General features: G+C 48.3%; 6 protein-coding genes and 1 pseudogene across 10 annotated transcripts; 2 read left to right on the top strand and 5 right to left on the bottom strand.

The window, feature by feature from the left end:
• Positions 1–160610: 160610 nt before the first annotated feature.
• Positions 160611–167304, bottom strand: MRM1 (mitochondrial rRNA methyltransferase 1). The gene is made up of 5 exons (XM_012445545.2): positions 165822–167304; positions 165529–165622; positions 161748–161880; positions 161530–161649; positions 160611–161310 (listed from the first exon to the last, which is right to left on the bottom strand). The coding sequence occupies exons 1-5, from the start codon at positions 166361–166363 to the stop codon at positions 161147–161149; spliced, it is 1053 nt and encodes a 350-aa protein (XP_012300968.1). The 5' UTR covers positions 166364–167304; the 3' UTR covers positions 160611–161146.
• Positions 167305–167392: 88 nt separating this feature from the next.
• On the bottom strand, positions 167393–175990 carry DHRS11 (dehydrogenase/reductase 11). Of its 2 annotated transcripts, XM_012445546.2 has the most exons (7): positions 175713–175990; positions 172651–172860; positions 169942–170036; positions 169147–169276; positions 168424–168516; positions 168157–168222; positions 167393–168034 (listed from the first exon to the last, which is right to left on the bottom strand). In XM_012445546.2, the coding sequence occupies exons 1-7, from the start codon at positions 175857–175859 to the stop codon at positions 167993–167995; spliced, it is 783 nt and encodes a 260-aa protein (XP_012300969.2). In that variant the 5' UTR covers positions 175860–175990; the 3' UTR covers positions 167393–167992. The 2 variants fall into 2 exon arrangements, with proteins under 2 accessions (XP_012300969.2, XP_021530337.1); XM_021674662.2 differs by lacking the exon at positions 168424–168516 and having other exon boundaries at positions 175713–175859.
• Positions 175991–178252: 2262 nt separating this feature from the next.
• Positions 178253–222540, bottom strand: GGNBP2 (gametogenetin binding protein 2). Of its 2 annotated transcripts, none has more exons than XM_021674663.2 (13): positions 222391–222540; positions 213350–213430; positions 211181–211434; positions 208502–208600; positions 200953–201066; positions 190527–190736; positions 188961–189135; positions 186666–186860; positions 182615–182765; positions 182070–182195; positions 181840–181988; positions 180501–180749; positions 178253–178893 (listed from the first exon to the last, which is right to left on the bottom strand). In XM_021674663.2, the coding sequence occupies exons 1-13, from the start codon at positions 222481–222483 to the stop codon at positions 178690–178692; spliced, it is 2100 nt and encodes a 699-aa protein (XP_021530338.1). In that variant the 5' UTR covers positions 222484–222540; the 3' UTR covers positions 178253–178689. The 2 variants fall into 2 exon arrangements, with proteins under 2 accessions (XP_021530338.1, XP_012300937.1); XM_012445514.2 differs by having other exon boundaries at positions 190533–190736; positions 222391–222539.
• Positions 197440–197588, top strand: LOC135275795 (U2 spliceosomal RNA; annotated as a pseudogene).
• A 4177-nt stretch (positions 222541–226717) lies between the features above and the next one.
• Positions 226718–230827, bottom strand: PIGW (phosphatidylinositol glycan anchor biosynthesis class W). Of its 3 annotated transcripts, none has more exons than XM_012445491.3 (2): positions 230411–230827; positions 226718–228806 (listed from the first exon to the last, which is right to left on the bottom strand). In XM_012445491.3, exon 2 carries the CDS (start codon positions 228793–228795, stop codon positions 227281–227283), a length of 1515 nt encoding a protein of 504 aa, XP_012300914.3. In that variant the 5' UTR covers positions 228796–228806; positions 230411–230827; the 3' UTR covers positions 226718–227280. The 3 variants fall into 3 exon arrangements, with proteins under 3 accessions (XP_012300914.3, XP_012300913.3, XP_064234116.1); XM_012445490.3 differs by lacking the exon at positions 230411–230827 and adding an exon at positions 230314–230401; XM_064378046.1 differs by lacking the exon at positions 230411–230827 and adding an exon at positions 230142–230297.
• Positions 230828–231694: 867 nt separating this feature from the next.
• On the top strand, positions 231695–272856 carry MYO19 (myosin XIX). The gene is given in 26 exon segments (XM_012445483.3): positions 231695–231916; positions 233679–233833; positions 237695–237833; positions 238195–238343; positions 240226–240339; positions 252567–252699; positions 253661–253730; positions 254303–254405; positions 255119–255215; positions 255355–255431; positions 257194–257284; positions 257722–257893; positions 259473–259546; positions 260651–260772; positions 261064–261177; positions 261439–261615; positions 261960–262112; positions 263132–263239; positions 263771–263841; positions 264555–264658; positions 266492–266658; positions 266768–266897; positions 269858–269943; positions 270450–270746; positions 272594–272713; positions 272716–272856. Coding segments are annotated over 25 exon segments (2922 nt in total). The 5' UTR covers positions 231695–231916; positions 233679–233821; the 3' UTR covers positions 272758–272856.
• Positions 272857–273209: 353 nt separating this feature from the next.
• Positions 273210–280549, bottom strand: ZNHIT3 (zinc finger HIT-type containing 3). Its single transcript, XM_012445492.3, has 5 exons — positions 280401–280549; positions 280240–280271; positions 276122–276208; positions 274957–275037; positions 273210–273749 (listed from the first exon to the last, which is right to left on the bottom strand). Exons 1-5 carry the CDS (start codon positions 280484–280486, stop codon positions 273568–273570), a joined length of 468 nt encoding a protein of 155 aa, XP_012300915.1. The 5' UTR covers positions 280487–280549; the 3' UTR covers positions 273210–273567.
• Between the last annotated feature and the right edge of the window lie 6243 nt (positions 280550–286792).

Genomic DNA, 286792 nt, shown 5'->3' with positions numbered 1-286792 from the left:
AGAACAGAAGTTATTGCTTCATGGGTACAAGGTTTCTGTTTGGGGTAGGGAAAAGTTTTAGAAACAGAGTGGTAATGGCTGCACAACACTGTGAAATGTAAGTAATGCCACTGAATTGTATACTTAAAAACGGTTAAAATGGTACATTGAGTTATATATGTTTCACCACAATTAAAAAAAAAACTTTAAAAATCCAACACACACAAAAAAATGGGGCTAAAAATCTTTTTGGGAAGTATTCTGCTTTGTCTTTTTAGGGACTCCTTCCTAGGGATCTGGGAGCCCTATACTAAGGGGACCCTCTGAATTGCGGCTGGGAGATTGAATGATGCTGCCCCCTCCTTCTTCCCATCTGCCCCCAAAACTCCCACCCACTCCTTTTCCCCAGCCCAAGCCATGGGGGGAAAGTTGGCCAGGCCTGGACACGCCTGGGCCTTCCTCTGAGAGCAGATGGTGTCACTCTCCTCCCCTCCCCCCACCCTGTCCCCCACTCCCAGCCTCCTTAAAGAAGAAGAGACCTTTCCAGAATACGTCATCTCACCGGAGCCGTAAATGTCAAATTTAAATTCATACTTTGTACCACCTTTGATTTCAAAGCGGATTACACCTCAGTGGTGAAAGGCGGCTGCAGCGCGGGGCCTGAGAGGTCTCCTGGGCCTCCACTGGCCCGAAGCATTGTTAACTCCTTCCAACTCATTAGCTCTAATCCTGATGGCACTGAGTAAGGGGCCCTGGGCCGCACCCGGCACTCAGGACCATATGTGCCATTGTATCACTCCTCGGCTAATCCAGCACCCGTCGCAGGCACTGGCCCAGGGGATAGGGGCTGTGGCCACCCCCGCTCTGGCCTGAGATGAGTCCTGGTCCTCAATAAGGGAGGCAGAGGAGGCAGGCGTTCAGCCCCAAAGCCCCCACAGAGCCTCTGAGGATCAGGCAGAAAGGACCACAGAGTGGGAGGAGTGGGCGAGGGTGCTGAGAGAGGCGGAAGGACAGACAGATGTTAATTGGTGCTGCTATGCGTTTTCTCTCTCCCAATATACACTCACTCACATATACACACCTATTCACACATCCACAATCACACTCCGTCACACACCAGCACAGTCACTATACACACCTATTCACACATCCACACTCACTCCATCACACACTGGTACACTCACATATACACACCTATTCACACATCCACACTCCATCACATACCAGCACACTCACTATACACACCTATTCACACATCCAGACACATTCCATCACACACTGGCACACTCACTATACACACTTATTCACACAGCCACACTCACTCTCCACACACAGGCACACTCACATATACACACCTATTCACACATCCATTCACATTCCACACAGGCACACTCATGTATACACACATTCACACATCCACACTCACACTCCATCACAGGCACACTCACATATACACACCTATTCACACATCCACACACACTCCATCACACACCAGCACACTCACATACACACCTATTCACACATCCACACTCACTCTATCACACACCGGCACACACATATACACACCTATTCACATATCCACACTCACACCACACACAGGCACACTCATACACACCTAGTTACACATCCACACACTCCATCACACACTGGCATACTCACTATACACACCTATTCACACATCCACACACACTGCGTCACACAGGCACCCTCACTATACTCACCTATTCTCAGCACTTTGAATATTCTCATATTCACACACAGTCCGTCACACACTGGCACACTCACTGTCATACACCCTGCGCCCACAGCAACACTGTGCACCTACACACCTAGCACACACAGATGCAACCACACCTGTACACACTCACAATACCAACACCCAGAGGCACACCTGGGCGCCTACACACAGGTCCACACTCATGTACCCTCAATACAGCCACACTCTCACAATACACACTCCTGTCTACCCATCCACACACACGCACACACATATCCATGCACACACAGACACCAAGTCCACTCTGCAGAATATCCGGTTTGTTTGAAAAACTAAAAGAGCTCCTGGCATTTTTTCCCCTGACCTTTCCAGTGTCCAGAATGCCAGAGCTGGAAGAGACTTGAAAGAGAACTGAGTCTGCCCATCTCGCTTACCGGTGGGTAGACTGAACCTGGGCTGCGGCACAGCCCGGCCTTTCCTGGCCTGGTGACATCACACAATTCTCTCAATGCCATGAAGGCCCTGCTTCCTCTGCTAACTAAAAAAGTACAATATTCTAATTAATTTAAAAAGGAAAAAAAGTATACTAGCACCTGCCCTGCAAGATTCTTATCAGGATGAAATGAGACAGTGTATACCCAAGTGTTTTATGAATGCAAAAGCACCCTACACACGTGTGTAAATGTCATAAATGGGTTCCCAGGACCACCGTGAATAAGCAACAATGGAAGACAAGAACCTAGAGCTTTGGGTCTGCCCAGGCATCGTCTGCTACTCAGCTTTTCAAAAGAAAGATGGGGCAGCAACCCAGACCCGGAAGGCTCCGGGTAATATGGGAAGAACAGGCTACAGGTGGGGCTGGTCGTAGTACAGGGCTGCTTGCTCGGGCCCCTCCCACACAGTGGTCTCAGGCTTAGGAGAAATCAAGTTTCCAGGTGAAAAGAGTAAACTAGGCATGTCTGACCACTGATACCTACCCAGGCCTGAGCTCTCAGCTCTCAGTGCTCACTTTCTGAAAAGAACTTGCTGGAACAGTCTGGCTAAGGGTGATATTTAGTTAGGATGGGGGCAGAGGCCAACATGTCACTGATCCTGTCCCCAAGAAAGGGGACAGACACATGCAACACCATAGGATAACCATATGCACAGGTACCAGCACAGCACCATCTATCTGTCTGCCAGTCTTTCTGTCTCCCTGTTTACACTTAGGGGTGTGGAGGGAGTGAACAGAGGTTAAGGCTGGTGGGGGAGGGGTTGGGTCTGTTTCTTCTTATTTTTCTCTTAAGCTAAGAAAATACATGTATACGGCCAGGTGCAATGGTTCATGCCTGTAATCCTAGCACTTTGGGAGGCTGAGACGGGTGGATCACAAGGTCAGGAGTTCAAGACCAGCCTGGCCAAGATGGTGAAACCCTCGTCTCTACTAAAAATACAAAAATTAGCCAGGTGTGGCTACTCAGGAGGCTGAGTCAGGAGAATCGCTTGAATCTGGAAGGCAGAATACGTGTACACATATAGATCAGTGCTGTGTTGGGGCCAATCATGGTTGTCACTTTCCAATGCCATGTTCAGTGCCATCAGGTTGGTAACTTGAAATCCACCATAGCGAGAGTAGTTATACCATGGAAATTGGCAAACACGTCAAATCCGGACTGCCCCCATTCCTCAGATCAATTGTTAAACATTTACCAGCACACGTTGCGCCTGCTACCTGCTTCCCACTGGGAAACTTACGCCCCTTGAACTTTAAACCCAGGTACCTTAAGTACCTGAACTCTCCACTCCAGCCAAGGCCTCGCCATCTTCTTCTCTATCGGAGACTCAGCTTCCTCAACCATAAAATTAGGAGAATAATGACAGCATCTGGAGCAGAGCCTCTTGAACTTCAGTGTGCACACAAATCACTGGAGGATCCTGTTGAGATGCAGATTCTGATTAGTCCGTGTCTTAGTCCATTTGTGCTGCTACAATGAAAATATCACAGACTGGGTAATATGCAAATAATGGAAATTTATTTCTGGCAGTTCTGGAGGCTGGGAATTCCAAGAACAAGGCACCAGTAGATTCTGTGTCTGGTGAGGGCTGCTCTCTGCTTCCAGCATGGCACATTGTTACTGTGTCCTCCCATGGCAGAAAGCCAAGGGGCAAAAAGGGCCTGGTTAGTTCCTGCGAGCCCTTTTATAAGGGTACTAATCCATTCACGAGGGTGGAGGCCTCATGACTCAATCATCTCCTACAGGCCCCACCTCCTAATATTGTTGCATTGGGGATTCAGTTTCAATGTGAATTTTGGAGGGGACACAGACATTCAAAACATAGCAGTCAGTTCTGGATGGGACCCAAGATTCTACACTTCTGACAGACTTCCGGGTGGTGTTGATGCTGCTGTTCCGTAGACCACACTTAGAAGAATAGGAACATCTTTATTAACACCTAATTAGTGCCAGGTAAAGGTGTTGAGGCTGCCTTGGATCTTTAACCTCTGGTCTGACCCCCTTCCTCAGCCTCAGACCTCCTCCTAATTGCTTGTCATCTCTATATGAATGCTCCTCTGGGACCTTTAAAAAAACTAAAGCAAAATGGAAAAGATTCATCCCTTCATCCCAAACATCTTCCTCCAGACTGTGATTCTCCCAGCCACCCTCTTTCTCTTGCCCATGGCTGGTTGGTAGCAATGATGTTCACCAGGAGCATCTGCCCTAGGTGGTGGGAGCTTGCTGCTTCTCTGATTCGATCCCCTGAGCTGGGCCCACACGCATCCAGCCCCTTATGCATGGAGGCCAATGGCAGATTTCCTCCCCAGCCTTGAATGGGTCCCCTGCATCTCTAGCTTGAAGTCCGAAGGCTCTCGCCTGCCTGGTCTGTACTGTGTCTTGGCCACCTTCTCCCCGAAATTAGTCCCAACTCAGTGCTGCTGCTCACTGTTTCCATGAGGTACAAGGGCATCCCTGAGATCTTCCCTCTACTCCTTCATGTCAGCAGGACAGCTCCTCCCCCTTGGACCCACCCTCCCTTCTCTGGATCTCCTCCTTTGGCACTTATCTCTGTGTTACTCAAAGGGCCCAAGGACTGTTTTCTCAAATTTGTGTCCCCCCCACACTTTTTTTTTCCTAAGTTGGAGTCACTCTGTCACCCAGGCTGGAGTGCCATAATGCAATCTCCACTCACTGCAACCTCCACATCCCAGATTCAGGCAATCCTCCTGCCTCAGCTTCTGAGTAGCTGGGATTACAGGTGTGCGCCACCATGCCTGGCTAATTTTTTTTTTTTTTTTTTTTTTTGTATTTTTAGTGGAGACGGGGTTTCACCATGCTGGCCAGGCTGGTCTCAAACTCCTGACCAGGCTGGTCTCAAACTGCTGACCTCAAGTGATCCACCTGCTTTGGCCTTCCCAAGTGCTGGGATTACAGGCATGAGCCACTGTGCCCAGTCTCAAATTTGTGTCTTCTATTTAACTTCCTCATCTGACCAGGAGTTCCCACAGGACAGTGACTGTCTGTAAAATCAGACTGGGCACATCTCCCAGGACAGGGGCTGTATCTCCTCCCGGGCCCAGGGGGTCTTCTGGCAGAGCCCAGGTCTCCTGCAGCAACCTAGAATAGGTGACATTATGTTTCCTATTCCTTCTGCAGCTCTGGCTGTGGGACTTGGGCCCCCTCCCTTCATCCCACCATGTCCCAGGCATGGCTTTCCTGGGCCCAGCCAGGCAGAAGAGAGAAAAGCTACTGCAATCACTCTTGGGCAGGGGGCTCTCTGTCCAGGGAAGGGTCAGCCTACAGTCTGCCTCCTTCACTGACCCCCATAACTCCCCCGACACCTGTCTGCAGTACTGTTCCAGCATGCCAAAGGAGCCCAGGACTCCCAGAGCCATGAGGCCACTTGCTAATTAATTGAACTAATTAGCAGGGATGGGGCTGGACATCTGGACCCTCTCACGGGTGAGTTCAGACCCTCGGCAATCTCAGGTTGAGGACAGCTGCCCGGCAGGGACATTGTCTCCAGCATGCCAGACCTGTGGCCCCCTCCCGAGGCACAGAGTACCCCACATACACTCCGAGTACCCCAAAGGGAGAGAAGAAGCCGAAGCAGGCCAGGGGCAGGGAGCCTGAGACTGGATTCCTGCAAAAGACTTCCTGCCCCAGGCTCCTCTGGAGTGAGGAAGGGAGGGTGGAGGTGCTCTCCCCAGGGCAGGAAGGAATCCCTTTGGCGGAGACCAGCTGTACCCCCTCTTCATGCCTTTGCTCACACACCCTTTACCCCTCAGCCCCCTTCATCCTCAACACCCAGGGGCACTCATTGTCATCTCTATGCAAACACTTCTCTAGGATCTCAAACGCGATGGTTCTAAAACCAAAGCAAAACCAGAAAGACTCATCATCCCTTTTACTCATTCATTCACTCACTCAGTCATTCAACAAATATGTACTGAGCACTGATCATTGAGTCAGGGACTCTGCCAGGCACAGGGCATGCAGCTGTAACCAAAATATTGTGTCTACATGAGATGGAATATTATTCGGTCATAAAAAGAAGTGGAATTTTGTTATATAGTACAACATAGATTGAACTTGAAAATGTGCTTAGTTGGCCAAACACGCTATTGTAGGATTCCACTTATATAAGGTACCTAAAATAGGCAAATTCGGAGACAGAAAATAGAATAGAGGTTACCAGAAGCTGGGAGGAGAAGGAATGGGGAAATTATTGTTTAATGGGCTCGAAGTTTATTTTGGAGATGATAAAAAAGTATAGGGCATAGACAATGATGCTTACACAACAGTGAGAATGCATTTAATGCCACTGAATTGTACACTTATGATTGAAATAATAAGTACTGTATGTATATTTTACCACTGTTAAAAACCAACAACAGGTCGAGTGCGGTGGCTCACCATTGTAATCTCAGCTCTTTGGGAGGCCAAGGTGGGCAGATCACTTGAGGTCAGGGGTTCAAGACCAGCCTGGCCAACATGGTGAAACCCTGTCTCTACTAAAAATACAAAAAAACTAGCTGGACATGGTGGTATACACCTGTAACCCCAGCTACTTGGGAGGCTGAGGCATGAGAATCGCTTGAACCTGGGAGGCAGAGGTTTCAGTGAGCTGAGGTCAGGCTACTGCACTCTAGCCTGAGCAACAAAGCATCACTCTGTCTCTGAAACAAACAAACAAAAACCCAGAAGTCCCTACCCACATGGAGCTTAGCTTCTAGAGGAAGGAGATAATAAACAAAATCAGTGAAATAGATGAAGATGGTGGCACACGCTATGGAAAGAAATGAAGTCAGAAGGGAAGAGGGAGTGCTGGGTGGGGCTGCAGATTGGATAGGGTCAGGGAAGGCCTGGCTAGGGAGGACCTGTGAGCAGAGCCATGGAGAAGGCAAGACAGCACTTGGACCTCCAGGATAAGCAATCTGAGCAGAGGGAACAGAATGCCAAGGCCCCGGGGAGGACGCGCTTCTGGTGCACATGAGGCACTGCCAGGGGGCAGTGTGGAGCTGGTGAAGGGGACAGGAGTGGGAGAGGAGGTGAACAAGGAGATGTGCGTTCACCAGAGGGCCCTGAACACCTAGAGAGCTCATCATGCACCTAGTATATATGCTGCCGTACCCAGCGCTTTGCTGGAGTACCTGCTGTGCCACTACCAAGTACCTACCAAGCACCTCGCCCCTCCAAGACCTGTCCCTCAGCTCTTCCAAGGGCCCACCCCTCGCACCCCACCCTCCAACCCCTCACACCCTTGACTATGCCTCATACATTGACCCCACTCCCTCTGCACTCCCTCCCCCCACCCAGGTATCTAGAGACCTTCTTGAACTCCAGCTCTCTCCTAGCTTCATGGCAACAACATCCAGGCATTCTAGCTCCTACCCACACAGCCCTCAGCCCAGCCCAGGGTTCTTCCACAATCCCCACTCCCACTTCTCAGATGAATACACCAAGGCTCAGACATTCGGAAGGGCCTCAGGTTTTTCACATTTCTTTTCTCTCTTTCTTTCTTTTTGTTTTTGTTTTTTTGAGATGGGATTTTGCTCTGTCATCCAGGCTGGAGTGCAGTGGTGTGATCTCGGCTCACTGCAACCTCTGCCTCCAGGTTCAAGTGATTCTCCTGCCTCAGCCTCCCAGGTAGCCAGGATTACAGGCACTCACCACCATATGTGGTCAATTTTTGTATTTTTAGTAGAGATGGGGTTTCTCCACGTTGGTCAGGCTGGTATCGAACTCCTGACCTCAAGTGATCCACCTGTCTCGGCCTCCCAAAGTGCTGGGATTACAGGTGTAAGCCACTGCACCCGGCATCCTTAACAATTCTGCAGCAGAGGAGGGAGGCCTGCATGCAATCACATAAAACAGGACTGAAGCTCTTGGAGGCAGCTCATGCATGCATGCACATGTGTGTGCATGTGTGTGCACACCCCTTCCTAACAGCTCCCATGCAAGGTCCACGCTGCAGTAGAAATGGCTGCCAAAGAGCTTCATGGAGCAGGAGAGAAGGGGATGCAGGGTGTAGGCTATTGGAGACAGCAGTCTAGACGTGTTCTGTACATGAGAAAGGCATCGGCTCACAGTCAGCACACTCAGAAGCAGCCCAGCCTAACCCCTCTGGGCCTCGTCGCCCTTGACTCCTCTCTTTCTCACTCAACCCCACAGCCAATCCGTCAGCTAACCTGGGCAGCTCTACCTGCAAAATTCATCCAGAATCTGACCACTGCTCTCCACTACTGGCTCTCTCCTGGGTGACTGCAGTAACCTCCAAATGGGCTTCCACCCTTGTCCCCCAACAGCCTGCTCTTGACCAGTAGCCAGAGGGACCTCTTTCTAAGTCATACTGTGTCCCTGCCCTACTCAAACCCTGCCTGGCTCTCAGCTTCCTTCAGAGTCAAAGTCCTTGCAATGGTCTGTGAGCACCGCCCCATAAGGCTCCCTTGGCCTCCTCCCCATGACCTCACCTCCTACCATGCCAGCCTCCCTCTTTCCACTGGCCTTCTCGCCTCTCCCTGAACCGTCCAGGCCAATCCTTCCTCAGAGCCTTTGTGCTGGCTGTTCCCTCTGCCCAGGAGTCCCTTCCCCCAAAATCAGCAGGGCTCACCTCAATCAGGTCTTTGCTCAAATGTCACCTTCTCAATGAGGCCCTCCTTGACTACTCTATTTAAAATTGAACCCATTCCCAACACCCTATAGGCCCCCTTTGCTATTCATTCTCTATAGCACTTACACAAGCACTCAGACACTTAAATAACTGATGTGATTTGCTGTCTGTCTCCTTCCACAAGAGTGTAACCCCCCGAGGGTAGACGTTTTTGTCTGTTCACTCCTTATCTGCAGTGCTTAGAACAGTACCTGGTACTAAGTTGGTCCCCTGTGAATGAGTGAATGAATGAGTCCACTAAGAATTACAGTGAGGGAGAAGCTCCCAGGGAGGGGGCAAGTAGTGAAAGGAAAAAGAGGAAAATTGACATTTGTCTTAGCCTTTTTGTGAACTAAGCACTTCACATTCAGCAGACTGACACCCAGAGAGGTGAAGTAACTTGCCCATGGTGACACAGCTTGAGAAGGGGCGGGGGGAGTAAGATGTGTGTGTTTGCTTCAAAACCTGTTTAATTTACCCTGTGCTGCTTACAAAATGTTGGCACCCTGACCTTCTGGATACTGTTTCCACCCTGATTGTTCCCCCAAATGCTGCTTCTGACAGATCTCCCCCTACCCCCATATGGCAACAATCACACCCTCCCTTTCCCCATCCACACCACACCCACTGGGAATCCTGTTCTGGAAAACCCTGGTGCCCAGTCGTCTGGGTTCTGTTACTAAGAACCCCTGTGACCTTGAGCAAGTTCTGGTCCCCCTCCCTCCACACCCCTTCACCCCTCACCACCCCAGGCCCACCCTACACACTCACTGGGAAGCGTGGAACTGCACTGGAAGATTCCAGAGACACCTCTGAGCCTGTCCCAGACACCTTCTGTAGACAGGACGAACCGCTACCCTCCACCCAGGCTCCCACCAGTGTATCTTTCTCATAGAGCGCCTGGGGTGGCCAAACTCGAGGAGAGGAGCTGCTGAGATGAGATGGGGCTGGGCTTACTGAACTCCCCACCACGGGGCACAAGGTCAATGAAGCTTCTTAAAACTCTGAGTGAAGTGAAGAAACCTGAGCACCACGGGCCTCCCGGCGGCGTCTCACCTGGAGTCTGGGGGCCGGTCATTTGCTTTTTTGGATGGGACCGCCCTTCTTTGGCCACACCCACTTTTCCAACCCTCAGTCTTTGCAGCCCTAGTGAAAGCCTCCCTGGGTTTATCCCGCTGGTCTGTCTCCCTTAGGTTCTGGGTCAGCCTTGACAACTGTTTCATGGAGCTGTTGTGAGGATTAAATTAGATTAATCCATGCAGAACACTCGCCCAGTGCCTGGAAACAGTAAACGGCAAATGTTAGCTAAGGTTGGTGATGATAGGAGGGGTTCCCCAAGGGCCCGTCTTCTGTCCCTCTTTCCAGATTTTGCAGGCTCAGCAGAAAAGACAGAGATTGGGGTTCTGAGGTGGAAAGCAGCTAGGTCTAAAAAGTTAGGCCGTGTAGAGAGAGTAAGGCTGGAGAAGGGAAACAATGTTTACTGAGCAACTATTACGTGTGGAGTCATCTTCTTTCACCCTCGCTGCACTCTCAGCCCATGATGCCATTGCCTGCCTCCTGCTGAATGTGCACCTCTGTCATAGCTCACACCAAATTTGCAAGTATTTCTTTCCCCTTCTGTCTTTCCCGTTGTGGAACTCCTTGGAGGAAGGGCTGGCCACATCCTTGTGTGTGTGTGTGCCAGAGCCTTGGAAGCATGCAGGCAGGGCAGTTTACCCTGTTTTCTGAATCAGGAGATGAAGACGTCAGGAAGGTAAGCACCGTGCCCAGGGTCATGCAGCAGGTGAGTCAGCAGCTGGGTTGTGCTATGTGACTCCACACAGAGGAGCCAGTGAGGAACAAGAGCCACTAAGGACAACAGAGCTGGGGGGAGGGAGGGACCAAGCTGGGACCTGGGGTCGAGGAGTCTGGCCTTACCGCCTCCACGATGTAGCAGCAGCAGCTGAACTGTTGCTGCGTCCCCTGCACTTGCTGTGCCCCCTGCGCCATGCTAAGAGCTTCACACACGTGATCTCATTTCATCCTCCCAGCTGCCCTGGGAGGTGGCTCCTATTTGCTCATCCCCATTGTACAGGTGAGAACACTGAGGCCCTGGAAAGCAAAATGATCTGCCCTCGGCCACACAGCTGGAAAGAGACAGAGTCAGAATTAGAACTCAATTCCTCCTGATTCCACAGCCCATGTCCTTAACTGCTACCCTGTTTTGCAGACTTTAGAATAGGCAGGAGCCACCCCGCCTCTCCCAGAATGGCCTCGTTCTCACCATCTCGTATTTGAGACTCATTGATTGATTATTGATGGATGTATTTGTGGTCTGGCTCTGGGGGCCTCTCAGCTAGGCCCTGGGCAAGGACAAGAATGGGGATGAGATGGGGGTCTTCCAACCTCGGGAAAGGCCCTCAGGCTACCTCCCCCAACCCCCAGCATCCCTGCTTCTGGCATCCACCACTTCCCTCCGCCCCTGGATTTAAAGTCACAGTGACGATTAATCACCCAACGACATGGAGGGCAGGCTGCAGAGGAGTTAATTAATTAGGGAAATTTCTCCCAGCCCTTTGAAGGTGAAATGTGTGGGGAGGGGACAGGGCCAGGGACAGTTATTATTCAAGCTGAACAAGCTGACTCTGGGAGGCTTTGAGAACAACTCCAGGGGAGCTTTGAAAGGCTGGAGACCTCACCAGGATAGCCTGGAGCCTGCCCGAGACTGCCCCGCTTAGCCCAGCTAGAGGCTTCAGCCACAGTGGGATGGGGTCCTCCTTCACCAATGGGCGGGGGCAGCCCTGGAGGCAGAAGGGCCTCTAGGAACCCAGGGTAATAAGAAGGCAAAGCTGTTACCTGCATTCCCTCACCAAATTAAAATAGCCAATAACACTGCATATGCCAAAACCCCTGGAGGATGACTTGGGTGTCCTTTGCACAGCTTGGATGCTCCAGACACACAGGTAACTGGGAGTGGACCCTATCAGACCAGTGCAGGCTGCAGAGGGGAAGGGGAGGTCTGGTCTTTGCAGTGTCCCCCTTCCTCCCTCTGCCTCTGTAGCCTGGAGGGGTTGATCCTCTTGTGTTGGCTGGGGTTCCCTGTGACCTGCCAGGCTGGGCAGCTGCCCATTCTCACCCACAGCTGAAGCAGGCAGTTGACTTGGTCATTAGATTTAGAAACAGCAGGACACTCCCCATGACCACGCACCAGGTGTCAACCTTCTGCAGTGCCAAGACTTGGAAAATAGAGAGGGATTGAGGTGAAGACCTGGATTCCACCTTGAAAGCACCCACAGACCCTCCTACACCATTGACAGACAAGGCAAACATCCGAGCCCCAAACGTGGTTGATGTGAAGCTCCATGGGAGCACAAAGCAGGCTTCAAGGAGGTGGTGTCATTGAGGGTGAACACCTGTAAAGAAAGTTAAAATTTCAACAGACATTCATTCCAGGCAGAGGGAGCAAAGAAGAGGAGGTAGCAATTTGCACAGCACATCTGGGGAAGGGTGAGACGGTGGATGAGGTGGGCTGAGTCTATGGTGGGTGGACAGGAAGACTGAGGGCAGGACATGAGGCAGGGGAATTGAGGTGGCTGGTGGTGGAGGGCTGTGGAGGATGGGATGGACACTACTCACATATGGTGGGAAGTCAGTGGGGATTCTGAGACAGGACCTGCCTTGATAGAGGGCTCTGGGCTTTAGAAAGAGTCTATGGCAGCTAGGGACAATGGGTTCTTTGGAGAGGGGTGAGGTGAGGTGGAAACCAGTGGGAAGGTAGGTTTCAGGGTCCAGGAGAGAGAGAAGGGTGCTCCAGCCAGGAGACAGAGCAAGGGGGAAGGGAGCTCCGGTTCCCTGTCCACCTACTCTGTGCTGGGCACTGCACCAGAAGCTGTACCTTCATCTTCTCCCTTGGATCTCAGCACCTTTGTTATCCCCAGAGTTCCTGGGCACCTATGGGGCTGATGAAGCTGGGGTGAGCAGGTATCTTTTCTCCATTCTCCCCTCCCCCTGCCTCTTGACATCTCCTTCCTACCCTGAAGGAGGGTGAGATGCCTGGACACACTGCCGTGCCAGCTCAGGGCCCCTCAGAGTGAAATCGTGAAGAGCAATGCCATGCAGCCCACGCCACGCCAGCCTCCTCCCCCATCCCTGCCCCCTGCAATCATTTGTACGACAGGAAGAGAACCTAATCCCGAATCTGAAAAACTATGTGATGGAGGATTTACAGTATTAGAAGGCAAACAGTGGCAGGTGTAATTAGGAGAAAAATTTGTCATGCTCTCGACTCGGGGAAGAGAAGGGAAGGTCTGGCATCACAATCTCCCCGGTGTTTACCCAGCGTGCGCACACACGCAGGGGAGCGGGCGCTGGCCATGGGCAGATTAATATTTGATGCAAGGAAGAGAAACGCATGCTGTTCATGTTTATTTAGGATATTGTGAAATACAGTGAAATTTGCAATTTTATTGGATTTGGGGGGACGGTGTTTTGGAGAAGTCTTAAGCCGCATGGTAGGACACGCACATCTCTCTGGAGCATAGAGGCACCAGCTTTGGTGGCTAGCCCCCTCTACCCCCCTTCCCAAATCCAAACTCCTAGTTCCATTCCCCTCCTGAAATGAGAGAGGATTGGCCCCAGGAGTATGGGTGGAATAAGACAGAAATCTCAGCTGGGCCTCTTAATTTGGAGTTTAGTGGCATGTGGCTGGCACAGAGAGAGGCCATCTCTTAGGGAGGGGGGGAATTCTTGTCAATTACACAAGGGCTGGAAGCCAAGGTTGAGTGGCTTTAAGCACTGGTGACTCTGGCCCAGCTTGTGGGGTGCTGGGAAGGAGTGGGGAGAAATGGGAAGAATATGAGATAAAGAGCTGTTCTCTTTGTATCCAAGAAACTGGTTCATGGAAAGGGCTTTAGACGGCATGAGTCTCACCTTTCTCCCCCAAGGAAGGGCTCAACTCTCCAGTTTTCTTTCCCCAAGTGGTCATCTAGCCTGTGCCTCCATGTCCCCGGTGTTGAGAGCTCATTAGCCCGCTTCCTTGTCAGATATTGCCCAACGGAGAACTTTTCCTTAGAAACCGCTTCCAAGCTTTGTAGTTAGGTTGGGGTACGGGGAGGGGGGAAGCAAGGATCAGGACACATGATGCTCACATTTGTGTTCAATAAAGGACAGATAAACAGACAGAAAGATGCTTGCATGCGCAGTGTATTTCTGCGAAAACACAAAACAATTGGTAACAGTGGTTGTTTCTGGAGAGGGAAGCTGGATGACTATGAGCCGGAGGAGATTGGGCAGCCACAGAGAGAGAGACCTACTTTTCACGGTACACCTTTTGACCAATTTGAAGTTTTCATCATGTGCACTTAATATTTTTTCCTCAATAAAAAATCCGATTTTCGTTTTTAAAAAGAAAGTATTTTCTACTCCAAGAACAAGCTGAGATAAAGAGAAAACAGTACGATGTGAAAAAAGCCATAGGATGAGCTTTAGGGGAGTAGAGGGAAAAAAGGCTGCAAGGAAACGGAAGCCGCAACATCTGACTGTGCACCATACAGGCTTGTGGGCGGGCACACGTGGAGAAATCCCATTGATTGCTATATTGAACCAAACGCTGGCTGTCTCCTTGGAGCTTCCACCACTTTCCCACTGCCCTAGTTCTACCAACTGGGTCATGTGGAGGAAGTCCTCTCCCTCTGCCCCATGGCAGCCCTTCAGGTGCTTGAAGATAGAATTAAATTCCCCTAGAACTGTGGCTGGCACCTATAAATATCTGAACCAGCCCTCTTCACACCCAGGTTTCTCTCCCCCATCACATCTTGCCACTCCTTTTCTCCAGGACATGGCTTCTCCTGCCCTGGTGAGGCCTGCCCCTGAGATCCAATGCTCTGCTTAGGCTGGGAGCTCAGAGCGGGGCTGAGACGCCTCCAGGTTGGGGCCATCTCTGCAGTTGTCTCACACTCTCCAACTTGGACAGAGGCCCCACCTTCTTCAGCAACAAACTGTGGACACCTGGAGCTTGATGGCCTCAGAGGCCATCCAATTCTCACATTTTAAAAAGGGTAGGCCAGGCACAGTGGCTCACGCCTGTAATCCCAGCACTTTGGGAGGTAGAGGCGGGTGGATCACCTGAGGCAGGCAGATCACCTGAGGTCAGGAATTCAAGACTATCCTGGTGAACATGGTGAAATCCCATTTATACTAAAAATACAAAAAAAGTAGCCAGGCATGGTGATCTGCGCCTGTAGTTCCAGCTACTTGGGAGGCTGAGGCAGGAGAATTGCTTGAACCCAGAAGCCACAGGTTGCAGGGAGCCGAGATTATGCCACTGCACTCCAGCCTGAGTGACACAGTGAGACTCTATCTCAAAAAAAAGAAAGAAAGAAAATGAGTAAACTGAGGCCCGGGACAGGGCAGGGACTGGCCTGAGGTCATGGAAATGAGACCTTCCTGTGTCTACTTCTCCTTCCTCTTGTGAGCCCTCGGAAGCTCCTAGCAAGACGGAACCTTGGGTGGGCCCCTGGGAGAAGTGGGAGCAACACTAGCCAGCCTGGTGTGGGAAGTGGCTCTGCTTCCAGGATAGATAGAGAGCAACAGACCCAAAGGCAGGCAAGCCAGACAGGGTGTGAGGTTCACTTGGGCTCACAGGAAAGACAGAGGTGAGGCAGGCACCAGCATGAGTGCAGTGCCAGTGGGAGGGTGGCTATGCTGGTGCTTGTGTGTACTGGTGTGTGTATGTGTGTTGTGCATGCACACGAGTCTGCACAGTGTGAGATGTGTGCCCATGTGAGTGCAGGGACTCTGTGTGCATGTGTGTGCACATGTGAGTACTGGAAAATATGCATACTGACAATGAGCAGGGTGAGTGTGTGTACCTGTATGCTCTCTGCCTCTGCTGCAGCCCTGAGCACACTGACTTATCTGCATTTGTCCCTAAAGCTGCCTTTTCCCCTGAGCTATAAGCTAAGACTGTCTTTTTTAAAAAAAAATCTTGGTAGTCCCAATGCCAAGTACAGCCCATGGCATATAGTAGGTACTCAGTCAGTGTTTGCTGGACTGACCTGGATTGAATTGAATCAAACTGAACTGAATTTCCCCAGTGTGTCTCTGTGCATAGGAGTCTGCACCAGGGAGAGGGACTGAATCTGTGCCACGTGGGCAAATGCTCATGGAGTGTCTGTGCATGCGTGTCTGCGGCGAGTCTTCACATTTACATGTGGGTCTGTGTGCATGCTGTGAACGTGCCCGGGCACAAGTGAATTCAAACTGCACGGAGGGAATGTGCATATGTGTGTGTGTGTGTGTGTGTGCACGTGTGCGCACGTGCCTGCTCCCACAGCCTCCTCATACATGCAGGTGGCCCGCTGGCGCCCCAGCTTCAGCTCAGCCAGCCTTCCTCCCCGTAAACCTGGAGCAGCTAAAATTAGTATGAAAATGGTAGTGTTCGGTTAAAAGGAAGGGGGGTGGGAAGAGATGAGGGTGCCCATGAGTGCTATTTTATTTCTCAGTGAGAGGATAAAGTGATTTTTCCTACATAATTTTTGATGTAGAGGCTAAATTAGGCCGGAGAAGAGGGACAAAGCAACTTTCGCCCTCATTAGTATTCTGGCCGCGTTGGCCCAGCCACGGCAGTTATGTATTTTTGCAAGTATGCATATAATTTATTGTGGAGAACACAATTTACATGGTAGTCGATGCCTGTTTTATAGCCTCACAAATAGATGTATGAACTCAAGCATATAATGGCCCAACCAGCAGGCGCAAATACGTTCTAAATCTTCTAAATGTGCTTCACAAAAATGTAACTGAGGAATATAAAACAGATCAATTCTTGCATGTTATATATTGGTTTTTGATTTACAAATCTAATCTGGGACATTTCTTCAGAAATGAGGGGATTTTTCCCCCACTCCTTCCCCTCCTTTTCTTCCACCAACTTCTCCATGCACAGACCTCGCCTGCTGGTCAGGTGCCGTCAGGCATTGCCACTTCTGGGATATACACAGGTGCCCGTGTATGTGCTCATGTTGTGGGGGGCACGCTCTTGGCTGTCTGTGTGTGCACATGTATTCGTGTCAGGGATCTGCAGACCTCAGGTAGAAGGGAGAGAGTGGTTTTACTCCATCTGTGTGACCTCCCCCATTTGAGTCTGAAAATTTGGGGAGGAGGGCTGATAAGAGGACCCCATGGGGGTGTGGGTGTCTCTCAGTTGTGTTCCCTCTGGGCTCTTGCTTAAATGGCCTGTTGACCCAGACTGGCTTCATGACTTATTGGAGCAGAAAAAGAAATGAGGGTCCTAGGGATGAAATTAAACTAACATGTGTTGAGTTGTCTTTTAAATGTGCATTTTATTGAAAATATTTTAATCAACCTATCTTTAGGTACATGGCTTTTTTAAAAGCCCATTCCATTAATAGCCGAACAGACACATAAATGATGGTGTACTCATAAAATGGAATATGATACAGCAAAGAAAGTGAACCAACAATTGCTTCCTACAACAACATGGGGAATCTCACAATGTAAAATGCAAGAAGCCAGACCCAAAAGAGGACTTGCTACATGATTGGATTTATCAAGTCCAGAGCAGGAACTGAACCCAACTACTGTGCGTAGAGACAGCAAAACTATCAAGGAAAGCAAGAGTATTTGCCGTCAAAGTCAGAATGGTGGTTTTCTTTGGGGAGGATTGGATAGAGTACAGGAGGGGCTTTTGGGGAGATGGTAACGTTCTTCTTGACCAAATGGTGGTTTCATGGATATTCACTTGGTGATAAATTACTGAGCAGTACTTTAAAAAAATTCACTTTTCTGTATGTGTGTTATATTTTACAATCAAAGCATTTACAAAAATAGCCCTTAAGGATTTACAATAGAAAGCAGGTGTACCAGCTCCACCCTCCCCAGCTCTGTTTCTCTGAAGGCAACTACTGGTAACCACTTTCAGATGTTGTCTCCAATCTCTAGAAATGTTGTGGAGCTTCTTTCAAATCTCTCTCAGTGAAATTGTATAACCCTTTTTATTTCTGTAAGGTCAGCAGTAAGGTCTCCACTTCCATTCCTGATTTTAGTGATTTCAGTTTTCTCTTGTTTTTTTGTTTGTTTGTCAATTCTGTCCATCATTTCAGACAACCAACTTTTGGTTTTGCTGATTTTTCTCTATTGTTTTTCTGTTCTCTGTTTCATTTATCTCTGCTCTAATTTTTTTATTTGCTTGCTTTGGATTTAGTTTGCTCTTGTTTTTTTAGTAAAGTGGAAGGTTGGGTTATTGATTTGAGATCTTCTATTTTAATGCAGGTGTTTACAAATATAAATTTCCCTCTGAGCACTGCTTTTACTGCATCCTGTAAGTTTTAGTATGCTGTGTTTTTGTTTTCACTCATCTCAAAGTATTTTCTAATTTCTCTTGTGATTTATTTTTTGGCCCTTTGGTTAGGTAGGAGTGAGTTGTTTAATTTTTACATATTTGTGAATTTTCCAGATTTCCTTCCACTAATTTCATTCCTCTGTTCTCAGAAAACATATTTTGTGTAATTTTAACCTTCCTAAATTTATTAAGACTTCATTTGTGGCCTAAGATATGATCTATACTAGAGAATGTTCGATGTGCGCTTGAGAAGAATGTGTGTTCTGCTGTTGTTGGGTGGCGTGTGCTCTTAGATTGCCGTTAGAAAGCAGTGTCTGTTAGGTCTGACCGGTTTACAGGTTTGTAAAGTCTTCTATTTCCTTACTGATCTCCTATCTAGTGTTCTATCCATTACATCGATGAAATTCTTATCTCATCAATGTAATGCTTATAATGCACAAGTCACAGCCCTAATTTCAGGAAGTTCAAAATCCAGTGGGGGTGGGGAGCTTCACTTCCACCCAGCTGGGCCACCCCATCCCTGATCTCCAATGTGGAGGGTCACCCTCATCCCACACTGTCCTGCAGCCTGGGGTCTTCGGCTGCTGTGAAACTCCCCATCAGCCTCAAGTGTCTCCCTCTCTCCCATTCCCAGGGTTACTAACCCTGTTGCAAACCAAGCAGAACTGGAAGAGGTCTCAGAGACCATGCAGAGGCCAATGCCCTTGTGGTACAGATAGGGAAACTGAGGCCCAGAGAGGGGCAAGATCTTGTTCTAGTTCTCCTGGAGTGTCACCCTCTGTGTCATTTCTATTTGTAGTACAAGGTGGTGGCAGCCAAGGGCAGTATTAGAGGGGGTGAGGGGCCTCTAATACTGGTTGAACACACATCCCAGAGCACTTAGAAGACCTATGCTTCCATCCCAGCTTGACCACTCTGAGCTGTGTGAGCTTGAGCAAGTCACTCTCCTGCTCTGAATTTCAGTTACCTTATATGCAAAATAGAAAACATCATAAGCACCATCACCATTCATTGGGGCCCGACCATATACCAAATACTGCACTCATACAATTTCATTCATTCCTCCCGACAGCCTTGGGAGAGGTCAGTACCTTTAGCATAGGAGGAAAGGGAGGCCCCGTAAAGCAAAACAACCCATCCAAAGCCACAGGCATTCAACCGTCACCCTCTTAAGGCTCCAAAGCTAAAGCACAGAAGCCACCCCTCACATGGCCCCCCATCCACCCCCTGCAGTGTGGGTTTCCGTATTTACCAGAGGGAGGGGAGGGGCACAGTTAAAGAGGGACTGAGTGTCAGCTGATATTCACCACGGGATTACTGTTAATTTCCTCAGGTGTGATCCTGGCATGGTCAGTTAGTGAGAGGTACTTACCGAAGTCACTCCAGATGAAATCACTTGATAGCTGGGATTTGCTTTCAACTACCCTGGCAAAAAAAAAAAAAAAAGAGGGGACAGATGAAATGAGATGGACAAAGCTAATAATTGTTGCAACTGAGTGGTGGGTACTTGAGGTTCATTAAATGCTCTCTCCAGCTTTTAATGTTTGAAAATTTTCACAAGAAAATATTAACGAAAACCCTCAGGTGTCCTGACTCCAGGTGGGCCCCACCACAGGAGAGCTGCTGGTTTTCACATAAACTTGCCCCTGCCTGGGGACCCACCCGAACCTCTCAGCGGCCCCGATGCCAGCAGGGGTCTGGTCTCTGGGTCGGGTTGGCTGTACGGTCTGGAACACAGGTGTGGCTGTGTAACCACATGTGTTTCCCTGCCTGCCCTGGTCACCTGACAGCAAGGGGACCCGCCATTCTCCAATGTCAGGATCATCAAGACAGACATTTTCTCTCTTGACCCAGGACAGTCCTCTGAGGGAAAATGGAAGGACAGAGGCCTTTGCTTTCAATAATAGGGAGGCATGGATGGGATGGCCTGTCAGCTCCCTTCCCAGACAAACACGCCCCAGCTGGCGTCTACTCCTGCTGGGAAGGGGAGGCTTGGGCTGGACTTCTAGGCCTGTATTCACAGCTAGCATCCCCATGGCAACAAGCCAGTTAGAGGGGCCTCAGCCCGGCCCCCTGGGGCCACTTATCTGCACCCACCTCAGGAGGGCGGCATTAATAGGCTGGTGCCCACTCCCAGCTCCCAGGCCTCCCTGTGACTCCCACCCACACCCCACAAACACCGTCCCTGGGATAAGGAGCCCAGGAGACAGAGGTTTCCATCCCTGGCCACACACCACAGACTCACACACACACCACAGACACCACACACACATGCACACACACACTTATGCACACACACCACACGCATTCTCTCAAACTCTCTCTTCCTCTCACACATACACATACTCACACTGTCTCACGTACACACACACATTCAACACATATACAGAAGTATACCTTTCTCTCTCACAGGCACACACACACTCTCCCCCCTCCCTCTCTCACATACACACTCACAAGCAGTCTCTCACACTCTCTCACACACATTCTCCACACAATCTTCCTCTCACACACTCACACTCTCCCTCACACACCCCAGCACTCTCACACACATATACACTAGACTCACACATGCACACACATACACACTCATGCACACACACACCACACACACATCTCTCATACTCTCTCACACACATAGACACACTCACATACCCACAGACACACAGAAGTATACCTTTCTCTCTCACAGGCACACATATGCACACTCTCCCCATCTCTCTCTCTCTCTCACATACACACCTGCAAGCACACACTCTCACACATTCTCACACACATACACACTCTCACATACATACACAGCAGCACACATTCTCTTACACACACACACACCCTGCTCTCAGTTCAGTGGGAGGAAGGAGGAGGCAAACGTTAACCCCTCCTCATAGCTTGCTCCCACTCACACACTCACAGTCACACCGCAGTGCTCCAGTCTGGGAAGCGCCTGGCTCTGGTGTCAGATGCCAGACTCCCCAGTGTGGGCAGCGTGGCGCTACCATGCAGCAGTAGGTAAGCTACGGAACCTCTCTGCCTCAGTTTCCTCATCTCTTCCTTGAAAATAATTAAACCAACCACCGATGTCAAGTGTAAAGATTACATTTCATCATGAGAACACAGTAGGTGCCCAATAAATACTTCCTCCTTCCTCCCAGTAAACGTGGGAAGATTCTGTTGTGTTTGGAAGACTGCTGGGCTCTGGCTTAGTGAGGCCTGGGAGTCGCGCGGCTCGGCAGGTGTGCAGGCTCTGCCATGGACCAGCGGCCTGATGTGAGCAGTCAAGTGCTTTCTTGGAGCCTCAGTCTCCTCCTCTCTGGGGCCATAAGGACTAATGAGTTAAGAAGGCAGTTAGTACGGTGCTTGGTATGTCCTTGATGTTGGTAGTGTTGTAGGAATAAGAATAACAGAACCATGATGCTGAGGATGGCAAAAACTGCCTGTAGAAGGAGCTTACTGTGTCCCCCACTCTCCACTGACGCATGAGCCCAGCTGGTCCTCAAACATCTATGTGGGAGCTAGAACATCCCGATTTCACAGATGGGAAATGAAGGTCTGGAGACATTAAGAAACTTATTCAGGCCGCAGAGCTAGAAAGTGGTGGTGTGGGGATCGGAGCCCAGACAGCCGGCTCTGCACCGATCTCAGGGCCACAGTGCAGTGCCCGGGAAGTGGTGCTGCTGTCATTATTAATTAGAGAGAGCAGATGGATCACAGACCTGCTCAGCTGAGAGCCAGAGCCCTCGCTTAGCAGAAGACAGACATGAGGGCCTAAGTGGGGCAGCCCCTGACAGAGGTCACCCCTGCGGTCAGCAGAGCTCTGGGCACCGCCTGGTCTCATGCCTGACATCACAGCCCCAATCTCATGTTCCTAGAGTACCCCCCTGACATCGGGTTGCTGAGAATTCAGCATCTGCAGCTGACTGGGAAGGCAAGGGGAAGGCAGAGCCCGAGTCGGGCTCTCAGTGACAGAGACCCCCGAATCCTCCCATAAATCCCCCTCCATTGTCTTTCTTTTATCCCTTCCTCCTCCCTCCTTCCTTCTCTCCCCTCTTTCCTTTCCCCTTAAATAAGTGTGAATGTTTCAGTTCCTTGTGATGCCTCAACCTCACCAAGACTGTGCCCCTGCCCTGCCCCATTCTCCAAGCTGGATGGCACACAGGGGTAACCTCTGCCACTTCTGTAGAATCCCTGGCCCAAGGAAGACAACCCCCGCAACCTCTTCATTTCCTCCTCTGTGTAATTAGGGTATCGAGTCCTAATTCACAAGATTGTTGTAAGGACTAATGGAGAGAGCTTAGAAAAGCCCAAAGCAAGGCCGGGAGCAGTGGTTCACGCCTGTAATCCCAGCACCGTGGGAGGCCGAGGTGGGAGGATTGCTTAAGCCCCACAGGAGTTGGGCAACATGGTGAAACTCCATCTCTACAAAAACTACAAAAGTTAGCCAGGCATGGTGGTACACGCCTGTAGTCCCAGCTACTTGGGAGGCTGAGGTTGCAGTGAGCTGCACTCCAGCCTGGGTGACAGACGGAGACCCTGTTTTAAAAAAAAAAAAAGAAAAGCCCAGAGCAAAATACCTATATGTGATGGGCACTCACAAAATGCCACTTTTGGGGTTTTTATTTGAGATGGGGTCTTGCTCTATTGCCCAGTCTGGGGTGTAGTAGCAAGAACACAGCTCACTGCAGCCTCCACCTCCTGCGCTCAAGTGATCCTCCCACTTCAGCCTCCCAAGTAACTGTGACTACAGGTGCTCCACCACACTCAGCTAACTTTTTTTTTTTTTAATTTATTTTTTTGAGACGGAGTTTCACTCTTATTACCCAGGCTGGAGTGCAATGGTGCGATCTCGGCTCACCGCAACCTCCGCCTCCTGGGTTCAGGGAATTCTCCTGCCTCAGCCTCCTGAGTAGCTGGGATTACAGGCACGCGCCACCATGCCCAGCTAATTTTTTGTATTTTTAGTAGAGACGGGGTTTCACCGTGTTGACCAGGATGGTCTCAATCTCTTGACCTCGTGATCCACCCACCTCAGCCTCCCAAAGTGCTGGGATTACAGGTGTGAGCCACCGCACCCGGCCCAACTTTTTATTTTTTGTAGAGACAGGGTCTCCTTATGTTGCTTAGGCTGCTCTTGAACTCCTGGACTCAAACCATCCTCTTGCCTCAGCCTCCCACAGTGCTGGGATTATAGGCATAAGTCACTGTGCCTGGCACAATACTGTTAATTACAGCCCTCCTGCTGTGCAATAGAACACTTCCTATCTAACTATAACTTTGTATCTGTTGACTAATTTATCCCCATCCCACCCCCTCCCCCCCCACCCCCAGCTCCCTGCTTCTGGTAACCACTTTTCTACTCTCTATTCTGTGAGAACAATTTTCTTAGATTCTTCATACGAATAAGATCATGTAGTATTTGACTTTCTGTGTCTGGCTTATTTCACATAACATGTCCTCCAAGTCCATCCATGTTGCCACAAATGACAGGATTTCATTATTTGTATGGCTTAATAGTATCCCGTTGTTTCTATGTACGACATTTTCTTTTCTACTCATCCACTAATGGACACTTAGGTTGATTCCACATCTTGATTATTGTGAAAGGCTCTGCAATACACATAGGACTGCAGATGTCTCTTTGACATACTGATTTCATTGCCTTTGGAGATATACCCAGTAGTGGGATTACTGGATCATAGTAGTTCCTCCCTCCCTCCCTCCCTCCTTCCCTCCTTCTCCTCCTCCTTTCTTCTTCCTCTTCCTCCACTACCACTACTTCTTCTTCCTCCTCTTCCTCTCCTCCTCCTTCCCTTCTCCTTCCTTTTTCTTTCTTTCCATTTCTCTCTCTTTTCTCTCTTTCTCTTTTCTTTTCTCTCTTTTGAGATAGGGTCTCTGTTGTCCAGGCTAGAGTGCAGCTATTTGCACTCTAGCACCAATTTGGTGTGATCATAGCTCACCAAACCTTGAACTCCTGGGCTCAAGCAATCCTCCCATCTCAGCCTCTAAAAGTGCTGGGATTACAAGCTATTTTTAATTTTTTGAGGAACCTCCATAGTGTTTCCCATGGTGGCAATACTAATTTACATTCCCACCAACAGTGTATAAGAGTTCCCCTTTCTCCACAACCACACCAGCATTTGTCATTTTTTGTCTTTTTGATAACAGTCATTCTAAATGGGGTAAGATGATATCTCATTGTAGTTTTGATTTGCATCTCCTGATGATTAGTGGTATTAGGGCTGAATGAAGTGGCTCACGTCTGTAATCCCAGCACTTTGGGGGGCCGAAGGAGGCAGGTTACTTGAGCTCAAGAGTTCAGGACCAGCCTGGGCAATATGATGAAACCCTGTCTCTACAAAACTGCAAAAATTAATCAGGCATGGTGGCACACATCTATGATCTCAGCTACTCAGGAGCCTGGGAGGGAGGCGGAGGTCGCAGTGAGCCCAGATCATACCACTGTACCCCAGCCTGGGTGACAGAGCCAGATCCTGTCTCAAAAAAAAAAATGTGATGTTAAAAATTTTTTCATATACTTGTTGGCCATTTGCATGTCTTCTTTTGAGAAATGTTTATTCAGGTCTGTTGCTTGATTTTTAATCAAATAATTTGTTTTTTTATTTTTTTTGAGACAGGATCCCAAGCTGGAGGGCCGTGGCATGACCATGGCTCACTGCATCCTCAATCTCCTGGGCCCAAGCAATCCTCCCTCCTTAGCCTCCTGGGTAGTTTTCTGCTACTGGGTTGTTTGAGTTCTTACCTCTTCTGGACAGTAACCCCCTATCGGATGCACAGGTCGAGAACACTTTCTCCCATTCTGTACCTCACTCTGCTGGTTGTTTTCTTGGCTGTGCAGAAGCTTTTCAGTTCGATGTAATCCCGCTTTCTTCTTCTGCTTTTGCTGCCTATGCTTATGGGATCTTATTCAAAAGACCCCTTCCCAGACCAATGTCATAAGGCATTTCTCCCATGTTTTCATCTAGTAGTTTTTTTTTTTTTTTTTTTTGACGGAGTTTCACTCTTGTTGCCCAGGCTGGAGTGCAATGGCGCCATCTCGGCTCACCACAACCTCTGTCTCCCAGGTTCAAGCAATTCTCCTGCCTCAGCCTCCGGAGTAGCTTGTATTACAGGGATGAGCCACCACGCCTGGCTAATTTTGTATTTTTAGTAGATATGGGGTTTTTCCATGTTGGTCGGGCTGGTCTCAAACTCCCAACCTCAGGTGATCCACCCACCTCAGCCTCCCAAAGTGCTGGGATTACAGGTGTGAGCCACCGTGCCCAGTCCTCTAGTAGTTTCATAGTTTGGGGTCACATGGACTCTTAAAGCTAGAAAGGACCTTAGAAATCAACTTACCCAACTCTTCACTATCCAGATGGAGAAACTGAGGTGCAGGGAGGGGTGTGCTGGAAGTTACCAGCATTTAGGTGGCAGTGTTGCTGGTGAGATCTCCCAGCACAGTCCTTGGATTGAGGGGAAGGATGGGTGATGTCCTCTCATTGTTCTAAGAGGCTACCAAAAACTCATGCTTGGGACAGGTGAACCAAGATATTGAGAAAGGGGCTGCATTCGCATCCCAGGGCTGCTGTCACAAACTGCCACAAGTTTGGTGGCTTCAAGCAACAGAAATGTATTCTCTCAGTTTCAGAGTTCAGAAGTCTGAAATCAAGGTGTTGTCAGGGCTGGCTCCTTCTGGAGGCTCTAAAGGAGAATCTATTCCATGTCTTTCTCCCACCTTCTGAACTGCCGGCAAGCTTGGTGTTCCCGGGCTCATAGCTGGGCGTCATTCCAGTCTCTGCCTCTGTCTTTACGTGGCCTTTTTCTCTGTTTCTCTGTGTCTCAAATCTCCCTCCTCTGTCTCTCATAAGGAAACCAGCCATTGGATTTAGACCCACCCTGAATTCAAGAGGATCTCATCTCAAGATCCTCCTGAATTACATCTGCAAAGACTCTATTTTAAATAGGGTCATGTCACGGGCACTGGGGTTTAGGTTTTGGCCATATCTTTTGAGGAACACAGTTGAACCTGCTCCGAGAGCTCCCACGGTCACCACAGAGGAGAGACCAGCAGCAGCCCCAGAGGTGACCCTCTCAGTGATGGCCTATCCTCCCAGGCTGGGGCTTGCCCTCCTTTCTCATTCCCACCCTGTAGATAAGTAAACTCAGGCCTGTTGCTGGTCCCTGCCACTGGCACCAAGGCCAGATGTGTATTGGAGCACCAAGTCTTAGAGGGACATTTTTCACATCTTCCCACTTGCTGGGCACTGTGCTGGATGCTAGAGAGGAGGAGTTCCTCTTTCCAAGGCTCTCACAGAGGAGCCAAAACCAAACTTCCACATGGAGGCCTGAGACTGTGGGGCAGAGGCCAACACAAAGCTGAGGGGCAGAGAGTGCCTGGGGCTGCTGAGGGGACAAGGAGGAGACGAGGGAGGGTCAGGAAGTGAAGAGAAGGATTTTAAAGGAGAGAAGTGGGATGGAGATTCCTGAGAGCCAGGGCCCTAAAAGCCCTTGGTTCAGAGAACCAAGCAGCTTGTGTGATGGTGGGTGTGGGTGCTTGGAGGACCCTCCGCTGGAGCACCCAGGCTGGCCCCAGGAGATTCTTACTGTAAGGCCTGTTCTCGCCAAGTTTAAAGAGAAGAAACTGAGGCCAGCACAAGAAGATCTGATGCGAAGGAATTTATTCAGGCTCCCGGACGAGGTTCTGCGGTCCGCAAGGAGGGGCCAGAGATGTCGCATGGACTCCTCTCAGACAGGGGGTTTTATAGGGAGTGAACCAGCTCGATTGGTTGTGGGAGAGCAGGACTGCTATTGGGTAAGTTACAAGCCTTTACCTAGGACTTGGCTTGTTGTTGGTTGGAATTACTCGGCTGCTATTGGCTGTTAAGACTCGGCTGTTATTGGTTACTAAGACTTGGCTGCTATTGGTTGTTAAGACGCTAGGATTACCGCACCTTGTTTGCATACTGGGCTGTTTTAAGGGAAGGTCAGGCTGTGTGAGCATGGGAGGAGGGAAAAAGCCTGAGCATGTCTGAGCTTGCCTGAGCTCGTCCGGACTTGTCCGAGCTTTTGAAAAGAAGGGGGAGGGGTCCTGCGTCCATGCTCCTGGCGAGGCAACCGGCCTTACACTTACCACATCCAGTGTCATGGGCTGTGTCCTTGGCTGACCCCTCTACCAGGCACTGAGCTCCTGAAAACAGAGGCCAGGCCTTCCATCACAGCATCTCCAGCGCGAGGCCTCACATGCCCCTTGGGAACCTCAAGGTATAGGACCACCCACCAATCTCACCTCTGACACAAAGCCCCATATTACCATCAGAGACTGACTTCGCAGTGTCTTTCTTTTCATGCTTGCATTTTTTTTGTTGTTGGTTGTTGTTGTTTTTGATAGGGTTTTGCCAAGGTTGGAGTGCAGTGGCACAATCATGGCTTACTGCAGCCTCGACCTCGCAGGCTCAGGCCATCCTCCTGCTTCAGCCTCCCAAATAGCTGGGACTACAGGCATGTACCACCCACCCAGCTAATTTTTTATTTTTTGTAGAGATGAGGTCTCCCTATGTTGCCCAGGCTGGTCTTGAACTCCTAGGCTAAGCAATCTTCCTACTTTGACTTCTGGCTTCCCAATGTGCTGGGATTACCAGCATGAGCCACCTTGCCCAGCCTCTTGTTTTTTTTTTATGTACCACCATTGCTACACACACACACACACACGCACACACACACCCCTCAAGGATTGGAGGCAGCTTGCAGAAAACGCACAACAGGGTAAAATACAATTTAAATAAGTGGAGGTGAAATTGGGACCAAGGGAAAATGTGGGTGGAGATACCAATATCAGCCTCACACGTTAAGTGCCTGCTGTGCGCAGGATGCAAATTGGTGCTTCTGACTTCTCAGGGAAGGAATGGAGCCCAGCAAGGGAGGAGACTGGTCACCTCAGGCTCCAAGAGCTTTACATTTGGAAAAGCTCCTGGAAGTGCCTGAATTTAGTCTTCTACACAAAGTGAAATGCTCTCTACTTCATTACTTCACTGCTCATTTGTTAATTTATACAACAAATCCTTACAGAGCACCTACTGTGTGCCCGCTGATAAGCACTGGTCAGAGCCAATCTTCACTCTTCGTAAAATGCTCTCCATGGGTGGTCTCTCTGGTGCCACTGGCTCTGTTGCTAAGACACTGCAGGGAAGATGGACACAGGTGCAGAGATGGGGCCCAGCCTGCCAGGGCCTCTTAATAAGAGACACAGTGGAGCCCAGGCCCACCTAGGTTTTCTGGAACGGGAAAGACATCAGTGCTGGGCATTCTCCCACACTGCATTTCACTGAATGTGTCATAATGCAACATGATTTGGGGCTGGAAGCTCAGCTTCTCTGTGCCTCTAAAACCTCATTAGCAAAGTGGAAATAATTAAAAATTAAAGGATCTAAGGTACCAATGTTGGTCTCTTAGTTTTGACAAAAATATTATGCTGACATAAGATGTTAACAGTAGGGGAAGCTGGGTGGGGGGCTTATGGGAAGTCTCTGTACTATCTCTGTAACTTTTCCATGTATCTGAAATTATTCTAAAATGAAAAATTTATTTAAACAATTAAAGGACCTATCTCACGCATTGGTTGTGAGGAAGACTTACTCAACACACTGTTGTTTCGTTTTGTTCTGTTTTGTTTTGAGACGGAGTCTCACTCTTGTTGCCCAGGCTGGAGTGCAGTGGCACAATCTTGACTCACTGCAAACTCTGCCTCCCAGGTTCAAGTGATTCTCCTGCCTCAGCCTTCTAAGTAGCTGGGATTACAGGTGCGCACTACCATACCCAGCTAATTTCTATATTTTTAGTATATATTTAGTTTCACTATGTTGGCTAAGCTGCTCTTGAACTCCTGACCTCAAGTGATCTACCCACCTTAGCCTCTCAAAGTGCTGGGATTATAGGTGTGAGCCACCACGCCCCGCTGGCACACTGTTAAGCACTGGTAATTGTTACTGGATTCTCACAAAGTATCGTGATTGAGATTTCTAATTCTCATTTTTCAGACTAGCCTCAGAGAAGTTCTATGACTTTCCAGAGGTCATACAGATAGCATCAGGTAACATCTGGATTTGAACTCACACCTGACATGCTCTGAAGGCCACAATTCTTCTACCACACTATGCCCCCTCTAGCATCTTAGTGCTTTTAGTGACAAGGACATGACCACTTTGCTCAGAACAGTTGTGTGAGGTGGGAACTGATCATTATAGTTAGAAATGACCAAATGTGCCTTCCTGTACATTTCATGTAGGTACATTTTCCTGTAGCTTTCATGGGTTGATCTTGGCTCCACCCCTTAGGATTGCATACAGTAAGTACCTCTCCATCCTGTGCCCCACGTAGCCCTCAGGCGTGGTAAGCAGAGTCCACATTCTATGCTGAGGTCAAAGTCCTTGGTGCCCCCCATAGCACAGCCAGAATGAACTGCTCAGGCCTCAGTTCCAAAGACCAAATGAATGTCCCCTTTCCCAACCCTATTCCCCTGAGCAGTCCCACCTCATCTGTCAGCTCCTACTCACCAATGTCCCTCTTTAGGTGAGGGGCTCAGAACAGACCCAGGGCTCTGGGTGAGGCCCCCTCATGCTGAGCCATTCTCTTCCTCAAGGGATCGGAACGTCTTAGTTCTGCCCCCACAACCTGGGAGTAAGGCAGCTTTGGAGCAGCTTCTCTTGCTACCTAAATGAGGTAAGAAGAGCATGATCCAGGCTGCTGGAAGTCGCAAGTCAGAAGACACAGCATTCAGTCCTGGTGTCTCTGTGCAGCGGTGTGGTCTTGGGCAGTCCTTTAACTTTCCTAAGCCTCAGTTTCCTCATCTGTAATATACAAAGATCAATAATAGTACTTTTTGTCCTTTCCTACCTCCCTAGCAGAGCCTGGAATGAAACAGGATGCCCAGGCTCTGACCCTCCCACAATCCTTAATATTTCCCTATAGATTAGCATATCCCACAAGGGACCCTAATGCCAGTTTTCTTGTAATTTTCCCCAAGAAGTGTGTGATTTCTTTTAGGGCAGCAACTCTGTTTTATTTACCTTCAGATTCCCCAGTGCCCGATAAGATTAATAGCAGAAAACTATTTAGATTTATTTTAGTAAATAAATCCGTTTACTAAATTTTAGATTTATTTACTAAAATAAATCTAAATAAAACTACTAAATACATCTAAATAAAACACTTAATCTGGGCCAGGGTCAAGCCTGTGAGGTAGATCCCATTATTACCCTTATTTTATAGACAAGGAAGCAGAGGCACAGAGAAATCCCCAGTGCTGTACCTAGCACAAAACACGTGTCCAATATCTGGTTTTGTTGGATGGAAGGTGGACAGGTGAATTAATGAGGGGACTGGTAATTAGTGAGTGGATGGGTGGGTGGATGGAAGGATAGATGAATGGGCACATGGGTGGACAAAGGAATTAGTAAATAGATGAGTGTATAGGTGAGTGGGTGGGAGTGGGAAGGCCTGTGGAAGGATGAATGAGTGGATAGGCAGATGGATGGCTGGATGAGTGGATGGGTGAATTGACGAGTGGATGGATGGATGGATGGATAGATGAATGGATGGTGGCAGGTGGATAGGCAGCAGATGTGTGGATGAGTGAGTGGATGGATGAAAGAGTGGATGAGTGGACCGGTGCATGGATAGTGATTATGTTCTTGTGTTATCAAGTCCTGAGAGTGGGGAGGTAACATTGGGACCATTTAAAGGGTAGAGGCATTTAGAAATAGCAAAGGAAACCTCTTCACCCTAACAGTGAGAAGATCCTAGGAGCGGGAGTTCCCCTCCCATCCGACCCATCTACCCAGCCCAGATCCCTGGGCAGGCAGCCATCTCCCAGGCCTGCAGATCTCTCCTCCCCGGCCCCTGACACCGCCCCCAGGCAGCCCCCCAAGCCTGTGGATGAAAGGTTGGCAGAGGCAGCGGGTGGGCTGGCGGCTTGTTCCCTCATTGTCTGCCAGTAACCTTCCTCCCAGCTGCTTGTTCTGCGTAATGTTACACTTGTCTTCCTGCAACACTTGGATACCCGAGCCAATTTTGTCATGCAAATGAATTCAGCCCATTGTAAATCCCGAGGAGGGGGTGTGGGCCTCGCCAAGACGGCAGGCGCGGGGCTGCACTGGGTTTCCAGGCATTCCTGCTGCCCCTTTCAGGGTGAGGAAGAAGGGGGTTACAGACCTTTGCTGTGGACCTCTGGCCCCTCCTCCCTAGAATCCAAGACCATTACAGCCAGAACAGGCCTTAGAGATGGATGCTCTCCAATTATTGGTTAAAAATCTGAGGCCCAGAGAGGGCCAGTGTATTGCCTACAACCACATAGCCCATTAGCCAGGATTCAACCAAGTTTCCTGATTCTCAGCCATAACTCTGTGAGGTTGAGCTGAGCCCGCCACCCTGAGCTGCAAGGGAACCCTGAGACCTTCCAGGGGCCAGGACCTCCCAGTAGCTAGCTGTGTTACAGGGGGCAGAACTGACATGTGGACTAGGAACAGGTCTGGCCTAGAGAGCCAAGAGGGTCTAGGGAAGAGTCTGTGGGTCTAGGAAGGTGTAGGTCACATCTAGGGATGTTGGCAAGGCTGGACTGACAGGTAGTAGGGGTTGGGGACAAGGGTAGAGTGAAATGCCAGGTGTTCTGCCAAGGAGGACAGACTGGGCCCAATGCCAGGACATCATCGTCAGCAAAAGCAAGAGAGACAGTGGTTGGGCACAGGGCAGATGATGAGTGACAGCCCACAGGGCTGCCTGCAGGTGAGTGCTGCCTGGGGAGGGCAAGGACTAGGTACCAGGACACACTGCCCCAACTGGAATGCTGGCAGCATGGGGGGGTCGGGGAGGGAGAACTGGCATTTGTTTCAGGGCTGCAACATGCCAGGCACTTAACACCATTCCCAGATAATTCTCACAGTCATTCTATGAGACAGTTGCTGTTCCCACTTTACAGATTAGAAAACTGAGTCCAGGGAGGTTACATGCCTAGCCCCCAAAGTCACACAGCTTGAAGTGGAGATTTAACACTAAATCCATGAGATACAGGCATTCCAGAGTCTATGCTCTTTCTGCTCCACATTCTGCCACTCCTGCCAGACTCAGCTATCAGTTGTCAGCCCCTTATTGAGTTAGTGACAGCCTGGGTGGAGATCAGGGAGTTGAGGAGGACAGTGGTCACTGGCAGAGCCCGATTATCCAGGAGGTGAGCGTTTTCAGCTATTTGGAACACTGGGGCCCCCAGTGATGTGCCAGATAAAGCCCTGTCTTTTTCCTCTGGCATTTGAGGTTCTTCCCAACATGCCTCCCTGTCCCCTATGGGCATACTCACTTCCTCACTGTTCCTACTCATCCCATGCCCTTCTTTGCCTCCAGGTCCTTGCACAGATTGTTCCCTCTGCTTGGAGTGTCCTTCCCCACCATGTCCACTATCTAATCTTCGAGCCTTGACTCAGTTGTACCCTGGACTCTCCATTCCTCACCCTGGACCAGCTGGCTCCTCCCTCCTCTGTACTCCTGTAGTTTTTTTGTTTTTGTTTTTGTTTTGAGACAGAGTCTCTTGCTCTGTCACCCAGGCTGGAGTGCAGTGGCACAATCTCAGCTCACCTCAACCTCTACCTCCCTGGTTCAAGCAATTCCCCTGCCTCAGCCTCCTGAGTAGTTGGGACTACAGGCACCTGCCATCACACCCGGCTAATTTTTTTGTGTTTTTAGTAGAGACAGGGTTTTACCATGTTAGCCAGACTGGTCTCAAATTCCTGACGTCAGGCAATCCGCCCACCTTGGCCTCCCAAAGTGCTGGGATTACAGTGTGAGCCACCGCACCTGGCCTGTACTCCTGTAGTTTTCTCACTCTTACTCACTGCACTGGTTGTTTGTAAGAACTTACATTGTGTTGGTTTTCTCCACTAGTCCTAGAGGGCCAGGGTGGCTCCTAATTGCTCATACCACAGACTCTGTGGTCAGTGACCCCCAGGCTGACCCTCTAGACTCCCCAGTGTCTGTCGGAGCCCCTCTTCCGGCCTGCAGCCCATCTCCCCTCAATCACTAAATCCCTGTGCTGTTGATGCTGCCCCTGTCGGTTGGCCTGAGCCAAACCAAATGCAGATCAATCAACTGCTAAAAGCACTGCCATTCCCAAGCCTGGCCCAGGTCATTCTGAGGAGGCTAGAGGCCAGAACAGCCTGAGATATGGGCTCCAGACCCCTGGGGCTGCTGGCAGGACCTTGGGTCCCCTCTTCCCCCGATAGCTGCAAACATGCACCAGCGCTCTCCTGCCTGGCCAGCCTCCCAGGCTTAAGCAACCTAGCAGGCAGGATGCTGCCAAAGAAAGCACCCGAGGTTTTCCCATGGCTGTGAGTGAGACCCAGTCCTTTGTCCAGTTCTGCCTGAGCCCGCGGTGTGCCCTAAGCTGGGTCCTTTCTTCTCTGGGCATAGTTCTCATCAGCCAACTGAGAGGAATGGACTCAGACGCCAGGGCCTCCCACTTATGGCAGCATGTGACAAGGATAAAGCATTCACTTACAGCTCAGACACCTTGCCCTGGAGGCCCCACCCTGGGTCAGATGAAGGAAGCAGTACTAAGCTATCCAGAAGGTCCTTAGGGCCACCAGAGGAACAGTCATTGTAAAGATAATCCCAGGCTTCCCGAGCACTTAATGTGTCCAGGCATCGAGCTAACAAACCTTCTTCTATAAACTACGTCTTCAGTCCTTTCAAGCACCCTATTAAGTGGGCTACGTTATTGTTCCCATTTCACAGACGGGAAAGGGACCAGAGAAGGGTCATCTTCCCAGGCTACACAAAGCCCAGTTCTGCTGACCCAGCCTCTAGTCTTTCACTGCACGGCTTGTCCCCACCTGGCCTTACGCTTGGCTTGAGGACACTGTGAGCCTCTCTGCCTAGGTCTGCCTGCTCCTTTGCTAGGGAGGGTGGATCCACAGTAGATGGAGGGAGGAGGATGGCTGGTGGGGGTTACACACAGTTTGCCCCTGACCAGAGTGCCCGCACATTCCCCAGCGCCACGCTCCTCATGGGCACTCCATGAAAATGTACTGGAGAAACGAAGGGAGGGAGGGACCCACAGGCAGCTGGTGTTAAGAGTATACGACCCCTCCACATCTCCACGTGGACAGTGGGCTGGGTTATGGGAGGATCCCATCTCTCAGCCACTGCATGTGAGAGTCATGGATCCAGATAAAGACCCCAGAATCACAGGAACCTGCTCTGTCCTCCCCCTCAGTGGGAGGCCCTAGACACACCCCTTCCCTTCTCTAGACCTCAATTTCCCCCTCTGTCTAATGTCAGAATGGAACCAAAGAACTGCCTGCACTGCACCCCACCCCCTGCATTGCTCTGCCACAAATCCCTGGAGCTCAGGGAGCCCGTGGGTGCCCCCGACCGGCACCCCTGCAGCCGACCAGGCTGCAGGCACTGTCAAAGCGCTCCACTCGGCCATTCATCCAGGGCCGCGGGGTCCTCCAGCTGCCCACACTCATGCTGCCTTTTGCTTTTGCTGGCATAATGTATGCCCCGTGCTGCCGCCCCAGTCACTCAATCCCGGCCGGTCTGCGGAGGCAGAGATAGTCCTTAATGAGAAGAGCCTGGGCTTTATCTGCTTTCTACTTCAGCCATTATCTCCCCCAGTCTATAGACACGCAGTTACCTCTGACAATAACGCTCAGAGGCAACAAATGCTGATGAGTTTTCTATGCAGTCCGCACAATAAGTCTATCAAAACAACCTCGGAAAATTATGAACCCCCATGACAGACAAATACAACTGGCTTCGGCATGAATTTAGAGCCCCAACGTTACGTTTCTTTTAATTCTTCAGGCTTCCCTTATCTCTGCTGTTCCTCTTCTGGTGAGGAGATAACAGTAATTCTTCTCTGTGCTGGTTTTTTTTTCTTTCCCTGCCCCCCCCAACCCGCCTTGCTTTTTTTTTTCCACCCACTGAGTGAGATGTTTTCCGTGTCTTTCTGCTTGCTAAAGATAAAGGGTTAAAGACCAACTTATGTTGGGTGCTGGGGGAGGGGGGAGGGGGCAGGGGAGAAGGGAAAAAAAGTAATCAGCATTCAAGAGATTGCTATCGGAGAAACCGCACAGAGAACAGTAATTTTGCTGGCTTCGGCGAGGGCTCTCTCCACTCCCCCCCTTTTTTATGAATGCACATAATGCCTGGAGTGTTGGGGGCAGATAAAAGAATTAGCAGCAGCCAGGGGGACGGAGGCCTGGAGAACAGGGGAGAATTAGAATGTCTATCTTTGTCTCTTCCGGCTCATCCAACCAGCAGAGGCTCCCGGCTCGTAAACAATTTAATCTTTTTGCTACAGTTAAAATACAAAGACAGCAAGCCTCCTTCTTCCAAATGGAAAAGGGAGGAGGAGCAGGACAGGAGGAGGAGGATTGGGTTGGGGGCTTGTCAGCGGGCAGGGTGCGGGATGAGGGAGCGGGAGATAGAAAAGGGCTGACACCACAAACTTTCCTGCTGCCAGCTTAACCCCCCAGCCCTTGAGACCTCAGAACTGCCAACACTGTCCCTGCTGGGGATACACACAACCCAGGCCTGGCTGGGTCCAGCCAACCTCTGGGGCAGGAGGCTCAGCCACTGAGGGTGGAGTCTTGCTCCCGTCAAGGGGCCCTGGTTCCTGTCTTCCTGGGAGATGGCAGCTGTTGGCTGTCCCAGGATTCTTCCCTTGGTCATCCCACTGTCAAGGTTTGTCCTTTTCCCTCCTCCTTTTCCTTCCTGTCCCACTGGCTTTCTCTTCTCCTGAGACCTAGGCTCTGGTGAGAGCTCTCAAGTCATGCGCAATGAGCGTGCCTTCTCTTCCCCACCAGGAGAGGAACTCCTGTGGGGATTCTGCCCAAGTGCTCCCACACAGCGCAAGGGTGAGGCTCACCCCATAGAATGGGGGCTCAAACTCTTCAGCTACTGCCCAAGACCAGCCATGGAGAAAGGCTTAGATGGGCAATAAGCATGCATGTGGGCCCCCGTCTCTCTTGCATCTTACACACACACACACACACACACACACACACACACACACACACACACACACAGTGGGATGGACAGAACTTGGGGGAAGAAGACTGCTTAGGAGGTGGAGCTCTTCTGAAGACAGATCATTTGGAGGGACCCTGAAAACCAGAATAAAGAAGCCTTCTGAGGGGCCCTGGGGATCGAGGATTAGAGGAAGAACTGCAGCCCATGCAACAGATCTGCTGGGCATCCTCAGAGTAGCTTCTGCCCCCAGTGCTTGCAGTACCCCCAGAGTGTGGATGGTTTTAGCCATTCTGGCTAGATCCTTGTGATTTGCAACATGAAGTCTAGTTTTCACAGGGCAAAGTTGGAGGCTGGCTTCTCTTCTCTGCCCTTGGAGTGCTGATTCCCGTGTATTGGCCTTGAACGTACTGCCCTCTCTTGCTTGGGAGCTCCGAAAGGTCTTCCTCACCTCTGGATGCCCAGGCCCAGCACAATGCCTGGCCAAGCCTGCTGAGTCCTTGCTAGGTGATCTGGTAGATGAATAGGCAAGCAAATTAATGAAATCAAACAGGGCAGGTGGTAGAGGGGTGGGTGAGAGAGGAGCTTCCTGGGACACCAGACACACACTTGAAGAAGGACCACTCAGGAAAAGGATGAGAGCGGAAGCACCAAGAAAGGAGAGCTGAGGGACCAGAAGGAGAAGGATGGGGAGTGGTCCAGGGAGCTGGTCGGTCCCTTCATCCCAGGCTTCATCGGCAGGAGCCATTCGGTTAAGGGGGTTGTCGGGGAGAAACCAAAGCAGTGATTAGGACTCAGTCAGTTGCATCCTGGCTGCAGCTGAGCCGCATTCAGAGTGAACTTCCTAACTCTTTACCTTGGGGCCCTTCCAGGAAGGCATGGGAGAAAATCATGAGCCTTGGGGGTCAAGGGATTGAGTTCACCTCCCAGCTCTACCTTGCACTGGCTGTATAAACTTGAGCAGGTCCATCTCTCTGAGCCACAGTTCCCCATCTGTAAAGTGGAAATAAGAATGACCTCCACCTTACGGGGTTGGATCGGCACATAGCAGGGATAGCACGTGTTGGTCACACTAAAGAGAAGTAGTGCCTTGTAATGACAAGCATAGCAGACACAATAAACCAAGGATGCCAAAACCACGAAAGCATCTCGAAGCTCCACGGAGACGCTTTCATTTGTTATTATTTTCTTAGTTATCCTTCCACTGCCCTCTACTCCTTGGAATACTGAGGCTGTGGTGAACCACAAAGCGAGGGATAAAGCTGCTTCCTCCAGCTCCCGTGTCTCCTCCCAAGGCTGGGGAGTGGGGAGCTCAGGAGAAGCTCTTTGAAGACATCGTGGCGGGTGGAGTTCTGGCCAAAGGAAGTGGATGTAGTAACCAGCTCTTTCCACAGCTTTGCAGATCATGCCCGGCCTTCTCTCTTTTCCTTTTGGTTGCTTCATGTCTGTGATCTGAGCCAAGCTCTCCTTTCAGTCCCAATTCCAAGCCCCACTGAAAACATGCAGCCTTCCTCACCCCCAACTCCAATATTCCCCCCATGTGGTTAAGCAGACATGGAGTGGAACATGGGTATGAACACAGGCTTTTAGAAACAATGTTTCAAATATAATTTAATATTTAATGTTTATATCCTCCAATCTGATATCAATTATTTTCAAATGTACATTAAATATTTATCATCTTGATCATATTCTAAGCCAGGATATCCCAAATCGTCCACATGTCAGTCACTTGGGCAGCTTTAAAAAACATTAGTTCTCAGCACTTTGGGAGGCCGAGGCGAGTGGATCACGAGGTCAAGAGATCGAGACCATCCTGGTCAACATGGTGAAACCCCGTCTCTACTAAAAAATATAAAAAATTAGCTGGGCATGGTAGCGCGTGCCTGTAATCCCAGCTATTCAGGAGGCTGAGGCAGGAGAATTGCCTGAACTCAGGAGGCAGAGGTTGCAGTGAGCTGAGATTGCGCCATTGCACTCCAGCCTGGGCAACAAGAGCGAAACTCCGTCTCAAAAAAAAACATTAGTTCTGAGTCCAAGCCAGGAGATTCTGAATCATGTGTGTGTGACACAGAGTGAATTTTGGATTTGAGGGGCAAAAGAGTAGATTTCTCAAAAGATCCTAGGTGATTCCATTGAGAAGCCTAGTTTGGGATCAGCTATCTTTAGCCACAAAGAAACAGGTTTCATTTTCTGCATTAATTCAATAAATACTTTCTGAGCACCTGTTATTTGTCTTTGTGTGTGTTGGGAGGGGAGGAAGTAAGGGGAGATAAAAAAGAAGCTGAAAACCCATGGGGTGCAGTAAAGCAGTCTATAGAAAGCTCACTATAGATCTCCACTCCCCAGCCTCAATCCCAAACCCCACCCAACCGTGATTTCTCCCCTTCTGAAATCCATAGGCTTGGTGCCTATTCTCTAGTTGGGAATAGAGCAGGAATACACATTAATTAAGGATCTACTAAGTGCCAAACACTACACTAAGGATTTAACTATATATATAATTGCATTTAATCCTCACAAAATCCTTAGTTGGTAGCCGTTATTATTTGCATGTTATTAATGAGTAGACAGAGGCACAAGAAGGCTGAAGAACTCACATAAGTTCCCAAGGCTATAATATTAAGTGCAAAGGCCATATCCGCTTTCCCCGCTCCCCCCAAAATTGTATACTCCCTAAGCACATACAGGGCTTCTAATTCTATTTTTTTGTTATTAATTAGAGTGCCTACCATTCAGTCATCCATTTACAAAAACTGATAAATCGCCTACTGTGTGCAAAGCACTAAACTGTGGCATTTATATATGTGTGAGACCATGGCATGAAGGAGTGTAGAGTTTAGGAGAGAATACAGCCAATTGCACAAATAACTCAGAGGCAAGGAGAGAGGCAGAGGCAGCAGAATTCGGTAAAGAGAGACTCCTTCCAGCTTCAGGGACTCAGAATCTCAGAAATCCAGGGTACTTGGCAAACATTAAGGTCTTACTTCATCAGAGAGGTGAAGCATCTCACCCAAGGTCACACAGCTGGATGCGCCATAAATACGTGATGAATTGAATGAGATTATTCACCAACTCCAATTACATCTTAACCGCTAATAACTTAACTCTGGCTCACCTAAATGGGATTTCCTCCTTGGACATCAGCCTTCCCTTCCCCCTTCCACTGACATCAGCCAATTAGAGAAGGGCAGGTGCTGTGATTGGGGTCACAGTGAGAGGAAGAGAGGGAGAAGACCACAGCTCACTCCCATTCTAGGCTGAGAAGGTGATCAGTTTCAGGTGCTCATGGCCTCTTATGATGGAGAGTCTGGGAGAAGCTCACCCATGTGGAGAGGGGGCAGATTTGGAAGTCCAGTTCTTCTGCCATGAATGCCCAGACACACCTGCTTTGGGCACAGCACCAATTATACTCTGAGACCAGCAGGCATGGGGAGAGATTTGGGGCCACATGCAGAGACATTCAGGCAGATCAACAAACCTGAAGGCAGACATAGACAAGGAGAGAAAAACTACCACAAGAAATACACATATGCATGGGAATAAACCAGGTATACCCCTACACAGAACCACAAAACTAGCTTCTGAGAGTCACAGAGACCCAGAAAGTCAGGCAGCCAGAGACACAGACACAAAAGGATTCTTAGGCAGAGTCAGATCTCCATTCATTTACTCCACAGAAATGTACTAGGCACCTACTACGTGCATGCATGGGGAAATAAAAGACAGTCTCTTCCCTCACAGAGCCCATGGCCTGGTAGGAGAATGCCAGCCTGGAAATGGCAATTACAATAAGCAAAAAACACAAAGATGAAAAGATGAGCCCCAGAGAAGCACAAAAAGAGAGCCAGGGAGAAAAAGACACACGGACACCAGAGGTACCAAGACAGAGCAAGGCAGAAGTGGAGACAGAAAGGTGATCAGAACAAAAGCCACAGATAGATGTTCACAGATGTGCACACATGCACACACATGTGCACATGCCAACACCTCTGCTATGCAGGAGTACAAAAGAAGGCCCCTTCCCAGGACCCTCCCCCAGCAGATCCCAAGCTTTCCCCCGTAGGGATGCCAGGGTTGGAGATAGCTTTCTTCTTGAGTGGTACAGCAGGCCCATGTGGGGCAAGAGCCAGGCCCTGACGCAGGCACACAGATCTGGGTTGGGTTGATGACAGGGAGATGGCAGCTGCTGGGGCTGACCTCCATCTCCCAACTGTCCGGGAAGCCAAAACCAAGGGCCCCGCTCCTGCAGACTCTGAGGCAGAGCCCTGCTGTGGCTATGATGGCAATGCTTGGGCCAGCATCCCCCTCCTCAACCCAAGAGCCTCTCTGCTGGCCCTCTTGCAGAGAAATGTACTCTCCCAATCTTAAGCAAGTCCTTTGAGCTCAAATTCTTTGGGTCTAGCTTAAATCCCTCCCATTGCAGTGATCCCAGCCTGCTGGAAGGTGCCTACAGCAGCACTCCCTCAGAGCGGCGTTGGGCCCAGCTCCACCACACTGAAGCTAAGTCGGGTGGGGCGATTTGCTCAAGATCCCACATGGGTGGAGTTGGAAAGGGTCTCGACTCAAGCCACACGGCTTGCTCCGACAGACAGCACCCGGCCCCTGGTTCCTAGTAGAGTGGGGTGGGCTCCTAGGGGACCTGAACACAAGAAGCTGACCCCTAACACAGCCCACACACAGGGGACTAAAGAGGGTTTGGGTGTGGTCCCGGGAAAGGGGAGGGGGACGGAGACGTGAGCCTGCCCTGACCACCCCACACTACCATCCATGCTCCCAACAGCACGGGGTGGAGCACCCAACAAGCTGGCCACATCCCACCTGCCGCCCTGCCCGGCTGCCCCTTCTCACCATCTGAACCCCGGGTGGCCTACTTTCCTCGGCCTCCTCTCACACCCCGTTGCCCTCCTTCCAATGCATTTGTTGGGGCGGGGAAGCGCCTCACTTAGCTCAACACTGGGATGTGGTGGTGACAAAAAACCACAAAACCTGAGGGAGCTGGCGGCTGGCGAGTCGGGGGGAAGGTGGCCGACCCCCCAGCAAGTTAACCCCACCAGTGGCCCCATCAAGGGCAGACAGGGCTCGGAGAGGAAGAAGCCGCGGCGCAGGAGCTCCCGCGTCCCCGCCCCAGCGTGATTGTCCCTTGACCCCGCTGGCCGCCCAGCCCCTCCGCGCTGACCTCGGGTCCCCAACTACACAGGCGCCCCTGCAGAGAACGCGTGCGCGCTGGGGCCCTCCGGGCGGGGGCGCGCGGGCGGGGCGAGGCGGGGCGGGGACGGGGGCGCGCAAGCGGCCTCCCTAGACTGTGCACAGCGCCCCGGGGCTGCTCCCCACGGATGTTAAGTGCAGGGCCCATGCTTAAGTAGCAATTAAGGCTGCCAGGGAAGAAAGAGAAGACCAACCCGCCTGTTTATTTTCCTCCCTGACCTCCCCCATCACACACACCTCTTAGTTGGAAGAAAAGAGGGAAAGAGTGAGAGAAAGGAAAAAAACAACAACAACAAAGTAAACCAAACCTCACTGCAATTAGGAGAGCCGACTGGGGAAAAAAAGATATGCATTAAATGGATGTTTCTGCACAAAAACCCCAGGCTGACAACATCTCTGGCCTTGTAAGGGGGAAATGACTGTGCCTCGGTGTTTACATAGCCGAAATCAGGGAGAATTATGCTGTCATACTGACAACTGTAGGAGGACAATTTTAAAATTACACCGTTCAACACCTTTAATGATTTGTAACAGAAGAGGTGTGGCTACTCCTATTAAATGTGTTGCCAAATCAATAAAAGGGATAATTGGAGTTGTTAGAGCAAATTATAGCAGCGTCTCTTCTGTTGCTGTACAATGTTCCCTTGTAAACTGCTATTACAGGCAGCGCCGTATTTCTCTCTTATTTGGCCGCTTTGTAATGAGTTGGCATTTTGCAGCATAATAGTTCCACTTTCTTTTATGGAGCTCTCACTTTAACTTTTTCTCCTTTGTGCAGCCTATAATTTCCTTGCCCTCCCTGCCTCCCCGCCTGTTTTCAGAGGTGGCCGCGCTGCCTGTCAGCAGCCTCTGGGTGATACTATATTATTTCACATTATTTTCAGGCCTTTTCAATTGGCAGTCAGATGGGGTTGAGGGGTAGATGGGTCTGAGGGGATGGGGATGCAGGAATGGGGGAGAGAGGAGACAGGGCCAGAAGGAGAACTAAAAAATTCACGGAAATCGAAAGGAGAGGGTGCAAGGGGGCACGAGGTTGGCCTTGCTCCCAGGGGTGGGGGCCTGGCACTTTAAACACAGGACTTTCAAGAGCCTTCAGAGCAGAGATGCTAGCTGTTGGTTTAGCTGTTGGGGTGAGGGTGTGTATAGTGCCCTGCCAGATCCCAGCTTCACTCTCCACACCCCAGAATCTCTGACTCTCCCTGCTCATAAAAACAAAACAGTTAGGCCTGGCATGGTGACTCATGCCTGTAAACCCATTACTTTGGGAGGCTGAGACGGGTGGATCACATGAGGTCAGGAGCTCAAGACCAGCCTGCCCAATATGGCAAAACCCCATCTCTACTAAAAACACAAAAATTAGCCAGGCGTATTGGCATGCACCTGTAGTCCCAGCTACTTGGGAGGCTGAGGCAGGAGTATCACTTGAACCCAGGAGGCGGAGGTTGCAGTGAGCCGAGATCGCACAACTGCACTCTAGTCTAGACGACAAAGCAAGACTCTGTTTCAAAAACAAAACAAAAACAAAAAACAAAAAAACGGATAAACAGCTCAAAACTAAGAAGGTATTGATTCTCTCCATTCCCTCAGGCACCAAGAGCTTAGGCAAGGCCACAGGAAGGGTGTGGGGCTGCAGCCCTGGGAGCATCTTGGGACTCCCAGATGGATGAATCTTTGGGGATGGACAAGCCATTCCCACTGCAGACAAAGCCTGAAGCCACTGGGAATTCTGAGGCACCGTGGTCCTAGCAGAGGCAGGGGATAGAGGCTATCCTAGGCCTGTTCCTGGCAGTGTATTGGCTGTCCTGAACAGAGCACTGGGCCAGGGGTCCAGAAGCCTGTTCCAGACTTGAAGGAGCCTCGTCGCCTCACCCACTGTCAGGGTTTGCCCCTGACTGGTAAGGACAGAACCCCTGGGCAGCTGGAGAACAATCTGGCTGTGTATATCATTCAGTTCCTGAGACAGCAATAAAGGCCCGGACCCAGACAAGGCCCAAAACTCACTCACTCAGTCCTTGTGCTGGGCTGCAAGATAATCAATCTGAATTACCAAGAGGTCTCAATGAGAGACAATTGGAAAAGAAATGCCATTTTATTACTACCACGGAGCTGCCATCCCTGGAACCCATCTGCTGCCAAGCAGCGCAGCAGCAGGACCCGCCACGATGAGCAGATAAGACTTGATGGTGGACAAATAAGATTCATTTGCAATGAGCAGCAGCAATTTCTTGCCAACAATGAGCAAAGCCCTAATTCTCTTTGGTAGGTTCCTTGTGGTCTTTTGAGTGTCCTCTTTTTTCCATCCTTCATGATTCAAGCTAACTTTTTCCCAGAGGGGCAAATGAAAGTCGACCTGCCTAAGTGCAACCAGAGGAAGTTTGGGTTTACTGAGTTTCAGTGAATACCATTTAGCATGTGACAGATTTCCAGGTACCAGTCACCAGCCTCCTAATTTAAACAATAATCAGTCCCATAAAGTCCCAGCAAAATGAAAATATATGAACAATTCCAAAAACATATGAACAGTTCCATGGCATCTGCTTTTAAAAGGAGCTGACATTTTTCTTTATACTAGTCTATGCCAACAATGCTGCAATTCAACCAATAGTTAACTGTCAATTCAACCAATGTGTCTCTTCTGTTGCAAGCACTGTACTGAGGTGCTGGGATCCATCAGAAAATGAAACAGACACCACTGCTACTCTCCTGGAACTGACATTCTGATGGTGACCTGATAATAATAACAACAACAATAATCATAACATAGCAATCCTTACACTAGAATTGTGCAAAAGCAACAGCAAAATGTTTCCACTCATCATCTCATCAGAGGCATTGGGGTATGGTGAAAAGAGCATTGAAGAATCAGGAAATCTGGCTTCTAGCTCCAGGTCTGCAACCTGAGGGCACCTTCCCTCTCAGAGTTTCGCTTTCTTCATTTGTAAACTGGAGGTGTACATATTAGTCCATCCTCACACTGCTATAAAGAACTACCTGCGACTGGGTAATTTATGAAGAGATTTAATTGACTCACAGTTCTGTAGGCTGTACTTGAGGCGTAACTGGGAAGCCTCAGGAAACTTACAATCATGGAAAAAGGTGAAATGGAAGCAGGCACATGGCAGAGCAGGAGAGAGCAAAGGAGGAAGTGCTACACACTTTTAAACAACTAGGACTCGCGAGGACTCTACCATGAGACAGCACTAATGGTGCTAAACCATTAGAAATGGCCCTCATGATCCAATCACCCCCCACCAGGCCCCTCCTTCAACATGTGGAGATAACAACTTGACATGAAATCTGGGTGGGGAAACACAGCCAAACCATATCATCATATTTACTTATTCATCAAATACGTACTATGGATCTACTATGTGTTGGGCACTACATTAGGCACTAGAGGTGCAAAATGAGCAAGAGAAGTGTAGGGCTTGCTCCTGTGGATCTTACTGTCTAGTAGCAGAGACAGACATCAATCAAACAATCAGCAAATAATTGCAAAATATAAGATAAATGCTGGAAGGAGAAGACATGAGCTTTTGTAATAGCCAAAACCTGGAAACAACTCATATGCCCAAAGAAGATCAGAGTGGCTGAAGTACAAGGGAGAGAATGGTCTTAGATAAAGCTGGAGAGGTAGGCAGGAGTTCTGGGAAAGCAGAAACAGGTCAAGGATTTGGCCCTTGATCCAAAGGGGAAGGGAAAGCTAAAGAAGAGTTTTAAACAGGAGGGCAACAGGACCCAAATGCTATGTCAGGAATATTCTGCGCTGCAGCTGTACTGGGCAGAAGGGATTGGAGAGGCCCAGAGCAGGAAGAGGGAGGTTGGGTAGGAGTTCTGCGCAGTGACCCATGAGAGCATTCACAGTGGCTTGCAATAAACAAATGAAAGGATGCTCAATATCATTTATCATTAGAGAAACTCAAGGTACAATCCCCATGAGATTCTACTGCAGACCCATCAGAGTGGTTAAATTTTACAAGACTGACCAAGAATACCAAGGGTTGATGAGGATGTGAAGCACCTGGAACTCAAATACACTGCTGGGGGGAATGTAAATCAATCTATCTACTTTGGATAAACTATTTGGTAGTATCTTTTAAAGCTAAAAATAAATGTACTCTATGACCTAGCAGAATGTCCACTAAAAGACACAAGCTATATTTGTAATAGCCAAAAGCTGGAAACAACTCAAATGTCCACCAATTATAGAATGAACAAATAAATTACCGCCTATTCACATAATGGAACATTATGCAGCAGTTAAAAAGAACAATCTACTGATGGATGCATGCTACATGGGTGCATCTCACCACACGAGGACACACTGCATGACGATATTTATAGGAAGTTCATAAACAGGCAGAAGAAATCCGTAAGAATAGCAGTCAGGATAGCTGTTATCCTTGGAGGGATAATGATTGCAGGGAGGAGGAGGGAGCCTGCTATAAAGCTGGGAATGTTCAATAACTTGGTCTTAGCCGTGGTTACCTGGGTGTAAAACTTCATCCAGCTGTACGTATAGGATTTGTGCATTTTACTAAATATAAACTATGCCTTAGAAAAGCTTAATAAAAAGAATTGGCAGTGGCTTGGACTAGGAAGATGGCAGAGGTGATGGAGAGATAAAGAATAGATTTCAAAAGGTAAAACAATGCTTGCCTACTTTGCCTTAGCAGAGCATGCTAAGGATGGAATGAAGTAATGTACAGGAAAGGCTAATGCCCCAATGGTGCTCTTGCTGTGAATATTCCGACCAAAACAAAAAAGGCTGACTATGGTGGTTCATGCCTATAATCCCAGCACTTTGGGAGGCCAAGATGGGAAGATTGCCTGAGCCCAGGAGTCTGAGATCAGCTTGAGTAACATAGCAAGAACCCATCTCTACAAAAAAAAAAAAAAAAAAAAAAAAAATGTAGCCAGGCATGGTGGCATACACCTGTAGTCCCAACTACTTGGGAAGCTGAGGCAGGACCAGGAAGTTGAAACCGCAGTGAGCTACAATGGCCGCACTGCACTTCAGCCTGGGTGACAAAGTGAGATCCTGTCTCTAAAATAATAATAAATTGGCTGGGTACCATGGCTCATGGCTGTAATTCCAGCACTTTGGGAGGCCCTGGTGGGCAGATCACTTGAGATCAGGAGTTTGAAACCAGTCTGACCAACACGGTGAAACCTTAATGGTTTCACCAAATGGTCTCTACTAAAAAAAAAAAAAAAAAAAATTATCTGGGTGTGGTGACAGGTACCTGTAATCCCAGCTACTTGGGAGGCTGAGGCAGGAGAATCATTTGAACCTGGGAGGTGGAGGTTGTAGTGAGCCGAGATTTTGCCACTGCACTTCAGCCTAGGCAACAGAGTGAAACTCTGTCTCACAAATATAAAATAAAATAAAATAAAAACAAAACCAAAAAGTCCAGGCTCAGAGCTAATTTGTTATGAACAGCCTTGCAATTAACACCAACTTCCCCATACCCCAAAGGAAGAGCATAGTAAAAGTGTTTCCCAGGAATACAGGCTATCTGGCTTTAAAGAAGGTGTAGGGTCATCCAGGAGGCCCAGAACCAGCCTCGGGACTGACTAGGCTGGAGGACACCCCGCGCTTCCTGGTAGTAAAGAAGCCACTTGCTTTCCAGCTGCAGTGTAACCACTGGTGGCTGCCCCCAGGTCCCTCCTTATCCTAATTGCATTGAATCACACCATTTTCATGGGATAACGGGATTTCCACGGGTGACATGGGGTTGCAGCTAAGACTGGATGAGGCTGCTGCTAGTGAAATAGGATGACGGATCCTTAGGGGAAGCCACCAAGAGCTTACCAAATGCCCTCCCCACAACCGTGCAAGGCAGGCATTTCTAATGGAGGACCCCAAAGCTCAGAAAGGGGCAGTGGGTTGCTCAGGCCAGGCTGGTAAAAGCAGAGTGAAAATTGGCCCCAGACTTTGCATCTAGAGCACAGTGATGCTCCCACCACATCTCAGTCACCATCCTGGTCCACTAATGTGGCCCCTCCCTACCCCACCACCCAAGCTCTCTCTCTGACAGCATCAGCCATGGCAAAGCCAAATTCACTGTCCTTGACAGGCAGACGCTCAGATTGGCAGGGTCACTGGTAAGTAACTTCATTCAGCAGACCCCTTTCTTTTTTATCCCCTGGGGAGCCATTTCATGGCTCACTCCTTTTGAAGGTTCCCCAGGGAGCTGTGCCACTTAGAAGGAGAGAGTCCACTAGGGCACTAATGATGCAGACATGGGCAACTCGTCATATCTGCTCTAAAAGTTTTTCAGGCCAAGATTATTCTTGCCATGGTTGATGGTGTGGAATTCTGGGTCTAAATTAGGTTCCTGGGCCGGGTGCAGTGGTTCTTGCCTGTAATCTCAGCACTTTGGGTGGCTGAGGCAGGAGAATGGCTTGAGCCCAGGAGTTTGAGACTAGCCTGGGCAACATAGTGAGACCCCATCCCCCAAAAAATAATTTTAATTAGGTTCCTGTTTGAGAGCGTAATGGGTACAAAAATACCTTGGGAGGGTGCTCTAAGTTTGCTGACAAGGGAGCCTGCCTGGCCACCTCCACACACAGAAGGGGAGACCTGCCCAGTAGGGAGAACACCTATCAGTCTCCGTAACTTTGGCCTCAGGATATTCGTCGGCTTTTCCAGGTTCCAAACTCGGAGTACCTCCCTGCCCTCAGGAGATGGCTTAGAATTCCACCCTTCTTTCCGCATGCTCAGAGGCCAGTGCCACCCTGAAATGTGTTTCTCCAGATGAGAGCAAATGTCCAGCTAGGGGCAGTGTAGTAAAAGTCTCAGTCCAGAGACTCTTACGATAAAACATTTTTTTCTTTAATACAATTTAATTTCCATTCTGAGTCCTTGTGCCACTGGCAATGGAAAAAAATTCAGTCTTAGTGATTTTTGAATTTCCTCAGAGTTCTCTTCCTTTCCCTCAACTTCCATCTAAATTCTAGGGGGGCTTCTGCAGTGCTGGGGGCCAGGTAAGGAGAGTACCTACCAAGTGATCCTCCATGTGATCTGTTCATTCAGGCACCCTCTAAGAGGACCTCCTCTCTTGTCCAAGTGGCACTTTCAGTTTTGTGCCCTTCCACATTATGGAAGGCACGTTAGGGGGGTCTGCTCCTCTTGTCGGGGCACCGGATTCTCCACAAAGCCATCTAGATGCCACCTCTCAGCCACACCCTGTTGGCTCTCAGGGTTCTGCCTGGGCTCAGGCCTCATCCTCTGAGGTCCACTGAGGCAATGTTACGGAGGGGTGAAAGGAAGCGATGTTATGAAGGGAGGAAAAAAAAAATCAGTAGCATTTCAATTTCCCACCATAGAAGTGATATTTAGGAAGCACCTGTATTTAATAATAAACATTTAGAATATGCCAAGTACTATGCTAGTGTAAAGAAATAAAAGAGGGCCCGGCGCGGTGGCTCATGCCTGTAATCCCAGCACTTTGGGAAGCCAAGGCAGCTGGATGGCTTAAGCTCAGGAGTTCGAGACCAGTCTGAGCAACATAGAGAGACCCCATCTCCACAAAAAACAGAAAAATTAGTGGTACACAATGGCACACACCTGTGGTCCCAGCTACTCAGAGGCTGAGGTGGGAAGCCTTGGTTAAGCTTGGGAGGTAGAGGCTGCAGTGAGCAGTGATCATGCCACTGTACTCCAGCGTGGATGACAGAGACCCTGCCTCAAAAAAAATAATAATGAAAATAAAGAAAAAATAAAAGAGGCTAGCGAGGTGGCTCATGTCCATTCCCAGCACTTTGGGAGACCAAGGCAGGAGAACCACTTGAACCTGGGAGTTTGAGATGAGCCTGGGCAACATAGCAAGTCCTACTCTCTACAAAAAAATTTAAAAAATTAGCCAGGTGTGGTGATACATACCAGTAATCCCAGCTACTTGGGAGGCTGAGGCAGGAGGATTGATTGAGCCAGGGAGGTCAAGGCTGCAGTGAGACATGATTATACCACTGCACTCAGCCTGGGTGATGGAGCAAGAGCCTGTCTCAAAAAAGAAAAGAAAAGAAGTAAAATATTAAAAAAGAAATAATGAGCCAGTGAGGCCAGGCACCATGGCTCATGTCTTGAGCCCAGGAGTTTGAGATCAACCTGGGCAACATAGTGAGGCCTCATCTCTACAAAAAATTCAAAAATTAGCTGGGCATGGTGGTGCATCATCCCAGCTACTTGGGAGGTTGAGGTGGGAGGATCACTTGAGCCCAGGAGGTTGAGGCTACTATAGCCTGGGCAACAGAGCAAGACCCTGTCAAAAAAAAAAAAAAAAAAAAGCCAATGTGCTGAGTGCTGAGTAGGAGACTAGAGTGTAAAAGAACTGGAAGTTTGGCTTTAGACTGCTGGTCCTAATGACATCTCTGTCACCCTAGCCCTGTGACCCCAGGTGAATTCCTATATAAACTCTCAAACTTTAGTTCCTTCATCCATGAAATGGGCTCAACATATGGTTTAAATCAGTAATAATTTTTAAGAGTGCCTTCTACACAGTAGATGTCACTAATAAATGATGTCACTATGCAAAAGAAACAGTGAGAGCTCAGAGAAGGAGTGAGTGGCTTTCAGATAACACAAAAGCAACAAAAAATGACTAAATGATTTTTTTAACTTTAAACATATACTTAAATACAGAGAAAAAAGTAACAACCACCCATAGTCCCACCACCTAGAATTAACCACTATTAGCATCTTGACACAGCTGGGCATCTCAGTCCAGATTTTTTTTCTAAAGTAAAATCATCCTACTATTTTTGTAAGTATGATCTATATTTGTTATAAAGAATTCAAACAATGACTAAAAATTCCAAGCTGAGAGCAAACAAATTCACCCCAAATCCCACCACTTAGATGACTGATGGATTTTGAGCCAGTGGAGTGTTGGGGATCAGGTCTGTGTAGCAGAGAGATTGCTGACTGCTCAATGGAAGAGATCCAGGAGAGAGACCAGGGAGGAGGCAGGAAAGGACAAGGACTCACCCTTGGTGGTGGCAATAGCAAAGAGAATGGACTGGATTTCAGAGACAGCTGGAGCAGACCTTCCCATGGGCATTCTAAACCCCTTCCTTGCTTCAAGCTAAATCCTTAGAAAGCCACATACCTGGATTACATAGGTTAGACTCCTATAGGATTGCCTCCATTGAGTCTGAGCTTTAACATGGTGTCCTCGGCTTTTATGGAGGGCAGACACAAGAAACAGCCACAGGAAGATCACGGCTGCACTTGCTGTAAATCTGCAATCGGAGGCTTGTCTATTACGCTGCTCAGAGTCCCTGTGTGACTGCCTTGTGAGATGACCACCTGTTTGAATGTAGTACTAAGGAATAGTTTGTCTTTCTTAGAAAAAAAAAAAAAGTAGCACACATTTTTCTCCCAGATAGGGAAAATTATGTAATCTATTTCTCTTTTTGCCCTGCTTGCCAAGAAGCTCAAAGCCTAATTTCATGTGACGTAAGTTCTATGCCTAAACATTGTTACCTCTTTCTCATTGGTTTTTCATTTTAATTTCGGTAACTTTGTTGTAGATATATGTTTTCAGAAAATCCTTTCTGAAAAGAACTCTCATCTCAGAGGCTGTTAAACAATAGGTATTCAGTAAGTATTTGATAGATGAAAAAAGGGGTAAATTAAAAAGACAAATTTTAATTCTGCTTGGCAGCCAAGCAGGGCAATTCAGAGACAGACACCTTCAATGGCCATCAGCACAGCCCACAGGAAATGGGGCATTTGGGAAATTAATGGGACAATCTTTTCTGCACTGAGTGAGTACGACTTACTCCGGCCCTCTCTAAGCCTGAATACTATTCAGAAGACACTGAACCAGTGAAGAGAAGAAACAAAAATGTGGTATGAGTATATGTGTGTGTGACCATTGGAATTATTCTCAGCAACAACTACACTCTGCCTATCAAATTTCTACTCATCTTCAGAGTGTAAGGCATGCTGGATCCCCCAGCCCATAGTTATCATCATCACCATTGCACGTATGCAGGGCTTTACAAACTGTATACACAGTTTGTATAGCTTCCCATTCAATTCTTGCAACAATCCTGCAAAGTGAGTGGTATTAGCATCATCCCCATTTCACAGGTGAAAAAATTGGGGCTGTTGAGCTGTATTGTTTCTTAAGGTAATCCACTAGGCATATGTAGCAATTGAACACTTGCACTTGACTAGTCCAAATTGAGACACGCTATAAGTGCAAAATATATAACAGATTTCAAAGATGGTATTCCTCCCCAAAATGCAAATATCTCAATAATCTTTATACCAATTATGTGCTTATATGTTAATATATTTACATTATTAAGAAAATAAAATATATTCTTAAAATTAATTTTACTTGTTTCTTTTTACTTTTTAAAATGGGGCTACTAGGACATTTGAAATGATACACCAGTGCTACTCCAGAGCAGTGGGTGCATAGGTTGGCAAATGTTTTCTGTAAAACATTTCTGTAAAAGTGGGGCCGGGCACAGTGGCTCACACCTGTAATCCAAGCACTTTGGGCAGCCAAGGCAGATGGATTACTTGACCTCATGTGTTCGAGACCAACCTGGGCAACATAGTGAAACCCTGTCTCTACAAAAAATATAAAAAATTAGCCGGGCATGGTGGTGCGCGTCTGTGGTCCAGCTACTCGGAAGGCTGAGGCGGGAAGATCGTTTGAGCCTGGGAGGCAGAGGTTGCAATGAGCTGAGATCATACCTCTGCACTCCAGCCTGGGTGACACAGCCAGACTCTGTCTAAAAAAAAAAATCTGGAGAACCAATTGTAAATATTTTAAGCTTTGTTGGCCATACCGTCTCTGTTGCAACTGCTCACCTCTGCTGTAGGGCGAGAGCAGCCGTAGATGATAGTAAACAAACAGGCATGGCCAGGATCCAATAAATTTTATTTATAAAACAGCAGGCTAAGCAGTAGTTTGCTGATTCTTGCTCTAAAGTCCTAGAGAAGAAGCACAGGGCAAGAGCTCAGGATTTGGAGTAAGAGAGGTTTGGATTCTCACCGTGGCTGTTGCCAGCTGTGTAACTGTGTTACTCAGCTACTCTGAACCTCAGGTTCTTTGTCTAAAACACGGGGATAAGTCCAGTAGAAAGTGTGTGGAAAACATGGAAAGACAATTCATAGAATACAAATGGCCAAGAGATGTGGAAAATGGCCGGGCGTGGTGGCTCACGCCTATAATCCCAGCACTTTGGGAGGCTGAGGCGGGTGGATCACGAGGTCAAGAGATCGAGACCATCCTGGTCACCAAGGTGAAACCCTGTCTCTACTAAAAATACAAAAATTAGCTGGGCATGGTGGCATAGGTCTGTAGTCCCAGCTACTCAGGAGGCTGAGGCAGGAGAATTGCCTGAACCCAGGAGGCGGAGGTTGCGGTGAGCCGAGATCGCGCCATTGCACTCCAGCCTGGGTAACAAGAGTGAAACTCCGACTCAAAAAAAAAAAAAAAAAGAGATGTGGAAAATATGTTTAAGTTCCCTGCAAGGGACAATGAAGATTAAGACAATAAAGAGATACATTTACCTCCCAATTGAAAAGTTTTTTTTTTTTAATTGTAAAGTGTGCAGTTAAATGCATGTCCCATACATGGTGAATGGGGATGGAAATTGATGTATCCCTTCTAGAAAGCAATTTGGCAATATGGATCAAAATCTTTAAAAATGTATACCCTTTGATTCAGTAATTCCACTTGAAGAAATCTATCCTAAGGAAATAATCAGAGATGTGGACAGAGATTTATGTACAAAGATGTAGTATTATTTATTATATAATAGTGGAAAACTGGAAGCAACCTATATAGGTCTAGCAATTAGAATAATGATTAAATTTTAACACATCAATTGGATCAATACTAAGCAAATATAAAAATAGTGTTTAAAATATTTAATAACATAGGAAAATGTCCCCTTTATAGTGACAAGTGGAGAAAATGGTCCAAGGCCATATACATCAGACTATGGTAGGAATGGAAGTTGAAAGTACATATATTGGTCCAGGCACAGTGACTCACATGTGTAATCCCAGCACTTTGGGAGGCCAAGGTGGGTGGATCACCTGAGGTCGGGAGTTTGAGACCAGCCTGACCAACATGGAGAAACCCCGTCTCTACTAAAAATACAAAATTAGCCGGACATGCTGGCACATGCCTGCAATCCCAGCTACTCTGGAGGCTGAGGCAGGAGAATCACTTGTACCCAGGAGGCAGAGGTTGCAGTGAGCCAAGATCATGCCGTTGTACTGCAGCCTGGGCAACAAGAGTGAAAGTCTGTCTCAAAAAAAAAAGTACATATATTTGCACAGAGAAAAAGACTGGCAGAAATGTACCAATATGATGCCAAGTGTTATCTCTGGATGGTGAGATTATGTGTGATATCCATTTTCTTTATTATTTTTTGTTTTTTCTGATGTTCCTCATTTAACATGTATTACTTTAATCATCAGGAAATTAATATTATAAGAACCTTAAACACCCGAGGCGGGTGGATCACGAGGTCAAGAGATCGAGACCATCCTGGTCAACATGGTGAAACCCCGTCTCTACTAAAAATACAAAAAATTAGCTGGGCATGGTGGCGCGTGCCTGTAATCCCAGCTACTCAGGAGGCTGAGGCAGGAGAATTGCCTGAACCCAGGAGGCGGAGGTTGCGGTGAGCCGAGATCGCGCCATTGCACTCCAGCCTTGGTAACAAGAGCGAAACTCCGTCTCAAAAAAAAAAAAAAAAAAAAAAAAACCTTAAACACTCAACCCAATCAGGAAATGGGCAAAGCATATGCATCAATGGGATATAAAAAGAGTAAAGAAGACAGAAAAAAAGACAAATAAATACAAAGGTCCCCTGTCTCAGTAGTAACTAGGGAAATTAAAACAACAAAGACTTTTTTTCATATATGAATTTAGCAAAAATGGAAAAATTATGCATAATAGCCATTAATGGCAAAGAGATCAGGAAATGGGAGTCCTTCCATATGCCTTGTGAGGAGTGTGCAGCCTTTTTGGAGGACCATTTGGCAACAACTAGGAAAAAACACTGAAGGTACATTCTGTTCCATTCAGTGATTTCACTTCTAGCTGCTGAGCACATGTGCATGAAAAGCCTGTATTAGAATACTCAAGGAAGCATTGGTCATTGCATTCAATATCAAAAAATCAGAAATAATCCACATGTCCATCAATGGATAAATTATGGTAAGCCCATTCTGTGGAATATTAGGTAGAAGTTAAAAGAATGAAATAGACCTACATATAATAACATAAAAGGAGGGAAATATGCAGAACAATGTAACAGAATGATCACATTTATGAGGAAAAATCCCTGTATACATGGTCAGACATATATAAAGCTTCTGGGAAAATTCTACCTCAAAGCTCTTTGAGGGAAAGGAGGAAGAGAGTGTGACTGGGGTGCAAGGAGGTGATAGGGAATGTCTCCCTTGGATTTCATAAGCTTCTTTCTCATGAAGAGCTTTGGATTAAGAGCTCAAACTCTGGAGACAGACTGCCTGGACTTAAACCATTTCCTGGCTTTACCATTTATTGTGTGACTTCAGGCAAGTTGTTTAAAACTCTCTGAAAAATCTGTTTCCTCATCTGGAAAACAGGTGACAATAATAGTTCCCACCTCATAAGGATGTTGAGAAAATGAGATGAGGGGCCAGGTGCGGTGGCTCACATATGTAATCCCGGCACTTTGGGAGGCCAAGGCAGGTGGATCACTTGAGGTCATGAGTTCGAGACCAGCCTGGCCAATATGGTGAAACCCCATCTCTACTAAAAATATGAAAATTAGCTGGGCGTGGTGGCGCACGCCTGTAATCCCAGCTACTAGGGAGGCTGAGGCAAGAGAATTGCTTGAACCTGGAGGGCAGAGGTTGCAGTGAGCTGAGATTGCGCCACTGCATTCGAGCCTGAGCGATAGAGTGAGACTCTGTCTCAAATTAAAAAAAAATGAGATGAGGTAATGCAAACAAAGCATTTAACACAATTCCTGGCACATAGTAGGCCCTCAAACCTCACTACCAAGACATTTAGTAGTTACTGTCATTATGGTTAATAACACAGCACTTAAAATACTCTCATTAAATACTTGTGCAAAAATAAAAATTACAAAAGGGCCAACACATTTATATACACCTAAGTGGGCATGAGAATCCCAGACCTGGAAGAGAATTGTGAAAAGTGGGTACCTGGCACACAGCAGATGACAAGTTTGAAGATGCCACCTCTGAAGTCAGTCTCGGTCCCAACACAGAGTCTTCCACTAGCAAGTTGTGCAAGCTTTGTGCACCTTAACTTCTCTGGACCTCAGAATTTCATTTACAGACCAGTGGATAATAACAGTACCTGTCTTGTGGGGTTGTGGAATAATGTTCTTGGAAAAGTGCCTGACACAGAGTAAGCATTAACGATTGTGGCTGATATTTATGAGTAGTGGCACTACTACCATTACTAAATGTCTTATCTCCCCCAAGTGGCCTCCATACTCCTCCAGACCAGCAAAAACACCTCATTCTTGTGAGCCCCCATGTGCTCCTCACCAGTGCCTGACAGACAGTAGGCACTTAGATTTTCACAAGGTTGCTCTCACTGCTTTAGTGGGTATCATTTTAAAAATGGAGCCAGAGGCAGCCTGAGGAAACAGGAAGTCCATGAGCTGTGCAGTCAGTGGCCTTGAATCCCAGCCCTGGTTCTTATCACCCCAGTGACCTCAGGCTGGCATGTCATTGACTGAATCTCCCTGATCCTCAAGATCCTCACCAGTGAGATGGTTTAATAATATTATCTACTTCATAAGGCCATTAAGAAAGACAAATGAGGTAAAGTACATGACACTCCCAGCCCTCTATCGGTGCCCAATAATGTTACATCCTTAATGACACCCCCCCATGCTGACTTAATAGATATGGCAACGGCAAATGCCTACTAAGCTCTGCTGCTCTGACCACAATTACACATCACTGCACACCAATCACATGATATGGCACAACTCAGGCCAAATGCCTGAGGAAATAGCCACTTGGAATGCAGAATTTGCAAACTTATAGAAGAGTGGTAACTCCACAGGGGTTGGGTTGTACAAAACATAGGTGGATAGGAATGGGTAGAATCAAAACAATAATAATAATCACAATAGCAACAGCAATAGTGTTTGTACTAGGCACTGAGCTAAGCACCTCATACGGCTCAACTTCTTTATTCTTTACATTCCCATAAGGTTGCACCCCTAATATAATGAGCCCCAATTTACAGATGGGGAACCTGAATCAACTCTCTCAAGGTCACAGAGCAGGAAGTGGCAAAGCAAAGATCCAACCCTAGGCCTGTTTCTAGAACTCAAGCTCCTAACTTCTCCCTTTGGAAGGGGATAGGACATGCACATGTGCACACACACTCCTCGGTCCTCAGTGAACAAGGGTGGGTGGGTATGTAGGACCTCAGGAGTATCCTCCCGCTACTTTGTCTTCTTTGGTGAAGAACAAGAGGCATCACACAGCATGTCTAGGCAGAGCTGAGGCCCTGAACCCCAGGGTCTGTGCTCCTGGTTCAGCAGGAGCTGCCTTTTTCCTGGCTAAACACAGAAAAGTGTCTACCTAAATAAATAAATACCTTTATAAATCCTAAATTAATAATGCTAACAATATCTCTACTTTTCTAAATGATTAAACATTTTTACAGTAAAGAAAAAAAAACTCTATATGAAAACCAAAATAAAGGCTTCAAAGGGTTAGGGAGCCAGGAGTCAAGTATTCAGGATCACTAACCAGTCAAAGCAGAGGAAACCCACCTGTGCTGCCCTCTCGGGGCCGGCAGATGGCGGGGCGCGGGCAGGAGGCCAGGAAGGCCCCAGTATGATCTAAGCAGTAGCCTTTATTCTCTCAAGGCTTGGAGCACACATAGGCCCAGTGGTGACCTGGGCATTGGACCCCCTGAACAGTCCCCTCCCCAGGCTTTCCAGACAAAGATGGGTTGGCTGACAGCTTTTCTTTCTTGCAGGGTGGACAGGGTCTCAGTTTTAGGCATGAGAGCTCCTGGTATCATTGACAGAGAAGAGAAACTGTGGCCAGTGGGACCCGTTCATTTCTTCCCTTGTTTAATCGCCAGAAACTGTACTTTGCAAATGGGCAAGGAATCAGAATCTCACATGTCAGGCAGGAGGGACAATGCAAACTCAAGTGACAAAGCCAGCTTGTGTGTGCACAAGTCCACGTGGCTGTGTGTAAGCACCTATTTGGGAATATACGAAGGGAAGCTGGCCAGACACTCCCGTGGTAATCTTATAGGTTTTCATTGAGACCTGGGGTTTCAGTTTCAGTGAGTGAGAGGGAGTCAGAGGGTGATACTGTGTCCGCATTCAAGGGTGCAAGACGCAGCAAGGGAAAGCCTCATGCCCAGAAGTGTCACCAGGAGTGTGTGGCTTTGGGTGCCAGAGCCAGTGGGAGAGGCCACTGCTCCTTTCCTACCTAATCAAACCTCCTGGCATTGACAGAGGTGAATTGGGGGTGGAGAGATCTGCCTCACTATTATCTCTGCTCTCGTGGCACCTTCTCCTCCCTCCCCTCCTCCCTCTCTCCCTCCTTCTCTCTCCCTCCCTCCATCCCAGCTTTGCTCCCGCCTATGAAAAATCAGCAAATAAAAAGTTACATTAACCCCACCCTGACCTCGCCGACATAATACACTGCAGGCTGATGCGCTGCCTTCGGAGGCTCACTGAGAACCTGTCACTCTCCAATGTCCCGAGCACAGCCTGGGGAGCATTTACCGGATAATTAATATATTAAATGCATGAAAAATAGTTACACAGACTTCCCCTCCCTGCCCGGGGAAGGGGGGTGGGATGCAAAAAAGACAGATTCAGGCTGTATACCATCAATATAAAAGCATCCCCCGAATAGCCGTCATAAAAACTGTTCATAATTTTATAGCTTCATTCCTGTTGGAGCACCATAAAGGCAAGCCATATTTTTTACACTCAGGATGCCCCATAAAAAAAAAAAGAAGCGAATGAGAAAACGAGAACTTGGCAGGAGGCGCCTTTACTCTCACCTGAGGGTGAGGGACAAGAAGGTGCCCCCCACGTTTGTCCTCTCTGACCCCCTCCAACTACCCTTTTCTTGGCCCAGCTGTGAATTCTGATGAGTCCATCAGAATAATTATTAATTGGATGACTTTATGACTTTTTCTTTGGCCTTTTTTTCTTTTTGCTGATTCCATATTTGCCTTTTATGAAGATAGAGGTTGGGGTAGAGATGGGGTATCTCTCTGTGCCTAAGCGCCCTTCAATCCCTCTACCTTGCTTTTGGGAGGCAGGGGGTACCAGGAGTGGAATGACCAGGATTTGGCTGTACCACCTGAATCTATTAAGGTTCAGGTGTTAAGAAGCCCACACCAGGTGTTGGAGAGAAAGGAGGAAGGGCTGGGCAGAGTGTCTGTTGGGCCCCTGATCTCCCGACCTTCAGCTGGCATGGGATGGGCCCCTCGGGGTCCCCAGCAGAAGCCAGATGTCCCTGCACAGATGCTCTCACACAAACAGTTCAGAATTGGGGAAGGGAATGGAAGATCAGCTATAGACCCAGGCCTGACCCACCCAGGTGGTGAGCAAGGCAGCTAGAGCCAGAAGGAAGATTTCCTCTCCTGATCATTCTGTACTGCAGTGTCCCAAGAAGACATGGTAGTAAGATGATCTCTTCCATGCGACATCCCCAAACGCACACGCGGCGCGTGCTCAGGCACACACACACACACACACACCCATGGCTTCAGAGACCTGACCTGCTCCTGCTGACCTGACCCCAAGAGGAAGCCTTGACCCCCTTCCTGACCCTGAAGTAGGGGATGAGGTGGAGGAAGTGTTCCCATTCTTGGCGGGGTCAGGCGCGGACAGCCGCTGCTCGAGAAAGATGCGAACACGCACTCCCAACGCCTCTGTGAGGAGCAGCGGACGCATGGGGGAGACAGATACTCGCGGAGACGCGCGGAGGAGGCGCCCCACCGCCTCTCACACCCCCGCCGCCCGCCCCACGCCTCCAGTCCGAGATCCCTATGGGTCGAGGGACACGCGGAAGGGCCAGAGGGCTGGATGTCAGCCCAACCTGGGGCGGGGCTGTGGCGCGCGCCTGCGAGGAGGCCGCTGGCCGTGGTGCTGAAAAGGCGGGTGGTTTCCAGACACAGAAAAAGGGAGCGGTTGGGCTTCCAGCCTGGCCGGACAGGTCCAGCTTGGCACGCCCAGCCTCCTCGAGTATCTGTCACTTTGATGGGCTTGAGCCTATTTCTTCCCAGCTGCGCTGAACGGTTTGTGCCTCCCCTCTTTCGGGGTTTCTGCAGTTTGCCTGCCTTTACTCGCCCTGTCATCTCTGTAAAGGATGGCAGCTGCCCCACCGTGGGTACCATGTCTCCCCAATAAGACCATAAGACCAGGAGATCTGTCACTGCAGAGAAGGCCTCCTCGATCACATTGGCACTCCCTGAGGCCAAGGGGTCTGTCTTCCCCATGGTCTGGGGGCTCCCTGAGGGGCAGGCCTTGGTCTCTTCCATCAGATGGGCCTTCTTCAGGCCACCCTGTTCTCTCATCAGCCTGAAATCTCTCAAATGGCAGACTCTGTCTCCCCCATTAGACTGAGATTTTACAATGCCAAGTGTTATACACCCCTCACCATATTTAGGCTCCCGTAGGGCAAGAATTTGTCTCTACCATCAAACTGGGAGGCCTTCCAGAACAGGCTGTGTCTCCTTTATCAGACTGGAGTTTCTGCCAGGGTAAGGGCCCAGTTTCCCCAACCAGATTAGAAGGCTCCTACCCTGATCAGAAGCTGGATTTCTCCCATCAGATTAAAATGCCTCTAGATCAGGGGGCTGGAACTCTCATAAGACTGGAGCCCTCCCTGGTGGAAGGCACTATGGTTACTCCATAAGAATGGGAGTCTTCCAAGGACAGGGATCCCCCCACCAGACCAGAAGCCCCTCTCAGATTAGGAACTGAGTCTCTTCCATAAGACTGGGCACCTCAGGTAGGAACATGACTCCTTCATGGGAGTCTGAGGTTTTCCCCACTACGCTGGAAGCTCCCACACATTACCCAGGGTGAGAGGCAAGTATCCTTTGTTCAACTCTGCGCCAGGAAGAGATGCCTGGATCCTGCTATGGTGGAGCCTGATTGCATCATCTGTGAACTAGACAAAAGGAGCTAACATTATCAGTTCCCTCTGCGTGTCGGCCCCAGCCCCAGGCCCTTCACACCCATTATCTCATGGCCTCACCACCACCCTGCAAGGCAGATATCCTTATCCACTTTCTGCATACAAGATGAGACCGACATATAGGACTCCCATTCCAACTCCTTTGCCCCCAGTCCTGGCCTCCCCCATCCCTCTCCTCTTCTCTCTCCCATGGTTCTTGCCCAACCCTGCTGCTCCATTCCTATAAAAGCAGCCATGTGGACCAACCCAGGGTCATAATCTCAGGGCTTGAAAGGAATCAGGCTTCAAGCAATGAAGAAGCTGTACAGCATGGGCCATTCTTCCTCTCCTTGGGTATTCAGGACTGGGGGAAAGGGATGATGAGGGCTGGGGCTGCAGGTAATGAAGGACCTCCTGTTTTCTCTAGAAGCTCTGTTAGCTTGGTAATTCTACATGCACTGGGAAAGGAGGAGGTGCATGGAAGAAAGGAGGATCACTGGGGTACTCTGTAAATCAGATTTTTAAATTCCACTTTTTCTTTTCCTTCTTTGTGTCTTTCTCTTGTGTTAAATGTAAACCTATGCTCTCTACTTCTCCTTTCTCATACCCAACATAGTATCTTAACAATCTCAACATGTTGGGGGGAAAGTAGCTATTACCATCTCTATGTTATATATTGTTCTCTCTCTCTCTCTTTCACTGTGTATGTGTGTGTGTGCACGCACATGCATGCATGAGTGTGTTTAATAAAAATAGGTCCACCTCCTCTTCCATACCAGAACTAAAATGGAGTGTGTGAGGGGGGTGGTAAACATCCTCCTCCCCCAAAAGGAAAAGCATCAACTAATTTGAAAAATATTTAAGAAACTCTGGGTCGTCATCCACTCGCTTCTCCCTGCTCCATAATTACACTGCAGTGCCTGATATTTTCATGGGACATTAAACCAGGAGTCAGGTGATGGGTTCCTTCCGTCTACGCCTATCCGTTAGCCGCCAGGCCCCTGCGGACCTTGACATTATTAATAGTCCTATTCATTAAGTATTACTCTTGTAGAATGAGTAGCATAATATTGGCCTGGAGATAGGAACAGGCAGAAGGAATAAGTCAAATTAATTTTCCGGAGCAAACGCCCCGGTTCTGTAAATGACATTCTGTACTGTTAGCATTTTAAATGTGGCACAAATGGCAGGAGACACAATTTGAAAGCAAAATACTAGAAGACATGGCTCAGGGTGGAACGTGGCAGCAGGAAAATCTAAGAGCGTCAGGGACCTGGGGGTGGGAGGGTCTGGCCCATGCAGTGACAGGGAGGGGAGAATTTTTTTAATGGGCATTTATATTAAATGCAGTTGAGGGAGGAGGAAGGGAGGAGAGTAGGCAGTGAGGACTGTGTGTGTGATGCTGTGTGTGAGTGTGTGGAGAGGTATCTGGTGGAACAGAAAGGAGAAATCAATCACAGTTCTCCCTCTCTCCCTGCTCCTCCAAGCAGATGGTCTGGGGTTGGAGCTAAGGGGTTCTGCCACTGACTCCTCTAGTGGTATGTTTTCTATCCCTTTTAAGTCTTGCTGCCTGGGTCTAGGGAAGCCTAACTGTTGCTTTCTTAGTTAATGTGAGGTTTGGTCTTCAGAGTAGGTGAGGATATTCCTCATTCACTCAACCCTCCACCTATCTGTTCAACAATACACAGACTCTGGGCAAACCTGGTGTTAGACTGTAGAGTGTGGGGCACATGGGTCTTTATCTAAAGACCCATACCCTTCAGAAGCTTAGAGTTTAGTGGTTGAGCCATGGGGAGCCCAGGTAATGGTGGTACAAGGCAGTTTGTGATCAGGTCAATGAGGAAGGGAACTAAAAAGACTGTAAAGTTCTCAAGACAGAGAGAAACCATTCCATTGGGTGAATCAGAGGACACTTGCTAGAGGTGATGGGTTTTAACCTGGGCTTTGAAGGATGGGCATAAGTTGGACATGGAATAATGGAGAAAGGCAATTCAGATGAAGAAAGTAGGATAAGGCAAGACTGGAGTGTCAAAAGGAGTAACATGAATTGGGGACAGTAGGGCTGTGTTCCAGGACAGAAGGTTTGGGAAGGGTAGTCATTGGTGATGATGTTGGGAAGGCTACTCTTGCACAGTCCTATATGTCAGCATCTAAAAGTTCAGAAACTAGTATGAGAAGATGGTGCCTCCTTGAAGTCCATACTCCTGTCTCATTCTCCCCAAGACACATGGACAGGTGCATGCCAGGAACAGGGAAGAGCACTATGGACTGCCCATTCCTTGGATGATTTGGGGGACTGTCCCACTGCATCCCAGTCAGTGGCTAAGAAAACAGGAAACTCAGTTTGGAAATCAGATTGTGCCTCAATGAAGTCAAGCTGTGAGTATGTACAAAGGTGAATGGGCACTCACGCACCACCACTATTCCCATGAGGAAGCTAGAAACAGGACTCCTTTCTGTTTAATTTCACTTGTCAGTGGGCTTTTTTGGGTCTAGCAGCCATCACCACCAACTTAGATATCTTTAAGCATTTCAAACATCCCCAGAGGACAGGTAGAACCTTCATCTTGGCACTCTGCCTGGAGCTGAGCTTCTACATAACCTTGCTCCTGTCCTCCTTACCCTCTCTCCATCCAAGCCTTTTCTCCTCCACTTTGTGGAAGGCAATGTCTGAACTTACCTGGATCTCTCAGGATCTGAGAGAACCAAAGTCTCTGAGGTGTAGACCCTAGAATCTATCCTTAAGGATCTTGGAGTTGGAAGGCAAATATAAATATATGAACAACTTAATGCATTGCAATCTTCAATAGAAAGGCACATTTAAAATGTTAAATCAACAATAGCTATCACTTACATGGCAATTACTACATGTTAGACATTGTTTTAAGTACTTTTACATATATTAACTCATTTCATCCTCACATCAGTCTTATGAGGTAAGTGCTGTTATTATATCCCTTTTACAGATAAGAAAACTGAAATGCATGGGTGTTAACTAACTTCTCCAAAGTTATACCGGTAATAAGTGCAGGTCCAAGCTTTAAATCCAAGTAGCTTGGCTACAGAGCCCATGCTCTTAAAATGCTTCAGTATAGGAGGCCATAGGTCAGCCAGAGCCTAAAGGATTAGGGGCCAGAGAGGTGGTCTGGAAGGTTCTTGGGGTCAGAAAAACACATGTGTTGGCATCTCAGGCAAAGCTGAGGGACCAAAGAATCGCTCTTACCTAAGTCCAGGGAAAAAGGTGCTATCTTGGGTCTGCCTGGGTCTGAGATAGGGAGCTGCAGAGCCAGGATTCTGATGTTTCATAGTCACTGGTTCTGATCTGGCCCTGTTCATTCTACCATAAAAAAGGAAAGCGTGCAATGGAAAGGAGACAGGGTTGGGAGTCAAGAGTCCAGTCTATTCCTATGGATCTTGGAGAAGTCATGACCTCTCTAAGCCTCAACTCCACATTTCTGAAATAAAAAACTTAAACTGGATGCTTTCCAAAGTCTCTCCAAGCTCCGACACTCTACTAAAGTGATTCTCAACTTTGGATCCACATTGGACTGATCTGGGTAGCTTTTAAAAAATACCAACACCTGGGACACACCCCAAGCCAAGTGAATCAGAATCTCTTGAGGAGAATAATCCAGACACTGGCATTTTAAAAACCTACCCAGGTGATTCTAGCATGCATTCATGGTCTATAGAACCCAGGTGCATTGAAGAACTAAGGCTTCATTCTCATTGTAGCCTCATCAGTGATCTTAGAAACTGATGACCAGGGTCATGTTGAGGGAGGGGAGTGGTTTACAGGTAATGAGACCAGTACAGTGGACCCAAGAATCTCAAAGTAGCCCCTGAATTTACAGAAAAGACTCAAAAATGACTGATTAGAATCAAACCACACATATGTGGGCAGAACTCCAAGCTGGGAATCACTGGGGCCTCTTGGGACAGTAGATCTTGTGGACCCTTCTTACTCCTGGCATTCCAGATCCTTGGTTGTCTAGCATTTTCCTTCAATTTTGGAGCTGCCTTCCCCCATAAGTTCTTCTCAAAGAAATGAGGTTTCTACCTCTCTCTAAATCTCACTGGGACACCACATCTTTTGGGGAACTGGCTAGGCAGGAGGACTTCTTCCAACCACGGCCAGAGGAGGAGTCATATCTTCCCCTCACAGAATAAATACATTTAGCACTGCCTCCGCCTTTTTTTCCCCAATTTAGTATTGTTTAATATGCATTTAATCAGGCCATTTGGTATTACAGTGGCTATGTAGCGTGACTCCCCCCGCGGGCACGAGGGGAGGGCGTTATAGGCCATTAGGCTAAAGTAATATGTATGAGGAGTCACTTTTCCCCAGGGTGCAGTAACTATTTTTGCTCCCCAGTCGTCCCCATTAAATCATTAAACCTCATGACTATACTTTCTGAACTCTACCATGATCTTTAAAAAGCCAAGCATTAAAGGGCAGCTGTCACCCTCCACCGCCCAGGCCTCCGCCGCTTTATGTATTCACAGCATTAAGTCCTTTGTCAGTCTATACATCATGTGGTGGGGGGTGGAGTTACAGCCTACAAGGAGTAGACATCCCGTCCCCCAGCCCCTCATCTCTCCCCTGGGGAGGGCTCAAGGAGTCTGGTGGTATTCCCCCTGTACCACCTCCCCACCCACCCAAGGCTTCATAGTCTGGCGAAGAGGGGATGGGGAAACGGACGTCTGAGAACTGTCCGTGGTGCTGAAGACATGTCCCACAGACGGACATAATTCTCTCACCCCCTCTCTAACTACATCTGGCTTTCTCGACTGGCAAGTGTCATGTCATAATCAAACACTTCCTGAAAGCCTCTGTTTTTCCTCTATGGTGAGTATGATACTGCCTAAGGAAAATTCTGGGTAGTGCAAAGATCTGTGGATCAGGATTCAGAAAGCTGCTAACTGGCACAATTTGGACAAGTCTGAGCATCAATTTCTTCACTGATGAGATGGTGCTGATAATACCTATCACAAAGGATTGTTAGATTTAATAACATGTGTGTTAAAGTTATTTTTTAAACCCATAAGCACTGCACAATAAGAGCATGTATTAATGGTTGATAAATATTAATTAATATGAATTTTGTTTTATTCTTTAGTAAACATTTATTTATATTGTTAATACTATTGATTATTATTGTTGATAGGTGTTACTCAACCATTTCCCAAGAACTTCCTTCTTCCCTAGGAAATCTCTACAGAGATGCAAAAGAGGACTACCACTATTAGAAAAAGAGAGGTGGCATGTTTTCATTTTATTCTACCTCCTATGAGTTGAAGTGGAGAAGACTTTTGAGTCCCTTCTTCCAAGATCCAGTGCCCACCCTGTCCCCTGTCCAGTTCCAACTCTAATGCCCTAATCTTCACTCTGGACCGACAGGGGCTTTTTCTCACTTTGCATCCCCACACCTGCCTCACTATCAAAGGGCTGGACAGGGAAGGGTTAAGCATTTCAGCAGCCCCCAACAGGGTCCTCCTCACCGGCTGGGAAACAATGGAGCCATCAGTCTATATTTGACCTTTGCCCCTGCAGCGTTTATGACTTATTCCTCTCTTCCACTGCCTGCTGCGATTCAGCCTTCAATCTCCCACCCCTTGCCAGAGTGGAGCTGATTCTCCTCCGCCACCCCCACACCCTCCCCAGCCTCTTTGGCCTCCCTCCTTCCCTTTTTCTCTTTCCTTATTTCTCCTGGATTCCTTTCTGTCTTATTCCCATTCTCTTTTATTTTCCCCTTTTCCTTACTCCCTCTTCATGCTCTTCACCCAACTTCCATTTCTTTCTCCTTTCTTTTATTTCTTTTCCTTCCTTCCTCTTTCTTTCCTTCTTCCTTTCTTTCTTCCTTTTTCTCTCTTTATTGCCTTTTCTTCTCTTTCCTTCCTCTCTCTTCCTTTCCTTCTCTCCTTACCATAGTAATTTAACAGCTGGCCTGCCAGTTTTGGGTGAGAGCTCTTGGGAAATCTCAGCTTGATCTCCTCTTTCCATTGAACACTCTCAAACCTACACTGCTCTCTCTGCTCTCATGACTACTTTTGGACATTATTGTGTCCAAAAATGGTCATGAGTTGGTACAATGAAGATGTGTGGACTGGAGAAGGTACTGCATCCATTGGATGGGAGCCCCAGGGGGTGGGGGCAATGTCATCCAAACCAGAGCAGAGGCAGAGGGGCTCATCAGAGGAAGAACTCTTGTGTATAGAAGCAGGGAAAGAGCATCAGGCCTGGGTATCAGAAAGAACCAAATTCCAGTTTTAGCTCAACCACTAACTGGGCTCACTAACCCTGGGCAAGTCATTTATCCTCTTTGAGCTTCTTCTTCCCCTACAATATGGGATTTAATAATGCCTGCCTTGACCTGGCTTGCAAAGTTGTTAGGAACTAGAAATACAGAGTGTGAAAGTACATTGCAAACTGCAGAGGACTGTATAAATATTAAGCAGTTGGGGGAAAGGGGTTGTATTTTTTTCTACAATCTTATCTGGCTGTCCTCCCCTATCCCATCCCTGCAATAGGATTGACAAAGCAGTGATCCCACCCACCTATACAGTACCTTCCAGTTTAAAAAAGCACATTGATGGCTTTTTCTCATTTAACACAGCTCCATTTCATAGATGTGTGCACCGAGGCGTTAGCAGGTTTTAAGTGACTGGCCCAAGGCCACAATGCTAGTAAGCCATGCAGCCAGGACCCAAGCCTAAGTTTTCAGCCTCCAAGTTCAGCACTCTTTCCACCATCCCCTGTGGCTTCTCACTTGCCTTCAGGTGCCCCAGGCTGAAGGGCACCTGTTTCACCAGCCCTGTTCCCTCCTGACACTGTCTGTGTACATGCCCATCTTCCTTCAGCAATCATGAGTTCCTGGAAGGGAGAGAACAGATCTGGTGGGCACTCAGTAAAATGTTTTGCCAAGTGAATGAATGAATAAACAAATGCCCCTCCCCCATCACACAGTGTTGCCCCTGAGTGCAGTGGTATGTCTTAGAAGGTGAATTACAACTTAGTCCTCTTCTCTCAGAACTCCAGAGCACTGCTGCATAGTCAGAGTGGTCTCTGGTCTCTGGCATGAGAGTCTCTCCTAAGGAAGGGGTCCTGCCTGCCACCCCCACACATGCACACATTGCTCAGCCCCTGCCCCCAGTCTGTGACAGCAGCCTCTGTAATGAATGACTCTGCAGTGGGGCCCAGCAAAAGGACAGGAGGGCACGAGACAAATCATAGCTGCCAGGCGCTAATCTTCCCCTGGGAAAGTCACCTCCACCCCCCTCATCCATCACTGGGCACTGGGCTGCCACCATACCCACCCCCTCCCAAAATACACACCCAAGACAACCACCCAGGCCTCATGGATGCATGTGAAAGTACACAGAGAGGCAGGTTTCATTGTACGAGTGGAAGCACACAGGCAGAATAGCCAATGCAAAAAAGACTTACTGCTCCAGACCAGGTTCCTGCCTCATATCTCTCACCCCAGAAAAAGTAAAGTCTGATGATTCAAAATAAATCCTCTGAGCCATGCATTTGTTTAATTACCTAAGAAGTGTTTGTTGAGAATCTATTTCAAGTAAAGCAATCTGATGCAAAAGACACAGAGATGGACAGAACAGGATCCAGTCCTGAAGGAGTCCATGGTTCAGCAGGGGAACGAATAGACAAATGCCCCCCATCACCCTATCACACAGTGTTGCCCTTGAGTGCAGTGGTAGGTTTTAGAAGGTGAATTACAACTTGGTCCTCTTCTAGAACTCCAGAGAGCTGCTGCATAGTCAGAGTGGTCTCCAGTCTCTGGCATGAGAGTCTCTCCTAAGGAAGGGGTCCTTAGAAGAAACAGATCAAAGGACATGGGGAGGAAGGGACAGGAGTGTGAGAGAGGAGGAAGATGCAAAATGAAGGGAGGGGTTTCTCTCAGTGGAGAGGTTCAGGGAAAGCTTCACGAAGGAAGACCTTGAAGGACAGGTAGAGTTTGCAGAGACAGGAAGAAAGCAGTCCGGCAGGAGGGAACAGGGTGAGCAAAAGCAGAGTGTGGAAGGCAAAGGCATAAGAGAGGGCAATACGTTGTACAAGGAAAGATGAGGTTGATACCTGACCACTGAATGTCAGGTTGAAAATGCCAGACATTGACCCACACCCGCCCATTTCCAAAACACGCACGCACGCACACACATGTGCAAAGAATTCCAGCCTCATGAAAGAGTGGAGCAGGTTCAACTCTCGCCATAGATCAATTTCATGGAGATGTGTCCAGCCATGTGTACATCTTCTCCCACTAAAGAGGCTATGGAGGCAGGGACCTATATGTCACTGTACAGCCACAGTCACCCTTCTAGCCAGCATTCATTGAGCACAGTTCTGAGAGCTTTACATGCATTGTTTCCCACTAGAATGTAAGCCTCAAGCTGAACGCAGGGCTCACGCCTGCAATCCCAGCACTTTGGAAGGCTGAGGCGGGTGGATCACCTGAGGTCAGGAGTTTGAGACCTGTCTGGCCAACATGGCAAAATCCCATTTCTACTAAAAATACAAAAAATTAGCCAGGCATGATGGTGGGCACTTGTAATCCCAGCTACTTGGGAGGCTGAGGCAGGAGAATTGCTTGAATCCAGGAGGCAGAGGCTGCAGTGAGCCAAGATTGTGCCACTGCACTCCAGCCTGGACAACAAGAGTGAAACTCCATCTCAAAAAAAAAAAAAGAAAAAAAAAAAGAATGTAAGCCTCATGCAGCATCAAATGTCTTACTCACTTCTGAATTACCAGAGTTCAGAACAGTGCTTGGCACATAGTAGGTGTTCAATAAGCTTTTATTGAATGAATAATCTCATGTCCTTATTTAATGGGGTTGTTATGCTATAAGATAGGTACAAATATTATGACGACCACCCCACTGTCCCTCATTTTACAGAATAAAAAATTCAGCCTTGGAGAGATTCAGTCATGCAACTGATCATTGCAACTAGCAAGTGGAAGATATCCTAGCTCCAAACACAGCTCTGTCAGAGTACAAGCTCTCTACCAACAGTGCTAAAGAGCAGCAGCCCTATGTCTGACTTTCATATTTCTGCAGTCATTGTTATGCTTCAAGGAGGCACAATTTTTACTTATGCTCTCCGAATCTGCATAATCATGAACTATTGTAACAAGACACTAATATATACATGTCTATAGTTATATGCACTCAGCCCACTTTAGGGAAGACCAATGTAAACCAAAGCACCCAGTTTCCAAAACAGATAAATCTAAGAGGGCTCATTTGCTTTACAGAAAAAATCTTGAGCAGGCCCCATGGCTCACACCTGTAATCCCAGCACTTTGGGAGGATAAGGCAGGCACATTGCTTGAGCCAAGAAGTTCAAGATGATCCTGGGCAACATAGAGAGACTTCATCTCATTTAAAATTCTTACAATTATATTTTTAAAAATAAACAACAACAACAAAAAAAGAAAAATTCTTTGCACTCTAAAAAAGAGGATTCATTCAAGGGCTTTTTTTTTAAAATAGGAGAGCTTCTCTGGGCATTTCAGTGCTTGATTTAGGGGAGTGGAGTGAGAGCAACACCATTTGTGGGTCACCTGCTGTGTGCCAAGCTCTTTACGACCCTGCAGAGCAGATATTATTATCCCATTTAACAGATAAGGAAACTGAGTATCAGGTTCAACGCATTTGCTCATTCAACACTATTTATTGAGTTCTATTCTGTGCTAGGAACCAATGCAGGCTCCAGGGAATCAGATATATACAAATAAAGTCCTTGCCCTGACGGAGCTTGCATTCTCATGGGGAGAGATAGGTAATAAGCAAGTGAATGAACAAGTGAACAAATCTTTAAGAGAATGTCATGTTATAAGTGCTTAGAAGGAAATAAACAGGGTGATAAGAGAGGGCTAGGGTCTCTAATGTAGATCTGGAAGTATCTGGGGATCCATTGAGCCCTTCAGCTAGAAACTGACTGACTTTATCTCCAGCTTCTCAGCCCCAGATCAGAGAAGGAGGGAGGGGGGAAGGGAGGGAGGAAGGAGGAATGGAGGGAGGGAGGGATGGAGGGACGGGAGCATCCAGCCTGCTTTTCTACCATACTACCTTGTCAGAAATCCAGGTGGGAAGAGTTGCTAGAGAAGCATATTGTATTAGAAGCCATTGTCCATTACAGACCCATCTGAAGTTAGCGCTGAAGCCCTGGCACAAGGTCTCTGAGAAAACAGGAATTTGATGAGTAAAATGCCAACTCAGCCAGCTTGGTAGGAGCATTGGAGCCAAGAGCACTGGGCTGTGGGTGAGCAGGGCAACGTAGGCTGAGCAAAGTGAGTATTGCAGAGGAGGTAAAGCCAGATTGACCAGGTTCCATTTCTGGTTCAGTGACTTAAGGACATGTAGCTTCAGATGGGTGACTCAACCTCTTTGCACTCCAGTTTCCTCTTCTATAAAATGGGTATCATGACAGTACTCACCTGAGGGTTGTGGGGAGGATTAAATGCTTCAGTACATGTGCAAGACTTCCTAAGCAATAAAAGAGGATCGCATTTAGCATGGATGGAGGAGCCAGTAACTCCGACAATTCAGAGGGGGAAAGAGAACAGGAGGAAGGACTCGGGAGAAGAGAGAAAAGTGGAGAAAAGAGACACTGAGGGGAAAGAGAAAGCAAGTGTGCACATAGTTACAAGGTTTCTATTCAACTTCCCCCAAAGCTTAATAGATTTCTAAATGGGCTTATTATCACCACCTATGAATTCTTTTAAAGGACCTAATTATAAAACACCAAACTAGCTAATTAGGTTTCCTGAGCTTGCCTTGACACAGGTGCAAACAGGCTCTCTGGATGGTAGCCCTGGCAAAGCCCGCAGTTCCAGCTCCGAATCAATGGGGGGTGGGACCTGCCTGTGGTCACACAATTAGGTCTGTAATTGTGGGCCCCCTCCCGCCACGCTGGGCTGCCAGAGATGCTAGCTGTCTGACCTCTCTCACCTGGTAGGTAGGAGCAGAGGCCCTGCAGAATAGGGGACCAGCCTCCCTGGGACCCCTCTGGCTTGGGGCTGGGGATGCAGCAAGTGGGTCCCCCCAGGATCTAGCTCAGGAGGGACTGCATCTAAGCAGAGGGGTCAAGGAATCAGGCCCTTGGCACTAATCCATCCCTCTCTGGAATAGAAATGTCCAGGGGTGGTGTCACTGTGATGCTCAGAGAATGCACATGTCTTACACACCATTGGAGAGATGGGTGCACTTGGGGGTAGTAGAGTGGCAGAGATGGCTATGCCCACCCCCATTGGATTAGAGGACCCTTGGGAGAGGGGGCAGTGAAGGGCAGAGTTCCCAAGTCCTGTGGATTGGAGGACTACCGGAAATCCTGTCTCTACTACGGTGATTTCCAAAGTGTGTTCCCAGAACCAATAGCATCAAGATCACTTGGGAACCTGTCAGAAATGCAAATTATCGGACACCACCCAGGGATGGCGCCTTGCAATCCATGTGTAAAGGAACCCTTAAGGTGTTTCTCAGGCATGCTTGTTTGAGAACCACTGCTCTCCTGTATCCAGAAGGAGGCCATTAATCAACACAGCTGCCAATGGTAGTGCTGCTGACCGAGGAGGGGTGTGCTGTGCGGAGGGATCTGTTTCTTAAATTAAACTAAATGATGGCCATTAAGGGGGCATCCCCTACACATAATTAATTCTCCTTTTGCTAAAAGGGGTGGGTAGGAACTGGACAGCTAATGATGGTCACCATGTGCCTCACCCGCATTCCTCCGCCATCATCGCCTCCAGTGTCCTTGTCTTTGGACCCACCATGAACATCTGGTTCTCTTTCCATGTGGTAACCCCACCAGAGTCTGAAATTCATGAACTACATAGCGCTTACTTCCCGAAGCTCCCTATCACTGCCCCCTCCTCCAAGTCGGTCTCCCATCTTGCCAGCTCTATCCGCATCCTCCTGTTCCTCTGCAGCCATCCCAGACCCCCCTGTGTCATGCCTCAAGGTAGGGGCCAAGGAGCCATACTGTGATTCCCCCAGAGGAATTCCTCCAAGGAATTTTCTTCCAGTTGTTAAAGTGAAGTCAGAATGCAAATCCAACCACTCTCCCCAGATACATTCCTAGTAGCCTAATTTGTCCCCATCACACCTAGCCCCCAAGTCAGGGGTTCTTATATTCCATGATCATTGGCCACTCCATTCCATATTCCATGGCTATTGCCTCCTCTCCAGCCACCTGTCTCTGCTGGGCAAATTTTGTGGAATTCCATCAGTGCATTTTTACAATGCCATAACCTCCAGAGTTGGCCACAAAGAGATCAAAGACCCCACTGCCCACCAAGCCCCCAGCCACCTCTTGCCTTAGATAATAGGAGAGACTTCCCCTCTTAGACACTACTTCCAAATAACTGGCCATCTCTTAGGGTCATAGTGAAGACTGACAGAGACAATATATGGGGAGCATCTGGAAGGTCCCTATTACACAGGCTGGGGACGTGATCCCCTCCCTACCCTCTCTGTGGGTTCCATATGGCTCAAATGGGGTTCATCTCAAGGACCCAGAGATATCTGTGGGCTGCAGCATCCCACCCCCTCATTCCACTTATAAATCCTGGCATCCAGGGGCCAGGTCAGGTTGAGTGAAGTTCAACAAACCTCTCCTGGGCCCCTGTTGGTGCCAGGTGCCCTGACAGTGGCTGAAAATGCAGAGATGGAACAAGAAAGGACTCTACTCTAGAAACCCGGTGTGGCAGGGAAGCCACATTTATAATAACGCATCCTTAAGAAGAAATAGAAGATGAGGGAGGAGGCAGAGTGGTACAGAAAATAGGGTCACTTTGGAGACAGACCTGGTCTCCAATTTTGGCTTCACCGCTGTGTAACCAGATAACCTTATGCAAATCACTTAACCTCTTTGAGTCCCCTTTTCCTCCCTTATAAGATAGGGGGATACAAATAAGAAGAACTTCAAAGGCTCAGGCTTAAAGATGTTTGGGGTAAATATCTGGCATGCTGCGGAGGCTCAGAAAATGGTGTTATTATTATTATCATGAAGGCAGTGGGTTTCCTTGCACTCCAGGAGCCCACCTTGCCTCTATGGGGTCAGAGTCTGAACCGTTCTGATGGCCCTGGGCTTTGAGGTTAACCAGATGATCCTTTAATACACAAAGAAACCCCAAACAGCTTAACCTCAGCCGAGGCATGGAGGGCCCGGCTGCCCCACGAATGCTGGCCTTGAATCCTGTGCTCCATTATTGCATCTGAAAATCCGTTAAAATTTCACACAATTTCCTGCACAGCAGTGTGCTTCATAATGCTAGGAGCCAAGCCGGCCCAGTAATTGGGACCGGAGTGGGGCAGAGTCCAAAGCAATTAATCCAGCCTCCTTCCTTGTTTGCGCCAGGATAAGCCTGACAGGGTGGAGAGTAATTGGAAAGGAGCGGCCTCCATCCCCAACTCCAAATTAATATTTTCCTGCCCTGATTTAATTCCGCCCGGGAACAGTGACACAGAGACACGCCATGTCAAGCGCTAAGTAATCTGCCACGAGCCACCTGAGGAGGAGGAAAGGACTTTTCCTTTTCTTTGCGGTTGGCCAGGGGTGGAAGGAGGTTCCAGGGACATCCACAGTGCAACCGCCCACCTGATGCAGTGACATGCCACAAGGAGGAGAAAAATCAGTGACCCGGGAAGGCAAACAGACCTGAGTCCTAACCTGGGCTTTGCTGCTTAGGAAGTGTATGACCAGGAGCAAGTCATTCAAGCCCACCGAGCCTCAGTTTTCTCATCTGTAAAGTGGAGATAATAGTACCCGCCATGAATGATTGTTGTCAAGATTCATTACAACAAATACAGTAGGTGGCTGTCAATGGTCGTTGCTTTTCCTATTATTTTAGGTTTTACAACCAGGAGCTAAGCAGCACTAGGCACTGAGAATCCAAAGGTAAATAGGCCGGGCACAGTGGCTCATGCCTGTAATCCCTGCACTTTGGAAAGCTGAGGCAGATGGATCACTTGAAGTCAGGAGTTCAAGACCAGCCTGGCCAACGTGATGAAACCCCATTTCTACAAAAATTAGCAGGGCATGGTGGTGCACACCTGTAATCCCAGCTACTTGGGAGGCTGAGGCAGGAGAATCACTTGAACCCAGAAGGCAGAGGTTGCTGTGAGCCGAGATCGCGCCACTGCACTCCAGTTTGGGCAACAGACCGAGACTCTGTCTCAAAAAAAGAAAAAAAGGAGTAAATAAAATGTGAGCCCCAGTCCTTAGGGAGCTTGTATTCTAGTTCCATATACCCAGGACTGCTACACAGAAGGTGTTTAATATTGGCTACCTCCCTGCCTTCTGCCTACAGCATCCCTGGACAAGTGATGATTCAACTCCGCTTGATCACTTTAATCACTTAACCATCTCCCGCCAGTTCTGTTGGTGCATTTGCCTATGTGCAGGCTTCCTCTCCAGCTTCTAGATGCCCCCTGAAACCTTGTCCCACTGGTTCTAGCTCTGCTCTAGAGCAAGCTGGAGAAAGCGGTCCAGGTGCAGGAGTCAGGACTCAGGAATCTGCAGATTTCTGCTGAAGCTCTCCCTGCCCCCACCAAGCCCTGCTTCTGTTGGCTCAGCAGCCGTGTAATAGGAGGAGGGGTCCCAACCTGATCCTCTCTCACCTCGGAGGTTCAGTCGCGTTGGGTAACCTGGAGAACTGGGCAGGATTGAGCTCGACCACTCACAGTGGTAACCTTCCCAGTCTCACTTCCCATTCTTTCCTGGACTTTCTTTCATCTCCCAAATAAACCACCTCCCTTGAATTCTTGTCTCAGGTTCGCTTCTGGGGGACATCACACTAAGACAACCAGGTGTCCGCCAGCCCTGAGGCCTGGACAGCCCATGGGGGGTGCCTCTAAGCTTCACGGCTGAGCAGCGCCAGCACCTCAGGATTCCAAGCTGTTGGCAGAGGTGCTTGGTGGGTGGGCTGAGGTTACCCAGCTGCAGGGGGAGACTTATTCATGGGCACCTGAGGCCCTCACCCACCCAGGACACTCAGTAATACTTGAAGGCCACGTGGCAACAGGAATCGCACGGGCTCGTGGGGGGAGTGGCAAAAGCCAGGAAAGTCTCATTATTTATGTGCCCCTCTCCCCGGTCGGGGGAAGAACACAAACTCCAGGGTGAGGGAGGAAGAAGATGCCTCAGTGGGTTCAAAACTCTCCCAAAAAAAACCATTCAAGCCAAAGCAGGGAGTTACCAGCACAACCCCACATGTGTTTGACAAAACTGCAGGGAAACACTATGCAAATGTCAAACTGATGAGGAGAGGAGGGGAGGAGGGACAGGAATAAACCAAACATTAAATCAAATCAGTAGGAGAATAAGAGCTAAACTCCTTGCTTGTAGCACTCAATTCTGTAGTCGATACGGTCAGGAATGAATGAACGGCCTGCTCAGAGCCACATCTGAATTCAGTGTGTGTAGCACCCCAAACTCTACAAGGAGAATCAGCCAGCCAGGTGCCATCTGGCCCCATGCCCAGGGACAAATGGGCTTGGGGAGGGGACCTCACTTAGGTCCTCTGGGGGCACAGCAGGGAGGAGCCCTGCCCAGGATGGCATGGGGCAAGTCCTGTCTCCTCTCAGAGCCTCAGGGCACCCACATGGAGGGCAGCTTGAGGCAGCCGTTGTGTGTGCAGGGCACAGAGGCCCGAGTGGGGATAAAATGCTGGCCATAATGAAAAGATGGGGATGAAGGAGGTTGAATGAGACCCTGGTGAAGCAGAAGCCAGGTAGTCTGTGTCCTATCTGGCTTTGTTTTGCTTCATTAGGGATGCAAAATGAGGGTTTTGTTTTGTTAAAGAAACTGGGACTGAAGAGAAGGGGAAGAGCACTGCCTGGAAGAGAGATGACAAGGCAAAGGTGAGAAGGGAGAAACCCAGGGGTGCCGTGATTAGGCTGGAGTGTGCTGTGTGATGCCATCCGCTCCCCTGACTTCCCACAAAAACTTCAGTGAAACCTGCACTGTTCACCCACACGTTGGGAACTGGCCATGTATGTACTGCATGGCTATCAGGTGGGCACAGGAGTAGGGCAGAGGCTGAAGGCGGCCCAGCTGTGTTCAGGTCCCACGTGGGCAGCCATGCTGTGTGGTGGACCCCATCAGCCTCTCCCTCTCACTCCATTCTACAACCATTCGTGGATTATATGACCACGCACCAGGTACAGTGCCAGGGTTGAGAACAACCTCGAATATGACGTGGTCCTGCCCTTGACCAAAGACCAGAGGGGAAGACACAAGCTGACATACTGCTTCAGGGGATAAACTCTGCATGTCAGTGTAGGTTCTAGCCCAAGGGCAAATGAGTCTTGCCTGAGCACTCTCTGGAAGCCAGGATTGTGCCAGCACTTTCATTTTCTCACTCAACCCTCAGAAACTCCACTCAGAAACAGTGTGGGGCTGGCTCAGGGTCACACAGCTGGGAAAGGGTGGAACTGGCTGTGAACCCACATGTGTACCTTCAGAAACCAGCTTTGCTCATGGCTCACCTGGCTGAAACTTCACCAGCCAGGCTTTTGTAGGAACGGGATGCTAACAGTGGAGCAGACACTCTTTCCCTTGGCCTGGGGCAGCCTCGAGGCTACACGGCTGTTTCCAAGCTCCCCTGACATGTGAAGGGCCCCTCACCCCCAGCTTTAGCCTTTATCTCAGCTGTCTCCAAAGTTCCAGATGTGACTTAGAGCCAGAGGAGCCTCGTCTACTCTGCCCTCGCCCTGCCCACTGCCCCTCGCCCTGCCCACTGCCCCTGCCCCTAATCTCAGGGTCTTCCAGGGACAAATACGGCTATTATCTGCCCAGAATCTCTCTCTTTTGAAACTCGATCTCAAATTTCCTCTGGAAGCTGCATCCCTACTCTCATCCATGTGGTTCTACAGAAGCAGAGCCCACTTCCTAGCCAGGGATGGCCATGGGCCTGAAATCTACCCTCTGCCCCTGGCTGTTATGATTGGTTCATGGATGGACATGTGATCTAAGTGGGGCCAATGAAATTCAGTATTGGGAATTCACTGTAGGGAAGGAGATGCCCCCTTTCTCCAGGTTGTTGAACCATTAGGATATGGGCCTACTGCTACTGGCAGCCATCTTGTCACCATGAGGAAAGATCATGCCCAAGAAAGCAGTCAGTCTAGAGGAAGAAGAGCTGAGAGATGAAGATAGATCTCTGAGAACGTTGTCTGAACTTACAAATCACACTGCAGCTGAAGACTCCCTTGGCCCCTCCAATAACTTCTCCTTTTGGCTTAAGCCAGTTTTAGCTTGGGTTTCCATCAGCATCTTTCTCCAAACTGAAAAGAGTTAGAGCTGTATAGGCCTCAACATCTGGTGGGAATTGTGCCAGTGTGTTCACCCCTGCCCACTCCAATCCCAGACAAGTTGAGTTTAAATTTATCTTTGGGAGAGATATCCAAGATGGCTGATCACTAGCAGCTCGGGATCGTAGCTCCCAGTGAAAGCGCAGAGAACGAGAGGACGCCACACTTTCAGACGAATTTTTGTTGCTCACGGACCAGAAGATTCCCAGTGGAGGAGCCCCACGGGCTGCCAGCGTGACTCTTGTGGCCAGCGTGGCGGTTCTTGGTGCAATCTTAACACCGCTGTTTTGGCCGGCGCAGCGGATTGCTCAGATTTCGGAGCTGGGAATCAACAAGTTTGATGTCCACTCAGAGACCTAATTTGAAAGTCGGTAATCACAAAGACGACAGGTGGATAAATTTACAATGATGGGAAGAAACCAGCATAAAAAGACTGAGAATACCCAAAATCAGAATGCCTCTCCCTCTACAGGGGATCACAGTTCCTCATCAGCAATGGAACAAGGCCTGATGGAGAACGAGTGCATTCCATTAACAGAAGTAGACTTCAGAAGGTGGATGATAAGAAACTTCTGTGAATTAAAAGAACTTGTTCTAACCCAATGCAAAGAAACTAAGAACTTTGAAAAAAGGTTTGACGAAATGCTAACGAGAATAGACAATTTAGAGAGGAATATAAGTGAATTAATGGAGCTGAAAAACACAATACGAGAACTTTGCAAAGTATGCACAAGTTTTAACATTCGAATTGATCAAGCAGAAGAAAGGATATCAGAGGTCGAAGACCAACTTAATGAAATAAAACGAGAAGACAAGATTAGAGAAAAAAGGATAATAAGGAATGAGCAAAGTCTCCAGGAAATATGGGACTATGTGAAAAGACCTAATCTACGTTTGATAGGTGTACCTGAATGTGACGAAGAGAATGAATCCAAGTTGGAAAATACTCTTCAGGATATTATTCAGGAAAACTTTCCCAACCTAGTAAGGCAGGACAATATTCAACTCCAGGTAATACAGAGAACACCACAAAGATATTCCTCAAGAAGACCAACCCCAAGGCACATAATCGTCAGATTCATTAGGGTTGAAATGAAGGAGAAAATACTAAGGGCAGCCAGAGAGAAAGGTCAGGTTACCCACAAAGGGAAGCCTATCAGACTTACAGCAGATCTCGCAGCAGAAACCATACAAGCCAGAAAAGAGTGGGGGCCAATATTCAACATCCTTAAAGAAAATAACTTTCAACCCAGAATTTCATATCCAGCCAAACTAAGCTTCACAAGCGAAGGAAAAATAAAATCTTTTGCGAACAAGCAAATACTTAGAGATTTCACCATCACCAGGCCTGCTTTACAAGAGCTTCTGAAAGAAGCACTACACATATAAAGGAACAACCAGTATCAGCCTTTCCAAAAATATATCAAAAAGTAAAGAGCATCAACATAATGAAGAATTTATATCAACTAATGGGCAAAACAGCCAGCTAGCATCAAATGGCAGTATTAAACCCACATACATTATCATTAATCCTAAATTTAAATCGACTACATCCCCGAATCAAAAGATACAGACAGGCAAACTGGATAAAATGCCAAAACCCATCGGTATGCTGCATCCAGACTCATCTCACATGCAACGATACACAAAGACTCAAAAAGGGATGGAGGAAGATTTATCAACCAAATGGAGAGCAAAAATAAATAAATAAATAAAAGCAGGAGTTACAATTCTCACCTCCGATAAAATAGACTTTAAAGCAACAAAGATCAAAAGAGGCAAAGAAAGACATTACATAATGGTAAAAGGATCAATGCAACAAGAGCTAACGATCCTATATATACACGCACCCAACACAGGAGCACCCAGATACATAAGACAAGTTCCTAATGACTTATAAAGAGACTTAGACTCCCACACAATAATAGCAGGAGACTGTAACATCACATTGTCAATATTAGACTGATCAACGAGACAGAAAATTAACAAGGATATTCAGGATTTGAACTCAGACCCGGAACAAGTAAACTTAATAAACATTTATAGAACTCTCCACTTCAAATACACAAAACATACATTCTTATCAGTACCACATCACACCTATTCCAAAAGTGACTACATAATTGGAAGTAAATCACTCCTCAGTAATTGCATAGCATTTCATAGGTTTAAATGAAATATTGGTTGGCTGCTTGTTTGTTATTTTCTTCCCTTATTCCTTCCTGTCTCCATTGTTAAGCACAATTATTGGCATAAAAGAGGTTTTCAATTCCCATTTTTAGACTGCATTCTAGCCCGGGCAATAAAGCAATACACCCATTCTCTCTCCCTCTTTATCTTCCTTTTTCTTCCTCTCCTTCATTCTTTTTTTTCTTTCTTTCTGTCTTTCTTTCTTCCTTTTTTTTTCATTATTTCTAAAAAAAAGAAAAAGAAAAAGAAACCATTGGCAAACATGGCATCAGTGTGGAAGAGAGGGGTCCTATGTTGCAATTTAAGTTAAAAAATAAAAAATAAATAAATTCGTCTTTGATAGTGGAAGCAAATGGAGTCCCAGATAAAAGACTAACTTATGCAAGACCACACGGCCAGTTAGGGGCAGGACTGAAATTTAAACTCAAACATTAAGACTTTCACTCTGTGTCCCTTCCGGATCACTGTGTTATCCACTTTGTCTGGTTCTGAAAAGATAAAGATTTGTATGCAGAGGATTTGAGCATCAATGTGAGTGTGTTTCTGTGTCCTCAGAGAGATACTGAAATCCCCTTGTGTCAGGCTTTTGCCACTGATGTCCCTGACATCTCCCAGCCCAAGTTAGAGCAGTGGGTCCCCCCACAAGTGGTCCCTGAACTTCAAGCATAAATGGGCTTCTGAGGAGGAGCCCTCACATGTCCACATCTGGGCAGCGACATGGCTCTGGGAATGCCATGCTGTGTGTCCAGGGGAAGACATCAACTTCTCTGGGACTCAGGCTGATGTGAAATTGAACCTGATAAAAAGAGATAACTGGTATGAATCATCTCTTGTGAAAAACTAAAACTTGTGCTAAAAAGAAAGCTACTAAATACATTCTACTTTAAGAAAATCCAATACACAAAATCTGAATGTACTCACTGAAGTTAGAGGATAAAGAACAGTTTGACGAAAGAATTCTAATTGTCACCGCAGTTCCATTGAGGAGCCAGGGTGAGTGTTTCCAGGCCTCCTCAGCACAGAGGCAAAATGCAGGAAACAGAGACGCTTCGAGCCAGAGGGCTGAAGCCTTGCCCGCTGAAGACCCCAGGAGGATAGCCAGGGTCTCAGAGGGAGTAGAGGAAGGGGCCGGTGAACAGTTGCCAGGAGACTCAGGAATGTGTAAAGTGTTAGTACAAGACCCCAAACCCCAAATCCTGGGGTAGCTTGGACCCAAGACTAAGCCCAGAGGGTGTGGTATGACGTGTTACGAAATCCACTGCCTTCTCTCCCAACCCGTCCCTACAGGGCCTCTCCCTGGCACCCATCCTTGTGGGAGGATTGTACTTCCCATCCCACTGATGTTGGACTTGGCGATAAGACTCCTTTCGGCAAATGGAATAGGAACAGGAGGGACATAGGCCACGCCCAAGCTAAAACCTTTGGAGCCTCATGTTTCCACCATCTTTCTTGCTCTTTCCCTCTGCCACCAGAAAACGGCTCAGATTAGGGCTGCTTTTTCAGCCTAAAACCCAGAATGAAGATGCATGGAACACAATCACAAATAACCCGCAGCAGATATGTATGATGAACAAAAAAACTAACTTCTGTTGCTATCAGCCATTGAGATTTTGGGATTGTTCGTTACCACACCATAAACTAGCAAAAGCTGACTAATACAGAAGGCAATATTCACAGCTTTAAGGCCACCTCTGACAACCCAATGGGATAAGTGGCTCAGATGTGTCTCTTCAGATCAGCAATTACAGTACATGGGAGTCCCATGCACAGGAGTCACATGGGAACTTACAAAAAGCAGGTCTCAGATTCCCGCTTCTTTTTTCTTGAGATGGAGTCTCACTCTGTCACCCTGTCACCCAGGCTGGAGTGCAGTGGCACAATCTCGACTCTGAAACCTCTGCCTTCTGGGTTCAAGCAATTCTACTGTCTCAGCCTCCCCAGTAGCTCAGACTACAGATGTGAGCCACCATGCCTGGCTAATTTTTCTATTTTTAATAGAGATGGGGTTTTACCTGTTGGCCAGGCTGATCTTGAACTCCTGACCTGAGGTAATCCACCCACCTCAGCTTCTCAAAGTGCTGGGATTATAGGCGTGAGCCACCGCACCCAGCCCCAGATTCCCACTTCTGAGATTTGAAGTCAGTTCATCTAAGGATGAGGCCCAGGAATTGGTATTTTTGACAAGCTCTGAAGACAATAGTGGCCTGTCCACAGACCATGCTTTACAAAGCCCTGATCTAGTGAGTCCAGTATTTTTGCTATCCAGAACAATGTCCAGAGAGGCACAACAACATGCCAAACAAAGGTCACACAGCAAGGTGCTACACAAGAAACAAATCTCCACTTTATTTCCCTGAAGCGCACTGTCCTTCCCCAGAGAAACAGTAGGGAGAAGGGGTGGAAGGGAAAAGAGATTCACAGGTTGAAAATACAGCTCCAGCGAGAAACCAGTGGAAGCCAAGGAATTCAAGCTAAGCCAGGGTCCAGGTTCCAGCTGAGAAGGGAATACCCTGTGAGTGGAGGAAGAGGTGGCATCCTGGGGCCTTCCGTGGAAGAGGTGGGGAAATGGGTGTCAGATTACAGAGCAGGAGGCTGGAGGAAAGAGAAAGAAAATAAATAATAAAAATAGAAAAGGGTAAAAAAAAAAAAAGCCCTCCAGCCCTGGTGAGCCCAAATATCCCCAGCCTCGCTGCAGGCGCTGCCCCAGCTTTCTTCGATTTTGATGTACAGTTTGAAACAAATCAATAGCGGTATAATAATACTCAGCACGCTGTGTAATTTTTATATCATTAGTTTTCATTTTCCGCTCCCCATGCATCAAAAAACTTACAACGGGCTCGTAAAGTTTATTTAGTATTCCATGAATTCCTAATCAGTTTCATTTCATAATGATTCAGGAGCCGCCCGCTGCCTAGGCCCCCGTGTCAAAAAATCGATAAAACCAACACAGTTTTCCTGATGGCGGCTGCAAAAGGATCTATTGTAGGGGAATTATGATTTATGCCCTGGCCTGAACCATGAGCAGCAGCCTCCACCCGGCGGCTCAGGGCTGAGGTCTTCGCCAATAATGATTTATGCACCTCTGAGGGCCCCACCCTAGTTCCCTTTCTGCCCTGGTTGGCCCCTGACACTGCAGGCAGCAGGGAAGGCCCAGCTGGGAGGGAAAGAGGAAAGAGAAGGCACAAGGGGAGGACCTTCTAATGGTCTGAGCATCCCTGTGTGGGTCCAGCATCTGCCTCTAAGTCCACCCACCCTCCAGGAAGGCCTGATCAGAGAACAGAGGGATTTAGGGAGCCCTACCTGGTCCCAAGAGCTACAGAGGAAACATCTTGGGACAGGTGTGTGTGGGTGGAGCAGGGGTAACTCTGGCTCTCCAACTGTAACCCTCATTCCCACTCAGCCTCCATTCTGACCCCACAGATGAGCTCTTGGCCTCTACCTTGTACCAATGACAGTCACCTCCATCTCCCCTGTCCCTGCCCCAGTGGCTCTGAGAAAGCTGAATGGGAAAGGGGTCCCTAGAGTCATGATGGCCAAAAGGCCTCAGTTAGACCCCACAAGACGCAGACACAGCAGGCTCCAGGAATTCTGAGGCTATAATGAATGTTTCCAAGACTCCTAGGAGGAACAAGGAGTGAACTTGAGAGCTTGTTCAGAGGTTCTAGCAGGCAAGTCCAGCTCCTGGTATACCCTTAACCAAAGAACAGTCCTCCTCTATCAGGGAAGGTCGTCCTCTTCAACTAAGTGTGCAGCTTCAGCAGGGACATACATGGAGCAGTGAGGGAGGAAGGGGACACCTACCTAGCCAGCCAGATCGCCCAAATCAACCCTGGCCATCAACGGGTTGACAAATGTTGCAGCCAGATCGCCCTCATATCCAGTAATGAACTTGCCCCTTCTCTTCTCCGTGAGGCAGACTGCCTTGGTTTTCAAACTGCATCCCCACCCAGAGCTCCCATGCCCTTCCTCCACTGGTCATAATTAATAGATCTGGGAGACATGTTAATGGGATGGGTATTAAGTCCAACAATTGGTTTAATTAACAGCAACTAACCTAGTGGGATAGAGAGATCTCAGGGTGACTTCATAGGGGAGGGGATGCCCTGGTGTGACAGGAAGCCGATTGGGGCCACCGGGATATGCACCCCCATCCACCATCTATCAATGGGTTTCTTGGCCCCCATATGGTGTCTGGGGAAGACTGGGGCTTCATTTAAGTGGGTTGAGAGAATCAAAGATTCAGGGGCTCGACTCTGCAGGAACTGTCCTGAGGCACCGTTGGCACTCCAGCCTTTGACTCTAGTTAGAATAAGTGGGCTTCCCCCTGACACCTTCATTTGTTTTTCTTTCATTCACTTATCAAACATCAGGGAGACACCCCGAAGCCACTTGCTTTATTTTTCATTTTTATTTTATTTTTTGAGACAGAGTCTCATTTTGTCACCTAGGCTGGAGTACAGTGATGTAATTTCGGCTTACTGCAGCCTCCGCCTCCAGGGTTCAAGTGATTCTCCTGCCTCAGCCTCCCAAGTAGCTGGGACTACAGGCACATACCACCATGCCCAGCTAATTTTTTTTTTTTTTTGTATTTTTAGTAGAGACAGGGTTTCCCCATTTTTGCCAGGATGGTCTCAATCTCCTGACCTCGTGATCTGCCCGCCTCACCCTCACAAAGTGCTGGGATTACAGATGTGAGCCACCACGCCCAGCTTTATTATGTGAAGAGAAGGGAAGGGACTTGCCCCATATCATGCAGATTCGGAGTGGCAAATTCAGAGTGACAAGGCCAAGATTCTAGCCCAGATTCACCAGGTCTGAGGACAAGCAGTATCTTCCCATCCTGCCCCACTGAGCCCCACAATCCCCTCACCGGCTGCCCATGCTCCTCTGTCCAGCCTATTTTGAGGAGTTGAGGGAGCAGAGCATGACAGCCACTCTCCTCTACCCCATGTACACAGCAGTTTGGAAAGAGCCCAGACTTTGGGGCCAGACCTGGATTCGAATCATGGTTTCCTCCACTCACCAGCTGAGTGACCCTAAACAATTTAATTAACCTTTCTGAGTCTGGCTTTCCTCTAGTGTAAAATCAGAGTCATAATTTCTGCCCCACAGATAGTAACGAGTCAAAAGAACAGCAGATATAAAATATGCACCCCCAGGAGGCTCCTGATAGATGCTTCCTGCTCTTCCCCCACTCCCTCGTTGCCTCTAAGCCTCACTTCTCCCCAGAGAGTCATCTATCTGGTGCTGGGAGTAAAAAGAGGGCCTGGGTCTGTCTCCCTTCCTCCCAGAATTAATCAGAAAACCAAAAAGCAGCCAGGACTTGGCATCAGCGGGCCGGGACTGTGGCACTATGGCAGCTATGGCAGAAGAGAGGCGCCCAGCCTCATCTACACAAATCTGAGCCAAAGCACCTGCCAGCATCTTGGTTTCCCCATCTGTGAGACAGAGGCGTGATTCCTTCTAAGGCTGAAACTGGCAGTTCACTGACCTGGGAATCGTGTTCCAGGAACCAGCAGCTTCTCCCAGGTCAGGAGTCAGAGGGTGGAGGGGCCGAGGTGAGGCATGAGAGTCCCTGGACGTGGGGTGGGAGAAGAGGAGGGCCCCTGGCCTGGGGAGGCTCTTACTGCCCCCCACTCCATCCCCAAAGGGGACATGGAGGAACCTGGGCCTGCTCCCTATGCAGCAGAGTCCAAATTCTTCCCCCATGGAGACAGAGGCCCTTGAGACTGGCTGCCACTCCAGAGCAGACCCATCAGGATCTGCAACTTCAGGCTCAGCCTGTCTCCCTGGGCTCCTTCCTCCACACCCTGTTCTGTCTTCTCCAGTGAGTTTCCTGTCCTTCTGCCTCTTCCCCTCTAGTCCTTCCCTCCACCACCCACTTCCCCTCTGGGGAAAATAAGCACTTTGTTGTACAAGGCCAGAGGGGTTCTAACACCATTCCACCAACTGGCAGTGCAGAAAGCCCTGAGATTTCAAGGGAACGACCTCCCTGCCACTCCCCTTTCTGCTGCCAGGTCCCCACATTGTCCCTCAGCTGTTCCATCACCCTGGGTCCAGTGACCGTCCTACTGGGAAGGTAGCAACGTGGGGCAGAAAGCTGATCAGCGGCCAGTTCAGGCTCACAGCGGGATATACAGTAGGGTCCAGCACTTCGGGGTAAACCCCAGCCTGGCTCTGGCAGCCAAGGGATGGGGACCAGAAGCATCAATCTATCTCTCTGTTCCCTGCGTCAGACCCCGCAAACACACTGAGACTCCTTGACCCTGAGGCTGGCTCTGCCTTTGAGCTCTGCTTCCTGCTCACTCTTTGTCCCTGATCTCACCTCTTATTCTGACAGAGACAGAGCCAGCCAGGCCCAGGTGGCCATGTCAGGGACTTGGTCTCAGTTGCTCCAGCCCCTTGATGAAAGGGAAAGGGTCCAACTCAGGAATCCTCTGTTTCACCTGTGAAATGAGTTCAATGAGAGCTTACTTGTCAGAGGAAAAGGCCAGAGTTGGACAATGTGCTGTGAGGATTGTGACCCCTTATTTAACAATCCTCTATTTTCATTGCACAGACCTCAGTCCCCAAGACTATGGGCCCAAGCAAGGGCCCTCCCAGAGTGAGTACACCTTACAAAGCTCCCCAGCTGGCAGAGTCCCTCATGATCAGGAGCTCATTCAGGGGACACAGAGGGTCACAAAGGAAACAGGAAAACAAAGACTAGAACCCATAGGCATCTGTATCCCATGGTGGGAGAGAGTCACTGAGGCAGGAGGGAGCGGTGGTTCTGGGGTCAGTTACCTGTGTTTGGAGGGGATGTGGCCTGCCAGTGGAAGGGCATCGGAAAAGGAATTTAACCTCTGGGGATCTTGATTCCTCATTTGCAGAAACGACAATACACCTGAGCTCCCAGGAGTGCACTGTGGAGTCACCAGCAAGTGACAGCATGGAAGGCACAGGAAGGGCTTTGGAGGCAGAAGCAGGTGCGTTCACACTGCAGCTGGTTGACTGTCATCCCACGTAACCTTTAGCAAATTACCTCATGGCTCAAAGCTACGTCCTCTTCATCCGTAACGTGGGAGTGATTGTCACATCTCTCGCACAGGGTGGTTGTGCGTCATTTAGAACACAGAGCTGGTACCCCAACAAGCGTTCCTTATAACTTCTATGGCCTGGGAACAGTGCCTGGCACAAGAGAGGAGTTCAATAAATGTTTTTTCAGGCCAGGTATGGTGGCTAAAGCCTCTAATCCCAGCACTTTGGGAGGCCAAAGTGGATGGATCTCCTGAGGTGAGGAGTTTCAGACCAGCCTGACCAATATGGTGAAACCCCATCTCTACTAAAAATACAAAAATTAGCTGGGCATGGTGGTGCACGCCTGTAATCCCAGCTGCTCAGGAGACTGAGACAGGAGAATTGCTTGAACCCGGGAGGCAGAGGTTGCAGTGAGCCATGACAGCACCAATGCACTCCAGCCTGGGCAACAGAGTGAGACTCTGTCTCAGAAACATACATACATACATACATAAGTGTTTTTTCAGTTTATTATGGGGGACCCTATGAGGGAACCCAACTGAACAGTGAAGGGTAGACTCAGGCCGAGAACATCTGCAACACATTTGTAGATACTGATCATTTCTGGGTCCCCAGAGAAGGGCAGGGACTTGAGTCCCCATCTGGCAATTAAAGAAACTGAGGCCTAGAGAGGTTTGGTGAATTTTTTTCAAGATGTCCCAGAATGGGTGAGACAGAAATGTCAGAGGTGTGTGAACCAGAGCAATTCTATCTTGAATAGGAGCTGGGTAAAAGGAGGCTGAGACCTACTGGGCTGCATTCCCAGAGGGTTAAGGCATTCAAAGTCACAGGATGAGACAGGAGGTCACCACAAGATACAGGTCATAAAGACCTTGCTGATAAAACAGGTGGTCAAAACCCACCAAGATGGCGACGAGAGTGACCTCTGGTCGTCCTCACTGCCACACTTCCACCAGCGCCATGACACTTTACAAATACCATGGCAACATCAGGAAGGTACCCTAAATGGTCTTAAAAGGGGAGGCATGAATAATCCACCCCTTGTTTAGCATATCATCAAGAAATAACCATAAAAATAGGCAGCCAGCAGCCCTCAGGGCTGCCCCGTCTATGGAGTAGGCATTCTTTCATTCCTTTACTTTCTTAATAAACTTGCTTTCACTTTATGGACTCCCTCTGAATTCTTTCTTGCGTGAGATCCAAGAACCCTCTCTTGGGATCTGGATCAAGACTGCTTTCTGGTAACAGAACTAACGCCAGACCACGCAGTGCCACCCAGGTGGAACTCCAGGCTCTGGAGCAAGCTGCCCCCTCCTGCCTTCCCAGACAGTGCATGATAGCGATCACTGCTTACTGGGTGAGTCTCTGTGCCCAGCGCTTGGCTAAATGCTATGAAGCTTATCTCATTTAGCATGCTCACTGCCTATGGAACAGCTTTTTTCTCACCCTCATTTTACAGATAAGGAAACTGAGGCACAGGGAGTTAAGGGGATTGTCCAAAGTCACTCTGCTCACAAGCGACGAGAGCTTAACTATAAGCTCTGATATCTGAAGCCTGTGAACTTGATCTCTAACTGCACCATCAGAATCAGAGGTAGTCCGTCCATCCAAACACAGGCTGGTGGGTCCCTGCAGAGGTCAACTTGCAAATCCCCCTGCCTCCCTGAAGGACCGACCCTCACCCTTCTCAGGCTCAGGCCACCTGCATGTGAAGGGAGCCTCAGCTCCTGACCAGCTCCTGAGTGTCCCAGGGAAGGAGGCAGCACCAGCCCCCTGCGTCCCGCCACTCTGGGCATTCATACCCCACATGCTTCCCACAGTCTAACCTAAATCCTTTTACTTCAGGGGCAGTCCTGGGCACCTCTTGCTTTCACCACCATTCTCGTCACCCCCCCAACCTAGTACAGCCTCTGAAGGTATTAAGAAATGAGCCCAGTGGCTGCATTGGGAGCAGGTGCCTGGTCCAAGGCCTGGAACTCTCCCTGCCCTGGAGTCTCCACAGTAATGCCCAGGTTTTGTAGTCACTGGGCCTGAGCTCCCACCCTGGTTCATCTGCATTCCTCAGCCCATGTGACACTGAGCAAGGAAATTCCTTCGCCGTCCTGAGCCTCAGTTTCCTCTTCTGTAAAATGGCACCAATCATCCTTATTGTCATGAAACTTAGACATCACAATGGGCTGGAAGGTCTGAGCAGAGTGCTCCTGTAGCACACGGCAGGATCACAACCAATGCTGCTCTCCTCCTCCTTTTCCTCTGCCTTCTCCTCTCCCTCCTCCTCCTCCTCCTCCTCCTCCACCTCCTTCTCATTCTCTTCTCATTTTATTTCACCCACCAAGAACCTTTGAACCCAAGCATCTCTGCACATCAAGCTCTGCTTCCACTCTACATGCTACCTGATTTCTCCCTGCTAGGGAGGTCAAAGGCACGTGTGTGGTGACCCTTCCTCTTCTTCCCACCTTCCCTGGAGGCCTAGGTGGGAGTCATTAAGAGTGAAGTTGGCTCCAGTGGAATGGAAGGCACAGGCTTGGGGATTGGGCTGGGTCTGAGGGTCAGAGGGTCCCCCTCTCAGGCTACCCAGTAGCCTGCCAGGGGCTGTGGTGGGGAGACACAGTTTGTCACGTTCAAGAGTGGTAGGTCATTTGCTACTTTATAGATGAGAAAGCTGAGGCCTAGCAAAAATAAGGGGTTCAGCCCAGGACACACAGCTGCTGGGAGTCTAGGCTCAGCTGGAGCCATCAGCCTGCCTCAGCTAAAGAAGTAAGTTCCTGTGCTTCTTGCTTCAAAATCAACATCTTCACTCTCCAGTGCGGAAACCAACTCCTCATCCTGCCAATCTGAGCCAGCTGGCATTTCAGAGGCCAAGACGATTGGCTTCAAATCTCAAACCCCAGTCCAGCCATGACTAAAATTGCCCTCCAGCCAGGGCAGACCGTCCTTCAGGTAGGGTCTTGCAGAGGAAACCACACGTTTGATTGCTCTCCTGTCTGCACAGCTGCAGGTCAAATTGCCTTACGCCAAGAGCCATTATAACAAAAGCGACAGGGCTACCAAAATGTTGCCAAAACCAGCCCAGGAGGCATGTACCAGCCCCAATACTGCCTCCTCAAAGTCTCGGGAAGAGTGATGATCTGCAGGTCCCCATGTCACAGGTGGGAGCTTTACAGCACAGAGAGAGCACACAGAGAGGAAGTGGTGAACAACCCATGTGGGTCTGGCCACAAAGCCTCCAAGGATCCTTCCATGCCCCAGGCCTTCTTGAGCCACATCCTGACACAAATACCTGGGACAGAGGCACTCTGAGAGGAACACACAAGGTGGAAGGGGCTTGTACTTATGTGCCCTGGCAAATGCGTGTAACATGGTGCCGCTGTCAACACACATGCACGTGGCCTGTACACATGCACACACTCTCATGCACACACAGGCATTAGGGCAGCAGTTCTCAACCTGGATGCACACTGGATTCCTGGGGAGCTTTAAAACACACCTGTGTCCAGCCTTAACCCCTGGGATGATGATGGAATGAATGTGTGTCAGTTACCTATTGCTGCATACCAAATAATCCCCCAAATTTAGCACCTTAAAACAATAAACATCAGCTCACATGTTTTTTCTTTTTTTTTAAATTATTTCAATAGTTTTGGCAGGACAGGTGGTGTTTGGCTCCATGGGTAAGTTCTTTAGCGATGGTTTCAGAGATTTTGGGGCACTCATCACCTGAGCAGTGTACACTGCACCCAATGTATAGTCTTTTATCCCTCACCCCCCACACATTTTCTCAGTGTCCCCAGAGTCCATCGTTTCATTCTTATGCCTTCATGTCCTCATAGCTTAGCTCCCATTTATTATTTGTGTGTGTGTGTGACAGAGTCTCGAGCTATTGCTCAGGCTGGAGTGCAGTGGCGTGATCTCAGCTCACTGCAACCTCAGCCTCCCAGGTTCAAGTGATTCTCCTGCCTCAGCCTCCTGAGTAGATGGGAGTACAGGCACACGCCACCATGCCCAGCTAATTTTTGTATGTTTTAGTAGAGACGGGGTGTCACCATGTTGGCCAGGATGCTCTCAATCTCTTGACCTTGTGATCCGCCCGCCTCAGCCTCCCAAAGTGCTGGGATTACCAGAGTGAGCCACTGCACCCAGCCAGCTCCTACTTACAAGTGAGAACATACAATGTTTGGTTTTTCCACTCCTGAGTTACTTCACTTAGAATATTGGTCTCCAATTCCACCCAGGTCGCTACGAATGCCATTGTTTCTTTCCTTTTTATGGCTGAGTAGTATTCCATGGTGTATATATATGTGTGTGTGTGTGTGTGTGTGTGTGTGTGTGTGTGTCTCACATTTTCTTTATCTACTCATTGGTTGATGGGCGTTTATGAGCTCACATGGTTTCTGAGGTCAGAAACCATGGACTTCTGCCAGGTGGTCCTGACTCATGATCTCTCCTGAGGTTGGAGTTCAGATGTCAGCCCAGGCTGGAGCACCTGCTTCAAGCTGACTCAATGCCACCAGCAGAAGGCTTCACTTCCTGGCCACACAGGCCTCTGCACAGGGCTGCTTGAGCATTTTTGCGACCCGGCAGCTGACTGCCTTCTGAGCAAGTGATCCAAAGCAGTGCAGAGAGGAAGTCTCCATGCCTTCCCTGCCCTAACCTCCTAAATCAACCACTTCCACTGTGTTTGTTTTAGAAGGAGCCCACACTCTAGGGGAAGGGAATCAGAGTCCATCCTCAGAAGGGAAGAGTCTCAAAGGATTTGTGGATCTACTTTAAAACCATCACAGGGGCCGGGCGCGGTGGCTCACGCCTGTAATCCCAGCACTTTGGGAGGCCGAGGCGGGTGGATCACGAGGTCAGGAGATCGAGACCATCCTGGTCAACATGGTGAAACCCCGTCTCTACTAAAAATACAAAAAATTAGTTGGGCATGGTGGCGCGTGCCTGTAATCCCAGCTACTCAGGAGGTTGAGGCAGGAGAATTGCCTGAACCCAGGAGGCAGAGGTTGCGGTGAGCCGAGATCGCACCATTGCACTCCAGCCTGGGTAACAAGAGCGAAACTCCGTCTCAAAAAAAAAAAAAAAAAAAACAACCATCACAGGATGTGAGGTGAGGCCAGGGCACTGGGATTTTTAAATACCCCCAGGTGACTCCAATGTGCAGCCAGGGCTGAGACCCACTGACTTGGAAAGTCACCAACCAGAGGTGGAGAATAGAGATTCAGCAGGACATAACTTCAGGGTACAGAAGCCACCCAGGCCCTCCATCCCCAGGGAAGCTCACTGGGTAGCTTCAGCCCAGTTTCCATCCTTCCCTGGCCCTTTCCTGACCCCTCGCAGCTCACCTCTCCTGGAGGCCTTCTAAGAGACCCCCACCCCCAGGATCCAGGCCAGGTCCCAGCCCATCGTCACCCCTGCACGAGCTGTTCCTAGGTCTGGTTTCAGGCCTGTGCACGTGTGTGGGTTTGTGTGAATGCCCATGTATGCACATGTGTACATGCATGTACCTACATAGGCCCATCTCCTCACAGGCCAGGGCTCCCTGATGGGGTGACCATAGCCCCTCTTCTCCTCACCCCTCCTGTCTTCTTCTCTTCCTCCCTTGTTTTTTTTTTTTTTTTTTAAGATGGAGTCTCACTCTGTCATCCAAGCTGGAGTGCAGTGGTACTATCTTAGCTCACTGCAACCTCCACCTCCCATGTTCAAGCAATTTTCCAGCTTCAGCCTCCCAAGTAGCTGAGATTACAGGCATGCGCCTCCCTGCCCAGCTAATTTTTCTATTTTTAGAAGAGACAGGGTTTTACCATGTTGGCCAGGCTGGTCTTGAAATCCTGACCTCAAGTCATCTGCCTGCCTTGGTCTCCCAAAGTGCTGGGATTACAGATGTGAGCCACCGCGCCGACCTCTTCCTTTCTTTCCCTTTCTCTCCCCCTCCTTCTCTTCCCTCTCCTTTCTTTTCTTACTCTTGACTTTTCCCTGTCTCTCTGTCTCTCACAGCTCTCTCCTTTCTGATCTTGAGATCTCCACACCCTCATCCTCTTGGCCGCCAGGAGGTAACAAGCACAGAAGCAACCCAGAGTGACCGGAGAGTGGACTGGGACCTCCTTGCCCACTGACCTCCGGGGACCTTCCAGGCCTACTCTGCTTCTCCTCCAGCCCCAGCCACTCCTCCAGGCCACCCTGGGGTCTCAGGTGGGGCCACCATCCTCCTACATCACCTGCCTTACCCCCGGCCCCCCATTCCCAGAAAGGCAGGAGCTGAGGGGCAGTGGCAGGAGCCAAGAGAGGCACCAGTCCACTTCTAGACGCCTCTGTCTCTCTCTCCCAGTTAACTGCCTGTCCACTGCGGGCCTGGCTTCCCATATGCTCCTTCCTCTCCATATTCCCGCTTTCTCTGTTTCTCTCTTTCTGTCTCCATCTCCATCTGTCCCTTTCTTTGGCTCCGGATTTCTCTTGGAGATCTCCTGGCCAGAGTTCCTAAGGCTGCAGAAATGAGAAAGCTGCCCCTCACGAGGACAGCAGCTCTGCCCTAGTAATGAGGAGGAAGGAGAACTCTTCTCAGGAATTAATGAGACCACCAAGAACAAAAGAGGCGACCAGCAGAGGCCAGAGAGGCGGGGCCGTGTTAAGCCATCCCCGCAGAACCACACGCCAGCAATAATAGAGTGAGGAAAAATGGAGTCGAGATCCCTGTGGTAAAAACTATTAGAGGAGGCGAATTATAAAACTATTAACCAGAATGTAACTCCCAATTAAAAGATGATTTAACACTGGAACCTGATGGATGAATTTTGATTAAATGGAGAACTATTAGGAGCCCAGGGATAAGGCTGTTCCTGCCAGTTCTAAAAGTTAAAAGGCAGTTTGATATAAAAATTTATAAATTAAGGTTAATTACTTTAAATAACATGGCTGGAAGCAATGAAAGGAAATTTGTCAGAATCTCCAGAGTTTGGGGCAAGATGGATACAGATGTCCGGACTGGCCCCAGGGAGCCTGGAGGTCAGGGCAGGGATGGTTGAGGCCAGGAAAAGGGCAGTTGAGGTCTGTGCTCCTGCAGAATGCCACCAAGAAGTGAGGGGCTGGCTGAGGCACCAGAGTGGGGATGCCCCCAACACTCCCCCACCAGACTCCGCCAGTGGGAGTCTCCAGTCCATGCCCCAGGATTTCCTGAGCACTTGGCAGGGATTGTGGACAGGTCACTCTGCCTCAGTCCTGCCCCAGCTGAAGGGGTGTCACCAGCACCCCCATGCCCAGCCGTGTCCTGCCAGGCCTGCTTCACACCCTCCATCCCAGTGACACTGGCCTGGCAGGATGAGGAGGGTCTGCAGGGGGCAGGTTCCTCTTTTCTGATCCTCCAGGGGTGTGAGCTATGCCCACCCCACAGGGCCACTCCCCTACCTTCAGCGCGCCCTACACCAGGGCCCCAGAGCCTCCCTGGAGCTGCAGCTCTGTGCTTCAGGAGGCCCAGGTGCTGCCCACACTTGACATCTGACCCTTTACAGCTCAAGGCTCTGCCTGGGTACCTTGTCCCCTTCCCAAAATCCCATCCCTGCCCCCAGGTGATTTCCCAGCATGCCAAGGGGCAGCCCTGTGGTTGGCCTGGTCCTGTCCTAGCAGCTGGGAGACAACCATACTTGGCTCACAGCTACAGCCAGACCTCAAGGGGTCCAGGAGAAATTAATGTAAGGCTTGCCCAGTGATTAGAAGCGTGGACACTCGAGCCAGACTCCTTGGGTTCAAGCTCCAGCTCCAACCCTTAGCCACCTATGTCTTCAGGACTTGCCTCTCTGAGCCTCATTTCTTCATCTGTAAAATAGAGAGAATAACCCTCTTCTTGCAGGACGGTTATGCAGATGAAAGGTAAAGCCCTCACAGGTGGTATGTGCTCAATAAATGGCAATGATTCTCACCATCTGTGTCTTATCTTAGTAAGAAATGCAATTGTGGTCGGGCACCGTGGCTCACACCTATAATCCCAACACTTTGGGAAGCCGGGCGGATCACAAGTTCAGGAGTTCGAGACCAGCCTGGCCAACATGGTGAAACCTCCGTCTCTACTAAAAATATTTAAAAAATAGCTGGATGTGGTGGTGCAAACCTGTAATCGCAGCTACTCAGGAGGCTGAGGCAGGAGAATCGCTTGAACCCAGGATGCCAAGGTTATGGTGAGCAGAGATCGCACATTGCACTCCAGCCTGGGCAACAGAACAAGACTCCTTCTCAAAAAAAGAAAAGAAATGCATTTGTCTGGCAGATGCCACAGACAACTTCCTGCATGCAAGCACATGGTAACCATGTGGCAGGCATAAGGGGAAAATACCTTATTTCATCTTCTCAGCACCCTTTGAAGTCAGTCATGTCATAATTCTCATTTCGCAGATAAGAAAACTGAGGCCCAGGGAGGTGTGGTCACAAGCCACAGGCCTCATAACTGGCAGGGGCCAAGCCACGACTCAGGTCTTTCAGCTCCTGACCCCATCACTCCTGACCTCCCAGGCCACTGTTTCCCAGGCTTTTGCATTTACTCTGGCTGTGCCTCTCACTATAAACCCCAAATGGTATTCAGAATTAGAATAATAGGAAAGAAAGGAGACATAAAGGGGTTAGAGGGAGGAAGGAAGGAAGGAAGGAAGGAAGAAAGGAAGGAAGGAGGGAGGGAGGAAGGAGGGAGGGAGGGAGGGAGGGAGGGAGGGAGGGAGGACAATTTGTGCTTCAGGAGGCCCAGGCACTGCCCACATGACATCTGACCCTTTACAGCCGGAGGATCTACCTGGTTACCTCATCAGAGGAAAGAGGAAGAGAGAGAGGGAAGGAAAGAGGTAGCCAGGCTTGACGATACACCTGTAATCCCAACTACTCAGGAGGCTGAGGCAGCAGAATCGCTTGAACATGGGAGACAGAGGTTGCAGTGAGCTAAGATATCGCCACTGTACTCTAGTCTGGGGGACATAGTGAGACTTTGTCTCAAAAAAAAAAAAAGAGAGGGAAGGAAAGAGGAAGGAAGAGAAGGAGGGAAGAGGAATGAATGAGAAAGAAAGAGAGCAGGGAGAGATGGAGGAAGGAAAGGGAAAGTCTTGTGGGTTGGTTTGTATGTTTTTAATAAATCTCTCTGAAGGTGTCCTGTTTCTGAGACAGGTGCTAATCACACAGGTGTTTTTACTTTGTAAAAATTCATCCCTCTGTGTGTACTCACTTGTGCTCTTTTCTTTATGTAAAATATTGATTATAATAAACAGTTTTCAAATAAATATAATGGGTGAATTTTATGGTATATAAATTTTACCTCGAAAAAACTGTTTTTTCAAAAAATAAATATAATACACACAATAAAACTCCAACCCTTTGCACAGTATATAATATAGACAAGGTATCAAAAGACCAAGAGAGGCCCCAAGTAGCTAAGTAGTTGCCCTGGGATGAGGCCATCAGAGAGGGCTTCTCAGAAGGGAGGTCTGTGGAGGCAAGCCCTGTGGAAGGGGAGGCAGGAGAAGCTGAGAGGGCACACCACATGTCCTGGCCAAATCGCTTCCCCTCCAATCCTCTCTAAATTTCCTCCAAGAACAAGGCTGGAAAGGAGATAGAAGGAGGACAGCCAGAGAAGGACAGCCCAGGCAAAGGCTTGGAGGAGAGAAGAGGGGTGCTCCAGGCACAAGGAACTGTGAACCCTAGAGGCTTAAGCTGCTCTGAGCACAAGAAAGGAATTAGGGCACTTAACATCAGGGGAGAAGGAGGAGGGCAATGTCCTGAAAAAGTTCCCAAATAACATGGACACAAAAGTAACATTGCAATTGAGACAAAGCTCATAATAATAGTGATGATCCTTTTTTTTTTTTTTTTTTTTTTTTTGAGATGGAGTTTCACTCTGTTGCCCAGGCTGGAGTGCAATGGCACCATCTCGGTTCACTGCAACTTCTGCCTCCTGGGTTGAAGTGATTCTCCTGCCTCAGCCTCCTGAGTAGATGGGATTACAGGCACCTGCCACCACGCCCAGCTAATTTTTGTATTTTTAGTAGAGATGGGGTTTCACCATGTTGGCCAGGCTAGTCTCGAACTCCTGACCTCAAGTGATCTGCCCGCCTCAGCCTCCTTACTGGAGTGCTGGGATTACAGGCATGAGCCACCTTTTTTTGAGACAGGATCTCACTCTGTCACCCAGGCTGTAGTGCAGTGGTGTGATCTTGGCTCACTGCAGCCTTTGCCTCCTGGGCTTAATCAATCCGCCCACCTCAGCATCCTGAGAAGTTGGGACTAAAAGTATGTGCCACCATGCCCAGCTAATTTTTAAATTTTTTGTAGAGACGGGTCTCTCTATGTTGCCCAGGTTGGTCTTGAACTCCTAGGCTTAGGTAATCCTCCTGCCTTGGCCTCCCAAAGTGCTGGGATTACAGGCATGAGCCACTGTGGCCAGCATGTTAGTAACACTGCTGTCTTCATGATTATTGTCAGAAAAGCAGCGGGATCAAGCACATTTCCCAAAGTGAGCTCCAAGAAACACTCCTCCCCCAAGATTCTTTCTCCTCGACTAACTTGTTCACAGTAAAGATCTGGTTCATACTGACTCTGCTCTTCTCTTGGAACTACCCAGTGCACACACGCACAATAAAGGCTCTGAGAAGTTCTGCAGCAAACAATCTGTTAAACTTTGTTGCAAACAGTCTTCCCTAAGCAGAGCTGATGACAGAAACTTCCTTTTTCACACTTATTATCACCCCAGGAATTAAGCCTTTGTGGCTTACACTTTGAGGAAGGAGGAGGGGTGGAGAGAGCATGAGATCCCAAATCAGACAGGCTGGGTTCCATTTCAGACTGTTTCACTGTGGCCTTAGGTAATGTGTTTAACCCCTCTGTGCCTCAGTTTCCCCAACTGTAAAATGGAGAAAATAATGCCTCTCTCATAAGGTTGTGGTGAGGCTTCAGCTAAATATGGTACATTGGCCAGGCGCAGTGGATCGCACCTGTAATCCCACCACTTTGAGAGGCCATGGCGGCCAGATTACTTGAAGTCAGGAGTTTGAGACCACAATGGCCAACGTGGTGAAACGCTGTATCTACTAAAAATATAAAAATTAGCCGGGCGTGGTGGTGGGCACCTGTAATCCCAGTTACTCTGAAGGCTGAGGCAAGAAAATTGCTCGAACCTGGGAGGCGGAGGTTTGCAGTGAGCTGAGATCGCACCACTGCACTCCAGCCTGGGAGACAGAGCAAAAGTCTGCCTTAAATATATATATATATATATATATATATATATATATATATATATATATGGCACATTATAGGTATTCAACAAATGTTTGTTCACCCATTTTACAGATGAACTCACTTGCCAGGAATGTATAAGCAGCGAATAATAGCCAGGGGTGGGATTCAAGTCTAGGTTTTGCTGTTTGGTGGAGGAGGTAGGGACCCCTGCCTGCTGCTGGATGTGGGACTAATGAAGTCCCTTTAGCTGAGGAGTCACCCTCTGAAGCATATAGGATTCAGGATTGCTTTTTGAGAGCATAACACAGCACGATCCCTGGATCATCAGGGACTGAGTCACAACTCTGCCACTCACAAGTCACTTAACTGCTTAAGAAAAGTCACTTAACTCCTCAGGTTTCTGCATCAGTAAAGTGGGGATAAAAATATTATCCTTTACATGGAGTTACTGTGAGGCAAATATGAGTAAATGCAGGTAAAGTGCTCAGAATAGAGATTGACACGTGGTAAACCCTCAATACGTGTGAGCTTTTATTATTTCTGATACTATTCTTTGCAGGGCCCCAAGTCAATTGATGGGAGATAGGGATGCAAAGAATTCTTTTTCCCAAGGGGTCCTGCAAAGCAGGGATGACAGTCCCTGTCTGCCAGAATCCTGTCTCCTGACTCTGTCCTTCCACAGATTTCAGCCCTGCCTGAGCCCCTTCCTTTGGCAATGGGGATTTCACTGAAGACATCTACCCTGATGGGGCTGCCCACACCAAGTGTGAGCATATTAAGCCATCTCGAATTGCTATAAAGAAATACCTGAGATGGGGTACTTTATAAAGAAAAGATGTGCAATTGGCTCAGAGTTCTGCAGGCTGTACAGGAAGCATGGTGCTGGCATCTGCCCAGCTTCTAGGGAGGCCTCAGGAAACTTACAATCATGGCGGAAGGTGAAGGGGGAGCAGGCACATCACACCGTGAAAGCAGGAGTGAGCGAGAGAGTGGGGTGGGGGAGGCGCCACACACTTTTAAATGACCAGCCCACTGGTGGACTAACTGATTGAGAGCTCACTTATTACCAAAGGGATGGTCCAAGCCATTCATGAGGTATCCACCCCCATAATCCAAACACCTTCTACTGGGTCCCAACTTCCATTCTGGGAATTGCATTTCAACATGAGATTTCAGCAATAACAAATATCCAAACTATATCAGTGAGCCTGTGACTGGCCCATCCTCACAGGCTTCATCTCGCTAAACAGCTACTGGCCCCACTCTCACCTCCAGCTTGCATTTGAATTGTGAACTTGACCCCTCAAATCATTATCACATCTGCAGCATCCTCTGAGAAGAGCAAAATGGGCATTTGCACTCACAGCTTATCAGTGAAGAAACTCAGGCATGCAGTGACGTTCAGGGACTCTGCTACAGCCAAATGGGGCCTAGAACCCAGATTTCCTGACCTGCAAGCCTGGGTTGCTTCCTGCCGTATTGTGCAGAGTCAAGCCCCACCCCTCACCCACTAAATAAAGTGCTTCCTAGTTATAAGGGTGCCTGCTTCCCAATGAGGCTACCCGTACCAACAGGAGGAGGCTCACTGATATGGTGAGCCATGTAATGGAGATCGTCTATGGTGACAAAGCCTCATGGTCAGCAATCCAATGGCCCCAGCCCACCCTGCTGCACGTCTCCCAAACCCTCCCAGTCCCTCCCATCTCAGGCTTCACAAGGGGGCTTCCCTAGGCTAACGAATCAAACTGTCATCTGGCCCCTAATGGCTACAGAGAACTTGGCCTGGGCTACTTCTAACCCCAAGGACAGAGCTAAACTGATACAGTCATTGTCCAGCCTAAGGAGCCTGCTATATCTCCCACACCACAGTGCTCAATGGCCATGGTGGCCCCATGCTAAGATGTAGCTCTCGGATTAGAGGTCAAGGGTTAAAGGTCTGAGTCAGGGACAGATCTGCCTTTTTCCCTCTCTTCCTCCTACTCACTCTCTCCCTCCAGTGTTCCTAAATTATCCGAAGCTTAGTTTTCTCATCAGTTCAGGTGGCATCCATAGCACCCACCTCGATTTGTGTACATGTAGCTCCGGGCCCAGGACAGGCATTCCTCAAGGGACAGCATAACCTGTGTAGTTCTGGGTCACCCTGTGGCCGGTCTCCACTGGACGCTGCATTCAGAAAAGACATCGGTCCATCACCACAGCACACTGAAATGCAGCTCCAATTCTGACCAAAGCATCTCAATGGGCATTTACATTCCTAAGACAAATCCAAACCTCTTAAGAGTCCTCTTTTTCCATCTCCTGCTCCCTCTGGCAGCATGGCCATGGTGCCTCAGTTTCCCTATAGCCTTCACCAGCCTCAGCCCCGACAGCGGCCTGATTCTCCCTGTGCTCCTTCTGCCTTTATCCACTTCTGTCCTTTTCACCTGGGAGAAAGACTCTGCTTTGCCTGATGGAAACTAATCTGAGTCTGGGGGGCTTCTTTCAATTTTCCTCCCTCCCCAGCAACTGGGGCCCAAAGTGGACCAAACACACAGAAACTTCCTTGGAGGGAGACACAGTGCAAAGACTGGGAATCCTTGGATGTTAATTGTTTTGGTACTGAATAGCTGGTTGTTATTAGCAGATATAGACACACACGTATCGCCGCCATCCACAATCCACTCCTCCAGGAGCTTACAGTAGAGTTGAGGAAAGAACTTGAAATAATTTGCAACTGGAAAATCTAAACTGCACATAACAGACCTGCCTCTGGAAGGAGTGGTCGGGAAAAACTTGAGGTGAATCACTCACACACACACGCACACACACACAGAGTAAGCATTTGACTGGGGGATGAGCAAAGGATTCATGAAGAGGGCACACGCCAATGAGAAGGGACCCCAGGAACTGACCTGAGAGCCAAGGCCAGAAAGGACGGCTGGGATCAGATCACACTGGGGCTGGAGGGCAGGCTTGAGATCTGGGCTGCTGCCAGGGGTCATGAGGAGCCATGGAAGGTCTTGGAGCACAGGAATAAAGCAATCAAATCTGCTGTAGGAAGCTAACTGGTGGCCAGAGGAGGAAAGTGAGGGATGGGGAGATGGAGTGGGAAAGACTCACAGAGGCCGGCTGAGGGCAGGGCTGTGAGGCTGGAGGTGAAGGGCTGGGTTCAAATGTTGACTATGACTGGACAGGGACAGAGGAGGGGAAGGGAAGTGGAAGAACTGGTTCTAGGCAAATGACTGTCCCTGCCCACCCGCCTCCGTCAACCTCTGTGGCCCCACTTCCTCTGTCCTTTCCCGACTCTGGCTAAACCCTCCAGACCTATGTGCTCCTCCCACCCTCCATCTCTCCCTTGGGGAACCCCAGGTATCCGTCGGTGGCTTCACTCCTCGCCACACCCCATACTCACTCTATCCTGCCTTGAAAGCACCAGGGAGTTTCCAAACTTCCCAGTGGTGCCCAGGCTGTTGGAGCCGGCCACGAGGTGCTGCCCCTCCAGGTTGTGTGGGGAAGCTGAGCCCACCCAACTCACAAGTAATTAAGGTCTGAGTATGAGAGTTCAGGGGTGAGAGCATAGGCTTCAAAGCCAGACCGCCTACAACTGGGTCCTGACTCTACCACCTGCTATTTGTGTGACCTTGGACAAGCTAATTAACCTTGCCCCGACTTAGTTTCTCCATCTGTACAATGGAGCCAACAGTGGTTCCTGCCTCAAAGGACTGTTGTAAACATTGAAGGAGTTAATAACATGTGAAGCCTTTCACACAATGCCAGGCACAAAGCAAGTACTCAATAAATATTGACTCATTTGTATAGAACAAGTCCTGTGCCAGGCATTAGGGAGACACAATGTATAAAGCAGGGTCCCTGCTATCACAGAACTAACAGGACATGCAAATAAACAAATGCCTTGCAATTTGGAACAAAGGACAAAAGAAATAGGAGATACCAACTCACCCTCCAGGAACCCCCAGTCTTGGGAGGGGGATGTGCACAGAGGTTCAGCCTCTGCCTTTCAAAGCTTAGTCTGATGGGAGAGACACACCCTTGTCCCTGATCCAGGGAGCTTCCAGCCTACTGGGTAAGGGTGGACTCTCACACATCAGGGTGTCTCCTCCCAGGCTGCCTCTTTCTATTTGACTACTGGAAAATTCCTACTCTTTCTTCAAATGTCACCTTCTCCAAGAAGACTTCCTTGATCCCCACCAAACACAAAAAGTCTAGATCCTTGACACTCTGAGAGCACTTCGCTGCCTCCTCCATCAGAGCACTTGTTGCTCTGCACTGAAGGAAACTGTGTGTGTGTGAGCACATGTGTATGTCTCCAGGCCACCTACCCACAAACCCCACATTTGTGAAGGTGGAGACCAGGCCTGACTCTAGTGAGAGCCAGGTGCACAGCAGGTGCAGAACAAGTGTGTGCCGGTGAAGTGATGAATGAATGGATGGTCTGGCTGGTAAAGAGAGACAGATAATCTAGAGACACTGGTCTGTTAGGGAAGACAGACATTGGGACAGGCTGTGTCTCTTCATCACAGAATATGATGATGACAACTTCTCTAGGGCCCCAGAGAAGCTCTCGGGGGCACAGACAATGGGGATTCCAGGGAGCACCCCTGCTTCCCAGTCTGCACAGCACCAGCCTGCCCTCTGTTACCTACTCTCAAGAATCACATCAGAAGCCAGGCACTGATGTGATAGCTGTAAGGTGGCTTACAGCTATACTCCCAATACTTTGGGAGGCTGAGGCAGGAGGATTACCTGAGCCCAGGAGTTCGAGACCAGCCTGGGCAACATAGTGAGACCCCCATCTATCTAGGGAAGGAAGGAAAGGAAGAAAAGAAAGGAAAGAAAGGAAGAAAGAGAGAGAGAGAGAGAAAGAAAAAGAAAGAGAGAGAAAGAAAGAAAGAAAAGAAAAGAAAGAAAGAGAATTGAAGAAAACAGCACCCTCCATCCCTGGGACTGGCTGTCTTCCCCACCTGGGCAGCATGCCCTGGAAAAACACCACAAACATAACACAAATCTGTTACTAAACCAAAACATGGGGGAAGATAGCCAGAACATCACAATCTGTGTCCCAAAGCCCTCTAGATGCAAGCCGGGGCCTCTCTACCCATCCCTTGGTTGGTTTACTCAGGCCAAAGTCAGTGGCAAAGTGAGCGTTCAAAATATGTTGGACAAGCAACTGTCTGAGCATCCAGGGGACGGAGAGCTGGCTGTGCCTCCTTCCTCCTACAGGGGCTTCCGCCATGAGCCCAAAGAGCAGACTGTAGAAGTGCTGGGTTCTCGCCCTGCCAGCTGCATGATTCTGGGCAAGACATTTGGCCTTTCTGAGCCTCAGGTTCCTCCTCTAGAAAATGGGTATAATCAGAAAAAAAGCTGCATAAACCTCTTCCAAATGCAAGCTCATATTTTGTTCTCACTTTTTGTGTGTGAGAACAAAATATGGACTTGCATTTGGAAGGGCATTATGAAGAATAAAGGGCTGCACAAACAAGGGATTTGGAGTATTTGCATTGTTTCAATATTATCGTTATTAGAGCCAAAGAACAGAGACTCAAGCCCTTGACCCTGGATCAGTGCCATGACCCCCTAAGGGGTCTTCGGCATCTGCTCTGAGCTGGAATTTTGAATTCAAGGTCCAACTGAGGTATGGAACAACTCCGGTGAGGAGAGGAGAAAGGTATGTGTGTATATGTGGATGTGTCCGTGCAGGTGTGCACCTGCACGTGTGTGTGCCTCTGCATGTGCATGTGTGTATCTGGGTGCACATTTACATGTGTTATGCATGTGTGTGTGCCTATGAGTGTGCATGTACGTGTGTGGGTGCACATTTGCATGTGTGTGCCTATGAGTGTGCATGCACATGTGTGGGTGCACATTTGCATGTGTGTGCATGTATGTGTGCCTGAGTGTGCATGTACATGTGTGTAGGTGCACATTTACATGTGTATGCACAGGTGTGTCTGGGTGCACAGTTGCATGTGTGTGCATGTGTGTGTGCCTATGCATGCGCATGTGTGTGCTTGGGTGCACCTCTACATGTATGTGCATGTGCATGCACATGCTTGTGTGGGTGCACATTTGCATGTGTGTGCCTATGCATGTGCATGTGTCTAGGTGCACATCTATGTGTTTGTGCATGTGTGTGTGCACCTATCCATGTACGTGTGTGTCTGGGTGCACATTTGCATGTGTGTGCATGTGGGTGTGTGCCTGTGTGAGTGTATCTGTGTCTGCCATGGGGTGGGGAGAGGTGGGGACAGAGGGAAGAAAAAGGGAATAGAGAAGAAAAGCAGAAAAGCACAGGGAAGTGGAGGACTGAGGTATTCGGTTACATGATCTAAATTCTAATCAAACATCATTTAAAGCGTGTTTTATTTCAGCCTCGGGAGAGCCAGTCCCTCCTGGCTGCTCACCATGGCAACGGGCCGCTCATTTCAGAAGTGTCATGCCACATTATCGTCCTGCCGCCTCACAAGCTCTCGCCGCCTGACAACTTCGCTCTGCCCCTTGCGACAACCATCCCCGCTCCACTGGTTTATTTTTGGTGTCAGCTGGCCCCCCCTTCTCTGCCCCTTCCCCATCATCAGTGGATTGAAAGACAACCTCAGCCCTCCAGCCGGTGAGCATCGCAGCCTGTTTGGTGATAAGAGATAATTTGAGAAGATATTTGCTTACATGTGTATGAACAATTTGCTGCATTAAGACAATTCTGCCTGGTGTGTGGGGATGGGGAGGGGGTGGCCAGTGCATCAGCTGACAACACCCCAGGAAAGAGGAGGGAGGAGAGAGCCCTCACTTCTCAGGGCCCCCCAGTCTCATGGGAGCTCTACGCGATGCTCATCTGGCTGCCTTCCCCAGCATCATCAGGAGACTGTAGCCCGGCCACCAACTGACTGTGTGACCTTGTGCAAGTCACTCCCCTTCTCCTTGCCTCCCTTTCCTTATCTATCAGAAGATGGGGTCAGAACAGCTGGAATCTGAGATCCTTGCCAAGTGTGGCAATGGATGAACCAATGATTCTATGAAAGGGGGCAGCAGACCGCTGAGGACCCAGAAAGAGGATATTCCCCTGGTCTCATCACCATTGTGAAGACAGATGAAGGGAAAAGAGGTTTGCATCTCTCTCCACCTCTATTCATGTGACAGTCCCAGCTCAGAAAGGGTGGGGTGGAGAGATCCCTGACCTAGGATCAGAGCCTGTCCTGGGAGGGGTTTCCTAGGAGACCCTTCCCTGCTCTCTGTGGGGCCTTCATCACAGAATGAGACATCTCTGAAGTCACCCACTCCTCGATCATGTTCATATACACACATGTGCCCCTATAGGCATCTTTCCAAGATCAAGGGCCAGGATGGAAGGAGAAAGACAGACTGGGAAGAAGATGGGAGGGAGGTGTGCCCTGAGGTTCCCAGGTAAGGAGACAGGACCCCTGGCTCTCAGAGCCAAGCACAGAGACAACCGGTTGAAAGGCAAGGTGGCCCCAGCCTGAAGCTCTACCCACTATAAGTCAAGAATAATGACAAGAACTGCCATCTGCTGAAGACTTCCAGGGGCCAGGCCCTGTGCTGAGATGAAAAGGATTGCAGCACCCTCCCCAAACACTGTGCCCTCCTGACCCAGATGGGAAGAAGCAGGCCTGGGAGAGTCTCAGTTGATGGGAGCCTGCACCTCTGTTTACTCATCTGTCAAATGGGGTTAATGAGTTCCTACGACCAGGCACAGTGGCTCATGCCTATAATCCCAGCATTTGGGAGGCTGAGGCGGGCAGATCACGAGATCAAGAGATTGAGACCATCCTGGCCAACATGGTGAAACCCTGTCTCTACTAAAAATACAAAAATTAGCTGGGCGTGGTGGCACACACCTGTAGTCCCAGCCACTCAGGAAGCTGAGGCAGGAGAATTGCTTGAACCTGGGAGACGGAGGTTGCAGTGAGCCGAGATCGTGCCACTGAACTCCAGCCTGGCGACGGAGTGAAACTCCATCTCAAAAATAAAATAAAATAAAATAAATTTTAAAAATAAGAGTTCCTACTGGATATGGCAGCTGTCAGCACTAAGAGAAGACTTAGCACAGTTGGAGCATATAGTAGGTATTCCATAAATGTCAGGTATCAGAAGTGAGGAACTCAGCTTTCTGTCCCACCTCAGCCTGTTAGGCACCTGGGCCCTGTGGCCTGTTTGGCTCCCATGCAGGGGCTCTGTCCTGGGGAAGGGAGACTCTACACCGGCCTCCCACCCCCACTTAGTTTCTCTGGCCCAGTCAAGGGTTCTTTAGACCACAAGGATGACCTCTTCCCCGCCCCATACACCCTCCTCTGGGACCCTCAGAACCCAGGAACCTTCAGGTCACTGCCCACAAAGTGACCCTCCTCTGTCTGCCTTTGACTCCTCTCTGCCCATGTTTAGGGGTAACGCTGAGCCAGGGGCCCGCAGAGCCCCTGAAACCCGAAGGCCAGCTGAGAACTTAGATCACAACTTACCTCACCTACCACCTACTTCCCTGAGCAGAGTCCTACCCACACTCTTCAGGAGAATGATCCCAGGAAAACCACACTGGGGAGGCAAAGGCCAGTCGCCTTCACCACCGAACTCCAGGCAGGCTCCCCCAGGCCTTGGCAGACCCCTTTTCTCCCTCAGGACACAGACAGCGGAGTAGAGAGGCAGTGGCTGCAGAAAGAAGAATATCTTTAGGGGCAGTGGAACCAGGGTCCAATCCCAGCCAGGGGCCTGGCCGCAGTGTGCCTATCCATAAAATAGGGACAACAATACACACTTCGTAGGGCTGCTGGCATGATTAGAGGTATACCACCCACATAGTGGTGGTACTTTTCTAATAAAAAGCAGCCATTATGAATAACATTGACCACAGATGCCCCAATGAAGCCAGGCACAATTTCCCTTCCACCTGCTCCAGGCCTCTGTGCAGACTGGCACTGGTTGGAAACTTCCCTGGCCAGGACCTTGTGCCCTAGGCCCCTCTACCCTGCCTTGCTCTGCCACCCTGCTGCTGCAGCCTGGAAAATGCTGGGCTGGGGCTATCGTGCCATGCTCTGCCCCTGCACAGCAATGTTTGTGTGCCCTGGCATGGCTCTCTTTCTTTTTCCCTCTCTTTACCAGCCACACAGCATCTGATCCCAGCATTCTACTCACAACTGCTTTACCTAGAACGGGAGGGGTCAAGGGTCTGAGCACCTGGTGGGAGGGGCAGGGTCTCCTGGAAGGAAGCTTTGTCCCAAAGGAGGAGGGGTTCTCAAATTACACCCACATTTCTGTATTTTTTTAATGTGAAGAACATGTATTTTTTTTTTTTTTGAAACAGGGCCTCACTCTGTTGCCCACGCTAGAATGCAGTGGCATGATCACACGGCTCACTGTATCCTTCCACCTCCTGGGCTCAGGCAATCCTCCTGCCTCAGCTTCCCAAAGTGCTGGAATTACAGGCATAAACCACCATGCCTGGCCATTGTATTATTTTTATATCAGGACTTACGCACACAAAAGTAGTGAGGTCTGCCAGATGCCAACATTTCATACCCGCAAGCACCCCCACCTCACCCCACTCCAAATCTCTTAGAGGGAAGAGAGCATAGGACGCTCTGGCCTGGGTCCCCAGCCTCCTCCATCCCTTCCAGCCCTGTGGCCTTCCGCAGTCCCTTGAGCTCCTGGGCCTCAGCTCCTAATCTGCACCTGGGGATGAGGCAGGCCCCTCCCCCCTTGCTGGACCTCCGTGATGAGTAGAGGAGGTGACCTGGGGGAGCTCCCTGAGCCTGGACTAACACCCAGGAGGTGCGGCTGCCCACCCACTCCTGAAAGAAGGTGGCGCCCTCAAGTGCCAACGGCTTTAAGCACTTGCTTCTCAGCTTCCCTCTGGGAGGAGGCGGGGTGGGGGGGGACGGGGAGGGCACAGCCCTTCTGTCTTGCACCCTGGGGGCGCCGCCCTCCCAGGCGGGCCTCGGAGCCGTCCGGTCCGAGAGGGGCAGCAAAACTCCCGCCCCCACCAGCCCAGGGCCTTGGGGGAAGGGCCAGTGCGGCCGCCGCCGGCTCACCTCCCGATGGTGAAATGTGGCCATTTACCTTCACGCTCCGGTGCCGGCACCTAAATCACTGTCTCCGTGGCCGCGCTCAAGGTTGCTCCCGAGCCAGCGGCCGCGGAGACTCCAGCCGAGCCCCCACCCCGAGCCAGGCCGGCTCCGCAAGCCGCCCCGCTGCGCCCTCCGCCCCCGCGTCCCTTCCTTCCCCTCCCCTTTCCTTCTTCCTTTCTTGTTTTTTGGCCCAAGGACTTAGCTGAGGGAACAAGGAGGCCACAGCCCCGGGCCCAAACTCACCGAGAGCCTCGGAGGCCCGCTTCTGTCCCAGACTGAGGTCAGTCAGGACCGCCCCTGAGGGAAGAAGGCTCCGTGAGGCAACTTTGAACTTGGGTCCCTCTGCCCAGCTAGGCGCCCCGAGAAAGCAGTTCAGGAATGTTTCCAATCCTGTGACTCCCGTGTGACGCACGCAGAATGCATCATGTGTGCGCGCGCTTGTGCGTGTGTGTGTGTACCTGTGTGTGCGTGCGTGAATGTGCGCATGCGTGTATGTGTGTGCGTGCATGTGCATGCGTACCTGTGTGTATACATGCATGCATGTGTGCATGAGTGTGTACCTGTGTGCACGTGCATGTGTGTACAGTATGCCTGTGTGTGTGTGTCCATACATGTGTGTACGTGCATCTATGTGTGTATGCACGTATGTGCACATGTGTGTATACCTGTGTGTGTGTGGAAAGTGCTACTATGTAGAAGGTAAACACTCGCCCGTGCCTGTGACCTGTGACTTTGACACCCTTTCATCGGCCCTATACTCATCCTTCAGCTCCTCCTCTCTCCCTGATGTTTCTCCTTCCTATCCCCCACTTGTCACCTGTCCAGAGAGTAGGAGAGGCCCCAGGCTCCAGTTCCACAGGCCACTGGAGGCTTCTGTGGAAAAGGGGGAGCCAGCTGGGGGCTATCAGCACCAAGAGGAGGAGGTCTCTACCTCTGCCCTGGCCCTGGCCTGGGCTTCCCTCTGCAGGCCAGGAGAGGGGCAGCTACGGGGAAGTGCAGAGACCACACACCTAGGAAGGGAGAGAAGCAACCAACAGGGAGGGACCCCCAGTCTGGCCCTGCGCCCTGAGGGGCCGATTCTGGCCTCATGCTCCGAGCTCACTGTCTGCCATGTGCACTCGCTCTGCCTGCCTGCCTCTCATGCATTTGCACCTCATTTCCATTTTCTCCATGTGGATCGGTGTCTCCCCCATCTGACTAAGGGTTCCTCCGGGACGGAAGTAACGTTTTCCTCATCAGAACAGAGACTCTCTAGAGCAAAGGTTGGATCCCTCCCATCAGGGTGGGTGCTCCCCGAACAGGAGCTGTGTCCCCCATTTGCTGAGCTTCCCCTTGGCAGAGGATCTCTCTCCCCTTCAGACTAGGTGCCCCCCAGGTTAGAGGCTGGAGCTCCCTCATCAGACTGGGAACTCCCCTAGTGCAGGGCTTGTGTCTCTCCCAACAGACTGGGGACTCCCACAGGCCAAGGGCTGTGTCTCTTCCCTACAGACCAGGAGCTGCCCCAGGACGCTGCTGACCACATCTGACCTAATGTCCAAAACCCCAGGGTCCTGACCCACGCTCAGCCACTGTGGTTCTAGGAGCCCTCGGGTCTGGGACCATAGCTTCATCAAATCATCGCTCTGTGACCTTGAACAAGTTACATGACCTCTGGGTTGAATGCTGCCACTACTCAGGGTCTTCGAGGTGCCAATGAGACAGCATTTAGTAAACAGGCCTAGCCCAGGGCCTGGCATATAATAGGTGTTCAATAAATGCATGTCTCATTCCCTTCCCCTTATTAGACAGAGAAGTATATGTCAAACCTGCTCCTCCAGCGTGGGCCAAGGAGACAGAGGGGAACCAGAGTTGAAAAGGAGTGCCCACAAAACACATACACACACACAAGCAACTGGGTAGTGGCCTCCTTCGTTAGGGGAGAGGGCGGTGGCAAGGAGTTAAATGTATTAAGCAATTTACAATTAATATAGAAGTCATTCCAGAGATAGCTACTAGAAAGAGTACAACAGGGCAATTAACCCACTAATACACTAGGCTATTACATCGCTATGTCTCTTATTTTAGCCTGAGGTGATTTGAAACGCATTGGATTAGAGGATATTACAGGAGATAGCATGAAAAATAGCTTAATGTAATGAGCCATCCCGTGATGTCTGCTATTAAAGATGATTTGCAGTTGAAAACTACAACATACAGTAGTTCAGCTATTTGAGGACTGAGAGGGTGGGGGCTGGGGCGGTGCTGTTAACCCTTCCCTCCTCCCAGCTGCCCCCACCCTGCCAGGCCCTCCACCACCTTCATGCCAAGATTATCAAGTACATCGTATTAGGCAACAATAGCTTCGTTGGGAGATTGGAGATTGGGACCTGAGGTCGATAAAGAACCAATAATCTGCTAATAACCTTTAAAAAAATAGATTCCCCCAGGGAGCCATACTAACTGGCTGAGGCTGGTGAGTGAGGCTGATTGGCAACTGGGTGTGGAAAAGGGTATGTGATTAGGGTGGAGGGAGACTTCCCTGGACAAGGGGAAGGTCAGTGTGACACCCCAAGCCCAGCTCCCCTGAGTGAGCAGGCAGGCAGGTGTGTGGATTATGGACTGCTTATTTAAGAGGTATGCCTAGGTGTGTGTGAATAATTAAAATACACAAAACTTTTTTTTCTACTTAGCCAAACTTCATACAGTACATCACAACTTTCAAAAGGTATTTCAGACCAGTCACCATTACTCACACCTGTAATACCAGCACTTTGAGAGGCCAAAGCAGAAGGATCACATGAGCCCAGCACAAGCAATATAATGAGACCTCATCTCTACAAAAAAAAAAAAAAAAAAAATTAAAACATTAGCTGAGCATGGTGGCACATGCCTATAGTTCCAGCTACTCAGGAGGCTGAGATGGGAGGACAGCTTGAGCCTGGGAAGCAGAGGTTGCAATGAGATTGCACCACTGAACTCCAGCCTGGGTGACAGAGCGAGAACCTGTCTCAAAAACAATAAAAATAAAAAATAAAGACTATTTCACATGCATTAGTTCTCTGGACTTTACAGGCATCCAGAGAGGTAGGTAGTAGTATACCTTCATTGTACAAGAAGGCATATGAGCTCAGAGAAGGCAAGTCAGTTACCCAAGGTCAGTGCAGCCAGTTATATAAGAAGACAGGAATCAAAGAGAGGGTTTCTGATTTCAGAGCTGGTGCTCAATGATATGCAATTCCAGCCTATGACTATGTTCTACCCAAGAAATCTCTGCCTACCTCAAGATCCCAAAAATCTTCCCCGTATTTTCTTTGAGAAGTTGTATTGCTTTACATCTGGCATTTGGGTCTGTGATTCATTTGGAGTTAATTTCCGTGGACGGTGAGAGGTGAAGTTTGCTGTTCTTTGTTTTTGGTTGGACTATGAATGCATTTGCACATCCATGTGTTTGGCTAGGTTTGGATGGAGTAAAGTACACACTTATGAGCTGGATGCCACATAGAGACAGTGGCCTCTATGCAGAGGTCATCTGAGGCAGACACACGTAGAGTCACACTGAAAATGGTGGATACATCAGCACAGTGGGCTCGAGGAGTGGGTATTGTACACTGTGGTGTGAGTGCCTGGGGTGAGTGCATGCTTGTTTTGGTGAGTGACACGTTTGTCACGTGTGTGCCGATATGTGTCTGTGTCTATCACTATACATGCGTATTGATATATGTGTATGCAAGTGAATGTGTCCCTGCACCTGTATCAGGCTCTGTGTATGTTCACAGCTGTGAGTGTCACCTGGCATCAAGTATGTTTAGCATTTGTGGGCATGTCACTGTTGCAGCTGAGTCTGTGTGTGTATGTCACTATGTGTGTGTGTATGTCACTGTGTGTGTGTGTGTGTGTGGCTGTTGGTATGGATGGTACTGCATGTCTGCATCTGTGCATGCATGTCACTCTGTGCGTGTGGCTGTTGGCATGGATGGTACTGCATGTCTGCATCTGTGCGTGCATGTCACTCTGTGTGTGTGTGTGTGTGTGTGTGTGGCTGTTGGCATGGATGGTACTGCATGTCTGCATCTGTGCGTGCATGTCACTCTGTGCGTGTGGCTGTTGGCATGGATGGTACTGCATGTCTGCATCTGTGTGTGCATGTCACTCTGTGTGTGTGTGTGTGTGTGTGTGGCTGTTGGCATGGATGGTACTGCATGTCTGCATCTGTGCGTGCATGTCACTCTGTGTGTGTGTGTGTGTGTGTGGCTGTTGGCATGGATGGTACTGCATGTCTGCATCTGTGCGTGCATGTCACTCTGTGCGTGTGGCTGTTGGCATGGATGGTACTGCATGTCTGCATCTGTGTGTGCATGTCACTCTGTGTGTGTGTGTGTGTGTGTGTGGCTGTTGGCATGGATGGTACTGCATGTCTGCATCTGTGCGTGCATGTCACTCTGTGTGTGTGTGTGTGTGTGTGTGTGTGTGGCTGTTGGCATGGATGGTATTGCATGTCTGCATCTGTGCGTGCATGTCACTCTGTGTGTGTGTGTGTGTGTGTGTGTGTGGCTGTTGGCATGGATGATACTGCATGTCTGCATCTGTGTGTGCATGTCACTGTGTGTGTGTGTGTGTGTGTGGCTGTTGGCATGGACGTACTGCATGTCTGTTTCTGCGTCTGTGTGTACATGTCACTGTGTGTGTGGGGGGGGGCTGTTGGCATGGACATACTGCATGTCTGTGTCTGCGTCTGTGTGTGCATGTCACTGTGTGTGTGTGTGTGTGTGTGTGTGTGTGGCTGTTGGCATGGACGCACTGCATGTCTGTGTCTGCGTCTGTGTGTGCATGTCACTGTGTGTCTGTGTGTGTGTGTGTGTGTGTGGCTGTTGGCATGGACGTACTGCATGTCTGTGTCTGCGTCTGTGTGTGCATGTCACTGTGTGTCTGTGTGTGTGTGTGGCTGTTGGCATGGACGTACTGCATGTCTGTGTCTGCATCTCTGTGTGCATGTCACTGTGTATGTGTGTGGCTGTTGGCACAGATGTACTGCATGTCTGTGTATGCATCTGTGTGTGCATGTATCGGTGTGTGCATGTCACTCTGTGTGTGTGTGTGTCTGCTGGCACGGATGTACTGCATGTCTGTGTCTGTGTGTGCATGGCATCGTGCATGTGTGTTGGTGCGTTTGTGTGCGTGTCACTGTACTCGTGTGTTGCTGTGTGCCTGCGCCTCCAGGGCCAGCTGGGAGCAGCCCCCGCACCCCCCTCACCACTGTCTTTTATCATCATTTGCAGCGATAGGGAGCCCAGGAGGACGGTGATAAATAAGGGCCACTTAAAATACGAGACGACCACTCTGACTTTGGGGAATATTTCTTCTGTGGAGCAGCTGGTGCCGCCTCTGTCCTTGTAGAAAGGGGTCCCAGGGGCCGCCAGCCCCTGCCCAGCTTCCTCAGACTCCCTCTCCTCCTCCCACCGCCCCCCCCACCACCACTCCCCTACCAGCTCTGGTTTGGAGGCCTTAGGAGGCCTGGAGAGGGAAGCAGAGGGGGCCCCACCTCCAGGCCCATGGGGCAGGGCAGGGCAAGGGTGGCCCTCGATTTGCCCTTTTCAGGGCTCCGTGGAAGACTGAGTATCATGGTGAAAGAACCATGGGCTGAGAGGAGACCAACGGAGACTGAGGATACAAGCCCTCAGCCCTGCGGGGTTCCCTTCTAATTCCCTCTCCCTTCTAAGCTCTGGGGAAGGAATGGCTGGGGAGTGCCAGAGTGCCAAGATGCACGGAGAGACGCAAATAGACACACAACCCAGTTACACAATCTTGAGCACCTATTATATGCCAATCCCTGAAAGAATGCCACGAGAACACCCATCCCATGTAGCAATAATAAGGCACACACATTCTAAGCCTGTTACACAAAGACATACAAAGGCATGCAAAGAGCCTGGTGTGTAAGACTTGTCACCGTGAGTGCAGGGAACAGGAGGAGAAAGAAGGGAAAGGAACTGAAAAGGGAGGGGAGAAAAGTGGGGAAATATACACATGTGGATGTGAGGGATACACAACGGCATCAGTATAGAATGGCCCCTCAGTATGAGGAAAAAGAGGGAAAAGGGGGGAAGGATTGCCCTATATGGGTGTGCAGGTTGGCCACTGCACAAGGAGGAAAGCGAGGGCTAAAGTCCAGCCTTTGCTCCACTAGCTAACTCATGTCCTGGTATGAGGCTATCCCGCCAGAAGGAAAGATGCCTTTAATAGCTCATAGAAAGCACCATCAACCAGCCACACCCTGTACCCACAGGGCAAGGTCCTTCCAGAGGGGTTGCCTTGTCCTAATTCTCACAGAGGTGCCATGGGAGCTAGCTAGGCCCTGGGGGCAGGTGGGGGAAGCTCTTGAAGTCTGTCTGTAAGACAGTATTTCCTTAAAAATAAAAAAAATAGTCAGGCGCAGTGGCTCACGCCTGTAATCCCCGCACTTTGGGAGGCCAAGGCGGGTGGATCACGAGGTCAAGAGATCGAGACCATCCTGGTCAACATGGTGAAACCCCATCTCTACTAAAAATATAACAATTAGCCTGGCGTGGTGGCACATGCCTGTTGATGACAGAGCAAGACACTGTCTCAAAAAAATAAAATAAATAGGGTTAGTGCGGTGGCTCATACCTGTAATCCCAGTACTTTGGGAGGCCAAAGTGGGAGGATCGCTTGAGCCCAGAAATTCAAGACCACCCTGGGCAACATAGCAAAATACTGTCTACAACAGACTTAAAAATTAGCCAGCTGTGGTGGCATGCACCTGTAGTCCCAGCTACTCAGGAGGCTGATGTGGGAGAATCACTTGAGCCCAGGAGGTCAAGGCTACAGTGAGCCAAGATCATGCCACTGCACTCCAGCCCAGGCAACAGAGAAAGACCTGCCCCAAAAGAAAAGAAAAAGAAAAAAGAAAAGAAAAGAACAGAAATAGAGGAAAGGAAATAGAAACTAAAACAGAAGAGAAGGAAGAAGAGAAAAAAGAGGGAGAGAAGAAAAGAGAAAGGGAAAGAAGAGAAAGATGTGAAGGAGGAGGGAGAAAGAAATTAAACCATAGAAAGAACTTGTTGCTGTCACTCTGCTAGTTGAGATGCCAGGACTAATCTGGGCCCCAGGGCAGGGAGTGGTGGGGGAGGTGAATCAGGAATAACAGGTCTCTCTGCCTTCTTCCCTACTTCTCTCTCTCTCTCTCTCTCTCTCTCACACACACACACACACACACACACGCACACACACCCCTCCCATGCCCATCCTGTCTCCATTCTGAGCCTATCCCAGGTGGCTGGGGACCTGTCACGTCTCATTTCCTTCTCCCAGAATCAGTGATGAGGAGCTGGGGGGAGAGGCAGGTTGGGGGGGAACCACCTGAGCTGACCTTTTCTCCTTCAGTTTCCCTCCCAGACTTCTCGGCCATCAGCCACGGGTGTGCTGACACCCTCATCTCCCATGACCTCCCCAACACACACAATGTCGTGTCTTCACCCATCCGGGGCTGGTGGTCCTAGGCCCAACTCATACCCTCTCCCATTGAGCTTCCTTGGACACCTTCCCTGGCCCCAGGCCTCTCAAACATTCTCCAAGCCCCTGGGACATTTTTCTGTCCCGATCTCCCTGTGGAAGAAGAAGGAGAGAAGAACTAACATTTCTTGAACACCAGTTGTGCGCTGGGGACGCTGAGCACTGGCCAAACCATTTGATGCTCACAAAAACCCTTTGAGGTGAATTCTCTCTCTATTTTTTTTTTTTTTTTTTGAGACACAGTCTTGCTCTTTCGCCAGGCTGGAGTGCAGTGGCACTATCTCGGCTCACTGCAGCCTCCATCTCCTGGATTCAAGTGATTCCCCTGCCTCAGCCTCCTGAGTAGCCAGGACTACAGGTGCATGCCACCGTGCCTGTCTAATTTTTTTTTTTTTTTTTTTGTATTTTGTATTTTAGTAGAGATGAGGTTTTGCCATGGTCAGGATGGTCTCAATCTCCTGGCCTCATGATCCACCAGCCTCGGCCTCCCAAAGTGCTGGGATTACAGGCATGAGCCACCAAGCCCAGTCCGAGGTGAGTTCTAACTCAGAATCTCCAACTGACAGAGGAGGAAAGTTCAGGCCATAGATGGGAAAGCCTCATGGCTTATAACTAAGGCTGCAGGAGAAGAAACCCCAGGCTGTCAGCTACAGATCCTGCTCTTTCTACTACAGCATCGGACGCTTTTCTTGAAATCTCGCTCTAGCCGGGTGAGGTGGCTCACACCTGTAATCCCAGCACTTTGGGAGGCCAAGGTGGGCAGATCACGAGGTCAAAAGATCAAGACCATTCTGGCCAACATGGTGAAACCCCATCTCTACTAAAAATAAAAATAAAAAAATTAGCTGGGCGTGGTGGCATCTGTCTGTAGTCCCAGCTACTCCAGAGGCTGAGGCAGGAGAATAGCTTGAACCAGGAGGGCGGAGGTTGCAGTGAGCAGAGATTGCACCATTGCACTCCAGCCTGGCTGACAGAGAGAGACTCCATTTCAAAAAGAAAGAAGAAAGAAAGAAAAAGAGAGAGAGAGAGAGAAAGAAAGACAGACAGAAAGAAAGACACAGAAAGAAAGAAAGAAACAGAAAAAAGAAAGAAAGAAAGAAAAGAAAGAAATCTCGCTCTATCCAATCTTCTCAATTTGGTTATCAAGGTCATACGGTGTGCCAGGCACTCTGCTAAGCACCGTGCCACGTTATCTCCCTCAACCTCTCACCTGCCCATGGGGAGGACTCTATCATGACCCCATTCCACAGATGAGACAGTTGTGGCTCAGGGAGGTTAAGCAACTTGCCCAAGGTTGCACAGCCTTGGGATAGCAGAGCCAAGACTCAAACAGGGTCTCCTGCTTCTTAATTAACACACTGCCCAATGTGATGAGATAACACGGATTCTGCCACCATCGCCTGCAGCCTGGAGCCACAACAGCCACCAGCCCAGGGCTAAAGGAGTTGAAGGTGGGTGCCTAGTCCACAGCAGACAAAGAGGGTCGAGGGCTGCACACTCTCGGTCTTCCCAGGAGCACTGGCCCCATTGTCCCCACAAGTGCCCTCAGATCGTCAGAGCCAGGGCCTCATCTGGCCCTCAGAATATATGGTCACAGAATAATATGACAGTTGGGGGAGGAGGGGTGGAGGCTGGAGTGGAGGGGCACATGAAGAAAGCTCCACACAGCCCCCAGAAGGAAACTTAATAGTCTGGGGGCTCCCTTGGGTCCTTCTCATTAAAAAAAAAAAAAATCTCTATTTAAATGCAAATTTGTGCTGGAGCTGCAGTGGGATGGCAGGAGGAGGCAGAGAAGCATCTAGACACTGATGACGTAGACCAGCCATCGGACCCCACTTGCCGGCTTGCCTTGTAATCTGGGACTCTACTCTCGGAAGTTAGCTTCATCCTCAAAGATTACCCCCTCCCTACTCTCTGCAAAGGCCCCTCCAGCCTAACCCCTCCTCACCTCTGTGTGTGTGTGTATGTCTGTCTGTCTCTCTCTACACACTCACGCTCTCTCCAGCCTCTGTGTAGAAATGAGTTGTGAGGTGAGCTGGCCACTGTAAGCCACCATAGCAGTTCCCTCCTGTGTCTAGGAAGTGGGGGTGTCTGACACCACACCCCACCTCCACACGCTGTCCTCCAGGGAAAGAACTGAAGTTGGAAGAGGAAGAAGAACCTGAAGTCAGGTACCTGGTTTTGAACTACCTCTCCCCAAACTAGAAAACCCGTAAGAAACACACACACACCACACACCACACACACACACACCCCCCACAAATATGTCACACCACACACACACAAATACCACACACAAACATGACACACATACCACACACCACACACACCACACAAACACCACACACACCACACACATGCCACACACACACAAACACCACACACACCCCACACACCACACACAAACACACCACACACATCACACACACACACCCCACAAACAAATATGACACACCACACACACACAAATACCACACATACCACACACAAACATGACACACATACCACACACCACACACACCATACACAAACACCACACACACCACACACAAACACACCACACACATCACACACACACACACATACACACACACACACACACACACACAACCAGACAATAAAAGACAAACTGGCCTTCAGGTCAGATTCTTGAGAGAAATCAGACTCCAAGCCAGGAAAAACTGCCACACAGACTGCCCTTCCTCCCTTCCCCCAGCCCCCAAGTCAGACTTCCAGTGTCGCTGCAGGAAAAGCAGACCTGGGATGCCAGGCTGACAGCTGAGACCCACACCTGCCCAGCGCCCACATCCCGTCCTGACCCGCCTCCCACCATGGGGGAGATCCCTCTGTTCCCCAGCCTCAGGCCTCAACAAATACCTTGGCCTGAGCGCCCCTCTGCCCCGAAGCGCCCCCACCACCTCTCCAAGCTCATTACCTCCCAGGATAATTATGTGGGTGATTCGCTGGCCCTGGAGAGCTCTTCAGTGGCATTAACTCAGGATAAGGGAGAGAAAGGCGGGTTGCCCTGGTTACCACCCTGCTCCCCCTTCTTCCCCACCTCCACCATTGAGGGTGTTCATTTTAGGGGGAGTAAAGAATGAGATGCTGTGGAAATCTATCTAGGATACAAACACCTGTCTCAAAACTTTCTACTTCCATTTCTGACTTTATCAGGGGAAAGCGAGTCAGGAGCCTCACCCTGAGGGACAGATGGTCTTGGGATTAAGAATGCCAGCATTCTGGCTGGGTGCAGTGGCTCATGCCTGTAATCTCAGCACTTTGGGAGGCCAAGGCAGGTGGATCTCCTGAGGTCAGGAGTTCAAGACCAGCCTGGGCAACATGATAAAACCCCACCTCTACTAAAAATACAAAAATTAGCTGGACATGGTGATGGGCGCCTGTAATCCCAGCTACTCAGGAGGCTGAAGCAAGAGAATCACTTGAACCCAGGAGGTAGAGGTGGCAGTGATCCAAGATCTCACCCCTGCACTCCAGCCTGGGCAACGGAGTAAGACTCCATCTATAAAAAAGAAAAAAAAAAAAAAAAGAATGCCAGCATTCCTACCAACCCTGCCACCTCAGCAGCTGCCCGTCTCCTCCCTCCTGTTTCCTTCTGCCACCCCTTGGGCCTTTACTGATCTCATACCTTTATGGCTGCAGTTTGGCTGGGATGAGCCATCTCTGCCATTTCGTATGGAGATCTGCAGGGAAAAGATGTCTAGGATTTGCAGGGGGCATGAAGGAGACCCCTTAAAGCTTCCCACCATGCAAACCCAGATTCCAGGCTTGCTGAGAAGAGGGCAGAACCATGGCCAGCTCACTGCTGCCGACTTCCCATGTTTGTGGCCTGCACTGTGATGGCCTCTGGACACTGCGGGACCTTGGCACAGTGAGGAAAGGCCTCTGGGACCGAAAGTGGTTAGAGGAAGCATGGGGACCTTGAGTGCTGGGAGACAAAGCAGGGGCTAGAGGTCAGGAAAGAGAGGTCCTCTTCATGCCTCCTTCTGAGAAACTCTGAGTGAGAAGCCCATAACCATGAGAAGGGAAGGGAAGGGACACAGTCTCACTCTGTCGCTCAGGTTAGAGTACAGTGGCGTGATATCAGCTCACTGCAACCTCTGCCTCCTGGGTTCAAGCAATTCTCCTGTCTCTGCCTCCCGAGTAGCTAGAATTACAGGCACGCGCCACCATACCCAGCCAATTTTTTGTATGTTTTTAGTAGAGACCAGTTTTTACCATATTAGCCAGGCTGGTCAGAGAGACTGGGGCCAGCAGAGCTTCTACCAAGAGAGAGACCTGAAGCCTAAAGAGCATGTGGAGTTGGCTCAGGTCACACAGATTTACACTGGGAGAAGGCTGGAACCTGGTCTCGACTCTGAGCCACAGGCTGACTTCAATTTGAGGGAAAGAGTGGTATTTATTTATACATACATAAAATCAGTTTGTGGCTTGGCTCGGTGGCTCAGGCCTGTAATCCAAGCACTTTGGGAGGCTGAGGGAATATTACTTGAGCCCAGGAGTTCGAGACCAGCCTGGGCAACATGGTGAACTCCCGTCTTTACAAAAAATACAAAATTGAGCCAGGTGTGGTGGCATGCCCCTGTAGTCCTTGCTACTCAGGGGGCAGGATGGCTTGAACCTGGGAGGTGGAGGTTTCGTTGAGCTGAGATCACACCACTACACTCCAGCCTGGGCAACAGAGCAAGACCCTATCTCAAAAAAACAAAAAAATCAGTTTGCAACACCCCATGTGCTGCAGTGTGCCTACAATGTGCACAAGTCTGCATGCCTTTGTACACACAAGTGAGTTGGTCTCTGCATGTGGCAGTTTGTCCACCTACAGGTTTGTGATGTGGGTGGGTCAGATACATAGGCACGTGGGTGCCGAAGGGCAGGCACATGCTACTGCCTGTGGGGTTGATTGAGGAACAGAGGCCACACTGGCCACACCTGCAGGGGTCCCTGTGTCCAGAGCTGCCCTCAGGAGGCCACTGAGGCACGTGGGCCTGGGGCTGACCCCACACCCTCAAACACACCCAGCCTCTGACACTGAGCAGCTTCCTTCTGGAGGACTCTCCTGGAGGTGGCGCTGCTGAGGCAGGAGGCAGGACCGCACCCCCTCCCCACCCCTACAAACTCCTGATGCGATGATAGAAACAATTAACTGGAAGAGACAGCTGATACCCAAGGGAAAACATTTCTAGCTATGATATTACAACCTCGTCTCAAAAATGGGACTTTACCATGAGGAAATACAGTTTATTATTAGACACATTTTCTTTTAATTTAATAAGCTTTGACTTAAAAAAAAAAAAAAGTAGTGTGGAGAGGGGGAAGGGCTGAGATATGTAAATCAATCCACTGCGTCTCCCGTGCACTCACTGATCACCTGGGACAAATGTCTATACATGGGAGGGCAACTCTGCAAGTCCTAGGAACAGGCCAGGCCTTCATAAAACATGGTCACAGGAGAGGCGACTTCAGGACCCACCAGACAAGAGAATCTGGAGGGATGACCATAGGCCAAGTCCACTACCACCTTTGGGGGTGGCAGGGGCCCAGGCCTGCGTCGGGCGATTCATCTCACCCACCACATCAACCATGGCACATGCATGGTGCTACCCTCTGCTTGACATGTACACGTACACACACACACACACACACACACAAAACTTCACACACACATTCACAGAAACTTACATCAGGGAGTAGCCACACAGGCCAGACAGGTACCCGAAAACCAGACCCCAACCCTATAACTGGCCCCAGGAGAAGAAGGAAAATAAGGGTCACTCACTTGACCATCCATAGTCTGCTTGGTTTTGGGCAAATTGCTGACCTCTCCAGGGCCTCAGTTTCCCCATCTTTCAGGTAGGTGAGTGAGATAATTTCTTTTTTTGAGACAAAATCTCGCGCTGTTGCCCAGGCTGGAGTGCAGTAGCGTGATCTCAGCTCACTGCAACCTGTGCTTCCCAGGTTCAAGCAATTCTCCTGTCTCTGCCTCACAAGTAGCTAGAATTAAAGGCACGTGCCACCACACCCAGCTAAATTTTTTTGTGTTTTTAGTAGAGACGGGGTTTCACCATGTTTGCCAGGCTAGTCTCAAACTCCTGACCTCAGGTGATCCACCTGCCTCAGCCTCCCAAAGTGCTGGGATTACAGGCGTGAGCCACCGCATCCAGCCGTGAGATGGTTTCTAAGACTCTTTCCACCTTTAAATTCTCCTGCCTTAAATCACCAGTCTCACTCCTTGCCTCCTTTCTCCTATTCCTCCTGAGGGGGTAAAATGTAGGTTCTGGGGTCTGGGGGGCATGGGCTCTGATCCCCACCCGCCAATCCCTAATGATGTGACCCAGAGCAAGTGACCAAGTCTCTGCATGCCACCATTTCCCCATCTGTAAAATGGGAAGAACACTGTGCTATCCACCAAACCCTCCGTCCATGGTAAGTGTGAAATTCATGGTTTCCATCATACTTACAAGTCCCCAGAAGAGACTGCGAAAGGCCCATGCCTGCTTCTCAGGGATGAATCCCCGTGTGCAGAGACGTCCTCAAATGCTAGCAGGAAGCAGACAAATTAACAGGTCCCCATGTCCTCCTCAACCTACTGCTCAACTGTGGCCTCTTCCCCGCTCTTCCCCAGGACCACTGACCTTTCCCCTATGGCCAACTGCAGTACCCTCCTCTATGTCCATCCCCCTCCCCAGGTCTACAGGCCAGGACTACCGGACGGTAGGGACCACAGGGGTGGCCACAGAAACCCAGGTTCCCCTGTCTGTGGCCCATTGTGCCTGGTGCTGCCCAGATGGGGCGGCCCCAGGTGGTAGGGTAGTTACAGCAGCAGCAAATCTCTGCACTCAGGTACTAATGCAGTAAGTCCTATCAAGACACAGCGAAAACGGGACGTAATTTTTGTGGAAAACAATGTGGGTGATGTATGCCCACGACTGGCACACAATAAAACTGTAGTAGAACGCAGAAAAAAAATGCACCCAGTCAATACAATAAAATCAGCACAAATACACTCATGTAAGGCAAATAAATCTCCCAATCCAAATATTTTACAGCACACGTACAAGGAGAAGGTGGAGAAGTGTGTGTCTGCACCGTTCAAGTTTTCCCCAGAAATCTCTGGGGGAAATAAACAAAACGACCGATGAGCCCCTCCTGACCCTCCAAATAAATAAATAAATAAATACCAAGGATCGGGGGCTGGTTTGCATTTCTAGCCTCAGATTTCTTCTGTCGAGGTGATTGGGGGCTGAAGGCCCCCAAATTACCATTCATCTGGCCTTGTTGTGGAAATTTTCAAGGGATTTGCAGTAATTATATGACAAAATGCTTGCAAATCTCACTCATTGCTGAACAGAAACAGGCGGGTCAGGGATTGAACACTTTCAGCTGGGTAATTTGTAAATGTCAATCAGGCAACGGGGCAGAGAGAGAGAGCAAGGGAGAGAGAGAAAAGGGGGGAGTGGAAGCCAGGAAAATACTGTAGCAACCTCAGCGCAAGAGGCCCCTTCATCCTCCCTTAACCCAGGAATGGAAAGGCCCAGGCCAGAGGCCAGGGAGGAGGAAGGAGAGAGTGGGAGGAGGGAGGGAGGAGGAGGACTAAGAGGAAAGACTGGGGAAGAGGGGTAAGAAGGAGGAGGAAAGGGGCAGAGCCCAAAGCAGACACAGAAAAAAAAGTGGGACCAGAGGGGAGGGGGCAAAGGTGGGGGGAAACGGGGGAGGAGGGGCTCTGGATGCAGAAGCGAAGAGAGTGAATCAGGAAAAACAGTTTAAATAAAACCAGAGGAGATTAAATTAACTGATACATACATTCCAAGAGGTAGGTCGCAGGAACAGCAATAAATACCAGCTCCCTATCTCCCCTGCTCAAGACAGCGGAGAGAGCAAAATAAAATTAAAAGATATAACAATAAAAATTACAAATGCATCTTGAGGGTCCTGCACTTAAGGCCCATAATGGAGGCTCCGAGCAGAGTGTGGGGCGCAGCTCCCGTTCAGGCTGGGGAGGTGAGCAAAGTAGGAACCAGCAGGGGCTGTTACATTTCCTGATGGGCTGGTCGTTCTGTGTCTTGCTTTTCACCCAACTGACTTGCAGAGAGCCCACTGCATGTATGTAAAGAATTTGATGGCTAATGCCGACCACCGTGACAACTGACTTGGCATTTGATAGTTTACAAGCTTTTTCTTGGTCATCATCACCCCTTGAGAGAGATGGTTTTACTTCACCTATTCTGCAGGTGAGGAAACTAAGACTTAAAAGAGGTCATGCTTTGGAACAAGATGTCTCTCTAGTTCACAAGTAGAGCAAGGATTCGAACCCAGGCCCGCTGACTCCACACCCTTTCTACCGCTGCCTTCCTGCCGTCTCATCCGAGAGACTGAACATACTTTCTGCTCACATACACAACACGCCATCCCCACGCCATGTGAGGGGTTAACTTGGCAGTTGCGGACACGCCAAGATAGCATCCTCTGAGCAGGAGTGTCCGACTCTCCAAATTCCAAAGGTCCTTTCTAGCATCCAAAAGTTTCTCACACTCCACCAGCCATGCGCACTCACCTGCACACTCACGGTTGTACTTCTAACATCTGCTGATTGAGGAAATGCCTGATGACCCATAGCTACAATAAATTCAGGAACGCTTTTAAAGAATTTCATTTACTCATCATGATAGTCGTGGAAGAAAATAAAAACACAGACATAAGCAGGACAGAGTTCTGGTGGTTGAAAGACCTCCTTATAAGAACTCCAGGGCCCCTCCCACATGAGGGTCTGCAGTGCAAGGGTCCAGGAACCTCTGATTGAGACTTATTGTTTTTTCGTTTTTGGGTTTTTGGGTTTTTGTTTTTTGTTTTTTTTGAGACAGAGTTTCACTGTTGTCGCCCAGGCTGGAGTGCAATGGTGTGATCTTGGCTCACCACAACCTCCGCCTCCTGGGTTCAAATGATTCTCCTGCCACAGCCTCTCCAGTAGCTGGGATTACAGGCATGCGCCATCACACCTAGCTAATTTTGTATTTTTAGTAGAAAGGGGGTTTCTCCATGTTGGTCAGACTGGTCTCGAAGTCCTGACCTCAGGTGATCCACTTGCCTCAGCCTCCCAAAGTGTTGGGATTACAGGTGTGAGCCACCAGTAGTTGCTACCATCCTGGATGCCAGATGGCCTGAGGCAGCAGAGACACTAGTGCCAGTGCCCCACCGTCCTCTCCACCCACAGCTGACCCACATCCAGCTCTGCCTTATACCACTCTTCAACCAGGATCCCAGCCTGAGACTGATCCTTTAAATAAGGTCTATGTGGGCTGGGAGGGAGGGGGGCAGGCTGGCCACAGCACTCTGGCCTCAAAGCCACGAAAGGCCCCAATTTATCCTTTTACCATAATCTCCAAATGGGATCTGTTGAAAGCCACAGGGATACCCTAACAGGGTTGAACAAAGATGTTTCTCCTATAGGTTTAAGCTGGAGTCTCTCAACCCATGCTGCCTGGAGTGCACCATTCACTCATCAGAGGAGCAGCCAAGAAGGCGGGGCACCTCCTGCCTGCCAAGCACTGCTCTAGATGCAGGAGCTACAGCAGGGACCAAAATGGGATGAGAACACCTGCCGCCATGAAACTTACAATCGCCATCTTCTAAGCCTTGAAATGATCCTGTGAGCAGCACAACCATATGCATTGTCTATGGTGAGTTAAGTGTTAACTTGCGGAATATAAATCAGATGGCACTTTGGCAATCCAGCATTTCTTTATTTTTAAATGTATTGGAGCCTCAGAAATACAAGAGGTCTACAAGCCCCTGGAAGGCTCTGAGCAGGGCAGGGGCTGGCACTCGGTTAAAGTTGCCCATCTATCAGTAGTCGCTACCACCCTGGATGCCAGATGGCCTGAGGCAGCAGAGACACTGGTGCCAGTGCCTCACCGTCCTCTCCACTCGCAGCTGACCCACATCCCCCTCTGCCTTATACCACTCTTCAACCAAGATCCCAGCCCTGGAATTAAGAGCCCCTGCTCTGTTCGTTTATCCTCTGGACTATTTGCGCTTCCTACCCACCTCCTTCCAAGAAAAAAAGAATTCAGAGAGAGAGAGAAGTCATCAGGCAAATTTGCAAATAATCCACTTAGCTGTGATTGTGAGGTCACCACAGAGTACGGTTGTCTTGAGTCTCTCCACCCCAGCACTGCCACTCACTGTGCAAACGGTTTTATCTCTTTGTGCCTCTGCTGCCTCATCTGTAGAATGGTAAATACTAGGAGCTACTCTAGCAGGGCTGTTGTGAAGATTAAAGAACATAACTGTGTGTGTTCTATCAATATTAACTATTATGATGATACTCTTCCCTCTGAGACCATAACAGGACATTAAATTTGGAGGCAAGGGTCGGGCGCAGTGGCTCACACCTGTAATCCCAGCACCTTGGGAGGCTGAGGCAGGCGAATCATGACATCAGGAGTTCGAGACTTGTCTAGCCAACATAGTAAAACCCTGTCTCTACTAAAAATAAATAAATAAGCCAGGCGAGGTGCCAGGTGCCTGTAATCCCAGCTATTCAGGAGGCTGAGGCAGAAGAATCACATGAACCTGGGAGGCAGAGGTTGCAGCGAGCTGAGATCGAGCCATTGCATCCAGCTGGGGTGACAGTGCAACACTCCACCTCAAAAAAAGAAAAAAATTTGGAGGCAGGGAGGAAACTGAGTCTTTGGCCATTACCGGCAGACAGCAGAGAGCAGTGGAGTGGAGTGAAGAGAAGCGGGTCTGCCTGCCCCTGATTCTGGAGTGGCACCTCTCTGAGTCTCGGTCTTCCCATCTGTGGAGTGAGGAAGTTGAACTGGGACATCTGGAAGCATTTCTGATTCTAGGAGTTAGTGTTGGAAAGAAGCAGAGAGGAAGGCAGGGAGGGAACCGGGGACAAGCCTAGATCAGACACAGTCCGTCACCAAAAGTGGGATGATTCCACCAGCCGCTGCCTGAGAAACAGCCAGGAATCTCTTAGGCAGGTTTCCCTGGAAATCCCACATCCCAGATGAGAAAACTACGCCAAGCTCACCCGAGAGACAGAGTGCCTCCGCCTCCACCACCACAACGGCCACCAGCAGTCAGGAAAAGGTCAAGTAACTGAGGAGGGACAGAGGGTGGGGAGGGTGGCATCCCACCTGCTCCCCTGCCATCCTGGAGTCGGGTACCTGCTCCCGTCATGAGCTCCACCCTCAGCTGAATTTAATGAATCTGAGAAAAATTATGAAGTCCCATAAAGCCACAAGTATCATAAAAAGTATAATAAAATTGAGAAAAGCTATTAAGTTATAAATACAACCAATGCATGCAACATCACTCAGTCGGGGAGGAAGTCGCTATAAAATAAAGTCATTCCACAAGTGACTAAATCTCTTAATTCACAAGGTACACGCTCCCCTTTCCGCCGTCCCCGCCAGGAGTTTGTGTCACGCGAAGTTCCAGCGGCGGAGAGCGCTGCGCGGGGAGACAAAGGGAAGGGACAGGGATCGCGGGGCCGGGGACGGGGGCGGGCGCCGGGCTCTGGGTCCCCGATCGCCACCAGACACTTCGCCGAGCCGCCGAGGCAAAGCGAGAGGGCGGGAAAGGAAAACAGAGGAACAGAGGAGCAGCCCCGGAGGGAGGCTGGCTGCGGGGGAACGCTGGGCGGGCAGAGAATGGGCGCACCCTTTCCTCGCCCCTCGCTCGCTGGAGACTGGCAGCGCCCATCGCGGTGATGAGAGCGCGCGCCCCGCGCCCGCCACGGTCACTGTGCATCCAATAAAAGCAAACACGCCGCGGAGCCCCCGCGATGCGGGGCGGGCGCGAGGCCCGGAAATGGGAGGGGGCCCGGGGAGAAGCGACCCCCGTGAGCCCGGCCGGGGGCAGGGGCGACGGCCGAGACTGCCCCGCCGTCGAGGGCGCCGATGGAGGCACAGGGGGTCCCGTGGGGCGCCCCGAGAGCCACCGTGCCTGGCCAGCGGGACGTGGACTGGCTTCTCATCCGACGGAGAGAACTCGCACTCCCACCTTCCGGGAGGGGTGTCTGGGCTCCGAGCAGGGGCTCCTGGAATACTGGGGAGTCGAGGCAGACGGGTCCCCACCCCAGGCTGGGAAGGGTTCTGAGCGGGGGCGTCCTGGCTGGACCTGCCCTGGCGGACTGGCGGCTCCAAAAGATCTTACATTCTCAAAGATTTCCGCAGATGTCACGGCCTAAGGCGCCCCAGGCCCGGCTCCGCTCCTGGGAAGGATGGGAAAGTGAGCCAGGAGTGCTCTGGGGCGCAGGCCAGAGACAGCGGTGTTGGAGGCGCGCAGTGGAGGCGGTGGGTTCCAGCAGGGAAGGCAGGCCAGGCCAAGGAGAAGAACCAAGGGACAGGGCGGGATATCGAAGGGGGAGGTGAAGTCCACCCAGCGACCTACTGGGTGCCCACAACGACTTCCATGGGAAATGGGGCAGGCAGAGGTTAGGGAAGGGTAGTTGGAGGCGGAATGAGAGCACCAGCCAGGGATACCCCCGTCGCCCCTGAAGGTCAGCATTCTCACACCCTTCACCAGCTGGGAAAACTGAGGCACCCAGAGTTTAAGGAACTGTCTCAAACTGGGTTTATCTGGGGAGCGGTTAATGGGATAGATTCCTACAGAGTCCAGAGCCTAGGAGGAGACTTTGCACAAGTGATTTTACTGAGTGACTGAGGTGGCGACGCCAGGGTGGCTCTTCAGGAAGACGAGAATGACGCCGGGAAGCAACAGACTCTGTCAGCCCCTGCGCCCACCCTAAGGGACAGTAGGTGCTGTGTTAATGATTGTTCAAGGGATGAAAGAAGGTAGAGATTGGATGGAAGAAACTTGGTGTGGGAAGGTGAGAGAGAGGGAAAGATCTAGAAGAGAGATCGGGGTGAGGCTCAGAGAGTAGTTCTCAACGTTACTGGCGCTTCTAATCCCACCCAGCAGGTTGGAAGGCCAAGGTGGGCAGATCGCCTGAGGTCAGGGGTTCGAGACCAGCCTGGCCAACGTGGTGAAACCCCCGTCTCTACTAAAAATGCAAAAATTAGCTGGGTGTGGTGGTGTGTGCCTGTAATCCAGTTACTTGGGAGGCTGAAGTAGGAGAATTGCTTGAACCCAGGAGACGGAGGTTGCAGTGAGCCAGGATCACGCCACTGCACTCCAGCCTGGGCAACAGAGTGAGACTCTGTCTCAAAAAAAAAAAAAAAAAAAAAAAAAAAGATTTTTTATGTTCCTGCTAAGACTTGTACAGAATTTTCAGAGCAGCATTATTCATGATACCTAAAAAGTGAGAGCAACCCCAAAGTCCAAAACTTTGGAGTGAACAGATGAGTAAAATATAGCACATCCATACAGTGGAATACTACTCAGCAGCAAAAAGGACTGAACTGCTGATGTATTGTTACAACATGGATGAACCTTGAAAATTTGCTAAGTGAAAGGAGCCAGTCACCAAAGACCACGTGTTATATGATTTCTCATTTATATGAAATGCACAGAATCTCTAGAAACAGAAAGTAGATTCGTGATTGCCTAGGATTGAGGGGGATAGGGGAGTTTGGGAAGAACAGCTAAGAGGTGCAGGGTTCCTTTTGAAAGTGTTCTGAAATTGATTGCGATGATGGCCACACAACTCTGTGAACATAAAAGCCATTGAACTGTACATGTTAAATGGGTGAATCATATGGTGTGTGAATTACATCTCAATAAAGCTGTTAACAAAACCTCATGCTAAGTGAAAGAAGCCAGACCCAAAAGATCATCCAGAAAAGGCAAATCGATACAGACAGAAAGAAGATCGGTGGTTGCCTAGGGCTAGGAGACGGGGAGGGGACTGACTGTAAGCAGACCCCTGGGATCTTACTAGGGTGACAGCAATGTTCTAGAACTGGGTTGTGGCGATGGTTGCACAACTCAATACATTTACTAAAAATCATTGACTAGTATGCTTAAAACGGGTGAATTTTATGGTATGTAAATTATACCTCAGTAAAGCTGTTTTTAAAAAACACAATTGGCAGATTCCACCCCCAGTCTCTGATTCAGTAAGTCTGGAGTGGCTAGAGAATTTGCATGTTTAACATGTCCCTGATGCTGCTGGCCAGGAGACCACACTTGGAGAACCACTGGCCGAGGGAGGTGAAAGGCCAAAGCCAAGAAGAGGGGAGAGGCCTGCTTAAAAAAACAAATCACTTTGGGCACCAGCTCTCCACACCCACCCACCACCCACTCCTCCAGCTAACCCAGGCAAGTAACAGGGTGAGGGGCTGCCCTGGGCAACAAGGTTCCGGCTACTCTCTGTGCCTGGCAGACATTCCTCTGCATCAGACAGCAGCAGAGTTAATTTCAAGTCAGCCTTTCCACCATCAACTGAAATTGGCAGCATAAATAGGAACCGCTGTTTATTTGCCACTTACCTCTGTCTTGTTCTGCTTAAATACTAAGGGGAAACCAGAGCCATTAGGGTTAGAAGAAAATTACAAACACATAACGTCGCTATGGGTGGATGAAAATGATATTGGAGATGGGGGTCGGGGGAGAAGCAAAAAAATTGAGGAATGAAGAAGGGAGGATGGGGGAAAGAATGCCTTGTACCAACTGAGCATGAAATAAAATAAAATTAAATAAAGATCTATTTGGTGGGTGGGGAATCTTCATCCCAAGAAATATGGGTGGAGTTTGGGAGGAAGGGAGATTTCTGGAGTTATTTTTAATGCCAGATCAGGGAGAGTATAAATTCCTTCTCTTTTCTGGCCTGATTAGCATGGTTGAGACTGATTGTTTTTCTCTCAGCCACCAGGAAACAAGTCCAGGGAGGGGACAAAAGTCAAAGCCAGCATCACTTCCACCATGGGGTATCGCCCCCACCTCTGCAGTCTTAAAGCATTCCTCCTCCTGGGGCTTCACATCCAGGGGCAGTCCCCTTCTTCTCTACCTACCCCCACCCCCTGGAAGAATTAATTGGAGGCAAGAGGAGCACCACATTTATTACCTCCCCTCCTGCTCCACACTAAATCTTGTGGCAATGCTTCTAAAAGTCAATAAAACGAGAAGGAAGATGCGATAAAATTAAGGTGGAAAGTGCGATGGGGAGAGGAAATGGGAATCTTCTTTTTAATTTAGCTTTAATTTTAATTTTTTGTCACCTCTCCAAGCAGCCTGCGTGCTGCTGCAGTGGCGAGGGAGCTGGGGGGAGGGGCTGGCCTGGTTCTTTTTAAAGACTGGGTGAAGCCACACACTGGCCTGGGTCTTGGTGGCAGGGGCCACGTTTTGGGGGAGCCACAGCTGGGAGCCGGCATGGAGTGGAGGGGCTGTCTGTCAAAATTCTGCTCCCCCAGAGGGAGGCACTTCCTTCTTTGGAGCACGCAGAGACAGCAGCTGATTATGCACTCCCTGAGAGCAGGAACTGTGTCTCAGCCTTCACTTTACCTGCAGCACCTGGCACACAACAGGAGTAGTAGCAGTAATGATGATGATGGTGGTGATGATGAGAGCTAATAAATACCAAGTACTTACAATGTTCCCGGCATTGTGTGAAGCACTCTACATTTTCTATTTCATTTTACTCATTACATCAAAGCTATGAGATGGGCACCTTTACAATAGACCCATTTTACAGAAGAGGACATTGAAGACAGAAAGGTAAAGCACTTTGCCCATGGTCACAAGCTAGTAGGTCAGAGGACTGCCATTCATGAAAGACAGTGGAGGCCGGGCACGGTGGCTCACGCCTGTAATCCCAGCACTTTGGGAGGCCGAGGTGGGTGGATCACCTGAGGTCAGAGGTTCGAGACCAGCCTGGCCAACATGGTGAAACCTCATCTCTACTAAAAATACAAAAATTAGCCAGGTGTGGTGGTACGCACCTATAATCGCAGCTACTCAGGAGGCTGAGGCAGGGGAATGCCTTGAACCCGGGAGATGAAGGTTGCAGTGAGCTGAGATCACGCCACTGCACTCCAGCCTGGGCAACAGAGCGAGACTCCATCTCAAAAAAAAATAGACAGTGGATAGTTCTCATGTATCGAGTGGATGAATAAATGAATGGATAAAAATTGCATAAGAGGGGTGGGATGGAAGAAAAAAATTGCACAAGAATGGTGACAAAGTGACAGCTATGTAAGTACCAGTAATGCTACAGTGCCCCATCTGCCATCAGCCCATGAATGCAGAGGAGTGCTGAGCAATGCAGAGACAGGGGGAGGTGGGCTTAGTGGGAGGCAGTCAGAGTCTTCCTGGTATTGGTGGGCAAGCCCTTGAGGTCAGACCATCCTTTCCTGTCATGTGATTTCTTTCTCATTTTTAGGAAGGATGAAATTGCACACACTCCCTCATCTCCACCAAAACCAGAAGATGTTCTCTCCAGAGTGGCTCAACCACGACACAGAGGATCTGTGACTCCAGCTGTGACCCACAGGATCCCAAGGCAGCAGCAGCAGCACTGACCCTCCTTCACCCTGGCACCAGCCAGGTGTCCTGAACATCCGCAGCTGGACCCAGGTTGGCCTATCAGAGAAGTGCAGAACTGGAAGCTCTAAGGCTAGAGAGTGCCGACTGCAGCCCCGCAATTTACATGCAAGTCTCAGGCAAGAGGACAGGACTTCCCATGGGTCTCACAGGTGGCCAGTGGAAAGGCTAGGTCTCTTGGTCTCTGTCCCATAACCCAGAGGTCTGCCCGTTTCTTTCTACCTGATGGGAGCTCCATGTGCGGTATTTTTTGACTTCAGAAGTGGGCTCGTATCTCAGTCCCTAATGACAGCCCATCAGGAGGTGAGCAAGAGATAGGTGCTGCTTCCTCTACATACAGATGGGGAAACTGAGGCTCAGAAGGGTTCAAAGATGTTTCTAGGACCATGTACTCACACTGGTATCAGGCCCTAATCATGCCCAGTGAAACTCTGGCTGCTGTCCATCCTCCACCGAGTATGGGGAAAAACTATGTTTTCAGTAGACATTTTCCTCCGTCAAGCCCAGGCTCTGAAGCGGTCCTGGCTCCTTCTCTGCCCCACTTTCTGATCACAGGGGCCCCGAGCTGCCCCACCCCTCCCCCCAGCATCACCTTCCCGAAGACCCTGCAGCGCTCCTAACTGGGGAGGCAAGAAAGGACGGACTTCTTCCCTAACAGAGTCCTCATTGCCCCAAATAACGTTCCCCTCATTAAAAAGCCATATTCTCAAAGACCATTTAATGCCATGGAGAAAAGCACAGGAGGTATCTGTAAGTTAAAAAAAAAATGCAAGTTACCAAATGCCATGCAGAATAACATCCTAATTATGTTTTGTTTCAAATACACTTCATAGACTGGGCACGGTAGCTCACGCCTGTAATCCCAGCACCTGGGGAGGCCAGGATAGGAGGATTTCTTGAGCCTAAGGGTTTGAGACCAGACTGGGCAACATAGGAAAACCCATCCCTACAAAAAAAAAATCAAAGAATCAGCCGCGCGTGGTAGTGCATGTCTGTGGTCCCGGATACTCAGGAGGCGGAGGTAAGGGGATTGCTTGAGCCCAGGAGGTTGAGGCTGCAATGAGCCATGGTCTTGCCACTGCACTCCATCCTGGGTGACAGAATGAGACACTGTCAAAAATAAATAAATACAGTTTATGACTATATTTATGTCTGCATAGAAGAAAAGACTGGAGGATATACACCAAGATGTTTACAGTGCTTTTTGTTTTCTTTCTTATATATTTCTATATTTTCCAAAGTTTCTGCTGAGAATGTGTCCTTTCATAATGGTATAAAAGGAAATTATGATTATTATCTATTTTTAGAGATGGGGTCTGGGTCTGTCTCCTAGGCTGGAGTGCAGAGGCATGATCATAGCTCACTGCAGCCTCTACCTCCTGGGCTCAAGCAATCCTCCCACCTCAGCCTCCCAAAGCACTGGAATTACAGATGTGAGCCACTGCACCCAGCCAGGAAATTATAAATGAATTTTTAAATTCTTCCTTATTAGGTTTTATTTAAATATGTATATATATTTTTAAATCTGTATTTTATTTAAAAAAAAATACAGATCCCCTTCTGGCTTGCTGGCTCTGCTGCCCCATAAGCAGCACCTAGGAACGATTCAGATGGGAGTGAGTGTGTGGAGTGTGTGTTGGGGGCCCCAGCTCCCCCACCCTCTCCCAGTGACTGCTGTTCATCATAACCAGGACAATTAACCATCCCCTTATTATTCACACGTCATGATTACTAATCACCCTTATTAATATCCATGCTTTGCAAAACCAGGAGGCAGCTTGGCTCAGATGCTTGGAACTCCACAGGAATCCAATCCTGACCCCAGGCACGTCCCTTCCTGCTCTGTGCCTTCACCTCCCCCAGGAGCAGGAGAATCTGCTCCTTCCTCATCCCTTCAGTGACCAATGCCCTCTGCTTCCCTCCTCTGCCAGCTCATAGAGCCTCATATCCCTGAAAGACCATCTGAACTCCATTCACCATCTGCACCACCAACCTCCCTTTACGCTGGAATTGAAACAAGGGTCTCCTCCTGTCTTTGATCCTTTTCCCCAAATTACTCACTTTGTTCATAAAATGTGTGCTTTCCACCAAACAGAGGTGTTATGGCTGAAGACTGAACTTTATGGTTATAATATTTAACTAGTTTATTCTCCAAACCTTGTTACTTGTTTCGAGAAATCCAAGGCCGGGCACGGTGGCTCATGCCTGTAATCCCAGCACTTTGGGAGGCCGAGGCAGGTGGATCACAAGGTCAGGAGTTCAAGACCAGCCTGACCAACATGGTGAAACCCCATCTCCATTAAAAATACAAAAATCAGCCAGGGTTGACGGTGTGTGCCTGTAATCCCAGTTACTTGGGAGGCTGAGGTGGTAGACTCACTTGAACCCAGGAAGCAGAGGTTGCAGCGAGCCGAGCGAGATCGCGCCACTGCACTCCATCCTGGAGGACAAAGCGAGACTCCATCTAAAAAAAACAAAAAGAGCAATCCATTAGCAGTTCTGTGTTAAGCCAGTTAATGATAACATTGGCCATTTGACTAATAATACATTCCCTGGCTAATGTTTGGTACAGATTTATGCTGTGGGTCTTTTCACCCCCCAGATTTGGTGGTGGTGGTGGCTCTGAGTAACATTGAGATAAACCATGTTATGTATCAGTGGAGTGGGTCCAGACTTTGCCACGTGTGCACACAGAGAATTTACAGTACATCAATGTGCCAGCCTCTAAAGGGGTCATTGTAGCTTCTTCTGGCTGGAGGTGAATCCAAAGCAGCCCCAAGAGGTGGCTGCCACCCAGACCTGTTTTGGTCATGTTCTGGGTCAAGGCACCAGGTCAAGACCACCACCCCAGCCCCTGCTGAGACAGAGTCCCGGATTCCATTCCTGAACCTACTTGTGGAACATACTAGGGATGAAGATAAGCATAGTAATTTGAACAAAATACAGCAGTTGCTTTTTATTTTTTCTTTTTGAGATGGAGTTTTGCTCTTGTTGCCCACCCTGGAGTGCGATGGCACAATCTCAGTTCACTGCAACCTTCACCTCCTGGTTCAAGCAATTCTGCCTCAGCCTCTCGAGTAGCTGGGAATACAGGCACATGCCACCATGCCCAGATAATTTTTGTATTTTTAATAGAGACTGGGTTTCATCATATTGGTCAGGCTGGTCTCGAACTCCTGACCTCAGGTGATTCTCCCGCCTTGGCCTTCCAAAGTGCTGGGATTCCAGGCATGAGCCACTGTGCCCAGCCAGCAGTTGTATTTATTATAGTAAGAAATTAGACACCTTGCACATACCCAACCATGACAGAGTGACCTAACAAAATGACCCATCGACATGGTGGAATGCCATGTGGCTATTAACCCCACACGACGGGACGCTGCCACCTTGAAAATGACCATGTGTGTCTATGTTCGGCAAAAGCAGGAAACCCAGTGGAAGGGCAGAGACACCGGAGACATACAGCCCAGGGGAAAAAGCTCTGCACCGGCACAGGGGGAACCAGGTTGAAACCCAGGCTCAGCTGTTAACATGCCTTAGTTATCCCATTTGTAAAAGAAAATCAACACCCCTGTGCCCAGTGTTGTGGGAGGGCTGCTGCAGGTGGCAGGTGTGAAAGCCAGTTCACGGCATCAGAGCCTTTCACACACCTGCTAACAAAAATGCCCGGGAAATCCAGAAAGAACTGATCAGAATGGAAACGTGTAGAAACGCAAGTTCTTTAGCTCCTTTTTTGGAGTAAGTCCATGTAACAAAGACAAGAAATAGTTCGGGAATAGGGGCTTTAGAGCTACGAATATTCTCCATGGAGGATGTAGTTGGTAGCCCATGGAGGTTGGCTGGACTCTGGAAGAATGGGGTGGGAAATGTGGGCTCCCCACTCACCCTAGGGCCCCAAAGAGGACCAAAGCCACATCTAAGCAACTGGGGTGACAAATCCCAAGCTCAGTCTACAATGAGAAGGGACAAACAGCACCCCCACCGCGCAGCTCCCGGGAAGCACAGTGGAGCCCAGGGAATCACCTGGGATTTGTCTCCTTCAGAGACCACGAGAGAGACAGAAGGAGAGAGAATCAGACGCAGAGAGATAGAGGGAGACAGAGTGGAAGCAGCCAGGGAAACTGGCCCAGATTATCTCCTCCTTTAGCCCATGTTCTCAACTCCTGCCGCTGTTGGGGACCGCTCTGCCAGCCTGCTCCAGGAGCAAGAAAAATAAAATAAGCAGCTCTGACAGCTGGCCGCCTACGCCTCCTCCCTCTCCTCCCCTCCTCCTTCTCCCCTTCCTCCTCCTCCTCCTCCTTTTCCTACTCTTCCTCCTCTGCTTCTCCTCTTCTTCCTCTTCCTCCTCCTCTTCTCCTCTGTCATCCTCCTCCTCTTCCTCCCCTCCTCCCTCTCCTCTCCCCCTCCTTCCTTCATCCCCGCTGCCCAAACACCATCTCCTGGTATCTGCTCTTCGAAGGAAGAGGCTGAGTCTGATGTAATGCAAATCACTCGACAGGAATGTTTCTGGCAGGGAACAGCTTCCTCCTCCCTCATGGACCCGAGGATGAAATATGGTCCCAGAAGCCGAGCTGTGGCTGCTCCTCCCTTTCTCTGAAGACAGTTTGGGGGTCTCAGATGGGGGCTCCCCTCCAGTCTTCCTCCAACACCATCTTCTTTCTTTGAGGAGTGGGAGTGGGGTTAAAGAGGCAAAGGGGCGAACTGAGTGCGGCGGGGTGGGGAAGACGGGAGGGCCACTTCTCTGGGGCACATTTCTGCAATCCTGGCAGTGAAGGAGGAAGGAGGCAAGCCCCCACAGGGAGCAAAGCAAATTGAGGATTTAAAGGAACGTTTTTGTAACTATCCAAATCATTCAGCCTCCTGCTCTTTTCCCAATATATCCCACTTTTGTTTTAATAATCCAGGAATCGGGAACAACGCCCTTTCTATTCTATCACACTTACCCTTCGCTCTAGGAAAGCAACCTGTTAGCATTTCACGGCTGTGTGGCAGCTCTCTCACTGAAGGTCGGAGCCCAGGCCCTTCCTCCCACTGGCCTCCCCTTCCCTTCTCCACTGTAAGCCTGAGCCCTCTGAGAAACCCGGTGTAATGCCACTCCTTTCACAAAACCTTCCCGGAATCTCCCATCCAGAAAAGCTCTTTTTCTTCTCTGCTGTCCTGGAAAGGAAATACACTCTGGGATTTTTCGACTCACACCATATCCCCTACCGGATGGCATCCTCCCATGATGCCTTTCAACTAACCAATCAATCAATGAACTGAGAAGCCAATAGGGTGGGGAGATGGCAGTGGGGGGAGCACAAAATTGCCCAAATCCTCCTTAACCGAGACTTGGACAGGCTTGGACTCACTATTGGAGGCACCCGACACAGGTTATCCCATGAAGGTTGCATGTCCACTCCACAGGCTAGGTCCTCTTACCACCCCACCTTGCCCCAGACACCCCCAGCTAGTGAGGATTTGGCGAGGTCTGATACCCACTCTCTTCCACTCCACCACACCGCTTCCCACCACCCATTTCCTGGGGGAGGGAGGTCAGAAATGGGTATATGGCTGAGAGATGGCTCTCCTGGTTCTTCATCCTCTGGCCCAAGCTGCACTCTGCCTGGCACCACCCCTCAGTCGACTGATCGGGCAGATGGGGCTGGAGAGCCCTGGGCACCCCATGTACTCATGCAGGTGAGCAGCTACCAGGTGCCAGAGGTGCATATCAGAAACCTCTAAGACAGGCCAGGTGCTTGCCTTATGCCTGTAATCCCAGCACTTTGGGAGGCCACGGCAGGCAGATCACCTGAGGTCAAGAGTTCGAGACTAGCCTGGCCAACATGGGAAAACCCCGTCTCTACCAAAAACACAAAAATTACCAAGGCATGGTTGTTATTCTTCCCTGGGTTGTTCTGTAGCTTGGCAGCAGGAATCAGGACTGAGGGGAAAGGGGTCGATTGTGGAGAAGTGATGGAGCAGAGGATGTTGGAAGTGGGAGCAAGGACCCCCAACCTCTGCAGGCAACCCTGCCCAGCCCAGAGTTGAGGTAGGGGGAAGGGTTGATCCCGTCTCCATCTCTGACAAAGATTTATTTTTTGACTTCCCTAAGGCCTTTGGAGAAATGTTGCCATTCTCAGCCCGGCCCTCATCTCCACACCTCTGCCAGCACCTCGGTTCCAGCCCCAGGGCTCCAGGGACAGACTCCCGATCTGAACTGCCAGGACACCATATATCCATCCATCTGACAGCTGACCTGAGCTCAGGTGGCCTGCAGGAAAGATGGAGCACAAATGCTGGGGTCTCTGATACTGGTGCATGCATGCACACACGTGTACCCCCAACCATTTAAATGAACCATTCCCCTCTGTATGCGATGTAGTTTACAAAGCCCCCGTGCCCCCATGCATTATCTCAGTTGCTTTAACAACAGGGTCCTCTGGTAGCAGGCACGGCAGGTGTCATGAATCCATTTATCAGATAAGAAACCCAAAGTTCAAGGAGGGTGAGCGAACTGCTCAAAGTCACACTCTCCAGAGCTTTGATCACAGTGATACTGACAAACCCCACCTCCGTTCACGTTTATTAAATGCAGGGGTGAAGCACCTTCCACGAATCTAACATTCACAGTCATCCCACGGGGGAGACATGGTTCTTATCCCCATTTTACAGATGATGAAACTGGGACTCAGAGGTGTTCGATGATATGGGGTAGCCACAGAGAGTCAAGCTCCAGCCACCCTGATTTTCACTCCTTGGAAATGCCCCCAGGCAGGGATCTTACTCACCTGAACCGCCTGAGTCCCACCACCTAGACCAGTGCCTAGCCCACATGAGGTTCTCACGGAGCAAGCGAGCGTTTGTGGAACGTTTGTTAACCAAATAAATCTGCCCCCATTGTCCTTGCCCTCAGCTTCCTCCTCCCAGACCTTTCCTGCCTGTCTCCTAACTCCTCGCATGTCTCTAGCCAACCATTTGAGACCTCTCCCCTGGGAGTTGAGGGTAACAGACCCCCTCGGTCCCTGCCATAGGGCTGAGAAGTCAATTCGCCACCTCACTCTCCTATACGTACTAGCATTCAGGGATTCGTAGTTTGTGCTTATGGTTCTCCCTTGCCTCAGTCTCCCCCCCGCACCAGATGTGAGAGAAGTAGGCAAGCAGACTGCCGGAGAAGAGGGCCCTGGTCAAGTCCACTCCTCTGCTGTATTCTCCCCCAGGCGAGTGCTGGGGATTTCCTTTCTCTCTTTCCCTCTAGGTCCCAAAGAGCCCCAGACAAGGGGCAAGACAAAGAGTGAGCAGGCGAAGTGGTCATGCCCAGCTCCAGGACACGCATTTCCAAACAGGGAAAACGTGGAAATCTGAGGACAGGGCCTCTCAAGGATAGTCCCCCAGAGTACAAGGTTTGGAGCCCCTTTTGGAACACTGCCAACTCCAGCTGCCTCCACCCTAGGCACCAATCATTCAACAGCACTGAGTGTTTACTGGGTCTGCAGGCAGGGAAAGGATACAAGATGCCACTTGTGCAAACTGGCAGGACAGGAGGGGTGCCCCCAGTTTGGTGTGCTGAGTGCCTTTGTGTGTGTGATCTCATTCAAGGTTCCCAACTCCGAAAGCAGCCATGATGAGTCCCTTTCATGAAGAAGGAATCAGAGGCCTTGGTGACTTGCCCAAGGTCATGTGGCTAGATAGGGGCAAACCCTGAGGCCCTCGGGTCCTGTACCGGGGTTTTGCCCTTCGAGCAAAGCTGATCCTTCAGCCACCAAGGCTTCCTTTCATTCCAGCTGCCGGCATTATAAACAAGCCCCCAAGCCTCTTACCTGGCCCCAAGGACAAGGCAGATGGCCTCACCATTCCTGGGAGACCCGGGTCTACAACCCTAGGCTTTAGTGGCCAGTGAAAAGGCAGCCTTCCCCAGGCCCTCGCCCGGTTGAGGGGTGCTGGGCTGCCCCACCAGAGCCTGCTGGTGCCCCCAACCTCCACCACCCCTCTTCTCCAGCTGCCCTCTGGTCCCTCTGCTCTTCCCGCTGCTCTGCTTTCTGCCCCGACCCAAGAATGACCAGGACCCACAAGTGGAGGAGCAGAGTTCGTGGTCCCCGGCCTGGCTTCTGACATCTCTGGTGCCCCTTGGCCTACCCTAGGCCGGGGTGTCAGGTCTGGTGAGACCAGCCTCCCCTCAAAGCCATCCTGCCCTGCCCTCCCGCCACCACGCAGCCACAAACTCAGAGGATTGTCCAATGTCAGAGCGCCACCTAGTGTGCCTGGCGGGCACCGCAACCCCTGCCTGCTGCCACAGGGTCACTCTGTCCAGGGCAGGACCTTAAGGGGGGTGGCGGGGTGCAGAAGGGGAGACACCCTCAGACTCACAGAGGGCCCCAAATCTAGCCTTCTGACATAGTGTCCATATGACACAATTCCTCCAGTCATGGAGAGACCTGGGAATCCAGAGAGGACAGTCCCCTTGCAGTGTGAAAACTTAGGATGACACTGCCTGCCGGGCCCTGACTTAATCACTGTTTGAAAGGCTTAAAATGACCTTTCGAAGAGCCCAGTCTCTTTGCACTATTCTGTGTGCTCTAGTGAAAAGCAAACTTTCTAAATCGGCCATAGTTTGGGTGACCTCTTTTTGGCAAATCTTTAAACAAGATCCTCAAAGAACAGGGGCTAAGTATTGCCAGATGCAGAGGAGGCCACACCTGTGCACGAAGCCTGCATGCCATGCCTTGCTCAATCTGTTTCGTGCCCCCGTCTCTCTCTCTCCCCCCCTCCCTCCCTCCCTCCCTGTCTCTCTCTCTCTCTCTCTCTCTCTCTCTCTCTCTCTCTCTCTCCTCCCCCGCCCCATCCTTGATCAGCCTGATGGAGTCAAAAGACCACTAAGCCCAGGCAAATCTGGGTTTGAATCCTGGCTCTACTTGAGTTGTATAACCTTGAGAAATTCACTTAAAATTTCCAGACGAAGTTTCACTCAAGTTGCCCAGGCTGGAGTGCAGTGGCACAATCTCGGCTCACTGCAACCTCCACCTCTCAGGTTCAAGCGATTCTCCTGCCTCAGCCTCCCGAGTAGCTGGGATTACAAGCATGCGCCACCACGACCAGCTGATTTTTTGTATTTTCACCATGTTGGCCAGGCTGGTCTCAAACTCCTGACCTCAGGTGATCCGCCCACCTCAGCCTCCCAAAGTGCTGGGATTATAGGTGTGAGCCACCACACCTGGCCAAAATTCACTTAAAATCTCTAAGCCTTACTTTCCCCATCTGTAAAATGGGGTTGTGATAGCCATCGTGTGAAATAACAAATTTGAAGCACTCAGCAAAGGGTCAGCTGCTTACCAGAGGCTAACTGCCAGTCTCATCCTCCTCATCCCCCTCAGGGCCTCCATCGCTGAGTTGGTCTCTCTCTGGGGGTCTGCTTCTGAAGCACCTGGCATGGGGTCTCCATCATTCTCTTGGTCTCAGAGCCCAGCCACACTGCACTTCGCACTGCATCCCTCATCTCCATTTTCTCTGGTTATATCCATCTACTCCCCCCCACCCGATCCCTGGCTCCGAGCCTCCTAGGGTCCCTGTTTCTCTCTTCTCCCTCTGGAAGCCCAGCCCAGTTTTGAGCCCATGGCAAGTGTGTATCTGCCTGCAGCTGAACTGAATGCTCCCAGGCACTCTATTAGGGGAGCCTGTTCTGCAATCCAGGGGCTGAATCAACACGTGTTTCTAGCCCTGTCAAAACATAGATTTTGGCCAGGTGCGGTGGCTCATACCTGTCATCCTAGCACTTTGAGAGGCCAAGGCCAGAGGACTGCTTGAGGCCAGGAGTTCGAGAGCAGCCTGAGCAACATAGGGAGACCCAGACTCAAAATAGATACATGTACATTTTCTCTCTCGGTGAAATGGTATTGCTGAGGTGGGCAGATCACTTGAGGTCAGGAGTTCAAGACCAGCCTGGCCAACATGGCGAAACCCCGCCTCTACTAAAAATACAAAAATTAGCCAGACTTGGTATGGGGTACCTGTCATCCCAGCTACTCAGAAGGCTAAGGCAGGAGAATCACTTGAACCTGGGAGATGGAGGTTGCAGTGAGCCGAGATCACGCCACTGCACTCCAGCTGGGGTGACAGAGAGAGACTTGGTCTCAAAAACAAAACAAAACAAAAAGGCCAAAGAAGACAGGATGAGTAGTGGTATCTCAATTGTACAACCTCAAAAGAGATACCGGGGCAAAGAGGCGGAAGGTGGCAAGATGGGAATGGTGGGACACGATTAATATTGGCCAAGATTAAATCCCAGTCCGGATCTTGGTCAACAGTTCAAGAGTGAGGCATCCCACAGGCCAGGGGTAACTAGGTGGGGAGAATCCTCTTTCCGCCAGAAGGAGAGGACGGGAAACAGGCAAAGCGGGACGGGGAATGAGGGGCGAACGGCCTCTTTATTAACACAATTATTTTATTTGCCGAAAGGTAATCATCCTAAGTGAGGTCAACGGCGGCTGGCACAGGACTGGCCCTGCAGGCGGCTGGCCCTCGTTGCCATGGCGACCGAGCCTGTTCACTTCCAGCAGCTGCAAGGGCTGCAGGATCCTGAGGAAGGAGACCCCAGAGCTCTTTTCCTCCCCCAAAGAGGGGCTGAAGGAGACCAACGAGTGTTTGCATTCCCCGTCCCAGCCCTCAAGAGACAGACCAAGAGCCCCTAGGGAAATGCTCCAGCCCAGGCTCGAGGGAGATCCATCCTGCAGCACAGTGGTCTCTGCGGGCACCATCTCCTTCTGTCCCACAATGACGCTGTGAGGCAGAGGCGATGCATCACCTGACCATTTCACAGAAAGCTGCGGCTCGGAGGGGCTGGGGACCTGTCCACAGATGCACAGCACGTGGGGATTTGGGGGCTGGGGGCAGAGGCCTGGGGCACCGTTGAGAGTTACCTCAGAGTCAGGGGCTGTGATGACGACAGGGAGGAATGAAACCTGCATCTTGAATAATCAGAAAAACGGATGTGGAGAGAAACACACTAGCCCGCAGCCAGAGAGGCCTGGGTTTGAGTGCCACCCTTACAGTCCATGTCACCCACAGCAAATTTGCTCTGAGCCTCAGTCTGTCCAGAGCATCTGCACCCGTGACTTTCCAGTCTCTGAAAGACACGGCCATCATCAAGGTGTGCTTCCCCATCTGTAAAATGAGCCAACTCTGTTGGGCGCGGTGGTTCACGCCTGTAATCCCAGCACTATGGGAGGCCAAGCTGGGTGGATCACTTGAGGTCAGGAGTTTGAGACCAGCCTGGTCAACATGGTGAAACCCCATCAAATAAAAATACGAAAATGAGCCAGGTATGGTGGTGAGCACCTGTAATCCCAGCTACCTGGGAGGCTGAAGCAGGAGAATCACTTGAACCCGGGAGGCAGAGGTTGCAGTGAGCCGAGATCCTGCCACTGAACTTCAGGCTGGGCGACAGCGGGAGACTCCATCTCAAAAAAAAAAAAAAGTCCAACTCAACCCTACCTGCTGCCCTGGTGACCCAGGACATCAGCAGTGACTGGGAAACTCACGCACTACACAAACAAAGCAGCTGGTTGTGTCATTCATCCAAATCCCAGGGATAGCAGCTCTGCAGAGAAGGGACACAGCATGTCCTGTCCCCAAGTCCTCCAGCCTGAAAGTCCAGTGGTGAGGATGCCAGGCTGGAAATCTGGGACGGCACAGCAGAGGCAGGCCCAGGGAGGGAGGCAGCCAATCCTGGGGCCATTTTGCTTGTGCCCGCAGTGTCTATCGCACCTGACACAGACGCAAGGAACAGCTGTGCAACCAGAGGGCATTCAGGTTGAGGAGTGTGGGTGGGCATGGGAGCATCAGAGGAGGCTTTAGGGGGTTGATGAGACTTGAGCTAGGCCTCCCAGAAAGTGGTCGTGGGAAGGGAGTGGGAGGGAAAGCACGTCAGGTGATGTAAATTGATCCAATAAAAGCCTACAGATTGTCAGGTGTGGGAGTTTGGGGAACAGGGCATCATTTGGGTGGGTGGAGCAAAGGGACTTCAAAAAGCCCAAAAGGAGCTAGGTGCGGTGGCTCATGCCTTAATCCCACCACTCTGGGAGGCCAAGACAGGCAGATTGTTTGAGGTCAGGAGTTCAAGACCAGCCTGGCCAACATGGCAAAACCTCGTCTCTACTAAAAATACAAAAATTATCTGGGCATGGTAGTGGGCTCCTGGAATCCCAGCTACTTGGGAGGCTGAGGCAGGAGAATCACTTGAACCCAGGAGGCGGAAGTTGCAGTGAGCCAAGATCTCACCATTTCACTCCAGCCTGGACAGAGGAAGAAAGAAGAGGAAGAGGAAGAAGAAGGGGAAGAAGAAGAAAGAAGAAAGAGAAGAAGGCGGGGAGGGGAGGAAGGGAGGAAGGATCCCAAAGGAAGTGGGAACCAGACTGGGGCAACTGTGGACAGCGTTGACCATTATGCTCTGTACTTTATCCCGGAGGCACTAGGGAGTCATTGAAGGTTTCTGAGCAGGGGCAGGCCGTGATAGGATTTACATTTGAGGCATATTGTGTGGAGAGAGAGTAGAGGCCAGGAGCCTACTGCAGCCCACTCCTCCCGGCACACTGTTCCTCATTAACGAGAGCAGCACTTTGGGCCTTGCTAGAGACTTTACAGAGCCCCTTTCTTACCTTAACCCACCAGATCTCAAGCTGGATGGATTCCCTGACTCAAGCAGATTTGGGGTGAAGTGAAACTCTGGGCCCTGGTTCCCACCCCAGCCTCCTTCATGTCAGCACCGTAGCATTGATTAAAACAGTGTGCAAGTCCACCTGAAGCGTGGAGGGGTGGGGAGCTGGAAGTGGGGGGCGGGGAGGAGAGGGCGCCATGTACTCAGAGCCTGCTCAGCTCCCAGCCGGTTACCTGTGCTCCTCGCTGTAAAGGAATTATCCCTGTGCTACAAGAAGGAAAATAAGACTTGACATGGTTAGGAAGAGCCCAGGACCCCCAGGGCCGGGACACAAGTCTGGGTGTGTCTGATCCCAAAGCTCCTCATCCCAAAACAGGAAGAGAAGCAGGCCTCGAAGAAGCCACACCCCTCCTCTCTGAAGGAGGCACTGGAGGCCCCCGTCCTCTCCAGCGTCCCCTCCACCAGCCGCAGCAGGGCCCAGCCTCATATGACAGGCGTGCCCACAGATGCTCATGCTTTGAGAGACCCAGTTGTATTGAAGACGTTCACAAAGAAGCAGTTCATCTAACATCCCATTTTGGATTCATCAGCCTCTTCTGAGACTGTCAGAGTCTCCGTCCTATGCCCAATGACATTGAGCAAAGGCCGGAGATGGCAAGGGGTGCTCAGGGTGGGCTCGATGCACAGAGCTGCCTTGGGGGACCCCAAGTGGGGAAGCTGACAGTCAAGGGGACTTCTGAGGAAGGAGTGGGTGGCAGAAGGTAGAGTCCCCCACCAGCTGGTCTTACCGGGTGGGCCCCTGAAGGGTGACAAGGGCAGCAGGTTTGAGGGAGGCTCCAGGACAGGGGAGAGACCGAACACAGAGAATCAGAGACAGGGTGAGAGGCAGGGAAAGGGAGGCGGCGGTGCTAGTTTCACAGCTGGGCTTGGCGGTGGTGCCCAGGGTGCTGGCCACACTCCAGCAGGGTAATAGCATCAGCTCCAGCCTAAACTTTCATCAATGGAGCCAAGGCTTGGCCACAGTCAGCAGTGAGGTAGATTAGCAGAAACCTGCGAGGGGAAAGGGAGGCAAGCGCCCAGCCGAGGAAGACGGCGCATGGGATCTATTGCGGGTCCGAGGCGGGGCTTCCAGCGCCCCTTCCCACAGGGCATGAAGTGGAAGCAGAGGTGGGAGTCAGACAGTTACATCAAAGCAAGGGAACAAATCCAGCCCACTAAGGCTCAGCGAGACCCCGACACAGGCTCCAAGCCACTCTCCCCGCGTCCCAACAAGCCTCAAGTGAGACACCAAGAACTTACCGACCAGTGAGCCCTCAGGATGCTGGAGCAGGGGCGGCGCAAGGTGTTCACATCATCCTTACCCGGGCAGGGTCCCCTTCAGGCCGGGTGCACAGAGGAATGAACTGAACGGGTCACATCCTCACCCCTCAAGTGCTCTGGAGAGAGGGTAGAAGGAAGGAGGAGACAACCGGTTATCATCTGCCCCATATAACTTATTAGCATCCAGGCGAGATTAATCAAGCCCAGAAACCTCGAGCAGACCCCTAATTAGTTGCTGCTGATAACTATATTTGTCATGCTCTCCAATTATTCCACTGTAAATTTCAGAGTTTAATTGCACCTTGTTCTTCATTGAAGTGTCACTGTTTGCACACGCTCCCCTAATTCTTTAGCAAATTTGACAAAATTCAGCATTAAATATAGATTATCTTTAGATTTCCATAATTAACACAACCACACTGTCTCAGGCCTAAATATTTCTCCCAGTGTCATAAATCTGGCCTGTCCCTGGAATCCGAAGGGCTGCTTCCAGCTCGCCGGCAGAGGCTGCAGGGAGAACACACATGCACAGCCATGAACTCACATGACACGCCTGTGCAGTGCCGGGGCGAGAGGCGGCAGTGATACTTCATCAAGAACGCACACCTGGGAACATACGCTGTGCCCCATATCTGCAGGGGCCCCATCAAATGCCCACTCTGGGGCGTGGGGCAGTGTCACAGGGCTTTGAAGACCAGTTCAGGATCGCAGCTGACCTCTGGGCCTAGCAAATGGGCTAGAGGGAAGAGGTTCAGCCTACAACCAGGACACAAGCCTTCCCACCCAACAAAGGCCAAAGGGCCCCTTCTGTGACTTTTTTTGTCCCTGTCAAGGCTGATTTGATGTTTGACATTACCCCAGGAACATGACCCAGGCAGACACGAATGCCCTCATGCCATACCCCGTGCCTGGCACCGCCACTGCCCAGCCTTCTCTCTTAGCCTACTCTCTCCAGACTCATCAGGTCAGTATATGTCCATCCAACTCTACACCTCCCCCACCTGGGGCCCTCTTTTTTTTTTTTAAGATAGAGTCGGCAGGGTGCGGTGGCTCACGCCTGTAATCCCAGCACTTTGAGAGGCCAAGGCAGAGTTTGAGACCAGCCTGACCAATATGGTGAAACCCTGTCTTTATAAAAATAAAATAAAATAAAAGATAAAGAGAGTCTTGCTCTGTTGCCCAAGCTGGAGTACAGTGGCTCCATCTCAGCTCATCGCAACCTCTGCCTCCTGGGTTCATGCGATTGTCCTGTCTCAGCCTCCTGAGTAGCTAGGATTATAGGTGCATGCCACCATGCCTGGCTAATTTTTGCATTTTTAGTAAAGACGGGGTTTCACCATGTTGCCCAGGCAGGTCTCAAACTCCTGACCTCAGGTGATCCACCTGCCTCAGCCTCCCAAAGTGCTGGGATTACAGGCATGAGCTACCTCACACAGTCTGAAATCTCTTCCACAGCCCCCAAAACCCCAAATCTAACTTTGAAAGGAAACCAGCAGGGCATCCCATTTCCACAGGGACAATGGTAGGCAGGAGGGGTAAGGAGGCTGCAGGGAAGCCTGTGCCCTTTTCAGATTCCAGCCCAGCCGCTGGCCCCTGGCAGGGGAGAATCATATCTTGGGTTTATCTCAAGTCAAGCCCCCTCCTCAGGCTGGCTGTCTCATGGGCAGCAGAGCATCCAGAGTTCAACTGCAAGCCCAGCCCCCCACGCCCTCTGCAGTCACACAAACACATGCATACACACAGAGGCAGATGCACAGACGCAGAGATGAATAGACACAGATGCACAGAGACACACCACAGACACCCAGAGACAAACACAGAGATATACACAAAACACACACTGACACACAGACAGATACACACCTCAACACACAGCCCACGCCCTGTAAAAAGATGGGGACAGACAGGGAAAACTCACTCCCCGGAAATCAGTGACATATCCAGGGTCTTGCCGCACTGAAAGGCCAAAGCTGGCTGGGGGCTCCTTTCCATCCATACCACCTGCCAGCCCTGACACCCCTGTTTCCCTGGCAAAGCTGCAGGGGTAGTTGGGCGGCTGAAGGTGGGAGCAGGCAAGATTACGGAGGAGCCTCCAAGTGTACTCACAGCAAATTTAGAAAAAAATCGATGGCCTTTAATGAAATTTGATTTTTCTTCACAATGGGCTGGGCTGGTGGTCGCAGGGGAATCTCTGGGTGCAATGCACAAGGAAGTGACGGGGGGCACAAGGTGCAGGGCTGGGAGGGACTTCGAAGCCAGGAGTGAGGAAGCACCAGGGTCAGCAGCTACAGGGACAGGAAGAGGCAGAGGATAGAGAGACAGGATGTCAGTGTCAGGCCACCACTCAACCCCACCCACCAGACCCGGAGAGGGCCCCTGAGCTGGCTTGGGTGCTACTGTGGCTTTCTTGGGTTTTGGATCCAGAGTCTGGACTCCCAGCCCTCAGTAGGAGATGAGAGGCTGGGGTCCAACCAGCAGGAGGCTGGCAGGGGCCAGGCCACGGGAAGCAGTCACAGGATGGGATATGTTGGGGGTACGGCTGGCTCAGGTCCTTGGCTTCCAAGGGTGGTAAAAGGAAATTATGGGGGGGTTAATTCTGATCGGTGCAGTTAACTGAGCACCTGCCAGGCCCCAAGCCCCAGTTATTGTTATTCTGCAGTAAACCCCACAAGAGACGTGATAACCCCTTGCTCCCAGATGAAGAAAATTAGGATCAGAGACATTAAAGGAATTGCTCAAAGCCACTCAGCCAATGGCTGAGGCAACACCTGAACCAGGATCCACCAGGCTGTGAAGTTTGTTCCTTCCGTTCTGCCTGCAAGCAGCACCTGGCAGGCAATGGAGGCACGTCCTAGTCTCTCTTCTTCTCTTCCAGCAGTTCTCAGACCCATGGATGGCCTGGGCCAGGACTTGAGTTCAGGCTCCAAGGTGATGGCAACTTAAGGGAATCTCCTCACAGCTGGGCTCCAAAGCACTAGACTTCCCCAGGCGCAGAGGAGGGGATACCTGTAAGCTGCAATCCTGCCCACCCCACCCTGCTGGCTGAACCTTTGAGCTCCCTCCTTCCATAGGGAATCACAGAAGGGATCTGAAGCCATCAACCCAAACTTATCCTGTCTGAAGACCCTGTGAGATATTCTGAGTGATCAACTGAGGTCTTGCGCTACTCTCGTGACAGGGAGCTCACTACCTCCAAGGTATCCTCTTCCACTTCTGGAATCTTGCCAGATTAAGCTGCTATTTGCTTAATCTGTGAGATATTCTGAGTGATCAACTGAGGTCTTGCACTACTCTCGTGACAGGGAGCTCACTACCTCCAAGGTATCCTCTTCCACTTCTGGAATCTTGCCAGATTAAGCTGCTATTTGCTTAATCTGTGAGATATTCTGAGTGATCAACTGAGGTCTTGCACTACTCTCGTGACAGGGAGCTCACTACCTCCAAGGTATCCTCTTCCACTTCTGGAATCTTGCCAGATTAAGCTGCTATTTGCCTCCCCGGGCCTCCCACTGGTCCCATTTCTGCCTTCTGGGTCATCATTCTGCCCCATGAAAGCCCCTCGGTAACTGGAATACCATAATCACTGCCCTCTCACCACCTGGGGGCTTCCATGCTCCTGGCTAAACACTTCCTCATTCCCCCAACTGTTGCAATAGTGTCCAGCCATTTCCTCCCACCCACCCAAAGGCAGAATTATTGACAGCATAGAGGACTGGGTTTGGCAATGATTTCTTATGACACCAAAAGCACAGGTAACACAAAAGCAGAAATAGAAAAATAGGATTACATCAAAATGTAAACTGTGCATGCAGGAACACAACCCACAGAGTGAAAAGGCCACCTGCAGAATGGGAGATAGTATTAGCACATCTTATACCTGATAAGAGGTTAATATCCAGAATATATAAGGCACTCCTACAACTCAATAGCAAAAAAGTAAACAACCTGATTTAAAAATGAACAAAGAGCATGAATAGACATTTCTCCAAAGAAGACACACAAGTGGCCAGCAAGCATAGGAAAAGATGCCCCACATCACGAATCACCAGGGAAATGTAGATCAAAACCACAAGGAGATAGCACCTCACAGCCATTAGGATGGCTGCTCTCAAAAAGACAGAAAACAACCAGTATTGCTGGGGATGTGGGGAAACTGGGACCCTTGTGCCCTGTTGGGGACACGTAAAATGTGCAGCTGCTGTGGAAAACAGTATGGCAATTCCTCACAAGATTAAAAATAGAATTACTATCAGATCAGCAATCCCACTTCTGGGTATTTGAAAGAACTCAAGGCAGAGTCTTTCTTTTTCTCTTTTTTTTTTTGAGATGAAGTTTCACTCTTTCTTCCAGGCTGGAGTGCAGTGGCGTGATTCCGGCTCACTGCAACCTCCGCCTTCCATTTTCAAGTGATTCTCCTGCCTCAGTCTCTGACGTAGCTGGGATTACAGGCACCTGCTACTATGCCTGGCTAATTTTTGTATTTTTAGTAGAGACAGGGTTTCACCATGTTGGCCAGGCTGGTCTCGAACTCCTGACCTCATGATCCACCCACCTCGGCTTCCCAAAGTGCTGGGATTATAGGCGTGAGCCATCGTGCCCAACCTCCCCCACTTTTTTTTTTTGAGACTTACTCTATCGCCCAGGCTGGAGTGCAGTGGTTCAATCGTGGCTCACTGCAACCTCCACCTCCTGGATTCAAGCAATTCTCCTGCCTCAGCCTCCCAAGTAGCTGAGATTACAGGCATGCACAACCACACCTGGCTAATTTTTGTATTTTTAGTAGAGACAGGGTTTTGTCACATTGGCCAGTCTGGTCTTGAACCCCTGACCTCAAGTGATCCAGTCGCCTTGGCCTTCCAAAGTGCTTGGATTATAGACATGTGCCACCACACCCAGCCTAAGGTAGGGTCTTGAAGGGATATTTGCACACCCATGTTCCTAGCAGCATTATTCAAAAAACCCAAGAGGCAGAAGCAACCCAGTTGTCCATCGATGGATGAACGGATAAACAAAATGTGGTGTAAACAGACAATGAGATATTATTCAGTCTTAAAAAGGAAGGGTATTCTGACACATGGCACAACATGGACGAACCTTGAGGACACGATGCTAAGTAAAATAAGGCAGTCACAAAAAGACAACTGCCGCAGGATTCCACTCTAGGAGGTATCTAAAGCTGTCGAATTCATAGAAACAGAACAGAGAGTGGTGTTTGCCGAGGGCTGAGTGGTGGATGGGTGCTGTGTGGTTTAAAGGGTATAGTTTTTCCATTGTTTGTTTTTGTTTTTGAGACAGAGTCTCACTCTTGTTGCCCAGGCTGGACTGCGACCTCCGCCTCCCAGATTCAAGCAATTCTCCTGCCTCAGCCTCCCAAGGAGCTGGAATTACAGGCATGCGCCACCACACTCGTATTTTTAGTAGAGACAGGGTTTTTCCATGTTGGTCAGGCTGGTCTCGAACTCCTGACCTCATGATCCACCCTCCTCGGCCTCCCAAAGTGCTAGGATTACAGGTGTGGCCACTGTGCCTGGCCAGAGTTTCCGTTTTGTAAGGCAAAAGAGGTCTGCAGATCTGCTGCACAGCAATGTGAATACACTTAACACTACTGACTGGTGCACTTAAAAGCAGCTAAGATGATAACAACAAAAGCAACAATTTTGGCGTAAGGCTTGGAATTGAGTCCCAGCTCTGTCACATGGCCCAGGGCAGGTTACAAAATGTCTCTAAGCCTCAGTCTCCCCAGCTTTACAGCAGGGTAATGATAGAACCTAACTCACACGATCTCATTGACAAAGCAGGTGAAGGGCCTGGGACCTGGTCAGCTGGTTCTGAAACCATGTACTGGAAGCTATGCTTGAGCGGAGGCTGCGCGGGTTACAGCCTGGAGTCGGGCAGCCTCCAGCCCTGGGCTGTCCACTCCCAGTCGCACCCAACCTCTATTTCTGTGACCTCTCTGTCTGTCCCATTTCCTCTCACTGTCCTCGCTCCTCACCTCCCTCCAGCCACACTGGCCTAGAGCACACCAGGAGCACTCTCACCCACAGCCTTTGCACTTGGTGTTTCTTCCACTGCTTGGAATGCTCTCAGGGGCTCACTCCTGCCCCTTCTCCAGGTCTTTGCTTACGGTCCCCCTGTTTAAAATTGTGTCCTCCCCCAACCATGGGGCTCTACGTCCCCTTTCCCTGCTCTACTTTTGGGATAAAATACCATATAATTTTACGTATTGGTTGTTGCTGACTTCTCACTGCTGTGTCCCCAGCTGGCACATAGTAGGTGCTCAATAAATACTTGTTGAATGACAGCCTAAGCTAAGCTTTGCTGTTCTGTCCTTACAGGCCCTCTGCCCTCGGCCCCGAATCTCATCCTTGTGATGTATGCAGCTTTAAGGACCCCCACTTTCAGGTCCCCTCAAGGGTAGGGGGAGAGCCCCAATTCCCCTGAAGCCCCAGGCTCCCCAGCTGCAGCTCTACTGAAGCATCAGCACCAATTCTGCCCATCAATACTAGCCTGCAGCAGCCACGCTTGAACACCCACCCCAATCGATAATCAGCGGCTGCTATCGATCGGCCCCAAGGGTATAGGAAGCCTGGGGAGAGGTGAGGAGAGGACCAGTGGGTGTGCAGACACAGCCTCAGAGAGGGAGCAACGGCAGGGAGCTCCCAGTGACCTGGCAGACAACACACAGCTCATCAGAAACCAGAGGCAGAGGTGGGGCGGGGGGAGATGACAGACCCCAGGCTAGGAAGGGCAGAGGGGCAGACACGGAGGGAGGCTGCTGAGAAGAAGGAAGAGGCAAGAAAGGAAGGGTTGGCCGGGCGCGGTGGTTCACGCCTGTAATCCCAGCACTTTGGGAGGCCAAAGCAGGTGGATCACTTGAGGTCAAGAGTTCAAGACTAGCGTGGCCAACATGGTGAAACCCCGCCTCTACTCAAAATACAAAAATTAGATAGGTGGGGTGGTGGCGGGCACCTGTAATCCCAGCTACTCAGGATGCTGAGGCAGGAGAATCACTTGAACCTGGGAGGCAGAGGTTGCAGTGAGCCAAGATCATGCCACTGCACTCCACCCTGGGTGACAGAGCAAGACTCTGTCTCAAAAAGAAAGAAAGGAAGAAAGAAAGAAAAAGAGGGAGGGAGGGAGGGAAAGAAAGAAAAGAAAGGCAGAAAGAGAAGAAAGAAAGAAAGAGAAAGAAAAAGAAAAAGAAAGATAAAGAAGAAAGAGAAAGAAAGAAAGAAGAAAGAAAAATGAAAAGAAGGGTTGTTGAAGGTCTACTGTATGTCAAGGGCATCATCTCTCAAGCCTCCCAGCACAACCCTGGCTGAAAGCAATTATTGGCTCCATCTTACGGGGAGGAAACGAAGCTCAGAGGTTAAGAAATTCACCCAAGGCCTGAGCCTTCAGATTTGGGAGCAGAGTCAGGATTTGAACCTACGGTGGGGACAAGGCCCTTTGCAGCACCTCACAGTAGCCCTGAGCTGTCACTTCTGGGCTCCCAGCCTGGAATGCCGCCTAGAGCCGGTGGGAAACTAGATGGAGGCGCCTCCCAGCACCTCCACTGGAATGCCCCACTTAGAGCTTGTCAAGGTGGCTCAGGGATCCAGGGCGAGGGGGCACGCCTGTAATCCCAGCTACTCAGGAGGCCAAGGCAGGAGGATCACTTGAGCTCAGGAATTCAAAGTCAGCCTGGGCAACAGAGCGAGATCCTGTCTCTAAAAGAAAACAAACAAACAAAGTATAGGCCGGACGCGGTGGCTCGTGCCTGTAATCCCAGCACTCTGAGAGGCCAGGTGGGTGAATCACAAGGTCAGGAGTTCAAGACTAACCTGGCCAAGATTGTGAAACCCCGTCTCTACTAAAAATACAAAAATTAGCCGGGCATGGTGGCGAGCACCTGTAATCCCAGCTACTCGGGAGACTGAGGCAGGAAGATCACTTGAACCCAGGAGGCGGAGGTTGCAGTGAGCTGAGATCATGCCATTGCACTCCAGCCTGGGTGACAGAGCAAGACTCCATCAAAATAAAAAAATATGGTAAGGTAAACAAGATGAGGCACGTAAGCCCATCGTAAGTACGTAAGGAATGTTGATCCCATCATCGTCACCATCGTCACCATGTCACTCCTCCTCCTGTCCAAGCACACGGCTTCCAGGTCACACGCTCACTGAAGCGAGACTGTCGTGCAAGTGTGTGTCTTACTCAGGGCCCTGATTCAGACAAGATCCAGCCCCACGCACAGTGCCTGACCCAGGCTGGTACCCCCATCTATGCGAGGACCTGTCTGGCACAGGTGCGTCTCTGCAGAGCTGAGGGGCTGAGGGAGGCGGTGATACATCGCCTCACTCTCAATTAGCTCCCTTGTTTCAGAGAAGCAAGAGCAGCTGTGGCTGGGGATGATTTCTGACTTGCCTCCTCTGACACTGCTTGAAGTGGAAGGTCAAGGCCGGGTGGAGGTGTATGCAGGGATTCGCCCTTCCAGTCCACTGCAGAGAAGAGGAAGGGGAGGCAATCAGCCTCCAACCTCAGGACTTATTCACTTGTTCATGCATCGTTGTGAAACACCCAGCATGCCTGGCCCTGTGCTGGGACCTGGGAATACAAAATGGGTGAGGCTGGTCCCTGCCGTGGAGGTATCAGCGGGGCAGGGATATTACTAGACAGTGGAAGGGCTTATGTGTCTGCGGTTGTAGCGGGCAGGGGGCCTGCAAGGAGGTTTGCTGTTTTTTTGTTGTTGTTTTTGAGACAGAGTCTTGCTCTGTCACTCAGGCTGGAGTGCAATGGCGGCAATCATCTCGCTCACTGCAATCTCCACCTCCCAGGTTCAAGCGATTCTCCTGCCTCAGCCTCCCAAGTAGCTGGGATTACAGGCGTGCACCACCATGCCCAGTTACTTTTTGCATTTTTAGTAGAGACGGGGTTTCTCCATGTTGGCCAGGCTGGTCTTGAGCTCCTGACCTCAGGTGATCCACCCTGCTCGGCCTCCCGAAGTGCTGGGATTACAGGCGTGAGCCACTACACCTGGCTTAGTTTCCACTTTCTAAAGGAAACTGTTTAGCCCATGGATTTTTTTTCAGGTTGCAGATAAACCACAAAAGTGCCGCTTCTCATGGAGTCTCCCTTCTGATGCCTCCAAACCTTAGCAAGAAAGCCGGAGCCCGAGGGGGAGAAGGACCCAGCTGCAGCAGGGCCAGGGAAAGCCAGGCCCAGCCCCTCCTCCCCGGCCCAAGGCAGCTGGTGAAGGGTGTCTTCTGAAATGGAATATTGTGACCGAGAGGGCACGTGGCAGGGGTGAAGGACAGGCATTTCCATAAAAATCCTTCCTGGAGTGCAGTCAGGAGTCCTGTTTCGAAGCACCCTATGAAGAGCCTGAGGTAGAAATCTCCTGGTCCTAATTCAAAGATCAGCCCCTCTCCCCTTCCCAATCTGGGGAAGGAGCTGGGCCAATTAACTGGGGCGCAGAGTTCGTGCCCTTTCCCGCTTCTCTGGAGGTGCTAATGGTCCTCAGGGCTCCGGCCCTGCTCCCCTTCCACCTGCCCCCAAGGGGCTACACATGGTTTTGTGATTTAAAAAGAGAGTTGTGAGAGCAGTTGTTTTGCCCATAAAATAACAATGTTTTCCAATTATTGAGAGTTTACAATTTACTGGGCACCGTGCTAACCCCCCGTGAGGCACGATGTCCTCATTTTACAGAACAGACACTGAATGTCCTAGAGGATAAGCGACTTGCCTTGGGCCAACCAGCCAGCAAGAGACAGGTGGGACTGGAGTCTGAGACTGCGTCTTGTTCACATGGGGATTCCAAAGGAAATGAAAGTGGCCAGGTTGGGATGCCCAGCAGACAGGGGATGAAAACCTACGGATTAGAGGTTGAGGGAGGAGGTAAAAGGAAGGAGCTGCTCCAGGTGCTTCATCCCCTGACCAAGTTTCCAGGACCCTCAGGAGAGAGGAACAATGACAGCCTCTGGTCAGCGGAAACCCCTCTCCCCAGCATAAGACTCCCCCCCTCCGCCGCCGTGTCACCAGGAGCAAAGGCCCAGAAGTGAGAGCCACTGAGCTCTGGGCTGGGTAGGAGGCTGCCAGAACTTTCTGGAGCACCTCCCCCAGCAGGATGAGCTGAAGACCACCAGGGAGGTGTTAATGAAACAGGGAAGCTGCAAACAGACCCAGGAGTGATTCCAATCTGACACCTCCCCCACCCAGCCCCCACCAGTAATGAGCTGGGACCTGCCCTTCTCCCCAGAGAGAGGAGTGAGGGGAGAAGGAGGAGTGCTTGGGCATTTTTTTTAGCTTCAAGAGCCTCCTTTTATCACCGTCATCGTCATCATCATCATCATTGCGACTAAAAGCTCACATTTATTGAACACCTACTGTGTCCCAGGCACTGTGCTAAGTCTTTTTCATGTATCCCATCGTTAACCCTCACCTATGAACCCTAAGCCTACATAAGTGGTATGCTTATCTCCATTTTACAGATTAAGAAACTGAGGCTCAATCAGGGTAAGTGACTCGCCTAAAGTAGAGCCTGCCCATGTGGACCCAGCGCTGTCTGACACCCTGCCTTTGGTACGGGACTTCTAACTCGTCGAGAATTCCTGCAGCGGAGCTGTATGTGTGGCCTCGGGGCTGGAACTGAGTGGTGAATAAAGGCAGCGTGCCCAGTGTGCGTCCTTCAAGTTCAGAATTGGGAAGAAAGACACTGGTAGACTGAGTCGATGGGACTGGGACGGGTAAGATGCTGGCCTTGCCACCACGACTCCATCTGCTTTCCCTGCTCTCTGCTTCCACATGTGTACACCGCGAAGGGGCCAGGGAGCTCCGGGTTGCGGGTGGGAGGAGGAGGGACCTCCAGCTCTGTCTATGCCTGGGGAAGGGGAAGCAGAGTGATCTTGGCTGCAGAGAAGGTCTGAAGAAGTGGGGGGAGGTTGCTGGGAAGACCCCTGCCTCTCAACCCCAGGAGGGAGGGGCTGAGCAGCTCTACAGCGGAGACCCATGTTTGTAAACACCATTAATCAGGGATTAGCAGATGGGCATGCTAATTGCACCTGTGGAAGTGAGAAACCTCAAGGTTGATTACATTTACAAACTGTGGGGATCCCTGGCACCTGGCCCTGCAGGAGTGGTGGTGGTGGGGGGGTGCTGTCTAATTTAGGACCCCAGCCTAGGGGGAGGGGGGCCGACAGTTTAGTCTCCTGCCAAAAAAATATCCCAGGCCTGCAGCAGGGATCTGGGGTGCTGGCCTTGGTTCAGCTGCTCTGGGAATACCAAGTCACTGCCAATTCCTCTCAGACACTTCCCGTCTTGGCATCTCTGACTCTCGGGCCCTGAGGAAGGGGGCTCCTGCAAGTGTCATTCCAACCCCTCTCCTCCCTCAACTCTCTCCAGCAGTTCCCAGGGGGAAATCAGTGTGCACTGCAGCTGAAAGGGCCCCCCGGAGCCTACAGGGAAACTGAGGCAGGTTGGTTGGAGAGCACAGCCCAGTGCCCTGACCTCTAGATCGGGCCCCAGAGGCTTCCAGGAGCAGCTACCATGCTCCTCCAAGCACGGGCCTGAGGGCTTTACAGGTATGGTCTCGTTCAGTCCATACCACCATAATTTTACAGATTATGAAAACTGTGGCTTGGAATTTAAAGGACATTTCCACCTTTATACGTCTAGCAAGCCACAGAGCTGGAACTCAAAGCAAGCACTGTCTAGCAGCCAGGCTCCTGCTCCTAACTACCATTGCTCTCCCCTCTGACTTCATTCCAACTCTGCCCTGCAGGGAGGGGGTGGACCCCCACCCAGCCCCTTCACACCCACAGACACAGCCTCCCCAGCTCCTGTGTACTTAACCCACACTTGCTGAGCAGTGTCCACTCGGTGTACAGGCACCGCGCCAGGCACCAGAGGCTGCTCAAAGGAGATTCAGACCTCATCCTCCTCATCCTTAGGACCTCAGGCCCTCCCTCTTTGTTGGGTGACTGCCTGTATAAAGGAAATGACCACACATTAATGTGTGTGTGTCCTGATATTTATAGCCTCAACCCCCTTTGGTTTCAGTGAACCTGTCTTCCCAGAGGCCAGCCAGCCTGCTGCCCAAGGAGTGAAGCAGGGAGAAGCCCCTGTACCTGACTAAGCCCAGGAGAGTGTTCTAGATGGCCCAGACCACTGGCACATGGAAAGCTGATGCACAGCATGCCCAGGGCAGGTTAGATAGGGTTCCAGCCACCCTGGAGGCATCTGTGGGGTGTGGGGGTACCTGAGTAGCCCCTACTCCAACTTCTAGTTTCCTTATTGGGCAAGCAGAGCTCAACTCGGAACCCCATATGCAGGAAGCACTGGGATGCCTGCATTCATTTTCATCAAGTGTACTGGGTTTCTCCAGAGAACAAACCAACCGTGTGTGTGTTCAAGAGATTATAAGGAATTGGCTCACGCAATGATGGAAGTGGGTAAGTCTCAACAGGTACAGGGTGAGTCTGCAAGCTGGATGCCCAGGAGAGCTGATTAAGAGATTGCAAAGGGGAAAAAAAGCATCTAGAGAGACTGAGGCTGGGTGTGGTGGCTCACGCCTGTCATCCCAGCACTTTGGGAGGCCAATGCAGACAGATCACCTGAGGTCAGGGAGTTCAAGACCAGCCTGGTCAACATGGCAAAACCTCGTCTCTTCTAAAAATACAAAAATTAGCTGGGTGTGGTGGTGCACTCCTATAATCCCAGCTGCTCAGGAGGCTGAGACAGGAGAATTGTTTGAACCCAGGAGATGGAGGTTCCAGTGAGCCGAGATTGTGCCTGGGCAACAGAACAAGACTTCATCTCAAAAAAAAAGAAAAAAAAAAAAACCCAACACATGGCTCCTCCAGGGATTCTGATTTAATCAGTCAGGTGCCTCTGGGCTTCTGAAATCTTAAAAATATCCTCCTCCTTGACCCCAATGACAAGCTGAAGTGAAACGTCACTACACTAGGCTCTTGGCCAAGAACGAAGCAGGGATGGGTCAGAGCCTGCGTGGTAGTCAAGGGCAGGGAGCTCACACTGATCACAGGGTGATCAGTGGAGTTGATGAAGGGATTCTGTCCTCTTTCTTGAGGAGTAACTTTGACTTTAAAAAGATCTTAGGCCCTTCCTAGGCCAGGTGCGGTGGCTCATGCCTGTAATACCAGCACTTTGGGAGGGTGAGGCAGAGGATCTCTTGAGGCCAGGAGTTTGAGACCAGCTTGGCCAATACAGTAAAACCCTGTCTCTACCAAAAAAATATAAAAATTAGCCAGGCATGGTGGAGCATCTGTAGTCCCAGTTACTCAGAAGACTGAAGCAGGAGAATCGCCGTGAACCCTGGAGGCAGAGGATGCAGTGAGCTGAGATCACATCACCCCATTCCAGCCTGAGTGACAGAGTGAGACCCTGTCTCAAAAAAAAAAAAAAAAAAAGCGAGCTTAGGCCCTTTTTAAAACAACTTCAAGTGTTGCTCTAAATTGGCATCGCCATTAGAATTCTGAGAAAACTCCATTGCAGATGGATTACAGAGAAAAGGGGAGTACCATGTATTGAGTACCTAACTCATATGAGCCACCGAGTTCCTGTTGCCCTCCATATTCTCCCAAAAATCCAGGAAGGTAGGATGACTCCCCTTTCGCCCAGGAGGACACAGAGGCCCAGGTGTGCCCAGGTGGGTGAGGAGCCTGCCGAAAGTCACATAGCAGTCAGGACTGCAATTTCGGGGTTGCTACCCTCTGAAGCCAGGCTCCAGGAGGGGTGATTTTTGTCTCCCAGAAGCCATCCTACAGTGTGCAGGACGGCTCTCACAACAAAGAATTCTCCAGCCCAAAATGTCAGGGGTGCGAAAGTAGAGGCCACCTGCCCTAGTGGTTCTCAGCCTTGGCTGCATGTGAGACCAATGGTGGCGCTTTCGACAGCCGGATGCCAGGTCGTGCCACACCCATCATGTCAGGCTCTCTGGTGTCAGCGTTGGGTTTTTTTTTCAAAGCAGGCCAGGTGGTTCCAATGTGCCGCCAAGACAAACATTTCTATGTCACGCACACTGCCGGCTCCTACTGCTTCTGTGGGAGCAGAGGGGAGGAGCGCCAAATCTGTCTCGGTTGTACAATCCACGGCAAGCCTGCCCCCAGGTCCTCCCCTTGAGGGGAACTGACTCAGTCACCCGTAGGGTTCCCAGTGGGGTGGGAGGTGTTTGCTAATTTCCCCTCGCCTCTCATGGGGCTGCCGCCGGGAGTCTCCCTGCAAGGTGGCTGTGGAAGCGGCCTGAAGACTGGACAGAAGAGCGAGGCTGCCACCTAATGGAGGAATAGGCCAGAATCGCCCACGTGCTGACTGACGTTTTATTGGAGCCTCACAACCCTGAGATAGGTGCCGAGGTCGCGAGGCACAGGAAGATGAGGCCTGCGCTCAGGGCTCTGCGGTGGGGGCCATGTGTGGCCCTGTGCGTGCGCACTGTCTACCCCACATCGAGGCCCCGCCCTCTCCACCCCCCACATCCTCACACACACATTCGGCAACGACCGGTTCCAGAGGAACAGGGTCCCTGGGTTGGGCTGCCTGCCTCCCTGCAGGTGTCTAGACCTCCCCCCGACTTCCAGGCAGGGCATGGGAGGACAGATTCCCTCCATGCTAGCCCATCATGGAAATCAGCAAACTACCATATCCTACTACAGGTCCAACAACACAACAGGAAACAGCTTCCTCTGGCCTCCACAGCAGTCCCCTTCCCCGCGCAGACTGTGGTCAATAGACATGGGCCTGGTGCACACTCAGGCAGAGACTCCCGCACACTGGAGCAGGCGATGCAGGTGGGCAGTCCCTGACTCCAGCACGTGCACGTCGCGGACAGTCCGCCTCAGCCCTCATTTTGCTTCTTTCTCTGATCCTGAAGACAGCCCTGGGTGCTGAGCCACGCTGAGTCCTTCGGATCGGGCTGAGGGTTCTTGGGAGTCTTGGAGAAGTTGCCTTCTCTTCCCCTCTGCGGGGAAACCCTTCCTCTGGCTGCAAATGGAGTGAAGAAGAATTCCTGCACAGACACAAGGAACAGGCAGACAGACAGAGGAGGAGGATGTCTGGAGACTAGACATGTGCCAGGCAGCCCCTCATTTCATCAACAGGATGTATTTTCCCCATTTTGCACATAAAGCAACTGAGGCACAGAGACAGCTGGCAAATGCGATTGGAGGGAATCCAATCCCACCTGTGTGATTAGGGGGAGAGGAAAGGGAAGGGGGACAAGACGCACCTGCAACCACAGAGACGTTCAAGGACTCAAATCCAGGAGGCAGCTGGCGCCAGGGCAGGATAGTGAGGAGCAGCTGGCAGGAGGCCTGCACCTCCTGGGACAGACCTGAGCCCTCATTCCCTGTAGAGCATGGGGCCGAGGTTTAGGGCTGCCCAGCTGGACACCCAATTGCTCAGGAAATGTAATCTGGGCAAAGAAAAGCAGGGACATCCACTTACCCAGCACAAGGAGAGTAGGCCGATCCCAGAGGAACTCCAAGGAGCTCGTGATGGGGATCTCGGAGGACTGGGGAACCTTGGGCCCTGGGCAGCCCACCGTGCCAGCCACAAGCCAGCCCTGCTGGGCTTTGGTCTGAAATGGGGAAGAAGATATCACGTTCTATCTTTTGTTTCAAGACATTGAGACGGAGTCTCACTCTGTCGCCCAGGCTGGAGTGCAATGGCACAATCTTGGCTCACTGCAATCTCTGCCTCTTGGGTTCAAGCGATTCTCCTGCCTCAGCCTCCCAAGTAGCTGGGACTACAGGCACTTGCCACCATGCCCAGCTAGTTTTTGAATTTGTTTTTTTTTCTGAGATGGGGTTTCGTCATGTTCCCCGGGCTGGTCTGGAACTCCTGGGTTCAAGCGATCCTCCTGCCTTGGTCTCCCAGAGCTAGGATTATAGGCGTCAGCCACCGCGCCTGGCCCTCATATTCTAATTCATCAAATCTTCATCAGAGCCCGTGCACTGTGGCTCAAGCCAGTAATCCCAGCACTCTGGGAAGCTGAGGCAGGCAGATCACCTGAGGTCAGGAGTTCAAGACTAGCCTGGCCAACATGGTAAAACCCCATTTCTGCTAAAAATACAAAAATTAGCCAGGACTGGTGGCGGGCACCTGTAATGCCAGCTACACAAAAGGCTCAGACACAAGAATCTCTTGAGACCGGGAGGCGGAGGTTGCAGTGAGCTGAGATTGTGCCACTGCACTGCAGCTTGAGTGACAGAGTGAGACCCCATCTCAAAAAAAAAAAAATCTTCAGCCAGATCTGGTGGCTCACACCTGTAATCCCAGCACTTTGGGAGGCCGAGGTGGGTGGATCACCTGAGATCAGGAGTTCGAGACCAGCCTGACCAACATGGAGAAACTCCATCTCTACTAAAAATACAAAATTAGCTGGGTGTGGTGGCACATGCCTGTAATCCCAGCTACTTGGGATCCTGAGGCAGAAGAATTGCTTGAATTCCCCTCTCACTCTCTTGATCTCCTAACAGTCAGCCCCTCCTGTCACACTGAATCCAAGGCCTTGTCAAGGTCACCAATGGCCTCCATGTTGCTGCATTCCGGGAGGCGGAGGTTGCAGTGAGCTGAGATTGCTCCATTGCACTCCAGCCTGAACAACAAGAGCTAAAGTCCATCTCAAAAAATAAAAAAAAAGAGAGATGGGGTCTTGCTGTGTTGTCCAGCCTGGAGTATGGTGGCACAATCACAGCTCAGTACAGTGTTCGAATTCCTTGGCTCAAGCCATCCTCCCACTTCAGCCTCCTGAGTAGTTGAGGATACGAGCACACACCATTGCACCCAATTTTTTTCTTTTGCTTTTTTTTTCTTTTTTTTTTGTAGAGACGAGGTTGCACAGGCTGGTGTCAAACTCATGGCTTCAAGAATTCCTCCTGTTTATTCTCCCAGGGTGCTGGGATTATAGGCGTGAGCCACCTCACCTGGCCCTGGATCTCTTTTCCATATATGTTGATCTCTTGTTGGTCTCATCTAGTCTCATGGCTTTAAATACTATCTGAATTCAACCCCCCACCCCCGCCAACTGTATATTCTAGGCTGGACCGCGCTTCCGAGTTCCAGATTCACTCCTCTACTTGCCCACTCCACAGCTGCTGTTGTTGTTTTGCTGTGAGGTGGGCATTTCAAACCTAACTTTTTTTTGTTTTTGGAGACAGAGTCTTGCTCTGTCAGGCTGGAGTGCAGTGGCGGTCTCAGCTCACTGCAACCTCTGCCTCCTGGGTTTAGTAGAGACGGGGTTTCACCGTATCAGCCAGGCTGGTCTCGAACTCCTGACCTCAGGTGATCCACCGGCTTCTGCCTCCCAAAGTGTTAAGATTACAGGTGTGAGCCACTTCGCCCGGCCAAGACCCCATCTCTTAACAACAACAAAACAAGATATCCTAGGACTAAACTCTAGGAAATGCTAATACTCAGATGTCAGGGGGTTGAGGAGGAAATACTAAAAATGTCTCTCAGAGGGGACATGGTGAAGCAGAAGGAAAGCAGGCGAAGAGTGTTTCAAGGAGGAAGGAGTGGTCAGCTGTGCCAGATGCTGCAGATGAGTCAAGTCAGAAAAGAATTGAGCACGGACCCTGGAATCCAGCAACATGGAGGCCACTGGTGACCCTGACAAGGCCTTGGATTCAGTGTGACAGGAGGGGCTGATTGCTATGAGATCAAGAGAGTGAGAGGGGGATGTTTGTTTGCATGCTGAAGAGAGTGTAAGAGAAAAGTGGATGATGCAGGAGAGGGGAGAAAAATTGCTAGAGTAGTGTCTGTGAGTAGGCAGAAAGGGACAGGGCCCCAGCACAGGTCCCTGCGTGGGACACCTCCAGCTCTTCCATAGCAACAGGTGGACGACACTCTCCAGGCCAGATGCTGATGACAGTAGGGAGATGTGATGACTGGAGCTTATGCTCCAGTGTTTCTGCAGAGGTGTTCTGCAGTGTTTCTGTGTTTTCAGACACTACCTGGTCAGGAGCTGAAAGTGAAGAGAAGGAACCTCATCTCCTATCAGGCTTGGAGAAAGGGGCTCCCTACATAAAGGGGAAGCCAAAAAATGCTTCTGGAGATATGCTGCTCAATATAGTAGCCATTAGCTACATGTGGCTATTAAGCAATTGAAAGGTGGCTAACTCAAACTGAGATGCATTATATGTAAAATAATTTTTAAAGGAATGTAAAATATTTCATTAATATTTTTAAAAGGCTGGCACAGTGGCTCACGCCTGTAATCCCAACACTTTGGGAGGCCAAGGCAAGCAGATCACTTGTCAGGAGTTCAAGACCAGCCCGACCAACATGGTGAAACGCCATCTCTAGTAAATACAAGAAAAAAATTAGCCGAGTGTGGTGGCATGTGCCTGTAATTCCAGTTACTTGGGAGGCTGAAGCAGGAGAATCCCTTGAATCCAGGAGGCAGAGGTTGCAGTGAACTGGGAAATGAGAGTGAAAACTCTCTCTCAAAAAATTAATATCAATAATAATTAAAATGATTACATGTTAAATAGATATTATTTTGGATATACTGGATACAATTTATTTAAAATGTCATCTGTCTCTTTTTACTTTTCAATGTAGTTACTAGAAAAGCTAAAACTACATATGTGGCTCTCACTATATTTTTATTGGATAGCATCGTTCTAGACACGTCCCAGAGCTCTCCTGCTTCTTAAGAGGGAAATTTCTCACCCACAAATGGGGTGGGACTGGGAAGCGCTTTGGTCAGAGGGGATTCCATATGTGGAGCAATACTGCCCCCTTGTGTCCAGCGAGGGAAGCACAGATGAAGACGCCTGGGAGAGGGGTTTCCAAGGTTTGTCGCTTGCTAGATATTAATGGCATAAAGGTCTCCTTGTTCAAAGATCCTTTCAAGCTGTGTCCCTATTGGATGGACTCAGGTCTCCTGTCCACCAGCTCCCCACAGCTGAACAAAATGCATTTACTGAATGAAGCCCGACCTAGTAGGCAAGGAGACACTGAGGCTGACTTACAGAAGAGGCAAAGTGATGCATACCTGGGGAAGGGGTGCAGGAAACGGAACAACGCTAGGAGAATTCAGATAGTACTCCATCTGTCGTTTTAAAAACTCCAGAACCCTTCCCTCCCCAGAGGGATTTAGAAGGCCGAAGGAAGCGATGTCAACATGCCCCTTTCTCTCCCCTACCAACTGCTAGCTGCGTCCCCTTGAAGAGGCTGCGCTGGGCTCATATCTGCTCTTTCCCCTCTTGCCCCTCATTACCTGTAAAAATCCGGTGAGATCATCAGTGGAGAATACGTCCATCACCTCCATAGCCCCCGCGCTGGCCTTGCTGACTACTGGAGTGAGCGGGCAGCTGCAAGGTTTCCCCGTTCCCCGCATTAGGATGGACCATCTCAAGCCCGGCTCCCTACCCTCCCCGGGCTCCCAAGGGCTAGCGGGGTGAGAGTTCTGGGACATTTAAGTCTGGCTAAGGGATCACCCAAGGGTCAAGGTGCTTAGGAACTCAGCTGCGTCTCCAAGTTGGGGCACATGGAAAAGGGGGACGTCCGTGCCTGTTTCTCCGGCTGGTGATGATCTTATCCACTCCGAGGAAGTGAGCGGAACGCAGCACAGCCCCAAAATTCCGGGGATCCTGGATCCCATCGAGGACGAGCCACAACTGCTGGGGGTCGTCGCCTGGGCTCGCCTCCCCGGCCTCAGTCCAAGGCTGGGGCCGCAGGGGGCTCACCTCCATGCAGACACCCTGGTGGACCTGGTAGCGACACATTGCGTCCAGTTTCTGCCGTCTGGGCCGCAGAACTGGAATGTCCCGCGCCTCAGCCATACGGAGCAGCTCGGCCCGCTCCCCCTGCAGCCCAGCTTTACCCGCCTGGAGCAGGAGCCGGGCCACGTAGCGGCGGGCGGCCCGCAGAGCCAGGAGACAAGGGGACAGGCCAAACAGAAGCTCCTGCCGCGAGGTCGGCACCAGGTCATCCAACAACAAGCGGCTTAGCTCGTCCCCACCAGGTCGCTCCCCACGCCGCGCTGCATGGGCGAAATGACGGGTGACGAGGCGACCCCAGGTCGCGCCCCGGACGGTTGAGAGCAGTCCCATGGCGCACTCCAGCCGGGGACTCGCCCCCTGCTGCGTCCCCGGGAGGGGTAACCCCCGCCAGAGTTCGCTTCCAGGGTGCCAACACAGGGGTGAAGGGTACTCGACAGCTGCCTCCGCCGAGCTCTCTCGGACAGGAACAAACAGCCCAAATTACCTACAACTAGACTACCAAGCTACGAACACCCCTCTCAGGCTCCCACATGGGTTCATTCGCTTCCGGGTTAGGGAGGCCCCGCCCCTTCCTGGAGGTTTTTTTTTTTTGCGCATGCGCGGTCGCCAGGCTGATACCATAGCACCTCCTACAGGGCTAGAGGAGCGGCGAGTTCCACCGCATTCCGGCGGGCGTGGGAGACGGTGCTGCAGGCTGAGCTGCCCTACTACTGGCTGCTTCCTGTACCCTTCGAGGTCCCAGGAGGCTGGGGACTGCATTCACCCACGCACAGAGAAGGTCACTTTAAGGAGATGGCTTGGCCTTCCTGGTCAACCAATTCAGTCTTTTGCCTCCCTCCCCACATCCCGGCGCTGGTGATTTTTCCCAGAACTTCTCACTAGCCCGCAGGAGGACCCCAACAGCCACTTCCTATCCCGGGCCGCTGATTCTCTTTTTAAGTGACTCTGAGCCTGTCGTGTCCCTGCTGACAAGCCCACTGATGCCCCCGTCCCACAGGTAATGGCCAGACTCTTTTGTGCAGCACTCACTCCCCCAGTGATCCAGGAAGGCAGGAAGGAGCTGCCTCTTCAGCTCCATCTTGCTCCTGCGCTTAAGTTCTGTGCTGTTCGCACAGCACTGCATCCTCTTCCAGGCCTCTCAGTCTTACAGACTGTTTTCTCTTTGTCTTTGTCAAACTACTACACATTTTCAAGGCCCAAACAAATGCATTCCTGCTACTTAAGGTAATCCGTACTCCCATGAGTGAGGCCCCTAATCCACCCAGCTTCCCACCTACCTGGAAGAAATTCTGAGACACGAGCACCCCTGATCACAGAGAATGAGAAAGAATGGAAAGACACTCCTGAAGCCAAGGCACATTGGTTGTGATTTTTCTTTTTTAATGATCATCATGAAATTCACTGGGTCAGGCCCTGGTGTTCTGCTGCCATAGTCAGAGTGGAGGGATGACCCCACAAGGGGACAAGAAGCCAAGATTGGGCTGGAGAGCTGAGAAGGAGGAAGAGAAGGGGGAGAGGGGGCAGTGGGGCAGGCAGAGGAGGAAGTCTGGAACCCTGGATAACCACGCAGATATAAGGTGAGGGCCTCCCTCTGTCACCCCAGCCCTGAGCCGCAGAAGTTGAGGTGCAAGAAGATCGGGGGGATTTTGGCCACAACCCGTTTCCCAGGTCAAAGGGAAGAGATTGAGAGCAGAAAAAGGCCAAGGAGCCCAGGGGGACCAAGAACAAGTTAACAAGTAAAACAATTAGGGACACCACCTCCTTTCCCCAGCCCATTTTTCACATTTACAATGGAAGCAATTTGACAAGCGGATATAAAAATCTCAGACAAATTTTCTAACCCCTGGCCGGGGTGTGGACAGCAAGTGGTATCCAGTGATCCAGAAATCAACACCTAAAATCCAGAGGCAGGAGGCAAGCCATGAGGGGTAGGGAGGGAAGGAAGAGCTCCCACAGTCACTAGGTCACCTGCTCCGTGGGCCTCATCTGGATGTCTCCGATCTGTGGAAGGCACAAGGCATGAGGCCCTGGGACACTCTCCCTGGCCCTGCAGGGCTCCCTGCTTCCTTCCTCTGGGGCTGGTTGGGTTCCTCCAGTGAGTGGATAGTCAGGGCCGGACTCACCTGGACATGTGGGGGCGTGCTGAGGACGTAGATAACAGCCTCGGTCACATCCTCGGGTTGGAGACACTGAGAGCACCAGGGGAATAGGTTGAGACAGGACAGAATGGACTCAGTTCCCTCCTACCACTGAGCTCTGCAGCATCCACACACCCACCCAACCCTCTAGGAGGAGCCAAAAAGGCTGGAGGGGTGGAATCTGAAGGCCGGGTTCCCTCTGCCTTCATTTAGGGAGTCAGTGGCTTCACCAGGCCCAGAGGGAGGCCCCACCTTCATGTGCTCATAGGTGGCAGCTGCCTTCTCAGGGTCCTTGTCGTGGAGTCTGAAGGCGAATTGTGTTTCCACAACACCTGGAGAGATGCACTGGGCCAACAGAGAGGGCCTGCTCAGGGGCTGAGCTTTGCCAGGCCTTGGGGAGGTTGAGGGGAGAGGATGGAGGCCACAGGGCCCCAGCTTCACAGTGATGGCTTCCCGGCATCCGGCAGCTGCCTCCTCCCTCCAAAGCTGCCACTGGCGGAGACCACATGATACCTACCATCTACAGAGCCTTTCCCGTATGTCAGGTAAACATTTTACCAAAAAGTGTCCCTTTTAAGGGACAGTCATCATCTCCTTTTTACAAGTGAGGGCCAAGGCTTAGAGAGGTTCAGTGACTCACAATCACAAGGCCTTCAAGGGAAGAGCCCAGAGTCCCAGTTTCTAGCCACTGTGCACCTGGTTTCCCACAGTTCCTTACTTTCCCACAGTGTACCCTCAGGTCACCCCCCTCCCAGCTCAAAGTCTAAGTCTGGTCTTTGGCTCCTGGATCAGTGAAATGAGGAAACTGAAGGACTGTACAGGGCCATGCCGAGAGCAGCAGCACCCAGTTCTGTGCCCAGTCCACTCTGAGGAGCTCTAAGCAGCACATTCTGAACATGGGTTTCTGAACGGTGTGTGTGGATGAGGAGGGCCTGCGCCCACCCCGTCCCCACCAGGGCTAGGCCACAGCCTCACCGTGGCTCGGATGTGGGTCTGGGCCTCCCGAAGCTCTTGCCTCAGTCCCTCTGTCAGCGCAGTGACGGCATACTTGGTGGCACTATAGAAGTGGGTCACAGACTGGGGGACCACTCGGTGGCCAGACATGCTGGGTGGGGGGAGGAAGGGAAAAGAGGAGAAAATGAAGCTCCAGGGAGACCAGCAGTGTCCCTGCCATACCGGGTCACCCCCAGCACCCAGACGCCCACAGTGGAAGCCTTCTAAAGGGGACCTCTAGTGGCCATCCCACAGCTCACTCATCTAATTTTGGTTATTCAAGCAGCTTCGGAAAACCCTCCTTTTCCTGGAAGTCGTCCCTACACTGACCACAGAACGCACTCTCCTGGTGGTACAGAATGTCAAAACTCTCTCCATCTAATCTGTATGTTCACTGATATGGTTCTACTGGGACATCTCAGGGCAGGCAGAGGCTATGTCCCACCTCAGACTGGGGCTCCCCAGTGGCAGACACTGTACATAGTCCTTCTTTGTGCCATGAAGTGGGGTTTATCCCCAGGCCTGAGGAATAGAGGCACTCAGTCCCAGGAGAGGGTCCAGGCTTCAGCTATAGAAGGAGGGGGCTGAGCTGCCCATTCCAGCCAACCTGAGGCTGATACTTGACAACATTATTCTTTCCCTCACCATAATTGTGCCATTTAGGTATTAAATCTGTATTTTCCCACCAAGAAAACTGAGGTCCAAAGAGGTCAGGTAAGCTGCAGCATATTACCCAGCCTGGAGGGTGAGTGGTACCCATTGGCCACCTGCCCTCACCTATTGATGTTAATGATGTGCCCATCGTCCACATTCCGCTCCTTCATGGACTTGTAGGCTTCCCGTGTGCAGATGCTGAGGGCCAGCACGTTCACCTGCAGGCCAGGGAGGGCAATGAGGTATCTCCACTCAGGCCCAACTGAGCAAGTGATGGAGCCAAAGAGTGCTGGGGGCCAAGGGGGCAGTGTGGCATTCTAAAACAATGTCCAGGTCCTCACAGAGACCAGCCACAGGCACAGGGTGCCTTGTCTTCTACACGAGATGCCCCTCCCCCTAAAGCTGCAACCCCCATTTAATAGCAGAGGTAGCTCCTCACCTGGCTGACCGCCTAAGTTCCTGCAAACAAGAATGGAAACCCCTCAAACCCACTCCTAACCCAGGAGACTCTGTCTTGGCCATCTCCTCTGAGAACAGTAGCACAGACCCTCTAATTCCATAGGGAATCATTTCCATTTCTTCCCCAAATACCCTACTCTTTTCTCTGCAACAGAGTCTCTGGCCCTGCTCCCTCCTAAACAGCTCAAAATCCTTACCAAAATGGCTTACAAATCTCTCTCCTCCGGCACATCCCCACCTTCCCCAGCTACTCTCTGCTCCTTCCCCATCCCCTCCCTGGAGATGACAAGTGGAGCAGAGAAGGCCTGACCCTCCTTCTTTCTATGCCTTCCTTTAACCTGGGTTCCATCTAAAAGACTAGGCACGGAGACTCTAGAGGGTCGGGTAAATTGCCACTCCTACTCCCCTGGCAGAAGTGACCTCCACATCCCCACCCTTCAGGGGGCAGAGGCCTGAAGGTGTGTCTACTGTAAAGCACCTGCACAGCCCCACCCATTAGCCTCACCCAAAGGACAAGCAGAGATAAAGCTTTCAGCAGGTCCTCAGGCATCCCCTCTAGGAAAGAGAGGGAGTCAGCAGGAGATTTGATGTTTCTCAGAACACCGCTGGTATGAACCTGCCTTGGTGTTCGTGGCATTAGGAAGAGATGGGTACCAGGACAGGGAGGTTTCCAGCCCTGTTTCTCATCTGCTTGGCCATGTGGGCTTGTGAGGCAGAGAACTCAGCCCCTGAGGGCAGGTAGAGTAGGAGAAACAGGTCCCCTGGGACCAAGTGAGTAAACTTCCCAGGTCTAGGAGATCGGGGCGGGGAAAGAGAAGATGCCTTATAGGATGATCCTAATAAACTTAAATAATGTTCGAGCTGAAAGGAGCTGTAGGAATTTAATGTAAGTCCCTCATTTTACAGATGGGCAAGTTGAGGTCCAGATTGAGACCCATGTGCTATGGGTAAGGACCATGACTCTGATCTCTAAGAAGGCTGAAGGCTTCATGTACATGGCTTCATTTCCAGGCCCAAGCATCTATGAGGTGCTGAGTCTACTGTCAGCAGATATGAAAGGATCGTGGGGAGAAAAGAACATCCCATTCACACACTGCTTTCAACTTCTCAGGATACTTTCATATCCTACTATCACCCCATCATACAGTCCAGAAATTGGAAACCCATGTCCTGAAAGCTAGATGTGGCCTGTGCATGGTTTCAAAACATTTTAAATACCATTCCAACATGTATTGGAAAGTTTCATTTACTCAGTAATTATCTTTTGAGTGCTTATGGGACCAAGCTATACCAGAGAATAAAACAGATGAAAATCCTTGCCCTCATGAAGCTGACATTTTAGTGAATGGAAGTCGGGGGGGTGTCACATAAAATCAGACTCCCCACTTCTCTCAAAGAAATCATAAGATCAGGCCACACTGGGCCCACGCCACCATACAGCAACTATGCTGGATTTGAGCAGTGGCTGTGTGCTTTCCCACACACTGCAGACCCCACCTGACCTCCCTCACTCCTCTATGTATCTACCTGGCTCCAGGGGACATTGGAATTTGTGACCTCAGATACAGATGATAGAGGTGTGTTCATCCCAATTAAATGTGACAAGACTAAAGCTCAAAGAAGGTAACTAACCTACCTGAAGTCACATAGTTATTAGTGAGGCTGGGTAAGAATATCATCTCGTCTCTCTCTTCCTTTTCTTCCCGTAACATCACATTCCCAAGCACCCAGCACAGGGCTGACACGTGGGAAACATTCAATAGTCAGCAGTTCTCTCCCCTAACAGTCTTTCTTCCAACACAAGGAAATCAGTCTAGACTTTAAGAAGAACTACCTCCAGGTCAGGTGCAGTGGCTCACACCTATAATCCCAGCACTTTGGGAGGCTGAGGTGGGAGGATCACCTGAGGTCAGGAGTTCGAGACCAGCCTGGTCAACATGGTGAAACCCTGTCTCTACTAAAAATACAAAAATATTAGCCGGGCAATGATGGTGGGTGCCTGTAGTCCCAGCTGCTCGGGAGGCTAAAGCAGAAGAATAGCTTGAACCCAGGAGGCAGAAGTGGCAGTGAGCACAGATCATGCCACTGCGCTCCAGCCTGAGTGACAGAGCAAGACTCCATCTCAAAAAAAAAAAAAAAAAAAGAACTACCTCCAGGGGCTCAAAGAAGAGAAGAGCTGATATGGCCATTCATCCAATCCCTATCCCTCTGGTAGGGCAATAAGCCAGGAGAGAGTCAAGATGCCCCAGGTGGGAACCCAAAACTCCCTCTTCCTAGATGTCCCGTCCCCAGCAGCCCTCTGGTTCACAAACCCCTGGCTCCCCACCCTCCTCTCCACCCTCCACCTGGAAGATGGAGGCCTGGAGCTCTTACATTGAGCATCTCCTTCCAACCGCTGGTGCTGCCTGAGAGCAGGGAGTCAGGCCGGCCCAAGCCAGCATTGTTGATGCAGATGTCTACGCCACTGTGCTGAGAACGGATAGCCGAGAACATGGAGAGGATGTCCTCCTCATTTGACAGGTCACATCTGTAGGGGATCAAAGTCCCGGGGTAGCCTGCACTCTTACATTCAGCAGCCAGCTCCTATGAAACCCAACAAGGGTCTGACTAGGGTGAGCAGCTCATGCCCACAGCTCCCCAGCCAGCATCAGACCCCCATCCCCACCACACTCTTAAAACACACTCCTTTGGCAGCTGCCTTTCAACCATGGAGATGTTGGACTGCCCATCCCCTAAGTTTGTCCTCTTTGGTCAAAGTCCAAGGGGTGACAGCACTCCCTGAGTGATGTAGGGAAAAGGTTGTGATCAATGGAGAAACCTTACTATAAACTCAAGTTCTGGCTGGGCACAATGTCTCATGCCTGTAACGCCAGCACTTTGGGAGGCCAAGGAGGGTGGATCACTTGAGGTCAGGAGTTCGATACCAGCCTCGGCTAACTTGGTGAAACCCCATCTCTGCTAAAAATACAAAAATTAGCTGGGAGTGGTGGCTACTTGGGAGGCTGAGGCACAAGAATCACTTGAACCCGGGAGATGAAGGTTGCAGTGAGTTGAGATTACCCCACTGCACTCCAGCCTGAGTGACAGAGCAAGACTCTGTCTCGAATAAATAAATGAACTCAGGTTCTGGGTGGAGCAGGGGCCAGAGATCTAGGGAATGGAGTGCTCTCTCTTTTCTGCCTCTTCCCCAACAGGAACACCTCTCGTGCCCATAGATAAGATGTACCTCTCTGCCACTTCACGCTTCTCCACCAGTGCCGAGAGTCACTGGACTGGTTAACCCAGCCTCTTCTCCTGCATTGTGCCAGCCAGTCCCTCATCTCTGAAATATTTCCCTCCCCTCGCAAACTGCGGCCAGCTGGCTCAGAGTTCTCACACATGCCTTTCAACCAAGCCCAGCTGCCAATCTCCTCTCCCTACCTAAAGGAGGGGTCAGAAAGTCAGGACAGAGTCTTTCTCTCTGAGCCCTGGTGCACCACCCTCCCCTCCATGGTTTCTCAGGAGCCTATGAGGCAAGTCAGGTGGCAGGTGCCACTGGGCACCCCCTGTGCATCTCCAGGCCCTCAGCATGCTGAGAGAGACCTGAGGAAGCAGAGCCACTGACAGGCACCCCAGGGGGAAGCTGACATTCAGAAACAGGAAGAAAACACGCTCTGTGGACTTGCTTGGAAGCCAGTGACTGAGCACTTGAGTCTTGTGAAGGTGACTGTGTACAAGTGGGCGAGGGTGAGGGGGTGCAGGCTGCCCTAGAGGAAGGCCAGCTTGGCCAGCTGCTCTGGCCTGGAGCCCCTTCCTCCACCCAAGCCCATCCAGGAATAATGGACTGGATTGGGTGTCTTGGGACATTCTTTTTTGCTTTAACTTTCTGTGAGTTCAAAAGGTATAGTCCTCTGAGACTCAGAAACCCCACTTCACCAGATTTTACCCATGTTTGATCACTTCAGGAAACAGGAGTTTTCTCTGTAGGAAGCTAGTACCCAAATTCTGCTTCAACATCAACGAATCAATCAATCAATCAAAGCCCACTGTGGGTAAGGAAGCCTGCAGTTGTCCCCTCCCCTGGCACACATCTTCCCACTTCTTCCTCTAGACTCAAAATTCCCACCATGGGAAAGCCAGAAGGGATGGGCTCAGAATGGATTTCTCCTTGTCACTGCCTTCCTGTTGCCCCACCTGTGCCCCTGATCTCCCACCTCCCCTCAGTAATGATCTACAAAATCATGTCACTCCCTCACAACAGGGGCATTCTCCTCTCAGACACAGTCTCCCTGGGACTGAGTGACCAGCCTGGGGATCCCCTTGGGGCTCGGCCCCCCCCTTCCTGGCTAGCTTGCAGTAGGGGAGTGGGTGACAAGGCAAGAGTGGCTTCAGAATTAGGGAATCTGGTTGTTTAATCCTGGACTGATCCTCTGGGCTCCAAGGCTGGGGTTGGGTCCTGAGCTCCTCAGGATAGGATAAAGGGAGGGCAGAGTGGGGCAATGATGGAGCCAGGTGACCTTGGGATTATCTGGGTTATAAAGTGTACCTTTGGTCAGCAGCAGGGGAGGGGACAGTCCTCCTTCCTGTATACCTTCTCCCTGTGCCCCCACCCAAGGCTTCCTTACCCTTTCCACTGCCTGGGGACTTTGAGCACGGTGGAGATAAAGCCCTGCAGCTGAGGACTAGCCCAACACTGAGTGTGAGCTAGCAGGGCACATCCAGAGAGCACCTAGGACAGAAATTCCTCCCTACTCCAAAATGGCCATCTTGATTGTTCTCTGAGCTCTGAGGGCTCCCAACCCCGTATCAAGAGAAAAGTAAGGACTTCCAGGCTGCTTTATCCTCTCAAGCTTTCCAGCCTATTTCACCCACTCTGTGCCCCCAAGGAGAGTGAAGTAAGGCCCACGAATGAATATTCCATTCATTCCTCATGCCACAGGGCATAGGTTATCCCTACGGCGAGGGGGCGGGGCTGAGGCTCTTCAGTAAAGCTCCCACCCCAACCCCACCATCAGTCCTGGGTCAGAATAAAACCTCTAGCTCTTGCTCATCTGGTTGGCCAGCCACCTTACCCTGCTTGGTGGGTGACTTCTGGGGACCAGAGGCAGCAACCTTTCTCGCCCCAGGCCCACTTAGCCACAGGGGGCGAGAAGGCCACAGGGGAGAGACCACCACCCCCGAGCTTCCCCTTTCCTCTGGCCAATACCCTGAGCAGACGCGAGGGGCGGGAGGGGAGATGCCCGGGTCGGAGAATTGTAACTCGAGCAGGTGTTGTCAGGGGAAACGGCTCCTTCAAAGACGAGACTTGGGCGAAGGGGGAAGCCTGCCTTAAGGGATCCGAGAGGCCGCCCCGACTAGAGCAAAGGACCCCGGCGTGGCGGGCAAGTGAGCCCGACCCCGCGGAAACGACCCGCCCGCGGCGTCCCCGCCCCCGGCCCGGCCCGGCCTGGCCTCACCTCGATGTTGCCCACGGTGCGGGCGCAGCCCACCACCTTCAGTCCCTGCTGGACCAGGGCCCGGGCCACGGCCGCGCCAATGCCCACTGAGGCTCCCGTCACCAGCGCCAGCCGGTCGCGCCACCGCTCCATGCCGGGTCTGGCCATGGGCCCGCGCCGCCCGCTTGCCTCGCTGGGCGAGCCCGGCACCGGGGTCAAGGAACTGACGCCCGGCCGCTTTCCGGCCGCCGCAGCCGACCTGATCGCGTCCGACCTACGCCGCGAACCGCCAGCGTCCCGGCCAGCCTCCGGCTGGGACTCCACCCTCAGGCCCCGGGCGACCCGCCGCATCCAGTCGGAGGCCGCCGCGGCCCGGCCGCCCCGCCCACTGCAGGAGGTCCCCGCCCCTTCCGCCCTTCCGCCCGGTCCCCGCGCAAGGAAACCCGGCTGCGCTGGAGCTTCCGTGCAGCTGGCGGCGCCGCTTCACCCGAGTGGGCTTCTCTTTGCGGGCAGGAAAACCGAGGTTTAGCGGGGGCTTCCTCCAGCCGCGAGGGCGCATACTCAAGCATCCCGCTTAGTCTCCCTTCCCTACTCCTGAACCCTAATGCCAGGATGAGGAATTAAGGGTACTTAAGGTGACTCCAACACTCTCCCAAAGCCGCCGGTGGCTTTTGAAAAGGGATTCGGCCCATAAAACGCCGAGTGTCTCCGCCATCAACGCTGGGTGACCTTGGGAAGGACTCGCTCACCCTGCCTGATCTCTTGGCTTTACTAGCCACAGAGAACTGAAACACTCCCAAGTACACGTGTACTGGAGGATTCTGTCCCTAAATGGCCCACTGTGTCCAACTGCCCTAGACCCCCATGCTCACCCCTCCCCCACTGTAGCAAATGTATCATGATATATGCCAAAGATTAAAACAGTATCTAACATTTCTTGCTTACTGTGTAGCAGGCACTTTAAATATAGTAACTAATCTGCACAACCTCTCTTGGCACATACTAGTATCTTTTTTTTTGAGACGGAGTTTCGCTCTTGTTACCCAGGCTGGAGTGCAATGGCACGATCTCGGCTCACCGCAACCTCCGCCTCCTGGGTTCAAGCAATTATCCTGCCTCAGCCTCCTGAGTAGCTGGGACTACAGGCGTGCGCCACCATGCCCAGCTAATTTTTTTTTTTTTTTTTTTTTTTGTATTTTTAGTAGAGACGGGGTTTCACCATGTTGACCAGGATGGTCTTGGCCTCCCAAAGTGCTGGGATTATAGGCGTGAGCCACCGCACCCGGCCATACTAGTATCTTAAAGATGAATATACTGATGTGCTGAAGCATGGTTTGGACCACAGGCAGTCCAGTTTTAGGCCAGTGATGTGCTTCTAAATAGTCTTCACACCATTATCGCTTCTTGGGTTGTTGGTCTTGTTCAGAGTAGAGCTCACTTTGCTAAAAAGTGCTGAAAACTGCGTAATATAGCCATCCTCTTAAAGAAAAAGCATCTTTGAATAAACCTGACTCCTGCCCAACAATGGAGTAAGCAGTGAATGTGGCTGGTTTATTCATTCAAAAACATTCATTTGCCTATCCTGTGTTTGGCCCCAAGGGCAAAGATTAAAACTAAACTAAATCAGCCTTTGCTTTTAGGGATCTCAAAAGAACATCTGACTGTAACGGTGAAGAGGGGATTCGCCTCTGAGCCAAGGGCTGTGGAAGACCCACAGTCATGTTTTTATAGATTCTGGATGAAATGAAAAAGGATCTGAGAGGAATCCTGTTACCTCTGCCCATTCCTATACAACATTTAGGTTTGAAAGACAACTCAGGTGGTGGATCCAAGAAACGGCACAGACTATAAAAATTCAATCCAAGTTTCTGCTGCTGCCCACTTGAAATCTAAACAGCATATAAAATTCACTCCACCTCCATTGCACAGAAGGATTGTCCCACGATTTGTATGCTGCCACCAAGTATTATAAACATGTAGACACAAATTTCTAAGCATCATGCTACTCCTGGGGGGGGGGGGAACTCTCTCCTTCAGTGCCAACAGCTGTGACAGCAGTAAACTGTAAGACCACAGTGACTTTGTTACTGGACACCAGATAAGGCTGAACCTCACATGCACTTAGCCCATAATGTGGTTAGCTCTCAGTGCAGCCTTCTGATCCCAGTCTTACATGTTGAGCAATTACTTATCAGGCAGCCCTTGGTTGAAATTCTGTCAAGTTTTGTTTTTATTCTTCTAGGTCAATATGAACCTCTGAATTTCAGAAGTACTTTGTGTATGTATTAGGGAACTTTACGTATTAAGCAATTAAAGTCTCATGGGAAAGTAAGGTGCTAGCAAGTATTGAAAGGTATTGCAGCAAATTTATCTCTTCAAACGAGAAAGACTGGAAACTGCTTTTCTCAGTTGTCAATTCTCATCAAAGGAAGAATTTTGTCTTCAACAATCTGCATCTGTGTCTCATCCTTTTCCTACCATCAACACTAGCCAAGCACCAAGTCCACAAGTGGCAAATACTAAAGTACTGCCATACATCAAGTAGAAACATGTACACCAAATTTTACTGTGCGTATTAATAAATATTCTTTATTTTAAATTTTGCACATTGCGCTTTAACATTACATCCAAACATTTTGCAAGTGGATGTCTACTTTGTAAAACCATATATTCAGCTCATTGTCATTTCTGTACAGAATTATAAGTATAACATTACTTTTTGCCACTAAGTTGCTTTAGTAAGTCTCACAGGAAGAGAAACATTTAATGAAAAGAGATGGCTTAAATCATATGGCAGGCCTGTGCAGCCACGCAACTAAAGACACAAGCCTGAAGAAAGAACAAACTAATGAGGACACCTCCACTGTCTCCCAAAACAAGAAAGAATCACATTTAAGATAAAATTTTGCCGTAAGTCACTAAATTAAGAGTTTTTCGAAAGAGAAGGCGCAGTAGTCATCATGAGTGTTTCATTGAAAGACAGAGCTATTTTATTTATTTAATTTGCTCCAGCCGTTGTCAACCAGCCACTACAAATGGGCCTCTTGTGATCATTTAAGCGGCAGTATTTATTAAATTTCTCCTTCAGATGCTGTCGGTATTGTTCTCTATTGCTGTAGAAAGACTGGTTATTAGCCAGAAATGACTGTATTTCATCTTGTGAGATAAAGCTTTCCTCATCTGAAGTACATTCAGACTCAACCTGTAAATTAAAGCAGTGGTTAAGACTATGACTTAAGAATGCAAAATGCTATGTGATGGAGGAGGACAGCTAAAAATTAAAGCAGTCTAGCTTTTTAGTTTCCAATTCAGTCACATAAAGCCATTAAGTGGAGTGTTTGCAGAATAAGCATCATGTCATTTGTCTAACAAAGTACCTGGAATCTATAATTTCTCCTAGAAGCCTATGAGCCTAGCAAACTACCATCATACCTTGGCCTTAAAAAAATAAAGATGTTACAACTAGTTACACCACATTTTAAGTAGCTAGACTTATCTCTAGCTAGCCCTACCACGAAACATCCATCTCTAATAAACATTTACAAACTAAAGACAACCATTTTTAACTTAAGAAATAAGTTACACAGCATCAGCATTAAACTTTTACAACCATTAAAACTTTAAACATTAAACTTATACTGGCAGTGGCTCACACATGTAATCCCAGCACTTTGGGAGGCTGAGGCACGAGAATCACTTGACCCTGGGAGGCAGAGGCTGCAGTGAGCCAAGACTGCACCACTGCAGTCTAGCCTGGGCGACAGAGCAAGACTCCTCAAAAACAAAAAACTAGTATTCCCAAGGATTTGGTCATCAGGACTCTAATGGAAAAAACACCACTCTTCTCCCTCTTCCCCTCCTCCAAGGGCCACCCCTACACTATGCACTGGATCAGTTGGAAACAGGTAAAACGTCTCAGGAATTGCAGTCTTATCCTACATGACACCTAAAAGAAAGCATAGTATATGCTAGTTCAGAAAGTATATTCTTTCTGGTCTGGAAGGGTGGCTACCATAAACTGCCAATCAGAAAGGCCAAGTTTGCTTACAGTAACCTGCTTCAAGGAGGCAGACTCCTGAACAAAATGCTACCTCTATCTTTTCTCCCAACTATAGACGGTCCTCACTTACAATGGTTGCACTCGGAATTTTTTTTACTTTACACTGGGTTTATTGAGGTGTTGAATGTATTTTCAACTCAGCAATATTTATGAGTTATAATGGGTTTACTGGAATGTAACCCCACTGTAACTCAAGGAGTTCCTGTAACATCTTCTACTGAGAAAGTGGCGGCCATGGAAACGTGTTCCAGAGTAGTTGTATAAACCGTAAGTGGAAGAGCAGAAATGAAGTCCCCAAAGAATAAGGAAACACTATGCTTAATTTCTTTCTTTCTTTCTTTCTTTTTTTCTGAGACAGAGTCTTGCTCTGTTGCCAGGCTGGAGTGCAGTAGTGCAATCTTGGCTCACTGCAACCTACACCTCTCAGGTTCAAGCGATTCTCCTGCCTCAGCCTCCCAAGTAGCTGGGACTATAGGCGTGCCACCATGCTTGGCTAATTTTTTTTTATTTTTAGTAGAGATAAGGTTTCACCATATTGGCCAGGCTGGTCTTGACCCCTTGACTTTGTGATCTGCCCACCTCAGCCTCCCAAAGTGCTGGGATTACAGGTGTGAGCCACCAACCCTGGCCCCCTTAATTTCTTAAAAGCTTCCTTCCACTACCTACCTTAAGCCCTCAAATACTATCCCCTCCCATATTCACCCCATTCCTGAACAATGATGTACAATAAGACTTCATGGAATACTTACAAGGAGTTCAACTAAGCTCTTGGCACCTTTTCCAGCATCGGGACCAAACAATGTTTCTGTAGGTTCTGCAGGCTGTGGTACATTTTTTCTATGCTCAAACCAAGGCAGTGGCTGCCCACCCTTTTCAGAGCTGCAACAGCTTTCAGGATGTGTATCTTTGGTCTTGTCACGGTGAAACACTGTGTGCATGGTATTTCCTGAGGTCTCTCGATTACCTGGATCTGTAATACAGCTTCCAAGCTTCTGGATCTGATACCATAACAAAAGATTTCACAGGTTAAAAGGCATGAAATAATAGCAGTTATTCTTTTTTTGAGACCGAATTTTGCTTTTATTGCCCAGGCTGGAGTTGCCAGGCACACTGCAACCTCTGCCTCCCGAGTTCAAGGAATTATCCTGCCTCAGCCTCTCGAGTAGGTGGGATTACAGGCATGTGCCACCACACCCAGCTAATTCTTTGTATTTTTAGTAGAGATGGGGTTTCTCCATGTCGGTCAGGCTGGTCTCAAACTCCTGACCTCAGGTGATTCGCCCGCCTTGGCCTCCCAAAGTGCTGGAATTACAGGCATGAACCACCACACCTGGTCAGCAATTATTCTTTTAAAAAAAAAAAAAAAAAAAAAAAGCCATGCTCGGTGGCTCACTCCTGTAATCCCAGCACTTTGGGAGGCCAAGGCAGGTGAATCACTTGAGGTCAGGAGTTCAAGACCAGCCTGGCCAACATGGTGAAACCCCGTCTCTACTAAAAACACAAAAATTAGCCAGCGATGGTGGCTTGCGCCTCTAATCCTAGCTACTCGGGAAGCTGAGGCAGGAGAATCGCTTGAACCTGGGAGGCAGAAGTTGCAGTGAGCCAAGATTACACCACTGCACTCTAGCATGGGCGACAGAGTAAGACTTCATCTAAAAAATAAAATAAGAAAATAAAAAAATCCTGACATTGTATTAAACCTTTAGAAGGAATACTAAGTAATAGCAGTAGCTGGCATTCATTTACTGGGCAGTTACTACGCACTAGACACTATGCCACACTTGCCAATACACACTCACTTCACCTTCATAGAATTTAATATGATAGGGACTAAACTAATTGTTTTAAGATTACATAGCTTACAAATTTAAAAGAATAAAAAGAAGAAGTGAATTTATGACTCACAAGGACTGTTGGACAAATGACCACATCTCTCTCTCCCTACAACACACACTCTCACAAGATGAGTAACCAATGGAAGTGCATAAAGTACTCATTCTAAAAAAAGTAAATCCATGCCACTCCAAGGAAAATGCACGTTCTTTCCTCAACAGCAAAGGTTTAAGAATTACAAGTTACGACACTTACATGTTCATCACATTTCAGTATCTTGCTTTTCTTTTTCTTCTTTTTATTTTTTCCTTTTGTGTTGTTCTCTTCAGAATTTGCCCAACATTCAACACAACTATCACCATCATCCTCTTTGTCTTCACAGTGATGAACACAGGAGTCATCACCTGCAGAAATCAATAATCCTTACTTATGCTCTTAAGTCAGCCATGTAGTAGAAATAACTGGGAAACTTAATGTGAACCTACCGTGTTCATCATGATTACAAATGCCTTCAGTGCAAGCAACATCCGAACCCTCCCGAGAACCTGTTTCACTCCCTTCCATGCTAGATGAATATCCACAATCACTACCATTACAGTGTGGAGATAAGCCTGAGAATAAATCAAATGAGAGCTACAATTAACATACCAATAAGCCTGTTAGGATAAAGAGTGAACCCACTGGAAACCACAGAAAAATCTCATAATTAATGGCTTATTTAAAGTAGAACATTTCCAATGAAGGATTTTTTTTTAAAGTAGAAAGCAAATTAAATAATGAAAATATGATTAGGAATTTACCATTTTTTTTTGTTTTTGTCAAAAAATATGTCAAAGAACATAAAGAAAAAGGAAACATTAAGTATCTGACTAAATTATATTAAACTCTGGGACTATAAAGCAGTTTTAAATTTCTAGCTCACAGAATCTCTAAAAGCTCTTACTGAAAAAAAAAAAAAAACTCTTACATTTAACAGTAAGAAAAAACAGAGGAGTTAAAAGTTGATTTTAAAAAGAAATTATTTACTTACCTTTCTTTATTTTAGGGGACCCCAAAAGATTGCCACTGCTAGGACAGGTACATGACGTATTTTCATTGGTAACAATTACTTCTACACAAGTATTACCATCTTCAGTGCTGCCACAGGCTTTGCAGCTGCTATTTTCTATGAAGTCTGTTTCCTTTAAGGATCAACATTAAGAGACAGTAAAAAGCTTTACTCCATAACAGCTACACTTTATTCCCTAGGTCAAAACTATTTTCATCATAATACTAAGACAGTATGGCATTTTCACTGTACTGACACTTACATACTACTAAGATATTATGTACATAATACTAAGATATTAAGACATTTTCACTGTACTGACACTTACACTGACAGTAAAAAAGCAATGGTGGGTAAAGGTATCAGTCCTTAGCACAAATCAAGACAGAGGGCAACCAAAGTGCACTAAGAGTCACTGTATTCTTTAATTGTCAAGCACTCACACAAAAATAGATATTTCACTTATGAATGCCTTTGAGGAAGTTGCAAAAATATTAATTGCATTAGATATCAACCACGAATACATACACTTTTTCCTTTTTTTTTTTTTTTTTTTTTTTCCGTAGGGTCTCCCTCTGTTACCTAGGCTAGAGCACAGTGGTACAATCATGGCTTATTGCAGCCTCAAACTCCTGGGCTCAAGCAATCCTCCTGCTTCAGCTTCTGAAGTAGCTAGGACTACAGGAGGATGCCACAACACCTAATTTGTGTATTCCTTTGTAGAGATGGGGTTTCGTTATGTTGCCCAGGCTAGTCTTGAATTCCTGACCTCAAGCAATCCGTTTGCCACAGCTTCCCAAAGTGCTAGAATTACAGGCATGAGCCATCACATCCTGCCAACAGAAATCTTTTTAATAGTCTATGTGATAAATGGGAAGTATGCTTAAAGCAATTCTGTTGCAGCTGTCTCAAGGAAACATACTTGTGCAACTTCTTGAATTGCAAGCTGAAGTTTTTTTCCTGGAACATCAAGTTCACTTGAAAGAACAAGAGACAAACTGGGGTTATTCAGACTTGGATATTTAGCAGGCATTTTCTCAAAAATGAATGAAGTCAGTTACTTCAAGGGAAACAGTAACTGTTATCAATGATAAAATTCAAACTTTGAAACAACAATTAGAATTTTGGCCTTGCAACCAACAGTACTATGAACTTGAAGCTCCTAATACTTGGACTTTTCCGACCTGCATAACTCAGTGAACCAGTATCTTTGAAATAAAATTCCAATGCATGATGTTATGAAACAATGCATGAGTAAAAGAGCTATTCAAAGTCCAATATAGTCCAATGGATTCTAATTTAACAGAGTACAGAAGGTCATTGATAAGATGTGAGATTCCACATTGCAATCAATCTTTTAGAAACTACCACTGGTCAAAGTGTAGAATCGAAGAATATCCACAACTAGCTGAAAAGATTTATATTAAAATACTGCTCCCAGCCAGGTGCAGTGGCTCACTCCTGTAATCCCAGCACTTTGAGAGGCTGAAGCAGGCAAAACGCCTAAGCTCAGGAGCTCGAAACCAGCCTGGGCAACATGGCAAAACCCATCTCTACTATAAATACAAAAAAAATTAGCCAAGTATGTTGGTAGGCGCCTGTAGTCTCAGCTACTCAGGAGACTGAGGGAGGAGAATCGCCTGAATCCAGGAGGCAAAGGTTGCAGTGAGCCAAGATCATGCCACTGCAGTCCAGCATGGATGACAGAGAGAGACTCTTGTCTCCAAAATAAAATAAAATAAAATAATACTGCCCCCTTTTCCTACCATATATATATATATATCTGTGTGACTACTTTCTTCCTATGCTTCAACCAAACCAATAAACGGAAACAGATTTAATGCAGAAGCAGATATAAGAATCTAGCTTAGGCCAGGTACAGTGGCTCACACCCATAATCCCAGCACTTTGGGAGGCCAAAGTGGGTGGATCATGAGGTCAGGAGTTCGAGACCAGCCTGGCCAACATGGTGAAACCCCATCTCCACTAAAAATACAAAAAATTAGACGGGTGTGGTGGTACACGCCTATAATCCCAGCTACTCAGGATGCTGAGGCAGAAGAATCGCTTGAACCCAGGAGGTGGAAGATGCACTGAGTGGAGATCCCATCATTGTACTCCAGCCTGAGTGACAGCAAGACTCCATCTCAAAAAAAAATAAAAAAATCTAGCTTATTCTTCTCATTCATTTTATTTAGAAACATTATTTTTGAAAAAATATTTAGTTCACATTATTTTTGAAGGAATAGTTTAAAATTTCTCTTTTAATTTCTAATACAGTAAACATTGATAAGTACAACCCACATAAACAAAAGCTCATTGAGTACCCGAATTTTTACAAATGTAAAGGGATCCTAAGACCAAAAAGTTGAGAAATGCTCCAGATCATGCACAGAGGTGACTTTCTACATTTTGACATTGATCTAACAGTACATGAAAGTCAGGTAAAGAAATAACTACCCAATATTGTCTTTATAAAACAAAGACATGACATTAAAAATTCTAGCATATACAGACTATAGTAGGAAAAAAGCTGATATAAAAACTGCAGGAGAAAAGCATAGTAAAAATGCCCAAATCTAGCAAACAGCAATACAGTTAACCCTCCATATCTGTGGGTTCTGCATCCATAAATTCAACCAACCAAGGTTCAAAAATATTTGGGGGGAAAAATCAAGCTGCATCTGTAGTGAACATGTACAGACTTTTTTCTTGTCCTTATTTCCTAAACATACAGTATAACAACTATTTACACAGCTTTTATTCATTTATTTTGAGACAAGAGTCTCATTCGGTGGCCCAGACTGGAGTGCAGTGGTGCGATCTCAGCTCACTGCAACCTCTGCCTCCTAGGTTCAAGAAATGTTCATGCCTCAACCTCCCAAGTAGCTGGGATTACAGGCATGAGACACCATGCCAAGCCCTACATAACTTTTACATTGCTTTAGGTATTATAATTTAGATATGATTTAAGAATATCAAGAGGCCAGGCACGGTGGTTCATGCCTGTAATTCTAGCACTTTGGGAGGCTGAGGTGGGAGAATTGCGTGAGCCCACAAGCTCAAGAGCAGCCTGAACAACACAGTGAAACTATCTCTCTACAAAAAATTAGCTGGGCCTGGTGGGGTGTACCTGTAATCCCAGCTACTTGGGAAGCTGAGGTGGGAAGAAGACTTGAGCCTGGGAGATCAAGGCTGCAGTGAGCCATAATTGCACCACTGCACTCCAGCCTGGGTAACAGAGTGAGACCCTGGCTCAGACATAAAGTATAAGGAGGATGTACATAGACTATATGCAAATACTACATATACCATTTTACATCAGGGACTTGAGCATCTGCAGACTTTGGTATCTACAGGAAGTCCTGGAACCAAACACCACAGAAACCAAGGGATGACTATACTTTTTTTTTTTTTTTTTAACTAAAAAAAAGCCAGGCTCACACCTGTAATCCCAGCACTCTGGGAAGCCGGGGCAGGAGGATCACAATCAGGAGTTTGAGACCATCCAGGCCAACACAGTAAAACCCCGTCTCTAATTTAAAAAAAAAGAAAAAGAGACAGGGATCTCATTATGTTGCCCAGGCTGGTCTCAAACTCCTGGGCTCAAGTGATCCTCCAGCCTGGGCCTCCCAAAGTGCTGGGAATACAGGCATGAGCCACCATAACTAGCCTGTACTTCTATCTAAAAGCAATACGTACACACTTAAGAGTTGATATCGGCCAGGCGTGGTGGCTCACACCTATAATCCCAGCACCTCAGGAGGCCAAGGCGGGGCAGATCACGTGAGGTCGGGAGCTCAAGACCAGCCTGACCAACATGGAGAAACCCCGTAATTACTAAAAATACAAAAATAGCCGGGCGTGGTGGCACCTGCCTGTAATCCCAGCTACTCAGGAGGCTGAGGCAGGAGAATCACTTGAACCCGGGAGGCGGAGGTTGTGGTAAGCCGAGATCGCACCACTGCACTCCAGACTGGGCAACAAGAGCAAAACTCCGTCTCAAAAAAGACTTGATATTAAGAAATATTACCTTCTCTTGGCTTACTTCCTTTTCTTCTGCTGTTTGTAAGGGAGTAGGAATATCACATACACACTTATTTTTTCGTCTATTCTTCCGTTTTTGGCGTTTCTTTTCTTGCTTGAGTTCTCTTACTCGTTCCTCTTCTGAAAATTCCTCACAAAGTTGTTCCAATCTGCTAATACCCTGTACTTTTTCCACGGTCATCTATTATAAAAACAAGTTTGAGGGTGAATATTGGTCAGAACTTCTTTTGTTTTCTATGGTAATATACACACTCCTATTCCAAACCAGCAACATTCTAGTTTTAAATTTCAGACTTTTAATTTTTTTTTTGAGACAGTCTCACTCCGTCGCCCAGGTTGGAATGCAATGGCACTGTCTTGGCTCACTGCAACCTCCACCACCTGGGTTCAAGCCATTCTCCTGCCTCAGCCTCCTGAGTAGCTAGGGCCACAGATGCGCGCCACCATACCGGTTGATTTTTGTATTTTTAGTAGAGATGGAGTTTTGCCATGATGACCAAGCTGATCCTAAACTCCTGGCCTCAAGTGATCCACCTGCCTTGGCCTACCAAAATGCTGGGATTACAGGTGTGAGCCACCATACCTGGCCTAAATTTCAGAATTTTAATACAGCTAAAGTAAACATACCATTTCTTCACATAATGAAAAAACTATTTAACCTGATTACATGATCTAATCTCTGAAGGCACAAAAATACAAAGACAAAAAGAATAAGGGCTGGACATAGTGGCTCACACCTGTAATCCCAGCACTTTGGGAGGCCGAGGCAGGAGGATCACGAGGTCAGGAGTTTGACACCAGCCTGACCAACATGGTGAAACCCCATGTCTACTAAAAATACAAAAATCAGCTGGGCATGGTGGGGTGCACCTGTAATCTCAGCTACTCAGGAGACTGAGGAAGGAGAATCGCTTGAACCCAGGAGACGAAGTTGAAGTGAGCCGAGATCGCGTGGCTGCACTCCAGCCTGGGAGACAGAGCGAGAATATCAAAAAAAACAAAAGTAAAAACAAGAAATGTGTTCACCAACTACTACAAACTTCCTCAGACTCTTCAGAACCAGGTACTTAAAGTTCATGGATGGACTTCTAGAATTCTGGAATTTATAGATTTCATCCTATTCTCATGTGGGACCAACGACTCAGTTAAAGGGTTACAACTGTGCTCTAGCATATACAAAATACTTACTAGCCAAATATGTATGTTCTATAGATTTTTTTTTTTAAAGTTACCAATTTACAAGCACTAAACCCAATACTTGCATTGCAAAGTACCCTCAGTGTGCTTCTAAAAAGTAATTCTTATATTATGGCATTCACACAGCATTTACTTCATTCTATTGCACATTAGTAGGCAAAATGAAACTTACCAAAGGTTTTTATATTTCTTCATTTTTGGCTGCATTTAACTTTTCACTAGTTATGTTTCTTTGAGATGGAGTTTTGCTCTTGTTGCCCAGGCTGGAGTGCAATGGCATGACCTTGGCTCACTGCAACCTCTGCCTCCCGGGTTCAAGCGATTCTCCTGTCTCAGCCTCCCAAGTGGCAGGGACTACTGGCACATGCCACCATGCCTGGCTAATTTTTGTATTTTTAGTAGAGACAGTCTTGAACTCCTGACCTCAGGTGATTTGCCTGCCTTGGCCTCCCAAAGTGCTGGGATTACAGACATGAACCACCACGCCCAGCCTCACTAGTTATGTTTCATAGCAGCATCTTGTTAGTCATCTTCAGTTTTCTACTCTGAGAACGTCTAAAAATCAAGGCTGGCCAAGTAACAGGCTTAAAAAATTTTTGGCGGAGCACAGTGGTTCACACCTGTAATACACTTTGAGAGGCCAAGGTGGGAGGATCACAAGGTCAAAAGATTGAGACCATCCTGGCCAACATGATGAAACCCCGTGTCTACTAAAAATACAAAAAAATTAGCTGGGTGTGGTGGCACGCACCTGCAGTCCCAGCTACTTGGGAGGCTGAGGCAAGAGAACTGCAAGAATCCAGAAGGCAGAGGTTGCAGTGAGCTGAGATCACCTGACTGCACTCCAGCCTGGTGACAGAGCGAGACTCCGTCTCAAAAAAAAAATTTTTTTTAAATCCAGCAACTTCTTCTAAATCCCAGTTCCCCAGATCACCCCCCTGCTCCAACCCAAAGCCATGTAACAATATCCAGCCAAAGCCATGAAACTCTATCAGTGATGGATCACAGCCCTTGGAGGCACTGGTGGCTTACATTAAGATTCAGTCCAATAACGTGACTAAGCAATCTCAGACACTGTTCTTACCTCAAAACTCTTGCGTAAAGCATCAACACCAAGATAGAAAAGCATCTGCCATGTCTGCTCTTCTGCCCGTAGTTTTTGCCAGATTCGATGCAGTCTTTCATAAAGATGAATTCCCAAGCAGGTCAGAACTTCTTCTTGAGCTATATCTATTGTCTTTGCATGCCTTTCTCTTCGCCTATAAAAGAGAATAATCACACATGAATTCCTAGTACCTTTAAATGAAGCAGTAAAAGATGGATAACACAGCTGCAAGTTTAGGCTTTAAATACAATTTGCTTATCTAATAACAAGACAGTTATACGTTTACACTCAACGTATATGTAAATACACAAGCACGCATGTCTATAACCAATGAGAAATACACATGCAAGCACAACTTAGTCCTTGTATTGCTAAAAATAAGGTAATTCAGGAACTGCCTCTAAAGAGATGGGTTTAAGGCACAGGGCAATCACAAAGAAGTGTCCAGCTCATAGCAGACATAATAGTTCCTTTCACTTTCCAATTATAGCAAAACATTTTTCCTTCATTTGGTTTTTTGTTTTGAGGGGGAATGGAGAAAGGCAATGCCAAAGTGATTCAATCATGGGCAAGTATCCTCCAGGCCAGTCTTTACAAGTGTTCACAGAACACTGGTGATAAAAAAAAAAGGCCTTTGTATTCTAAAATGCCTAGCAGAAAGTAGGCACTCAAATGAGGGTTGATACCCTACACACAAAAGGAAATGGATTTGACTTATTCTATGAACATCATCTGATTTTATTTTTACAACAAAGCCAGAGATAATACTTTAGGTTTCTATGTAGTAATAATAATAATATATACACAGTTCATGAATTACATTCAATAAGCCATCTCTTAAACCCCTACTGCAAAGATCTCACTTATGCAAAAACCATTATTGTGAATAAAATTTACACACAATAAGCATGGATAGAGAAAAATCCCTTCTAATCATTTTCAAGTGAAAATGATAGTCTGTAACAATGAAAGCCAAAAAAGCCTGCCTCTCTTCAAGCAAGAAGTAGCAGAGGACTGAACCAAACACCAGGGAACAATTTTTCCCTATTTTCAGTCAATTAAAAAATGCATACTTTAGGGCCGGGTGTGGTGGCTCACACCTAATCCCAGTACTTTGGGAGGCCGAGGCGGGCAGATCATGAGGTCGGGCAGATCATGAGGTCAGGAGATCGTGACCATCCTGGTTAACACAGTGAAACCTTGTCTCTACTAAAAACACAAAAAATTAGCCAGGCGTGGTGGCAGCCGCCTATAGTCCCAACCACTCAGGAGGCTGAGGCAGGAGAACTGCTTAAACCCGGGAGGTGGAGGTTGCAGTAAGCCGAGATCACACCACTGCACTCCAGCCTGGACAACAGAGCGAGATTCCGTCTCAAAAAACAAAAAGAAAAAAAAAATGCATACTTTAAAGAGAAGTAAAATCTTTACAGGCATACCTTAATTTATACATATATCATATGTACTGAGGCAGAAGGTGATGAAAATAAATTTTCAGTAATAAAATGAAGCAAAGCGCTAGATAGCCCATTCTAGCAAATTACATACTCATACCCTCCTGCGAACTCTGGCTCAGCACGACCCAAAAGATGAGCAATGAAGTCTGTTTCACAGCAAACATGTATGTGTCGTTCATGTGGACAGCACCGCAAGCCTTCATAAAGTGCAGCACAGTAGCCCTTTTCTTTGCTGCAGTCAAGTTCACCAATAAGGATGTTGTATGCTCGGAGAACTTTATTTTTGCAATCAGTGCAAAACCTGTTGAAAAGAAAAACCTCAAAATTAAGAACTGGCTGTGCAATTATTTCATGTGGCATCTAACAGTGTACTAGATGATAGCACTCTCTCCCATCTACAGTATTTTTTTAAAAACCTCCATACACACATTTAAAATATATGAATGTAAGGTAAATAAAAACTTAGGGATTACATGAATACAGACAGATCTTCATTTGCCAATGATTTTTTTAACTACAGAAATACATGGCCTAAAACAATGAGGCAGATACACACCTATTATTTCATAAAATGCATGCCCAGAAAGTATCAGTTGCCAAGAACTAGCGTATCTCCACTTCAAGAGCTATTTGCACAGGTCAGAAATAAAACAATAGAGGCAACAAACCAATGATTCTTGATTAGTTTGTTCTCTCTCCTTCCATCTGAAAATAGATGGTCTCTTCAGCCAGTAGACCTTGACTCCAATTTCCATTACAACAGTTTAATACTTCACTAGCTAAGCATTTGAGGACAGGGATAGGGGTTGAGCGGGGGAGAAGAATGGGAAAGTGGTGCATGTATTTTTTTAATTTACTGATTATTTCCAAAACGCCAAATTCTTTCTTCAAAAAAATGCCTATTTCTCAATAACACAATATAAACAACACATACATAGGAACTGGTTTAAACTTAAGTGTATATAACGTGGCAAAAGCATAGAAGGGTTTGTGAATTAAAGAAGGAAGAAAATTTCTTTTAGAAACCAAACATCAATCAGAAAGAATTGCAGCCTGGTTTCTTTATCTTTGAATTCCTTGAACAAGAAGAACTTGGTCTGGTGAAAAAGCCAGGCTCACAATAACTGGCTAAGAAGATTTGTTAGGTGAAACAAGGAAATTTTAATCTCTAAATTCATCTCCCAAATGAGCTCATCTATGCCTATGGCTTCAACTAACCTGTCTATAAAGACAATTGACTCTACAGCTCCGTTCAAGTCTCTGCTATTGCCTGAGGGCCAGACTCATATTGAAAAGTGGCAAGACATGACAGATGTCCAATAGGCAACACCTTAAACTCACTGTCCAAGGGCAACACTGTTATATTCCTATGTTCCTTCCCTGTTAAGAACATCGTCATTCACAGCCATTCAAAGTCTCCCAGGCTGGAAATCTCAGTTAACTCCAACTTCTCCCTAGGTCCTCCCATTAAGGGTAGAGCCAACTAGTATTCATTGTGTCTTTCTTACTTCTCCTGTAGGTCCCTTATTTTCAATTCCCTCTGGCTTGGTTTAAATTGCCTATGCTATTTTTTTTTTCTTTTTTTGGACAGTCTCTGTTGCCCAAGCTGGAGTGCAGTGGCACCATGTCAGCTCACTGTAACCTCTGCCTCCAGGGTTCAATCGATTCTCATGCCTCAGCCTCCCGAGTCACTAGGATTACAGGCGCCCACTAGTGCACCCACCTAATGTTTTGTACTTTTTAGTAGAGGCAGGGTTTTGCCAAGTTGGCCAGCCTGGTTTTGAAGTTGGCCAGCCTGGTCTTCAACACCTGCCCTCAGGTGGATCCACCTGGTTCAGCCTCCCAAAGTGCTGGGATTACAGGCTTGAACCACCACACCCGGCCCACTTTTTTTTTTTTTAAGCTTCTTAACTGACTTCCCCGTTTCTAGAAACTTCCTAGCACTGATGCATCTCTCACACCAAAATAATTTTTCTAACACAAATCTGATTATCTCTGTCTCTGCTTAAAAACCTTTCTCTTGTTCCTATTACTAATACCTCTGATTTACACTCTTTTTTTTTTTTTAAGACAGTTTCACTCTGTCACCCAGGGTGGAGTGCAGTGGGGTGATCTTGGGTTCAAGCGATTCTCCTGCCTTAGATTCCCCAGTAGCTGGAATTACAGGCGCCCATCACCACGCCAGGCTGATTTTTGTGTTTTTAGTGAAGACCGGGTTCACCATGTTGGCCAGGTGGTCTTGAATTTCTGACCTCAAGTGATCCATCCGCCTCGGCCTCCCAAAGTGCTGGGATTATAGATGTGAGCCACCTTGCCCGGCCTAGACTTCTTACTATAGTATTTACCCTTCTACTGCCGTGTCTTTGTTTCATGCACACATTTTGCTGGACCAAAAGTAGGTAACTATGTTTCTTAAAATGAATATATGGGCTGGGCACGGTGGCTCACATCTATAATCCCAGCACTTTGGGAGGCTGAGGTGGGTGCATCACCTGAGCTCAGGAGTTCGAGACTAACCCAGCCAACATAGTGAAACCCCATCTCCACTAAAAACACAAAAATCAGCCAGGCGTGGTGACTGGCCCCTGTAATTCCAGCTACTGGGGAGTCTAAGCAGGAGAATCACTTGAACCCAAGATGACCCCACTGCACTCCACCCTGGGTGACAGAGTGAAACTCCATCTAAAACAAAAAATAAATATGTGTTAAATTAGAGGTTCTAAGCCCACCTGGTAAACAAAGGCAACAATAATGACAAATAATGTTAAATTATTTTATTTCACTAAAGCTTTAAATATGGGCCAAAAATACACAAAAATTAACATAAAATGTATTAAAATCCTATATGTTAACATCTGAGAACCAAAACTCCTAGAAAAAAACATAAGGGAAAATCTTCATGACACTGGACTGGGTGATGATTTCTTGGCTATAATACCAAAAGCACACACGCACAACAACAAAAAAAACCGACTAGTCATGTGTCGCTTAACAACAGGACACATTCTAAGAAATGCACTGTTAGTTGATTTTGTTTATCAACGAACATCAGAGTGTACTTACACAAACTCAAATGGTGTGTGTATGTATCTTTTTAAGACGGAGTTTTGCTTTTGTTGACTAGGCTGAAGTGCAATGGCACCATCTCAGCTCACCGCAACCTCTGCCTCCCAAGTTCAAGTGATTCTCCTGCCTCAGTCTCCTCAGTTGCTGGAATTACAGGCATGCGCCACCACACCCAGCTAATTTTGTATTTTTAGTAGAGATGGAGTTTCTCCATGTTGGTCAAGCTGGTCTCGAGCTCCTAACCTCAGGTGATCCTCCTGCCTCAGCCTTCCAAAGTGTTGGGATTTCAGGCATAAGCCACCGCACCCAGCTGGTATACATATACATACATATATATATATATATATATATATATATTTATTGTATTTTAGGTTTTGGGGTACATGTGAAGAACATGCAAGATTGTTGCATATGTACACACGTGGCAGTGTGATTTGCTGCCTTCCTCCCCTTCACCTATATCTGGCATTTCTCCCCATGATATCTCTCCCCCACTCCCCGCCCCCCGCTGTCCCCTCTCCTATTTCCCCCCAACAGACCCCAGTGTGTAGTGCTCCCCTCCCTGTGTCCATGTGTTCTCATTGTTCAACACCCGCCTATGAGTGAGAACATGCCGTGTTTGATTTTCTGTTCTTGTGTCAGTTCACTCAGAATGATGGTTTCCAGGTTCATCCATGTCCCTACAAAGGACACGAACTCATCGTTTTTGATGGCTGCATAATATTCCATGGTGTATGTATGCCACACTTTCCCTGTCCAGTCTATCACTGATGGGCATTTAGGCTGGTTCCAGGTCTTTGCTATTGTAAACTGTGCTGCAATGAACATTCGTGTGCATGTGTCCTTATAGTAGAACGATTTATAATCCTTTGGATATATACCCAGTAATGGGATTGCTGGGTCAAATGGAATTTCTATTTCTAGGTCCTTGAAGAATCGCCACACTGTCTTCCACAATGGTTGAACTAATTTACACTCCCACCAAATATTTATATATTTTTTTCACATGGAAAACCAAATGTCCCAGCACCATTACTGAATATTAGTCACCTCCTCTCCTTGATCTGCAATGCCATACAGCAGGTTTCTATACACAGTATGCTCCATTATAATCTTATGGGCCCACTATCATATATGTTATGACATCATTGACCAAAATGTCATCATGTAGCACATGACTGTATATTAAACTTAAAAACTTCGGCGCAGCAAAGATGATCACCAGAGTAAAAGGGCAACCCAACGAACAGGAAAATATATTTGCAAGCCATATATCGAATAAGGGGTTAATAGCCAGAATATAAAGAACTACTACAACTCAATCACACACACACACAAAGAAAGTGTAATTTAAAAATGGGCAAAGCCATATGATTGTGCCACTGCATTCCAGCCTGGGCAACAGAGCAAGATCTGTCTCAAAAAAATAAAATAATTTAAAAGTAAATAAATAAATGGGCAAAGCATGAATAGACATTTCTCCAAAGATCATATACAAATAGCCAGCAAGCATATGAAAAGATGCTCAACATCACTAATCATCAGGAAAATGCAAATCAAAAACACAATGAGATACCACCTTAAACACATTAGAATGGCCACTATCAAAAAATCAACAACAAATAACAAGTGTTATCCAGGATGTGAAGAAATGGGAACCCTGATGCACTGTTGGCAGGAATGTAAAATGGTACAGCTGCCATGGAAACCAGTATGAAGTTCTTCAAAATAAAAATAAAACTACCATAGTATCCAGCAATCCCACTTGTGGGTATATATCCAAAAGAACTGAAAGCAGGATCTTGAAGAGATATTTGCACACTCATGTTCACTGCAGCATTACTGACAACAAGCAAAATGTGAGGGCAACCTAAATGTCCATCAACATATGAATCAATAAAGAAATGCAAATAATGTCATATATACTGTGACATTGCCCATTTTTAAATAATGTCACCATATACATGACATTATACAGCTTTTAGAGGGAAACCCTGTCATATGCTACAACATAGATGAATCTTAGACATTATGCAAGTAATGTCTTAGATAATGGCTAAGTAAAATAAGCCAATCACAAAAAGTCAAGTGCTACATGATTCCATTTATAAAATGGAATAATTAAACTCAGAAATAGTAGAACTGTGGTTGCTAAGGCGTTAGGGGAGAAAAAAACAAAGTGTTGTTCAATGGGTACAGTTTTAGTTAAGATGAAAAAGTTTTAGAGATCTGTTATACGACAATGTGCAAAGAGTTAACAATATTGTAATGTACACTTAAAAACTGTTCAGAAGGTAAATTTATGTTTCGTGGTTTTTTGGGGTTTTTTGAGACAGCGTCTCACTCTGTCGCCCAGGCTGGAGTACAGTGTCATACTCTTGGCTCACTGTAACCTCAACCTCCCTAGTAGGCTCAAGTAATCCTCCCCGCCTCATCCACCTCAGTAGTTGGGACCAGGGGTGTGTGCCACCACACATGGCTAATTTTTGTATTCTTTGTAGAGATGGGGTTTTGCCACATTGCCCAAGCTAGTCTTGAACTCCAGGGCTCAAATGATCCACCCGCCTGTCTCCCAAAATGCTGAACTGTGAGCCACCATGCCTGGCCTTATTTTGTATTCTTTTAACACACACACACACACACACACACACACACACATGCGTGCACGCACACGGAAAATCTCTCCTTTAGGAGAGAAAAAACAGACACAGAAATAGCAAATAATTCCACATTTTCAGGTTATAAACGGCAAGTTTACATTTTCAGGTAATTAAATGGTCAAATGTCAAAGAACAATAAAACTTGAAATATAGTCCCCTATTTCACTGCTTTATACGCCAAGTAATTTAGTTTGATTATACAACTATAAGCCTAAGTAAACAGCAAGTTAAAGACAGTATATATAAGCCATAAAAAAGCCAGGCGCGGTGGCTTACGCCTGTAATCCCAGCACTTTGGGAGGCCGAGGCAGGTGAATCACAAGGTCAGGAGTTCGAGACCAACCTGACCAATACAGTGAAACCCCGTCTCTACTAAAAATATAAAAATTAGCCAAGTATGGTGGCGGGCGCCTGTAATCCCAGCTACTTGGGAGGCTGAGGTAGGAGAATCGCTTGAACCCAGGAGGTGGAGGTTGCAGTGAGCTGAGATCGCACCACTGCACTCCAGCCTGGGTGACAGTGTAAGACTCCTGCTCAAAAAAAAAAAAAAAAGCCGTAGAAGATTTTTCCCATTTGCAAAAGCAGCACTGCATATGAATTTAAAAAAAAAAAATTTTTTTTTTTTTTGAGACAGAGTCTCACTGTCACCCAGGCTCAACTGCAGAAGAATGATCATGGCTCACTGCAGCCTCAACCTTCCTGGGTTCAAGTGATCCTCCTGAGTAACTGATAACTACAAGGGTGTGCTACCACATCCAGCTTACTTTAAAATTTTGTTTTTATTTTTATTTATTATTATTATTTTTTGAGATGGAGTCTTACTCTGTTGCCCAGGCTAGAGTGCAATGGAGCAATCTTGGCTCACCACAACCTCTGCCTCTCGGGTTCAAGCAATTCTCCTGCCTCAGCACCCTGAGTAGCTGGGATTACAGGCACGCACCACCACACCCAGCTAATTTTTGTATTTTTAGTAGAGACAGGGTTTCACCATGTTGGCCAGGCTGGTCTCAAACTCCTGACCTCATGATCTGCCCACCTCGGCCTCCCAAAGTGCTGGAATTTACAAACATGAGCCACTGCGCCTGGCCTTTATTTTATTTTTAGAAATGGGTCTCCCTATGTTGCCCAAGCTAGTCTTGAATTCCTGAACTCTAGTGATCCTTTTGCCTTGGCTTCCCAAAGTGTTAGAATTATAGGCATGAGCCACCATACCCAGCCTTAAAAAACTTTTAAGGCAGAGGTTTCAGTTTACTAACACCTAATTTCTAATGATGTTCTATCACTTCTCAGCCTTTTGACTAAGATCAAGGGTAGTACCTGATGATGTTCTACCATAATATCTTTTTTTTTTTTTTTTTGAGACAGAGTCTCAACTCTGTAGACCAGTCTGGAGTGCAGTGATGCAATCTCAGCTCACTGCAACCTCTGCCTCCCAGATTCAAGCAATTCTCATGCCTCAGGCCTTCTGGGTAGCTGGGACTACAGATGTGCACTATCATGCCTGGCTAATTTTTGTATTTTTGGTAGAGATGGGGTTTCACCATGTTGGCCAGGTTGGTCTCAAACTCCTGGCCTCATGTGGTCTGTCCACCTTAGCCTCCCACAGTGCTAAGATTATAGGCATGAGCCACCATCACCACACATGGCCTCTACCATAATTCTTAACCGGCTGAATAGAGTTATCAAATATTTATTATAAAATGGTTTTTTAAAAAAAGTAGATACCACCAAAAAGGTAAATTATTTAGGTATTTACAAATCATTTAAACTGATTATACCCCCGAAACTCAAATTGTACCTACAATAAGAACTGGAAACACAAAAATGAAAAGGACTTGCAAATCTGGCACGCAAACATTCTCTGATGTTCTTACTATGTGCCATGTACTGCTCTAAACAAGCGTTACTATGTATCACCCCCACAACAAATTTAATTTAATCCTACACTACATCTTACAAGATCAGTACTCTCATTATTTTGGTCTTTTTTTTTTTTGAGACAGGGGTCTCACTCTGTTGCCTAGGTGGGAATTCAGTGGCAAAATCATAGCTCACGATAACCTTGAACTCTTAGGCTCAAGTGATCCTCCTGTCTTAGCCTACCAATTAGTTATACAGGAATACCCCCGAGCCCCATCCCCTACACTACACTGCTAATTTTATTTTACTTTTTTATTGTTATTATTTTTGAGTCAGGGCTTCACTCTGCTCCCCAGACTAGAGTGCAGTGGTGCAATCACGGCCACTGTGATCACGGTGTACCTTCAACCTCTTGGGCTCAAGTGATACGCTCACCTCAGCCTCCCGAGTAGCTAGGACTACAGCTTTATGCCACCACGCCAACTAATTTTTCTGTTTTTTGGTAGAGACAGGGTTTTACCATGTTGTCTAGGCTGGTCTAAAATTCCTGGGCTCAAGCCAACTGCCTGACTTCACCTCCCAGAGTGCTGGAACTACAGGTGTGAGCCACCACACCCAGCCTATGTTTGTTTTAAAGAAGATAAAAATTGGGGCACAGAAAAGTCAACTTGTATAGTTACAATCAGTAGAATCCAGATATAATACAATCTCCCTAAATTAATCACTCACTGCTTTAATTAATTACTCTCAACCATACTTTCTCGCTACCCTTAAGATATTTATAAAATGGACTAAAAATTTTAAAACATTAACCCTAAACACAGGAAAATCTACAAAACCATTATAGGAAACTCCAAAACATGTGCTCTAATAACTTATCGTTTATCACCCACAAAAACTATCTTTTGGGAGGACCAAAAGAGGAAGGATGTATGTTTTATGTCTGTATAGTCCCTGTGTAACTCCAAATAACTGACACATTCTCTACTCTCTTGGGCATAATCCACCAAAATGACAAAGAAAGAAAGTTAAGAAAAACGGTCAGGCATGGTGGCTCACGCCTGTAATCCCAGCACTTTGGGAGGCCGAGGTGGGTGGATTACCTGAGGTCAGGAGTTCGAAACCACCCTGACCAAGAAGGTGAAACCCCATCTCTATTTAAAAAATTTAAAAAAAAAAAGTGAAGAAAAACAACAATAAACGTAGTATGAGGGTTGAGTCATTAGCTTACTACCACATAAAGTAATGACACCAGTACTTATCATTCACTAGATTTTTATTCACTCTCAAAATAATTGTGTATATCTGTCTCAAAGTCAAAGGACATACAACGACAAATGCAATATGTAACAAATTTAAACAGTAGAACTGCCCCAAGAATACCATCTCTAGATGGCTCCCTTACCAGTTTCCTTTTCTTTTTATTTTTTTATTTTATTTTTTTCTGAGACAGTCTCGCTCGTCACCCAGGCTGAAGTGCAGTGGCACGATCTCGGCTCACTGCAACCTCCACCTCCTGAGTTCAACTGATTCTCCTGCCTCAGCCTCACAAGTACCTGGGACTACAGGGGTATGCCACCATGCCTGACTAATTTTTGTATTTTTAGTAGCGATGGGGTTTTGCTATGTTGGCCAGGCCGGTCTCAAACTCCTGACCTCAAGTGATCCACCCACCTCAGACTCCCAAAGTGCTGTGGGCCTGCCACCGCACCCAGCCCACCGGTTTCGTTTTCTACTGCACTCTCCCTCCCTATAAATTTCCAAATGTAATGACACTTAGAAAATTCCTTTGTAAAAGTAATATTCTAAAAAGAAAAATCTGAAGTTACTTTTATAGTAATGAAACACATGAACTGTAAATCTCTTTCGGGGTCCTGACAATGACAGAAGAAATACTTCAAAATATTAAGTGAAAAGTTACTAATTTTGAAAATGCTATCATAGGCCAGGTGCAGCTCACATCTGTAATCCCATCACTTTGGGAGGCCAGGGCAGGTAGATCACCTAAGGTCAGGAGTTCGAGACTAGCCTGACCAACATGGTGAAACCTCATCTCTACTAAAAATACAAAAATTAGCTGGGCACAGTGATGTGCACCTGTAGTCCCAGCTACTCAAGAGGCTGAGGCAGGAGAATCACTTGAACCCAGGAGGTAGAGATTGCAGTGAGCTGAGATTGAGGCTGCAGTGAGCTGAGATCGAGCCACTGCACTCAGTCTGGGCAACTGAGCAAGATTCTGTCTCAAAAAAAAAAAAGAAAGAAAGAAAGAAAGAAAATGCTATCATAAAATGATTCTGTCACAAAAACAAGGAGTATCAGTTTCCAAAACAATTAAGTACACTTATTTGATTCAGTCATTCTGTGTTTCTTGAAAAGCTGGTGTGGAACCAACAGATAAAAATTACAAAATAGGCCGGGCATGGTGGCTCATGCCTGTAATCCCAGCATTTTGGGAAGCTGAGGTGGGTGGATCACCTGAGGTCAGGAATTCGAGACCAGCCTGGCTAACATGGTGAAACCTCATGTCTACTAAAAATACAGAAATTAGCTGGGCGTGCTGGCACATGCCTGTAATGCCAGCTACCTGGGGGGCTGAGGCAGGAGAATCGCTGGAAGCCAGGAGGCAGAGGTTGCAGTGATCTGAGATCCCGCCACTGCACTCCAGCCTGGGCAATAGAGTGAGACTCTGTCTCGGTGGGGTGGGGAGGAAATTACAAAATAGGGTATGTTGGCTCAACACAAGAAGGCTAACCCTGAGAATCATCTCATAAAGGAACTGCCTATGAGAGTAGGCATTAAGTTCCGCCTAATGCCAAGTATTAAAGGGAAGGCTAGAATGCTATTATACAAAGGAGGTCAGTGACAGACCACTGTAGGTGACTGACACATAAGGCACCCTCCACATTACACTGTAACAACCATGAGACTTACCTGTGTTTTCGTAGGTATGTTTCTAGTGTTTCTAAAAGACAATTCGAGTCAATTAAAACTACTTCATCCCTGCATTCCTGGGACATTAGTTCCCACACATCCATCCAACAACCTCTGTAGAAAGAACAAGTATTAGTGAAAAGGGAGAGAAGGGTTAAAACATTAAAAAAAAAAACAAAAAAAAACAGTAAAGTATTGCTTGATTTTACCTGGCTGTTCCCTGGAAAAGTCCATAATGGAAAATGATCCTACACTTGCTGTCCTTCCTGTGGTCTTCACTACTTCTCTTATCTGTACTTAACCTCTCTGAACTGACACTGCTACTGCTCCCTTCACTGTAGTAGTACAGTATAGTACAAAGCTTAGGGACACTCAGATAATCTGAAGAAAGAATTTCTACAGTCTAAATTAAAATCATGAATGCTTTAATGATTCATATATCAGAACAGGTTTATAAATTATGATTAAATACTCACTTTCTATTAAAATGTTCATTTAAATGTGTGCTCAGATCCTTATATAAAAATTCCTTGACTATCAAGTTTATCCGATACAAATTAACAACATTTGTAGTTATCAAGAGAGCAACTGGTTAATAAATTTATTCTATGAGCAAATACATCTGGAATGTTCTAAAGTCAAAATGACCGAAAAAATTATAAACACAGACCAATCTTCCACAAATTGAAAATTCTAAGAAGTTTTGATCTACTTAATGAGATCATCATCAACTAATTACTTTTTTCCTTTTATTTTGTAGAGATGAGGTCTCTGTTCTGTTGCCCAGGCTGGTCCCAAAACCACTGACCTCAAGTGATTCTCCCACCTCAGCCTCCCAAAGCACTGAGATAACAGGTGTGAGCCACCATGCCCACCTCATTTTTTTTTCTAATCATTACTTTTTAAAGGTAATCCATGATAACAAACTATTATCTACCTTCACATGTACAAGTAGCTGGAAAAGTCATAGATTAACCTAATTACATTAAACAAGTTTTAAATTTTCTAAAATAAATATAGTACACTAAGATGAACACTTTATACAGCCTGAATTAATAAAAACTATGCAGTAATTTTTTTTTGAGACAAGCCCTTGCTCTATCACTCAGGCTGGAATGCAGTGGCGTGATCTTGGCTCACTGCAACCCCTACCCTTCCACCTCAGCCTCCCGAATAGCTAGGACCACCGGTGTGCACCACCACACCCAGCTATTTTTTTGTATTTTTCTAAGTAGAGACAGCAGGGTCTTGTCATGTTGCTCAGACTGGTCTCCAACCCCTGAGCACAAGCAATCTGCCCACATCGGCCTCCCAAAGGGCTGGGATTACAGGCGTGAGACACCATGCCCAGCCCTACACAATAATTTATTTTTAAAAAAAACTTACTAAAATCTTCCCAGACTCTCCCTCCCCAACAGGGTTCAACTTTCATTATGAAAACTGTCACACATTTTGCTTTGTCATAGCACATTTCTCTTGGACCTGTATTCCAAAGGAGATGTGGGTTTATATTCCATTCAGTGACAGTCTTCTTGACTTTTCATTATTCTGAACAACTGGTTCCTCTCTGTTCTTCTGCAGGTCTCAGTACAGACCTAGAAATTCATTTTTTTTTTTTTTTTTTTTTTGAGATGGAGTTTCACTCTTATTACCCAGGCTGGAGTGCAATGGCGTGATCTCGGCTCACCGCAACCTCCACCTCCCGGGTTCAGGCAATTCTCCTGCCTCAGCCTCCTGAATAGCTGGGATTACAGGCACGCACCACAGTGCCCAGCTAATTTTTTGTATTTTAGTAGAGATGGGGTTTCACCATGTTGACCAGGATGGTCTCGATCTCTTGACCTCGTGATCCACCCGCCTCAGCCTCCCAAAGTGCTGGGATTACAGGCGTGAGCCACCGTGCCCGGCCAGACCTAGGAATTCATTACACCTTGGATGCTAGAGATGGAAAAACCTCTGAACTTTTCACTTACTCTATATAGCTAAGTGGGTATTTCTCAACCCTCTGTCCAAAATATAAAGTCATCCCCACAATTCAGCTCTGTACTCCCGCTCATAAGGGCTCAGGCCAAGGTTCAGTTCCCCTTGTTTGTGACAACAAAAACCTCATCTGCTCTACTTTCCATGTTACATCCTTCTACTCTCAACTCTGATATTTCCTCTTTTACTAACTATACTTAATTAGTATAATGCATAATTTCCCAGAACTGAAAAACTCTCAAATTCAAGCTCTCATAATTGAAGGGAAGGCTGATAAGCAGAAATCAGAGCTGAAGAATGATTATTATATCATCAGAAAGTGAAAGCATTTTTTTTTTTTTAAAAAAAAAGCTCTATAAAAAATCTATAGTTCAAATCAGGATTTTATGTATAAACACTCTAGACATTATGCCTTCCATTATTCTTTTAAGATCAAGCTTTCCAAAAAAGTAACCCTTCCATTTTCTGATTCTGCTCCCACACTTTCCATTCACAGCTTAATCTATGACAACCTTACACTGCATTCACTTTTTCATCACTGCGACCTGGATTCTGCTTCCACTCAATCACTAACTCAGCTCATCAAGATCACCAATTATCTCAGTGTTACTAAATTCAATGTCCTCTTTTGGGTCCTTAATGACGTGACAGCATTTAACACAGCTGACCAGACTTCCTTGGAACACTTTTACACTTTGGCTTCTTCCTATCTGGCTACTCTGTCAAGTTTCTTTACTAACTTCTTTTCTACCATTAAATTCCTCAGAATTCTTTTAATCTCTTACCTTTTAGGTGATCTTATATAACATTCTCAAAAATAAGCTACAGGTCTACAACTCCAGCGTAGATCTTTCTTTCAGATCTCAAACTTACTCCCAGAAAGACAATAACCTGGGCTTACTTGCATAGATGAGAGAATACTCTCAGAAAGGCTGACCTAGATTGCTATTTATTAGGATAAAACCTAATCAACTGTATTATACTTTCCCTGGAAAAAGTCTAAACAAATTTAAAAAGCTGTGGGAGGGATGGAGCAGTAGGAGATGGGAGTAGAAAATACATAAAATGGAGAATCATAGTAGCATTTAATAGTAGTGATCATCCAAAGGAGAGGGAGCCTTGGCTAAGCATACTGTACTGCTTAGCCTGCTATTTATGTAGCCTGTGGGAATAACTAAAGCAACCTTAGTCAAGAGACAGGCACTGCTTAAGATCAATTAAGTTCATTCACACTGATTCCATACTCAGCAAACAGCCTTCTAAAACATGTGACTTCCCATGCAGTGGGACTGTAGCTGGAAGGGGATGTAATATCTGTGGAGGTTTGTTTTGTTTCTTAAGGCGAAAGACAGAAAAACATAGCTGTATGTAAATTTAACAAAAGCAGGTAACTGAATAAGTGATTGAGAAGAAAGGAGATGGAGTGCAGAGCAAAAGTGGAAGGACTGGTCTTTGAAGGAAGGCAGCAATGAGCATAGACGTGTAAGATGCTGGAGTACTTGTTGCTTTTCAGTTCATCAATGAAGAGAATATGCTTAACAGAAAAAAAGTACCAGAAGGCAAGCTCTTTATTATATACCATGCGATGCCTTCAGCCAACAGGTCATTCTGTAATGTGAAAAATTAGCCTATACTCTGCATTTATAGAGTCAGAAATTCTCTGAAAATACTGACAAATCTGAGAAGGAAGAAAGAGCTGGTAAAAAAATTAAAAATAAAAAGTTTTAAAAAGATACTGACAAATCGGGTCAGGCACAATGGCTCATGCCTGTAATACCAGTACTTTGGGAAGGCGAGGTGAGTGGATCAGCTGAGGTCAGGAGTTCGAGATCAGCCTGGTCAACCTGGTAAAACCCCGCGTCTATTAAAAATATAAAAATTAGCCAGGCGTGGTGGTGGGTGCCTGTAATCCCAGCTACTCAGGAGGCTGAGGCAGGAGAATCACTTGAACCTAGGAGGTGGAGGTTGCAGTGAGCCAAGATCGTGCCACTGCACTCCAGCCTGGAGTGATACTCCATCTCAAAAAAAAAAAAAAGATACTGACAAATCAAGCATGCAAAATAACAATCATCCTTAAGAAAACTTTTTTTTTTTGAGACAGAGAGTCTCACTCTGTCACCCAGGCTGGAGTGCAGTGGCGCGATCTCGACTCACTGCAACCTCCGCCTCCTGGGTTTAACTGATTCTCGTGCCTCAGCCTCCCAAGTAGCTGGGATTACAGGCGATTTCACCATGTTGGCTAGGCTGGTCTTGAACCCCTGACCTCAAGTATTCCACCGCCTCAACCCCCCGAAGTGCTGAGATTACAGACGTGAGCCACCGCAACTGGCCAAGTAAACTTCTTTAAGTTTGTAGAGTTTTACCATGTTCAGAGTACTCCCACATTTAGATGAAACATAATGTGTGGTTCTAGTTCAGATTCTGATTCGTACAAACTAATGTTTACAAAAAAAAACAAAAAAAAACCCAGAGACAGGCCGGGCGCGGTGGCTCAAGCCTGTAATCCCAGCACTTTGGGAGGCCGAGGCGGGTGGATCACGAGGTCAAGAGATCGAGACCATCCTGGTCAACATGGTGAAACCCCGTCTCTACTAATACAAAAAATTAGCTGGGCACGGTGGCGCATGCCTGTAATCCCAGCTACTCAGGAGGCTGAGGCAGGAGAATTGCCTGATCCCAGGAGGCGGAGATTGCGGTGAGCCGAGATCGCGCCATTGCGCTCCAGCCTGGGTATCAAGAGCGAAACTCCGTCTCAAAAAAAAAAAAAAAAAAAAAAAAAACCCAGAGACAATAGGGAAATCTGAGTATGAACTAGGTATTCGATTATTACAGTTAATTTTGTTAGGTGTTATGATGGCACTGTGGTTATGAAAAAAAATTTCCGTATGTTTAGAGATGCACATGGAAGGATGCAATAGCAGAATAACATGAAGCCTGGGACCTGCTTTAAAATACAAAGAAAGGCCGGACGCAGTGGCTCACGCCTGTAATCCCAGCACTTTGGGAGGCCGAGGCGGGTGGATCACGAGGTTAAGAGATCGAGACCATCCTGGTCAACATGGTGAAACCCCGTCTCTACTAAAAATACAAAAAATTAGCTGGGCATGGTGGCGCGTGCCTGTAATCCTAGCTACTCAGGAGGCTGAGGCAGGAGAATTGCCTGAACCCAGGAGGCGGAGGTTGCAGTGAGCTGAGATCGCGCCATTGCACTCCAGGCTGGGTAACAAGAGCGAAACTCCGTCTCAAATAAATAAATAAATAAATAAATAAAATAAAATACAAAGAAAAAGGAGGATAAATGAAGCAAGTGTGGCAACTCTTTGATGATTATTGAATATTGGTTTAAAAAAAAAGTACATGGGAGGTACAGTTATTGTATTTTCTACTTTTCTGTGTTTGACAGTTTTAGTAATAAAACTTATTTATTTTATTTATTTTTTTCAAGACAAAGTCTTGCTTTTGTCACCCAGGCTAGAGTGCAATAGCAAGATCTTGGCTCACTGCAACCTCCACCTCCCAGGTTCAAGCAATTCTCCTGCTTCAGCCTCCTGAGTAGCTAGGATTACATGTGCCTGCCACCATGCCTGGCTAATTTTTGTATTTTTAGTAGAGACGGGTTTCACCATCTTGCCCCTGCTGGTCTTGAACTCCTGACCTCAGGCAATCCACCCTTCTCAGCCTCCCAAAGTGCTGGGATTACAGGCATGAGCCACCGAGCCTGGCCAACAAAATTTTTAAAATATTTTTTGTTGCTCAGTATAGGAGAAAAAAACCTTAGTACATTATTAACACACCACTGCCTAATCAAGTCTTTGTGTCAGGGAGGAATAAAAGTCTAAAAAATAATGGTGTTACACTGGGAAGTTAAGGTCAAAAATCAAAAAGGTTTCAATGACATAAATGAGATATTCAAAAATTAACACAGAGGCCAGGTATGGTGCCTCATTCCTGTAATCTCAGCACTTTGGGAGGTCAAGGCAGGCAGATCACTTGAGGCCAGGAGTTTGAGACCAGCCTGGGTGACATGGCAAAACTCCATCTCTATTAAAAATGCAAAAAAATTAGACAGGAGTGGTGGTGCCTACCTGTAATCCTAGCTACTCAAGAGGCTGAGGCATGAGAATTGCTTGAACCCAAGAGGCAGAGATTGCAGTGAACCAATATCACACCACTGCACTCCAGCCTGAGTGACAGTGAAAGGTTCAATCTCTTTAAGAACCTTTAATTAATATTTGAGACAGAGCAAGACTCTACCTCAAAAAAATAATTAAAAAAATAAAATTAATACAGAAGTATAGTTTTATAACATCCCATTTTCTCCAAAACTAAGACTTTCCAAGTCACTTACAAAGTCCTTTCACACTCCATGGCTTCTCCTCACCATCCCCACCCCCAAGCAATTTTGTAGGTGACAACTGTGGCACTGTGCTAGGAGAGGGTAAAAAAGCAGCCTTGGACACTATAGCACTTAATCAAGAAGAAAACTACAAATTATTGTGAGACAATATTTGCTTAAAAAATAAATAAATATAGAAAACTACAAATTAGTTACATAAATCCATATTGTCATAACAGATTACTTTTTTTCAAACCTTGGTAAATTAGGGACACCTAGAGATAAGAAAGAAAAATAATTTATACATTATGACTATTTTATAGATCAAAGAATGATTACCACTACTTCGAAAACCTTAATATTAGCTGCATAAATTTCCACAAAGACTTCAACCAGCTGGGCACAGCCTGTAATCCCAGCACTTTGGGAGGCCAAGGCAGGTAGATAATGAGGCCAGGAGTTTGAGACTAGCCTGGCTAATAGGGTGAAACTCCGTCTCTACTAAAAATACAAAAATTAGCCAGGTGTGGTGGTGCACACCTGTAGTTCCATCTACTCAGGATGCTGAGGCAGGAGAATTGCTTGAACCCAGGAGACAGAGGTTGCAGTGAGCCAAGAGTGCGCCACTACACTCCAGCCTGGGCCACAGAGGGAGACTGTGTCTCAAAAAAAAAGGCTGGGCACGGTGGCTCAGGCCTATAATCCCAGCACTTTGGGAGGCTGAGGTGGGTGGATCACGAGGTCAGGAGTCCAAGACCAGCCTGGCCAAGATGGTGAAACACCGTTTCTACTAAAAACAGAAAAACATTAGCTGGGTGTGGTGGCACATGCCTGTAGTCCCAGCTACTTGGGAGGCTGAGGCCGAAAAATTGCCTGAACCCAGGAGATGGAGGTTACAATGAGCCAAGATCGTGCCGCTACACTCCAGCCTGGGCAACGGAGCAAAACCTCTGTCACACACACACAAAAAAAAGACTAAAGACTTCAACCTCCCTCCTCTAAAACATGTTTAACATAAGAAAAAAAAATTTTAATCAAATCTACATTGAGACTTTATACATATCAATGCAAAAAGGCCAACAGAACAAGATGATCTATTTATTTTGACCTTTGTCATAGAGTATAACCAATTAATAAATTAAAGCCAATAGTGGGTTTATTCTTTTTACTATATATGATCAATATGTATAATCTTAACAATGACAAAGCCTCTTGATACTCAATTCTACTTACCCCAAAGGTTTTGGCTTGTGCGTATCTAAGGAGTGCAACTGACATCTCTTATTCTTCTTACTTTTTGGAATAGCATCTATCATGTCATTTAGTTTGGACCTAATTAAAAATAAAACACATTCAGGGTTTAATTCATTTTTCTTTCAAATTTTAAAATCTCTATTTACTGTCTTTTAGAAAGAAGTCTCAAAACAAAAGCACCCACTTCTCTCTATCCCCACTGTATCTAGCAGCGTGCCTGGCACTCAAGTATTTCAAGACTGACTGCTACATGACTCCCATCCATCTTCTCTTGCCCAGCCATTATATAAAGATACCAGTTGCAGTAGCACACACCTGGAGTCCCAGCTATTTGGGAGGCTGATGTCAAAGGATCACTTAAGCCCAAGGGTTTGAGGCCAGCCTGGGCAACATAATGAGACCCCATGTCTTTAAAAAAAAAAAATACAAAAAAACCTCACAAAACATTATGTAAATACAAAACATCCTTGAAGAGGAGCCATCAACAGAAATTTTGTGCAAATATAGAATACATACTACAACTATCTGCACCCTCCAGCCAACCAATGAGCAAAGCCTGTCAATTTTAACTTTTAAATATATCTAGAATCAGGCCTGGTGCAGTAGCTCACGCCTATAATCCCGGCACTTTGTAAGGCTGAGGTGGGAGGATCACTTGAGGCCAGAAGTTCGAAGCCAGCCGGCGCAACATAGCAAACTTCACCTTTACAGAAAATTTTTAAATGAGGCCAGGTGTGGTGGCTCACGCCTGTAAACCCAGCACTTTGGGAGGCTGAGGTCGATGGATCTCTTGAGGCCAGGAGTCAGAGACCAGCCTGGCCAACACGGAGAAACCTCATTTCTACTAAAAAAAAAAAAATATATATATATATATATATATGCGTGCAAAAATTAGCCAGGTGTGGCAGTGCACACCTGTAATCCTAGCTACTCAGGAGGCTGAGTCATAAGAATTGCTTGAACCTGAGAGGCAGAGGTTGCAGTGAACCAAGATTGCACTACAGCACTCCAGCTTGAGACAGAGTTAGACTGTCTCAACAAAATAAAATAAAATCTAAATAAAAATTAATCAACAGCCAATCTAGAATCAAATCACTTATCAACTCTACCATTATCATCCCTGTCCAACCCACCAATCTCTAGCTTTGTCAACTGCAATAGCTGGCCTCCTAAATTGTCTCCTTGCTGTCACCTTCTGCCCTTTACATTCCAGGCCTCAGTCTGCAGCTAGAGTGATCCTTTTAAAACATTAATCAGATTATATTATTCCTCCATTCAAAAACACTCCAAGGCTTCTTTTCCCAAGCCCAAGCATAGCAAAAATCAAAAGTCCCTACCACCATCTCTAAATAGGAAAGCCTCAGGGTTTACTCTTCAGATTTCTCCTTCCTTCCCTATTTATATTCACTAAATGAGACAAATTTACAGCTCTAAGCCAGACATTTTTGAATTCTACTTGGATGCCTAATTGCTATTTCAAGCTTAACATACCCAAAGATGATCTGTTACATTTTTCCTCTCAGTCTTGTCCATCTCAGTAAATGCAAACCATTTGTCCATCATTACACCACAAATCTGAGAATCATCCCTGATGACCTCCCTCACAACCAATCTATCCAAAAAAAAAAAATCCCATGGGCTCATTCTTCAAAATATATCCAGAATCCTTTATAACCATTTTTTACTACCTCCATAGCCATCATTCATTCTCAATTCAGAGGTCAAAGTAAGTCAAATTTTGTCGACTATGTCACTCTTCTGCTCAAAACCTTCCCAAAGCATCTCACTTCACTCAGAGTAAAAACAAAAGACCTCGGCCAGGCACAGTGGCTCACGCCTGTAATCCCAACACTTTCAGAGGCCGAGGCAAGCAGATCTCCTCAGGTCAGGAGTTCAAGACCAACCTGGCCAACATGATGAAACCCTGTCTCTACTAAAAAATGCAAAAAACAGCCAAGCATGGTGGTGGGTGCCTATAATCCCAGCTACTCAGGAGGCTGAGGCAGGAGAGTTGCTTGAACCCAGGAGGTAGAGGTTGCAATAAGCTGAGATTGAGCCACTGCACTCCAGCCTGGGCAACAACAGCAATACTCCATCTCAAAAAAATAAAAATAAAAAAAGACCTCAGGATGACCTACAAGGTGCTGCATGACTGGCCCTTTTATTTATTCTTTACTCTTCTGACCCCATCTTCTATTACTGTTCCCTTCATTCATCTGGTTCTAGCCACGACAGCTTCCTATTACTCAAACACACCAATAAAACCCCAACCTCTGAATCTTTGCACTAGCTGTTCCTTCTCTGCCTTCCCCCAGTTTTCTACAAGATTCGCTCACTCACTTCATTCAAGTCTATATTCAATGTCATTTTATCAGGGAGGCCTTCCCTGACCACCCTCCACAGTAATTCTACCCCTGCTCCATTCTCTATCTCCCTTAATGGTTTTTCTAATTTATCACACCTGACAACTGTATATTTGCTTACTGTATGCTTCTCCCCTCATTGAGAGCAAAAACTTTACATTCACTGGTACACAGAAGTTACTCAATAAAAGTATTAAATGAGACTCAATCTTTCCATCAAGAAAATAAGCTGCCACCGTCACCAAGCTGTTTTAAATTTTAACAGACCCATTTTCTCCTAATTGATTATACTTACCCATGTACATAAAATAATGTATAAAGCTTCTTTGCATCAGTCATGCAGCTTCTGGTTATAGACAGGACTCCCTTGGGCCCTACTGTTAAGGGTTCAAGAGCAGGATTGCCAGACTCTACAAGCTGGGAAAAGAGACGCTCCACACTGCGACGACAACCAACACATGGGACAAGCTGAGAAAGCGCACTCAGGACTTCACGTGATGTCACCACCATGGCGATACTTAGATCCTGTTGCTTAAGCATACCATGTCGCTGAAAGAGGGAAAGAAAATGAAGGAGTGCCCTTTAAAAAGACATAAAATTACATTTTCACTACTACTGGTTCCTATCCTTATGTAGTAAGCACAACCTGGACAGGGCTTACCAGCTCTACCTGCAACTGATCAGAAAGGCAAAGTAGTCCGCCTTGTCCATGCTGTACTGACAAGTTCATGCTCCACAAACCCCCTTGCGCTCTAGACTCTAGGGCACATAAACAACTCTGATTAGTATGCCAAAAAGCAGTCCTGTATCTGGAAATGTAGGGCTGGTTCAGTCAGTATTAAGCCAGTATTCTTACCACCAAAAAAAAGGACACAATACAGCTGTACCATTTTTTGTTTTTTGTTTTGTTACCACTTTTAACAACACACTCACTATCACTATATTTAGCCACAGGAGTCAAGTTAGGATGTTAATCATGTGGAGCAGCAATTCTCAATCCAGAGGTATGAACAGGTGTATTACGGATTAGTGGGAGAAAACATGGCCCATCTTTCCTACGTAGGGAAGTGAGTAACTGGCATGCTGCTGTGTATGAATGGTATCTGCTGGTTATGACAAGGTAGAAAAACGACTGAGAACTGCTGTTGCAGAGAAATGAGCAAACTCCAGTAAGTAACTTCTACTTGATGGGAGTTATAGTTACACTGCAGTTAACACTTCGAGATTTACCAAAAACAGATGCGAAAGTAGGATAATTCCCAAGAAGCATTTTCTCACATTTACCATTACCCTTCAAAGTTTTCTCTAAAAGTAGAATTAAGAATTCTGAAGTAAACTAACAAGTCATCTTCCAGTATCTTAATTACAGTCTGCCCTCCATATCCATGGGTTCCACATCTGTGAATTCAACCAACCAAGGATCAAAAATATTTTGGTGGAAAAAAAGGATGGTTGTCTCTGTACTAAACATGTACAGACTTTCTTGTCATCAGTCCCTAAATGATACAGTATAACTACTATTTACAGAGCATTTACATTGTATTAGGTACTATAAGTAATCTAAATATGCTTTTAAGCATATGGGAGGATGTGCAGAGGTTATATGCAAATATACACCTTGTTTTTTCTGAGACAAGGTCTCACTTTATTGCCCAGGTTGGAGTGCAGCGGTGCAATCTCAGCTCACTACAACCTCTGCCTCCTGGGCTCAAAAGATCCTCCCACTTCAGCCAACTGAGTAGCTGGGACCCCAGGCACATGCCACTACCTCCAGCCAACTTTTTTGCACTTTTTGTAGAGACAGGGTTTTGCCATGATGCCTAGGCTGGTCTCCAACTACTGAGCTCAAGCAATCCACACCTGCTTTGGTCTCCCAAAGTGCTGGGATTACAGGCTTGAGCCACCAGCCCAGCCCTTACTACACCATTTTCTATAAGGGACTTGAGCATTGTGGACTTTGCTTTGCATAGGAATCCTGAAACCAATCCCCCACAGATACTGAGGGACAAATGTATATTGTATTTAAGTGTATTTATAAAGTACTATATTTCTCAGGAATTAAATCAAAATCACAAAGTTCATAATATAGGATTATTTTGTCTGAACAAAATAATTACTACTACAGCAGAAAACCAATACATTTTTAATGAAAAATTGTATACCCTATCTTTGAAAAACTAGGAAAGATGGCCTGGTGAAATTAAAGCCTTATAGACATGTAAAATATTAACACACCACCACCAATTCTTTTTCACATGACAGTTACATAAATCAGGTAGATAACTATGTATATTTACTGTAGCAATGGTAAAAAAGAAAGCAATTTCAGTGCAATATTAAGACTTAGAGAACCCTATGTAAAATTAATACAGCTAAATTTTAAATCAGTCTTTTTTAAAGACATACACCATTAAACACATTAAACACATATACCATTAAAAACACCAATTGAAAAAACTATTACCTGAATGAACTGCTTTAGCTGTGCACCATTATTCTGATGCCCATCGAGATTTAACACATTGTCAGGAAATTCCATCACCATCTTAAAATGCAAACAGAACAGAAATCAATTATTTTACCCCTCTGAGAACAGGATATAGCCTACAAACTCCCAGAACAAAAACAGATCCCTGAAAGCCAGATTTGCACCCACCCCCCAAAACGTTTTTAATCCAAGTACACAAGTTTATTTATTTATTTATTTTTGAGACAGAGTCTTGCTCTGTTGCCCAGGTTGGAGTGCAGTGGCGCAATTTCAGCTCACCACAACCTCCACCTCCTGGGTTTAAGCAATTCTCCTGCCGCAGCCTCTCGAGTAGCTGAGATTATAAGCACCCACCACAGTGCCTGGCTAATTTTTATATTTTTAGTAGAGACAGGGTTTCACCATCTTGGCCAGGCTGGTTTCAAACTCCTGACCTCAGGTGATCCACCCACCTCAGCCTCCCAAAGTACTAGGATTACAGGAGTGAGCCACTGTGCCCGGCCAGAATAGTGCCTGACACACAGTGTTTGCTCTAATTATGAACAAAAAGGGCACATTGATATACTTATTCAATTATCAAAATTCACCACCAGAGGAAGGCATATGAAGCTTAAGGAGGCTTCAGTATGTCACATAATGGGAATTTATAATTAGTACATTTTACTGATCTGTTGTCACACCACAGATTTTTAGTAGTACCATAGTTATGTATCACTACAGGCCATTTTTACTATGTTATAAAATTAAAGCAGCATCCCAATTTCAGAGATATTAAAATGTGGTGAGGGGGAGGTATGCCTTCAAAACAATGAAAGTAACACACGTATATCTTAACTAAAACATCATTAAAGATCAAACATACAGTTCTAGGACAAACTGTTTCCACATAACAAGGACCACAAACTTCTACAAAACCAAAGAGTGAAGTCAGGACAAAAAGACCCATTTAAGGCAAAACAAAATATCCCTACCCAGTTGAATGTGGTCTTAAAAAGATCACTCCCTTCTCCAACCAACACCAAAGACCTGCTTCTTTAATGGACATAACCATTCCATTCCTTCTGTATTAGAGAAGTTTAAAACATGCTTGTTCTAACAACAAAATGAGGCCTCATTAACAAGTAAGTCAAGTATAAGCAATAGATTTAAGAGTTTTTCTTGATCTGATAAGGGAGGAATATGAGATACGTGAAGTAGTGAGACAGATACTAAGAGGACAGACTATTATGCAAATACCAACTTAATCCAGACTGCATGTACAACACAATTCAAATTTTTAATGTGCATACTTTCACATCTTTCAAAAAAAGAAAACATATTAGATGTGGCTATCTCTAGGTAATGAGACAACTTTATTTATGAATGTGTTCCTATATTTCCCAAATGTATTACAATGCATATATACTATTTATTACAGGGAGGAGAGAGTTAATGCTCCTTGCTTTCAATTCTATATTCATTACACCATGTTCAGAGACGTGCTTCCATTTCAAGACTCTTTTTTGTTTTTTTTTTGACAGAGTCTTGCTCTGTCGCCCAGGATGGAGCACAGTGGTGCAATCTTGGCTCACTGCAACCTCCGCCTCCGGAGTTCAAGCAATTCACCTGCCTCAGCCTCCCAAGCAGCTGCGATTACAAGCACCCATCACCACACACGACTAATTTTTTTGTAGAGACAGGGTTTCGCCATGTTGCCCAAGCTGGTTTTGAACTCCCCAGCTCAGGCAATCTGCCCGCCTCGGCCTCCAAAGTGCTGGGATTACAGGCGTGAGCCACCGCACCTGGCCCACTTCAATAGCTTTTACCATTATAGAAGTTTTTTCTTCCATACATACAGATGAAATGTCCAAAGGTCATTTACCCAATTTTCAGGTTTATCAACCCTGATACCTTGTTTCTAGTTTTCCTTCTCAGTCTTATTAATACCTCCAAAGGGGGGTAGCAGTAAGTAATAATAAAGATACTTCATAGGTACTAGACATTGTTATAAGCACTTTCATATATTAACTTTATCAACAGTACAAAGCAAAACTGAAGTCAATGGTCTGTTTTAATGCTGTAGCTATAAATGATCTGCTGAGGATGACTGAAGTGAGCAAAATATCTAATGATCCATACTGCCTATTGTATTTATTGTAATTAACATGGTCTCAATTTTTTTTAAAAAATTAATAATCCTGGTATTGGAAATCCTGGTCCAGAAAACTATTATAATAAAAGCAATAAAATAGTTAATAGTTCAAGTAACTCGGATTTTCTGGAATCCTGTCAAGTCATTAAAAAGATACAAACTTTTGGAACCATGTAACTCAACAGAATACTGCAGGTAACTCCAAAACTACCATTTAAGCAACTAATACCTTGATTTTTATTTTCATTTGCTTTATACAAATACACACCATTTCACCACACACCAATAGCCATAATTTTTTAGGTAACAATTATCTATAATGTTTAAAGATCAAAGCTACCAATTTAAAAAACAAAGAATATTCCTTATTTAACCAAATCAAAGTCTCTCCAGTCTGGTTCTTAGGTGAAATCCTAAATTCTGGCTCTGTATTTATTTTCATTCTGATCAACTGCTTTTGTTTTAAACATTGAAACAGAGGCCAAATAACACATCTAATGATACTGAGCCTGCAAGCCAATTTGTAAAATTTTTTTTTTTTTTGAGACAGGGTTTCGCTCTGTTGCCTAGGCTGGAGTGCAGTGGGGTGATCTTGGCTCACTGCAGCCTCCGCCTCCCATATTCAAGCAATTCTCCCACCTCAGCCTCCCGCGTAGCTGGGATTACAGGTGCACCACCAAGCCCAGCTAATTTTTGTATTTTTAGTAGAGGCAGGGTTTTGCTATGTTGGCCAGGCTGGTCCTGAACTCCTGACCTCAGGTGATCCACCCTCCTTAGCCTCCCAAAGTGCTAGGATTACAGGTGTGAGCCAACGCGCCTGGCCTAAAATGTTTTAATTATATGGATAATATCTAATTTAGGAATTCTTTCTAAAAAGTCAATAAAGAACAGGGTTAAATGTTTTAAAAAACAAAACTCATTTCAAATCATTTCATTTTCACTTAATTAGTACAGAAAATATTAAGATCTAATCTATTTATGTGTCTTCCTCAGATTTCATCAGCTTAGATACTACTAAATTTTTTCTAGTATTTACTCAATACTACTGTGGCTAGAGACAATGTACTCATACCAAATATTACTCTGTCCTTGCCTTTCAAACACTTAGGACAATGGCTTTTTACCTTACTGTTTTCTAGACAATCACTATGTTATGTGGTTTAATGTTTTAAGAGATGAAAATAAAAAGGGGAAGGCAGGACTGGGCGCGGTGGCTCCCGCCTGTAATCCCAGCACTTTGGGAGGCCGAGGCAGGTGGATCACAAGGTCAAGAGATCGAGACCATCCTGGTCAACATAGTGAAACCCCATCTCTACTAAAAATACAAAAAATTAGCTGGGCATGGTGGCGTGTGCCTGTAATCCCAGCTACTCAGGAGGCTGAGGCAGGAGAATTGCCTGAACCCAGGAGGCGGAGGTTGCGGTGAGCTGAGATCGCGCCATTGCACTCCAGCCTGGGTAACAAGAGCGAAACTCCGTCTCAAAAAAAAAAAAAAAAGGGGAAGGCAAAGAGGCTAGTAGCACAATTTGTTCTTCATTCTTTAAAACCACTTCCTTGACTTAATCTTGAGATTCTAGGTTACCTAAAGGAAGGCAGTCCTGTCAAGTATTTCAGGTGTGGTTTTATAGAAGCATCATTAGCATTCAGCTTCATGAGAGGTTGCCTGTCCATAGCCAGCCAAAAATAGAGTAAGTCATTGAGCTGTAATTACTGCTTTATAAAGTTTATTGAATCCATTACCCACTTTCACTCTTAAGCATCTGTCCTGGTTTCTCCTGACCACAAAACAATCTGTTTTTAGTGCATTCTCACAAGTCGTAACCAACAATATACTAAATTTGCATTTATTAAAAACATTGTCATTTTGGTTTTACTTTTACTTCTTCATCCACACAGCTATTTATAACATCTATCACTCTCAGTAAAATTAACTATTAAATCAAGAGTTGAAAGAAAACATTAAATGCTAAACTCTTAACTGCAAAACATCTAATTCCCAAACGGATATGCTACCGTTTATTATTTTTTAAAGTGTAAGGCAGTTAAGAACTCTTATCAGATTAATGCTATACATGGAAACAAGAACAAAAAGGAAAAAAAAAAAAACCCAAACTCTTATTAGAGTACTCTATTTAGATAGACTTAAATTAGGAGAGTAAACTGTGATGCAGAAATATTGTAGCAATCTGGCTGGGCTCGGTGGCTCACGCCTGTAATCCCAGCAATTTGCAAGGCCCAGGCAGGCGGATCATTTGAGGTCAGGAGTTCACAATCAGTCTGGCCAAAATAGTGAAGCTCCGTATCTACTAAAAATACAAAAAGTAGCCAGGCATGGTGGCAGGTGCCTGTAATCCCAGCTGCTCTGGAGGGAGGCTGAGGCACAAGAATCACTTGAACCTGAGAGACAGAGGTTGTAGTGAGCTGAGATTGTGGCACTGCACTCCAGCCTGGATGACAGAGACTCCATCTCAAAAAAAAAAAAAAGAAAAAGAAATATTGTAGAAATCTGACAACATGTACCAAAAATTTTATAAAAGGTTCTTATCCTTTGACCCAGTAATTCCACTTCCAAAAGCCTGAGAAAACTTTTGGTTTTTTTTTGACAGAGTCTCACTCTGTCGCCCCAGGCTGGAATGCAGTGGTGCAATCTCCACTTGCTGCAAACTCCGCCTCCTGGGTTCAAGCAATTCTCCTGCCTCAGCCTCCAGAGTAGCTGGGACTACAGGCACGTGCCACCACGCCTGGCTCATTTTTTGTGTTTTTAGTAGAGACAGGGTTTCACCATGTTAGCCAGGATGGTCTCCATCTCCTGACCTTGTGATCCACCTGCCTCAGCCTCCCAAAGTGCTGGGATTACAGGAGTGAGCCACTGCGCCCAGAAAGTAAACATTTTAATGCAAAGATTTGTGCATTACTTATATTCTTATTCATAGCAAACACTAGAACCTCCATGTCCAACAGTGGAAGAATTATGGAACGTCATACAACAGAATATTACACAGCCATTAAAAATGTTTAAGAATGGCAAGAAAAAAATGTTTTCAAAATTACATTTAGTGAACTCAATCAGGGCATAAAACGTTACCGAAAACATATTAACTCTGCATCTATGTGTGTGTCTATGACTGAAATTACACCAAATGCTGCTTATCCCTGAGAAGTATAAGTAAGGGCAATTGATTTTGCAGTTATTTTTCAAGATTTTGGAAGAAATGTCTATTTTGGCTGGGTGTGGTGGCTCATGCCTATAATCTCATCACTTCAGGAGGTTGAGGCAGACAGATCACCTGAGGTCAGGAGTTCAAGACCAGCCTGATAAACATAGTGAAACCCAATTGCTACTAAAAATACAAAAAAAATTAGCCAAGCATGGTGGCATGCACCTGTAATCCCAGCTACCTCGGACACCGAGGCAGGTGAATCACTTGAACCCTGGAGGTAGAGGTTGCAGTGAGCCAAGATCACGCCACTGTACTCCAGTCTGGGCGACAAAGCAAGAGTCTGTCTCAAAAAAAAAAACAACAAAAAAAAAAAACCTTATTCTTCAAAGATTTCTCTAAAATAAAATCTGTATTCTATCTGTTACAATTTTAGTAACACTGAACAGCATTTTAGCCACATAGTATAAAACTGTCTTAAATATTTCAACCATTCCACCAGCTTATTTGGGATTTTCTCAAATACACCTACATCAGCCCTATACTCAAGTGTTCAAACCCAGTGAACTACCATGGGAATCTTCTAAACATGGATACAACATATCACATCACATAAAAGAGGCTTTTTTTTTTGGAGACAGAGTTTCACTTTGCCTCCCAGGCTGGAGTACAGTGATGTGATCTCAGCTTACCGCAACCTCCATCTTCCGGTTCAATCAATTCTCTTGCCTCAGCCTCCTGAGTAGCTGGCTCTAAAGGCGCATGCCACCACATCCAGCTAATTTTTTTGTAATTTAGTAGAGACGGGTTTTCATCATATTGCCCATGCTGGTCTCGAACTCCTGAGCTCAGGCAATCCGCCTGCCTCTCGGCCTCTCAAAGTGGCAGGATTACAGCTGTGAGCCACAGCGCCCAGCCTAAGGCTACTTTTCTTTTCTGAAACAGAGTCTTGCTCTTGTCGCCCAGACTGGAGTGCAGTGCCACGATCTCAGCTCACTGCAACCTCCGCCTCCCCGGTTCAAGGGATTCTCCTGCCTCAGCCTCCTGAGTAGCTGGGATTGCAGGCGCCCACCATCATGCCCGACTAATTTTTGTATTTTTAGTAGAGACGTGATTTCATTATGTTGGCCACGCTGGTCTCGAACTGCTGACCTCAAGTAGGTCCGCCCTACTCAGCCTCCCACAGTGCTGGAATTACAGGCATGAGACACTGCACCCTGCCAAAGGCTATTTCTTTACATACAAGCTTGTTAATTTCATTTTTACAAGTCCAAGTTACAACTGCCAGTTTAACTAAGGCTAGAGGTTTCAGCATTCCCTACTAAAATGATAAAGTTTGCAACTTACTGTAAACATTGTTACTATACTGCAACATTTAGCTACTACCAAAATTCTAAGACTACTATTTGAAATAAGTTCAAATGATGTTTCTTCAGTGCATTACCTATAGACCCTAAGAACAAAGACAAACCTAACCTTAACTTCAGGCACACACTGCCATCCAACTATCAAAGGACCACTGCAGAGCTTAAAACTCTGATACAGGAATTTCTTCCCTCTTCCCTTTTCCCATTCTCTTCCAACAGGTGTTTTGCTCTGCATTCTCCCTTTCAGTAGTATTTGGTAGAACATCCTGAAAGAAACTTGTTTCCCTTGACAAGAATTTTCACTAACATTCACTCACAGCATTCAATGACTGTGCAGAAGTTCCAACACAAATAATCGTCTCACTCATTCCTTTGTGATAAAAACCCACTCTGAAGCAAAGAAAAACTGCACCTTTTCCTAAATGTTATTTTGAGATATTTAAATTAAGTAAGCTTAAGTTTTATTTGCCTTAGTCACAAGTCCACAGTACAATAAAAGCAAAATTCAACCACCAGATACAGTGCAAAATAAGTGCTAAACCACGTTGCAAGGTTACATCTTTTCCAGTGGAAAATTTTGGAAAGTCACATCACTGTGGAGAGAATAAAGTTTAAAAGCACCTAAAAAGTTGGTCATTTTAAAGTGCTATATGACAGATGTATTAATGTGCTGCATTCACAAAGGTGGTCATGTGAGTATTCCAAGAACTAATAAGTGTCTTTTAAAGCCTAATTTATGTTGGTTTTCCCTGTTTTGATGTTATTCACTCAATTATAATCTTACATCCAAACTCACTGGATTTTTTTTTTTTTTTAACTCCAAAGCCATTCTGGGACAATAAACCTCAAAGGCTGACATCAAACTATATGCTTGAGAAAAGTGTTTATGTTGGCAGGGGAGAGAAAAAAGAAAATATCAACAAATGAATTCCTATCCGGAATCCAAACTGAGAAATGTATTATTTAATTTGATCACAGTGCTAGTTTCAACTATTTAAAAATACAAGTCCATTATACTTCTAACGCAAAAAGTACAGAAATCATAATCAAGGCACACAAGTAATTTCTAATGCATCAACACTATTTACTTTATGTCAGAACAAATCATTCTACCTTTTTTCATGAAAAATAAATGCACTTGAATAATTGTAGATGCTGTCACTTCAAAAGTTCTAATAAATTAAATCATTCAATAGCTCTTATCCTTTTTAGAGTACTGCAACTCAATCAAGTCTTAATTGAGACTGGCAAGCATAAAGGCATAGACTGGCATCTCTACAATGACTTGCATTTTACATAAAATTTGAAAAAACTTCTGTAGATATTTGCAAAAAAAAATATTGAGGAACAAAATTAATCAACTGCCTTTGATAGCAAAAGAATACTGATGAGACGAAGAGACTTAGCTGCACCTTATCGAAATAAGCAAATGTATAATCCAAAGCTTCAGCATCATCAAAACGCAGATTTCAAAAGATATTCGGAAAAGGTTAATTTCTTAAGAAATAGTGGCAAGCAACTGCATTCATTTCCTGTTCAGATTCAATTCAAATTTCAGCCATTTCCTTGTAAAGGAAATAGTACACAGCAACATAAGGGTCGGTAATGCTACACTACCAACTCTAAAGAAGAAAGTACCCGGAACTGGGTCTTGACACTGAAGATGAGCAATCACCTTTTTATAGTACTCTTACACATTCAATAATCTGGCTTGCTTTAAAAAAAAAAAAAAAGCCCACCTGTAAACTAAATAATACCAAGAAAACCCATTTTGAAGAGGCAAGGCCTAGCAGTACAATCATTTCAAGAGTTTTAATGCATTAGGCAATACGGGAATATTTACAACGAAATCAAACCATGTTAGTGGAATCTTGACTGTGCCAGAGCATGTCACTCTGCCCCCAGTAATTAAGCTTATGTAGTGAGAGCTACCAGTATTAAAATAGAAAATACACAGGTAGCAGTGCAGCTGCGACATTTCCAGGTAATTAAGCCTCCCCGATGGTAGGTGGTTTCTGTAAGGGGTAGGCCCCAAATGCCCAAGATCCTTCAACTCCCTCTCCGAGACGCGTGCTTTGGCAAAAGCAGCGTCTCCTAAAGGGAAAGGGTCAAGGAAGAAGATTCCAAAAGAAGGAAAATCTAGAGGGAGGGAGTGCGTACGGAGCTCTGGGCTTGGGGCCGACAGAGGTTACCAAGCGACCCACTGCAAAGGCGAGTCTGTGGGGCCTGCTGGAGAGAAGGCCTCGCCTAGGAGTTGCAACACACTCTTTCTCCAGTGCGCAGCGCTCGGCCTGGGGGAGGGGGAGGAGGGGAAACAGCTGCCAGGGGAGCGGCGGGCCCAGCCCGGCCCGGCCCGCTCACCGTCAGGGTGTCGTCTATGTAGAGGGGAATCTGCCTCCTCTCGAAGGGGAACTCCTCCTCCCCGTCCCTGCACACTGCCACCAGTCGCGCCATCCTCCCCGACGCTGCCGTTGCCACCGTCACCACCTCTCCCCAGCTGCTGCTGCTGCTGCTGCTGCTGCTGCCGCCGCCGCCGCCGCCGCCACTCCTGCTGCCGCCGCCGCCGCTGCCGCCTCCTCCCAGCTCCTGCCTGCAACAGCCAAACCCCGCGAGCGTAAGCACCCGCCGCCGCGCAGCACATTCGCCACGGGGGGCAGGGAGCAGAGCGGGAGGGGACGGGAGAGCCGGGCTGCGTTTCCCATCACCCGATTCCACACGCGCTCAGCCAATGAGCGCCCAGCGCCGCCGGGACCCGCCCCCTCGCGCCGCGCTCCCTCCCTCCCGCCTGGCCCCCGCCCGCTCGCTGGCCTCCCGTCAGGGTCCAAAGGAGAGGCGGAAGGGACCGTCCGGCCCGGGGGCTTCCCCGCCCGCCGCGGAAGTCCCGGCCCCAGGACCCCACCCCTGGCCTCAGCCCCATAGCCCGATCCCCGCCGCCCGCCACCCGGGTGCCCTCCTCCCTCAGCTGACCCCTTCTCCGGGTTTCTAGGCGCATCCCGCCCAGTCAGCCCCTGGACTGCAGTTGCCCAGCGCGACCCCGCCCCTGGGAGGGGTCGACCCCGCCACGGCTCTGCGGAGTCCAGGGAAGAGGGACGCTCAGACCTTTTCTTCACCCTTCTCGGAGGAGGCTGTCGGTTCCGACCTTCACCGTTTTCGTGGTCGCCTCCCTGACCCCCACCTCTGCTCTCCGTTACCAGCTGACGAGGCCCGCGTCAGGGCTGGCCTGGGCGGGAGTGCGGCTCCGAAAGCCGTTTCCTCTCCGGGCAGTCAGCCGCTCGCGCCGCGGGGAGTGGGGGAGGGAGGGCGGGGGACAGGGGGAAGGTGGGGCCGGGCGGGGCCAGTGTCATCTCGCGAGACTGGGGCCTGCCGCGCTGGGGTCTCCGCTGTAGAAATCTGCGCCCCGGGGATGAGGGCCAACCTGGCGGGGCCGATCTGGCAGTCTCGCTGCCGGCGCCGCCCTCGGAGTTCAGCCATTCTGCTGGACCCGAACTAGGACTGGTAGGAGGGGTGATCCGCCCAATCTCAGGCCCTCGCCCGCGGACTCGGAAGGCTTCCCCAGGGCCGAGGGGCGCAGCGAGGCGAGGTCGCCTGACTCCGGGCTGACTCAGGGCGGAGGCCCAGGGAGGATCTGGGTAGGTGGCGAGGATCCCAGGTCAGAGGGGGCGGAAGGCAGTAAGGAAAGGGAGACTAGCATTCTGGGGAGAGAAACAAACTCTGGCCTCGATCTCTTGGCCCTTGACGCCACTGAATTCGCGTTCCGCAGCGGGAAGGGGAGGAAAGGGCCCTGACACCCCGGCTCGCCAAGGCCCCGCCGCGTAGCTGCATCCCGATCCCGCCTAGGGGACCGCAGACAGTGAAGTGCTGACAGCTTGTGGTTGTCATTACACTGGAGGGAAATAGAAAACTGGACAGTGGTGTGTGTGTGCGTCTTGGCCAAAAGAACTTCCTGGGCTCAGTTAAAGTGAACAGGTACTCCTTTGGATGAAGTACTGGCACTGGCCGAAGGCCTTTCCCTCCTGCCGTCTCCGAGGAAGCACAGCTGCTGTGAAGACAGTTCCTCTCGCCACCGTGTGCTCAGTTCTGGCCTTGAAGGTTTTGGAGGTCTGTTGTGAAGCCAAAAGAGTTGGAAGCTATCACCGGGCGCGGTGGCTCAAGCCTATAATCCCAGCACTTTGGGAGGCCGAGGCGGGCGGATCACAAGGTCAAGAGACCAAGACCATCCTGACCAACATGGTGAAACACCATCTCTACTAAAAATACAAAATTAATTGGGCATGGTAGCGCGCACCTGTAGTCCCAGCTACTAGGGAGGCTGAGGCAGGAGAATCTTGAACCCGGGAGGCGGAGGTTGCAGTGAGCCGAAGTCACGCCACTGCATTCCAGCCTGGCGACAGAGCAAGACTACCCACCCCCTCCCCCCCAAAAAAAGAGTTGAAAGATATTTAGCCTGTGAAAGTCCTGGCGATCTGAAGAATAGAACCATTTGCTGTTGCATTTCCTGGTAGAATAAGCTGGAGCTGTGACACCTTTAAAAAGTATTTTGGGCCAGGCGTGGTGGCTCACGCCTGTAATCCCAGCACTTTGGGAGGCCAAGGCAGGCGGATCACCTGAGGTAGGGAATTCCAGACCAGCCAGACCAACATGGAGAAACCCCTTCACTACTAAAAATACAAAAAGTAGCCGGGCGTGGTGACGCATGCCTGTGATCCCAGCTACTCGGGAGGCTAAGGCAGGAGAATTGCTTGAACCTGGGAGACAGAGGTTGCAGCGAGCCGAGATCACACCACTACACTCCACCCTGGGCAACAAAAGCGAAACTCCACCTCAAAAAACAAAAACAACAACAATACAGGCCGGGTGCATTGGCTCACACCTGTAATCCCAAGACTTTGGGAGACAAGGCGGGCAGATAACTTGAGGTCAGGAGGTCGAGACCTGCCTGGGCAACATTGAGAAACCCTGTCTCTACTAAAAATACAAAAATTAGCCAGTCGGGATGGTGCACACCTGTAATCCTAGCTACTCGGGAGGCTGAGGCAGAATTGCTTCAACCCAGAAGGTGGAGGTTGTGGTGAGCTGAGATCGCCCCACTGCACTCCAGCCTGGATGACAGTGTAAGACTCTTATCTCAAATAAAATTATATATATATATACACACACTGTGGCTTTCAGTATCTAGAGGTGCTCCTATATACATCAATTAATGTACCCACTTTTTTATTTTGACACATAGTTTAGCTCTTGTTGCCCAGGCTGGAGTACAACTGCCTTATCTCGGTTCACTGCAACCTCCTCCTCCCAGATCAATCGATTCCCCTGCCTCAGCCTCCCAAGTAGGTGGGATTACAGGCATAAGCCACCATGCCTAGATAATTTTGTATTTTTGGTAGAGACAGGGTTTCTCCATGTTGGTCAAGCTGGTCTCGAACTCCTGACCTCATGACCCTCCTGCCTCAGCCTCCCAAAGTGCTGGGATTACAGGTATGAGCCACCATGCCCAGCCTTAATGTATCTACTTTAAACCTTTTAAACTTCACTAGGATTCTGGTTGGTAAAGACTCATTATATTTTAATTACTTTGATTACTGATCACACACCAGGTACTTCACAAAGAGTATTCAGCCTGGGGATTTAAATCTCTGAAAAGATGTTAAAACACGGGGCCGGGGGCGGTGGCTCACGCCTGTAATCCCAACACTTTGGGAGACCGAGGCGGGTGGATCACGAAGTCAAGAGATCGAGACTATCCTGGTCAACATAGTGAAACCCTGTCTCTACTAAAAATACAAAAAATTAGCTGGGCATGGTGGCGTGTACCTGTAACCCCAGCTACTCAGGAGGCTGAGGCAGGAGAATTGCCTGAACCCAGGAGGCGGAGGTTGCAGTGAGCCGAGATCGCGCCATTGCACTCCAGCCTGGGTAACGAGCGAAACTCTGTCTCAAAAAAAAAAAAAAAAAAAAAAAGTTAAAACACATATATAAAACATAATAAAATGAGATCACAACAATCTTTTTCCATCTGAGCTTACCTTCCCTAATTTTGGTTTGTCTGTTAGGTCCACTGAACAGTTATTTTTGGACAGTGTTTCACATACTATAGGAATAAAATGAAAACGTATTCTTAAGGCAAAAAAGGCAGATAACTTGCTAGCTAAATTGCTGTTTCTCAAGGAGGTAGCCTGGGTGCTATAAATACAATAAAATCAATATCCCAAGGAAAATGCTTAGAAAATTATTTCATGACAAAATGATTTTTCAAAGTTTTTTTTTGAGACAGAGTTTCGCTCTTGTTACCCAGGCTGGAGTGCAATGGTGCGATCTCAGCTCACCGCAACCTCAGCCTCCTGGGTTCAGGCAATTCTCCTGCCTCAGCCTCCTGAGTAGCTGGGATTACAGGCACGCGCCACCATGCCCAGCTAATTTTTTGTATTTTTAGTAGAGACGGGGTTTCATCATGTTGACCAGGATGGTCTCGATTTCTTGACCTCGTGATCCACCCGCCTCGGCCTCCCAAAGTGCTGGGATTACAGGCATGAGCCACCGCGCCCGGCTTAAATTTTTCTTTTTTTTATACACCCATCTGCACACTGGAGTATTTGATTTTAAACCCTTCCTTCTTAATCCTAGGTTTTATTCAAAAATTTAAATTGAGCAATAAAGAAGTATTGACAATCCAGTTTACACCGAAATGTCAACATAAACATTTCATTTAATATACATTTATTGTAAAAGCAATATACAATAAAAATACAGAATAGCATACATTCTAACAAGTCACAAGGCTTTGTTTCTTCTTGGTTTGTTGTTGAGATACATTAAAATATTAAGCATTGGCTCAGTGTGGTAGCTCATGCCTGTAATCCCAGCACTTTGGGAGGCTGAGGCAGGTGGATCACTTGCATTCAGGAGTTTTGAGAGCAACCTGGCCAATATGGCAAAATCCTACCTCTACTAAATACACAAAAATTAGCTGGGCATGGTGGCCAACACCTCCAGTCCCAGCTACTCAGGAGGCTGAGGCAGGAGAATCACTTGAACCCAGGAGGTGGAGGTTGCATGAGCCGAGATCAGGCCACTGCACTCCAGCCTGGGCAACAGAGTGAGACTCTGTTCCAGGAAAAAAAATAATAAAGCATTACTACTATTATTTTGTAATAAAATATGGTTAACACTGTTGCCAAAAACTCATTTTCTTTACAATTTATATTCTTCCTCATTAAACATTGCCCAAATACTTATATATCCTACTGTTGATCACCAAAATTTTATAGTCTTATCTTGCAAATACAGTACATATACAATAAAACAGTTGGAAAACATATAGAGATTGACCACAAATAAGGCCCACAAGGTACTGCTGTGTAATGTATCTACCATCAGGTTAATCAGGCCAGTTGTTATATTTGACAGTAAGAAAAATATTAACTGTTTTCTGTTTAGAGCTGTGATTAAACAAAGACTGGGTTCCCTTCTTTCAGTTTCAGGGACTAGAGATTCTGAATGCTTTTTATTTGTAACAGGTGACTGGATAAGTTTCCAAGAACATGGTACTAGAGCACCTTTAATTAGAAATTTGGCAAAACTCAAAATTATATCACCCAGTAATAAACTACTAAGAAGAATCAGGCTAGAAGCAACTATCCAAATACAAAAGGCTAAATTTGCCATTCTTCGAGATACTAATTCTACATTTACTTGAACTACATAAAGAGATATAAAGAGGCTAATAGCTGCCAGCAAAAGACAACAGGCTACTTTTATCAAGTCTTTGATATATGATCTGTTCTTATGTACATATAACCCTGTTTGTACACCAGCCATGTGTATCGCCACATATCCCAGGGTAGAGATTATTCCTTCACGGTTGGCATTTAGTAGACCAACCCGTGTGCCATTACCATCAGTACCATATAATATTAACCTCTTCAGTGGAGTAAAGTCAAGGGCTAGCTGGTATAATACACTAATGATGAGGGCAATAATCCAGGACGTATTTAGGGGAAAAATAATCAAAAGCAGTGGTGTTACCAATTTCACAACTATTATGGTAAAGAAAAAGTTCCAGTGAACTCCATACTCAGTTAAATGTTCCTGATAGCCTATTGATTTTATAATGGCTAATCGTCCAATTCCTAGGAAGACCAATGGCCAAACAGAGTACAATGAGTTTGTAAAGTAACACAATTTCGACCCTTCCGTATATTTTCTCCTCCTGATCTCTAGACAAACCATTGCAGTCCCAAAAACAAAGCCACCTACTCCAAAATCCATTGCTCCTGTCCCATAGAGCTCAGTTTTGGCAAATCTTCTGGGAAAAAGTGGGAAGTCCACAGCCAAAATAGCAATAGCAGTAAATGCACTGGTAATTACACGGAAACAGGAGATAGCTGGAATGTATTCTGATTCTACACTGATGTTCAAGAATTTTTCAAGGATTTTCTGGAAAGGAACTCTGGCATAGCAAGTCCTCCTTCGGTATATTTGATAGAACAGCCCTGCCCCAAAGATAATTACAGTGAGAAGCTCAAGGAGAATAAATGAAGCCCAAATGGTCAAAGTGGCTACCATGGGAACTATTAGGACAATAAAGTCCATGAAGAATCTAGTTTTCCAGGTATGTGAAAAAGAACACATGTGCTGTGAGAAAATGATCAGGAATCCTCTGCACAGGATACAGAATGCAGGAAAGCACAATCCCTGGGTGATTTCCAGCACAGTGGTTCCATTGAGGTTACTGACAAAAGCTTCCTTCATCTGCTTTTGAGACATTTTTTTTCTTTCTGTGAAAACAAGAGCAAAGGAATGGATTTGTGAAACGCAACATTCTTGTGTAATCAGCATACCTGGCTTAATTTTACTCTTATTCCTAGATTTCAGAGCGAACTTTGGGCCCTAATGATTTCACCTAGGATTTGTGAAGAATCCTCTTCCAAGGATTGTAGGAAAAGGCTTAACACTAATGCATTAGGATAGAACTGTCATACTTATAGTATGAAATTATTGGTTACAAAGCTTCAACTATTCCCTATACAAGATAGACTTACAAAGTGAATTTGGGGCCGGGCGCATGGCTCACACCTGTAATCCCAGCACTTCGAGAGGCTGAGGTGGGAGGATCACCTGAAGTCAGGAGTTCCAGACCAACCTGGCCAACATGGCGAAACCCCATCTCTACTAAAAATATAAAATTAGCCTAGCGTGGTGGCACCCGCGTGTAATCTCAGCTACTCAGGAGGCTGAGGCAGGAGAATCGCTTGAACCAGGAAGGCGGAGGTTGCAGTGAGCCAAGATCGCACCATTGCACTCCAGCCTAAGCAACAAGAGTGAAACTCCGTCTCGAAAAAAAAAAGAAATGAAAAAGAAAAGAGAGCAAATTTGGTATATAAACCCTGAGAATGGTATCATAAGCAGCCGGGAATTTCTATTATGGAGCACAGTATGTATTACGAAGAGTCTTTGATGAAAATTGAATACACTTTTAATAATGAGTTTAAAGCAAATCCAAAGGCTAGCAGACTACAAGTACATTTTGAAGTTGGGGGCCTTGGTTCCAGTTCAGAGCCTCTCTAAATCTACTGCCTCGGTATAAAACGTGAGCCCTGCAGTGATTTCTGGATCCCTGCCCAGGCTGGTCCTTCCCTTATTTACAGACAGCTGTTTTCAGGTTAGGGTGGAAGTAGGTACCATGGGTGCATTAAGAATAGATGTATAGCGCACAGTAGTGTTAGTTGTTCTTTTATTAAGGGCTATAAAACACCTCTGAATGCCACACATTGTCTGAAAAATGGCATACTGGAAGAACACATTTGTTGGTCAAACATGAACCTAGAGCTTCTCACTTAACATGAACTGAATAAGTAAGTGAATGCATGCATGCATTATGGCCTGTCTGGAACCTGCGACAATACCTCACAGTAACCGACTCAAATCAATTGACCTTTAAAAATAAGAAAGTCCTAGCGGGGAGCAGCGGCTTATGCCTGTAATCCTAGCGCTTTGGGACGAGAATCACTTGAGGCCAGGAGTTTGAAATCAGCCTAGGGAACATTGCGAGATTCCGTCTCTACAAAAGGAAAAAAAGCAATTAAAAATTAGCTGGGCCTGGTGGTGCGCACCTGTAATCACAGCCACTCGCCAAGCTGAGGCGGGAGGATCGCTGTAGCCCAGGGCGTGAGCCGAGATAGCGCCACTGCACTCCTACCTGGGTGACAGAGCGAGACTCTCGTCTCTGAAAAAATAAAGTCTTTCCTGACAGACGCCCGATCTGGCCGCACTCTGCCCGTATACCTCACGTGCTCCAGTGGAGCCTGCGACTCCGGCAGAGGGTCTGCGTGGGCTCGGCCGCCGGACTCCCCTGCACCCGCCAAACCACGCGGGCACCAACCTCTTCCGCCTCCCGCGAGGCGCTTCCGGCCGACGCGGGCAGCCTGCACTTCCGGGCCGGCAGATTCCGTGTCCCCGCCCGTAATGGCGCTCGTCCCCGTGTCCCTTGGGCTACCCACTCTTGTCCTTATGTCCTTTGGGCTGATACAGGTCAGATCCTCTCGGGCTATGTCCCTGAGAGGAGCGCCTGGAGAGGAAACGGCGCGCCATGCACCTCACAGCGGCCCCTCAGACCCCACGGCGAGGCCCTATCAGGGTAAAGGGGTCTGCGGGACCTGCGCAAGGCTCCGCCGCAGCGACCTCTACAGAAAGACCCCCGGCCCTGGGAGCGCCCGAAGGCCCAGGAAACCGTGCTTCCGCGCTTCTTTCCCGGAACGTGGGAAGCTGCCGCTTTACCCTCATTTTACGCCGGGGTCGCAAAACATCTCACCCTAGACTGAGCCCACAAGCCAGACCCGGCGTCCCAACCGAGCCACGTGTGGCCCGCGCTGCGAGTGCGCGCCCCGCCCCTGGGGAGGAGCTGACCGACCCCGGCCACTCGGCCGGTGCCTCAGCCGACCGGGTGCGGTCCCAGCTTTCCCTCCTCCCTGCTCGCTCCTGCCCCTCCTCTTCTCTCCCCTCCCCGGTTCTTCCCGCCGCCCGACCCGGCCCGTCCGCCTTTCCAGTCTGGCCGGGCGGGGACCTGACGCACGGCGGCTCGGGCCGTGGGACCGGTGAGTGCCATCCCGAACCCAGATCTGAAGCCCTCGCGACGCAAAAGGGGCAGAGGAGGCCAGTTTGCCCCTCAGAGCTGAGGAAGAAGAGGGCGTCTCCACCTCCCCTTCCGAAGTGCTGTTTCCCTTCTTTCTTCCCTTTTCCATTTGACCCTCTTGTGTCTCATGAGCGGGTAGCCCCGCTCTCGGGCCTTTCATGGTCACCCTCCACCTTTCCACCTGGCCGGCAGGGGGCGACCCGGGTGGGAAGAGGGTCCCTACTAAACTCTTTGCCCAGCTCAGGACCCCGGAAGGGAGCGGTCCAGGGAGGCGTCAGTGCAGCCGCGCCCTTGGCTGGGGTCGTGTCCACCTTCCTGGGAAGGACGTACTCTCCCAGTGCCAGGTGCTTCCGGAACGGCATCCCAGTGCTGGATTTGGTGGCGCGTCGCCCGGACCAGGAATTCCCGGTTCCCGCCGGGAACCTGGGGGCGGAGCCACCTGGGCTCACAAGATCCTTATCCAGCCCTTCTCAGCGTGTGCCCTCCCACTGTCCTCCATTACTAGAAAGAAACTGAGGCTGAGAAGGTGGAGGGACTGGTGGTCAGGTTACCACTTGCCTTGATTCGGTGTTCCATCTACTCATTACTGTCTCCCTTCTGCCCACAGTGGTCACACCCTTTCCAGAAATTCTTGGCTGGAAACTGCAAAACCGACTAGAGCAGGAGCTGGGAGAACTGGAGAAAACTGCCCTAATCTCACTTGACTCCAGCTGGGGGCTGATGCTGCATCATAATATTTGCAAAGCGCTCTCACAGGTATTAGTCCCTTTCATCCTTCATTTATCCCTATGAGGTCTGGATATCATTACTCCATTTTGTAAACGAGGAAACAGAGGAAGGCTTAGAGAGTTCTTGGAATCTGTGCCAGGGGGCTTGGGCTCTGGATTCAAACCCCAAACCTGTTGTGCAGCCCCTCTGGACCTATTGCTTGAGATGAGCTCCCAGTTGAAAGAGCTTTGTTCTTTGGAGCCCTCTGCATGGCTTTCCCTTGGATGGGAAAGTGTCCAGGGTCAGTGTGTTCAGCACAGTTCTGATGCTCCTTTCTGCCTGAATTATTTTTCCAGCTTCTAAGGAAGTCCCTATTGCTGGGTTCTTTAAAGACGACGTATTCAGGGCCTCAAGAAAGTCTCCACCAGGGTTAATCCGTTGCAGGCACGCCTCATCTCTCCTTGCTAGACGTGGTGCCAAGGCCTGGAAAATTCCAAGTCTGAGGGTCACTTAACCATTCTTCAAAGATTGGCTTAGGCCAAGCCTCGCAACAACCCACCTCCCAGATGGATTCAGCTCCCTGAAATCCTCACCTTCTTGAAGTTGACACTGTTCACCTGATTAGTGCTCCCAAATGGATCATCAACCCTTAGCTGTAGTGCTTACAGTGTTTATCCTGAGTGAATACTCAGATTTGTACTTTGTGTGGTGCTGAGCAATGCTGAGTATATGATAAAAGTATATTGTTTGCTGAGAAGGATGGCAGGGAAAACCTGGCCGCCCCTGCCCCCGCCCCCCAAAGTGGAAAACTGCTTGGGGCATTCTAAAGTAGCAAACAGTAATGTATATCTTACACCGGTTAAAACTTCTTTAAGCACGGGGTATGTGACCCTGCCTCCGTGGCTCCCTCCGTGGAGAATACTTTGTAGTTTGTCCTTGATCAGTGGTAAGCAGGCACCAGCTGCCTACCTAGTTTATCTTGGGTCTATGAGAAAACACAGAACACCTGTTTGTGAATAACAATCACCTGTTCAGAGAGAACTTGTTTATTAATAATAATCACCTGTTCAGAGAGAATAACTGTGGGTCAGCATCTGTTCAAGGGCCACAGCCCAGAATGCTGTTAATCCCCTGAGGCTCTCAGCTCGGAAGGCTCTTGGCCCCCGAATATTCCCATTTTGCTGTTTTATCTGGGTGTCTACTTCTTAATGCCTTCAGCACCGCCTGGGTAGGGGTCTCTACGGCCATGCTGGTCTCGGTAGTGTGGTGCTGTCAAACCGTGACCTCATTGACCTTCACAACCATTCCTTATGAGGCAGATTTAACTGTCCCCATTTTCAAGGTAAGAAATTGAGGTGGGTGATGTGGCTGACCCAGGATCACACACCCAGTGAGTGGTTGAACTATGATTTCCCTACCATACCACACCTTTCCTGGAGCAGCAAGAGATGACTCCAGCTTCCCCTCCCCACCAACAACTGGCTACACTGCAATAGGATATTTCTGTCTAAAGGATAGGGCACAAGGCTTCTTTGTCTCCCCAGTGTCTTGTTCCTCTTCTATGGCATACTGACCCAGAGGATTTGCAGCCTCACCCCAAACCCTAACCCTGTAATAAAACTGGCCCAGGCTTTCATAAAAGTTTCCCCTGTCTCCTAATTAGCAAGAGAAAGGACACTCATTCTCTGCCCGGGCCTGCCTTGGTTCTCATTTTGGTTGCTCCTGCTTGGTGGGAAGAATAGGAGTGAGTCAGTCACTACAGAAAAGTCCTCACCTGTGTGTTGTCCTTGTCTTCTCTCTCATGCCACAGGCTCTGGAGTGACTTATCTGAGATTGCTCTAGTACTGAGCCCTTTGTTGGCACCATACCCCAGCCCATGGTCCTATGACTAGGTGGATAGTACTCCTTTTACCTCCTGCAACCCAGAACCCTGGCTGACCACGTTGAAGGAGGATGCTCCAGCAGGTAATACCTCAACCTTTGATAACCCAGGCCCTCAAGCACCTGCAGCATCTTTTGCTAGCCCTAACCTGAAAGGAAGGGAGAGCCCCTGTAAAGGTCTTTTTTTTCTCTCCTCAAATTGTTTCTCCAGTGCCTTTTACTCATCAAGAAGCTCTTGCTAGGCCGGGCGCGGTGGCTCAAGCCTGTAATCCCAGCACTTTGGGAGGCCGAGGCGGGTGGATCACGTGGTCAAGAGATCGAGACCATCCTGGTCAACATGTGAAACCCCGTCTCTACTAATACAAAAAATTAGCTGGGCATGGTGGCACGTGCCTGTAATCCCAGCTACTCAGGAGGCTGAGGCAGGAGAATTGCCTGAACCCAGGAAGCGGAGGTTGCGGTGAGCCGAGATCGCGCCATTGCACTCCAGCCTGGGTAACAACAGCGAAACTCCGTCTCAAAAAAAAAAAAAAAAAAAAAAAAAAAAAGCTCTTGCTGATACCGAATTTCAACCTGTCTTGTGGTTTTTAGCTCCTTTCTTTGGGATAGGTAAGGTGGGATGGATAAAGAAATCCTTAGGGCACTTTGGGGATTCTACAGAGGAAGTCCTGAGAGATGTCCCAGCCATCTGAATTGTTGAGACATAGTAGAAGCCTGGGGCTTGCAAGAGCATGTGTTCCTTGAAGCTCAGCCTTAAAGAACAAGAAAGAATTAGGCACGTGGAGAAGGAAAATAAGCACTCTAGGAAAAGAGGTCAGCCTGTACAAAAATGTAGGAGACTATCTATGGGGAAATACAGAAGGATTCTGATTAATGAATCTTGGGGTGCATGATCCTCACATCTGTGCCTCTCTGAAAAGGCTACTGTTGTATACCCCTTAAACCTGCAATCCAGCTTCTCAAAAATGATCCTGCGTAAAGGCCATAAGAATTTCAGTGTATATAAAACCATTTACACTTGTAAAAGAATTGAAAAAGCCACAATGTCTAAATAGTAGACTGCTTATAGTATATCAGTGTAATGGAATAAAGCAAGTTACACAAAAGTGTAATACTTTTCAGTGTTTTTAAAATATGTATTTAGGGGAAAAATTTATGATATTCTCTAAAATGTTGGTTATTCCTGGGTGGTATGCTATTGGATTTTCATGCTCCTTTTGCTTATCTCTATTTTCCACATTATTATTATTTTTTTTTTTTTTGAGACAGAGTCTCGCTTTGTCCCCCAGGCTGGAGTGCAATGGCGCCATCTTGGCTCACTGTAACCTCCACCTCCCTGGGCTCAAGTGATTCTCCTGCTTCAGCCTCCCAAGTAACTGGGATTACAGGTGCATTCCACCACACCCAGACGATTGTTGTATTTTTAGTAGAGACGGGGTTTCACCAGGTTGACCAGGCTGGTCTCAAGTTCCTGACCCCAGGTGATCTGCCCACCTCAGTCTCCCAAAGTGCTAGGATTACAGGCATGAGCCACCACGCCCAGCCTCCAATTTTTTTTATTTTTATTTTTATTTTTAATTTTAGCAGTGGGGTCTTAGTCTGTTGACAAGGCTGGTCTCAAACTCCTGACCTCGGGTGATCCACCTGCCTCGGCCTCCCAAAGTGCTTTTGCAGGCGTGAGCTGCTGCACGCAGCCGTGAAACCCTGTCTCTTTAATAAGGCCAGGCACGGTGGCTCATGCCTGTAATCCCAGTACTTTGGGAGGCTGAGGCCAGCAGATCATCTGAGGTCAGTAGTTCGGGACCAGTCTGGCCAACATGGTGAAATCCCATCTCTACTAAAAATACAAATATTAGCCGGTATGATGATACATGCCTGTGATCCCAGCTACTTGGGTGCCCGAGGCATGAGAATCACTTGAACCTGGGAGGCAGAGGTTGCAGTGAGCTGAGATTGTGCCACTGCACTCCAGCCTGGGCGATAGAGTGAGACTCTGTGTCAAAAAAAAAAAAAATAGAAAAGCCACTTTTAGAAGAACAGCTAACTATTTTTGGCAGATTCCAGATGGCCTTTCTAAATCCTTCATGTGTTTATGTGCTTATAAGTATCTATGAGGTGGGTACCATTATCCCATTTTACAGATAAGAACTTTAAAAATATTGGAAACAGAGTCTCATTTTGTCCCCCAGGATGGAGTGCAGTGGCATCACCATAGCTCAACCTCCTGTGCTGAAACAACCCTCCTACCTCAGCCTCTAGAGTAGCTGGGGTTACAGGCACATATTACCACGCCTACCTAATTTTTAAATATTTTTTATAGAAATAGGGTCACCTTGGCCTAAGTGCAGGGATTACAGGCTTGAGCCACTATGGCCAGCTGGAAATTTTTCTATTTTTATTTTACTTTAGAGACAAGGTCTTGCTCTGTTACCCAAGCTAGAGTGCAGTGGTACTATCATAGCTCATTGTAGTCTCAAACTTTTAGGCCCAAGTGGTCCTTCTGCCTCAGCAAGTAGTTGGGATTACAGGGACCAGATGAGGAGAGTTGAGGCACAAAGAGATTAAGAAATAAACATAAGAGTATATAACTGTAAGAGGTAGAATCAGGATTCAAACCCAGGCACTTTCAAGTCCAGGTACTTATCACTATACTCAGATATCTCTCTGGTTGGATCAGAACTCTTCATAAATTGTGTTTGTATTGGTGAGTGATTTGTGTGGTGGTTTTTTCGTTCATTAGAACAGAGGGATTTGTATAGGTCTAGCTGTGCTCTGACCTCAGCAGTTACCCTGGAGGCCAACAAGAGCCTACCTTGTGCATTATGGTGGGCCCAAAGTTCAGAGAACAGGCAACGTTTTTTGGAAGAAACGCATTACTGGGCCTCTCGGAGGAAACTTGCCATCATGATTTGTTTTCCTGAGATGTTTGAAATTTTAGGCTCACCATTTTCATTGGAAATTCACCTGTTGTATCACAGACGTTTTTCTTCAAAAGCGCATTTCAGCAAGATACCTGTCTTCAACCCCCACCCTATCTCTCCTGCATCCTCAAAGGAGTCAGTAGGAGAAATGTAACTATGGGAGGAAGTGGAGAGATGCTACATATGGAAAGACTGGCATCAAGGATGGGCAAAGGAAGATAGGGTAACTCATGCCCTCTAGTCCCAGCTGCTTGGGAGGCTAAGGCAGAAGGATCACTTGAGCTCAGGAATTGGAGGCTACAGTGAGCTATGATCACACCACTGCACTCCAGCCTGGGTAGCAGAGACTTTTTTCTTTTTTAAACGAAAAAAGATGGGCAGGGGAGAAGAGGAAGGGACCTGTTCCCTTGGTGCCTATTCTTGACCTCAGACAGCCTTTTGAGCTAGGCTTTCTCTCAAGTAGACCCGGGCCAAGGGAACCAATCCATTAGCCTAAATTTAAGCTGCAAAGGCAGGTGATGAAGACATGGGGCCACCTCTCTGGGAAGGTACAACTGTTTTACATCGAAAGCTGAATGGTTTCTTCCCAAAAAATCCTAACTCATGGTTCTTTTCCTTTGCAACATTCCTATAGCAGCCCTTTGGGCCCCACCCCTGCCAAGCCCAGTAAGGCTAGTAGCCTAGAAGTGGATTTGGCTGGAGCTATTGGCAGAAGAGATAGCATTTGTTGAGTACATGCTGTATGCCAGGCACTGACCAAATGCTTTGTATATCTCTTCTTACTTTTCTTCCCAATAATCCTGTCAGTTGAGTTTATTTTCCTTTATTTACAAATAAATAAGCTATGACTCAGAGGGTAATTTACCCAGCCTCACAGGACTAGTAAGAGGCAGAACTGAAATTTGAACTCAACCAGACTATGATACCAGAGACCTGTTCTCCTTCTACTATCCAGGTTCTCACCCTTCTGTAGCTGCCAGCTGTTGAGTCCCAGCTCTCAGGGCCTTCATGTTATCTCTTCCAGGTCAATGGCCACAATCTGGGGTCTGATGGCCAAGCCAGGGAATCCCTCAGAGAAGACCTGCAGGAGTTCCTAGGTGGGGAGGTCCTGCTGTACCAGCTGGATGACCTCACCAAGGTGAATCCTGTGACGCTAGAGACAGGTATGGGCCTCCCGTTCCTCAAGAGTACCATCTCCAGGAGGTTGGAGGTGCAATGAGAGTAGTCAGAGCAGCTTCTCCAGGTCAGAAGGGAGGTAGGCAGGACTCCTAATCTGGAGCCAGGTGGGCTGTTCCAGACCTCCGCCCGAGGGAGCATGGCAGATGCACCTGGGCTCCCTGGGGCATGCTTTGCTTCAGATTTGGAGCCCATCTTAATTAGATCTTGTATCTGTTCTTCAGGGAGCTGCTGGGATTTAATGATTCTTGGCTAATTTCAGAAAGAGGGCTGTTAGGCAAATGTGTGTCTGTGTATGTGGTTTGTCTATATTTGAGCCAGAGTTTGCTAAAGGCATCTCTGCCTCAGTCCTGAGGTGCCTGCAGTCCCGGTACATGGCAGACACATTCTACACCAATGCTGGCTGCACCCTGGTGGCTCTGAACCCCTTCAAGCCTGTTCCTCAGCTCTACTCGCCCGAGCTAATGAGAGAGTACCATGCTGCACCTCAGCCCCAGGTAAGGCTCCGCCGCTTCCTGTGACCTAAGAGCTCCTCTACCTCTGCCTAAACCTCCTTGCGGTTTCCCCTGTCCTTACTCATCCATTCACCAGCCATGTGGTCATTCAGAGTCCACTGGTGCCATGGCCTGCCCAATAGGAGCTGGCAGAGTTTTGAAACATAAAGAACTGACTACAGGACAGAAGGTACAAAGTGGGAAATAAATACTTGTTTGAGTTTGGAATCTAAAATAGAGACAGGATTTTTTTGTTGGCAGTTTTATTAATAAAATATTTGTAAAAGTATTATATATTTGTATTTTAAAAACTACCTTTTTATTTTTATTATTTATTTATTTTTGAGATAGTCTCACCCTGTCGCCCAGGCTGGAATGCAGTAGTGTGATCTCGACTCACTGCAGCCTCCTCTTCGCAGGTTCAAGCGATTCTCTGCCTCAGCCTCCTGCGTAGCTGGGATTACAGGTGCCTGCCACCATGCCCAGCTAACTTTTGAATTTTTAGTAGAGATGGGGTTTCACCATGTTGGCCAGCCTGGTCTCAAATTCCTGACCTTAAGTGATCCACCTGCTGTAGCCTCCCAAAGTGCTGGGATTACAGGCATGAGCCACCACGTCCAACAAAACTACCTTTTTAGAAAATAAAGAAATTGTACACGATAAGGATTGCCCTGGAAAATTCAGCACATGTTTATCTCTACTGAGGAAAGTAACTTATTCTTTTACTAAGAAGAGGATAAATTATTTTGGGTGGGGTGGTGGAGGTACAGACAGATGATGATCTTGTTGGTATAAAAGTGCATGATACGTTGAGAGAGAGATGAGAGAAAACTTGCTGGCAGGAGGGAGGCTTTGGCCTTAGGGGCAAGAGGGAGTAGATGAGAGCAGGAAGATGAGAAAGCCAGGGCTGTTTATGAAGAGTCTGAAGCACCATAGCAGGCAGAGAATCTGCAGAGCTTCTTCATCCAGGTAGAAGTGAGACTGGGAACAGAACCCATTAGGCGAATAATTACTTTGGGAGTTGGGCTCAAGAAAGTGAGATAGGAGGCAGAGAGAACAGTTGGAGGTTTTGTATCCCTCCAGGTGATAGGTGCCTGGGGCAAGGGCAGGTGTAGAGAGGGATGGCTCTGACATCATATGGAACAGTTGCCTTCTCCCTCAGCAAGCTGTGGGTGAGTAATCACTGCTGACTGGGCTAGCTAGGCATCGTGGTGATGGTCTGGCCCTCCAGAAGTTCATGCATGATGAGGTGTCTAGTTAGAATCCAGGGAAAGTCTGTTCTGAGAGCCCTATCTCACTGGCTGTCTGCCCTGCCGTCTCAAAGGCAAAAGCCAAGTTGTAGTCCCCTCTGTTTCCTCAGCATCCAGCTTGATTGATGCCCAGTACATTGAGGACAATTAATAGTTGTTGAAGAAAAGGAGAACAGTGGCTTTGGAATTTGAATCACATGGATATACTTCCTTGCTGAGTGACCTTGAAAGGTTATTTAGCTCCTCTGAACCTCACATTCCTCATCTATAAAACAGGGTTATCTTTCCAATTAATGCGCAGACTTATTAGGCAGTAGTTTGTAAGACCTTTGCAAATTGCAAAGTATAATCATATAAAGTAATAGAAGGATAAGACAAAGCAAGATAACATGGGAGTATAAAGTGTTAATGTCATAAACCAGTCAAAGCTAGCACTGGTTGTAGGCTGAGAGAAGATGAGTAGGTTAAAGTCAACATAGGGGTCCTAAAGTTAGGCTGACACCTTGGCATCATTTTCTGGAGGAAGCATCCCAACACTGCTATTGGCAGTCTCCCCAGCTCAGTCATCATTGACTCAACCACTTCTTGAAAAACAGGCGTTCCCTCACATGACCTTTCACTCTTTGATGTTTCAGAAACTGAAGCCCCATGTGTTCACTGTGGGTGAACAGACCTACAGAAATGTCAAGAGCCTGATTGAGCCAGTCAACCAGTCTATTGTTGTCAGTGGAGAGAGTGGTGCTGGAAAGGTAGGTGGACGTCTTTCCCATCCTGTCAACTCATGACTGCTTGGGTGGGCAGGGAGGCAGGGGTCATTTCTTGCCCTTCCCTGTGGAGTTGTTTGCTGCCTAGTCATTCCCAGATAGGTTGGTCGAAGCTGGGGTTGGTGCACAGTGGTGGTCTGGCACTGGGCCAGAAATCAAGAGACAGGATTCCAGTCCAGGCTCTACTGCTAGCTCTGCCATCACCCTGGGTGAGATAGGAATGAAGCTTCCTTTCTGAGCCTTACTTTCTCATCAAAAGTCTCTCCTAGCTCTGACACCACTGGAAACAAAAGTAAGCTGCTGGAGATTCCAGCATAGTGGTTAAGAGCACATCAGAAAGGTACTTAGCTTCTGCAAAGCTCTCAGTTCTTCCAGTTGTAAAATGGAAGGGAGGTGAGGACCAACACCTGACTCATAGGACTTCTGTGAGAGTTAAATGAGTCACTGCACATACAGCTCTTGGTGGCAAGCTTGGCACGTGGCAATGCTCCTCCAAAGTAGCTGGGGTTTTAGTGGGAAAGGGTTTATTGGAGTGATCACCTGAACCCTCTGGGTTGCCCATGGTGGCAAGGGCAGTGCATTGGGCCAGGTGGTGGGGAGGACAGAAGCTCCTGGTGTGGCCACGTGGCCTCCTGGGTAACAGCCCACAATAGGTGAGACAAGATCTTGCACACAGATGAGTGAGGAGTTGCACAGCTGGTCAGAGGAGACTATTGGCCAAGGCCTTGCCACCTTCTTGACAAGACTCACCCAGCTGCCTCGCCCTTTCCACAACACTTTTACCTTCATGAGGAACTCTTTGGACTATAAACTTGTCCTGTCTTCACTCACATATAAGAATTGCTGAACACTGAGAACTTGCCAGGTTCTAGACTTCTGGCTGGGCACTGAGAGGTGGGCACTGTTCCTCCTGGAGGAACAGATATGAAAAATACAACATGTAGCTTTCAGGGGGCTCTTAGTCCACTGAGAAAGACAAGGAAACAAAGACGGTAAGTTGCAAGGATGAGGGCTTGGACTTGGTTAGGAGGGGATCTCTAGGAGCTGTACCAGCTAGTGAGGTGGCTGATGCCCAGCTTCTCAACAAGGCCTTGTCACCTAGAATTGCTCTGGGGAACTGAAGCTGAACCTGGCCCAAGACTCATGCAACCAGAGCTTGATAACCCTTTATTAAGCAGCCATTGTAGCCCTGGGCTAGGCCTGGTGTATTTTCAAAAATTTATTTTTAATAGTAATGTAGTTACATAGTTCAAAAAATCAAGCAATACTACAAGGCTTATAAAGAAAAACAGCAAACCTGCTCCATATCTCTCAACCTTGTTTCGTATCTCCAGATGCAGTTACTTGGACATCTTTTATCAGTTTATTTGGGTGGTTACATCCATATTTTTAAACTACTACTGATATTATTACTGACTTTAATTTTGGACCTTATCTGTTCACCTCCTACTTTGATGAGGATATAACCCTTATTTCCCTGCCCCCAAATACATATTCTACATACAATTATTTCATAATTTCTAATTAAGTTAATAAGTAGTATTTACATGGTTATGGTCATGTTTATATTCCTAGCAGAGCCATATACTATATATTCTTGTATAATTTTTATATTCCCTCTATTTTCCCTGTTTAGTTTAATAGTGGTATACAAAAACTAAACCAGGGAAAAAGTGGGGCAAGTGAAATAAAGAATAAATAATTGCCCATTTTTTCACTTGTTTAGTTTTTATATACCATTATTAACTCACTACCAGACTTGTCACCAAATCTGGGAAGCAAATCAGATTCTTATATTGGAGATGCCCTTCCTAGAGCTGTCAAACTGGGAAGCAAATCAGGTTCTTATATTGGAGATGCCCTTCCTAGAGCTCTCAGATCAGATAGATCTCTTTCTCCTGTCTGAAGTGGTGGCTGCCAAGGGCTGCTGCCACACAGCAGTTGCATAGAAGCTTCTCTGCCTCACTCTGCAGATCCCCAGATTCTCATCTGTCCTAGGATAAGTCCCCCATGGTGGGAGTCCATGACTTTCTCTTTATTTTGTTTTTTTTGTTTGTTTGAGACGGAGTCTCATACTGTTGCCCAGGCTGGAGTGCAATGGCACGATCTCGGCTCACTGCAACCTCCGCCTCCCCGGTTCAAGCGATTCTCCTGCCTCAGCTTCCCAAGTAGCTGGGATTACAGGCGCTTGCCAACACGCCCAGCTAATTTTTTGTATTTTTTTTTTTTTTTTGAGACGGAGTTTCGCTCTAGGCTGGAGTGCAATGGCGCAATCTCGGCTCACCACAACCTCCGCCTCCTGGGTTCAGGCAATTCTCCTGCCTCAGCCTCCTGAGTAGCTGGGATTACAGGCACGCGCCACCGTGCCCAGCTAATTTTTTGTATTTTTAGTAGAGACGGGGTTTTCACCATATTGACCAGGATGGTCTCGATCTCTTGACCTCGTGATCCACCCACCTCGGCCTCCCAAAGTGCTGGGATTACAGGCGTGAGCCACCGCGCCCGGCCCAATTTTTTGTATTTTTAATAGAGATGGGGTTTCACCATGTTGGCCAGGCTGGTCTCGAACTCCTGACCTCGGGATCCACCGTCCTTGACTTCCAAAGTGCTGGGATTACAGGCGTCATGTTTTCTGCATTTTTTTTTTTTTTTTTTTTTTTTTGAGACACAGTCTCGCTCTGTCAGCCGGGTTAGAGTGCAGTGGCATGATCTCAGCTCACTGCAACCTCCACCTCCCAGGTTCAAATGATTCTCATGCCTCAGCCTCCCGAATAGCTGGGATTACAGACAGACCACCAGCACACCCAGCTAATTTTTGTATTTTTAGTAGAACGGGGTTTCACCATGTTGGCCAGGCTGGTCTCGATCTCTTGACCTCGTGATCCATCCGCCTTGGCCTCCCAAAGTGCTGGGATTACAGGCGTGAGCCACCGCGCCCGGCATGAACCATATTCTTTAGTGGTTTCCTAAACAAGGGACATGGAGGACAAATTGTTGCACATCTGAAAATGTCTATTCTGTCTCAAATTTGATTAATATTTTGGCTGTTTTATAATTCCAGCTTAGAAATCATTTTCTTTCTGAATATAGAGGTTTTTTGTTTTTTTTTTTAATTAAACAGTTAAACTCTGTTGCTAGGCTGGAGTGCAGTGGCACAATCTCTGCTCACTGCTACCTCCGCCTCCCAGAGTCAAGCAATTCTCCTGCCTTTGTCTCCCGAGTAGCTGGGACTACAGGCTCGTGCCACCACGCCCTGCTAATTTTTGTATTTTTAGTAGAGACAGGGTTTTACCACGTTGGCCAAGATGATCTTGATCTCTTGACCTTGTGATCCACCCCCCTCAACCTCTCAAAGTGCCAGGATTACAGGCGTGAGCCACCACGCCCAGCCAAGGTTTTATTTTCATATGATGGTGATTTTTTTTTTTTTTTTTTCCCTAAATGAATGAGAGGTTCTTATGTTTCCCAGCCTGGCCTCAAACGCGTAGCCTTGTCTTAAGCGCCAGGACAACTGGCTTGAGACACTGCAGCTTGCTTTTTCTTTTTCAAAGCTTTTAGGTATTAAAATTCATAGTGCTGTGTTGTGGTATAGCCTTCACTTATTATACTGGGTACTTCATGTGGGTCCTTTTGTTTTTTCAGAGGTGGGGTTTCACCATTTTGGTCAGGCTGGTCTCAAACTCCTGACCTGGTGATCCTCCCACCTCAGCCTCCCAAAGTGCTGGGATTACAGGCGTGAGCCACCGTGCCCGGCCCTGGGTCTTTTTAACTTGGAAACTCGTGTCCTTTTGTTCAGGAAAGTATTTTTATATTATATCTAATAATTTCCTCCCCTGTTTTCTCCTTCTGGAACTTCTGTTAGGAAATTGGGTTAGTTGTCTAATACTCATAATTTTCTCACCTATCCTCCTTTCTCTTTTTTTTTTTTTTTTTTTTTTTTGAGATGGAGTTTCACTCTTGTTACCCAGGCTGGAGTGCAATGGCGCGATCTCGGCTCACCGCAACCTCCGCCTCCTGGGTTCAGGCAATTCTCCTGCCTTAGCCTCCTGAGTAGCTGGGATTACAGGCACGCGCCACCATGCCCAGCTAATTTTTTGTATTTTTAGTAGAGACGGGGTTTCACCATGTTGACCAGGATGGTCTCAGTCTCTTGACCTCATGATCCACCCGCCTCGGCCTCCCAAAGTGCTGGGATTACAGGCGTGAGCCACTGTACCCGGCCCCTCCTTTCTCTTTATTTGTTTAATATTCTGGGAGATACTCTCTTCTTTACCTTCCAATTCTTTGAAACTTTGAATATTTCTTAAACATTTTAATTGTGAGTTTTAGTTTTTTTCTAACATTTATGATGTTTGTCATTCACGTAAAAAGGGGTTATGAAATAGTTAATCTTTGAATATCTGTTCATATTTGAAAATAAGGCAGTAGGGTCAGGCGTGGTGACTCACTCCTATAATCTCAGCACTTTGGGAGGCTGAGGCAGGCGGATCACAAGGTCAAGAGATCAAGACTATCCTGACCAACATGATGAAACCCTGTCTCTACTAAAAATACAAAAATTAGCTGGGTGTGGTGGTGGGTGCCTGTAATCCCAGCTAAAGGCTGAGGCAGGAGAATTGCTTGAACCAGGGAGTCAGAGGTTGCAATGAGCCCACGTTGCACCACTGCACTCCAGCCTGGTGACAGAGTGAGACCCCATCTCAAAAAAAAAAACACAAAAGAAAAGAAGGCATTAAGCAACTGATTAGAATCTATGTTTATGGATAAGATTGTCAACCAATGGGGCCACACTGTAGGTAGCTTTTTAAACTTGTAGGACCCTAAAAGCCGGAACTTCCCATGAGCTTATTGGTGTCTCCAGAAAAGATTCCTTCAGTGTCTTCAGCAGAGAGGTGGAAATGATAAAGAATCAAATGGAAATGATAAAAATTTAAAACATGATAAATATTTGGGCTTAACAGACTAGACATGCAGAAGAATGCATTAGTGAACTTGACGGTTGGTGAATAGAAACTATCCAAATTGAAAAAAAAAATTGCATCCAAGAACTGTAGTACAATATCAAATGGTAGGCCATACACTTGACCCTTGAACAACTCATGGATTAGGGACACCAACTCCCCATGCAGTTGAAAATCTCATATAATTTAACTGCTGATTAACTATTGTTGACTGGAAACCTTACAAATCAGTCAGTTAATACATATTTTGTATGTTATATGTCTTACGTCCTGTATTCTTATAATCTAGAGAAATGCAACTGTTATTAAGAAAGTCATAAGGGGGCCGGGTGCGGTGGCTCACGCCTGTAATCCCAGCACTTTGGGAGGCCGAGGCGGGTGGATCACGAGGTCAAGAGATCGAGACCATCCTGGTCAACATGGTGAAACCCCGTCTCTAAAAATACAAAAAATTAGCTGGGCACGGTGGCACCTGCCTGTAATCCCAGCTACTCAGGAGGCTGAGGCAGGAGAATTGCCTGAACCCAGGAGGCGGAGGTTGCGGTGAGCTGAGATCGCACCATTGCACTCCAGCCTGGGTAACAAGAGCGAAACTCCGTCTCAAAAAAAAGGAAAGTCATAAGGAAGAAATATATTTACTACTTAAGTGGAAGTGGATCCTCATAAAGGTCTTCATCACCATTATCTTCACTTTGAGTACGCTGAGGAGGAAGAGGAGGGTCTTGCTTGGTCTTGCTGTCTCAAAGGTGGCAGAAATAGTGGAAGTAGTATAATAGAAGGGGAGGCAGGAGAGATTTATTGAAAAAAATCCATGTACAAGTGGACCCATGCAGTTCAAACATGTGTTGTTCAAGGGTCAACTGTACTTGTAATTGGTGTCCCAGGAGTAGAAAGAGGACATGGGTCAGAAGTCATATTTTTACAAAATTAACCAAAGATTTGATAAGCACAGATCAAGAAGCTCAAAAAATACCAAGTAGGATGAATACAAAGAAAAAACATTAAGGCACATTATGGTCAAAGTCCTGAAAACTAAATATAAGAAGAAAAATCTTAAGGGCCGGGTGCAGTGGCTCACACCTGTAATCCCAGCACTTTGGGAGGCTGAGGCAGGTGGATCTCTGGAGGTCAGGAGTTCGAGATCAGTCTGGGCAACATGGTGAAATCCCATCTCTACTAAAAATACAGAAAATCAGCCAGGCATGGTGGTAGGTGCCTGTAATCCCAGCTACTTGGGAGGCTGAGGCAGGAGAATCACTTGAACCTGGGAAGAGGAGGTTGCAGTGAGCCGAGATCGTGCCACTGCACTCCAGCCTGGGCGACGGAGTGAAACTCCATCTCAAAAAAAAAACAGAAAAAAATCTTGAAGCCAGGAAAATAAATATTACATGAAAAGGAACAAAGATAAGAATGACAATAGGAATCTTGACAAAAACTGCAAGCCCGCAAATAATAGAGTGACACCTTTAAAATGCTGAAAGGAAAAAGTAGAATTCTAGGTTGACAGATTTTTTTATCAGCAAAAATATCTTTCAAAAATGAAAGTGAAATAAAGACTTTTTCAGACAAATAGAAGTTGAGGGAATTCATTGCCTGCAGGCCTGCACTGCAAGAAATGATAAAGGAAATTCTTTAGTCCAAAAGAATATGAAAACCAGATGAATTTTTGAATCTACACAAGAAATAAGTTTTAGTATCACAGATGTAAAATCTTATATTTTTGTCTCTTTAGAAGATAATCTAAAGCAAAAATGGTAACAATGCTTATATGGTAGAATGGAATCATTAAAATGCTGAATTTAATCAAAGGCAATAAAAGAATTAAGGAAACTAAGATCACATGGAACAATATAAAAAATAAGATGGTAGATTTAAACCCAGGCATAGTGATAATTATAAATATAAGTGGTCTACTCATAGATAAGTTCAAACTAAAAGGATGGAAAAAATAACATCCTAATACTCCTAAAGGAAAGCTGAAGTGATTACATTAATATGGAACAAAGATTTTAGAACAAGGAATATTACTAAGGATGAGATGTTTCATAATGATAAATGGGTGAATTCATCAAGAAAACAGTTCTGCACACGTATGTACCTAATTACGGATTCAAAATACACAAAGTAAAAAATCTGATATCATTGAAAGGAGAAATACATAAAATCAAAATTACATTTTGAAGCCTGGCACAATGGTTCACACCTGTAATCCCAGCACTTTGGGAGGCCAAGGTGCGGAGGGATTGCTTAAGTTCAAGACGAGCTTGGTAAACATGGAGAAAATCCATCTCTACAAAAAAATACAAAAATTAGCCAAGCATGGTGGCATGTGCCTGTAGTTCCAGCTACTTGCATAGAGCAAGTGAGACTCCATCTAAAAAAAGAAAAAAGATTAAAATTATACAAACTGTGTTCTTTGACCTGAATAGAATTGACCTACAAATAAACGACAAAGAAACCTAGAAAATCCTAACTAATTGGGAAATAAAACAACAGACTTTTTTTTTTTTTTTTTTTAAGATAGGGTTTCACCATGATGGCCAGGCTGGTCTTGAACTCCTGACCTCAGGTGATCCACCCACCTTGGCCTCCCAAAGTGCTAGGATTACGGGCGTGAGCCACCGCTCCCGGCCTTTTTTTTTTTTTTTTTTTTTTTTTTTAAAGAGACGGGGTCTCGCTAGGTTGCCCAGGCTGGAGTGCAGTGGCTATTCACAGGCGCGATCCCACTACTGATCAGCATGGGAGTTTTGACTTGCTCCATTTCTGACCTGGACCAGTTTGCCCATCCTTAGGCAACCTGGTGGTCCCCCGCTCCCGGGAGGTCACCACATTGATGCTGAACTTAGTATGGACACCCGATCGGCATATCGCACTACAACCCAGAACTCCTGGCCTCAAGCAATCCTCCCACCTCAGCCTCCCGAGCAGCTGGGACTACAGGCACATGCTACCGCGCCCGGCAAACAACACAGTTCTAATAGCCTATGGGTTTGAGAAAATCACAATGGTATTAGAAAAAAAAAAAAAATACACACACACACACATATATCACTATGCCTGGGTTTAAATCTACCGTCTTGTTATTTTTTAAATTGTTCCATGTGATCTTAGTTCCTTTTTTCTTGTCTTTGATTAAATTCAGCATTTGAATGATGCCATGCTATCATATAAACATCGTTACCATTTTTTCCTTAGCGTGATTATCTTCTAAGGGGAAATATATATGTGTATATATATTTTTAGATGGACTCTCACTCAGGCTTAGGCTGGGGTGTGGTAGTGTGATCTCGGCTCACTGCAACCTCCACCTCCTGAGTTCAAGTGATTCTCCTGCCTCAGTCTCCCCAGTCGCTGGGATTACAGGCACACGCCACCACACTTGGCTAATTTTTGTATTTTTAGTAGAGACAGGGTTTCACTATGTTGGCCAGACTGGTCTCAAACTCCTGAGTTCAAGTGATCTGCCTGGCTTGGCCTCCCAAAGTGCTGGGATTACAGATGCGAGCCACCACACCCAGCCTTGTCTGAAATTTCATCACCAAGTTGATATTAGAAAATATTTTGAACTAAGGCCAGGCATGGTGGCTCACGCCTGTCATCCCAGCACTGTGGGAGGCCGAGGCGGGTGGATCACAAGATCAGGAGATCGAGACCATCCTGGCCACATGGTGAAACCCTGTCTCTGCTAAAAAATACAAAAATTAGCCAGGCACGGTGGCACGTGCCTGTAGTCCCAGCTACTCGGAAGGCTGAGGCAGGAGAATTGCTTGAACCCAGGAGGCGGAGGTTGCAGTGAGCCGAGATCACACCACTGCACTCTAGCCTGGCGACAGAGCAAGACTCTGTCTCAAAAAAGTTTGAATTAATAAAATGAAAACACAACATCTCAGATCAATGATCTGAGTTTTCACCTTGCATTAGTCAACTTGGGCTGCCATAACAAAATGCCACAACTGAGTGGCTTAAACAACAGGAATTTATTTTCTCACAATTCTTGAGACTGGAAGTCCAAGATAGGGTGCCAGCATGCTTGGCTTCTAGTGAGGTTTCTCACCCTGGTTTGTGGACTGCCATCTTCCTGTGTTCTCATATGACAGGTAAAGAGAGAGAGAGAAAGAAATCTCTTATAGGCTACAGTCCTTTTTCTTTTTCTTTAATTGGAGGCAGAGTCTTGCTCTCTTGCCCAGGCTGGAGTGCAGTGGTGCAATCTTGGCTTACTGCAACCTCCGCCTCCCAGGTTCAAGCGATTCTCCTGCCTCAGCCTCCTGAGTAGCTGGGATTACAGACACATGCCCACGCCTGGCTAATTTTTGTATTTTCAGTAGAGATGGAGTTTCACCATGTTGGTTAGGCTGGTCTTGAACTCCTGACCTCATGATCTGCCCGCCTCGGCCTCCCAAAGTACTGGGATTATAGGCATGAGCCACCAAGCCCGGCCAAAGCTACAGTCTTATCGGATTAGAGCCTGCCTTCGTTACCTTGTTGGTTTTTTGTTTGTTTGAGACAGAATTTTGCTCTGTTGCCCAGGCTGGAGTGCACTGGCACTATCTCAACTCACTGCAACCTCTGCCCCCTGGGTTTAAGTGATTTTCTTGCCTCAGTCTCCCTGGTAGCTGGGATTACAGGCAGATGCCATGACACCCAGCTAATTTTTGCATTTTTAGTAGAGACGGGGTTTCACCATGTTGGTCAAGGCTGGTTTCAAACTCCTGACCTTGTGATCTGCCCACCTCAGCCTTCCAAAGTGCTGGGATTACAGGCGGGAGCCATCACACTCAGCCTCATTACCTCATTTAACCTTAATTACCTCCTTAAGATCCTATCTTCAAATGCAGTCACACTGGGAGTGAGGGCTTCAAAATATGAATTTGAGGGGGACACAATTCAGTCTGTGGCACACCTTAAGAAGCTAGAGGGGAACAGAATAAACCCAAAGTAAGCAGAAGAAGGGAAAAAGTGAAGATGAATAAAATAATTATTTGAAAAGATTAATAAAATAATAACTTGTGCTGGGCACTGTGGCTCACACCTGTAATCCCAACATTTTGGGAGGCTGAGGTGGGTAGATCACCTGAGGTCAGAAGTTTGAGACCAGCTTGACCAACCTGGTGAAACCCCATCTCTACTAAAAATACAAAAATTAGCTGGGTGTGGTGGCAGGCACCTGTAATCCCAGTTACTCAGGAAGCTGAAGTAGGAGAATGGCTTGAACCCAGGAGGCAGAGGTTACAGTGAGCCAAGATTGTGCCACTGTACTCCAGCCTGGGCGACAGAGCAAGACTTTGTCTCATCAACAACAAAAAACCCTTCAGTCAGACTTATTAAAAATAAAAAAAAAAGATGCAAATTACCAATATTAGCCATCACTACAGATATTACAGATTAAAATAATATTTTGAATAACTTTATGCCAAGAAATTATACAATTTAGATGAAATGGAGAAATGTTTTGAAAAATACAAACTGCTAAAGATCACACAAGAAGAACTATAACCTCAATAGCCCCTGTTTCTCAAAGAAATTGAAGTCATAGTTAAAAGCCTTTCCACAGAGAAAGCTCTAGGCCCAGGTGTCTTCACGTTTTAATTCTACCAAACATTTAAGGAAGTTACCAGTTCTACATAAATTCTTTCAGAAGACAGAAGAGAGGAAACATCTCTGACCCCAAAGAAATATCTAAAGAATCTAAAAAGTTGCTACCTTACTATAACTAAAAAGTTGCAGAGCATTTAGTGAAATGATAGGATACAATGTCAATATATAAAGATTAAGTGTATTTCTATGTCCTAGCCACAAACAATTAGAAGTTAAAATTAAAGTATACCTCACTTCAGCTGATTAAAAACAAAAGCGTATGAAGTTTAAAATTAGACTGCTTGGGGTCGAGCGCGGTGGCTCACGCCTGTAATCCTAGCACTTTGGAAGACCGAGGCAGGTGGATCATGAGGTCAGGAGTTCGAGACCAAGCTGGCCAACACAGTGAAACCCCATCTCTACTAAAGATACAAAAAATTAGGCTGGGTGCAGTGGCTTACGCCTGTAATCCCAAAACTTTGGGAGGCCGAGGCAGGTGGATCACGAGGTCAAGAGATCGAGATCATCCTGGCCAACATGGTGAAACCCTATCTCTACTAAAAATACAAAAATTAGCCAGTCATGGTGGCACACGCCTGTAGTCCCAGCTACTCGGGAGGCTAAGGCAGGAGAATCACTTGAACTTGGAAGGCGGAGGTTGCAGTGACCCAAGATCATGCCACTGCACTCTAGCCTGGTGACAGAGGGAGACTGTCTGGAAAAAAAAAAGAAACAAAAAATTAGCCAGGAGTGGTGGTGTGGGCCTGTGATTCCAGCTGCTCAGGAGGCTGAGGCAGGAGAATCTCTTGAACCCAGGAGGCAGAGGTTGCAGTGAGCCAAGATTGCACCACTGCACTCCAGCCTGGATAACAGAGCAAGACTCCATCTCAAAAAAAGAAAAAAAATCAAACTACTTGGGTATAAATTGGAGCCCTGTCACTGAGTAGATGCGCTGATCTTCAATATATTTTTTTTTTTTTCCGAGACGGAGTTTTGCTCTGTCGCCCAGGCTGGAGTACAGTGATGCAATCTCAGTTCACTGCAACCTCCACCTCCCGGGTTCAAGCAATTCTCGTGCCTCAGCCGCCCGAGTAGCTGGGATTACAGGTGTGTGCTACCATGCCCAGCTAATGTTTTGTATTTTTAGTAGAGACGGGGTTTCACTATGTTAGCCAGGATGGTCTTGATTTCCTGACTTCGTGATTTGTCCGCCTCGGCCTCCCAAAGTGCTGGGATTACAGGTGTGAGCCACCATGCCTGGCCACCGTTTTATAAACAATCGTATATTCACACCTTTGCAGAGTTTGCAAAAAACATACACAGAAAGCCTTGATAGCTCAATGCCTGCCACAGAGTAATCAGTATTAGTGGTGAGGCCTCACTGACACAGAGGCCTCATAGCCTGCTCAGGTCAGGAGGATTATTCCTTCTCTATCCCTGACCCCCTTGTTTCTTTGTGTATCTGCTGTAGGTAGAAGAAGCAGGTGTGCACCCCCATTTTACAAACACAGGTAGAAGAGGTGCCTTGCCTAAGGCTAGGGTTGAATTCTGCCTTCACCTGTTTTGTCAGCAACATGCTGGTGGAGAAGAGAGCTCTGGTGGGCACTGTTCTCTCAGGCAGGCTCAGAAGTGGGTGGGAATGTGGATACAGTTCCCACAGGGCTATTTCTGCCACAGACATGGACGTCTCGCTGCCTAATGAAGTTCTATGCTGTGGTGGCCGCCTCACCCACATCTTGGGAGAGCCACAAGATTGCAGAGAGGATAGAACAGAGGATCCTGAACTCCAACCCTGTCATGGAAGCTTTTGGTGAGCTCGGGCTCCTTTGCACAGTATCTCAGTCCCATTTCCTCTGGGATTTTCCACCTTCCAGGGAGAGGGGCAGTTTTTTGAGACCCTCTCTTGGGTGAGGTTGGAGGATGAGTGCATCCTTCACTGCCTCAGATCCCCAACATGTTCCCTAGTACTAGTACTCAGCATCCTTCTAACAGAGGTAATGTCATTCAGTCCTTCTCTCCTCCTTCCAGCCTAGGCACACATACCAGTGGTGCTAGAGAAGACCTGGTGGCTTAGCTTGTCCAAATTCTTTTTTTTTTTTTTTTTGAGACGGAGATTCGCTCTTTTTGCCCAGTGGCACGATCTCGGCTCACTGCAACCTCTGCCTCCCGGGTTCAAGCGATTCTCCTGCCTCAGCCTCCCTAGTAGCTGGGACTACAAGCACCACCATGTCCGACTAATTTTTAGTAGAGACGGGGTTTCTCCATGGTGGTCACACTAGTCTTGAACTCCCCACCTCAGGTGATCCACCCACCTCAGCCACCCAAAGTGCTGGGATTACAAGTGTGAACCACTGTGCCCGGCCCAAATTCTGTCTTTCTATCCAGTTTCCTGATGGTTCAAAGAAGGGCACTTGTCTAGGGATACAAGGCAATTAGTATTTGTGTTGGCACTGGAACCCAGATGTGCCTTCCTGCCTACAGTCAATAGTGATAGCTGATTGTTTTTGACCTTTCCCTTCAAAAAAGAGTCCCTGACTACCTAGGCTTGCTCATTCCAATTTCTTGCCAGGAAGTTCTTCTAACTCCCCTGAATCCCACTTGCTAAAGAGGGCCCATTTCTTAGTCCTGCCCCCTTGTAATATGAAAACCAACAAAGGGGCCTTTAGGTGACCTGAGCATAGGGACATGACCCCCAGAGAGCTGCAGCCACCTTGGCTTATGAGGACTCTGCACAGCCAGGGGAGTGGAATAAACATAGGTGTGATCTGTAGGGAATGCGTGTACGCTGAGGAATAACAACAGCAGTCGCTTTGGGAAGTTCATCCAGCTCCAGCTGAACAGGTAACAGCTGCTTTCATCCTGGCTAGTGGGAGGACCGGAGTGGGGAGGTTGGAAGTGGCTGGGGCAGTATCTGGCCTAGGACACCCCTGTGGGCAAAACCCTACTCTTCCTGCTGTGTGTGTTTACCTCAGGTGTGAACCCTGAGAGTGATCTTCACACCTGGAGAACTACAGCTCCTCTCCCCTTGGGGAGCCCTAGGGCAGTGCACTTATTCAGGCCTGTGTTCCTCCTGGCTTCTACCCTTGCTCAGGGACGCCTAGGTAAATTGCCACCTTTTTGGGCCATATCCCTGAGCTTGAAGCTGGGACTTCGACTCCTGTCTTGGGGTGGAGCAAAGTGATGTGCAGAGGCCTTCGCCCTGTCCACCTGAGCTAGATGCAGGGGAATATTCCAGGACACCCAAGGACATTCTGAGTGGTCCCCAGCCCTCAGTGCCCATTGGCTAAGGAGAAGAGCTTGGCAGTTTGTTGCTAGGTGGCAGGCAATCTGGCACACCCAAATTGCCAGACGTGGCTATTGAATGAATGGGCAGCTAATGGGCTCTGCCCGTGTGTGCCCCGTCTGTGCCCCAGGGCTCAGCAGATGGTTGGAGCTGCAGTCCAGACCTACCTCCTAGAGAAAACTCGAGTGGTCTGCCAGGCTTTCAGTGAGAGGAACTTCCACATCTTCTATCAGGTTTGTGCCAAATGGGACCCACAGCCCCCTAGATGCAGGGCAGGGGTGAGCCCGTGTCTTTCAACCCCCAACCCCCCAGAATGTCCATGCCTGGCTTCTTCACCTAGCTTTTGATGCAACCACCACTTTCCTGCAGTCTTCATATGCAACACTTCTACCTCACACTGGGCCTTGGCTCCCAGCACAAGGAGCCAAGTGTGGCCTGGGGGTATGTTTTACCTTCTCCATCAGACCAGAAGGTCCTGGAGGCTGGGACTGTATCTCTAGGGTGGAAGCTGTGTCACCCTTATTCTATGGGCTCTCCTAGAATGGCATCTATCTCTAACAAAATAAGGGCTTCCCTAGAGTTGTGCCTCTTCCATCGGGCTGGGAGTCCCCCAAGGCATGGATAGGGTGTCTCACTTGCTCTCAGAATCAGAGCATCCTTAGGTGATGCCTCCCAAGTCAAGACAAGGGTCTTCCCGGGCAGGACTTGTCCTTTCTTCACAGACTGCAGGTTTCCCTAGAGCAGGCTTCTTTTGCGTTAGGTTGGAGACATCTAGGCTATGTTTATGGCATCTTTCACCCCTGTACCTACCCTGGGCTCTCTGCAGGGATCTCTGAGCCTTGTGATGTTGCTACCATCTCTCACTCCTTATCCCAACCCCACACCTATCCAGGCCTGGGCTTTTCTCGAATCCCCTACCCAGCCTCCCACCCACCCTTCTCCACAGATTTGCAAAGGAGCCAGTGAAGACGAGAGGCTCCAGTGGCACCTCCCTGAGGGAGCTGCCTTCTCCTGGCTGCCCAACCCAGAGAGGAGCTTAGAAGGTAGGGGGAGCCCCATCCAACATCTTGTGCTGGCCCAGCATCACCCACCTACTCTGCATGGAGCCTGCCTCCCTCACCCCTTGCTGCTGCTGCCAACCTCTGGCTCTGACAGCGGGCTGTGACTTGGATTCTTTTTCAGAGGATTGTTTTGAGGTGACCAGAGAGGCCATGCTCCATTTGGGTATTGACACCCCTACCCAGAACAACATCTTTAAGGTCAGAAGAAAAGCTGCACCACTTACGTTTGGCAGGGATGATGGGCAGCCCCTTTCATAGAGCCCTGCCCTGGACTTGGAGTTAGTCTTTCCCTGAGCATCTAGGACTTTGGGCCCCTCTGTGCTGTCTGCAAGGAATCAGCCACCTCTCTGTGCTGCTGAGGCTCGAGACCAGGTGGTGGGGTGGACAGGGCATAAGGAACAGTGCTGCGTACACAGCACTAGAGTACAGAATGCAGTAAGTGATCCATAGGGGCAAAAGCAAGATCCTGTGGTTAGCAGATGAGAGAACGAGTGAGGCCGCTCGCTTGTTGAGCACATTAAAACTTACAAGTCAGGTTCACACCTCTCAGCTCACTTGGTTTTTCTCAACAGTCCTGTGTGTGTGGAGATTATTTCCCTTTATGCCTGAGAAAACCAGAGAGGTAAAGTGACGTGCCCAAGGTCAGATACCACTAAGTGATAGAGTACCAGACATAGTGATTCCAAATTCCCACCCTCTCTGTCTTCCCCCTACCCGTGCCCTGTCGTCCTCTGGGACATGAGGCTGACCCAGGTGAGCTGGGCTCCCTCAGCCCCACTAGGGAGGCCTCCCTTCTGTCTTTGCTGATAGAGCTGACTGCTTCCTCTCATCTTCCTCACCCTCTAGAGCAGCAGGATGGGGATAGATAGGATGGGCTGGCAGTTGAGACAGGGAGGCCACTTCAGGGAGGTAGCAATGCAGCGGTAAGTGACCCTCACCTCCAGATGAGGGTTGCTCAGGCACTGCCAGATAAGAGCCTGACAGAAGGACAGCACCTGGGGACAAGCCCAGGATAAATGAACAACATTAGGAGTCAGAGCAGGAGTGCTTCAGGGGTGGCATGACCTTCTGCCACAGTCCTGCCCGTGGGCATGGCAGTCTTCCGGAGCAAGTTGTCGCTGGAAGACCCGTAGTACATGGAGGTGTTCTGCCTGGGACCATATGAAAATGGTGGGTGGGGTCCCTGTGTCAGGTCTGAAGGTTGGTGTTTTGTTTGTTTTGTTTTTGGTATTTTTAGTAGAGACGGGGGTTTCACCATGTTGGCCAGGCTGGTTTGAACTTCTGACTTCAGGTGATCCATCCGCCTCAACCTCCCAAAATGCTCGGAGCCACCATGCCCACCTAGGTCTGAGGGTTTTGAAGTTGCTGGGCCTTGGTGGGGCAAGGGGAGCTTCTGTCTATAGCCCCGGGGGCTCCTCTGTGTGGAACACTGAGTGCAAAGGCAAAGAAAGGGGCACCCACCAGACAGAGACCAAGGTCACAGTTCCTCCAGCAGGCTGGGCTCTAAGAAGCCTGGCAGCGTGAACGGGCTCAAGGAAGTAGAGCCAAGCCTCCAGCAGGCACACAGAAGCAGCCCTGCCCCAGCTACCAATCTATTCCTAGAGAGCAGGGGGCAGAGAGGTAGAGGGTAGGTAGGCATGAGGGCCCCACAGGCTGCCCCAGGAGGCATCTGAAGTCAGCCTGGATTCTCATCCCGTCATTCCCCTCAGGAAGCACGTGTCCTCAGTCTCACCTGTAATAGGCAGTGGTGTAGTACATACCTTACAGGTTGTTAAAAAGATGCAATGACACGGTGCACGTAACTTGTATAGAATTGTGCCTGGCAGAGATGGGCACACTTGGACCATGATCAGGAGCTGTCCTGTTGTTGTGATCGTACTCGGCAGGAGAACGGTCCTTCCCAGAGTTGGCCCACCTCATGCCTTCTGCTGCTCCCAACCATCCTTTTCTTCCCCTCCAGGTCCTGGCTGGACTGCTGCACCTTGGCAATATCCAGTTTGCTGCCTCCGAGGATGAAGCCCAGCCCTGCCAGCCGATGGATGATGCCAAGTGTGAGGGGCAAGGGTGTGGGATAGGGCAGGCCCCATCAGGAAGGTAGCCAGCATTGCTGGGGTTGGGTGGAAGGCCAGATGGTGAGAAAATTGGAATCTAATGCCCTTAAGCCACCCACCATAGGGCCCGGCCCTGGATCATTTACTCCTCACTCATCTCTGGTGAGGCAGACGGCATCGTCCCCATCTTTAAAGATGAGAAAATGAGTTAGAGGTTTGTAAAGTGATTTGTCCCATATGTGGCAGCATGGACTGGTACATGAAAGTGCCGGGTTTGAGTTTTGACTGCCACTTATGGAGTCCTTCGGTGAGTCACTTCGCTTAGGTTTCTTCTGTCCAGTTTGGCAAGTCATGGTCCCGCTGTGATGACTTCACAGTGCCTCATGAAGAGGACTGGATGGAGACTGATTTGCCTAAGGAGAATTTGCCCCTCCCAGGCTCTGTCAGGATGGCAGCCTCGCTGCTGGGGCTTCAAGAAGATGTGCTGCTGAAGACGGTGCAGATTAGAACCATCAGGGCAGGCAGGCAGCAGCAGCTGTTCCGAAAGCCCTGCCCTCGAGCTGAGTGCGACACCCGCAGAGACTGCCTGGCCAAACTGATCTACGCCAGGTGAGCAGTTACTCTGGCCTCTGCCCTCCCAACAAGTGCTCCTCCTGTTCGGGGTTGGACCAGACAACATCACACAATGGGCACAGGCCCAGGGTGGGGAATAAGACAGACTGGCTCCTCTCCCTGCTCCTCCAACCCCTGGACACAGCAAAGCGTGGCTCCCAGGTTTTCCCCAAGCAGCGCCTGTGGTCTTTTTATCAGTGGGAAAGTTGCTACATTCCTGGCCAGGATTCAGCTCGTTATTAAAGTTCAGGAGCCTGCTTTAGCCTCAGCAAGGTGAAAAAACCCTGCTCAGCCCTCTGCTGGCAAGGCAGGCCCCAAAGGTGATCTGGAGCCTTCGCAGTTCCAGCTTCAGATCCTTGGGTGAAAGGGCCCCTCTGTCTCCCTGTGCCCTTGTACGTCACCTGGGAGTTTGATAGATTGTGGTAAAGCCAGAGGCTCAGCCCACAGCATGTCGCACAGTGGTGGAGGTGGGGTCCTGCCCTTTTCTGGTATGTTACCTGGGTACCTCCACCCTCTAGCCATGTGGTTAAGGATGATTTCTCACCTTGAGTTCTGAGATTCTTCGGCGGGCCTTGTAAGGGCCTCAAGGGGCCTAGAATCCTCTGAAATTATGAGCCAGAATAGGTGTATGTGTACATGTGCACATGGGACCTTGGGTACCTTTCTGGGGAGAGGGTCCCCTGCTTTTTGTGAATAGCACAAGAGCCTGAGAAGCTCTGCTGAGGGAACAAGATCCTCTGAGTTGAAAATGGCCCGGGTCATCTGGGCCCAAACTGAGTCCATTTCAGCAAGACTGCCTCAAAGCTAATTTCAGGTCACAATTTGAGGTCAAAAAAGCCTTTGCCTACAAGTCACTACAAGACGAGCAGGTAAAGTGTGATGAACACAAATAGAGTGAGCTTCTGACGACAAGACATTTGCAAAGCCCCTGTTGCAAAAAGAGCCAGTTTATTTACTGAAGTGAAAAAAAGTTGCAGAACAATTACTATAAGAAAAATTGTGAGGAAGAAACCTCTGTATAGTGTTGTACATGTCAGCGTCTTGTGTGGTAGCCTCATCTTCTCTGGGCTGTGCCTGTTTCTAGAGTGGAGGATGCCATTGTTGACCTCCGGACTGAGGGCCCACTTGTGCATGACTGCATCAGGGGGTATGCTAGGGCCTTGAGCTCTGGGCTCCACAGGTAGAGTTTTGCAGGGGTGTTCAATGAACTCAGTTATTTACAAACCATACCCAGGCCCATCTGCCCCTTCCCAAGACATTAGCTAGGTCTCGAGCCATGTGACTTGGGAAATCCATTCCCTGCCCAGCCTAGGAGTTGAGCTGGTCCTGTGCTCAGTCTTCCCGGAAGGACATGCCAGGTTTGTGTGTACCTGGGAACATGTATGTCCATAGCCTGCATCTGTAGTAGGTCAAGAAGTGATGGGCTGGAAGCAGGAGGAGAGGATTTGGCTTTGACCTGTCAGGCTCAGAATATAAGGCCCCCAGGGTATCGCACCCTGACAGGGGGAGCAATTTTACCACCCCTTGGACTCAGCCTGACCCTCTCTCACCAGAGTCCACTCTCTTCCCCCAACAGGCTGTTTGACTGGCTGGTATCAGTGATCAACAGCAGCATCTGTGCAGACACCAACTCATGGACCACTTTCATAGGTAGCAAGGGCTTGCTGTGCTGGGAGCATTTCAGAAAAAGAGCAATAAAGCCTTGGATGGAGTGGCAGGAGCCCTGGGTCCACCGTGTGGCTCTGGGCAGCTCCTTTCCCTTCTTTGTACTTATGTCTCCTCTTCCATCTGCCTGCCAGTGTAGGGCAAGATCTCTGCTCTCCAGTACCCACATCTGAGCAGTCTGTAACTCTCCAGACAGACTTAACGTTGCCTTGTCTGAAGGAGCCCTTTTTCTCCCCAGAGTCCCAACTCTAATTGCAGGAGAGTAGTGGGGAATGGGGGAAAGAGCTGGATTAGAAGGGACTTGGAGGCTAGCACAGTGGCTCACACCTGTAATCCCACCATTTTGGGAGGCCAAAGCTGGAGGATCACTGGAGGCCAGGAGTTGGAGACCAGCCTGGGCAATATAGCAAGATCTCATCTCAAAAAAATTAGCCAGACATGGTGCTGCACACCTGTAGACCCAGCTACTCAGGAGACTGAGGTGGGAGGATCACTTGAGCCCAAGAGTTTGAGGCTGCAGTGAGCTATGATCACGTCACTGCTCTCCAGCCTGGGCAACAGAGCAAGACCCTATCTCAGGGGGGAAAAAAAAAAAGGGACATAACCGAGGGAGGTCAACACCATTGTAACTCTAGGTGGGACAGTCAGGTATAGGAGGAAATAAAGCTTAAAGGCATTTGCTCATGGAATGGTGGAATTCTAGCCATAGGTGGAAACGAATGCCCTCCAAACTAGATTTAACACAGAAAACGTTCCCTGGGACCTGGTTTCCTCACAGGAGGGGCCTGTCAGGACCAGAGAATTCAGAATCAAAAATGGGCCTGATGCCCAGGGCTGTCTTCACACCTCATCTGGGTTTCTTGCCTGCTCTGAGCTCTCCAGGGGAGTGGGGTAGAGATGGGAGCTACCTTGGGTGGAGGCTGGGGAAGGTATGTTCTGCCTACCGCAGATGTCATGCTCACTCAGCCTCATCGCCAGGCTGCCAAGTATAAGGCATTGGCAGGGGCCCAGCCACCCTGGGTTCCTGTGGTCCCCTATCCCCCATCTGCTCCCTGCAGTGGCCCCATGGGTTCTCTGCCATTCTCCCAGGCCTGCTGGATGTGTATGGATTTGAGTCATTTCCCGACAACAGTCTGGAACAGTTATGTATCAACTACGCCAATGAGAAACTGCAGCAGCACTTTGTGGCTCACTACCTAAGGGCCCAGCAGGTAAGGGATGGGGTGAGCAGGGGTGGGTCCTCTTTTGGATCCGGAATCCCTTCTTGACCTTCCAGTCCCAGCCCCGGTTCTGATCTGAAGCCTTTTGTTCCTTCTTATTTTAAATTGACAAATAATAATTGCACATACAGAGTACAATGTAACATTTTGATATACTTCTGTTTCTTCTTTGATGCTGTTCTGGAATACACTGTGGTACTGAGGCCAGCCATGGATGACCCCTCTGGACCTCAGACCACATCTGCCTTCTCCCACCCCACCCCACCCCACCTTGTTCTTTAGGAGGAATATGCAGCTGAGGATCTGGAGTGGTCATTTATCAGCTACCAGGACAACCAGCCTTGTTTGGATCTCATTGAAGGGAGCCCCATCAGCATCTGCTCCCTCATAAATGAGGTGGGGAGGTCAGCTAATGAGCTGAGCACCAGAGTTGGCCTTTGGGTTTTCTGGGGCCTTGATGATTATCCTGTTCCCTCTCTATGCCTCTCTCTTCCCAATCTGCCAAATAGATCTGCTAACTGCTGTATTTCCTCCCTGTTGGGGACACTATGCTGCCTGTGTGATGTCTGCTGCTGTGGGGGCCACAGGGTGGGGACGGTGAGGGTTGTGGTGAGACGCTCTAATTTTGGTGGCTGACCCCCTGCTCCCATCCCACAGGAATGTCGCCTCAATCGACCAAGCAGCGCAGCCCAGCTCCAGACACGCATTGAGACTGCCCTGGCAGGCAGCCCCTGCCTGGGCCACAATAAGCTCAGCCGGGAGCCCGGCTTCATCGTGGTGCATTATGCAGGACCTGTGCGGTACCACACAGGGGGCCTGGTAGAGAAGAACAAGGTATGGGCTGGGCCATGCCCAGTGGGGCTTGTGAGAAACGAGATGCTGGACCTTTGCTATGCTGACGTAGTAGTTTCTCATCGTGAGTCCCTTTTCTCCAGACCTCTTCCCAGAATCCAGTATCACCTTCTTGGGCGAGGTCTCCACCAATCAAGCATGACCTGCCTGGAGATAACCCATGTTAGACAGGGTCTCCAGGTCTCTGGTCGTCCAGGAGACCTTTTCTTGGGCTCGGGCCCTATCCTACCTGGAAGTCCTGTCATCTGTGGCTTGGGTGGGCAGTAGATGGCCCTGGGCAGAAGCTCCACCTGCCCTCACCTGCTGCTCTTGCTATTTCCCAATAGGACCCCATCCCACCTGAGCTGACCGGGCTCCTGCAGCAATCCCAGGACCCCCTGCTCTTGGGGCTGTTTCCTACTAACCCCAAAGAGAAGACCCAGGTGGAACCCTCTGGCCAGAGCAGGGCCCCTGTGTTGACCGTGGTATCCAAGTTCAAGGTGGGTCTAATGTGCTGATGGGAGGTGCTTGGTTTACTCCGCAGTTTCACAAATATTTATTGAGCACCTGCCAGGATTGGTGCTGTTTGCTGGGGAGCGGTGGCAAGTCAAGTAGATGTGGTCCCAGTCCCCATGGAGTTTATACTTCGGTGTGGAAGACAGAAGCTGAAGTAGACAAATAGTCTATCAGCTATAATATGGGAAGCCTAGGGGCCTTCTGATGGGGTACTCATGAGAGGATCAGCTACATGAACCTCTTTGACCTGGCTCATCCCCAGCTCTCTAGCTTCATGCTCAAGCCCTAGCGTCACTTACTCCTCTCACATCATCTGCTTTCTACGGTCCCCTCAGCCCTTGCATGTACTGCCTCATCTTCCTGGGATACTCTTGACCACTGCCCCATCAGCTCCAACTCACTCCCATCCTCCACACACCTTTTCCTAGTTTAGTCTTTCTCATCCTTCAGACTTTAGCTTTATTACCACCTCCTTGAGGAGGCACCCATGAAACCAGGATTGATTCGTACATTCCTACCCAGCCTCAGACACACCCCCAAGGGTGTTCATCCATGTGTGTAGCCCATTGGACTGAGCTCTGACACAGCAGTAGGCAGCCTGTGGCACAGCCTCCAGCTCACAGGATGAGCTGAATAATAACAGTTGTTGCTTGGATGAATGGCAGGGAGTTTTGAGATTGTTCTTGCTTAAGAAGATTGCTCTGGGGAGAAGTGGGGAGGGGAAGGAGGAGGAGATTGGATTCAGGGAGACCAGTCAGGGAGGGTCACAGGTTTAGAAGGGTCCCTGGAGGCAGAGGTGAGAAGCACGGAAGTCGGGAGAGGAATGTGCTCTGAGCCGGCTCATTGAGAGCCTGCAGCGCAGTCATCCCTGCATAGGAGATTCCTGGTCTCAGGATCCTGGAAGGGCCCGCTGGAAGCATTTGATGTAGTTACTAACCAGAGCTCAGCTGATGGCCCTGGGTAGCCCCTCTCCCTGCCTACACCCATGGTCTCTCATTTGCAGGCCTCCCTGGAGCAGCTCCTACAGGTCCTACACAGCACCACACCCCACTACATTCGCTGCATCAAGCCCAACAGCCAGAGCCAGGCGCAGACCTTTGTCCAGGAGGAGGTAATTAACACTGGGCAAAGGCTGCTTTGCACCAAGGCCCTGGAGAGATGAAGGGCAGGACATCTGCTCCAAATGGAATGAACAGAGGTGGTCTCTCCAGCCAGACCTGATACGAGAGAGGGCCCATCTCCCTTGGTGTGGCAGGGCCGGTTGTGTGGTCCATGCACAGTGGCCTAGCCAGGGAGGCAAGTTCCATTACATCTTGTTCTCTGAGCCATGTGCCCAGATGAGAGACTAAATCTACCCAGAGGAATGGGTTTCTCTCATGATTAGGTGAAAGTCTGCATCACCTTACAGTCCCCACACAGTGGGGGACTTGGAACCACCAGGGCGCTTTTTAGCAGGGAGATGATTTTTCAAGGTCCCTTGATTTCTCACTGCCCCAAAGAGATACTGCCATTAGCCAAGCATTGGGAGAGCCTGCAGCAGCTTGGCACTGGCCAGGGCCTAAGAAGAAGAGCTGAGAGGAATGGAATTTCTGGCCTGCTGGCCCATGCTGCAGGTGCCTACCCTATCTCCCCACCCTTGCAGGTCCTGAGCCAGCTGGAGGCCTGTGGCCTCGTGGAGACCATCCACATCAGTGCTGCTGGCTTCCCCATCCGGTGAGTGAGCTCGATCATGGCACAGGGCAGGGCCAGTGTGGGCTGGGGCTGGGAACACTCGCCGGGCAAGAGCCTGCCCAACCCAGAGCGAGATGTGGAGATGAAGAGAAAGAGGCTGGCCTGTAGAAGTCGACCAGGAACTAGGGAGCAGCACTCATTCGTTTATCCATTCACTTATTGTGCGCTGTTTTGTGTCCAGCTGATGGCTGTGACAAAAGCCACATTGGTACAGTGTTGGGGACAGAAGCCAGACTCAGGAGGGCTGAAAGGCAATTGGGAGGAAGTGCAGATATCAGGTGCTATCAGCTGTTTGAGAAGTGTTGCCTTGTTGGGGAGCAGGGAGATGGGAAGGAAGTGGAGGAGACTGTGGGGTCAGAGGGGAGATATGGCCAAGCATGTCTGCATCATAGGAGTGGTCCAGTTGTTTGGGGAGGGGCCTAAGCAGCCCGCAAATCCCCTACTAGTTGCTTTGTGTTGGTAGACCAAGGCAGCAGGGAGAGCAGACCTATTTAAAATGGTCTTTATGGGCTTCTGACTAAATGACCTTAGAAATTGCCCCAGAACCACATTCACATTCAATGGGGATACTCAGGGAGGGCAGCACCTTGCTGTGTTGTTGAGCAGATTAAACAGAAGAACTTCTTTTGATCCTCAAGCCATGTACCTGGCTCACAATGAAGTCATTCTCTCCTTCTGCCTGCTTTGGCTTCCAGGGTCTCTCACCAAAACTTTGTAGAACGATACAAGTTACTGAGAAGGCTTCGTCCTTGCACATCCTCTGGCCCCCACAGCCCATATCCTGCCAAAGGGCTCCCTGGTGAGTGGGACCCATGTGTTAGTCATTTGTTCAGCCACAGTGTATTGAGCACCTACCCTGTGCCCTATCTCAGGGCTAAAGGCTGGGGCTTACTGGTGAATAAAACACAGCCCTGGTTTTGGTTCAGTGGGGGAAACAGACTCAAAAAAGACAAATGGCATGGAAAGTGGAAAGGCAGAACTATGAACAGGGTGCTGTGGATGGTGCTGGGGGAGGTATGAATCAGGGAAGGCTTCCTGGAGGAGGTAGTATGTGAAAATAAATTGGATTAGCCAGGTGATGGGTGTTCCATGTGACAGGTGTAATCTGAACAAAGGCTTGAAGCAGTAGTGTGGGTATGAGGAACTCCAGGCCATTCCATGTTCCTGGCTCATTGAGGCAAAGATCTGGGGGAGGTGAGGCTGGAGTAGCAGGTAGGGCCCCATCAAGGAATCTGGACTTTATTTTCTGGGCAGGTGAGCAGGCACTGCAGGGGAGGGAGCAAATGACTCTATCAGCTTTATGCTTTCTGGAGACCACTCTGGGGGCCCCGTGGAGGGCCGTGGGAGTGAGACATTAAAGTTGCCCTCAGAGAGAGAAATGAGAAATGTAGGCAGTCAGGAAATGTTTGGAAGAAACTGCTCAGTCTTGGGTACGGGCTTGCCTGGATGTAGAGGGAGAGGAAAGGAATAAATTAACTTAGCCTGGGCAGTGGGGAAAAGCACGAGGCAGAGAGGTTCAAGGAGGCTGAAGAGCCCTGGAGTGGGTGGCTTGACCTGCAGGTCCAGTGGAGAAGTCTGCAAGGCACTTGGGCAGGCTTTAGTCTCAAGGGAAAGATCTGGACTGTGGCCCTCATGTGGGGGTTGTCAGCATGTAGATATAACTGAGGCCATGGGAGCCACAGGGCCCAGACACAGGCAGAGGGACAACAGGCCAAGGACAGGCTGCCGGGGAGCCCTGCCTCGGCAGGACCCCAGCCCAGCACCGCTGCCCCTCATACCCAGCCTTATCCTGGGCCCCTCACAGGCCGTTTGGGAAATCCTGCTTTGTTTCCTCCCATCCTGGGCAGTTTTCACTTTCCTTTCACCCTTTCTCCTTTCTTCTCCTTCTCCTGTTCCATGTCTCTTGCCCAAAGCCCTTCTGGCCCCTGATTGATTTTGCTGCTGTTTCTCATCTGTGGTGTCTCCTTTGGCAGCCTTTGTCTCCAGAGAGGCACTGGGCAGCTAAGGTGGTCAGAGCCCTCAGGTAAATCCTCCTCTCCAGGAGTCAGCCCTGCGAGCTGTGGGAGGGCAGGCAGTGGGGCGGGACCTTCGCAGGGCTGGGGTTTTTAAATTCACTTTTAAATGAATTATTTATTCTTTTTATTTGCAATAGAAAATTCCCAAACTAAGGGCTGAGATTGGATCTCCCTTTTCCCACATGTGGCGGGGAGTGAGGGGTTGGGGCTGAGCGAGTGGCCCAGCTGTCCTGTTTGGCTCTCAGGATGTGTGTCTGGGGGCCTTGGAAACAAATGCTGGCTGAGCAGCCTGGGATTCAAGCTTGGAGGGAGTCACCCTTCCAGATGTCAAGTACCCTCTGCCAGCCTGCCCAAAGGCAGTAGAGGCTGTGGAACGCCTGAGGACACACAGGCACAAGTGGGTATTCCAAGGCTCCACAGAACAGCCAGGGCCCTGAGGGACAATAGAGGGGCTGCTTGTGGCTTCCTCCAAAAGAGGAATGAGGAAGAAATGGCTAGAGCCAAGAACAGCAGCAAAGAGACTCGTAGAATGCTAGGGAGGCCAAAAGCCAGTTTCTTCAGGCCACAGAGGCTTGTAGAGATGACCATGCACTAATGGGGCCATCTCCCTCCCACAGAATGGTGTCCACATGCCAAGGAAGCCACGCTTGAACCTCTCCTCCAGGACATTCTCCACACTCTGCCGGTCCTAACTCAGACCAAAGCCACACCTGGTGACTTGGCTGAGGCCATGCCAACCCCAGTGCACTGTGGCAGGACCAAGGTGTTCATGACTGACTCCATGGTGAGCTTGTTTGCGGATGAGGAGGTTACAGAGGCCAGCTCTGTGCTCTCCTTAGCAGGACAGGGTAGGGGTAGGAGAGGCTGCCCTCAGTGGATGCCCTTTTTCCTAGCTGGAGCTTCTGGAATGTGGGCGTGACCAGGTGCTGGAACAGTGTGCCCGCTGCATCCAGAGTGGCTGGAGGAGACACCGGCAGCGGAAGCAGGAGCGGCAACGGCAGGCCACCATACTCATCCAGGCAGGTAGGTGGGCAGGCTGCCCGTCAGCACTGCACACACACCCCACAGGATGGTGGTTTCCTTTGAAACATGGCTCGTTGAGTCCCCATCTCCTGAAGCTGACTGTCCCAGCCTGAAGAGATGATGGCACGTCCTTATGGTGCACTGGGTTTCAAATTCCTTGTCCCCCTCAGCCATGTCTCTCCAGTTCAACAGAAACCAAGTTACTCCACAAACAAAAGTGCTCTTTAAGAAGTGGAGGCTAAAAGTTGTCTTTAATTACTCTTTCTCAGACCCTGACAGTTGTTTAGGCCAACTTTTTTTTTCCCCTTTATGACAACTCAAACCATTACCTACTGGGCTGTAGGGCTGGGATGAATTTAAGGAGAAGGTTAAAACCAAAGGAGTTCATCAAATGAAAAGATGCATTAACCAACATGTTCATAGTAGTCTTATTTTGAAAAAGAAAAGTGTTAGAACCCAAATATCTAACAGTGGTGAAGTCATGGCCAAATTATGGACCGTCCCTATGATGCAGCTAAGTGTTTTTGAAGAATATTATAAAGTTAATGGAGAACCACTTCCAAAATGATATTTATACCTAGATGCCAAACCACGTATTAAGGGTGATGCCTTGTAAGGTGTGTTTCTGTGTGTGTAGGCATTTTAAAAATTGTATAAGGAAGCTGGGTGCGGTAGTTAATCCCAGCACTTTGGGAGACCGAGGTGGGAGGATCACTTGAGCCCAGGAATTCGAGACGAGCCTAGGGCAACAGGGGGAGGCTCATCTCTACCAAAAAAAAAAAAGGGGGGGCTGCCGTGGTGGCTCACGGCTCTAATCCCATAATCTCAGCACTTTGGGAACTTTGGGAGGCCAAGGTGGGCAGATCACCTGAGGTCAGGAGTTCGAGACCAGCCTGGTCAACATGGCAAAACCCTTTCTTTACTAAAAATACAAAAAACTAGCTGGATGTGGTAGTACGCACCTATAATCCCAGCTACTCAGGAGGCTGAGGCAAGAGAATCACCTCAATCCAGGAGGCAGAGGTTGCAGTGAATTGAGATTGCACCACTGTACTCCAGCCTGGATGACACAGCAAGACTATGTCAAAAAATAAATAAAAATGGGCCAGGCGCTGTGGCTCACACCTGTAATCCCAGCACTTTGGGAGGCTATAGCAGGCGGATCATCTGAGGTCAGGAGTTCAAGACTAGCCTGACCAACATGGAGAAACCCCATCTCTACTAATAATACAAAAAATAGCTGGTCATGGTGACATATGCATATAATCCCAGCAACTCGGGAGATGGAGGTTGCAGTGAGCTGAGATCATGCCATTGCACTCCAGCCTGGGCAACACGCAAAACTCCATCATCTCAAATAAGTAAATAAATACAATTTTTAAAAATGGCCAGGTGCAGTGGCTTACGCCTGAAATCCCAACATTTTGGGAGGCTGAGGCAGGCGGATTACCTGAGGTCAGGAGTTCAAGACCAGCCTGACCAACATGGAGAAACCCTGTCTCTACTAAAAATACAAAAAATTGGCCGGGCGTGATGGTGCATGCCTGTAGTCCTAGCTACTCGGGAGGCTGAGTGAAGAGAATTGCTTGAACCCAGGAGGCAGAGGTTGTGGTGAGCCAAGATCACACCATTGCACTCCAGCCTGGGCAACAAGATCGAAACTTGTCTCAAAAAAAATAATTAATTAAAAACATAGGCCAGGCACAGTGGCTTACACCTGTAATCCTAGCACTTTGGGAGGCCAAGGCAGGCAGATCACCTGAGGTTGGGAGTTCGAGACCAGCCTGACCAACATGGAGAAACCCCGTCTTTACTAAAAATACAAAAACAAAAGCTGGGCGTGGTGGCACATGCCTGTAGTCCCAGCTACTCGGGATGCTGAGGCAGGAGAATCGCTTGAACCTGGGAGGCGGAGATTGCAGTGAGCCGAGATTGTGCCATTGCACTCCACCCTGGGCAACAAGAGCAAAACTCCATCTCTAAATAAATAAATAAATATAATTAACCATGTCTGGTAGCACGTGCCTGTGGTGAGGCTAGAGGATCGATTTAGCCTGGGAGATTGACGCTACAGCCTTACTGAGGCTCCAGTGAACTGTTCATGCCATTTCACTCCAGCCTGGGCAACAGCAAGACCCTGTCTCAAAAAAGAACAAAACGAAACAAAGAATATGCTGAAATTGTAGAGAAGGGAATAAAATTACCATCATTTTATTAATTGTATCAGTTTTGGGGTATGTCGTGGTGTGAGATCAGGAATGTGTAAAGCAAACAAATTCAACTGAGAATATAAAAAAAATTTTTTTTTTTTACTTTTTTTTTTTTTTTTTTTTTTTTAAGAGACAGGGTCTCGCTATGTTGCCCAGGCTGGAGTACAGTGGCTATTCACAGGCACAATCCCACTACTGATCAGCACGGGAGTTTTGACCTGCTCCGTTTCCGACTTGGGCCAGTTCACCCCTCCTTAGGCAACCTGGTGGTCTCCCACTCCTGGGAGGTCACCATATTGATGCCGAACTTAGTGCGGACACCCGATCGGCATATCGCACTACAGCCTAGAACTCCTGGGCTCAAGCGATCCTCCCACCTCAGCTTCCCGAGTAGCTGGGACTACAGGCACATGCCACCGTGCCCAGCAAAAAAAAACAATTTTTAAAGGCACAGACAATCCAGACTCCTCCTGTACCCTGGGTGCTGCCCTGGACTGAGCCTGAGACAGGAAGTGACTGCCTTGCCTTCAGCCAGTGCTCCTTCACTGTGTAGGTGTATCCAAATGTGTGGGCAGTGGAAGGAATGTTTAAAAGCCAATTTTGCCTTATTTCATTTGTAGCCCAAAGTAGGCATTCATTGAAAAAATATATATTTGAAATTTTGACAGCAACTGTAGTTTTGCTGCAGTCAGGTTACTAACACTCTAAAGGCCCCTTTATCTCTTTTCTGTTTCTGGGCAAACCTCTTAGCCATTCGTTCCTGGTTAACTCGGAAACGCATCCAGAGGCTACACGCAGCTGCTACGGTCATCAAGCGCACATGGCAGAAGTGGAGAGTAAGACATACCCAAGAAGTTGGAGTGGGCAGTGGATCAATTTTGGGGACCAGATGGTGGACTTGAGTGGGAATGCTGGCTCTGCCACTGCAATGCAGGTGGCCTTGGGCAGGTCATTCAGCCTCTGTGAGCCTCATATTGTATGCAGTGGGCACAATAACACCTACCCTGCAGGGTAGTTGTGAAGGTAAAGAGTGGTATAAGCAACTCTGGGAATATACCGAACTCTGGGATGTACACTTTAAAAGACTGAGATTTACAGCTTATCAGTTATGTCTCAATGGGCTGTTACTTTGTTTACAAGTAGCATATGTAAGGCCTAAGCACTGTTGCCTGGGGTGTATAGACTTGTGCCATATAGAACCAGTTTGGTTCAGAGCAGCCAGCTGTTCGCAACCAGGTGCCTTCAGTTCACCTTGTTAAGATGATTTGTTAGTTTTGATTTCCATTTTCTGCTAAGAGGGCTAGATAAATCTAAAGCTATAAAGGAATGTTTGCTTTTTAAGATCAGAATGGCCTGCCTTGCTGCTGAAGAACTGGATGATGTGGAAGAAAAACACCTCTCTCAAGCTCCTGGTTCCCTAAGTACCTCCCCACTGCAGACCAGGCTCCTGGAAGCAGTAATCCGCCTCTGGCCCCTGGGGCTTGTCCTGACCAACACAGCTATGGGTGTAGGCAACTTTCAGAGGAAATTGGTGGTCTGGGCCTGTCTCCAGCTCCCCAGGGGCAGCCCCAGTAGCTACACAGTCCAGACAGCACAACAAGACCAGGCTGGTGTCACGTCCATCCGAGCGATGCCTCAGGTACGTTGTGCGTGATGGCCATGACAGCTTTGTTCCTGTGAACAGCAAGAGCAAAGCCTAGAAGTTCACAGGGGGAGTGAGACTGGCTGGGACAGGATCTGTCCCTAACCTTACTGGGTGAACCAGAAGCCTGCACATCCTAACCAACTGTAGGTTTGGATTATTTACTTTGTTTTAACTGGGAATCTTCTAGAGCCCTTTATCTTTTTTAAAACTGCCTCTAATTATTTCAGCATCTCTGAATCTCCTTTTAGTTCCATTTCCAAATGCAATACTGCGTTTCTAGCAAGCTCCCAGCTGATGCTGATGCTCTGTGAACCACACTGTGAGAACCAAGGCTCTAGAGGAGTCAGGAGCAGGAGGTGTTCGAAGTTTGGCCTAGGGCCAGGCACAGTGGTTCACATCTGTAATCCCAGCACTTTGGGAAGCTGAGGCAGGCAGATCACCTCAGGTCAGGAGTTTGAGACCAGCCTGGCCAACATGGCAAAACCCCATCTCTGCTAAAAATACAAAAATTAGGCATGGTGGCACACGCCTGTAGTCCCAGTTACTCAGGAGGCTGAGGCAGGAGAATCGCTTGAACCCAGGAGGCAGAGGCTGCAGTGAGCTGAGATCGTGCCACAGAACTTCGGCCTGGGTGACAAGAGTCTGTCTAAAAAAAGAAAGTTTGGCTTAGGGTAATAATAGGTCGATTACAGAAAAGAGAAAAAAATTATGAGACATAGCAAAAAAGAAACTACCCCAAGACTTGAGGGCAAATAATCTAATTAGTCCCACATCACAACTTGGGTTGTGATGAGTTTGTTACCTCAAATGGCACTGGATTTGGTACCATGTTTTCCTCAAATTGTATTGCTGGGTTTTTCTCCTTTTCTAGCTGAGGAAATGGCAAGCAGAGCCAGTGGTCCAAGTCCTCTGTGGGGTTGGGTTGCCCAGGATGGAGTGCAGTGCGTTCAAGCGATTACCCTGCCTCATCCTCCCAAATAATTGGGACTACAGGCATGTACCACTACGCCCAGCTTTTTTTTTTTTTTTTTTTTTTTTTGTATTTTTAATAGAGACGGGTTTCACCATGTTGGCCAGGCTGGTCTCAAACTCCTGACCTCAAGTGATCTGCGTGGCTTGGCCTCCCAAAGTGCTGGGATTACAGGCATGAGCCACCGCACCCAGCTTTGTGTTTTTATAATATGAGCAGCCAGGGAAAAGTCAGCCAGCACACTCGGGAAGTCAGTGTCACTCGGGGCTTTGTGAGTCACCCCAGCAAGCCAGGCCTCGAAGAAATAAAGTGGCCAAGGAAAGGTGAACCTGTGTTGCACTGGGAGGTAGAACCTCAGGGTCTGGGTCCTGGCTCTGCCCCATTCACTGGATGATCTTAGCTAAGACACATTTTCTCAGAGCCTGTCTATAAAATGGGCTAATACTCAACCTACTGCATGGGATCACAGCAAGGAGTAAGTGAAATGACAAGGCAGAAGGAAACACCGAATTTCCATTCAGAGGAATTACTAATATAGGCCTTAATCTGGATAAAATCTCCCATGAAAATACATAGGACTGCTGGAGTGTAAACAGAAGGGTGAATGTTTAGATCTTCCGGTTTTAAGCAGTCATAGAACTGTGACAGACATTCCTCTTAGGGAGCACCCCCTTGTAGGGTTTCCTCATGTCTCACACTGAGTGGATGTAATGCTTTGTATTTTAATACTGCTGTGGCCCCCATACTAGTACTTGTCCATACCTCTTTGCATTTCTAGCATTTGCTCTGTGGGGTTGTTAGGCCCTGGCACTCCCAGGAACTGGGGGCTAAAGCTGCATCTCTCTCTCTCTCTCTTTCTCTCCCCCTCTAGGGATCGATAAAGTTTCACTGCAAAAAGTCTCCATTGCGCTATGCTGACATCTGCCCTGAACCTTCACCCTACAGTGTTACCGGCTTTAATCAGATTCTGCTTGAAAGACACAGGCTGATCCACATGTGACCTCTTCTGCCTTCACTGAGCTGGGTGATCCTTAGTGCCTTTGTTTCCACAAGGCCTTTTCCTGCCAGCTGCCTTGCCAAAGACATTTAATCAGCACACAGCTGCCAAACTATTCCCACAGTGCTCCAAACACACATGAGCAACAGTGTCAGCTCCAGCCTTCAAGCCAGGGTCCCATGGCCAGTGCGTCATTGGGCCTGGGGCTCTAGGCTACATCAAGCACTGAGGGAGTCAGGGGTGGTAATTACCAAACTAGGGTTAAACATCAGGGTCATGTTTCTCTACCTTCACATATCAAACTCAGCAGCAGTCATGACTGTCACTACAGTGAGGAACCCCATTCCACATAAGCACTTTTGGAAGAAAACAGGCAAAGTTGGCCTAAAATTGGCACTGGAATTTGGGCTGGGGAAAATTTTGTAGTTATTTCCTTTAAATAAGTTGTTGATTTGTTTAATGTAATTTCAAACAAATTATGAACCCAGTGTACAATAAAATCACATCTTGATTTTATTTAGTAACACTGTTCAAGTTTAGCTCCATATCAAGCGTAAAGCTTGATACCATTTATGATGTCTATCAATGGTACCAAAAGTAAAACATTTAAGAACAACCATCTGAATGTCAAGTTTTCTCTCCATAAAGGATTTGCCACCTTAAGGACCCCACATCTGCCTGAAACATAAGCCCACGTCAATGCCTGTAAAGGCCTGTATAGCTTACGTCAGCCAGCATCCAAACCTCTTCTGCCTGGGGCCCCCCAGACAAGCTGGTTTCCTGGAGCGGGGGCAGGGTAGGCAGGTTCTGGGAGTCCAGCACGAGCTTAAGCAGCACAGTAGTCCATGTTAAGAATCCTCATTCTGCGATGGTTCCACAATTCTTAAACAGCAGTCTGCAAACTCCACAAACAAGGGTTCTTGCATGCAGGCTCTCATGAGCTTTGCTTTGTCTTCCCCCTGATCGAGACTGACCATCAACTGCCTGAGGTGTGGATTGAGCAATAAGCTTCTTAATGTTGCAGATTCCCCTAAAAATTAACAAGAAAAAAAGCTACCCTGAGTTCAAGTGGGAACACATGGAGATGGCTGAAGAGAGAAATGTTTCAAGTGTGATAAAACCATCACCAGGCATGGTGGCTCATGCCTGTAATAGCAATTAGGGAGGTCAAGGTGGGTAGATCGCTTGAGCTCAGGAATTCAAGACCAGCATGGGCAACGTGGCAAGACCCCACCTCTGTAAAACGAAAGGTGAGATCAGCATATCAAACTATTTCCACATTAACTGCAGTAACAGAGACCAGTTCTTGGTATCTTTGTAAACATTATAACTTCGTGCCACTTCAGCTAAGAAAAAATGCTTTATCAGCACAATCACAAAGAGAAAAGTATTAAGCTGCTGGCAGGTTTTCTTTCCTTATAGGTATAAAAGTTGCAGAGGACAGCTATACCAAATACTATGAATGATGTCTAAGCATGTGATTCAGCGTGCAGCAGGACCAGTAGCAGTGAACCAACAAATACCACCTGCATGGTACTTTACAGTCTAAAATTTTTCACACCTATTACCAGCTTAGCTGCAAACTCAGTCTAACTAATCATTACCATGAGACTAACTGCAGAGTATAACCTTTTGTGATTCTGTGAAATGGGAAGAATGAAATTAATAGACACCATACACATGTAACAGAATGTTACGTGGACTGAATAAGCAGTGCTACAAAAATGTGGGGCATTAACACCTGTTTCCCCTTAAAAAAAAAAAAATCTAATCATGATAACCAGTCTACATTAACGGCTGGACTGTGAACTGAGCACTGGGGATCTAAGAATACAGGTCCCTGCTGTACAAATCGGTATGTGAGAGACAAATTATCATAAAATGTTAAGTGATTTATTACTAATAAGTCCAAGCTGCTATGGGAAACCAAAAAACTGCCTAATTCTGAAAGACACACAGCAGATCAAGAAAAGCCTAGCTGGGCAAAGAAAATTTGAACCAAGCCTTGAGGGAGGAGCAGAATTTTGCTAACCAGCGAGACCAGTAGGATTCCAGGCAGAAGGAATGGTGTGAGGAGGCTGGGAGGTATGAAACTCTGTATGTTTACAGAATTATGTGACTAGATAGTAAGGGTCCTGCATGCCACACTTAATCAAGGATTTATTAACTTTAAAAAAACCACAATCCTTACAACACAGTAAGAATCTCAACGGTTGACAAGCACAGCACAGACTTACCTAAATTCTTTAAATTCTGCAAAGAAACTCTGTCTTCTTCCTCATCACTATTGAGAAAATCAGCTATACAGTCTTCATCATCTAAGGAATACAACACAAGTCAATGACTCATGACTAAAAAGGAGGCCTGGACACCAGATTTTAACAGCTAGTTCAACAGGATAAAAATGTATGCACACATGTGATAGTGATAGGGGTATTCAAGCAGGTACAGACAAAAATCCTCTTCTCCAAAGTTTGTGACTATACTAACACTCCTTTTTTAGAAGGGGGAGGCTAAGTGAAAGAATTGGTGATTTTAACAAATGCACCCTAGTGTTCACATCCTTACTATATTATGTGGTCTTGTGGTCTTTAGGCTTAGACCTTGGTTGTCTAATAACTTATTACCTCTTCCCACCTCAACATGGCTCGATACGTCATTGCATTTCTAGCATCTGCTCTGTGGGGTTCGGTTAGGCCCTGGCACTCCCAGGAACTGGGACTAATAAACCCCTGTGACAGGCCAATAAACTGGATGCTCTTTAAAAACCAGCCAAGCAGAATCTCCTGTGCTTTCAACATGGGCAGAAACTGCTGGCATTGCCTGAACCCAACCTGGAAATTTCTCAAAGGGCAAAAATAGGCCATGACTTTGCAGGGAATGTTCAATATCTCTTTGGTGGTATCAGGGGCTGCTTTCAGAGCCTGGCATAGTGCATGACACTCAGGAGGTATTAAAGAACATTTAGATGGCTGGACGGATGGGTCGACAGCCCACTACAGCTATAAGCTCTGAACCTCCAGCAGCAGCGAGGTGATCTAGGACAAAGAAAGCCTCCTGCCTGGGTGGAGCTCAGGTGAACAGATAGCCCCTGCCAAATTCCTGGAAGGAGACCAGCATCTGTGGGCTAGAGAAGGCTCCTGGCAGCAGAGCCCACCACAAACCCCCAAACCACAGCCATGGCCTTTCTCATCTGTTTTTCTGCCCGTTTTTCTTCTGAATACTGCTTTCAGGTTGCTCATCAACCATGATGACATGACCCCACTCCTGGTGCTCAGGGCTAAAGAAGCTGTTGCTTCCGAAGGAAGCCATTGTTCTGGACTCCTTGCCCAGCCCCAGTCTTCCCTTTTCCCTCCTTTCAACTTATTCTATGTGAAGTCCTTTGCAAGTCAACTAACCCACCTTTGTTTTCCACAGGCTTTATAGTTTTGGTAGGAAGAGCTGATCTTATTTTTTTCTCAACACGACGAGTTTCAGGGTTGCACTGTTCTGAAAAAGACAAATCCCAGGCCCACATTACCTCCATTTCAGCGGCAGGGCTGCACCTCCCCACCAAGTTAGCATCTAGGTAGGAAGCAAGTGTCTGGGGTAAGGGATGTGGGTGGGGTGCCCAGGAATGTGGAAGAAGTGAGAGATCAAAGTAAGTGGCAGGTTAAGGAAAACCACCAGCAGCCTGAGCCTGGCAGGAGGGCTAAGGAAGCAGGGCTCACTCATGCACCCCAAGAACCTGTCCCCATCCTCCCTACCCTGCTGAATCTTATTCTCACCACAATTTTACTTGGGGTGTTTGAAACAGCTGCTATAAACCAGATACCAGATGGGATAAAACTAGAGGCAAAACAACCAAAGAACTTAAGAGTCAAGAGAAGGCCAGCTATGCTGGCTCACACCTGTAATCCCAACACTCGGACACCAAGGTGGAAGGATCACTTGAGCCCAGGAGTTTGAGACCAGCCTGGGCAACAAAGCAAGACCGTGTCTCTACAAAAAATAAAATCAGCCAGCCATGGTGGTGTACACATGTGGTCTCAGCTTCTCAGGAGGCTGAGGCAGAAGGATCACTTAAGCTGAGTATGTCAAGGCTACAGTGAGCTGTGATCATACTACTGCACTCCACCCTGGGTAACAGAATCAACAGAGCATGAGGTCACAGGAAAGGGTTCCGAAGACACAAGGCAGAACCAGTTTGTGGAGGCTTAAAATTTAGACTTGACTATGCTATGGAAAAGTTCTAGTCGCCTAGGTGGCAGTTATGACAGACGCCACTAAGTGCCAAGCACTGTGCCAGGTACGCAGTGAGATACACAATGGCTCAAGGAACCTTTGCAAAGCCCCCATGACATGGAGACTGTTAATTTACTTAGAGATGAAATAATTTTCTTCTAATAAACTTGTCCATTGGGGTCCACAGCTAGTAAGTAGCAGAGGCAGATTTGGAATCCAGGTCTAACTTTACGGCTGTGCTATACATGTAAGGAACACAGCAGGAGGGACTGAAGGAGAGGTGAATTTTCTGGGTTGTACCTGACCCCGAAATACAGACATTTGTGTCTAAGGGGCTCAGAAAGAGGCTGGAGCTATAAAGATTTGGATGTCAGTAAGAAAAAAAAGTAGGCCGGGCGCAGTGGCTCACACCTGTAATCCCAGCACTTTGGGAGGCCTAGGCGGGCGGATCACGAGCTCAGGAGTTCAAGACTAGCCTGGCCAATATGGCGAAACCCCACCTCTATTAAAAATACAAAAATTAGCCGGGTGTGGTGGCGCACACCTATAGTCCCAGCTACTCAGGAGGCTGAGGCAGGAGAATCTCTTGAACCCGGGAGGCGAAGGTTGCAGTGAGTCAAGATCACGCCACTGCACTCCAGCCTGGGCAACAGAGGAAGGCTCTGTCTCAAAAAAAAAACAGTAAAAGATCACCTACCTCACCTCCTAGGAATAAAGTCAAGGACAGAATTAAGGGAGAGATCCAGCAAAAAAAAAAAAAAAACTCTGAGAGACATGAATAAAGGGAGGAGAGCCTGAGCACAGTGGCTCCCAACTATAATCCCAGCACTTTGGGAGACTGTGGCAGGAGGAATGCTTAAGCCCAGGAGTCCAAGACCAGCCTGGGCAATATAGTGAGACCCCATCTCTACAAAATATAAAGTTCATCTCCGCTACTCAGGAGGCTAAGGTGGGAGGATCCCTTGGGCCCAGGAGGCTGAGGGTGCAATGAGCTGTGATCACGCCACTGCACTCCATCATGGGCAACAAGTAAGACCCTGTCTCAAAAAAAAAAAAAAAAAAACAATAGCAAGAGGATCTACAGCTATGCCACCCTGAATACACCCTATCTCATCTGATCTCAGAAGCTACAGCAGGGTCAGGCCTGGTTAGGACTTCGATGGAAGAATGGGAGGACAGAATACCACAGAGCAGTATCTTCCCAGCCTACAAAGAATAATATCAAGAAAGAAGAAGCCAAACACAGCAGATATTCATAGGAATCAAGAAAGATGACAGGCTGGGGACAGGTAGCTTATGTCTGTAATCCCAACACTGTGGGAGGCCAGGGTGGGAGGATCACTTGAGCCCAGGAGGTCAAGACCAGCCCAGGCAATATGAGACCTCATCTCTACAAAAATTAAAAATAAATAAGCCAGGTATGGTGGCGCATGCCTGTAGTCCCAGCTGCTTGGGAGGCTGAGGTAGGACGACTGCCTGAGCCCAGGAAGTCAAGGCTATAGTGAGCAGTGTTTGTACCACTGCACTCCAGCCTGAGTGACAGAGCCAGACACACACACACACACACACACACACACACACACACACACAGACAAATGAAAAGTGTCCAACAAATGTGGCTATCAAATTTCTGATAAAAATTATTCTTCATTTAACACTGCCTATAGCAGCAACAAAGTCAAAATTAATGTACATATCCACCAATAAGAAAAATATTAAAATGACCATACTACCCAAAGCAATCTACAGAGTCAATGCAATCCCTATCAAAATACCAACGATACTCTTTGCAGAAAATTTTTAAAAATCCTAAAATTGGTATGGAACCACAAAAGACCCCCAATAGGCAAAGCAATCCTGAGCAAACAGAAGAAGGCTGGAGGCATCACCACTACTTGGCCTCAAAATATATTACAGAGCTATAATATCTAAAACAGCATGGTACTAGCATAAAAACAGACACACAAATCAACGGAACAGAATAAAGAACCCAGATATAAATTCACACATTTATAGCCAACCGACTTTCCACAAAGGCACCAAGAGCATATACGGGGGGGGAAGCACTCTTCAGTAAAGGTACTAAGAAAACAATAACTGTAAGGATAACCATATGCAGAATTAAACTAGATCCTTATCTGTCACCATATATAAAAATCAAAATGGATTAAAGACCTACCTAAATGTAAAACCTGAAACTGAAATTACTACAAGAAAACACAGGGGAAATGCTTCAGGACATTGGTCTGGGCAATGATTTTATGAATAAAATCTCAAAACACAGGCAACAAAAGCAAAAATAGGCAAATGGAATTCTATTACACGAAAAAGCTTCTGTACAACAAAGGAAATAACAGAGTGAAGAGACAACCTATAGGATGGGAAAAAAGGGTTAATATACAAGGAGCTCACCAGCAAAAAAAAAAAAACAAAACGAAAAAACAACAAAAAGAAAACATTTAAATGGACAAATGGGTCAAGGTGGCTCACACCTGTAATCCCATCCCTTTGGGAGGCCGAGGCGGGTGGATCTCCTGAAGTCAAGAGTTCAAGACCAACCTGGCCAACATGGTGAAACCTCGTCTCTACTAAAAATACAAAAATTAGCTGGGAATAAGTGGCAGGCACCTGTAATTCCAGCTACTCTGGCGGCTGAGGGAGGAGAATCACCTGAACCCGCGAAGTGGAGGTTGCAGTGAGCTGAGATCATGCCACTGTACTCCAGCTTGGATGACAAGAGCGAGACTCCGTCTCAAAAAAATAAAAATAAAATGGACAAATGATCTGAATAGACGCTTCTCAAAAGACATACAAATGGCCAACAAGTATATGAAAAAATTAGTTCAACATCACTAATCATTGGGGACATGCAAGTCAAAACCACAATGAGATATCATCTCACCGAAGAAAGAATGGCTATTACCAAAAAGACAAAAAATAACATGCCGGCGAGGATGTGGAGAAAAGGGAACTCTTAAACACTGCTGTTAGGAATGTAAATTGGTATAGTCATTATGGAAAACAGCATGGAGGTTCCTCCATGGAGGGGCGGAGTAGAAGAAAGGCTGCCGACTGTTCAAAATCCGGAGTGCGATTACAGGCAGGGACAACACAGGAAACTGTCCGACACACAGGAAGAGGCGTATGACACCTAGGACCAAGTCAGAGAAAGCAAGGCCCCTGCAGAACCCACGGAGACCAGAGGCGGGAAACGAAGCACAGCTAACACGACGATGGGACTAGAGGGCTGCCCCGCGCGAGGAGGGGGCCGAGAGCTGGCGGGGACGAGGGCTCACCTTTGTGCTTCCGGAAGCAAGCCACCGAGCAGCTGTAACGAGAGAGGGCCAAGGCAGCGTGAGGCCCGAGGGCCCGCGGCCCCTCCCGCAGCCCGCGGGTTCCTGCCCTCCCGCAGCGGCCCGACACCCGCACCCCCGGACCCCGTGACCTCCCCACTCACTAGGGCACGCGGCAAGCCGGGCAGCGGTATTTGGGCTTCTCCAAGCAAATTACGCACACAACGCTGCTACAATTGAGCGACGCCATGGCCTCACGGAAAAAAACTGCTTCCCGCGCACCCGCGCGCGCGCGTGCCCGCCTCTTTTTCCGTTTCCTAAACGGGGACCAATCAGCACTCCGCAGGCAGGCAAAAGCAATGGATTGATCCTGCTCATTGTCCCAGTCCTCGTAAGTAGAGCGTCGACATACTCGATGTGCATCAAGTAGCTGCGTCCCAGGTTTTCCTTGATTCGATCACAGCTTCGAAGAACTTGTTATGTAGCCCTGTCCTTATGCAGCTGCGTAGCTTGGAGCAAGTCATCGACACTCCAGGTGTATTGCCCCGCATGTAAAAAACAAAGGCCGGGGGGCGCGGTGACTCAAGCTTGTAATCCCAAGCACTTTGGGAGGCTGAGGCAGGAGGATCACCTGAGGTCGGGAGTTCGAGACCAGCCTGATCAACATGGAGAAACCCTGTCTCTACTAAAAATACAAAATTAGCCAAGCGTGGTGGTGCATGCCTGTAATCCCAGCTACTTGGGAGGCTGAGGCTGGAGAATCGTTTGAACCCGGGAGGTGGAGGTTGCAGTGAGCCGAGATGGCACCACTGCACTCCAGCCTGGGCAACAAGAGCCAAACTACATCTCGAAGAGAAAATAAAGTCCTTTACTTTCTGGCTTGGACTTCCTGAATCTTGCAGGGACATTAGGATTCTTCTGCCCATCTCATCTGCTTATTCTTGGTGAAGGACAAGTCCAGACTCTGGGCAAGTCAGAGTCGGTTGGATCACACAATAGACAGGAACCTGGCCTTCCTAGCCTAGGCCATTTTTCTTTCTTTTTTTCTTTTCTTTTCTTTTTTTTTTTTTCCTGAGACAGAGTCTCACTCTGTTGCCAGAATGGAGTGCAGTGGTACTATCTCGACTCACTGCAACCTCCACCTCCCGGTTTCAAGCGATTCCCCTGCCTCAGTCTCCCAAGTAGCTGGAACTACAGGCGCCTGCCACCATGCACAGCTAATTTTTGGATTTTAGTAGAGACGGGGTTTCACCATGTTGGCCAGGATGGTCTCGATCTCCTGACCTTGTGATCTGCCCGCCTCGGCCTCCCAAAGTGCTGGGATTACAGGCGTGAGCCACCATGCCCGGCCTAGCCTAGGCCATTTTTCAGTTGGGAAAGAAAGATGAGCCTGGCCACTGGCAAGTGTTTATTGAGCTCCAACTGTGAGCCCTTCAATGCTGGGGATCCCCGGGGACTTCTAATGAAGATGTGGTCTCTGTCCTCTGGAAACCTAATGCTTAGGGTGAAAGTAGGATGGGGAAACAGGGAGGGAAGAGATTAACTCTTAGGGTCCTGTCAGAGCTAGCCTGCACCTGCATGGCCCTGAGAGTGAGTGCTCCTTAAATTTTGCACTCTAAGTTTCTCACACCTCCCCGTAGTCCCGGCCCTAGTGGGCTAATTGACCAGGAAGCAGGCCAGTAACCACTGGCCCCAAGACAGGGATCCCAGGCAGATGAGTCTGGACAGATGGGTTATGATGGGACTTGAATGCCACCACAAACTTACATTTAGATGAAGTCATGGGTTTGTTTAGCAACTTTGCTTACAGTTGGGCATGGCCCAGCCTTACCTTGGCTCCCATCCCACCTGCACTGGGCCCTTGCAGGGCCATAAATTGCCCTCACCCCTAAGCACCTCCTCTTCTGTGTTGGCTGTTCAGGCTTCAGGTCCCCCCTTCAATAAAGGTGTCTACAGGGATGGATCTGCAACAACCACGGCAGTGGTTGGAAACGGCTCAACCCCCTCCCTGGCTGTGTGACCTGGAGGGGTTGGTTACCCCCTCTGAGCTCCCTCATCTATTAGAGTGGATATTTTGACCTATTTTCCTGAGCTGTTGTAAAGCAGAGAGGAGACCATGTGCAAAAAGTTTTATAATCTGAAGTGCTACATGATATCTAGAAAGAGTCTAACTCTTGGATCTCCATCTGGACCACATGAACGTGGGTCCCAGGCCCCAAGCCAGACCCCTCCAAAACAATTCTGCCATCCGCTTCTCGAGTGGGAAGTGAGCAATGATCCTTCCTTTGGGCATGGCGGCCTGAGGACCCAGTCCAGTCCTCAGGGCTGAAGCTGCTAGGCCCTCTGGCCACCTGCCTGTCCTGCTTACAGTGGCCCCAGCCTCCCACCTCTAGACCCAGCCTAGAATCCAAAACAGGTCCACACAGGCCCAGTAACCCACAGCATTCCTCATATTGTTCAGGAATGAACGAGCTGGGCATGGAGGCACCAGCCTGTAGTCCCAGCTACATGGAAGGTTGAGCCTGGAGGCTAACTTGAGCCCGGAGGCTCACTTGAGCCCAGGAGTTCAATGCTGCAGTGAGCTATGATTGTGCCACTGCATTCCAGCCTGGGTGACAAAGACAGAGACCCCAACTTAAAAGAAGAAAAATTCAGGCCAGGTGCAGTGACTCACGCCTGTGATTCCAGCACTTTGGGAGGCCAAGGCAGGGAGATCACTTGAGGCCAGGAGTTCAAGATCAGCCTGGGCAACATAGCAAAACCCTGTCTCTACTAAAAACAGAAAAAATTAACTGGGTGTGGTGGTGCATGCCTGTAATCCCAACTACTAGGGAGGCTGCGGCATGAGAATTGCTGGAACTCAAGAGGCAAAGGTTGCAGTGAGCCAAGATCATGCCACTGCACTCTAGCCTGGGTGACCGAGCAAGACTCTGTCTCTAAAAAATTTTTTTTTAAAAATTAAATTTAAAATCCTGTGCCCAACTGGGTAAAGTGGCTCATGCTGGTAAATCCCAGCACTTTGGAAGGCTGAGGCAGGCACATGGCTTGAGCCCAGGAGTTCAAGACCAGCCTGGGCAACATGGCAAAAACTTGTCTCTACTCAAAAAGATACAAAAACTAGCTGGGGGCAGTGATGTGAGTCTATAATGCCAGCTACTCAGAAGGCTGAGGTAGGGAGAATCACTTCAGCTCGGGAGGAGGAGGTTGCAGTGAGTGTCCAGCCTGGGCAACAGAGCAGGACCCTGTCTCAAAAGGAAGAGAGAGAGAGAAAATAAAATCCTGTGTGCTGTCTGGCACGGGTAGAAATTCGCCCACTGTGGAGGACATCACCACTGCCTGACTGAGTTGTCCTGTGATGTGTACACTGAGGCTGAGGCCAGAGACAGCCCTAATCATTTTCAGGGCTCAGTCTCTCCAACCTGCACCCAAACCATGCTGACTCCCCTACCTGCGAGTGTAGAGATGGTGACTCCAGAAAAAAAAAAGAAAGAAAGAAAGAAAAGAAAGGAAAGGAAAGGAAAAGAAAAAAAAGGAAAGAAAAGAAATTTTGCCAGTCACGGTGACTCACACCTGTAATCCCAGCACTTTGGGAAGCCAAGGCAGGCGGATCACGAGGTCAGGAGTTTGAGACCATGGCCAAAAAGGGGAAACCTGTGTCTACTAAAATACAAAAAATTAGCTGAGTGTGGTGGTGTGTGCCTGTAGTCCCAGCTGCTTGGGAGGCCGAGGCAGGGGAATTGCTTGAACTCAGGAGACAGAGGTTGCGGTGAGCTGAGATCATGCCACTGCATTCCAGCCTGGCGACGGCAAGGCTCCATCTAGAAAGAAAGACAGAAAAGAAAGAAAGAAAGAGGAAGGAAGGGAAAAAAAAAAGGAAAAGAAAGAAAGGGAGGGAGGGAGGGAGGAAGGAAGGAAGGAAGGAAGGAAGGAAAAAAAAGACTGATTCCTGGAAAACCTCCCATGCACAGCCCTGCAGGGAAGAGGCCCCTCCTCTACTCTGGACACCGACAGCTTGCCCCGACCTTCACACCCCTCATCCTCCAAGGTCCAGGAAAGGAGGTGGGCTCAGCGCGATGGCAGTGAGATGGTGGCACCCCACGACGCCTAGCCCAGCTCCTCCGGGCAGTGGCCAGTTCAGACAAGAAAGGGGGCTGTGTGACCCTAGACCCTGCAACTAGATGTCCACACTGATGTTCCCACCAGACCCGTCCTAGTGGCCGCCCACGGCTGCCTCGGGCCTCCTCGGCGTCAGCCTGGGATGCAGTGCGGGCCCTGGAGAGAGAGGCGTGGTTGTCGAGTTTTTCAGAGCTCCGCCTCCTGGCAGCGCTGTCCCGCGCGTTCGAGGAGAGTCGGGGCCAATCCCACGGCTGGAGACGCAAGACTCAGCGCCTCGTCCCGCCAGAGGGCGCTCCAGGCCCGCACTGCCCAGGTGGAGCACGCTCGCCCGGATTCCAGCGCAGCTCGCACCCCGCCTGCCCCCAATCCGGTGCGCGAGGAAGAGCAATTCCAGGCTGTGATCTGCACCTGGGACATTGCCAGGGGGCAGGAAAGTGCGTCGAGAGCTTGGGGCAAAGCGGGCAACCCGATGCCCACGAGTGTTCCCTGCGCCCACCGAGGGCTCCGCGTGCCACTGGCTGTCCAGGGGCGGTTCCCTGCGGTGCCCAGGGCACAGGTGTGCCAGGACCAGCACCAGAAGTGACTATGATGGGCTCTTTAGGGACTGCTGCCATGTTCACACCTGCGTGCCTCAGTTTCCCCTCTGGTATCTAAGAGTAGTTCAGGTGTTAAAGTGAGTGACGTTGCTGGTGGGAGTGAAATGAAGGAGGCCTGAGTTTCCGGTGGAATGGGTGGGCCCAGTAACTGGTTTCCAAAAACTCTGCATATTATTTCATACTCATGGAATTATATCCATCCTCCAATTCTAGACTGAACAATATGACCTGCGGTTAGACTTCATGGAGAACTTCCAAACTACAAAAGAGAGAACAATTGCATTCTCCACAGTCCCAGAACTGTTGGGAGAGCACAGACAACAGAGGTCGCCATTGCTCTCTGGACACACCCTACCATGCACAACCAATTTTTCTTTTCTCACACTCACTCCCACTTGCAAATGTACATCGATCTTCCACCTGACATTCCCAAGGACACACAGAGATTCGAAGAGTCAGGGCTGCCCAACCAGCTTCTCCAAGAAGCCTCTAAAGGTGCCCTGTGGAGCGGGCGTGCAGCCCTGGGCTTTTCACAAACCTCTGCACCCACCTCCACCTCCCACAAGGCAGCGATGCATAAGAACTCTGCTCAGTGAGGGGCAGGGAAGAGGAATGGAGACCCCAGGTTTATCTCCTTATCATTTAAAAATGAGGGCAAGATACAGACTTTTTTAGAAAAACCCAACAGGATTCTTCACTAGCAGATCTATACTACAAGAAATGTTAAAGAAAGCTATTCAGGCAAAAGGAAAATGACATGAGATGGAAATTTGGATCTGCACAAAGGAGCACCAAAAATTGTAAACATATAGGTAAATTCAAAACAACATTTTTACTTTTTTTTTTTTTTTTTTTTTTTTTGAGACGGAGTTTTCTCTTGTTACCCAGGCTGGAGTGCAATGGCGCGATCTCGGCTCACCGCAACCTCCGCCTCCTGGGTTCAGGCAATTCTCCTGTCTCAGCCTCCTGAGTAGCTGGGATTACAGGCACGCGCCACCATGCCCAGCTAATTTTCTGTATTTTTAGTAGAGACGGGGTTTCACCATGTTGGACGAGGATAGTCTCAATCTCTTGACCTCGTGATCCACCTGCCTCGGACTCCCAAAGTGCTGGGATTACAGGCGTGAGCCACTGCGCCCGGCCCATTTTTACTTTTTTTTTTTGAGATGGAATCTTACTCTGTCACCCAGGCTGGAGAGCAGTGACGCAATCTCAGCTCACTGCAACCTCTGCCTCCCGGGTTCAAGCAATTCTCCTGCCTCAGCCTCCTGAGTAGCTGGGACTACAGGCGCCCACCACCACGTCTGGCTAATTTTTGTATTTTTAGTACAGACAGGGTTTCACCATGTTAGCCAATCTGGTCTTGAACTCCTGGCCTCAGGTGATTCACCCGACTCGGCCTCCCAAAGTGCTGGGATTACAGGTGTGAGCCACTGTGCCTGGCCCATTTTTACGTTTTTAATCTATTTAAATGATAATGGGTTCAAGCAAATATAACAATACATTGTGCAGTTTGTAGCACATGTAGATTTAAATATATGAAAGTAATAAGATTTTCATAAAACATACAAATGGTGGAGGGAAAAGAAGTTACTAGGTAAGACTCTTATACTACATGCCACATGGCATAAAATTATTACCTCCACTGTAGAGGTAAAATGGCATCAGGTACTCAAGATCAAAGAAGGCAGGATTGTGGAGTAGTACTTCAATGAAAAAAGAGAGAAAGAGAAAAGCTAGCAAAAAATGAAAGAAAAAAAGCAAATGGGATAATTAAAAAGAAATAGCAAGATGATAGACTTAAACCCATCTGTATCAACATATTAAATGTAAATGGTGACCCA

The sequence above is a fragment of the Aotus nancymaae genome, unplaced genomic scaffold (genome assembly GCF_030222135.1).
Source record: "Aotus nancymaae isolate 86718 unplaced genomic scaffold, 86718_ANA_hifiasm-v0.15.2.pri h1tg000018l, whole genome shotgun sequence".
Taxonomy (NCBI): Eukaryota; Metazoa; Chordata; class Mammalia; order Primates; family Aotidae; genus Aotus; species Aotus nancymaae.
The sequence above is the reverse complement of the archived record's forward strand: the minus strand, read 5'-3'. Positions and strand labels throughout refer to the sequence as shown.

Excerpts from the sequence above, each read along its gene's own strand:
- MRM1 (XM_012445545.2), bottom strand. The coding sequence starts at position 166,363 with ATGGGACTGCTCTCAACCGTCCGGGGCGCGACCTGGGGTCGCCTCGTC. Across the intron at positions 165,623-165,821 it reads ATCACCAGCCGGAGAAACAG|CTGCCCGCTCACTCCAGTAG; the intron begins GCACGGACGTCC and ends GAAACCTTGCAG. Across the intron at positions 161,650-161,747 it reads GCCTACTCTCCTTGTGCTGG|GGAATGAGGGCTCAGGTCTG; the intron begins GTAAGTGGATGT and ends CATGCTCTACAG.
- DHRS11 (XM_012445546.2), bottom strand. The coding sequence starts at position 175,859 with ATGGCCAGACCCGGCATGGAGCGGTGGCGCGACCGGCTGGCGCTGGTG. Across the intron at positions 172,861-175,712 it reads GCACCGTGGGCAACATCGAG|GAGCTGGCTGCTGAATGTAA; the intron begins GTGAGGCCAGGC and ends TGGGTTTCATAG. Across the intron at positions 168,517-169,146 it reads AGACCCACATCCGAGCCACG|TGCATCTCTCCAGGTGTTGT; the intron begins GTGAGGCTGTGG and ends CTGTTGGCCCAG.
- GGNBP2 (XM_021674663.2), bottom strand. The coding sequence starts at position 222,483 with ATGGCGCGACTGGTGGCAGTGTGCAGGGACGGGGAGGAGGAGTTCCCC. Across the intron at positions 208,601-211,180 it reads ACATTATTTTATGTACATGG|GTCCAAACTAAATGACATGA; the intron begins GTAAGTATAATC and ends ATTTTTAATTAG. Across the intron at positions 178,894-180,500 it reads AGAGCTTAGTTGAACTCCTT|GTTGAGTCTGAATGTACTTC; the intron begins GTAAGTATTCCA and ends TTTAATTTACAG.
- PIGW (XM_012445491.3), bottom strand. The coding sequence starts at position 228,795 with ATGTCTCAAAAGCAGATGAAGGAAGCTTTTGTCAGTAACCTCAATGGA.
- ZNHIT3 (XM_012445492.3), bottom strand. The coding sequence starts at position 280,486 with ATGGCGTCGCTCAATTGTAGCAGCGTTGTGTGCGTAATTTGCTTGGAG. Across the intron at positions 280,272-280,400 it reads CCGGCTTGCCGCGTGCCCTA|CTGCTCGGTGGCTTGCTTCC; the intron begins GTGAGTGGGGAG and ends CTCTCGTTACAG. Across the intron at positions 273,750-274,956 it reads GCAGAATTTAAAGAATTTAG|GGGAATCTGCAACATTAAGA; the intron begins GTAAGTCTGTGC and ends GTTAATTTTTAG.